At 60.2% G+C, this 266,604-nt stretch overlaps 11 protein-coding genes across 44 annotated transcripts; 3 read left to right on the top strand and 8 right to left on the bottom strand.

Moving 5' to 3' along the window:
• Positions 1-3,466: 3,466 nt before the first annotated feature.
• On the bottom strand, positions 3,467-40,691 carry CCDC187 (coiled-coil domain containing 187). Its single transcript, XM_038548787.1, is given in 25 exon segments — positions 3,467-6,037; positions 6,230-6,479; positions 6,836-6,912; positions 7,538-7,647; positions 7,996-8,129; positions 8,525-8,688; positions 11,091-11,254; positions 12,088-12,234; positions 13,405-13,492; positions 14,417-14,472; positions 14,474-14,545; positions 15,386-15,471; positions 17,842-17,933; positions 18,056-18,177; positions 19,010-19,123; positions 19,444-19,508; positions 24,048-24,160; positions 27,035-27,122; positions 27,500-28,089; positions 30,070-30,164; positions 30,419-31,551; positions 36,177-36,272; positions 38,515-38,613; positions 38,718-39,247; positions 40,552-40,691. Coding segments are annotated over 25 exon segments (5,853 nt in total). The 5' UTR covers positions 40,617-40,691; the 3' UTR covers positions 3,467-4,734.
• Positions 40,692-54,413: 13,722 nt separating this feature from the next.
• GPSM1 (G protein signaling modulator 1) lies at positions 54,414-81,509 on the top strand. 9 transcript variants are annotated; one of them, XM_038548765.1, is made up of 14 exons: positions 54,414-54,630; positions 62,748-62,969; positions 63,591-63,726; positions 64,330-64,472; positions 65,082-65,205; positions 65,311-65,426; positions 66,048-66,203; positions 66,936-67,044; positions 68,186-68,309; positions 73,471-73,541; positions 74,329-74,505; positions 78,270-78,426; positions 78,852-79,060; positions 80,005-80,211. In XM_038548765.1, exons 2-14 carry the CDS (start codon positions 62,749-62,751, stop codon positions 80,209-80,211), a joined length of 1,950 nt encoding a protein of 649 aa, XP_038404693.1. In that variant the 5' UTR covers positions 54,414-54,630; position 62,748. The 9 variants fall into 9 exon arrangements, with proteins under 9 accessions (XP_038404693.1, XP_038404692.1, XP_038404694.1 ...); XM_038548764.1 differs by having other exon boundaries at positions 54,414-54,641; XM_038548766.1 differs by lacking the exon at positions 54,414-54,630 and adding an exon at positions 54,797-54,816.
• Positions 81,510-83,548: 2,039 nt separating this feature from the next.
• On the bottom strand, positions 83,549-85,484 carry DNLZ (DNL-type zinc finger). The gene is made up of 3 exons (XM_038548786.1): positions 85,211-85,484; positions 84,451-84,590; positions 83,549-83,802 (listed from the first exon to the last, which is right to left on the bottom strand). Exons 1-3 carry the CDS (start codon positions 85,415-85,417, stop codon positions 83,634-83,636), a joined length of 516 nt encoding a protein of 171 aa, XP_038404714.1. The 5' UTR covers positions 85,418-85,484; the 3' UTR covers positions 83,549-83,633.
• Positions 85,485-85,620: 136 nt separating this feature from the next.
• CARD9 (caspase recruitment domain family member 9) lies at positions 85,621-95,165 on the bottom strand. 6 transcript variants are annotated; one of them, XM_038548778.1, is made up of 13 exons: positions 93,676-95,151; positions 92,202-92,440; positions 91,843-91,980; positions 91,095-91,399; positions 90,838-91,017; positions 90,496-90,639; positions 90,085-90,210; positions 88,223-88,297; positions 87,675-87,716; positions 87,472-87,517; positions 86,304-86,380; positions 85,900-85,976; positions 85,621-85,816 (listed from the first exon to the last, which is right to left on the bottom strand). In XM_038548778.1, exons 2-13 carry the CDS (start codon positions 92,437-92,439, stop codon positions 85,717-85,719), a joined length of 1,548 nt encoding a protein of 515 aa, XP_038404706.1. In that variant the 5' UTR covers position 92,440; positions 93,676-95,151; the 3' UTR covers positions 85,621-85,716. The 6 variants fall into 6 exon arrangements, 4 of the variants coding, with proteins under 4 accessions (XP_038404706.1, XP_038404703.1, XP_038404705.1 ...); XM_038548775.1 differs by having other exon boundaries at positions 88,106-88,297; positions 93,676-95,135; XM_038548777.1 differs by having other exon boundaries at positions 88,106-88,297; positions 92,202-92,399; positions 93,676-95,135.
• A 366-nt stretch (positions 95,166-95,531) lies between these two features.
• On the bottom strand, positions 95,532-115,423 carry SNAPC4 (small nuclear RNA activating complex polypeptide 4). Its single transcript, XM_038548762.1, is given in 25 exon segments — positions 95,532-95,752; positions 96,663-96,772; positions 97,789-98,190; positions 98,192-99,459; positions 100,037-100,064; positions 100,776-100,886; positions 101,391-101,461; positions 101,834-102,074; positions 103,115-103,248; positions 103,363-103,594; positions 103,908-103,987; positions 104,857-104,951; positions 106,279-106,373; positions 106,519-106,625; positions 106,816-106,963; positions 109,838-110,002; positions 110,302-110,374; positions 110,460-110,564; positions 111,376-111,457; positions 111,800-111,878; positions 112,407-112,532; positions 112,685-112,852; positions 113,799-113,845; positions 114,550-114,687; positions 115,371-115,423. Coding segments are annotated over 23 exon segments (4,089 nt in total). The 5' UTR covers positions 114,680-114,687; positions 115,371-115,423; the 3' UTR covers positions 95,532-95,752; positions 96,663-96,670.
• A 1,288-nt stretch (positions 115,424-116,711) lies between these two features.
• Positions 116,712-122,957, bottom strand: ENTR1 (endosome associated trafficking regulator 1). Of its 4 annotated transcripts, none has more exons than XM_038548784.1 (10): positions 122,757-122,894; positions 122,479-122,628; positions 121,846-121,914; positions 120,857-120,972; positions 120,176-120,589; positions 119,380-119,453; positions 118,985-119,069; positions 118,715-118,777; positions 118,204-118,343; positions 116,712-117,705 (listed from the first exon to the last, which is right to left on the bottom strand). In XM_038548784.1, exons 1-10 carry the CDS (start codon positions 122,824-122,826, stop codon positions 117,606-117,608), a joined length of 1,281 nt encoding a protein of 426 aa, XP_038404712.1. In that variant the 5' UTR covers positions 122,827-122,894; the 3' UTR covers positions 116,712-117,605. The 4 variants fall into 4 exon arrangements, 3 of the variants coding, with proteins under 3 accessions (XP_038404712.1, XP_038404711.1, XP_038404713.1); XM_038548783.1 differs by having other exon boundaries at positions 116,749-117,705; positions 118,958-119,069; XM_038548785.1 differs by lacking the exon at positions 122,479-122,628 and having other exon boundaries at positions 116,749-117,705; positions 118,958-119,069; positions 122,679-122,957.
• Positions 122,958-122,997: 40 nt separating this feature from the next.
• PMPCA (peptidase, mitochondrial processing subunit alpha) lies at positions 122,998-133,211 on the top strand. Of its 7 annotated transcripts, none has more exons than XR_005364808.1 (13): positions 122,998-123,152; positions 124,265-124,467; positions 124,870-124,949; positions 125,197-125,279; positions 126,145-126,239; positions 127,421-127,521; positions 128,081-128,344; positions 128,833-128,925; positions 129,006-129,124; positions 129,236-129,326; positions 129,491-129,553; positions 131,234-131,392; positions 132,826-132,965. XR_005364808.1 is itself a non-coding variant. In XM_038548779.1 (13 exons), the coding sequence occupies exons 1-13, from the start codon at positions 123,079-123,081 to the stop codon at positions 132,993-132,995; spliced, it is 1,581 nt and encodes a 526-aa protein (XP_038404707.1). In that variant the 5' UTR covers positions 122,998-123,078; the 3' UTR covers positions 132,996-133,211. The 7 variants fall into 7 exon arrangements, 4 of the variants coding, with proteins under 4 accessions (XP_038404707.1, XP_038404708.1, XP_038404710.1 ...); XR_005364809.1 differs by lacking the exon at positions 132,826-132,965 and adding an exon at positions 132,682-132,821; XR_005364810.1 differs by lacking the exon at positions 132,826-132,965 and adding an exon at positions 132,677-132,800.
• A 1,648-nt stretch (positions 133,212-134,859) lies between these two features.
• On the bottom strand, positions 134,860-145,319 carry INPP5E (inositol polyphosphate-5-phosphatase E). Of its 4 annotated transcripts, none has more exons than XM_038548773.1 (11): positions 145,187-145,319; positions 143,576-144,581; positions 140,339-140,462; positions 139,087-139,184; positions 138,687-138,811; positions 138,480-138,599; positions 138,152-138,259; positions 137,475-137,636; positions 137,275-137,390; positions 136,518-136,654; positions 134,860-136,275 (listed from the first exon to the last, which is right to left on the bottom strand). In XM_038548773.1, the coding sequence occupies exons 2-11, from the start codon at positions 144,292-144,294 to the stop codon at positions 136,143-136,145; spliced, it is 1,842 nt and encodes a 613-aa protein (XP_038404701.1). In that variant the 5' UTR covers positions 144,295-144,581; positions 145,187-145,319; the 3' UTR covers positions 134,860-136,142. The 4 variants fall into 4 exon arrangements, 3 of the variants coding, with proteins under 3 accessions (XP_038404701.1, XP_038404700.1, XP_038404702.1); XM_038548772.1 differs by having other exon boundaries at positions 145,171-145,288; XM_038548774.1 differs by having other exon boundaries at positions 136,538-136,654; positions 145,171-145,288.
• Positions 145,320-145,474: 155 nt separating this feature from the next.
• Positions 145,475-179,204, bottom strand: SEC16A (SEC16 homolog A, endoplasmic reticulum export factor). Of its 9 annotated transcripts, none has more exons than XM_038548755.1 (31): positions 178,557-178,727; positions 171,010-174,668; positions 169,028-169,167; positions 165,805-165,902; positions 164,201-164,330; positions 163,566-163,737; positions 163,295-163,469; positions 162,305-162,447; positions 161,680-161,741; positions 161,433-161,571; positions 160,855-161,100; positions 159,736-159,833; positions 158,843-158,924; positions 158,555-158,672; positions 158,240-158,351; positions 157,948-158,053; positions 157,242-157,382; positions 155,971-156,084; positions 155,535-155,727; positions 154,715-154,951; positions 154,141-154,223; positions 153,104-153,250; positions 151,233-151,313; positions 151,000-151,056; positions 150,787-150,898; positions 150,228-150,368; positions 149,990-150,063; positions 149,359-149,434; positions 148,841-148,900; positions 147,898-147,975; positions 145,475-147,059 (listed from the first exon to the last, which is right to left on the bottom strand). In XM_038548755.1, the coding sequence occupies exons 2-28, from the start codon at positions 174,598-174,600 to the stop codon at positions 149,399-149,401; spliced, it is 6,828 nt and encodes a 2,275-aa protein (XP_038404683.1). In that variant the 5' UTR covers positions 174,601-174,668; positions 178,557-178,727; the 3' UTR covers positions 145,475-147,059; positions 147,898-147,975; positions 148,841-148,900; positions 149,359-149,398. The 9 variants fall into 9 exon arrangements, with proteins under 9 accessions (XP_038404683.1, XP_038404688.1, XP_038404681.1 ...); XM_038548760.1 differs by lacking the exon at positions 148,841-148,900 and having other exon boundaries at positions 171,010-171,411; positions 172,123-174,668; positions 178,557-178,726; XM_038548753.1 differs by lacking the exons at positions 148,841-148,900; positions 178,557-178,727 and adding an exon at positions 178,971-179,204.
• On the top strand, positions 178,953-181,169 carry LOC106559329 (formin-like protein 7). Its single transcript, XM_038548761.1, has 2 exons — positions 178,953-179,563; positions 180,089-181,169. Exons 1-2 carry the CDS (start codon positions 179,250-179,252, stop codon positions 180,237-180,239), a joined length of 465 nt encoding a protein of 154 aa, XP_038404689.1. The 5' UTR covers positions 178,953-179,249; the 3' UTR covers positions 180,240-181,169.
• Positions 181,170-187,363: 6,194 nt separating this feature from the next.
• NOTCH1 (notch receptor 1) lies at positions 187,364-230,882 on the bottom strand. The gene is made up of 34 exons (XM_038548751.1): positions 230,768-230,882; positions 229,068-229,149; positions 211,952-212,214; positions 211,181-211,519; positions 209,416-209,538; positions 208,750-208,983; positions 208,342-208,497; positions 207,962-208,147; positions 207,653-207,766; positions 206,747-206,860; positions 206,334-206,567; positions 206,134-206,244; positions 205,524-205,716; positions 204,357-204,502; positions 204,066-204,179; positions 202,488-202,607; positions 202,084-202,236; positions 201,308-201,536; positions 200,483-200,684; positions 199,465-199,618; positions 199,176-199,360; positions 198,532-198,664; positions 197,969-198,226; positions 197,781-197,893; positions 196,673-197,244; positions 195,876-196,301; positions 195,285-195,433; positions 194,351-194,567; positions 194,095-194,182; positions 193,839-194,004; positions 193,026-193,321; positions 191,721-191,868; positions 191,536-191,633; positions 187,364-190,623 (listed from the first exon to the last, which is right to left on the bottom strand). The coding sequence occupies exons 1-34, from the start codon at positions 230,826-230,828 to the stop codon at positions 189,076-189,078; spliced, it is 7,725 nt and encodes a 2,574-aa protein (XP_038404679.1). The 5' UTR covers positions 230,829-230,882; the 3' UTR covers positions 187,364-189,075.
• Between the last annotated feature and the right edge of the window lie 35,722 nt (positions 230,883-266,604).

The following is a 266,604-nucleotide window of genomic DNA, read 5'->3' as shown; positions in this document are numbered from 1 at the left end:
GAGGTCAAGGACAAAGAATGAGCCTAGGTCAGTCTGGGGGGCGGCTCACACATGGCTGGACAATGGTGCTCTGAGTGGTGCATGGACAGGGTGTGACTGGAAGTGTTTACAGAAGGTGGAGGAGAGAATAAGAGGTCCCTGAGGACCTGATGGCGGCCCTTCCCAGGGGGTCTGCCTCAAGGGCAGCAGGGATCTGGTGTGGGCTGCAGCCTGGAGGGACAGCCTTGCCCACAGGGAACAGGCTGGGAGAGCCGGGGTTGGCTTAGCGGAGCTCTAGGAGCACCAGGGGAGGTGAAAGCCTGCCGCTGAGGGACCCAGGCTGGGAGGGGACCCCACATGCCCAAATCCGCCCAGCTCAGCCCCTGTCCACCTCTCTCTACTGAGGGGACTGCTCCAGCCTGCTAAGAGAACCCCCCTGCAGCTTGTGCATCCTGGGGTCCCTCCTACTCTGCCCTCCGGGTGGAGCCCAGCCTTCTCTGGGCCTCCCCTGCTCCCTGCCTTTGCCCCTCTACCTGTGACCAGGTAGGCCTCAGCCTGGTCATCCATCTGGCAAGGACGGGGCAGCTGGGCTATCGGACGGGGTCCGAGCTCCTTCCAGGAGGATTTTTAACTCTGAATGCCGTCTCTGCCCACTCAGGCTACCTAACAAAACCCCACAGACCAACAGACATTGATTTCTCACAGTTCGGGAGGCCAGATGGTCCAGATCAAGGTCCATACAGTTGGCTCCCAGTGCGGCCCACCCCCGGGCTGGCATAGCCGGCCACCTTCCTGCCATGTCCTCCCGTGGCCTTTCCTCCATGTGCACTCATGGGCAGAGGGAGGACACTCTCTGAGGCCTCTTCTCACAGGGGCACTGATGCGTGGGGTAGGGCCCACCTGCATGACCTCATCAAGCCCTGATCACCTCCCGGAGGTGCCTCCTGGCACTGGCACACTGGGGGTTAGGGCTTCAACAGAGGAATTCTGGGGAGACACAGTCCAGTCCACAGCAAACCCAAAGCTCCTCCCCTCGGTCCCCTGTGACAGCCCCACTGGCATAACTCCACCCCAGGACTTGTGTGTCCCCCATCTAGGTGCTGAGGGAGCCAGAGCAGGGTTCTCTGGGGGCAGCCAGTGGGTGTGCACACTGGCCCCGCTCTACCTCTACGGCCTTGGGGTTCTCCTGGCCCCTCCTTGGCCAGCAGGTGGCCGGTTACCTGCTCTGCCAGTCCCAGAGACTGCTGGCTACACCCCCTCCTGCTGTAGGTCTTGTCAGTCCCCTCCCCGGAGACCAGCCCCACCCCATGGGGGAAAAGGCAGGCTGGTGCTGCCAACACCCTGAACCCACCTGGGGGGTGCCCATGGCGCCTGGCTGAGCCCAGCACGGAGAGGCTGCACCCTGAAAACAGCACCGTCCTATACCAAACCCAAAGTACCGCCGGCCCCGCGGCACAGGTCGATTTAATAAAGATTCTTTGGAAAAGCACATGTCAGTTGTAAAATGCAGCCAACATTAGGAAACATTGAAACGAGGTGGGGGTGGATTGTATCTCAGAATCGGAGATGTGGGGCAGCCTTGCTCCTGTTGGTTTTCAGGCGCAGCCCAAAGCCCCCCAACCCGACCCCAGCACCCTGCTCAGTCGAGAGGCACCTGCACTCTGTGGACACTCAGCCCTGGCACTGTTCTCCTGAGGAAAAACATGCAGCCAGGGGGAATTCTGAGATGCCTCCAGTAGAAAGACATGCTTTATCTCACAGGAATTCGCATGTGGGGAGGTTTGCAGCTCAGAGCCGATGGAGTGAGGGATTGGTGTTTCTGCTTTACAGCGGTGGGAAACTGAGAATCAGAGGGCTGAGGGCTGTGGTCAAGGGCACGCCGCACAAATTCGACAGAGGGGTCTCCAACCTGGGTGCCCTGACACTCAGCCTTCCCTGCTCCCAGCGCCACTGCCAGGCCAGGCTGTGTGGCTCGATGGCACCAGCCCCCGACGGCAGGGCCACTGAGGCTTGGCTGCACCCCCAGGCTGGGCAGGCTCTGCACGGGGCAGAGACAGGAACTGCAGTGCAGCCGACTCCAGAACAGGCCCTGCCCTCCAGCTGGCATTTGGTGTCCAGCACCGCTGCTCAGGAGCACCACCTGTTCTCTGGAAAACTTCAAAGAGGAGGACTACTGCAGAACACTGCCCATGCCGGAGACAGAACCTGGCGGGGACAATCCTGTGCCCTCCAATGACACCTTGAGGAGGGCAGGGATGGTGGACACAGCGGTATGGGACAGGGGTCCCTGCTGGGCCCCAAGGAAGAGGTGGACAGTGGGGTTTGGGCCCCTGAGCATCACCACGGCCCTGCTGTGTCCTGTTACAGCCTGGGTGGACAGGGATGCAGCACAGGAGCAGCCAGGGGAGCAGGGGTGCAGGTGTGTGTGTGTGTGTGTGTATGCGCGGTCACCCACCATCCCGTTCTTGTGTCCCAAACCTGCAGTTGCATTTTGCAAACACTACAGCCTGTTCCCAGCGGTGCTCTCGGGGATGTGGGAGGGCCTTTGCTGGGGGGCAAAAGTACATTGTTGGGGGGACAGATGTAGCGAAGCAGCTTGGCATTTGGTGCCTGGCATTGGGTGGGCAGGTAGAGACCACGGGCACAGATGTGGGGCTTACAGACATTTTTCTGGGGCCCGGATGCTGCCTGGGCAGCCAGCAGGAACTGGTCTGACCTCCCCAACCAGGTTTGTCCGGGTGCTCACCCGACAGCCGAGAGAACCTGGCCCAGGCCCACTCAGTCCACTCACCTCCCACCCCCCGTGGGGGGCCAGGGGCCCGGGCACAGGAGGGCACCCTCTAGATAGGCGCTGCTGGGTTCCCCCAGAGCTCCCCATACCTGCCCTTGCGGCCCTCAGCTGTATCTTATAGAAGTGGCCATTACAGGCACTCCAGAAAGGGATCAAAAGGCCTCATAAATTGGTCTGGTGATTTGGGATCTGAAGTGCCAAAGGCTCATTCGGGGGCGTTTTATGCAGGAGGCACAGTTGAGCAGGGCAGTTGAAAGAGACAGATCACTGGAAAATTAAATGTGGGCTTTAACTGAGAAATAATCATTTTCTATGAAAGATAATGACTTCTCTGGAGGCTCATATAAAGATTTATCGGCCCCAGACATTAGTAGGGATCAGAGCCAAGGTGAGCAAGGCACCGGCGGCAGCAATCTTGGTGTGGAAGTCTCACGGGCTCCTAGACCCAGATGCCAGATCCCGCGCTCTGCAGTCGTGGTGCCAGCTGAGATTCAGGGCGTTGCACGTGGTGCTGACCTGAACCATGGATGCTCCCTTGGACCTCGGACCCTGCTGACGTAGGTGCAAGGCCTCCGGCGCAGGCATCTCCAGCACCTGCCTGCACCAAGGGAAAGTCACTCGGGAGGCCCTAGGTCAGCTGGGAGCACGGCCACCTCACGGCGACCAGAAAGGAGACAATCGAGTTTGAGGCAAATCTGCAGGGTTTTGATGTTGGAGATTTATTACCATGCCAAACGCGTGTGTGTAAAATACATAATTCCTCTCACATGGCCTTGTAAATCCAAAAGAGTCAGCAATAAACAGAAAAAAAAATTACAGACTAATCTGTTCAGAAAACGAGAAGGAAATCGATAAGAAAGCTGTAGCTCAGAATCTGTTTGGAAATTGTGTACACAGAGCTGGAACACAACCCCTGTTCCCCATCCAAGCCTCTCCTGGGTGGAATCAGCAAGAACTGTCTGAGCTGGTGCCTCCCTGAGCTGCAAAACAACTCGGCGTGTGACAAAGGTTGACCTGGCCAGCAGCCGACCTGCACACGCGGCTGCCCCAGAGCTGGCGCCTGGGGGAGGGCTTCCTGGAGAGGGCCCCTCTCCGGAGCTAGAGGGTGGAGGGCGCAGGCAGACTTCAGGGCTCTCCCAGGCCAGCTTTGGGGACAGCTCCCATCTCAACTCCAAGTCACGAAAGTCTGGATCTTCCTGGGGCTCCACATAAGTGCAGTCAAGGGGAAGGGGATGAGCTACCCTCTAAAAGCTGGGGATGTCTAAGGCTCTGGATGGGCGCAGCCAAGCCCTGGAGGGATCAGCACCCTGCCCCCACCCCTGAAGACGGCCCTCATTCCACAACGGGCCACAATGGATGGCCACCAGGAAACGGGCTCCGGTGTCCTCCAAGAAGGTCCTGAGCACTCAGGGAGTCTGTGGCCCACCTGCTGCCAAAAGACAGGCCAAGCTTGGCTGATGACCTTTGGCCCTTGAGCTGGTGGCTCCTCTAATCCTCGCAGGCCTGGGCCTTGGGCGCCAGGAGAGCTGGGGGCTGAGTCAGTGCAAACGTGCCCCCTGCCCACCTCACCCATGCTTCCCCAGAACCTCTCTCTCCCGGCCTTTGTGGATGGCTCTCAGTCCTGGCTCATGCTCTCCGTGGCCTGCTGCCTGGCTCAGCCCTGGGAGTTGAACCCAAAGTTCAAAAAAATACCGAGCCCACTGCACTTGATGTCTCCCACCACACTGTCCTCGGCCTAGTGTCAGATGACCACCAGCACGGCCAGCTGCAGGTGGCTACTCTGAATGGTGGCTCTGCCCTCAGGTGTCCAGGCTTCCAGAGCCTTCTGCACACGTGGGCACATGTGGGCACACATGAGTATAATGTCACAGGTGCCTGCATGTCACCACGGGGGCTGCACTGTCTTCTCAGGAGTCTCATCCTCCCGAGGCCGCTGGGTCAGCCTAGGGGACAGGCCAGCTCTGTCAGCGGGCCGCCGGCTGGGCCAGCTCTGAGACCAGAGCTAGTGAGTCGCACAGGATCCTTCTAGTGAGCTGGCTGGAGACTAAATCGACCGCCTCGGCTCTCTCTGCACCGGGTGGGTCGATGCAGGGGCCCTTCTGCCCGGTGCCAGACAGCCCTGTGCCACCAGCCACCAGCAATACTGGAAGACCATCCCCGGCCATACAGGCCACTCTGGATGGGGCTGGGGGCTGCAGCATCACCTGCCGTGCAGCATCACCCACCGCCCCCCATGATGGGGAGCCTAGCCAGCCAATCGGTTCAGACCACCCGCTGCCCACGGCCTGGGTTCCCCCATCAGACCTTGATCCACCCAACTTGTCCTCAAAGCTTCCACTGTGCGCACCTGCCCCCAGGAAGAGCCCTGACTCCTGGGGCCCCAGAGACAGGGCCTCAGGCAGGGCCTTCTTAGACAAGGAGGGCACCTCTCCAGTTTTGATGGAGGCGTCCTCCTCTGGGGGGCCCCTAGGGAACATGGCATCTTCAGGTGGGGGAGGGAAGTCTTCTGAGTGGGGGCTGGTGGGGCTGGCCTCACTCTCTGCTGGGAAGGTGGGAGGTGGAGGAGGGAGGCTGGCGTCCCTATGGGTGGAGGACTGGAGGTCGGCACTGCTGTAGGACAGCACGTCGTCGACAGGGGACAGGATCTCAGGCAAGACCCTGCTGGCCAGGGTGGGGCAGGCTTCCTCCAGGGCAGGGGAGTCTCCACCCCCGCTATGCCCAGGAGCCCGGCCCTCAGGTGTCAGGGCTACCAGACTGCCAGGGTCCCCAGGAGGAGCCCTCAGGCTCCCAGGGACCTTGGGTTCAGACCCGGCCTCCTGGGGTTTCTTGTCATTGGATGGACTCAGGTCAGCATTCCCGGGCTCCTGTGGGCGGCCAGCTGAGGCCTGCAGAAGCACAGGCTCTCCTTTGGCTAAATCCACCTTTTCAGATGTCAAGGACCCCGAGGGAGAGGAAAGGGACAGATCTAAGTCACTGGAGGAAGAGGCTTTGGATGGGAGTGGCTTTCGGGCAGCCTCGGGGGACTTCTGTTTGGCTCTCTCTGCATGTAATCCACTGATCATGCTCCCACTGGTTCCAGAAGCTTCCTGCTCCTTCCCAAGGTCCAAGGAAGGAAGTGCAGAGCAGGACACCCCACCACTTTCCAGGTGGGATGAGCCTCCTGCCAGCGAGGAGTGCCCTAAGGCTGGGTCCGCACCAGGGCCTGGCTCCAGCAGGTTCTCCTCGTCCCAGACTTTGCTGGACGCCTCTGACAGCTCTGACCCTGACCTGGAAGAAGGCGTACAATGGAGAGGCAGCAGCTGGCCCTCCTGCAGGAGGCCTGGACCTGGCTCTGGGCCTCCTGCCTCCATGAAGGAGCAGTGCAGAGCACTGGCCCCGGTGCCCCCCAGCCCCTCCCAGGCCACCTGCCCCCCACCTCCATGAAGCCCCTGGGTGTCTTGAGGAGAGAACTCCCCGGACCTGCCAGGTTCCCCGTCTGGGGCATCCCCAGCTGCCCAGTCCAACAGGGACGTGGAGCTCTCGGAAAGCTGCACCAGAGTGGCGGACACTTTCTGAAACTCTTGGAGAGAGGGGCAGGACAGCTCTTTCACAGGGGACACGGTGTGGGACCATGCAGAAGACCCCGAGCAGCTCCAGGGAGTGTACTTGGACTCAGACTCCGGGCCCAGGCCCAGGGGGCTGCCCTCACGCAGGCTGGGTGGTGCAGGAGCTGCAGAGAGAGGGGAGTTTGAGAGTAAGGGCTACCCCTAGGGTGCAGAGATAAGCGGCAGCCCACACCCCATGGCCTCGACCCAGTGGACCCAGACCAGAAAAGCCCAGACAGGCGGGAGAAATGTCCACAGCACCAGCGCAGTGAATCCTCGACTACACCGGTTAGCTCTGCCTGGACAGGGGATCTCCCTACGGTCACTCCCCTGCCACTTGGGGACCTGTGGTGGGAGGGTGGGGGTGTAGGCAGGGCTCCCCCGAAGGGCTTGGGGAGAAGGCTGGCTCTGCCTGAAGAACTGGTCTTGGACGACCCTTAGATAGGGATTCGATGTTCCCTGTGCAAGGCAGGGGCCTCACCTGGAGCAGCAGTGAGCGGAGCAGCTTCCAGCTGAGGGAAGGGGTTGTAGGGGTCCTCCTGCCAACAGGGCTCTATCCTGAAAGCACATATGTGGGGATGTCCCAGGGGCTCCCTGGAGAGGGCCCCATCCTTCCTCCTGGCTCAGGGCCTCTGCAGGTGCCTTGGGCCACCCCAAAAGCTTGACAACCGTGCCTGCCAGGCACCTGCCCCAGTGGGAAGTGACCGTCAGAGCACAGGACTCCCCAGGTGGGGGGCAGGGGGACCCGTTTTTAGGGGTTCTGGCCTCAGTCCCCACTGGATTAGGTCTCTGAGGTGCTTGTATCCAAGAGGCTCAGGGGCATGTGTTCCCTGGAAGGGCCCCACCTACAGCCCCCACCACTGGAACTTGGGCCAATCCACCAAGTGACATGTGTTTCCATAGAGGGGGTCAGACTCAGGAGGGCATGGGGAGCACTGGGGGTGCACAGGGGACCCAGGCCAAGATGAAGGGGTGCCGGGGGGTAGTGAGGTTCTCTCAAGGAGAGGACCAGCATCTCCATGCCCCAGGGTCCTGTGCCCTGCCCCAGAGTCACAACCCCCACCCCAGGGTCACACCTCCTGTCAGAAGGTCATGCCCCCATCTCAGGGTCCCGCCCCCTGCCCAAGGGTCCCACCCGCTGAGCCAGGGTCACTGGCCCAGCCAGTCCCCCCAAACCTCACACCTCTGTTCCCCCAACCACCAGCTTTCCATTTGGTGGGGATCCTCCATGGGGCTGCTGGAAAAATCCAGCCCCAATTTCGACCCTGCTGGGCTTGTGCTGCCTTCAACCACCTGCTGGAGAAAGACCACAGCCAGGGTATGGCCACTGCAGCCAGGACATCAGCCCGCACCCCTTAGCTGTGGATAAAGCTCCTATGTCCTGGTGGCTATGCTAACAAAGATCATCCCCTTAAAGATGGCCGTGGAGCCTCCCACTTACCAGGTACTCCTCCCTGCAGCGGGCTCCAGAGACCCCGCAAGGGTTGAATCCACCTGGGAAGGGCCAAACAGGCCCCATCCCATCAACGCCCTCCCGTGGTGGACAGGGTGACGCCCCACCCAAAGCCACATGGTGGAGCCCCACAAAGCAAGGCCAGCCCCCCACCCCTGCAGAAGGTGCAGGGCCAAGCCTTGACTCACACTGGCTTTTGGGGGGCTGCAGGGAGCCCCTCTGCCCAGGGAACACCGGCCCTGGAGTTCCTGTGCGGGGCTTCCCTTCAGAGGCCTGGTCTCCTCCTTTGACGACAAGGAGCTGGGGTTAAGCTGCGGGTCTCCTGCGAGCAAAGGGACTGTGAGCATTGACGGGCACAGAATGTGGGATATGGACGGCACAGCATCTGGGAACTCTGAAGCCGTGTGAAAAAATCAGCCTCGGGAAACGGGCACAGCACCCAAACTGGCCCCCCATCATCCAGAGGGGGAGACCAAGGCAGGGAGGAGCGCCCCCAGCCAGCCCACCCCATGCTGCCTGGAGGTGGTGCTTGAGGTGCCTGCAGGAGGCCTTCCTGTGGGCAGGCCACTGCACCCAGACACGGAGGGAGGGGTCGGGGACTCCCCAGTTACACAGCTCAGGCGAGGCTCCCCAGCACGCAGGGCCATCTGACCTCAAGCCAATATGGCCCTAAGTGGCCAGGGCCCGCAAACAGAGTGACTGCCCTGCCCCTGTTACCTTGGCCCACGGGGCTGTGGCTCTTTGCCAGCTGGCCCCCAGTGTCAGGCCAGCCGCTGGCCACAAGCGTGTCCACTCCCCACAGAGGCCTTGGAGGCAGCCGGTGACTGTCTGTAGCTGACGTGGCCTGGGGGGGTGTCCTGTCCTCCTGCCCGATGGGAAGTCTGCAAGGCAGTGAGCACAGAGGGGCTGTGACCCTGCTCAGGCTGTGCCCTCCCCTGGTGATGAGCCCTGACCAGGACACTCCACAGGTGGGACAGCATGTGTCAACATCCAGAGCACAGCTGTGGTCGGTGGCCGAGTGGTTAGCACACGGGTAAGGGAAAATGGGTCCTGGGTCTCCCCACTGGGCGGCTTCCCAAACCGGGGCTGTAGCTGGGGGCTGACTGGGGGGTGATGGGAGGGAGGGCCTGTCTGTCCCCCAGCAGAGGGTGCTCTGTCAAGGTTTCTGCATGGGGATGGGCTCACCTGAGCTCTGGGAGGCACAGGGGTTGGATGCTCGGATGCCACACACCCAGACCTGCTGCCAGACTCTGGGCACACAGACGGGCATCAAGAACCCCCTCCCTAGACACACAACATGCACATTGCAGCCTCGAGGCAGCCGCAGGGGTACCAGGGGGCCAGGCCCCCTGTTTGCTGGACCAAGGGTCAGTGCTGGCAGGCACGCCTGCTGGACACCGCCACCACTCTCTGCTCGGCTTGCCTTGCTTTTATTCCTAGTCTTGCCCCAGGCGCTCGGGCTCACTACAACTGGGCACAGCTTGCCACACCCCCTGGGTGGCCCTGAGCGTCTCCCACATCCAGCGTGTGAACAGGACGTGGGGTCACAGGGAGCTCTGGAGCTCTGACCTCTCTGGGGTAAGGCCCAGTGGGTGCCTGTCCATCCAGGGCTACCCGGATGCAGGTCCCCACTGGCCCCAGGAGCCAGGATGGTGAGGACGGAGCACCGGGCTGCGCCTGAGCCCATCGCTGCCCCCCACCCCCGCCTGCCAGAGCTTCCTCAGCAGAACAGGCCAAATAAAACTGGGACAGGAGCCCCCTTCCACAGGCTTATCGGCCCTCCCCGCACCCAGGGTCTCAGCCAGGAGCCCCGGGGGCTAAGTGAGGCCTGCCCACCACCCAGACTGGAATTACAGCCACCTGAGGGTCCCTGGGGGTGGCCCCACAGGGACGCCCCCGGGCCTGCCCTACGAGGCCTGCAGAGCTCCTCCTGTTCCTCCTGAACAGAGGAACAAAGGGACTCGGAGATTCTCCATGGGGCCGTGGAGCTTCAGCCAATAACCAAACATGTCTCTCCTGGCTAGGTGGTGGGGGCGGTTCTAGGAAATCTGAAATATTTCCTTATATGTACACAGCTTCTCTGTTCCTTGACTTTCTAACAGGGACGGTGCCTCACTGGTGTGATGGCAAATGCAAAAGAGGCTTTGCCCCCCAGGAGGACGTTGGCTCCTATGGTGGCCCCAGTCCACCGACTGCCTGCCTGGGCTTATGGCCCTGCCACACAGCCTTCTGACGAAGCTCTTGGGGACCAAGAGGGCACAGAGCCTGGAAGCCTCTTCAGACATCCTTGGGCCTGGCAATCGGTAGCAACATGAACGTGAATCTCAGTCCTTTCTGGGTTTATTTGAGAAGCACTCTTGCAGAGAAGCCAAGTGGGGCTTGTGGCCAGGCAGCCGAGTGGGTGATGACCCCTTCGTGGGGTGGAGGCGTGCAAAGGGCCCCACCACGTGGGAAAAGGGCGGCTGGGGGTGCTGGTGCTTCCAGAGGCAGGCAGGGGTCCCTGTGAAGGCCGCTCCTGGGGTGGGAGTTGGGGGATGAGCCCTTCCCGGAGTGGGGGCTGCCTCCTGCGTCCTCACCCCCAGGTGGCTGTAATTCCAGTCTGGGTGGTGGGCAGGTGGCCCTGGGGCTATTTTAGTTACAACAGGAGGGAAGAAGGCTTTCCCAGTGTAGCTCGCTCTCTCCCACAGAAGGCTCTGGGGTCAGGTAGCACCAGTCACTGGACACCCCCTCCACCCTCATGGTGACCCAGCCTAGGCAGGGCCCCTCTAGTCTGTCACAAGAGGCCCTTGTGCTGCAAAACGAGGCCAGCTGCCACAGCCTGCAGAACAGCCCCACACCAGCCCGGGAAGGGGCTCCTGGTCGCTGGGTGGCCACACAGTGTTGCCTGCCACCCTGGAGCAAGGCCAGTCTACTTGCTCTGTCTCACGCACCCCGTCCCCATTTAACAGATGAGGAACTGGGCTCAGAGAAGGGAGGACACCCCAGGGCTGCACCCTCACCAGCACAGCTAGGAATGAGCCAGGCCCTGTCTGTGCTCCTCCCGCTGGGCCAGGAAGCCCTGATGTTGGCCCTATATCCCCACAGGCCGGCTAGTTGGAGAAGGGCCTCCTCGGGGTCCCCACTGCTGCCCTCCACTCAGCAGGGCTGAGAGGTGAAGGGCCCGAAGCCACAAGGAAACAGTGGCCACTCGGCATAGGAAAGGCTTTTTTTGTTTGTTTGTTTGTGTTTTAGGAAAGGCTTTTAATGGCAGGCACCGCAGCCAGGGCTGCTGGTGGCAACTCACTGTTGGGCTCCTGGTCTCTCAGGGCTTCTCTGGAGGCCGTGGCTGGTGAGGTTGCGGGGCCCACGAGGTGTCGGGGGGCACGAGGAGCCCTGGGCCGGCCTCTTGGGTTGTGGACTTGTTTTGGACCCCTCCATCGGAGCAGGCTTGACTCCGGGGCCAGAGCTCTGTAAGAAGCAGCGCAGGGGAGCCGTGTGAAACACATGTGCTTCGCCTACTCTCAGGAGGAGTGAGGGGCGGGTAGGGTGAGGTCATTGGCAGCACGGGGCGTGGTGCCGAAGCAGCTGGAGGGATTGTCTAACCCCCCAGAAGCCCTGCATCCTGTGTGAACAGCCCCCAAACAGGTGCAGACATGAGAGCCAGGACTGGGGAGGCTTGGCCCAAGGCTGCTCTAGGTCACCTGTCCTGCAGGTCTGCATGAGGCAGGGCACACACCACCCTGCTGCTCATCCCACAGAATCCAGTTCGTTTCATCCTCACTCCACTGGGTGAGGCCCCTGGCATCCCCATCTCAACAGAGGAGATGTCCAGGCTGGGGACGTGTCCACACAGTCCCCTCCATGTGTCAGCTGGTGGGGATGGGGAGCTGGAGCAAGCACACCCTTGCTGTTTGGGGTTCCCCTTGGGGCTGCACCCTCAGAGCCTGGCCACCCTTCCTCCCTGCCTCAGCCCCCACCAGCCCTGGCCCCAGCCCCTGCTCTAGCCTGACACCCCTCCTTCCCACTGAGCTTCTCATCTCCACCTCTGGGCCTGGAGCACCTTCCCCTACCATGGGGGGCGGGCAGATCTGGCTCCCCCTGGAGAGCCTGACAAGGGCCGAGGTGTCCAGGAAACCTTCCTGGCCCCCATAGCAGGTGACCAGCTGCCCTCCTGCCCTCCAGTGGCACCGTTTCCCAGGCCCTCCCCACTCTGAATCACAGGTGTATTGACGAGGGTCCTGTGCCATCCCATAGAGCAGCCAGGTGACTGGTCAAGCCTCCAGCCCAGTGAGTGCACCCACCTGAGGCACTCCGGTCCGGGCCTGGAACTCCTGCTGCAGATGCTTCACAGCCTTCCGCAGGGAGAGGATGTCCTTCTGGTGCTGCAGGAGCAGCATCCTCTCCTTGTGTGAGAACAGGTGAGTGTTTTGCAGGCACCGGATTTCTCTCTGAACCAGCCAGGGGAGACATCAGCGAACCCCCAGCCCCGCACAAAGGAATGCATTGAAGACAGACACATGATGAACGGGGAGAACGGGTGTCTTGGCGGGGGGCAGCCCAGCTCCAGAGGGTCCTTCCCTGAGCCTGCCCACATGCCCCCACCCTTCTCATCCTGCTCAGCATGTTGGAACCCCTCTTGGGTTTGGCCAACAGGAGTCTTAGCAAGAGGCAGGAGGGAAGGTGGGGTGTTGGTCCCTGGGTCCCCCAACCTGGGTGGGGATGGGCAGGCTGCTCCTCTGCCCTCCCCCACTCAGCCTTCCCCCATGCAGCCCTCCCTTTCTGCAGGCTCTGGGCACTGTCCCCACCCTTTATTAAACTGTCCCCATCTGTCATCTGGTCCTCGCCTTGTCTCTGATGGTGCATCCCTCAGCAGGGCCATCTTGCCCAGAGTGGCCCCAGTGGACTGGGGCTCAGCCCCCAGTCCCCACCACAGTGGCTCCACCCGGCTCACTGCCTCCTTGCCGTGTGACAGCTAGAGCCCCTTCAAAGCCCCCTTCATAGCTCACAGACTGGGGCATGCCCTACAGATGGTGTCACTTGCATCTTTCTCTCTGGGTCTCCTCCCGTTGCCCCTCTGCCTGGAATCCCCACATCTGCCGCCGTGCCTCCCTGGCCCATACAGGGCAGGGGTCTTCTCTCAACCCAAGTCCAGCAGCACCCCTCACTTCCCCTCTGAGGGTCCCTGAGCAAGCTAGCTGCCTACACTGAGCCTCAGTGTCTTCATGTGCATAAGCTGGTCCCATCACATAGCGCACTGGGAGACTGACATGAGGTCACGAGTAGAGCAGCCCCTGGACACCAGGCTGGGAGCAGCGTGAGAGCCCCTCTGTGGTCCAGCACCTTCGCCCTGCTTAGTGCTGACTATGCTAAAGTCCCTGCAGCCTCGCAACAGACACTACTGTTACCTTCCCGAGCTTGAGCCTCCAACGTGCTACAGGAGACAGGACTGCAGGACCACACTGCACCCAGGCCACGCTGCCCCCTCTGACCCCTGGGCACTTCCCTTGCACCTCAGGGTCCTGGGCTACATCGGACGGTGGTGATGCCTAGGAATCATCAAGGTGCGGTGCAGAAGGCTCACATTCCTGCCCAGCCGCCGGGGTTGAGCTTGCCCTTACCTGCTCCTGCTCTAACCGGCTGAGGGCCTGCTGCTGTCTCTCTGCCAAGGCTGCCAGCAAGGCGGCGCTCCCCTTGCTGCCCAGACACCTGAGGGACAAGGCAGGACCCACGGCTCACCTCATGTCCAGCAAGGGGATGTGAAACCTGCAGACACAGCCAGCCCTGGCCAGCCAGGTGGACCTGGGATGGCCCCCTCCCACTGCTCGGACAGGCTGGGGACCCCTGGGGACCTGGTGGCACCCAGGCTGTCACTCTTCCCGCCTACTCTTCATGACCACTTTCCAGAGACAGAGGGAGGGCAGCACCTGGCACCCTGGAGCTCCAGCCCACCCAGAGGTCCCTTGCGGGGGAAGGGGGGTAGGGGAGCGGGAGCCATTGTGGAACTGCAGGCCTAGAGCCTCGCACGATGTCCACTGCATAGAGGACCTTCACCAGCCTAGTCCACCACCTGGAGAACCTTCCCTGGCCTAGTCCACTGCCCTGGAGGACCTTCACCAGCCTAGTCCACTGCCTCTAAGACCTCTCGAGGAGCACCCTCTGTGGGAGGCCATGAGGGGCGCCGAGAAGCTATCAGTGCAGCCAATATCAAGGGTCACTGACCAGCAAGCCCCAGGCTGGCGTGTACGTTGAGGGAGGTCTCTCCCCCTGTCCACTTGTAAGGACAAAGGGGCCCCGTGTGGGCGGTGGTGTCAGGCAGGGGCGAGGGCAGATGTTCCCGGGCCAAGGGAGACCCGGGCTGCAGGGCAGCACCTGCTATGCACCTGTCCCCCGACGGGCTGGCGGCGCAGAGGGCACTAGGCCTTGTTCGCGGTGCGTCACCGCCCTATCTAACTTTCGGCAAACATCGGTCACTAAGCACCGGTCACTAAACACCGGTCACTATCTGGCTCCGTCTGTTCCTTGCTTCGCAGGCAGGCCCGGGGCTCGGGGGCGGGGCCAGAGGGTGGGGGCGGGCTTCTGGGTTCGGGGGCGGGGCCCGGCGGCGGGGGGCGGGACCGCGCGTGCGCTCACCGTCGCTGATGCTCCAACCAGGCCAGCTCGGCGCGCATCTTCTCCTCCAGAGCTTTTCTCGCGCAGGCGCAGCAGCGCAGCCTGGTGCTGCGCGCGCAGCTTTTCCTCCCGCTGGCTCAGCTCGAGCATCTGGATCGTGAAGCGGCCGGGGCGTCCGGGGTTGGCGTTCCAGGGCCCCGCCAGCCTCCACTGGGGCGGGGCAGACCAAGCGGGCCGCTCCGGGACTAGCTTCGCTGGGTGGGAGGAGTGCCCAGCCCACGGGAGGCCACCGCCTCCAAGAAGCCCTCCCGGACTGCCCGCCTCACTCATCCCCTTGTGGTGCCTCCCTTCCTGGGGCGGGGTACCCTCCCTCCCGACTGTGAGCTCCCAGAGGCAGGGCAGGATCCTCATCGTCTGGGTCTCCTGCCCAGCCCTGATCCAGCCTGAGCACTTGTTTGTGCCCAAGAGAGTTGGGGAAAGACTGGACCGCCTGACCTGCAATGTGCAGCCTGACAGGTGCAACCAGCCCTGCCTGAGCACTTTGTTGAGATGTCTGCTCTCACTCACCGACCCAGGAAGAGAAAGGGGCTTCGGTGGGTGTCCGTAGGAAGGATGGTGCCTGGCAGAGAGTGTCTCCCCCCGCCCCAGACCTGCAGCGGAGACCCCTTAGGTGCGGGCTCTAGGAGAGGTGGTTCTCAGCGCCTGATGGCTCCAGGCAGCTGAGAGAGGATCTAGGTCTGAAAGCTGCTGCCGGGGAGCACCGGGACAGCTCAGTGGTTGAGCGTCTGCCTTCCACTCAGGTCATGATCCCTCAGCTCCCTGCTCAGCAGGGAGTCTGCTCCTCCCTCTCCCTCTGCTGCTTCCCCTCACCCTCCGCTCATGTTCGCTCGCTCTCTATTTCATATAAATAAATAAAATTTAAAAAGATAAATAAAAGGGGCCAGCAGTGCCTCCCCTGAAGCCCCCTCCCCAGTGTTCCTCGCCCTGTACCTGGTGGGTGGGGTTGACCCGAGCATAGAGCCTGGCCTGCGGCAGCTGCAGAAACACTTGGTCTGGTCCCACTTCCTGCCTGGGCTCTGGGGACAGAAAGCAGTCTGTGGTTGGGCTATGCAGGGGTTCTGGACAGAGTGCTGGGTCGGGTAGGGGTTCCAGGGGGCTTTCAAAGGTAGAATGTCTGGGGTAGCTTAATACCCCGCATATACAGAGCTTCACATGCCACATCTTTACTCCAGGAGGATTTGACCACCTCCTTTGTCCCGATGTGAGGTTGTGTGTGAGCCCACTGATCATACACAGGACCAGACCCAAGGTAGAGAGGCCTGCAGGATGACAAGTCCTGCTGCCTCTCTTCTGTGGAAGGAGAGACGAGTGACCTGTCTGAGGTCAGCACCAAGCAGATGGGGTGACAGCTGAACCCAGATTCTGGGTGTAAGCAGCCCTCTTGCCACTGACTGCTGCTCGCTGTCCTTCAGTGCTGGGTGGGATGGAAAAGAGACTCTAGTTTTAAAAAGTTCGTTTGAGGACTTGTGCTTTCCACCAAGAGAGTAAAAGGAATCAGACTGTGGATTTACTGTCCTACTAAAAGTAACTTTAGAATGCAATAAAACAGAAAAAAATTATATATATACATGTACACATATAAATGTTCACACACATATACAAAAGAACAATTTTCTGGATGCTGAACATCAGGCAAACGGCACAGACCCCTGATAGTCACAGTTACCTGCCTTGAGAATGTTTCTAGGCTGCAGTGCAGGGAGGGGAAACTGAGGCAGAGCCCAGTAGACCCCTCAAGAAGAGGACATGGAGCTGGAAGTCTGGAGAGACCCAGGCAGCTAAAGTTTGTGGAAGAAGGACCGGGAGGAGAGAGAAGCATGGGGAACCCAGAGATTCCGAGTGCTCCCCATGAGCCCTCATTGGGAACTGGTTGGCGAATGCATGAGGAAGCTACCCACGCTGGGGAGAGAGCATCGGGAAGGAGTCCAAGGCCCGGGGTTATGCGCGTCTCTACTGGCCAGGCTGGAAAACCTCAAGATCTATGGGTCTTAGGGCCACAGACTGAGCCCTGCTTCACGGCCACCTAGCAATTGTCAAAGCAGCACCTGGAAGGATCCGACCTTCCGATCCGATCATTCTGCGTTCCATAATGAAACTCCCAATCGTGCATGGGGGCGCGCACACAGAGCACCCAACAAGACAAAACTCAAACCGTCCAGCAGGCATGCAAAGAAGCAAGAAAGCATGACCTATAATGAGATTAACCTATCAAAACCGACCCAAATGGTAGAATGAGCCAGAGAAGGACTTTGGAAGCATCTGTAACTGTATTCTCTACATTTAAGATGTCAAGTAGAATCGGGGATGACAGAAAAAAGTGTCCAGACGGAACTTTTAGAGACCAACACCCAAGTGCCTGAGACAAAAAAAAAAAAAAAAAAGACACTGGCTGGGACTAGTGACAGAGAGGATACCGCAGAGGATAACAGAGACACAGTAGCAGGAGCTCCCCAAGAGGATGCGCAGGAAGAAAACAAACACACGAGAAGAACCAAACCTCCCAAGCACACATGCAGCTGCAGGTGATGAGCCATCCAGGTGAATGGAGGCCTGACGGTGAGGACACAGATGACACGGCGGCTGGACATTCATAAGCACAAGGAGGATGGTGAGCCCACAGGTGCAAGGCTCACAGCACACCCCAAGTACAAGAGACAGAAAGAGAAGCTACACCCGTAGCCATCCTATGGAACACTCCAGAACGCCTACAGGAAAGCCGCCAGAGGAGGAAGCGCCTCCCGTGCATGGGAAGAGGGAGTCAACCCCAGGTTTCTTGTCGCAAATGACACAAACCCAATGGCCAGGCAGAGTTGCCAACAGGAAGGAAATCCGTCCACCTGAGTCTGCGTTCGGGGAAGGATATTTCAAAAGCAATGATGATGGAGCTCTGTGGTGGAGTGTCTCCCTTCGGCTCAGGGTGTGATCCCGGGGTCCTGGGATCGAGTCCCACATCAGGCTTCCCGCAGGGATCCTGCTTCTGTCTCTGCCTGTGTCTCTGCCTCTCTTATAAATAACATCTTTTTTTTTTTTTAAAGGAAGAATGAAATGAGTTTGTCCTCAGACTTTACAAAAGCTAAAAGGATTTGTCACCAGCTCCACCAGAACAGTTACAGCAGGTCCTTCAGGCAGAAGGATGGTGACGCCAGAGGCAAATCGGGTCTACTTGAACGGATGAGAGCCGCCCCAGAAACAGGTGCACAGACACCTTGAAAGGTGACTGAGTGGAGTTCCTGAAATATCGGAGGTGGAAGGATGCAGACAGCAGGGGCAGAGCCCAGGAGAGAGAGGGACGGGAGAGCCTGTCCTACAGGAGGAGGTGGCGTGTCCCCAAATGCCAGGCTCCTCTGCCTGCCCCATGAGAGGGGACAGTGCCTGCCAACTCTCACCTGCAGAAGCTGACTTGTCCTTCTGCGCCCAAAGCCCGTCCTGGGGACCCTGCAGGGCTGCAGCAGCCTCTCTGCCCAGCACTGGGTGTGATCTGTGGGGAAAAGCACAGGTGTCGCAGCCCCAGCAGCCCTAGTTGCTGCCACTGGCTCCAGACAGCCTACCCGCCCTCTTCCACCTTGGGAGGTGGTGTGGCCAGCCCACCTGGGGCCCCACCTGGGTCTGGCTGTCACGGTACTTGGTGAGGTCCCCGGCTGCAGGTCTCCGCACACCTGTGGCTGCTCCCGCTCCGAAGCTGGATCTGGCCTGGCCTGGGTGGAATGTTTCTTCATCAGCTGCTGCAAGGACAGGAAGGTGGGGGATGTCATGGGGGCCCCAACCTCAGAGGTCTCCTTTGTCTGCCCTTCACAGGGAGCTGGCGGACCCTCCAGACATGGCTGGATGTGGGGGTGGGGCAGGGCGACAGGTGGGGCGAGGCCGGGGCTGGAGCATCCCAATGGGTGATCGAATGGCCTGTGGGGGCTGCAACAGCCACAAGTACCCAGCAGTTGTGATGCTGGTGACAAGGAGGGGAAGGAGAGAGATGGAACCCGGGGCGGTGTGTGTGGTGCCCGCATACAGGCATGTACATGTGCATGCGTGTGCATGTACTCCCCCAGGCTGGGGTACCCTCCTGGGAAGGTACTGTGTACTGTGAGCGACTACATCCCAACAGTCCCCAAAGGTTCGCCACATCCAACCAGATCACAGATGTTGGCCTGGTTCTGGGTGCTGTCTGACCCCCGACCAGCAAGCACAGGGCCTGGCAGAGGTGGTTCGGGGATGTGGGACCCCTTCCCCACAAGCAGGCGCTGGCATGCCCAGGACACAGACAGGGAGGAGGCTCGGCACTCATCCAAGCTCTCCGCCCGGTGCCCCAGGTGTCCTGCTTCTGCCTTAAACTAAGCCGGCCTTTGGCAGGTAGCTCTGCTGTCCTCTTCTGGGCACCAGTGTAGCCCATGGTTCAGGTGGTGTGGCATCTGCCCCCCGCCAGCTTGACCTTCTGCAGAGGCAGAGGGCCCCACTCAGCCAGAGCGCCCAATCCCCCTGTGAGGGCCCCGGGCGTGGGCGGGCAGGTGGGCTAGCACTGTCCCTCTGCCGGTGAAGAGCCCCAGGGATGGGCTGGCTGACCTGTGGACAGTGTTTGAAGAGCAGCTGGTCCAGGGCCTTCTGCGTCTCCCAGACCTCCAGCTCTGCCCGCTGCCGCAGAAGGGCCAGCGCCTGCTCTTGCTCCTGCAGGTCCGGCTGCAGGGAGGGCCCAAGCCTCAGGATTCCAGGGCCCGCCCCTCACTGCTGCCCCCACCCTTCCTGGCTCCCCCAAAGCCCTGAGCCCAACCTCTGAGAATGGGACACTTCTGGGAGGGATGCCCTGAAGGCCCCCCTCATCCAGCTGGCTTGCTCCCATCGGGGCTGAGAAGGCCTGTGTCCTAGGGCTGCCTGTTCCTCGCACTACAGGCCTCCCCCATTCTGCAGTTCCCCGCTTTGGAGCCTCTCTGCTCAGCCTCAGGGGCGGGGGGATGGGGTCATAGCTGCCGTCAGCCTGACACAATGGGGGCAGGACACACCTGCAGTGACTTGAGAAAGCCCGGGGATTTCCGGGGGATGTTGGCAAGGTGCTGGAGACATTGACCTGTGGGAGCCACAGAGAAGGGGCAGCTGAGCAGCCTGGGGCACCCCTGCTCAGCCTTAGCACTTGCCTCACAGGAGGGTAGGGTGCCCCGACCTCGGGCACCACAGCCCCTTCCCCACACTTCCGGGGAGGCCGGGCCAGTACAGCCTAGGCCAGGAGGGGCCAGCTGGCTGCTGCAACTCCTCCACCTCCCGGGGGCTCCGTCTGCCTGACCCGCAGCCATACCCACCACCCCCCGAGCCACGCCACATCTGCAGACACAGCGAAAGCCGAGCACGCATTCCCTGGGGGGCCCCGGGGAGCAGAACACTAGCCCCTTGGAGCTTCTGCGGGAAGACGAGGTGCCCATTTCCCTGGCAGAGAGGTGACTGATGGGAGCTGTTGACACTAATCATGCTCACGGGGAGGGGGGGGGCGGGCCCCTGGGGGTCCCTGGGATTTCTGGGGTTGCCCCGAGAATGAGCACAGAAACCTCTGCCTCCCTGCCAGGTCAGGAAGTCCCCAAGGGCAGTGAAGGGGGTCTTCTTTCCCTTTGACAGCCCCCGAGGGTCCAGTGTGGGCTCTGCACACTGTAGGTGTTCCTGGCTCCTCTGGGGCTGCCCGTAGGGGTGGCCGGTGTGCCCCGTCCTTGGCCATCCTCCTATCTTCCCGGCCCGGCCCTGGTGGGAGCGGGCAGGGGGGTGCATGTGGGATGGTCGGCACAGGTGGCAGGGCCCTCCTGATGGCTCTCAGGTGCCTGGCGATGCTAGTGAGCGTGCAGAGAGAATGCCGTCCCCCGGACTGTGCTCCTCTTCCAGAGCTTCTCCTGGTTCAGGCGGCAGGGGCCGAGGATGGCAGCAAAACCAGCTCCGGGGCATTTCCACGGCACCACCAAAACTCAGAGGCGCAACCCGGGGGGTGAAGTGGGGGCTCCGGCCACCTCGCGGGAGCTGAGCATGGGGCAGCCCTTCCCTCCCTGCCGGCCTCCACAGGGGACGGACCCCCGTCAGGGAGAATGGTTCCCAATGTCTCTTCTGAGCTGAAGTTCCCCTGGGAAGGACACATCCTCCTCTGCTTTTGCTTCATGGCCACTGAGAGAAGCTGGAGCCCGAGAAGATGCCCCCGGCCCCGCAAAGCCCCACCAGCCCAGGTGCCCACTGACCATCCTGCGGGCACCCGGGAGGCCGGAAGCCTTAGCACAGGGTGTTCCTGTTACCTCTGGCCACAGCATACCAGCTCCCCAGACGGTCATCTGGGGGACACAGGCTCTGTAGTCCTGCCCTTGGAGCTGTGACCCAGGAGAGAGCAGGCCGTCCCTGAGGTGGGCATGTTGTGACAAGCGTGTTCTCAGTTGGGTGGCTGGGCTCGGGGAACCAGGGCCTGAAGCCAGGAGAAGGCTGGCAGGTCACAGTGCCCAGGTCACAGCTAAACTTGTCCAGGCCACCCTGGCCGCCGGCCACACACTCGCCCCTGATATTTACGCTTAAATGAAAGGGAAAGAAAACCTAACGTGCCAGCCTCAGGTCCCGCTGGCCTGATCAATGGCAGGACAGCCACGTGTGACTGATGGCTACCATCCTGGATAGCCCAGAACTTAGAACATTTCTCTCCTTCCAGAAGGTTCTGCGGGACACCGGGGTCTCTTGGGCAGTGCTAGGCTACATGTTAGTCTGGTGAACAGCACTGCCTGCAGCAGGTTAAAAGCCGCATCCGAACCCCTGTTCTGCCACTGAGGAGCTTGGAGAGATGGTGCCTCTACGAGCATCAGGCTCCTTCTCCACGAGCAGGGGCATGAGGACGGGACTCACCCCAGGTGCGCCAAGACGGGCGAGACCCCCACGTGGTGTCACAGGCTGCCTGGCCTGGGGCACTCGGGACCCTCAGGTACTCATGCTCCCGGCATACATTTCCCCAGCACACATACGCGGCAGGCCTCGGCTATAACTGCAGGGAGAGCCAGACCCTCAAGTCCTCACGGCCTACAGAGCCAGCTACGATCAGGGTGAGTGGCAGGACCTGGCCCAGACCAGGTGTCACATGGGAGGCCTTCTGGAAGAGGTGTCGGACACAGGCCCAGCACGGGCACTCTGGGTGTGCACACTGCTGGATTTCTCTGGCTACTGGATATCCTGCTCTGAGCCACTCCAGGCAGGAGCAGCTCAGGTTTCAAATGATTCTTGGGGAGGCTGCCCATGGCCTCAGGATAAAGAGATCCTGCAGGGAACTTGACACCTAGATAAGCCCTGCCCAGCAGAGAGTGAGGAGGGATGCGGGAAGGATGGAGAAGTTGGGGGAAGCCTGCACCCCATCATCCACCCTGCTCCCTGCCTCTTGCAGAAGCACCTGGAGGCAGAGCCGGCAGGAGGAGCAGGTTTTTCTGGAAGGCCTGGCACCTGGCACCTGGCACCAGGTTCAGCGTGTGGAAGCTGCCAGGGCCCCTGGCCAACTGCTCCTCCCAGACCAGACTTGGAGGCTCCAGGAGGCAGCAGGGCCGTGGGACATTTCTCAAGCTGCCCCATGTCCTCTCTCTGAAAGGCACAATGGGTGTAGGTGGGAGCCCTGGGGACCCCGAGGTCCCATAGCAGGTGGCATGGGTCCCCCTAACTAACTAACCTCTGTGTGAGGGGCACGTGCTGAAGGGGGCAGCTCTGCAGGAAGGCCCGTCTTGCCCTAGTGCCCAGGCTACTCACTGACCATCGCCCTCTGAGTGAGTCAGCGGGAAAGCTCCCCCTCAGAGGCAGGAATCCACTATGTAGGGATTTTGTCCTTCCAACCAGTGACTGATGGTTCTCCCCCGTGGGTGTAGGGAGGATCCCCTTCTCTGCCCTAGCTCTGCTTTCACGGCCCTCCCCATGGGCTCCAGGCACGGCTGCCTGACCCCGCAGATGTCGACTACCCCATGTGGGCACACACAATGCAGGGAACGCGGGTCTGTGTGTGTTTGTGGGGGGGTACACGTGGACTGGGTGTCCACTGTGAATCAGCAGCAGTGGCTGTCCTAAGGGCCAAGTGCTTCTTACCTCAACCCTAGGCTTCATGTCACCCCTTTGACTGTGGAGAGGGGCAGGGGCCACCTGTGCTCTCCCAGCTTTCTGGGACATACAGCTGAGCCCAGATTCTGGGACATACAGCTGAGCCAGGTTCTTGGCAGCGGGTCCAGGGAAGGTCTCCAGGCACCCAAGGCCCCAAGTGTGGAGGTGATGGACAGGGTGGGGGGGACCTGTACCCACTGTCCCCTACAGCCACTGAAGCAAGTGCCTCCCAGGTCTTCCCCCCAATCTCGCCATAGGGACTATCATGCTTACTCCTGCCGGAGCCTCACCATGGCCCCCACAGTGGATGTCCCTCCCAAGAGCAAGGAGCCACTCCTGCTGCACACCCCTGTGGGGATGGTACATAGGGCTGAGGTGAGGGCTGAAGAAAGGGCTATCCCCTTGGGAGGGAAGGCCAGAGCCTGACCTCCATGCAGGATCCTGGCCAGGAGGCAGCCACCCCTGTGTGACTAGGAATCTCCCTTGACCCTCACAGCAGCCAGCCATCCCCCTGCTCAGCCAACCTTCCAGAAGGACAGTCAGGGATGCACAAGTACTGGCACCTGCGTCCAACCCTGAATCCCAGCTCACCCCTGGGTGCCCTTGGGCCCTTCACTGCCCCTCTCCGGGCCACACTTTCTGGGACTGGAAACATGGTGGAAATCTCTTCCAGGAAGCCAGTCACTTGTGGCTCAGAACCTGACGTGCTGTGTGCTCTCTCTCTAGCATCTCCTGAAGCCTGACCCCACTGAAAACCCATGCCTGGGGGCAGGGCCTGATCCTGCGTCAGTACCAGGCACAGCAGGTGCCATGGGCACAAGTTGGAAAAGCAGAGAGGGGTGCAAACAAATGAATTAGTGGGCTGCTAAAGCTGTTGGGGCTCTTCCTTGGGAGATGGGGAGAAGCAGGGTCAGCAGCGCCTCCACAGGCTAGAGAGTCCCCCAGAACAAGAGGAAGGGGAGGAGAGAGAGAGAGCCGGACCATGACATGAGCCCAGCAGGGGCCATTCCACACACATCCCCAGCCTCTCAGTCCTCTGGGCCTCCTGCCGCAGAGCCGGGACCCTCCAGCTGCCCCTCCCTGAGCAGGTGCTGGGCAGAGCATCCTCACAGCCCCCCAGGCTCCTCAGCGCACCGGGCAGGGCACCCCCTCCCACCCCCACTCTGTGGCCTTGAGCAAGTCTCCTCACCTGAAACCCAGGAACCAAACCCTTCAGAAGCAAAAGGAAAGGCAGAAGCCTGGGCCAGCGGGTGCTCAGAGGAAGCGGTGGGGAGCAGGGCTGCCAGTGGCCCCCATGGGACCGAGTCTCGGTCACAGCAGAGGTGTGGCAAGAGCGATAACAAGCAGCTGGGTCCCGAAAGCCTCCAAAAAACTTTAATACTGAAGTATGGAAGCTCTCCACATAGAAAAGGATCTCTCTACACCTGTAGGACCTCACCGGAGCATCAGGCAGTGGAGGGGGTCCCCAGGGGACCCCCCCGGCCACCCGACAAGCCAGCCCAGGGCCTGTCCGCAGGCTCGCCCTTACCACAGCCTCTCATGGTCCAGGGCATGACGGAGCCCACCCTTCTAGCCGCCGGCATCTCCTCCAGCTGCAGGGAGCCACAGGTGGGGTCCAACACGGCTGGCACCCCGAGGGAGCTAGGGACACACAAACACACGTGTGAGTGGAGTTGGCCAGGGAACATCTGCTGGGTATGAGGTGCTGGGGGTTTTGGGGGGTGGGCAGTGACCCGGGCTCCCTCGGCCTGAACGAAGAAGCTGCTCTCAGACCCACAGTGTCCAGGGTGGAAGCCAAGAACCAGAGGCCCAAGGGGGATGGCAGTGAGCCAGGAGGATGGCAGCGAGCACGTGGCACCCAAAGATGCCAACACCCGCAGTGTCCCCAGCGGCATCAGTGAGGTGGCACCATGGGGCTCTGCCCTGGGACCCGGAGGACCAGCAGCCCTCAGGAGCTGGGACCAGGACACCCTTCGCCTGGAAGCCCATGCCTGCTCTGGGTCTGTTCCCACGCCAGGCCCTTGGGGAGAGGATGGGCACTCTGGGAACGTGGGGCATCTCGTCATTCCCTCTACCACCTGCTAAGGGGCACTATTCACTGTCCACCAGGCCCAGCGTGGAACAGGGTGGACGCAGCAGCCCTAAGCCTCGCCACCACCTGCTCGTGGCCCAAAATGCTGCTCTGTCCCACTCGTGGCCTGAGCTGGCCAGGTGCCCAAGGAGGCAGGGGCCACAGCAGGCTGGCTGGGCTTGGGGACCTGCCCTTGCTCAGGCCACACTAACCCCTACCCTGAGGCTGGACGGCACATTTCACTACCAGGATTGGGAGGAAGGCATGGGTCTGGGCCTTTCCAGAGAGAGCAGTCAGCCAGGAGAGCCACAGTGCCCGGGCAATGACAGCAGACACACAGCTCTGCCTCCCCAGAGTGCAGCTGCCACACATACACTCCCCTCCCCCGCCCGCTCCCAGCACACAGCGACTCAGGACCACCGGCATCACCAAGGACACACCAGCCAGCCATGGAGACTCAGACAAGTGCAGGGGGGGGACATAGCCCTCCTCCAGCAGCCCCAGCTGTTTGCTGAGCACTTGCTACCTGACCGCTTGGCCCCCGCCCCTGCCGCCTTGGCCTTGCTGGGGAGACATTGGGGAAAAGGGCAAGCTCTGGGGAGGCGATGGGTGGGCTGAACCCGGAAGACCCCAAGGTGACCACCAGGATACAGGAGGGGACACGAGGGACCAGGCCGCTGTGGGGGGCTCATCTTACTCCCTCCTACCCAACCCTGAACTCGGGATGCCAGCCCCACCTGGCGGCTCTCCTCAAAGGCTTAGTCAAGGGATGCCAGCACAGTGAGTGGTTGATAAGCCCGTGTCTCCCCAGCTGTCTAGGGCAACGGTCACAAACATGCTCCATAAAGGGACAAGCAGCAAGCACCGGGCTTTGCAGGCCACACAGTCTCTGCCTCTGTAGACATGAATCCACACCGGCAGGACGGCAGCCACGCTCGGGTAGAGGATGAGCGAGGCCATGTGCAGAACCACTTTATGCACAGAATTGGGCAGTGGCCCGAGGGGCTTGCTCACCTCGGGCCTAGACATTCTAAGGCAGTGGTTCTCACCCTATCACCCACAGGACTGGCCCTAGGACCCAGCCTCGTGTACCGGGTTCAGGGGGGCCAGGGTGAGCTGGGGACTCTGCATTTCTAATGGGTCCTCAGGGAATAGTTTGAGAATGCTGGACTAAGGAATGGGCTCTGGTGCCCAGCCCTATAGGTCTGAGTGTTGGCTTAACCCTCCCATGAGCTGTGTGATGCCGGCAATGTCACTGTGCCTTTCTGAGCCTCAGTTTTCCTGTCTGTAAAGTGGGAATGAGAACATATCTCACAGGGCGCTGATAGCACTGCCCGAGGTGCAGAGAGGCCACGGGTGTACCCTCCATCACCCTTCCTTCCAGAGATGCTGGGGTGGACAGGCCCTGGGAGGGCAGGAGCTGGCTGGGTCCCCAACCAGCACTGAACCCCACAGCCCCAGCAGGGAGCCCTGGATCTGGGAGGGCACCGGCCTGGAGCAGCAGAGGGCTGGCCACAAGCTGGACCAGAGGGCCTTGACCTTCATCCTTGGACTCAGGCAGAGGTGAGGCCGCCAGAGCAATGAGCGGCAGCTGCTATTCTAGGAGGGACAGGCCAGGCAGTTTCCCTGGACATGCCGAGGGGCCCTGATCCCTGCCGGGCAAGGCTGCTGGGTCGTCCAAGGCACGACTCCGCACAGCCTGGACAGGGCCAGGGGATGGAGAGGATGCAGCGCCCAGAGTGGGGGGTGCTGTGGGCAGCGGGGCGGGGCCCTGCTGGCCGTCCAACAGTGGAGTGTGCAGATGTTGGGTGTCCTCCGGGAGCCCAGGCAATGGGTTGACCTCGGGATCCTCCCCTCCCTGACCTTTCCTCCCAGTGGACATAGGGGTGGTGGAGAACCAGAGGTCCAGCCCGATGCTGCCCCCTGCTGGCAGCTATGGGTCTGCTCCTCCACGTGGCCTGGAGGAAAGGGCCTGTGTGAGGGGGCCCCAAAGCCCTCAGGCTGTGCTGGGGGGAAACTCAGCCCATGGGACTGGGCAGGAGGACTCGTCAATCACACAGGAAAGTGTGGCCGACAGTGTCTGGCTGGGGCGGGGAGCCAACATAGAGGAGTGTGCGGAGGGGGTGCATCCCAGGGGCTGTCCCCCCATCAGCAGGGACCTTGGGTCAGGGGCCCACTGCAGCCCAGCCAGGGCAGAGTCTCAGAGCCACTGTGCAGCCTGGGCTCCCTCGCCCTGCCCTGGCCTGGCCTGGCCAGTGGCATCACCAGAGCCATCACCAGAGCCAGCAGGCCCTGATCCCGGTCTGGGGCCTTCTCATGGCCCGGTCAAAAGCGGTGCCCCCCAGCAGCCTGGCTGCACCCAGACCCCAGAGCCCAGAGCCCTCCTGTGCATGGGCTGTGGGCCACTGGCATGGCTGGGGTGTATAGTAGGCATGCAGGCTCACCTCCCGATGAAGGAGCCGAGGGCCGGGAAGGAAGCCGTGTTTCTTGCCAGCCTGTTATCCAGCTCCAAACACCCGTCCTCAATGAAACCTTTGGAGAGATGGACACCAGGGCTCATTCCCCAGGAGCTGGAAGGAGGGGAGGAGCTGCTGGCGGGTGCAGGGGTTACTGAGGGAGAAGCACCCCCAGTTCTCATGGCAGGAAGGGCCTGGAGAGCCATGTCCACTCTCTTGCCCCTCTTTAGAGGTGGCAGCCATGTAAGCTTCAGGGCCAGGCTTCACCCTCCTCCCACCAGGGCCATGGTCCTGACAAGGTCTGGCTGGGCTTGGCCAGGACTGTCACCTACATCCTCTCTAGTGGCCCAGACACCTACTGTGGTATTTTCATCGTTATTTTCCCTTTAGGGGCAGGGGGAAGTGGGGTCCCCTTGGCCACTGGTGGGGCTGGTGGTCACGCCCAGGCCCTACCTCGGGGCCTGCTGTTGTAATGGCCCCTTGGGCTCACACTCTGCCGCCGCTCCCAGTCGGGACTCCATGGCAACGTCTGGCCACCTGGGAAGCAGGTGGGCGAGACCAGTGGCCTGGCCCGCATGTCCGTCCAGTCCCAGGGGGCCCCTCTGCTCCCGTTGGGCACCAGAGCTCCAAGGCAGACTGGGTCTGCAGGCGTAGGGTCAGCGGGCACCATGCTGGGGCGTGAGGATGACAGGTCTGAGACTGGGTCCCCAACAGTGTCCGGTGCCTCTGACTTGTGCAGCTTGGCCGTCAGGATGTCAATCCGCTGTTTCAAGACATTGGCCATGGTCTCCAGTGCCTGTAGCCGGGCCTGCTTGTACCGGAAGTGCAGGGGCCCCGGCATGCCCAGGCGTTCGCTTTCCTCGGGGTCCAGGTAGATGCATACCCCGGGGCGCGGGTAGCGGGTGGTCAGGTCCTGGAGCTTCAGGGGGCCCAAGGAGGAACGGGCCGACATCAGTACGGGGGTGCCCTCCCAGCTGTCCTGGGGGCCGCCTGTCTCTAGGGTCTCAGTGCGATTCAAGGCTTTGTTCAAACACAGGCAGAAGCTGCAGGGAGACAGGGCGGAGATGGTCAGGTCCAGTGCATGTGTCCTCTGTGGCATGTTTGAAACACACGTGTGCAGGGGTGAGCCCAGTGCAGCCTCTGGGACGGAGTGTGTCCATTCTCAGGGACTGTCTCTGAACAGAGAGATGGCTATAGGGCCTCGTACAACAACAGGCCTGAGAAAGACTGAGTTCTGGGGGTAGAGTACCCAGGAGCTTAGGCGGCAAAGGAAAAGACAGATCGATCAAAGTATTTCAAAATGCACAACTGGTGTGCATCGAAGGCCCAGTCAACCGAGGGAGAAGGCAGCCTCTGGGAGGGGGAGTGTTGTCACAAACCACATATCTCATAGGGGTCGATGTCCAGACGGGTGAGGAGCCCAAAATTCAATGACAAAAACATCACTTTCCATAAAAAAGGAAATCCTGGCACCTACCATGACACGGATGGATGTGGCAGACATGGGGCTGAGGGAGGTGAGGTGGGCGCAGGGGGATAGATTGTGTATGAGCGGAAGCTCCCAGGAGGCCCCGGAAGAGTCGGACCCACAGACACGGCAGGGAGGTGTGCATGTGTCATGGGGTCAGAGTCCAGTCTGGGAAGACGACCACATCCTGGGGATGGATGGAGGGGACGGCCACACGACGGTGTGAGTGCACAGACGGCCCTGAGATGGTAAATTCTATGTTATGTGTATTTCTCTACAGTTCCTTTAAAATGTGGAGGGAAGGGGGAAATATGGAAGCAAGAGGGAGGATCTACAGCCTGCCCTGTCTGGGGAGGAAGCCAGGGGCATCAGTGCAGGGCAGCCAGGAGCACCCTACTGGCCCCTCTGCGGAGGGAGGACGCTGGCTGCCATCTCAGCCCAAGCGTGGGGATTCCGGGACATGTGAGGGCCTCCAGGCCTGCACCCCCAACCCCTGGCTCATCCCCTCCCTGGGGTGTTACCAGGGAGTTTAAAAAGTTAAAGAGCAGGGCAGCCCAGGTGGCTCAGCGGTTTAGCGCCACCTTCAGCCCAGGGCGTGATCCTGGAGACCCGGAATCAAGTCCCACGTAGGGCTCCCTGCATGGAGCCTGCTTCTCCCTCTGCCTGTGTCTCTGTCTCTCTCTCTCTCTCATCGTTATTTCCCCTTTAGGGGCAGGGGGAAGTGGGTCCCCCTCTCTGTGTCTCTCACGAATAAATTTTTTAAAAAATCTTAAAAAAAAAAAAGTTGAACAGCAGGTGGCCTCCCAGGTGCTCTGTGGACCTGGTGTCTCCAGGAGCACCCCAGGCAGAGTGCGGACCGTCCCCTGACCCCACCCATCAAGATGATGCCCTGGCTTGATTAAAATATGTGTCATTGAACACAAACCAGAAACAAAGGAGAGATAAAACCAGGAGTGTTGGAGTGTTGGCAGAACAGAGAAACCGGGATCTTCCTCTGCTGCCGGTGGGGACTCAGCCAGTGAGGAAAACCACCTGCCAGTTCCTCGAAAAGGGAAACCGGACCAAGGTGCCGGTGGTTCCACCCCTGGGCACATAACAGGAGACACGAAACAGGTGTTCCAATGGTTTGTTCACCGCCGCCCAAACGTCCTTCCCCCGACCAGTGCGTGAACTACCCACGGGGTGTCCTACGGTGGGGTATTATGTGGCCACAGAGAAGGAAGGACGTCCTGGCACGCGCGACCTCAGGGACGAACCCAGAAAACATGCTCTAAGAGGGAAACCAAACCCCGCAGACTCCATCCGCACAGATGCCTCTGTAGAGGCTGAAAGCAGCCACGCTGCTGGAGGCTGCAGGGAGGCCCAGGGAGAGCTGCCAACAGGTTCGGGGTCTGCTTTCAGGGTGCGGAAATGTTCCGTGACCAGAGAGGCGGTGGCCACAAACCCCTGTGGAAATGCACCCCCCATGGGACGTGGGAACCGGCACCCGTGATCACCAGCTCGGCGGTGGGGGAGGCTGCCTGGCCAGAGGAGCCCCTGTCCCCTGCCTACCCACCTGCCTGGGGCCTCCTGGTCCCCCAGCACCATGCCCGATGTCACCTTGCTCCACTCCAGGACAGGGGACCCCAGGCTCCCGGGGGCTTCTAGGCCCTAGAGCAGAGGGGACACAGTCAGAACCCTGCCTGGCCACAAGACCCTGGGCCCCCATGTCTCAGCTGCACAACTAGCCCTGACCTCTGGATGGTCTCAGGCTGGACCCCTGGCAGTCCCCTCTGTAGGGCTGGGGCTGAGGCAACGGGGTCCCTCTGCAACCCCACCAGACCCAGGGAAGCAGGCACTGGGGGGTGCTGGGGCTCGGTGGCTGAGCTGCCTGGCTCCTCGGCCTCACCACACCCAGTGCCTACCCTGGACTGTGCACAATGTGGGAAGAAGGTCACAATGCCGGGGGTCGTCTGGGAGACCACAGGGATGGCCTTGCTGAGGACGGCCTCCCTCTGTTTCCTGTAGACGTCCTGCAGCCTCTGGTTCCTCAGCTCAAGGGCCCGCACAGCCGAGGCTTTCTCCTTCATGGCCTGCTGCTGCCGGGCCAGCGACTTTTGGTGCATGAACTCCCGCAGCGCCTCAGAGCTGTAGGGGTGGTCCAGGACCCCCTGGGGCTTCTGGCAGGGTGGCGGCACCCGTACCTCTTTCTCCTTCCTCGGCCAGCCCCGCTTGACTCCCGAGGGAGGCAGGAGGGGTCCTCTGCCCTTGCCTGAGGTGCCAGCGCTCTGCGTGAAGGAGGCACTCCAGGCCCGCTGGGCAAGAGGGCTCAGTGGTCTCCGGGTGGGGGTATCCCAGTCTTCATAAGCAGTCCAAGTCCTCTGGTGCCTGGAGGTCTGCCCAGCGGAGGCACTCCAGGGCCGCTGAGGGAAGGAGGTCAGCCTTTCAGAGGGGCTCCCAGACCTCAGGAAGGAGGGGTTCCATCCTTGGGCCTCCCCGGTCCTCTGGAGCCTGGAGGCCTGCCCAGCGGAGGCACTCCAGGGCCGCCGGGGGAAGGAGGTCAGCCTTTCAGGGGGGCTCCCAGGCCTCTGAAAGGAGAGGTTCCATCCTTGGGCAGTTCCAGTCTTCTGGGGATAGGACTCCCTCCCAGCCAGGGTGTTCCGGTGATGCCCACTGGGGAAGCTGCCAGCCCTCTCTAAGGAGGAGTGCTTCCCCTCCATCCCAGCTTGAGGACTCTTGGAAAAGGGGCCCCGCACATCCGAGATGCTCCAGGGACCCTGCTGCTTCCTCCCTGCCAGGTTCTGCAGCCACAGCTTTGACCTCCCCAGCTCTGGCCCTGCCCTGGGGTGGCGGCTCTGGGCCAGCTCCAGCCCAGTCTGGATTTGCTGGCGGAGGTCTCTAAGGACAGCCAGGGCGTTTTGGATGGTCACAGGCTGATCATAAGAAGCCAGGCTGGGTGCGTTGGCAGACACCTGCAGGTCACCGCGGAGAAAGGCTGGACTAGGCATCCGGGGGCAGACAGGAGAGCTCTTGGCAGCCCCCACTTTCCTGTTGTCCCCTGCAAAGACAGACGGTCACGAGGGTCAGGAGCTGCAGGGCCCCAGAAGGAAAAGAGCCAGCTCCCCGCCTGCCCACAGAGGCACCCTTGGCCCTGTGCTGAGGGAGATCCCCTCTTGGCCCTTACATGCATCATGGATTTGCAGGAGGTCAGGTGCCACATATGGGTGACTCGAGGCTGTGCCTGGGCCCCTGGCACAGAGCCACACACTTTGGACATGGTGAAAACAGCAAGAATGGGGTTGACATGTGTCTGCTAGAGGGGCCCCTGCCGCTCCCATCCTGCACTCCCTGTGTTGGCAAAGCCTAGAGGGCCGTGCCCTGCCTCCCAGGAGCCTAAAACTCCTTGAAAACTCCTAAAACTCCTAATCTCTCAGGAAAGAAATCCTTCTCTTAGGCTTTTAAATATAATGATTTCTGTAAGTCCCATCTGACAGCAGATGTAGAAGGCGTTCAACAGGCCGCTGGGGAGAGGCCGCTCCTGTACCCAACGCCACCTCCTTCTCTCTCGCCACCCACCGCCAGATGCCCCAGGAGAGCAGGGAAAAGCCCAGGCAGAGGCACCAGCTACCTAGTTCTGCGGTGGGGGCCTGGTCTCTTGAGGGCTTGCTCTGGAGCCTGGGGAGGGCAAGAGGAGGCCCAAGCAGAGCCCTCACCAGAGCTGGTCCTTTCCTCCAGGTGTGAACACCAACCAACTCAGAATCTTAAACAAAGAAAACGCACACACACAGCTGAGCGGCTGGGCCTTCCGGGTGAGGAGGCTGTGGGTGCCAGGCAGCCCCCAAGCCTGATGCACATGCTCTAGAGGAGCTGGGGTGAGCCTTCGCTACCTGCCAGCAAGAGACAGGGCTGAGTCCCAGGATGACTCCGTGAGGTGACCTGACCTCTCAGACCCTTGGAAGCTGGGGTAATAAAGCCTGGGCCTTGCCTTGGGGCGAGAGGGAGGCCAACTCCACAGCTAACCGCCGCACCCAGCCGAGCCAGAGGAAAGTATTTGCTCTTGTGCGCTGGTGAGGCTCCATGGCAAAGGGGTTGCGGCACCTACGGGGGTGTGCGGGCCGGCACGACCAGGGGTCCCAGAGAGCACAACGCAAACCTGCTGCCTCCCAACCAGGAGTGAGATTTTGTTCACAGATGTTGTCACGTAGGAAATATCATTATCAAAGCTCTACTTCATAATCCCAGGTTACGCTCGCCCAATGCCGACATCAGCCCTGCCATTATTACAACCTGGGGCGCTGGCAAAGGCCCGAGGCAGTCGCCAGCCTCTTGCTCACACGCACACACACGGATACACAGACATGCACATACACATACACACACACGCACACACATACACACATGCACACTCACATGTACACAGACAGGCACACATGCACATGCATGCACACATGCACGCACACTGACATGCACACACACAGACATGTGCACACAGACACACACGCACACACGCATACAGACACATGCACACACAGACATGCACACAGACACATGCACACATGCATACATGCACACACATACATGCATGTACGCAGAGACATGCACACACATATACACAGACATACACATAGACATGCACACACATACAGACGTGCACACACACGAACACACATGCGTACATACAGACACACAAGTCCACACACATATGCATACGCACATGCATATACACACATACACATAGACACAAATACACAGACACACACGCATACAGTCACATGCATGCACATGCATCTGCACACACACACACACCCATCTGTACACGCACATGGCATCTCTCCTCGGGGCCAGCCCTGGGCAGGAAACCAGATCTCCTGGGCCAAGACCTGTCCTGCGTCTCATAAAGGAGGCGTTCTTGCTAAGCAAGGGTACAGCAGAGACCCTGCAGAGCTGATCCCCGGGGGTCAGGCAGCCAGTAGGGTCAGGGTCCTCTCTAGCACACGGGAGGAGACCCGTCCCCAGCCCCAGACCTGGAGATAATCACAGGCCTGGAGCTGTAGCCCCAGGAAAGGGAAGGGGCCACAAAAAGCCACACACTTCGTAGCCCACTCCTGTAGGAAGGACCTCAGTCAGTCCCCAAGCTGAGGCCTCTGTGGGACACGACCAAAGCTACACCACCCTGCAATCTTGCCCTCAGTACAGCCACACCCCTCCAGGACCTGTCCCCAAGACCACCCCTCCACAAGCTGCACCTCTCTGGGGGGGCCCTTGAGGCCACGTCCTCCCATGCCAGGCCCTGGGACACCTGAGGTCAAGAGCATGGTCCCAGGAGTTGTAGACCCAGTCTGGCTCTGCCTGTTTCGAGAGACAGGCCTCGGGGCCAGTGACTCTATGGAGAGTCCCCATCTGTGAGCACTGCCCCACAGGACCACCAGCATGATAAGTGGTCACTCTTGCTGCAGAAGTTGGGCTGGGAGGGGTCAGGCTGCTGCTGGCTCCAGGCAGAGTCACAGGCCAGGGCTGAGGCTGGCACTGCCCAGGGGCCATATCTGGAACTTGAATGGCATGGGGATGGGGGGCTGGGGGCTGGCTCCTCCACAGCTGAACTGCACAAAACTGGCAGCGCCACTTCCTCCCAGGGGCACCACGCAGGGACCCCCACCCTGGGCAAGGGGGCTCCCCGCAGGCCTGGTCCCTCCCCATTGGCCCCTCCATCACTAGCCACTCATTCCCTGTTAGCTTGCCAGAGGGGTCTCGGTCAATAAATGGGTCCTGATGGGCACATTTTTCCTTCCGCTGAACAGTTTAATGGCAATTAATTTTTTTACGAGAGGATTTTTAATCTGTGGAAATGGATGAAGTCCCCAAGTGCCCTGTCAGAGTTCCAGGGCCAACCTAATCTATAATAAAAAATGCAAAGTGAGGTGGTATAATCTGAAATTAAATATTGGGCTTCATTTTCCTTGGGCCCGGATGGATGAATATTTTATAACTATTGCGATTTAATTTTTTGTTAACTACGGCAGATTCCTAATTCATCCAATTCCCAAGTCTTGTGGCTCTGACCTCTGACCCCAAGCTCATCTCTCCTTAGCCCAGCTGTGACTTGGTCACTGACAGAAACTAATGGTCAAGTCCGTCAGGGTGACACAGTGCTTACGATGATGGATGCAGCCCATGGCACGCCCTCTGACCCAGTGTCAGGCAGAAAGCAGGTCATTTGTCAAGAGGGCCGTTAAAATAAAGCAAACCAAAAAGCCGAAGGGTGGGAGGAGACAATGAGGCAGAAAACTGTTATACCCAGGAGGGCTTTTCCATGGGCTTCTGGAACGTTCTCCATGGCTCCCAGCACCCCTCACTGTCAGGCTCAGGCGGAGGTTTTCCCGCCTCTCCTGTGCCCTCTTACCTTACTGAATAGAGGTGGCGGCCTGGCAGCCCATGGCTGCCCACCTCCCTTGAGGGCCCCTAAAGCCAGCGTGGAGAAGGAAGACGTTCATTCATCCCGCTGGAGCCGGTGCTGCCCCCAGCTGAGGTGGCAGGTCTGATGGTGCAGAGCAGAAAGAGGGGCGCTGGGCATGGGCAGGGCACATATCCCTCGGCCCCCTCGGCCTGGAGCTGGCCTCTGTGGGCCTCAGTGTCCCCATTTACACAATGGGAGTAAGCCCAGCTGCCCCGGGGGACAGCTGCGCGGAACGCTGAGTCCAGGGGGTGTGGGGCACACACAGAGCCAGCACCGAGTGCAGCCACTCTGCACTGACCACCCAGAACAGTCAAGCCCCAGAGGGATACTGCCTCCCTCCCGGCCACACCAAACTGGGGCCCTCCTGGGGGCTGCTGGATCCTGTGCGAGGGCAGGGCTGCAAAGCTATCCAGACTGGATGGCTGAGGATCTGCGGGGGAAGCCGACGCCCCGACGCCCTGCCCAGGCCCCACAGGAGAGACACCCGAAGTAGAAATTCATCTGTGGCCTCAGGCCCACCACCATCTCCATGTATTCGTCTGACTCTCCCAGTACATGGTCGGCCCACAGGCACTGCTGCGTGACGGCTCCAAGTCCCCGGAGGGCTGGGAGACAGTGGACACGTCGCAAGGTCTCTCCTGCCACGGGGGGCTCAGGTGGAAGCAGGTGTCCCACACTCACTGCCTGGAGTCTAATCCCAAAGCAGGCAGGGAAGGAAGCTTCTCCCTCTACCAGATCCCACCCACCCTGCGGAGCGTGGAGCAAACGTGTCCACCAGCCACCTCGCAGCTGCCCATCATCACCCACACCTGTTCAAACATGCGTGCGGACTATAAATGTGTGTGGAAGCATGGCGAGTGGCTCTGTGCGCTCAGAGACTCAGTCTAGGGGTGTGGGGAAGACAGCCCACAACACAGGGCTCTGTGGACGTTCACTTCATCACAGGGGGCGGCCCCTGCACAAGCAGGGACACCCCACAGCACCCCAGGGACAACCAGGGTCTATGGTCACCCGAGATGCGGGCACCAACACCGCCCCTCCTCTGTGCATGGCCGAGTCCCCACTCAGACCCAGCCTCTGCCGACCCCAGAGGCCTGTGCCCACAGCACACAGGCCTCTGCTGGCAGCCAGCTGTCCCCAGCACCGAAAGCCATGTGCCCACCTGGTGAGCCGGGGTCACAGACTCTCACTCCCAAGCCATGTTGTGACCCCAAGTGGGCTGACCTTACCTTTGTCTTTGGCAGCTCTTCTGGGGGTGGGTGCTATGAGGGCCTTCTCCCTTTTACAAGGACTACTTTTCATCCTTTTGGCTTTCTCGAGTGGAACTTCAGGGAGAGGAGAGAAAGAGGGACAGTGAGCAGGGACATATGCAAGGATGGCCGTGCTCATATTCCTGGGCTCCCATGGGGCACCATGCCGGTCCCGCCGGCTCCCTGGGCCTGGGCAAGAGTTGGCTGCTGCGTGCAGGACCAGAGGGGTGCACCTGACTGCCTGCCCCCCCTTGGTGGTCTGCCTGCAGCCACCCTTGGAGAGCCCCCTGCCCCAGCAGGCCTAGGGTGCTGCACCCTGGCCTGCAGCCCTCATGTTTGTTGAGTTAATCAAGGCCTGAAGGGGCTGTCAGGGACAGGTGGCTGGACAGGGGCTCCATGGGGTTGCTGGGTGAGAGCTAGGGCCACGGGGGCTTTGCATGGTAGGGTCTACCCTGGCTGGACAGGTGGGGACATGGAGATAAGCGGTGGAGATTATCCAAGTCCCATGGCAAGCACAGTGGCCGCTAGGAGTGGACCAGCTTCTTCAGGGCCAGTGTGGCCACCTCTCCCTATGCCGTTTGGCTTCAGTGTGTCGTCCACGGCTGGGGTTGGGTTGTGTCCTCCGGGGAGCGCCAAGGAGCCAGTCAGCCAGTGACATGTGCACAGGGCAGGGGTGCTTGGGAAAAAGCTGGCCCCAAAGGACTGTGCAGGTTCTGTCCTCAACACCCAGAACCTGCTGGCAGGAAGCACGTCTGGCACCCAAGCCCACAGAAATGCTAGTTCTGTAAGATCTACTCACACGAGGCCCTAGAGGAGTCAGACCCACAGACCTAGGGGGCGGGGGAGGGGACAGGTCCCTATGTCACAGGGGCTCGGTGTGGAAAGATGACTATGCTCTGGGGATGGACAGGGGGATGGCTGCACAACAAGTTGGATGCCCTTCATGGCTCTGGACTGTGCACTTACAAGAGGTTAAGATGGTAAATCTTATGTGTATCTTGCCATAATTAAAAAAAAAAAAAAAGACCTGGCCCCGCCCCACGCCTGCTTCCAGAGAGACATGACAAGAGCTGGTGACTGATGACAGCAGATGCTGAGTCCCTGAGGGACCAATGGCCAAGTCCTGACCTTGGTGAGGAGCCAGAGGGGCCTCTGTGGGGTGGGGGTGGTCGGGGAGCTGGAGCCATTGGGGTCCCCGCGGATGGAGGGGGAGAAAGGGTGATCGCTGTGAGCCTGAGCCAGCCTGGGTACCAGGCCATGGGGAGCTACTGTAGCTACGGGCAGGCCACAGTGGACTTGTCCCCCTGGCTTTGACCTACAGGCCCCTTGGCCCTGGCCTCACATATCCAGCTGGGATGGGCTAGTGCCCAGGGAGTCCCAAATCATATATTGGCTAACCTCCACCCAACCCTGGCCACCCTGGTGCCCCTGCGCCCATCCCAGGCCTCTGTGCTAAGGAGCCCAGGAGCCTTGGGCATCCCAGGGCCGCTGGACTTCTGCCCCTGAACCCGTCTCCCTGCCCCACTCTAGGGCCTCCAAAACCTTGCTGGAATGAGGCTGCCTGTCTGCAATAGAGGGATGTCCCTCTCCCTGCTCCCCACTCCCCATCCTGCACACAGCACCAGTGACCAAAGCCCAAACCTGCTGGGGGGCCCTGCTCAAAACCCTCCAAGGTGGTTCCTGGTTCCCATGGCCAGCAGTGCAATCCAGACTCGTTAAATTAAATGCTCCTGGCCCTTGGCCTCCCAGAGGGGTCCTGTCTGTCCCTCCATCCTCATCCCTGCTATCAGTCAAATGGGAGTGAACCAAAACCTTCTCTTGGCCCCTGGAGCCTTCGCACTTGCAAGAAGTCTGCATACCTAGTACGGACCCCCCAGCATCTCTCAGGCAAGGTTGGGCCATCTTTGGGACAGGCTGGCAGTGCCTCCTGCCTGCACGATGGACCCTGAAGCCCAGGGAGGGCTTAGCCATCCCCTGTGGCTGATAGGTGACCGTGCAGGCTAGATGTCACCTAGTCTGTGCAGGAGACCCCTGCACTTTGAGCCCTGGCCTGCCTCGCAGCACCTGCCTGCGTTCCTTCCCTGGGTGGACGCAGGGCTTTAGAGACCGTGTTCCAGAGGGTGGCAGGCTGGGTCCCCATCTATGCTTGGCCCCTCTGTGGCGGGGCCCCCTTTAGTGTCCTCATCTGGGCGGGATAAAAATAGAGCCAGTCCCCCAGGGAGGGAGAGAGGCCGCAGGATCCAGGACTGTGCTGCCCTGACCACCTCCTGCGTGTCCAGGCGGGGCTGCCAGGATGGCCAGCTGGGCTGCCCCTCACCTGAGGCCTGGCGCTGGGGAATCCTCGAGGGCTCTCGCCCCCGGCCAGGAATTGCCTTGTCTTCCACTCCACACAGAGCCACACTCGGGGTGCCTAAGCCTGCAGAGGAGGGACAGGGGGGCATCATGAGGACGGGTCTCATGGAGAATATTCAGGACAAAGTCCCCATTCGGCAGCCACTCAACAGTCTTCAAACAGAGCACCTTTGGCGGAGGACCTGAGCCTGAGGGTGTCCCATGGGGCTGCAGAGGGGGTCGTCAGCTTCCTGGCCTTCCTCCGAGGGTCTGCCTTGGGGGCTCCACAGAGGCGTGAGGTGCTGGACCGTGTGGAGGTGCCCAGGGAGGCGCAGCTGGCCTGCCACTGTGCCTGGGCCCGGATCCTGTCCCTCAGCTGCTCCAGCCTCGGGTTGCTCTCTCTGGCTGGCCGCCAGGGCCCCAGCACCTGCGGGGGCTTCTCCTTCCAGGGTCCGGGGGGAGATGTGCAGGACTCATGGCCCCCAGAGGAGCCAGAGAGGCGGCCCGATGACACCGAGCTGTCCCCATCCTTGGCCTCATCGGCTTCGGACCACACTGGGTAGCTGCAGGCCTTCCCTTGGGGGCCTGGCTGCTCGATGTAGTCGGACCAGGCCACATGGGTAGCTCCCCGCAGGTCACCTGGCTGCTGGGAGGGCCTGGGCCACCTCAGGGCAGCCATGACCTCATCCTCAGACACAGGCGGACAGAGTCCAGATTCCCTGCGGAGAGAGAAGTGGACCAGCCAGTCTGGTGCGGAGTCTCGGCTGTGCTGAGCAGAGCATTTCAGGCTGGGCGCTGTGCCCCCTACCCGGCCCAGGAGCCCGCCCTGCTCCCTCACTCTCCTGTGTCAGAATGCCCACAACTGTATGCCCACAACAGAATGCCCACAACTGTATGTCCAGTCAGCTGGACAGTCCCTTGAGTTGCCGCCTGGAGACTTTGAGGCAGGCACCTGATCGGCCCAGTTTACAGATGGGGAGATGGGCTCTGGAGAGGGCAGGCAGCAGGAGCAGTCTGGCCCCCAAGTTCTCCACCCTCATGCTGGCCCGGCCGCCCACCTGGGGAAGGAGGCTGCCCCTCACAGTGCCCTCACCTGGCCTAGTGCGTGGATACAGACACCTAAGTCAGCACGGACACTACCCGGGCTTGGCTGTAGCCCTTCAGATGGCAGATCTGCCCTGGGCCCCGAGGGAGAGTGGACAGCACCTCTGGATATTTTTGGGGTGGGACTGGTTCATTTCTCTGAGGCCGGCGGGCAGCATCCCTGTGACCAAGGTCAACATGGCCACAGGGCCAGGTGGAGGGCAGAGCCCAGTGACCCCACCTGCCCTGGGTCAGCTGGTGCTGTCACAGAGCAGCCTGCTGGCCTACAGCCTGGCATCCATCCCCCATCAGGCTGGGCTTGCCACTGCCTGCTCCAGGGCTGGCCTCCTCCCGTCCCCTGGCCCACAAAGGAAACCCTCAGGATGGTGGGGGAAACTGGGCTGGCATGGTGTGCTGCCAGGCCCCGGGCTGGATGCAGCCTGGGGGCCTTCCTAACTAGCTGTCCTTCAGCAGGGTGGGAGAGAATGCTGGGTGGCCTGTGACAGCATAATAACCCTTGTCACTCAGCGACAGAGCTCCTGCCGGGGCCATGGGCAGGCACACGCCTCCTCCCAGGGCACTGGAGCCAGTAGCTGTGTGTGGGTGGTGAGCGCACTGACCAGGACTAGGGGCCCTGGCGCAGGAGCCAGGAGCCAGGAGCCAGGAGCCAGACCGAGACACTGCCCCAGCAGCCAGACGAGAGGCTCCATGCTCCAGCCTGACACTGCCCAGGAACCACTGCCCAGGCCACTACCCCCGGCTTCTCAGGGTTGGTCAGAGAAGCAGGCCGTGGCTGCTCAGCTCTCCCTGCTGCATGCTCGGGACACCATGTTGCCCACAGACGTAGTAGCTGACAATGCCTGAGCCCCAGGAGCCCCAGGAGCCCCAGGCCTGCTTCCTTGGCCCTGCAGTTCCAGGAGAGCACCCCAGGCTGTCCCACCTGCAGTGGGCCTCCCGTTGCCTTCTTACCGACCCTCGCTGGGCAGTGTGGGGTGGGTAGGACATGCACTGTGAAGTCAGCTGGCTCTGAGCTTGGCATGGTCCCCTGAGGAGGAGAGCTGGTTCAAATCCCCACTCTGCCCCTAGCCGGCTGAGTAACCTTGGGTGACTGGAGACCCCACCCTGCCCCTGCCTCTGGGTATTGTGAGCTTCTGGTGAGTTCACTTCAGCAGGAGGGCACTAAGCAGTGCGGCCCATGTTCATGGGCAGTGGGATGGCCAAACTGGCCATGGACACTTAGTTTTCAGGATGCCCCGGAGAGAGGGGGTCTGCAACCAAAGACCTCCTCATTTCAGGCAGGATGGAGAGCCTCCTTGAAGCGCCAGGGGTACCTGTAGATGGCTGCCACCAGACATGGCACGAGGCAGGGCTCTGAGCCCCACAGGGCCCTGGTCACAGTGGCCATGGCCCTAAGTTCAGTCACCAGCAGGAGAGAGGAGCCACTGCAGGGTCAGGCCCACCTGGAAGGTGAGGTGCTCCCTCTTCTAATCCACCCAGCCTCTCCTGTAGCGGGGACATGGGTGCCTCAGGCCACGGAGCCAGCAGGACCCCAAGTCCAGCCTTGGGCTCCAGGGCCCTTGGCCACACCAGGGAGCCTGGACTGATGACCTGCCTCTGCAGCTCGGTTCCCCTGCTGGTGGCTTCAAGGCCACCACTCAGCTCAGCTTCGTCCGCCTGGCTGGGAGTCCCGCCCTGCCCTGGCCTGCTTGCTCCACGGTGTGCCCAAATTGAAGCAGGTCCCGCCCCTGGCTCTCTTTACAATGTCTGCGTGTTAGGGAGGGGTTGGTGTCACAGAGGGCTGACCCGGGGTGGCACAGGGAGCCCCAGGAATTTGGGAGAGTGGCAAGGCACACGCATGTTCCTGGGACATGTGGGGGATACCCGGGGCCTGCACACAGCCTCTGCTCCACAGGTCCTGGGGGACAGCTCCAGGCAGGGGGTGACTACGGTGTCCCCCACACCACCCTTAGAGGCTGGACAGCCAAGGAGACTCCCAGAGGCAGTTCAGCCTCCTCTCGCTCACATAGAGCCCCTCCACGCTGGAGCAGAAGCCCCCCAGCCTCACCGAAGGACCCCACTGTCACTGTGACCCCAGGACCTTTCTTGAAGGGCCCCCCTCATCAGCTGAGGTCCTGGGGGGTGCTCTCCCCAGCAACCTCCTGACTTTCTGGCCCTGCTCTCTAAAGGGCAGAGGAAGAGGGTCATTCTGAGCAGCATTGGTGGGAACCAAGTGCCCCTCTCTCCTGGAAGACGGCCTGGTGACCCCTGCTTTGCAGGAGCAGGAAAACTGTACAAAGCCGTGGCCGTCTGCAGCCGACGCATAAAAGCAAAATCATGAAACCAGTGCATGTGACATTGTGAAAAACCCCAGCATCACGCCGCCTTCCCTCTCCTCCCGCCCTGCCAGCCACTGCCCTTCTCCTTGGGCCTGCTTCTCCCCACTGGAGGGCCAGAGCGGCTCTGAATCAGGAGACATGCTAGCCTGCCTGGGCCTCTCCCTGCCCAGGACCAACTCTCCATGGATGCCTGGCCTGCAACTGCCCACTTGGCCCCAGTTCCCCAGCACCTGCTGGGGAAGACCACATCTCTGTGAGCTGGGCCACGGCCGGGCCCCAGCAGCTCTGCTAACCCCATTCGGACCCCGGGGCTCCCCTGGCTGCAGCCCGCACTCCCATCCTCATCACTGCCTGCCTCTTCCCTGGCTCACTACCTATCAATGCCACCCCGCTGTGCCCTGGTCCCCATTCCTCTGCCTTGCCCACTGTGGGGGGGGGGGGACTGAGGGCAGGGGAGCACCCTGTAAGAGCCCCTAACACGGCAGCACCCAATGTGATTTTATCTCCCTGCCCACAGCCCTATGGGAGAAGTTGGCTCCATGTTCAGGGTCCCGGGGTCAGAAGCAGCAGAGTTGGGAAGGCCACAGCGGGGGGTGGGAGGTTCTTCTTGGCCTAAGGCTTCGTGTGAAGAGCAGAGCTCCTGCATGTCCCCCCAGCTGGCACTCACACACGTGGTGGGGAATCTAGCCCCTTGGTGTACCAGGTGCCCACCGCTGACCTCAGACAAGTCATTTGCTCATCAGTAAAGTAGGCAAAGCACTAGCAGTCCCCACTTGAGGTGTTTTTTTTGAGGGTCAGGAGGCACAGGAACCATAAATGCTCACTTGGGGCTGGGCACAGGCAAAGAAAGGAAAGCCTGTGCTTCTCTGCCTCACTTGGGCCCCCTTGAGCCTGGACCACCACCCAGGCCCCCACACACTGCCCCCATCCATGAGACGCCTGCACAGTGCAGCCAGGAAGTGACAGCTCAGCGGGCTTCTGGCCCTTGCCCCAAGGGCAGGGGGAGGCCGGGTGTGCCTACCCGCAGCTCCCACAGCCCACTGCTCTGTGCCCACACCGCTACTGTCCTGGCCCAGGCACCTGCCAGGCTGCGCTGGGTGGAGGGTGGGGTGGGCGGAACGGGGTGGGGCTCCTCTGGGAGCCAGCAGCAGCTTCTCACCGGCTGGTCCCCAGGGAAGCGAGCCCTAAGCAGACCTGAGCAGGCTTGAGGGACAGTCAGCAGATCGTGAAGGAGAAAGGCCCACCATGCCCATAGGCCCTGGGCCCCAGGGTTTGAGATCAGAGACGTGGCCAGCCACCATAGCTGGCACAGGACTGGCTGTGGATGTGACACCCTCTAGCCACCTGCTCAGATACACCCAATCAGAGTCTCCAGCTGCACACGCCCTGGCCCCAAGCCCCCAAGCAGCAGGGGCCTGGAGAGGTGGGGTGTAGGGACTTGGAGGTGCAAAAGAAAGCACTTCGGAGGCTGACTCAGGCTGGACCACATCTGGGGAAATGACATGCAATTGACAAGCATCTGGCATACAGGGCCCCGCCGCACAAAAGCACACATCTCCCGTTAGAGACCGCACACAGACACACGCACATGCATGCACACGCATGCACACTGCCCAGGTCTGCAGAGTGGGGCGAGCAGGGCAGGCCAGCCTGGGCTGCTGAGGGCCTTGTGAGGGGGTCTGGCCAGGGCGGTGCCCCCAGCCTCTACCACCCACTTTGCTGCAACACCCACAGTGTCTCCACCAGCTGCTCCCCAGAGCTGATGAGCTCCTTGTAGCTGGTGAGGCCCCCAGGGTGGCAGATGTGAGGGCGGGGATGAGGTGACACAAGGCCAGCGATTTGGGAAGACAGTTGGTTGTTGGGAGGAGGGTGCCACCGGGGAGGGCAGCTGGAAGCACCAGTGGGCGAGGCGGGGCAGAGATAAATGGCCAGGCCTCCAGCGGTGGGCTCTGTGGGTGGAGGTGGCTGCGGGCGCAAATGAAATGAAATGAAGCCGCACCTTCACGGCTTCTCAGCTCCACAAACCACCCCAGATACATGGCCAAGACCCGTGGTGCCACAGCCCATGAAACCTGCCACCCAGGGGACCCCAGGGCCACCATCCACTCTTGCCAAGGACTCATGGCCACACCCACGGAGCCAGCAGGGAGCTCTGCCCTCCCCCAGGCCTGCCACCTCCTCATCCCCACCCCTCCCTGCCCTGAACGACTACCCAACTACCCGCAAACCTGCTCGGCCTCCTCCAAGGCCAGTCAGTCATGGAGCTGGCCACCACTGGGGCACCCTGCCTGGGGCCAGGCCCTGCGCCCAGCCCAGTGCATTCCCCAGGTGACCTGGGGCTCCTCCCCACAGCCTGAGAGGAAGGCATTGTAACCTTGCCCACAGTCACACAACACAGAGCAGAGACTTGCCCTTGGCGCCACCTCCTCCAAACCGGGAGCACCAGGGCAGGCCGCACCAGGGCAGGCCGGCAGACTCAGACATGCCCAGAGGCCAAAAGCATCTTCAAACAGCTCAAAACAGTCAACTGGGGGCCACGGCTTTGTGGGGCGCGGCAGGGGTCTCCTTCCACCTGCTGCCTCCACCTGTAGCTCACACACCTTGATGGGAGCCTTCCAGCAGGACAGGACAGCCTGAGGGGCCTGTTGCCTGAGGAGTTGGCTGGATCCCGGCTGAGCGGCCTCATGGTCAGATCATGGCCTTGCCAGGTGGGACCAGTGCAGAACCGCCCATCAGCCCCATTCAGGAGCTGGAAGAGTATTTACCTCCATTGTCCACATGGGGAAACTGAGGGACAGTTCATAGGTGAGAATCTAGCACTGACACCAGAGCCCAGAGGCAGGGCAGCCCGATGGGTGGGGCTCGCGGGCATCATACTCCCAGGGGCAGCCTGGCTTTGCCCTGAGACTCCCCCAAGCCCTCAGAGGGACCCCCAGACAGGAAGACCCCTCCTCCGGAAAGCAGGACAGAAGAGGGATGGCTACCACGTTCATGGAAGAAGGAGAGGTTAACATGCTTCCCACCCTGCCTGTGCCCCCACGGAGCCCTCTCCCCAGGGCCAGGGGCAGGCCAGGTGGGGCTCAGGTAGGGCCCCCCCAGGGTACTCACCAGCTGAAAGCCACGGGCTTCGCTGTCTGTGGGAGGGCGCCGGGCAGCAGCCGCTGGCCAAACACAGGCACTCGGGCACCTGCACCCCCAGGTGTGCAAGAGGTAGGGCAGGAGGCTGACAGGCCCGCCCTGACGTTGCCAGAGAAACCCAGGCGTCCACCAGTGTAGGCTCCTCCTCCAGGCCAGCTTCCTGGAGTCCATGGGGACCGAGACTCACAGGCACATCCAGCCCACTTGGGCAGGGGACACACACCTGGGGCACACTCATCCCCCCTGGGCCCCGTGACAGGGGGCAGGGCAGGAGGCAGGAAGGGGGCTCCCTAGTGTGGTCCAGGACCACTCCCTCTCAGCCCTCCACCCCTACTTTCTCTCTGCCCCCTGGGACCCTCCAGCAACCACCAGCAGCGCAGCCTGGCAGCTAGAGCCCCCTGGCCCCTCTAGACACAATGTTGGGGGACACCTAAACAATCCACAGTTTGGAGACAGTGGGGAGCAGTCCATAGGGGGAAATGGGAGGAGGCAGGGCAGCAGGGCAGCTGGGAAGTCCAGCGACCAAACTCAAAACCTGAAAGTCTCCTGCCTCCTTGGAGTCAGAGTGGGACCCTTGGCAGCAGAGGTTCAGGAGGGTCTTGGGGGTCCCCGGCAGCACCTGGACACTCACATGGGTCCTTGGGGTCTTGTCTGTGGCTAAGATCTGTGGCCTCATGCACAGTCCTTATCTGAGGTTTTCAACTACGGGTCCTGGTCAATGTGTTGCGGAGGCTGTGCTACGCACACCACCTGCCCAGCTCCAAACTCACACCCGCAGGGGCCGGGGGAGCCTGGGAGTCCTGGGAGCAGGCAGCCCGCCCAGTGCAGGTCAGCGTCCTCCCGGTGCAGCCCAGGTCAGCTATGGAGGTGATGCCAGCAGGTGGTGCCCTCTCTGTTATGGCCAGAGGAGCTGCCCCCACACTCCTTGTGTCCCTACCACCACCTTACCCCAGGAGGTAGGTCTTTCCCTCCCTCCCCCCCAAAAAAAACTCTACTAGAGTCTCTCTTTTTTATTTTTATTTTTTGAAAGATTTTATTTATTTATTCATGAGAGACACAGAGACAGAGGCAGAGACATAGGCTCCCTGCAGGGAGCCCAATGTGGGACTCGATCCCAGGAATCTGGGATCACGCCCTGAGCCAAAGGCAGATGGTCAACCGCTGAGCCACCCAGGTATCCCTACTAGAAGTCTCTTCCAGAAGATTCCTCTTGGAGTTCAGGAAATTTGGGTTTGAGGCCAGAGAACCTCGGAGCTCAGGGTTACACCTGCCCTCCCCAGAAGTGGTATGGGTGCAGCAGCTCCTCAGCCCCGGGGCATTGCTTGGCACAGATCCAGGCATCCGGCAAGGCCACCTTGGCCCAGAGCTGGGACTGCCCAGCAAGACCACACTGGAGGTAGCTGCACCCTGAGGCCAGAGGGTCAAGAGGGTGGAGACCCCGCAGCCAGCAGCCTGGTGTGGAGCTGGGTGCACTGGCAGGGCCCCTCTGCCTAGAGATATCTGGCACCCAGAGGCGGGTGGGTTCAGGGGTGTCAGTTCTGGTACAGATGGGTTGACCCTGTCCACTAATGTCAGAGAAACAGAGGAAGTCCACGTGGCTTGAGGTTTGTCACATGACCCGAGCGAAGACACAACCCTGTTCAAAAGGAAGTCCTAGGGAACAGCTGGGACCCGAGACCGATGCCTGGCCTGGCACTCAGCATAGTGTGGCAAACTGCAAGCATGAGCTGAGTCTGCACCCCCCCAACCCCGCCCGGGCACAAGGCCACGGCTCCACAAGGCCTGCAGAAGACGGAACATCAGAAGCCCACACAGACAGAATCATGCTTGAGCCAGTGGCCGGGGCCCTGTGGGCCCTCCACTGCCCTCACGCTGGGCCACAGAGGGGAGCTGGTACGCCAGGCCAGCTGGGGGAAGGGCGCACTGAGCTGGGCCACCGGGTAGCTGGGTGTCAGACAGCAGCAGGCACAAACACCAGGTCACTCTCCTTCCGGGATGCGACAGGGCTGGAGGCTGTGGAGATAGGACAGCCTCCCAGGGGAAGAGCTTTGCACCTGGTCCCCCTTTGTGTGCAAGAGAGATGGCGGAAGGGCAGTGGCAAGCGCCCCATGCCCCTCGAGGGTTAGGGACCTAAAAAGGGAAGGAGGTCTGGGTATGGGCCCACAGGGTGGGTGCGGGGCGTGACGGTCTCCCCTGCCCTCAATTTCCTGCCTACCAGTGAGCACCCACTCAGAAGCCACATGAAGCCACTCAGGTCATAGCAGCTGGGGTCACGGGCTGCCTCGGCACTGGCCTGATGGGCAGTGACCACACTGGCAGAGATGGAGGCCACCTGTGAGCTCTCAGGGACCAAGGTCAGTTCGGCTCACACAGTGCTGAGCCTCCTGCTTCAGAAGGGCAGAACTTCCTCCTCACAGGAGTGTGTTCAGGGCATGGGCTGGCCCGTACTGCCCGCGGGGTCCCCCTGGGGTGACAGGACCTCTGACCCTGCCATATGGGACCCCCCCCTACAACATTGCATCAGACTAGGGACCCGCTTTCTTCAGAGCAGGTGGGGGGTGGCCCTGTCCACAGGTGCCCTGGCGGCACTCAGTCCAGCTAGGCTGCCACCTCCAGGGAGGGCACAGCCGCAGGTGTGAGCCGGGCCGGACCCCGCGAGAAGAGGGTGCTTCGCTCAGGAGCTCCTCATGGGGCTGCGTCCCCAGTGGGAAGAACTGTTGGGTCTGGGGACCAAGGGCTGGAAGCAGGGTCTCACCACTCACCCAGACCCCCACGGGCCTGGCTACCTGGCAGCACTGCTTCTCCCCTACAACCCAACAAGCACTGGTCCCTGATGCGTCATGCACCCCAAACTCTGCTTTGGCCTCTCCTTCTGGGGAACCAGCCCTGCAACAAGTGGGGCCAAGATCAAACTGGTCACTCTGAGGGACAGGTGGTCTGTGGACTCGAAACCTTTGGGGCTGGCCAGACCCTGAAAATACCCCTCCATTCTTCTGCTTGGGGGTGGAGGTGGAAGGAGCCAGCCCCGTGAGCACCCCACTCCCTGGCTTCCTGCCTCTGTCAGGCAGGGGGCCCTCATGCAGACCTCCTGCTCTGGGGGCACCTCAGAGTCCAGCACCCGCTCTCTGATGCACCTGAGGGTGGCCCCCTCTCCCATCTGCTGCATCTTTATGAGCTCGTGACTCCACAGAGAAGCTTGTTACTGTCCTAACAGTCCTTCCAAGGGAATCAAAAGTAAATGCAGGGCAGCCCCGGTGGTGCAGCGGTTTGGCGCCGCCTGCAGCCTGGGGTGTGATCCTGGAGACCTGGGATCGAGTCCCACATCGGGCTCCCTGCATGGAGCCTGCTTCTCCCTCTGCCTCTCTCTGTGTCTATGAATAAATAAATAAATAATCTTTTTTTTTTTTTTAAAGTAAACGCACATGGTGGGTTTGACTCCAGTGAGTCGTTTCCCTAATTTCCCAATCAGCCTGGCTCTGAGCTCTGACCAGTCCTGCGGGGAGAGGAAGCCTGGGGTCCTGTGTCCAGGGAGGGAGGCTGAGGACCTGTCTCTTCCTCCTTCCTGCTGCCTCCCTTCTTGGCTGTTCTGGGCCAGATGCTCAGACGCTCTTTGGGGAAATGTCTGTGCTCCCACCTGGGGAGGTTTGTGATTTGAAGGACCAGGGTGATAGGATTCCAGATGTTTGGGGACTGGGGATTCCCAAGGGCCTCACGTGGATGCTCCAGGTGGAGGAGGGCATGCAGGATCCTGGTGCCCAGCGTCTCCAGCATCCGCCCCCACCCCCCACCCCACTGGAGGATTTGGAAATGAGGGGAAGGACCTGCTGTCCTCTTCCTGGGGCACCTGGAAAGAATCAAGCTGTGAAAACAGCCCGGCCCTGAGGCTACAGGGGGCTGGAGAGAAGGTGGCTTGGCTGAGCTCTGGCAGAGCCAGTGGGAGGAGGGCCCTTCCCCCCCCCCCCCCCCCCCCCGCCGCAGGATGCAGGGTTTCCATGGCAACCATAGCTGCCTAGGCTGGGAACCGCTGGGCAGAGGCTCAGGGAACAGACCCCGTGTGCAAGGGTGAGGGTGGGTGGGGACCAGGAGGAGGTGTGGTTCCCCTCCCCTGCTCTCCCTGGGCTTCCTCGCCACTGCTGGACACAGATGGACATTGCAGGGGGACCCCTCTCGGTGGCCTTCCCGGTGGCCTGCAGCAAGTCCAGGCATAGGTGTTGCTGGCACAGGCAGGGGTGCTTGGTGCTTCTTGAGACGACCTGCGGCCATGGCCCCAGGTCCAACTGTGCCCTGGAGAGCTGGCCGCCTCCAGGCTCTGCCCCAAGGCCCAGGTCCTCCACAGCTTCCCAGCACTGCGTCCTTGTGCCAGGCGAACTGGGCATAGCATCCTGCCCTCTGCCTCCCCTGAGCACCCCCTTACTGAGTAGTGGCCATGGGTCCTCTGTGTGCCCCTCTGACGCCTCAGCTCCAGGACTCGGCACTGGAGCACACCCCTCTGGCCTGCCGGCTGCCTGAAGCATGGGTACGGGTGACCGCTTGTGAGGGCAGAGAAAGGGCAGAAACCAAGGTCCTTCTTCCTCCACACCTGGCAGTAGGTGAGGCCTTCAAGGGGTTTGGCTCCCACGGAGGCAGGTGCGAGTGTACATGGGGGGCTCCTGCAGGAGCAAGCAGGCCCCATGGGACCCGGCTTCCTCCAGGCCCTGTGACCACACCCCAGCTGTGGCAGGTGGCACGCAGGTGGTGGGCACCCGGTGCTCAAGGCCAGGACTGGGGGAATGAGGAAGAAGAGGGGAGGGGGCCCCAAGGAAGCCCCTCTTCTGGGCCCAGAACCCTGGGGATTCCTCCGGTTCTGGCACCCTCCCAGGTTCCCAGCTAGCAGGCCAGCCTAGTCCTTCAGCCCGGTGGCCTCAGAGGCCCCCAGGCCCCCTCTGGTCCTGCTGCCAAATGGAGCACCTGTGCCAGAGACACAGGCAAACCCCGAGCCCACTGGCCCCACACACAAAGTCTGTGCCCGAGGAGGCAGGAGGGGGTCAGACCAGGGGTCAGGCCAGGGAGGCTGGAGGTCAGAGCAGGAGCAAGCTTCATGGTGACAGCTGTCCCTTGCAGGCTGTGTGATGTGTCCTAGGCCCATGCCAAGAGCTTTGCGGGCAGGACTTTATCCTCCAGTCTCCGTTGGAGAGAAGAGAGACTCCAGGTGGGGCTGGGGCCCCTGTTTGTCAGTAGCTGAGCTAGGCCTGGGCCTACTTCCTGGCTTGTCCCCTGCTCTGGTGGCCATATGGGCTGGGCCTGCAGTGTCCCAAGCCCCACACCATCCCTGCATTCTGAACAGCCAGGGTCCCCACGGAGAGAGGTTTTCTCATGGACCCATGAGTGTCTGTGTGGCGGCCCTGCTGAAGGAGTTGCAGGAAGGGATAGGGGCCCTACTGGCTTCCACGAGACAAAGGGGAAAAGGAGGGAGCAGCGGGGTGTCCACTGCGAGGGCCTGGTTGAGGAGCTAGGTCAGGTCCAGGGATGAATATCACACAGTCCCACCCCAGTCGTGTCTGCGCAAACCTTTCTGAGATGCCTGGGTGGCGCTCACGAGATAATGTTACGTGACCACAAGGCCACAAATCTACGAGCCTTACATGACTTGACTCATGTGACAACCGTTGTAAGTAAACACAGGGGAGTGAGTGTAGCGTGGAAAATGGGTTCCCCAGAAGACACTGCCCGCCCCCCAGAGCTGTAAGCATGACCAGCTTTGGGAAGAAGGGTCTTTGCAGATGTCATTACATAAGGAACCCCAAGGGGAGACCGTTCTGGAGTCGGTGGCACTGCATTGATGGCCAGTCCTTCCAGAGGAGAAGGGGACGGGCCTGCTGAGGTCAGAGCAGAGGTGGAGGGGCGCCCAGGGCCCTAGGCGCTGGTCAAGCAGAGGGGACACTCCCCTGGAGCCTCGGGAGGAAGGGTGGCCCGCGATGTCTCGAGTGTTGCAGCCTGTTCAGAACTAGAGAGAACACGGTGCTCATTTAATCTTCCCCGTGTGTGGTCTCTCATTGGCACAGTAGCCCCAGGAGATAAGCACAGACGACCTTGCCCCATCTCAGGGGGGTTTGGTGAGCACTTGCTGTACCTCACTCACTTCCTCCCACATTCACCACCCCGTGGCCACCTGGGATGAGCGCCAGAGAGTCAGGGAGCCTGCCAAGGTGGCAGGGCAGGAGGGTTGGGGGTGGACATGACACAGGCATGTCGGCGGCAGTCCTGGAATGGGGAGCTAAGGGCAGAGAATCCGAAAAAGGGGTTTGCCATTGGTGGCTTCCTTGGATTTCTTTGGGGCAGGAAGTTGGCTTACCTAATTCTGTACAATTTGGGCTCATGTGAAGACTCCCCCTCCCAGCACACACCACAGTGGGAACCCCAGACTCTCCCCTGCAAGTGTCAGCCTCCCTCTCTCGCTATCTCTCTGTCTCTGTGTGTCTGTGTCTCCCTATCTCTCTGCATCACCCATCTGCCAGGCCCACCGGGCGGGGCGGCGGGTGTGCAGACAGGCAGGGCAGGGTTTCTACCACGGAAGCTGAGGCTAAGCTCCCCCAGACCAACCTGCTATGGTCCAGCCTCATGGGGCCCCAGGGGTGTGAGCAGGCTGCAGCCGCCAGCCAGGGAAACAGGAATGCTGGGTGGCCAGGTGTTGGGGATGATGTGGCTGGTGGCTGGCTTCCCTTGGACCTCCAGCTATTTCCTGGGCCCACAGTCTCCCAGGGAGGCACTCAGCCCCCGAGGGCGGGTGGGCAGACCGTTTCCTGCCAGCTCCCTGAGCCATGTGCTCGCGGATCCATTCACCTGCCCCGCAGACACCACTGTCCAAGGACTTTTGAGGCCCTGAGGAAATGGCTGTGGGGTGACCCATCGGGGCCTCGCAGGCTATGGGGGGCCTCACCCTGCAACCTTACAGGAGAATAAGTTACTTCCCAGAGTAATGAGGTTATCCAGGATGCAGTAAACCTGAGTGATCTTACTTAAGCAGGTGCATGCACTCACGGTTCCTCTCTCTTTCTCTCTCTCCCTCCCGTCCTTGTCCACCTTTTCCCTACTCAGTTGGGGATGCATGGCACAGGTTGGCCAGGAGTCTTCAAGTTCGCTTTGGGCTTGGCTGCTGTGCTGGTGGCTCTGGTAGTGCTCCCAGCCCCCACCGGGCCCTGCAGGAGCAGCCCTGCTGGAGAGGTGGGAGTGCAGGGGGGGAGGGAGGGAGGGAGGGAGGGAGGCCACAGGCCAGGAGCTGCCATGCTGGCCAAGGGGACACCCCAGTCTACCCCTGGCCTCAGTACATGCCTGGGTGGGCCTTAGAAGTTGCATGCCCTGCTGGAGCTCATGGGCCCATCTTTTGTCCCTAGGATGTCTCCAGGCAGCCTGGCTGCCACCTCCTGCTGGACTGGCCTTCACCCCGGGCCCAGGGGACCTTGAGAGTCCACCACATCTCCCCATTTCCAGAGGCTCAAGAGAGCCCTGCAACTGTCCCCTGTCTCTCCTGCCAGGCCTGTCCAGGGGATAGATCAAGAGAGGAGTGAGTCAGGAAACCAGGGTGACGTCAGCTCCCTGGCAGCCCAGTCTGGAGACCTGGGACACCAGGGCTCCATCTGTTCACCTTACAACAGGATGGGCGTGCCGATAAGGCTGGATGCCAGGGAAGGCTGAGTAGGGAAGGGCAGGCATGTGGCAGGTGCCTTCAGGTAGAGGTGACACCGTTGACTTCCTACAGGGCTCTGGGCATGCTGGCACTAAACCCTGGTCCTCCGAAAGCAGCGTGTCGGCCCTCCAGAGGTGGTGCCTCCTGGACCCGGCCCAGCACCATTGTCTGTGTCTACGTGTCGCATTCCTTCCAAGGATGTATCTGCTCTGGAAATTGCTTTTCTTCCCTCTAAGGCTCCTCTGGGAATGAGGCCCATTAGGGATGGATGGAGGGGGCGTGCTTGTGGCCTCCCATGGGAGCCCTCTGTCGGCTGGTGCACCAATGTCCCAAAGTGGGGAGGCAGTTAGTTACATGGCAGAATGTAAAGAGGTGCTTCCACCCTCCTGCCCCCGGGGAGGCTGGGAGGAGGGAGAAGCAGCTGGGGAGGGAGAGCAGAGTAAATGGAGGAAGGCCGGGTGCAGCGCCAGTAGGCCGCAGTGGTGATGGAAGGCTGGTACCCTCCAGGAGCTCCTCCTGGCCCAGACTGTCACCCAGGAGCCCCCTGCTCTCCGAGGACCAGGGATGTGCTCGTTCTCACAGGTGGGGGCTGTGTGGGCAATATACGTTGGGCCTGTCACCTGGTGCCAGTCCTCATCATGCTCCACCTCCCTGCATGGGTTCTCTGGGCAGGAGGGAGTCAAGTCTCCATGACACATCTCCAACAGTGCAGGTGCTGTCCCGATCCAGCCAGGACCCAGGAGCACCAGCAGGGCCCAGTGGGGACCAGGCACAATGCACAGGCAGACTGGCCCCAACGCTGGCCCTCCCCGAGTTCTTACTGCATACCAGGAACGGTGACCAGCACTATCCAGACCCCAAGAGCCTTCAGGGTCCCTGTGGGATGGAGTCACTGAACCCTATCCACAGGTGGCAGAACCAAGGCTCAGAGAGGGAGAGCAGCTTGCAGCAGGTCACCCGGTGCCAGGGGCAGGGGTGGCCCCTGTCCCGCCTCGCCTGCCAGCCTGAGCCATTGGCCCACTCACCGCACTGCACCCCCAGAAGGTTCCAGCTCCTCCTGGGAAGCTGTGATATAAAGCGGAGACTCTTCCAGCCCAGGGACCCTGGCTCCCTAGGCTCTCTGTTTCCAGGAAGGAAAACAAGATGCTTTCCCCGTGGTGACAGCTATAGGGCCACATGAGTTTCTCCTTTATTCCGTCATTCATATCATGTCACCATGAGGGCTTTCTTGGCACCAGTCACCTGGCGGCAGACCCAGGGAACCCGTGGGGGCTAGCAGCTGTTGCCTCCCGGGACACTGAGCTCAGTTCTGGCAGAGGCAGGGCCCCAGGCAGCCCTGCCCTTACAATGAGGCCGGTTCTGGGGGCACCCAAGGTTGGAGGCCTGGGGCTGTGGCAGATAAGGGAGGCAGACCCGCCCACTACTACCCCCCCCCCCCGCCCCCCGGGAGCCAGCAGGCAGGGCATCGCGGCCACAGCAGGGAGCAAGGCCCTGCCCAGCTCCTGTGGTCACAGGGGAGGGCGAGTAGGATGAGCTGCCAGGCCGCCAGCGCTTCGGGCGCAGATGGTTCTCATTCCCGCTGCCTCTCTTCTGTAGGAAAAACAAACTAGCCCAGGGCCAACAGGCCCTTTTTTATCTTCTGTTTATTTTTGTTGCCATTTGCCTTTGCCTGTGGGCTGCATTCTGCTGAGGGTCCGGTGTGGAGGCCCTGGCATTTCCCTGACCTTGGGGCGGCTCCCCCAGGAGGGGCCGCAGAGCTCCCGAGGCAGGGAGCCCACTTCCTGCTCCCGGAGCTGGCACTGTCCCGTCAGGCCTCAGTGACTTTGCCAGGGTTTGGAGTCTTCTGGCGGCACCAGGACTGAGAACTGCAGGAAGGAACTGGGTGAGACCCAGGTGTGCCCTGAGGGCCTGCCATGTGCCCATTCCTAGGTCAGGCACTGCCCTGGAAAAGTGCCCTAAGGCCCGGCGGAGCCACGAGTGGGTGGCCAGGAGGCCGCAGGGTCAGGTCTCAGCCATCAGGGCTCCCAGGCGTTCACAGAGGAGGAGAGATCGCGCGCTGGGGTGCTGGGTATGGGCTGGTGGCTGGGGGGGGTGTGGGGGGGTGTGGGGGGGTGGGCCCAGTGTCCTTCCAGGTCCTCAGAGCCGTCCAGATTGCACACGTAAGACCGAGGTTGGGAGGGTGAGGGGGTGACCCCAGGTTTCAGGGGTGAGAAACAGTTGGGGGGCTGCCCAGTCCGGGCCACGCAGGCCCTGGTAAGTGTCCATCCCCTGGCTCCCTGGGTGCTCCCAAACCAGGGAGTCCACACGGGGCACAGAGCGGGCAGTTTGTCGCCAGGTCCCCAGGTGTCTCTAAAGGAGGCAGGGGGTCATCTCCCATGGCCAGCGCCCCTCCTCCCACCACCAGCCTGGAGAAGGAGTGGGCAGTTGGGGCTGGACAGCAGGATGGCGGGAGGGCAGCGGATGACCGAGGGGGGCTGGCTGCCTGCCAAGTCAAGGCAGGGCGCCTCAAACGGTCCCTGGAGCGGGTGGGCAGGCCGCCCCGCTGCACTGCGCCCCGACGCCCGCGGGTCCCCGCAGCTCTGCCCTCGGCGCGGGCGGGGGGGGGGGGCGGGGCGGGGCGGGGGGCGCGCTGGCTCCGAGGCCCCGCCCCCTCCCCCCCCCCCGCGGGCGGCGGTGACATCACGGCCACGGCGGGAGGGGCGGCGCCCCGCGCGCATCACTTCCTCGGCGCCTCCCGCGGGCGGGTGGACCGACCGACGGACGGACTGACGGTGCCGGCCGACGGGGACCGGCGCAGGGCGGCGCGAGCGGGGCAGTGCGCGCCCCTGGCCCTGGGCGACCCCGGCCCCATGGCCGGCCCGGCCCCGTCCGCCGCCGACGAGCTGCCCGGCCCGGCGCGGCGCCTCTACTCCAGGTAGGCTGGGCGGCCGGGGGGGCCTGCGGGGCCGGGCGGGGCCGGCGGGGTGCGCGGGGACGGGCGAGAGGCGGCAGGCCCCGAACAAAGGCTGCGGCGGGCGCACAACGTGGCGGGGACGCGCCCTCCCTGCGGGCTGGCGGCGGAGGCGCGGGGGAGGAGGGGTGCGGGGCGGGGGAGCCAGGGATGGGGCAGGGCCGCAGGGGGGTGGGCGCGGAGGGTGGGGGCCCTGGGGCTCCCGGGGCTTGTGCCCTTCTGAGTCCAGGGCTGGTGGGGGTCGGGGTGGTTGGCTGGGATGGGCTGCTGCTGGCTGGACCCCCCTCACCCGCACAGCGCCTTGGGACAGGGGGCGGGAGACCTACAGCTGTGCTCCTGACAGCTGGGTGGCCTGGCACAGCAGGTGTGTGGAGGGGGGCTGCCAGGAGCTTCCCCCGAGCTGGGCACCACCACCCCACTGCCCTGGTCTGGGTTCTCAGGAGGCAGCATGGCTGAAGGGATCGGGCTTCATCATGGGTGGGGCCTTGTCCCCCGAGGACCCACCAGGAATCTGGGGTTGGGGGGGTGCCGCAGGTTCGCATCCAGGCTGCAGAGCCAGCCAGCCAGGTGAGGTGTGTGCCTGCCTGAAAACGCACCTGCCTCGGGGCAGATTCATGGATGATGCCAGCGGTCCATGCTTTGTGCTCCGCACTCGTCAGGGATGACAGGGTGGCCCTGCCCACCTGCAGTGCATGCCTGCTTGGTGACTCCGGGCCCGTCCGGGGTGTTCCACACCGTGATGCCATGTGCCGGCCCCGGGCGGACACAAGGTCCTCTGAGGGGAACAGACTGCGCCAGGGACTGCACGGGCCCAGTCCAGCACTCAGCACCAGTGCTGGGCAGGGGCCACTCGCTGGTGGCAACTCCCACAGGCAGGCCTGGCTGCCTCTAGGGAGCCTGACCTGTCCCCAGCTCGCACGGACACCATCATCCTGGGACCTGGCAGCCTCCCCAGCTGCTGAGCCTTCCGAGGGCCTTGCCTTGCCTAAAAGGATCCTCCAGCCCCAGCTGGGCAGAGTGTCAGCAGCAAACCTCTGCTGGGCGCCACCCCCCTCACCCCCACCCCCACCCTGCAGAGTGAGGCCCTAGTGGCGAGTGAAAAGGAGGCCTTGCCACTCCTCCCACCTCGGTCTCTGTGCGACTGGCCAGAGACACAGCCTCCATTGTGTGGTCCCAGGATTGAGTGCCGAGCCCTGGCTGCTGGGCCCCATGGGGGCGGGGGTGTGCGGGTGGGTTTGCTGGCAGCTGACACTGGCAGCCCGCCCTGAGGATCTCCCCCCAGCACCCCTGTGGGAATGGCAGGACTTGATTGGGCAGCTCCCAGCCATGTGTGCGCACATGTGCGTCGGGGCTTTAGTCCTGGGAGACCTTGCACAGCTGAGCATGGGGCCGCATCATGCTCATGTCCACATCCAGCATCTTGGCTTGGGAGTCTGGGGTTGGGGCCCAGCAATAACACGCCAGACAGGACCCTAGCGGAGCTGTCCTGGGCAGGGACAGGCTCTGAGGGGATACCGGAGACGCCCTGGGCCCAGCCTGACATCCTTGCAAGCTGAGACCTGAGTTGAGCTCAAAGGGGCAAGCCTGACATAGATTTGGGGTGCATGGCCCCAAGCCCTCCGTGGCCTGTAAGGGCACCCCTAGGGAGTTTGTGTAGCCACAGCTCCAGGTGGGCAGGGCAGTGCCTGCTCAGAGCTGGCTTTGGGAGGCTGGCAGGCAGGGATGGGAGTCGGGGAGCCATGTGTGAGGGCATCCTGGATGGGTGGGGGCCTTTAGCTAGAGAGGAGGGAACTGCTTCCTCAGTCCAGCATCCTTGGGCCACAGTGGCTCGGGGCTGGAGGAAGGTGTCAGAGGGTCATCGGGCCAGGGAGCCCACCTGTGGCAGGGCAGCTGAGGGGTGCAGGGAGCCCGGCCTGTGGATGCCCCATGACAGGATCTACTTGATTCGACTACTCTGCCAATGGCTGTTTGTGGGGACCTCTGGGCTGGGCCTAGCATCCTGGCTCTCTTCCCATGCCAGATTCCTGCCTGGTGACACAGGGGTCTGGGGGACATGGGCTTGGAATGCACTCTGAGAGGGACTTGAGCCTGAGTGTGCCCATGAGCCCAACAAGTCCCCAGATGGGGCCCTGGGGAGGGTATTGGGTCAGGGAGACAGAGGCAGGTGAGGCCGTTAGTGCCCAGAATTCTGCTCTATGCCCCTGGGCCCACTTGCTGGGAGCAGGGGTTTGGGAGGGAGGGGCCTATGGGCCTGGGGGAAGTGGTACAGGGGGTGGGCAGGTGGCCAAGAGGTCCCTAAAAGTGAGGAGGCCCTGGGTGGTCCTCTCCCTGTTCCCTTCAGGTAAGCACCTGAGTGTTCTGGAACTGGGGAGGGAAGAGTGAATGGGGAGCACCCCCACTGTGGGGTGACATGTTAGAGGAGTGCCCCAGACATAAGGCGGCCAGACAGGAGTGTCCTCAGGAGCAGGTCGGGCACCCTGCCATCCACCTATCCCCACGCACCTCCTTCCACAGGTGCCTGCAGGCACTGGCCCTGGTAGGGCCTCTGGGGAATAATGGCCTGGCCCCAGGGCTCCCTGGAAAGACAACCCTCAGGTGCTTTCCTAAGCGAGGTGACACTCATGTCCCCCCACAGCAATACCTGTCCCACTGTGCTCCCCGCCCTGTGCTGTCCCGAAATTTCCATGTGGGAGTCAGGGTGGCTCTGCTTTGGGGGCAGTGGGATGGGGTGAGCCAGGGACCTGGAGCATCTGCTCAATGGCCCAGTCTGGGGGTGACATCCCTGGAGAGGGAGGACAGTGGATCCATTTAGCAGAGAATGGGGCCAAGGGGGATACAAGTGGTGGGAGCTGGGGGCCTGGCCTGGAGACCCATGATGCGTAGTGCTGGAGGACTGTGTAGGGTCTGTGGGATAGACGAGTGGGGACAGGGGCCCTGAAGGAGAGCAGAGCAGTTTGGTCCAAGTGAGACTGGGCTGATGGCTTCTCCTGGGATGCTGTCTTGCATGCCAAGGCCAGGCTAAAAGGGTGTGGGCTTAATGTGGTGGCCAGAATAGTAAGGCCGGCCCCCTGGGGAGTCGATAACCATTTTATTAACTGGTAAGCCTGCGGGCAAGCAGCAGGAGCTTGGCAGACAGTATCCTGCATCCTGGCCACTGTGGTCTGGCCACTGGAAGAGCTGGCCTGGTGGCCCTTGCAAGGAAGGGCACATTGGGCAGTCACAGCATGAGGGTGGATCGGTGCAGGGGGATTTGGTCCCCCTGGGGCAGGACCTCCACGGACCAGTCCCAGAGGTGTGGGGTCTAATCTCTGCTGGGCAGGTGGAGGACTGCGGGTCACCCGCGAGGCATCCATGTAGCCTGGATGACAGATCCCAGGTGGGAAGGCTGTCCCTCCCAGGGTAAGGGTGGTGAGGCTGCTGGGGCCCTGAGATCTCTGGCCAGCTCAGCCCAGACCTGCAGAGGGTCCCGTGCCCCCAGGATAGGGCTCTTGGTGGCCCTTGGGGTGGACAGGCCGTCTGGAGGCTCCAGGCAGCCCTGCAGCGGGGACGTGGAGGCAGTGGGCAGGAAGGCCAGCTCCACAAACCGGCACTGGAGTGAGTGGTCCAGGGTGGCTGCAGACCAGCATGTCCTTGGGGTACACGGGCAATGCCAGGAGATAGGACCAATACCCACAGGCCTGCAGGGGCGGTGTGGGGAGACAGAGGCCCCAGAATCTTCTTCACTAAGCAGGGTCCTGGGCCTGGCCAGGCTGGGCACGTCTCAGGGGAGACAGGAGAGGGTAGGGAGAGGGTAGCCTGCAGTTCAGGCGGGTCCTGGGAGGCAGAGTAGGGGGCCTAGTGTTGATGTGCGGGTGCAGGGTTGGGGGCCCAGCTTGTTAATAGGAGCTGGATAAAAAGGAGGTGATGCAGGCCCTGCCCTGTACCTGAGCTGTCCTGAGGAGTGGACAGGCGTCCTGAGGGGTAGACAGGCAGCATCGGAGAAGCCTCGGGGCAGGGAGGAGGGTGCTTGGTCGGGACACTCTTGGGAATAGGGCCTGGTGAGGCTGGCAGCCTGGGACCAGGTCCTCCCACCTGTGCTCACCTGCCAGGCCCCCCTTGCCCCCCCCCCCCCAGTGGCCAGGGCCTACAGAGCTGAAGCTGGCGCTGGCCCTGGCACCTGCCTTGACTTTGTATCTCTGGAATGGCCTTTGCCCTGGGCCTCGCACTCGCCCTTTGACTCGGGTTCCTCCATATGCTCTGCTCTGACTAGCTTTGGGGAGCAGGGCCCAACCTGGCTCCCCAGTTCCCTCTGATCTCAGAGCTGTACCCCCTCCTCTTCCCAGGGTCCAGAGCCTTGGAGGCCTCTGCTGCCCCAGTGCCTGTTGCCAAGCCAGGCAAGTGGCCTGGCAGAGTCTCCACCCCGCGCCCCACCCCCCCCTGCAACCCAGACCTGCCCTCTCTGCTGACGATGCTGATCCCCTGCTCTGAGCTGCCCTGATCCCTTGATCCATCTCAGTTGCTGGAGGCCCCAGACACCCTGCCTAAGGACCTGGGGTCTCTTGGAAGCCAGAGCCTTTGGCCCACCACTCTGGGGTGGGTGGAGGCAGGGGACCACGAGGCGGGCACATCCCCAGGGCCAGCAGCCCGGGTGGGGCAGTTGTCGGCAGGCCTGGAGGGAGGCCTGGAGCCCCAAGATGCCGGCTGCCTCCACGGAGACCCAGCCTGTGGCCCTGAGCTTGGCAGAGAAGGCTGTCTGCAAGGTGGTGTATGGCGCCCCCCGTCCCCGCCCCCTGCTACTGCCCGTGGGCCTGGAGCTGTGGCTGCATGTGCAGAAGATGCGCAACCTGCGGAGGAAGAGGTGCGGTGGGCAGTGGGGCAGGGGCCGTGGAGGTCAGGGTCTGGAGGGTCTCGGGCCAAGTGGAGGACACCTGCCTGCCACCTCCTCACATTGCTGGGCCCGTGTGGGACCTGCCCGTATGTGATTCAGGATGCTGTGTTGGGCACCCCCTCACTGTGCCCCTGGGCCCTTGACACAACCTCTCCCACGGTGATGGTAAGGACACATGTCTAGGCAGGAACGCTGGGCTGGGGAGGCCACTCCCCCAGTCGTGTCTGTCAGCCAGCAGGGTGTGCTGGGCTCAGGACCCAGCAATGTCAGACTCCAGGCCCCCGTCCTCCCAAGTCACCTGGGAGGAGAGATCACTCAGCCGCATCAGAGAGCTAGTGCCAGCTGGGTGAGGACGAGCCGCCCTTAGTTAAGGAGCCGTCTGCACGGTGGTGGCCAGGCCAGGGGATGGCTGCTGGGGGCTCCTGCCATATGGCATCCGATGTACCTTCCCAGAGTGTGGTGGGTAGGAGGCCGAGACCCTGGACCCCAGCTCTCCGAGAGGCCACCCAGGCTCTGCTTGAGTCTGGAGGGTGCAGGGCAACGCCAGGTCCTGGAGCCCACTCTCCACTGGGGAGTCCAGGCTGGGCCAGGGGCACTGTGACGGAGACCTCCCACAGAGAGCCCTGAGTCCGTGTGGTGTGGGGCTGTTTGGTACGCCGTCTTGTTGGAAATGTGTAAAGTGCCCATTTTCTTGACGATGTGGGAGTCAGGTGGACAGGGCACTCTGGTTTGTATCAGCAGGCTATGTGGGCAAAACGGCTGAGAAGTATGGCTGTGGGCAGATTTGTTTGTTGAGAGGATATGTGTGATTCTCCTCCAGTAACTGCTGGTCACTGGGGGGACATGGCCAATTTGGTGTGGACACCTTGAATTACCCTGCAGGCTTTCCCTGGACCCCGGTGACTGGGGTTGGCCCTTGGCCATGCAGAACGTGTCTCTCACTTTTCCAGGGCCATGTATGTGGCCACTGGGCCCCTCCTGCCACCTGCCTGGGTGCCCTGCAGCCTGGAGCCCCACTCTTCCCACCCTAGGGCAGGGCAATGTGCCAGGCCTTGAGGCTGGAACCCACAGGACCAGCTGGAATAGGGCAGAGGAGGAGACCGAGGTTCTAGGTGGTGATGTGTCCTACCCGGGACCCCACAGCAGGGAGAGCTGGAACCAGGGCCAGCCTGATCAAGTGACTGCCCACACAAGGCTCTTCTGACAGCCCTGTCCTTGGGGCAGCTCACCCAAGGCCCAGGGGTCGTGGGGCCCGCAGTGAGCAGGGCCCAGGTAACAGCTGGGGGGCTTGGACCCCACCTTGGGGGCTAGCAGGGCCTAAGGGTAAGGGGCTGCTTCTCTGAGGCCCCTGCCCAAAGGTCGGGAGAGGAAGCCTCCAGCAAGGGCACTGGTTGTCCCATGGAACCCCGGGCTCTTGCAGTTGGGCTGGGTTCAGGGCCAGGAACCTGGAGCAGTTTCCCACGGGTCCAGGGGTCGTCCATCCCGGGATGGGCCCTGTCATGTCCTCTTGCAGTAGCGCCATGGGGATGGGGAGACCTGGGAGGTGACCAGCTGAGCACTTAGCCCGTGGGGCTGGCTGACCCTTGGCTCCCATACAGCCATGCCCCCGAAGGATGGGAGGCGAGGACAGATGATGGCTGAGCCCCCAGCTGCCCACAGAGACCTTGGAGGGCGGGGCCCACCCTAGGACATAGGATGCAGTCAGCTCCTGCCCATGTGGCCTTGACCAGTTTTCTCTGAATCTCCCAAGGCCTCGGCTGTCCTGGGTGAGAATCAGGGCCTGCCACGGGCTGCTGTGGCTGCTCTGGAGGAGGGACGTGGCCCCAGGCCTGGGGGGCCCTCGTCCAGGTGCCCGAGACTTCTTGAAGGCTGTGGCCACCGTGGCCTGAGGGTCTTGCTATGGTCACAGACTCATGCCTCTTCCTGGGCTGAGCCCCGGGAGCGTGAGGGGTGTGCAGTGCAGCTGGGGCACAAGTGAGCCCACCTGGGGACAGGCACAGCACTGGAGCTGGCACTCGCTTCCAGGCAGTCCTCCAAAGACATTTCCGACTGTGTGCACAGGGATGGAGGGGGCCACCGCTCCCCGAGGGCCTCGTGGTCCTGGTGACACCTGGGCAGGGAGCACAAAGGCCCCGTGGGACCACGCAAGAGGTAGGCGGTGACTTGTGTCCCCTGCGCGCAGGATGGAGGCCTCGTGCCTGGAGCTTGCCCTGGAGGGGGAGCGTCTCTGCAAGGCTGGGGATTTCAAGGCGGGCGCGGCCTTCTTTGAGGCAGCGGTGCAGGTGGGCACCGAGGATCTGAAGACGCTGAGTGCCATCTACAGCCAGCTAGGCAACGCCTACTTCTACCTGAAGGAGTACGGCCGGGCGCTGGAGTACCACAGGCACGACCTGCTGCTGGCCCGGTGAGGTGCCCTGCGTGTGTCTGGGGAGCTCAGGGTGCCCAGGACCCCGGGGCGGGGGGGGGAGGACCGCACAGTGCCCCCGGCAGCGCATGTTGTCTCTCTGTCGGCCCGTGTTCCCAGCGTGTCCGCCTGCCCAACTCCGGAACCCCGTGCACACCTGTGTGTGGGCTCCATAGGCCTCACTGTTCTCTGGCCTCCAGGCCTGGGCCCGAGCTGCTCTTGCCCTGGAACACGCTCTGCTCCTCCTGTACGTGGGCAGTGGGTGCCCCACAGGCCCTTCCCTGGCCAGCAAGCCCCTGACGGCCCCTGACACCCAACCAGCCTGTCAGAAGTTATTCACACCACCGGGCCCCATGGCTCTCCCGGGTTCCATCCGGGCACCTCCCCAGGCCCTGACAGTGGCAGGCTGGGCCCAGCAGAGAAGTGACCCTCCCCTGCTCAAGCAGGGCTCCCGACCCGAGGGGCCCTCCCCACCCACCCCAGAACCTCAGCCCAGCATGGCCCCCATCGGCCCAGGGCTGGTCCTGCCAGGCCTCCCCTACCCTCACCTGGGCTTCCTGCAGCCCGCAGCATCCTGAGCCTGGCCTTTGGCCTGGCCGCACACTGCCCCCTGCCCTCCAGGACCATCGGTGACCGCATGGGGGAGGCCAAGGCCAGTGGAAACCTGGGGAACACGCTCAAGGTCCTGGGCCGCTTTGACGAGGCCGTCGTCTGCTGCCAGCGGCACCTGGACATCGCCCAGGAGCAGGGGGACAAGGTGGGTCAGCAGCTTCCAGGGCAGCTGCCCCTCCCAACCCCATGACCCGGGGCCTCATGGGAGGAGGATGGAAGAGTGACCCCTGACACACTGCAGGGCTGAGTCCCTAGCTCCCCATCCCCCATGTCAACTCTTCCTCTCACCGACCTCTCCCAGTCTGGCTCCAGAGGGAGGCAGGGTGGCGTGGCAGCTGGGGATAGAGTCGCTCTGGGCCTAGCTCTGTGCCAGACCTTAGGCTGTCCCACTCAGTAACCTCCCTCCATGACCCTGTGACATAAGCACAGACGAGGAAACATGATGGCTTGCCCCACGTCGTATCTCATGGCAACCGGGCCCGGCTGGGAGCGCCCTCCTTCCCCTGGCACCACACAGAGGCCTGGCCACCCTGACGGCAGAGACTGAGGGCTGTGGGTACCGGATGTGGCTGCACCTCCTCTGCTGAGTCGGTCCCAGGGTCGTTTGGTTGCCTCATCCTCTGTCCACAGAATGGCAGTCACGTGCCAGCACCCCCACCCCTCCTTGGGGCCCCAGGCCTACCTCAGCATCCACACTTGCCTTTGGGGCTGTGTCTGTGGGTCCCCCCAATGTCGGTGCTGCCCTCAGGTCGGGGAGGCGAGGGCACTGTACAACATCGGCAACGTCTACCACGCCAAGGGCAAGCAGCTGTCCTGGAATGCTGCCCAGGACCCCGGGCACCTGCCACCCGACGTCCGGGAGCCACTGCGCAGAGCCTCCGAGTTCTATGAGTGAGTGGGGCGGACAGGGGCACCTGCAGAACCAGCGGACCGGGCTTTGTCCACGCTCTCCTGGCGCTTCCCGGGCCACTGCCACTGGCCCAGGCCCAGAGCACCCATGTCCACCCCATCACCTCTCCACCAAGCCCGCGTGGTGCTGGCCAGTTGACTCTCCTTCCCCACCCCCCCCACTGGCCCCGTCCTCAGGGCCTGCGGGGAGTGCACCAAGCCTCCTGCCGCTTCCCTGTGCGTCAGTCCCCCACCCAGTGCAGAGAAGCAGGGAAAGCACCAAGCAGAAGCCATGGGTGGCGTTTAGAAAGCACATGGCTGGAAGGGGGGCAGGGACATCGGCCAAGCCTCGTGGGTGGGAGAACCTTGCCCCTGAAAACCAGAGTGGGGCAGGCGAGCCCCGGATGCAGGCCTTGGAGCTCATGGTACCTGCTGGCAGTGGCACCAGAGCTGGGGGGCCCACCCTGAGCGGCCCTCATTCTGGGGCACACTCCTGGGAGGAACCGAGCAGAGGACACCTGTCCGTCACCCTCTAGGCTAGGCGGGTGGGTCACAGGGCCCCTGCTTCCCGGGCATTGAGAGGGACACAGCTCAGATGGATGCGACCCCCAGGAGGAATCTGTCCCTGGTGAAGGAGTTGGGTGACCGGGCGGCCCAGGGCAGAGCCTACGGCAACCTAGGCAACACCCACTACCTGCTGGGCAGCTTCATGGAGGCCACAGCCTTCCACAAGGAGGTGAGTGCACTGTGGGGCCCCCAGCCACCGTGTCTGTGCGTCTGTCATCCACATCGGGTCCCGCGGCTACTCTGTAACCACCCAGCCTTGGGTCTGTATCCTCAGCGCCTGGCCATTGCTAAGGAATTCGGAGATAAGGCAGCCGAGAGGAGGGCCTACAGCAACCTGGGGAACGCCCACATCTTTCTGGGGCGCTTTGACGTGGCCGCCGAGTACTACAAGTAGGCAGGCCTGCCCCCCAACCCCTGCCCACCTCCCCACCCACCCCCACCCCTGCCCGCCCCCACCTGCCCAGCCCGGGGGCCAGGTGGGGGGTTCTGGCCTGTGTCCTAGGGCTATCAAGGGCAGAAAGCACCACAGCCCCTTCCCTTGGTACGTGCTGGCAGAGGCCACTGTGTGCCGGGGACACAGTTGGCCACAGCTCGGGGCTTTCTGATGCTAGCTGTGGGGGGGAACCCCCAAAATGTCTTTACTCCCCACGATAGCTCTGAGTGCACGTATGATCCTTGTACGGACTCAGAAGGTCAGGACCATGTGGGCTCCTGGGAGTCCCTGACCTGTGCCCGGGGAGCCCTGTGAACCATCTGCAGAGCGGTGGCCACCATGTAGAGACTGGGTCATCGGCCCCAGGTCCCGGGCTGAGCTTTACCATCCTGAATCAGGAGCCCGGGCTGGGCTGTGTTGTCCCCCAGCCCTCTATGGAGACTCTGGTGGGATCCTGGGGCTGAGGTCACAGAGCAGGTGGGCTGCATCTGCATCGCCCACTGCCCACCCCTCAGATGAGGGCCATGCACAGTGCCACGCCCCCTCCATTTGGGACTGACCCTCTGTCCTCTCTGCAGGAAGACACTGCAGCTGTCCCGGCAGCTCAAGGACCAGGCAGTGGAGGCACAGGCATGCTACAGCCTGGGCAACACGTACACGCTGCTGCAGGACTACGAGCGCGCAGCTGAGTACCACCTGCGGCACCTGCTCATCGCCCAGGAACTGGCTGACAGGTTAATGGGGGGTGGGGGTCAGGCCTGGCCCACAGGCCTCCAGACAGTCCTTGAGCTGCAAACTGCTTTCAGCGTGGCCCTGCCCTGCTGCCGAGCACCAGGAGGCCTCTCCGAGCAGGACGGCCTGCCTGGCCTCAGCCTCCCTCTGCCATTGGGCCATGCCGTCCCGAGTGGGACCGCATGAGACCAGGTGGGTGCCGGCTGGCCACCTGTGGTGACCGTCAGGGTAGGCTGGTTGGGGATCAGCCCCCTGAGCACCCCGTGTCTGCGTAGCCTCAGTCTCTCAGGAGACACAGAAGTATCCTACATGCATGGGTGTGGGGTGGGCGGCCAGGGCAGGGGCAAAGGGGCTGCTGGCAGGCTACTCTGTTGGGAGGCTCCAAGTGGCTGGCCCTTGCTCTGGCGGGCGATGGCGCTCTGGAACTAGATGGTGACGGCTGTGGATCAGAAGTACACACAGAGCTGAGCATATGCCCAAGTGGTTAAATTTATGTTTTGTGATTTTTCACCTTAATTGAAAGATTGATGACCTGAGGGACTGCCCCTACCTCCTGCCCCCACACCCAAGGGTGGAGGAGAGCCTCACTGGCTGGTAGGGGACAAGCGAGACCCGCAGGAGCCCCAGGCCTGCCGGCTCTGCTCCTGTCACAATGGGCCCGAAAACCGGGGGCTGGTGGGTGGGCTGGCGGGCCTGGGGGCTACAGATGTGAACTCAGTGTCCCACCCTGGCAGAGTGGGTGAGGGCCGGGCGTGCTGGAGTTTGGGGAATGCCTACGTGTCCATGGGGAGCCCGGCGCAGGCCCTAACTTTCGCCAAGAAGCACTTGGAGATCTCCCAGGAGGTAAGCCAGGCCCGCCCTCCTGCCCTCCCCAGCCAGTGCCTTAGCGGCCCTTGGAGGTCTCCAGGCGCTGCCTGGCCCACTTTGGACCAGGCTAGGTGCCTCCGTGCACTCTGGGCTCCTGCCGGCACTCCTCCTCATCCTCTCCAGGCTGTTGCACGCTGGCCCTGCCCTCAGAGGCCTAGTGGCTGCTTCTCTGCCGTAGCCAGGGGGTGCGACAGGGGAGGGGGCCCTGTTTGCACCCCTAGAGTGTTAGCATTCCCTGTGGGCCGACCCTTGACCACGTCCTCTGTCCCTGATGGAACTGGGCCGGGCCAAGGTGGAAATGACCTGCCACAGGCAGCCCAGGGCACGAAGGCATGGCCGCCCCTGGGGGCCCCTCCTTTGCAACTCCCTAGCTGGACATCTCCTTAGGGATGGGACAGGGTCTCTGAGGGCCTGTCCACGCAGGACCCTCCCACTATGGTCAGCGCAGCCCCTGATCACAGGGCCATTACAGGTGGCCTCCTGTGTCCTGGGTCTTTATCTCAGCCCTACACTCCTTGGGCCCCAGTGGCACCTCCTTCCAGCACACGCCTAGTGCCTGCCCTGACCCACCATAGCCCCAAGCCTGAGTGGGCAAGACCCATAGGAGCCCAAGTGGTAGGGGGAACAGGGAAGCTTGGGTCAGAAGAGTCCCCCTGGGGCCACCAGCAGGGCTGGCCCCCATGTTCCCCCTCACCCGCGCCCCCAGAGCTCCACTGGAGGTCCAGCCACGCCCCACCCCCCGCTAGTTCTTGGGCAGTGCACATCACCCCTCTGTGACAGGGCCCTCCTGTTGAGCCTCTGCTCTGAGCTAGGGGCCTGCGGGGTGCATGGGTGGCTCAAGAGACTGGGAAAGGTGGAGTCTGGGGCAGGCCACCCACCTTTGGGCGGGTGCTCAGGAAGGAGTGCCCCACGTGGCACAAGGCTGGCTGCCTGAGGCCCCAGGTGCTCCCGGGGTGTGAAGGGGGCCCACGTGGCCCCCCTCACCCAGGGACAAACACCCAGCCTCCACCCCTGAGGCGTAGTGAGGCCCAGTTTCCTTGGAGGCTGGAGGCTCAGTGGCTGTCCACAGGAGCCTCCCAGCCCACCTGCCCGCTAACCTGGCCCTGCTTGGCTCTAGATCGGGGACCGCAATGGGGAGCTCACCGCCCGCATGAACGTGGCGCAGCTACAGCTGGTGCTGGGCCGGCTGACCAGCCCAGCGGCCACAGAGAAACCGGACCTGGCTGGCTACGAGGCCCAAGGTGAGCCCCCAGGCTGGGTGGGCAGGGGCATGGCAGGAGGACCACCCAGGGTACGTGGGCCTTGGGGCAGTGCTGGTCTCTGGCAGTCTACTAGGAGGTGGGCTCTGCCCCCCGACAGGAGACTCTCTGACAGAGCTGCCCAGTAAAGGTGGTAAGCCCCCTTCCCTGGGGGTGTCTGCCTCTGCCCCACTTCTCCGCCCTGCCCTGGAGCTCCCCGTGGGGGTGGAGGGTGACTGGGTGTCCAGGGTGCTCAGGGCACAGAGGGAGGGGCTTGTTCCCCCAGGGCAAGTTAGGAATCGGGACTGGAAAGTACAGGGGACAGGGACAGTGTGGGAAACATGTGGCCTGGATGTGAGGCCTCCAGGCCAGGGCTTCATGGTCGCTGGGGCAGTGAGGGCCCATAGTCACCCTGAGCCCCCCAGTTTATCACCCTGTGACACTGTGGCCCGCATGAGGAGGAGGAGAGGGCCACTTGCTGCCCCTGATTTAGAGCTCCACTGGCTCCAGGCTGAGGGCTGGGCCTAGGGGCCGCAGTAGCCAGAGAGGCCTAGAGCCCTGCTCGTGCTCAGGGTGCTAATCAGGTGAGGCCCGGGAGGAGCCAAGGCAGCTATAATGACCTCATTCACAGGCCGCTGGTTGCCCCATACAGTCAACATTGTCAGGCACACAGGGGCACGCAAGGACAGAATGTTCCTTGTAGAGCAAATGGATAAAAAGTACGGGGCCTGGGGAGGGGTGGGGTGGGCACCCTGAGCTGGCTTCCCAAATTGCTGTAGGTGGGTAGGGTGGGGCAGGCTCCGCTTGGGGGCTAGCTACCCCCTCCCTGCCTGCATGGACCCCGACCTCTGGTTTTTGAGTTTGGGGGCAGTCTGGCCCGAATCCCCTTGTGGCTGTGTTCCTCAGGGGTGCCTGCCCTGCCCCCGCCCCAGGAGCCCTCCAGGCCTGCTGAGGATGAGGCCGGGGAGGACGAGGCCAGGGAAGTAGCTCTGGGCTACAGCAGGGCTTCTGTGGGTTTCTAGGAATGGCCTGTCCTGGGAAATGGGGCACATGAGTCACCCCCCGCCCCCAGACTGAGGACAGAAGTGAGGATGCGAGGCTTCTGGGATCTTCAGCCACCTTTGTTTTGGGGTGCTGTGGCTGAAGGGGATGGGATGGAGGAGAGCTCAAGGGGCAGGACTTTCCTGAGCGTGGGCGGCTCTGCTTGGAGCCCCTGGCCTTGCACGCCTCGGCCTTGGCCTTGGAGGAGCCCAGCAGCAAGGGGGGGCAGGGCTGGCCTGGGCTTCTGGATAGGCTCCCGTGGGGCTCTCCTGCCATCCTCCTTCGGAGCTGAGGAAAGGCGGGTACATCACGAGAACAAGGAGGCTCTGTCCACCCCACACCCAGACCCTTCCCAGCCAGGGCTCCCGGAAGCCCCCTCCCTGCCAGGCTGCCCGCAGATGCTGGGCTGCCGGCTGTCCTCCGGAGCCACCCACTCAGGCCCATGGAGGCTGGTGTGGGGGCCCCGGGCCGCCTATGCAACTGCTGGAGGCAGCGAGGTGCCCTGAGTCTGGGTGGCCCTTCAGGAGACCCCGGCCCAGGTGAGCCTCACTTACTGGGTGTACACGGAGTGGGGTGGTAGCCTGGCCCAGTGTCCAGAAACGAGCCTGAAAACTGACCCTCACGGCGCGGGGGAGGGTATGGGGGGGCACTTGTATGTGCACAGCCTGTCAGTCTTGGGGAGAGGTGAAGGGGCCAGGGGAGCCCTGGGAGACGTGTTAGTGGGGCTCACATTCTGGGGCCCTGGGAGGAGGCCCAGGCCTCCAGAGGATGAGCGCAGCTTCAGCGAGGAGGGTGGGGCCGCGGTGGGTGGGGCCTGGCTGGCTAGCCCAAGGCCGGACCCAGAGGGGTTTTCCCCCTGTCCTGATAAAGACAAGGGCCCTTTCTGCGGCTGGAGAACCCAGAACTGGCTATGGCTCAGTTTGTAGGTGGATCTCACCAGCCTTGCAACCCTCATCCCAGCAGAGGCCCCAGAAGGAGTCTGGGTGGGCGGGGGCCCTCCCTGCCACTGCTGCCTGGGCCTGGGTCAGTCCTTCCAGGTCTCCTGCTAACTAGCTGACCTGGTGATCTGCCCCAGCTGTGCCCCATTGTCCCCATCTGGGAACTGGGCCCACTGCTTGTCCTGAGGATAGTGCCTGGCAGAGGATAAGGGCACTCCCTGGGAGTAGACACCTCACCATCCATCCACACTTGGCATTTATCCTGCAGTCCGTTCACAGGCCAGGCACTGGGACACACGGACTGTCCTCGTGTCTGTCCCTTCTCTGGCCGCTCCTGCCTCAACCTCCTGGAGCTTGCCAAGTGGGCCTGACTTCCCACATCCTGACCCTGGCTCTGCCCCTCCATGCCCTGTGACCTTGGCTGGTGATCACTTTTCTTGAGCCCCAGCATCCACAGTCCTGGGAGGGCAGTCAGACATGACAGTTCCTGGAAGCCCTGGACAGGGCCCCATAGATAAGCGCCAGGAAACACTACCTGCTGGTCATCAGGGAGTGGGTCCAGCGAAGGTGGCCAGAGATGACAAGTGTGCGGTGAACCTTAGTGAACAGATAAGAGGCTATGGCTGTTTGGGAGGAAAGAATGGCCATGAGGCTGGGTGCAAGTGTGCGTGGCCATGTGGGGGCCACTCCCCGTGAGCTCAGGCTGCGGATGAAACACCACAGACCAGGTGGCTTAACCATATGGATGTTTACTTCCCACAGTTCTGGAGGCCAGAGGCCCAAGAGCAGAGGGCCAGCACGATGGGGTCCCGGTTTACAGATGGAGTGGGGGGCCTGGGGTTGGTGGGAGCTCTGTGGTGTTTTCTCATAAGGGCACTCACCTCGACACTGGGGCCACCCTCGTGACCTGGGGTCACCCCAATAACCTCTCAAGGCTGCACTTCCTGGTGTCAGTGCGTTGGAGTTTGGGTCTTCAGCCTGGGACATGGGGGACACAATCGTTCGTTCAGTAGTGGTGACTTGTGAGCAAGGACTTGAAGGGGAGGAGGGAGTGAGCCTGAAATTAGATGGAAGACAGCTCTGCAGAGACCCTGGGGCCTGCACAAGCCCAGCTGGGAAGAGCTTTGGGAGGGCTGAGCCCCTCCCCGTGTCAGTCCCCCCTCTACCCCCCCCCCCCCCCCCGCAGGGTGAGCAGAGGAAGAAGATCCCACTCAGGCCCTGTGGGCGTGTCTCTGGGGCAAAGGGAGGAACAGGGAGGCAGGCTCAGATCCCAGCAAGGTGAGAAGGGGTCGCATTCTGGATTCGTTCCGAAGGCAGAGCAGCTGGGATCCTGGACATTGGGATGGATGGACAGTAGGAGGAGCTGGAAGGACACAGCCCAGCAGTTAGGAAGCCGGGTTGCCCGGCCCAGGTGTGCCGGGCTGCACATAGGAGGGGCGGGGGGCGCATCGCGAGCCTGCTGGGAACAGAAGCAATGATAATGACGAGGGAGCCGGTCAGACTCAAGCAGGAGTGGGGTGATGCTCAGGGAAGTTTCCAGACCTCACCCTCACTCTCGGGGTGGGCAGGACGGGAAGCCCGCTAGCATTGCTCTGGCTTGAATGCTGCAGTGAGGGCAGCATACCATCCAGACAGAGGGTGCATTTAGCCAGGCTCAGGGGGCCCTGGGGGGACCCGCCCTGGAGCCGGACACATGCTGTGCGTCACAGGGGCGTTTCAGCCTCCACCACAGCCTGGGCCGGACCGTCCAGCCAGTCGGGGCCCCACGGACCCGGTGGGGAAATTGAATATGCCCCTGGGTGTGAGGGGGCAGCCAGCCTGCCCATGGCGGGAGATGGAGCTGGCCTGTCACCGGCCGCGGTGAGTAAAGGGCCAGCACATAGTCCTGCCGGTCCCGACAGGGCCACCCCACTGTCCCCAAACTACTCCCAGGGCTGGGTGGTGCCCAGGCCCCGGCTGGTGTTGGATGATCCCACAGTTTCCTCAGAGCTGCCAGTCTGCTCCAGGGGGTGCTGGGCTGCGGGGAGCCCTGCTCCAGCTCCTTTGGCCTCACAGCACAGAGTCAGGCTGTGTGCCCAGAGGCTGCCGGCCAGAGGCTGTTTGCAGTGGGCAGAGGCAGGCCTGGCACTGACCACCTCAGCCGAAGGGAAGCGGGAGGGGGGAGTGGGAGGGACGGACAGCCCCAGGTCCCGGACCCGCAGGGCCACTGATGCTTCCTGGAGCTGGCCACCTGGGACAGCAGCCACCAACGCCCCTTCTCCGATCATCACTGTTTTTCCACCCAAGGCCTCTGGAGAGTGGGGAGCAGGGGGTAGCATTCTCAGAACCTGGAGGTCAGGACAGGGACTAGGGCTCGGCTACCCGCACCATCCCCTTGGACACCTGCCCAGCTCTTAGGAAGCCTGGGGCATCTGGTTTGGGCTAGTCTGAACACCTGTGCTCCTGAACCAGCTCCTCTTCCCCTTGGGGACCAGATGTCAGGCAGCAGGTGTGGCCCAGGGTGGGGTTGGGGTGCACACCCCATACTGTCTGCTGCAGGCGTCTGTAGGGCGGCTTAGTGTCACATGTGGAGCTCAGTGTAGTGCAGGGGTGGCCACAGAAGGCAAGCCTTCCTCACGATGCAGCCTGTGGGTGTGCACAATGTGCCAGGCGCTGTAAAATGCTTCCATGGGTTCCTGTTGCATGGCCAGCTGCACACCTGCAGGTCCTGTGTGATGGGTGGGACATGGGTTCAAGGTGCGGTGGTGCCGAGACAGGACCCTGGAGCATCTGCCAGCACCAGAGGCCTCGCACATGCCTTCTTATACCCAGCACGTGTCTGCAGCAGGAGGGGCGCTTAGCTCCGGGGAGGACCTGGCTGCCCCCATGCGTGTAGATGAAGGGGTGAACTGAGTGCAGCTGATCGGGGTGTGAGGCCCCATCTGCATGGAGGTAGGGAAAGCATTCCAGGAGAGGACGTCACTGAGGCCGGTGGGGAAGCCAGGCCTGGGTTAGGAGCTCAGACACGACCTGTGGGGAGCACCAAGGCCAGGCCTGGCTGCCTGTCCAGCCCAGGGGTACAGGGTCATGCGGACATTGCATACGGTGTCTGCCTCCATGGGGGACAGTGAAGTGGGAGGTTCACCTGCCAGCCCACCTCCTGGCCAGGGGTCAGTGCCAGGCTGATAAGGCCCACTGTCTTTCAGGTGCCAGGCCCAAGAGGACACAGAGGCTGAGTGCAGAGACCTGGGGCCTGCTGAGGCTCCCCCTGGAGCGGGTGAGTGGGCTGAGGACGGACGGCTGGGGCCCCAGGGCTAGAGGGCAGCCGTCCGCAGTTAGAGGCTGAGCACGGGCATTGGGTTCATGAGGCCGGTGCAGGGCTTGCAGGGCTGCCCCCACCCACCCTATTCTTGTCTGTGTCCCATCCCCGCCACCAGTGACCAAGGCACCCTCCACAGCCGGAGACGCTGGACCGGCCATCGGCCCCCAGAGAAGCCCCCACAGGCCCTGTCCCCTCCCACTTCATCTCAGGGTCCCACCAGCCACATTCCCAGTCCTGGCCGGCCCCCACTCCTGTCTACTACCTGCCCCCTCAGACTCTGCCTCATGGGGAAGCCGAGCTGTTACAAGTGGACCAGCAAGGCCTTGGCAAACCCCCCACCAAAGCCAGGCAGGGTAGGGCTCCGGGTCCACTCTGTACCTGCCAGAGGTAGGTGCTGTGTAGCCCCAGGGGATGAGCTAACCTCTCTGAGCTTCTGGTTCCTCCGATGTGGATTGGTTTCAGGCATAGGTGCCCATCGGGAAGTCTGTTGAGGGACGAGGCTTGGGGCTGCCGTGGTCACTCATTGCTCCACGTGGGGTCAGCCATCTAGCTCCTCCAGGCCCCAGCCCTACCTCTCCTTCCCCCCAGGCCCTGTCTTCATCTGGCACCCAAGTGCCCAGGTGTGTGTCTGTGGGTCAGGGCCGCTGCATCTGCCAGCCTCCCTGGGGTCCTGGGACGGGGAGCGTCGGTTCGGGATTACTGGCCACCCCCGCCCATGCCTGGCCTTCCTCCCCCTCCCCAGGAGCAGAATGGAGACAGCCACCAGGTGGGGGAGTGGCGGGGGCCGGGCAGGGACATGCTCCCTCTCCCCATGAGGAGCAGGAAGTACCAGGAGGGGCTGGAGGCTACCGAGAGGCCCCGAGAGGGCGGCCACTCCCCGCTGGACAGCGCGGACGTCCGGGTGCAGGTGCCTCGCACGGTAGGCGACCTCTCCTGGGATGCCATCCCGTGCAGCAGACCTGGGCCAGGCCAGGCCACCCCCAGGGGCAGAGGCCACACGGTCCTGTGTCATCCCCAGGCCCACTGAGCGCAGGGCACAGGGCACTTGGTGCAGAAACAGCGTTCCATCAGTTATATCCGGCCTTGGTGAGGCCCAGGCCACAGAGAAACTGGACCGGAGGCCTTGTGGGTGAAGGTCTGCAGGGCAGCCTTGGGGGAGCCTTGGGGGAGCACAGGCCCCGGGCCCCGCCAGTTGCCCTGGTACAGGCTGATGGGGGACAGAGGGATGGGCCTCCTGCTGCCTGGCCAGTGTCCCTCTGTGTCCAGGAGGCAGGGTTGGCCTGTCTGGGCTGCTGGAAGCCATTGGGGTTTAGAAGGCAGCGGAGCCCAGGTTCAGAGGTCAGCCCAGAACACCCCACCCCATGCACTGGGCTCCAAATCTCTGGGAATTACTCTAAAAATAGTTTCCTCCAATGGCTTAATCAGCACCTTCCAGCATGGGCACGTGCTGGGTATGCCTAGCCCCACACGGCTGCTGTGTGCCCGTCTCCCCCGCCAGGCTTGGAGGGCCTCTGCCAGCCCTCACACTGCCCCTCAGCCTGCCAGCCAGAGTCGTGTCCGTGGAGTGAGGGGTGAGCACGGTGGGGCCACTGTCCCCATCACATGGGGGTTTGGGGTCTAAGATGGTGTGGTTGGGTGTCGTCAAGGGCCCCGGGCCCTCCACCCGGGCAGGACTTGGGGGGTGGGGCTGGGTCAGCCCCAAAGGTCAGCATCCACCTAGAAAGGATCTGGCAGGGGGCCCCTCAAACACTAGGGAGCTGTAGCAGGCTTTGGGACAGGAAGGCCCTTTCCAGCTGGTGACTTGGCCCCCAACTGGTGACCTGGCCCTGGCCAGGTCCCTGTTGTCGCCACGGTGGGGCGGGGGTGGGGGGCTTCTAGCAAATATGCTCGGGCTTGCCACAAGTACTGCGTTCAGAGGAGCCCTAGGAGGGGAAAGTGAGGCATGGGGCAGCACAGAAGCTAGCCTGAGGGCATCCAGCTAGGAATGGTGCAGCCGGGGGTCCCAGCGCAGCCCCTTGGAGAGCGCCACCAGGCTCCAGGCCATGTGTGCCTCTGGAGGGAATTTTGGTGGCAGAGCCCAAGCCTGGGCGCACTGGGGGGCTGGAGCCCAGTGCCAGGCTGGTCCCCTGCCCCGCAGACACTGGCCCGGCTCCCCGCGGCCAGACCTCCCACCACCCAGGGCTCTGCGCAACAGGAAGGCCCTGGGGATGTCTCCATGCCGTCCGTCCTCCCCTCCTGGCTGGTCCCCTGGATGCCCTGGGTGGGGAAAGCACCCCACAGCGAGCGGCACGGGGTGGGGTGGGCCACGAGGGCCCTGGGGCTGCCAGCAGTTCTGGCTGCGTGGGGAGTGGCCGCGAGGCCCATGCCCGTGGGAGAGGCCGGCTCTTTCTGGCTTTTCGCCCGGCCCAGGAGGCCCCAGCCTCGGGAGTCGGGGTTGAAAGGAGAGGTGGCTTTCCCGGGCGGACCGGCTCTGGAAGGAAGGCGGCCCGTCAGCCAACTACAGCTTTCCACATAGGTTCCGTCCCCCTGGCCCTCCGACAGGGCCCCTCCAGGCCGGGCGGGAGTCCTTGTCCTGGAAATAATCTGAGTGTTTACAGAGCGTGCGCGCGCGCGCGTGTGTGTGTGTGTGTGTGTGTGTGTGCGTGCTGCGCGCACTTGTCTACATGTGCGCGCTAGAACCCGGGCGAGCAAGTGAGCGCCGTGGGGGGGTCAGGGGCCAGGGCGGGGCTGGCGCTCCCCCAGGGCCTATTTAAGCGCTGAGCTAACGGGGGCAGCACAGGCGCCACGCGGTCGTGAACAGCACACAGGGAGCGGCAGATCCGGCGTGAGTGTGGGGTCCCCTCTGCGGAGGCTCAGGGAACGCGGGGCCTGCATGACGCTGGCAGGGGGCAGAGCCCAGCTGCCCATCTTGTCCGCTGCAGGACCACCCACCCTGGCCAGCAGGCAGGAGGGCTGCGCAGGGGCAGCCCGGGGCCAGGGGGTGCAGGGAGTTTGCGAGCCCCTGGCTGGAAGTCCAGCAGGAAGGGCTCGGAGAATCTGGGATAGAAGGAGCCAGAGCCAGGCAAAGGGGAGGTGGAAGCCTGACCTGCGAGGGCCCAGGTGGCCTTGCTGTCCAGAGCTCCCCCTGTGGGAGGCTCCTGTGGCCTCAGCCCCAAATCCCCCAGACCAGGGAGGCCGTGGCCCTTCTCAGGTGGTGGCAGATGGCTGTGCCCCTGGAACCCAAACTCAGCCCAGGGCAGGTGGGAGGAGTGCCGGGAGCCCAGGGTGACCGCCCTTCCAGGAGCAGCCTGGCTCTGTTCAGCTGGCCACAGGCCACCCGGGGTCCCCTGTAGTGGGCTGGGGCCTACCCCACACCCTCCTGGGGACGCAGGGCCCCTCTGCCCTCGACACCAGTTTTCCTTTCGCTCTGGGCTCCATGGGGTCTTGGGCCAGGACGTGGGACAGCACAGCCGCGAGTTGAGGCTTCCTGAACTATCTCCAGCCTTGGCTCCAGGCCTGCCCTGGTGGGACAGGGGTGTGGTCTGTCCTGTGAGCTCCGGCCAGCTGGTGTGGCTCATGCATGAGCTGTGCTGTTACCACCTGCTCTTGGCCTTTGGGGAGCCCAAGGCAGGCGTGTTTGGGGGAGTGTCCCCCACCCGCCCCTTGGAGGCATGCAGCCTCCCCTGCCTCAGGACCCTCCTCCACAGTGGCCTCTGAGGTTGTCAGCCAGCACCCAGTAGTGACATCTTGCTGTCGTGGTCTCTCCATGAGCCCAGCTCTGAGCGACCCCAGGAGCACCCCCCCCCCGCAGCTGACTGGTGGACAGGCCAGGGCTGGGTGGGGGACACTAGCATCAGAGGGGAGGTGCCTGGAAGCCATCCCCTTCATCAGTCAGCCCTCAGGGCCCTGGACCGGATGCGGATGGGGTGAGGCTGCTGGGGGGACCCACCCTGACCCTGCCCTTCTGGGGGCTCCAAGAGACCACCACCTCCAGCCTCCCCTGTGTAGATGTGTAAACTGAGGCCCAGAGTGGGAGTGGGTTTGCCCAAGGTCACATGGCCCCTTGGGACTCAGGCAGGCCCAGTGGCCTGCTCACCTGCTTCTCATTCCCCCGTCCCCTACCCGGCCCCATCAGGGGGGCTTGCCTAGACCTAGCAGGTTGCCCAGGTCAGCCCTCCCCAGCCCCCCAGAGCAGACCTTGGGCACCTCACTAGCACGTGCAGGGGGAGGCTGGGGGATGTGAACACCTTCTCTTTAGCCTGAACACCCCACACCAGGATCACAGCCTCTACAGGCTCTGTTTTCTGGGCCTGCCCACAGGTCTGGTACCAATCTCCAGAAGGGGTGGGACTGGGGTGGAACAGAGGAGCCCTCACCTCCCCCAGCTGTGGTTCCTTGCTTTTGATGATGTGACCTGATGGTGCTGGCAGCCCCAGGGCCACTATCACCACTGCCAGGGTCCCAGCACAGGCCAGTGTCCTGTGTAAAGTAGCCAGTGAGGCTTCCTGCCTGGTCACTCACACATTCAGCAGACACTGGTGAGTGCTGTGCTGGGTGCCAGGCCCCAGAGGTGTAGGCACAGGAGGGGCTCACTGCAGGGCGCTGACACTGTGGGACAGTCCCCCCCGGGGGGGGGCGGGGGGCTGGTGACCCGCATGGGGCCCCTGTGGCCGAATGCAAGCCAATGTGGACACTCTCCCCCAGAGTATCCCTCGGGCACCGTCCTCCGATGAGGAGTGCTTCTTTGACCTGCTGAGCAAGTTCCAGAGCAGCCGAATGGATGACCAGCGCTGTCCCCTGGAGGAGGGCCAACCTGGGGCTGCAGAGGCCACAGCCGCCCCCACCCCGGAGGAGAGGGTCGGTGAGTGCCCCCGGGGACGCGCTGCATGTGCTGCACTCCATCCCCACTCCCAGCCCCCAGGCTGGTGGCCCCGGGAGCCCTCACTCCTGAGGGGCGGGGAGACCAGCTGCAGAGGTGCCCCCTGTCACCACAAGCTCCCTGTCCCCCGCCTCGCCCAGAGCCGCATCCTGAGAAGCGTGTAATCATCCCCGTCCTCCGGAACAAGCAGTGTCAGGGTGCGTCATGGGTGCAGAGCGGGCGTGGGAAGCCAGGCCTCCCTCCTGTCACTTCAGCACCCCCTGGGGGAGGGGGGGACGTGGGGCCTGTGGCAGGGACAGCCGAGGCCGGCTCCCAACACCGCTGGGAGCCCCACGCCCCCGAGAGTGTGGAGGGAAGGCCTGGCTCGGGCCTGATCAAGCCCGTGGGCCCCCGGCCTTGCCCTGCAGCCCAGCCCTCGCTGACGGCCTCCCCGCAGACCGAGGAGCTGCTGGACCTCATTGCCAGCTCCCAGAGCCGCCGGCTGGACGACCAGCGTGCCAGTGTGGGCAGCCTGCCTGGGCTGCGTGTCACCCACAGCAACCTGGGTCGTCTGCGCGGGGATGGGGACCCCCAGGAGCCGGGGGATGAGTTCTTCAACATGCTCATCAAGTGCCAGGTGGGCCTGCGGCTGGGGAAGCTGGGTGCTCACCCCCGCCCACCCCGGCCCCAGGGGGCTCCGGCTTGTCTCTGTCAGGCTGATTCAGCCGGTGTGGCCAGGTGCCTGCGGGTGCTCAGACCTGAGGCCCTGCTGCCAGGGCCCCAAAGGCCACCCGGACATACTCAGGCTGGCTGCTCCTTACCGGCAGGGGGGCCAGTTAGGGGGCGCCAGGCCCCCTAGGGTGTGGCCTTGGCCCAGATGGCACCCCCAAGCCGGGAGGGCAGGAGGGCTCTCCTCGTCGTGGGGTCCGGCTGCCTGCCCCCCTAGGCAGGACAAGATGATGGACGGGATGTCAGGGATCCTGTGAAAGGCTGCAAGAAGGGCAGCTCCATGGCTGGCCTGGGACAGTGTGGTTTCCAGATGTGACGTTCATTCCCACAGAGCAGAGGGAAGCGCAGCCCTGGGCGAGTCCAAAAATCCTCAAAACCGGCCCTTGTGGCAAACCCCTGCACCTCTGACCCCCCTGCTTGCATGGTCCAGCAACTGCACCAGCTCCCGGCCCTTCTGCTCCAGAGCCTGCACAGAAGCCCAAATGCCCCCACAGCTCCCACCCAGTCCCAGCACCCTGGCCTGATGGGGTGCCCTGCAGAGCTCTGTGCCCCAGCTCCCAAGCTCCTGAACACTTAACTGTCGGGTGATCTTAGGCGCAGTGGTGGTCTTGGGTAGGCCCCGCAGCCCCATGCCCGGCAGTCACTCAGCCCTCACCCCGGGGGGCCCAGCCAGAGGCCTCGGAGTCAAGGCATTACCTGCGGAGCTAGTCTTACCGGTAGATGCCGAGGTGGCCTGACCAGCCCTCCTGAGCTGGCGCCGCCCAGATCAGCAGCCCCTGCCCAGGTGGTGTCCCCGAGACCGCTGACCACCGGGCCCTCCGACACCACCAACCCACGTGTCTGTCTACCCAGTCCTCCAGGATCGATGACCAGCGCTGCCCGCCTCCTGACGTGCTGCCCCGAGGCCCCACCATGCCCGACGAGGATTTCTTCAGCCTCATTCAGAGGGTGCAGGCCAAGCGGATGGATGAGCAGCGGGTGGACCTTGCTGGGAGCCCAGAGCAAGAGGCGGATGGGAGCCCTGAGCCCCGGCAGCAGTGCCAGCCTGGTGCCAGCTAAGACTCCATAGCCTCAGCCAGGCTGGCCCCACCCCAACTCCTGGACTTGGGGCCAGGGGGCTTACACCTGTGATGCCCACGGCCCCTCGAGAAGCCCGTTCCTCTGGAGGCCATGGCTGGGTGCAGGCTCTGCACCCTCTGGCCCTTCCCGCTGTGCAGATGCTAGGCACGGCCCTCACGCTGTTCCCTCCCAGGGTGGCAGGCTCAGGCAGGGCTGCCCTGGGCGTGCGGGCTCACCCCAGTCCTGGACCTGCCCCTCCCCGCCCTGGGTCCGGCCTGCTGCTTGTTGGTCCCCAAACCCTCAAAGGCCTCTCCCCGCCCTGCCCAGCTCCATCCCTCCGTAGCGCCCAGCAGATGTGAAGACAGCTGCCTCCCCTGTGCCCCCGAGGGCTATTCTAAAGCCTTTGCTGTGGTGTCTGCCAGTGACACGGACGTTTTTGTCCTCCCAAAGGGGGTCCCAGGGGTGACGGAGCAGACATGCTGGCCCTGCCCCCTCACCCCTCCTCGGGCCACAGCATCAGAAAGCCTGGAGCCTGACGAGGCCATGCTGCCAGGCCAGGGCCAGGTCGCCATGCCCTGGGCACTCAGCCCCCAGCCCCAGCTGGCATCCAGCCCCGAGCAGGGAGAAGGCAAGGGTGGGGCTGAGCCGGGACACCCCTCGGCTCCAGCCCCAAAGCCCAGAGACACAGCGGCCTGGTTCTGGACACCAGCCAGCAGCAAAGTCAGCACCCTGACCACACCAGGAGTGGACAGCAGGAATGGGCCCCCAGGTGAGCACCCAGCCCTCCACTGGGCAGATGACATTACTGCCTTCTTGTGGGGAGGGTCCGGTGCCCACACGCCCACGTTGGCCCGTGGGCCAGGGTAGGAGGCCAGTGCTCCAGGGGCTGTGGCCACAGCTCTCGTGCAGGCCCCTGCCTTGGCCAGCCACCAGCCCCTCCAGCGAGTTCCTGGCCCCACAGCACAGCCCCTAGGGCATGAGGGGCGCCTCCTCCCCAGGGGGCGCCCCAGCTGGGCTCCTCGGTCTTTCTCAGTGGCTCTCCAAGTATGGGGAGGCTGCTGGACCCCCATCCACCTGCAGTGCAGCCTGGGGCCCAGGGGCCATGCCCCGAAGGGTATGGGTGGGGGCCCAGGTGCGGGGTCAGATGCACAACACAGGCTTCTTCTTGGCCGCCCCACATACTTGAATGTACATGCATATTTATTGCTCACATGTGTTTGCCATGCTGTCAGTGGGTCCTTTCCAACCCAAGGTACATTTTTTTGTTTTTCCCAAAAAAATAAAGTCTGCCAAGTGAATGCTGTGTCAGAACTAGTGCTAATGATGAGGGGAGGTTGGTCTTTTGGGGGGGCCCCAGGTGACGGATCTTATGTGGGTAAGCGAGCCTACACTGTGCAAAGGGCCTGGGCCACCACCCTGCTCCAAGCACACAAGCAAGGTGACCTAGCCAGTGATGCGAGCACCTGCAATGGCGCCAGCCAGCCACTTGGTGGCAGGTTGGGACCCTTGTTCACCTGGCTGTGGCGTCTATCCTGACTGGGCAAAGTCACAGGTGGTCCAGGTGCCCACTCGCCTTTCCAGTCCCGAGTCCTCCCCAGTTAGAGCTGTGGCCCACCCACCCAGGACGTGCTTGGGGCCACAGAGCAAAGGAGGTGCAGAGTGCCCATGACCTCACACCCTGAGCCCTGCTGGCTGAGGAGAGCAATGGAGCCATCTTCAAAGAGGGGAAGTTGGTGTGGGGAGGACACCCCCAAGCAGAGACCCCCAACCCCAGAGCTGTGTCCCCAGAGGCATGGTGCAGCATCCGGGAACTGGGCGAGGCAGGAGGCGTCACTTCACTCCTTGTGACCGGCTGCATGGTAGGGTGGTAGTGGGGGAGACCCCTGAGGTGAGGGTGGCACGAGGAGGACAAGACAGGTGGGAAGGGAGTCTGCAGGGAGGAGCTGCAGTCAGGGCACACCTGCCCAGCGAGACCCTCCAGGGCTCCCCACCCAACCGTTCTTGGCGCTCTGAGAAGCCTCCACAGCAAGTACCACGGGGTGCCACGCTCCTTCTTGGTGGTTGCCCTGGGAAGCCACAGTGTGAGCCATCCTTGCCGCTCTGAGGGCAGGGGCTGCCCCTCACTGGCTGGCACCTGGCCATGGGGTACACTCAAGGGCAAAGCTATGACTGTCTCTAGGGCCTGGCCCTGCGCAGGGCCGTCCCTCCAGGGTCAGCAGGGCCTGGACGTCCAGCATCAGGATCAGGAACTATAAGACGTGGTCTTCCACCCCAGGCCTGGTTCCCTACCTGCACCATTGCGTCAGCAGGACCCCAACCCCAGGGGGACAGGGAGTCAGCGGCGAGGGCCCAGCCCTGCCTCCTGGGGCCATGGGGAGGGGCAGGCTCAGCCTCCAGGCCGACAGCCTCTGCCAGCAGCTCCGGAGGCTCCGGGGGAGATAATAGATGGTTGTTTGCCAGGGGACAGACAGGGGGTAATCGAGTCACCGCACACGCTGCCAACACCCCCGAGAACGTGTTGCAGCTTAGGGCACCGATGCAGGGCAGCTGTCAGCTGGCATCCTGCTGGATCCTCGAGGCCATGGCTGGTGATGAATGGTGAAGGTCACACTCCGGAAATACACGCGCTCCCATAAACACAGGAACATCCTGAGGAGGCCGTCAAACAAGGCTGGGAGACAAACCACACGCCCCGTGGGGGCGGGGGGGAGGGCACCACATGGGGCACTTAGCACCCGTGAGTCCCACCCCTGCCCCATCATGGCCACCTGCCCCGCGGCGGCCACAGCGAGCAGCCCAATGCCCCGACTCTGAGGCCGGCCACCAAGGGTCAGGGCTGAGGTGGGCACTGGGGCCAGTCTGTCTGGGTGTCGGGGTGGCAGGTGGCACAGGAGGAAGGAGAATCTGTAGGACCTCCCTGTGTCTGGCCAGAGGACCAGGACCCATGGTGGGTGCTGCGCCCACCCCCAAAAGGACAGTGGCTGAGTGGCCATCCCTTCTGGCAGAGCACATCCAAGCCACCCCCACCCGTTCCAAGCCTTGTCTTCCCGCCCTTACACCTGACAGGCCGCCACCATTAGTGTCTTCATGTGATGGGAAGGCAGCTTCAGAGGAGCTGAGGGACCTGCCCAGGGCCCCTGGTCACAGCCAGGAGGGGCTCAGGCCCCCAGCAGCCTCTTCCCACAGACACAGCCGGCAAGTCTGGGCTCGGTCCTTTGTGCGGAGGGGCAGCGGAGGGGCAGCGGAGGACCAAGGTCCTGCAGCACCCGCAGGTGGTTCCTGGGACTCATTCTGATTCCAGAACCAGGGACAACAAGAAGGCCCCAGACCCACCATCTCCAGGTGATGTGTTTATTGATAGAAAACAGGCCAGCCTGGGAGGGTCCCAGTCCGAAGCATCTTCTGGAAGGCAGGAGATGGGGTCAGCTGGGCTCGGTCTTGCCAGGATGAGTGGGATCCTGGTCCTCACCCCCTTCTGGAGCAGGAGGGGATTTGGGGTTCCCTGCAGCTGCTAAAACCAGCTCTAAGGCCCCGTCGCCAGCCACTCGGCACACCTTCTCCCCTCTGGCTGCCAGGATTTCTTCAATATTCCTGAGAGAGAAGGAGGTGTTGTGACACTCCCAGCCCTTGGTCCTTCAAGGGCACCCCAGGGCGCCCAGGCCAGGCTGGAGCCAGGAAAGCAGGTCCCCACACTGGCGGCCCCCACATGCTGACCCTTCAGAGCCCCCAGAGGCAGCTGCTATCTGTCCCCAACCCGTTCTCAAGTAGAACAGCCACTCAGGAGCCCGGGTGAACTCCGGACCACGGCCCCAATTGCTGTCCACAGGAGGGGTGCACACTGCCCCCCACACCTTCAATCTGGCCTGAGAAGGCGAATGATGCACCAGAACCCTGCCTGGACTCTGGCACCCCACACATCTGCATGGAGACAGAGCCGCCAGAGTGGACGAGGGTCACTGGTGCAGGAGTCAGGCCAGCGTGGGGGACCCTGGGGCCCAACATGGCTGCTGGCTGTGATGGCAGAAGGCGGCTGCCAAGCAGGACCACAGGGGCCTGGTCCCAGCCCTGCCCGGCATCTGTGGTTTCCCCAAAACTCAAACGTAACAACCCCTGCTGTACCGGGAAGGCCGTGGGGAAGGCAGGCTCCTCGAGCCTCCCGACAGCAAGGGGGCCCCCGCGGAAGAGGGGTGGGGCCCGACCCCGCAGGCCTGTCCCCTCACCCTCCCCAGGGGGCCTCACCTCTTGCCATCCAGGTCCGAGAACCAGCCCAGGTTGTCGGCGATGACGTGGTGCTTCTGGCAGCCGGGGCAGGTCACGATGACCACGCCCCGGTGATAGGCCAGTTTGGAGATGCGCTTGGAGGACCGGCTCCCACACACCTGAGGGACACCCGCAGCCCAGGTGACGCCTGGACCCGCCCCCGGGAAGACCCCGCCCCCTCTGGGGAGTGATTCCACCCCGGGGCAGGGCCTGCTCTTCCTGAGACAACCCACCTGTGTTCCAGCCCCGCCCCTTGGTAGCCCCTCCTCCCGCCCTGGGGGCAGCCCCACCCCTCCCCGGAGAAGGCCCCGCCCCCAGCCATAGCCCCACCCCTCTCCAGGAAAGGCCCCGCCCCCAGCCATAGCCCCACCCCTCTCCAGGAAAGGCCCCGCCCCCAGACATAGCCCCACCCCCTCTCGGAAAAGGCCCCGCCCCCCAGCCATAGCACCACCCCTCTCCAGGAAAGGCCCCGCCCCCAGCCATAGCCCCACCCCTCTCCAGGAAAGGCCCCGCCCCCAGACATAGCCCCACCCCCTCTCGGAAAAGGCCCCGCCCCCCAGCCATAGCCCCACCCTCTCCCGGAAAGGCCCCGCCCCCAGCCATAGCCCCACTCCTCTCCCGGAAAAGCCCCGCCCCCGGGCAGCCCCACCCCTCCATACTGTCAGCGCACGCGGCACCGCTGCCCGCCGCGCCGGCCAACCCGAATGCGGAACCAGCTTCGCACCCGTTGCGCGCTCACCTTACAAGTGTAGACAAGCTGGTAATGTGCGGCCCCGGGCGCCGGCTCCGAGCTGAAGCACCGCCAGCCCCAGAGCCCCGCCCCGGCCCGCCTTCTCCCCGCGGCCTCCGGGCCGCCCCTGCGTCCCCACAGCCACCTCAGGGCGGGTTCCCGGGGGCGCACGCGGCTCAGTAGCGGCGGCACGCGGCTCAGCGCAGCCCGCAGCATCCCGCCCTCCGACCTCGGCCGCGCCGCCCCGCCCCGCGCCGCCGAAGCCGCCCCGCCGCCATCTTGGAAGCGGGCACGGAACGTAATCGGCCCTTTCCGGCTGCGGTCCGCCGACTGGCCGGCTGTGTTCTGCTGCCCCCTGGAGGCGGGAGGTGCGCGCGCGGCCGGGGGTGCACATGGGAGCGAAGTCAGCGGAGGCGGCGGTGGCGGGACCGCGGTGGTTTATTATGCATTTCTGACACTGCTGCCCGCGTCCGCCCCGCGCACACCGAGCACGCCCGCCGGCGCGCCAGGGCCGGCTAGGAGCCCTCGGTGTCCGTGTTGTCGCTGCCCGTGGTGTTCTCCCAGTCCACCTCGCCCTGCCTCGAGCAGTGCTGCATCTTCCGGAGGGCGCGCTTCCTGCAGGGGCGAGCGCGTGTCCGCGGGGCCGCCCACCCCGGACAGCCCGCCCCCTGCCCCGCCCGCCCGGCCCGGGGCCGCACCTGCGGTAGTTCTCGAAGCTCTCCTTGAGGCGTCTCCGCTCCTTCTCTGGGGGCTCCCCGCCGCTCAGGCCTGCGCCCTGGGGGAGGAGCGAGGCTCAGGCTCCGGGGGGCGGAGGGCGGACCCGGACCCACAGCCGGCTCCTAGGGTGCCCTGAGCGCAGCGCCCCCGCACGGAGGACTGGCCTTCCGCCGCTGCCCCGCCCTGGCCCCACTCTGCAGGCAGCTCCGTGCAACAAGGGGCACTAGGCTCCTTGTTCCAAACAATGCCCCCCAGGAGCCAATGGCAGAGACCCTTGCCTTCATCCCCAGGCATCCAGGCTGCACAGACCCCCTTCCTGGGCTCAGTCACCCCGAGGCCTGTGTCAGGGGTGCCTAGGGCAGTGGGGACCCCAGGGAAGCCTTACGTTGGTGGTCAGTGGAAGCTGCTCCTCCTGCAGGGCCACAAACGATTGCTGTGGGCTGTCCTTGTTGGCCAGGCCTCCTAGAATGGAGAGTTGGGCCTGTGAGTCCTCCCCAGCTGCAGGGACCACACTTAGCATGGCCAACCCTGGCCACCGCCCCTCCCCTGAAGCTGGGGCCAGTCCTGCAACATCCCCTGGGTCCTTACTTGAACCCTAAAAGGGGACTGGGGTCAGGGACTCCCCCTAGGCAGCCAGAGGCTGCCAGAAGCCCACCAGGCACTGCCCCACCATCCAACTCAGCTCCTGGGTGGGGGCTGGGGCCCTGCAGCAGTTGGCAGCAGAACGTTCCAAGCTGCCAGCTCCCTAGAATTTGCCAGAGCCTGGACAGGCCCAGGGCTCAGGGCCCTCAGACAGAAGGTGCTCTGATGGGTTGGCTCCCCTAAGCTGGCCAAGAGAGGGGCTGGACATCCAGTCTCCACTGACATCATAGGGGGCTAGCACCTTCCCTTCCTCAGCCTCCGACCCTGAAGCCTGCCCCAATTCCTTCAAGGGGCCATGCCACCCCTGGGTTGGGGCTCCCAGGGCCTTCCCCTACCACTCATTGCCTGAGGGGTCCTGCCTGCTTGTCCCCACGTTGGGGCTCTGTAGCCTGAAGCTCAGCCCCCTGCCTCTGCACTGGCTGTTCCTCTTTTGCTTCCTTTGGAGGCTGGCAGCAGGCCTGACACAGAGGAGGACTGTCTGGCTTTCCATGCCACCTTCAGAATGAGCCCTTCGATCCCTTGTCACCCCTCAGCACCCCCCAGGCCATGTTCCTGCCACCTCTGTGCCTGGCCCTGAGACAGCCCTGCTTTCCCCTCGTTGTACCTCCGACACTGTTGGACTTCCCCTGCCCCCTGCCCAAGAGGAAGCTCAGGGAGAGCAGGATGCCTCAGCCCTGTATTCCTGAGCCCAGGGTGGGCTCTCAGCATCAGAGCTGGGGCACAGGCCCCACACACCTAGCTTGTTTGTTCATTGGGGAGCCTGAGGGCTCCTTGTCTCTCTCCAAGCCTCAATGTCCCCATCTGTAAAGTGGGGTTGTGAGAGATCCATGGGACAGGGCTATGCCCAGTCCAAGTACAGGAACAAGGAGGCCTCGGCTATCTCGTCCCTGAAAAGCTGCTCTGCTCCTCACCTTTGTCCGAGAGCTGGACGGCTTCCAGGTCCAGGGGGAGCGAGAGCTTCCGGGAGAGAAACGGGCATCAACGACCTGGCAGGAAGTCCTTGCTCCAAGGACCAGGAGGCGGGCCAGCTGGGGCCCAGCTCCCAAAGGGGACTGGGGGGACAGTGGTCTGGCAGAGACTGTGGCCTGGAGCCCACCCTGGGGGGCGTACTCACCTCCTGAGAGTTCCTGGGTGAGCTGTCATCCAGGTCAGAGCTCTGTGGTCACAGAGAGGAGTCAGTCAGCAAACAGGAAACCCAGCCACCCCCAGGGTCGGCATAAGGTGGGGCACAGCGAGGGGTCCCAGGCCAGAACACCCCTCCCTCCTCCTCATGACACCCAAAGTGGCCTGCCAGGCCCTGAGATGTGCCACACCCCCAGGCTCCCCAGAAGGAGAGGGGGGCCTGGGAAAGGCTTGGGACCTGCCCAGGCCCCCCCGTGGAGCAATCTCCAAGCCAGGCCTGGCCCTGGGCTGACCAGCGTCCCTGCCTCTGGGCTCTGGTGTCTCGGGGACACGCTGGCATCTGAGGGCCTATCCTGTGTTCTACTGTGGCTGCATCTCTGACCAGCGGGCGCTACAAAGGCCCACAGCCCTTGGGAGGCCCACCAGCACGAGCATGTCCAGCTGCTGCCGCTTGAGCCTGCCCTCCAGAGCTAGCAGCTGGCCCTCGCGCTGGAACAGTTGCAGCTGCAGCTCGTCTGCCTTCTCTGCCAGCTCCCGGACCTGCTTCCGCAACGTGTCCTTCTCCTGCAGGCTCCGCGAGTGCTGTGCATGCAGCTCCTCCCGTGTGGCAATGGCCTGTGTGGACAGGATGGCTCAGGGTGGGCTGGGTGGTTGCTGGAGACCCCCAGGACCACCCCCGCCTCTCAGCACAACAGTTGAGAGCTTCCTGCAGGGAGTCTGCTTCTCCCTCTGCCTGTGTAGTGCTTGAGGGTTTGTGTAGTAATAACAGCTTCCAATGGGAGGTGGAGATGAAACCTCCAGCTCTGATCTCCGAGCCCTCCACCCCACCGCACATCCAGCCCGTGCTTCTACCCTCCACGGCACTTAGCGGTGGGATCAGGAATATGGCTGTTGGCAGCTGTGTTACATCCTTCATCACGGCTGTCCCTCTGGGGGACACGGCACACTGACCAGAGCACACCTGACGCAGCTCTGACCCATAGCCGGAGTCAGCCAGCTGCCTACGTGCCCAGGCCTGGAGCAGGGTGGCAGCTGCAAGCAGCCGGCCCCTGCCTGGAGGCCAACCCAGCCCTAGAGCCCTCGGCCCTCAATGGCCAGAACTTGAGGAATCACTGAGAATTGCCTTCCTTTCCTGTTGCCCACCAGGGACACCCGAAGAGAAGCCTACCCGTTCACCTGGGCTGCTGGGCCCCAGCATCCCTGGCTGGCAGCCTGCCTTTGGTGGCACAGCACCCTCCCTTCTTCTGCCTCCCCCAGGGAAGGTGGGAGCACTGCTTCCCTGCTCTTCCCTGCCTGTGGCCTCCAGGCAGCTCCCTGGCAACAGGGACCAGGCACCACACCCTGGCACCACGACCCTAGCACCGTGCTTTCTCTGCACACCGTCATCCCCACCAGAGGCATTCAGATGGGTAACTGCAAGGCTAGAGGCTCTGAGCAGGCTTCCAGTCCCTCCAGAGTGTTGCCAAAGCACCGACTGACACTGATCAGAAAAACCCTGGTGCTGACGAGAAAGAGGCCGCTTCTGCCTCCAGTTCCCAGGAGCACAGCCAGCCAAAGTGACAAGGGTTTGGGGTTTTTTGTTGTTTTGTTTTGTTTTTTAAATATTTTATTTATTTATTCATGAAAGACACAGAAAGAGGGGCAGAGACAAGCAGAGGGAGAAGCAGACTCCCTGCAGGGAGCCCTCAACTGTTGAGCCACCTAGGTGTCCCACCCAAGAGTTTTTTAAGTCAAAAAAGCTATTTTAAGGGTGCTTGGGTGGCTCTGTCAGTGGAGTGTCTGCCTTCAGCTCGGGTCATGATCCTGGGGTCCTGGAATGGAGCCCCGTGTTGAGCTCCTTGCTCGGCAGGGAGCCTGCTCCTCCCTCTCCTCCCCTCTCTTGCTCTGTTTCTCTATCAGATAAATAAATAAAATCTTTTTAAAAATTTCTGCTCAGGTTGTGATCTCAGGGTTGTGAGATTGAGCCCCACTCAGCGGGGAGTCTGCTTGAGGTTCCCTTTCCCTTTGACCCTCCCCACCATGTGCATGTGCTCCCCCCCCGCCACCTCTCCATCTCAAATAAATAAATACATCTTAAAAAAAAAACAAAACCAGAAACCCAAAATGCTGTTTGCCAAACAAGACGGCTCCCATTTTTGTAAGACAAAAATGAAACTGTATGTGCACTAGAAAGAATCTGAAGGCACGACCTGCCAGCAGGGCAGTTTTTCTGGCAGTGGGCTGGGGTGGCAGGGGACGGGAAGGAGTTACCCTCACGATTGTTCACGTTTTTTCAAGAGCTGATGACAGCCCTCCTGCAAAAGGGCAAGGCACCACAGTTGTGGGAATCCCCCCACCCCACCTGTGCCCTCACCCTGGGCTGCTCCTCGCCAGCATGAGGCAGGAAGCGGCGAGGTGCCTACCTGGTCCCTCTCGATGGCAACCTCCTCCATCTGCTGCAGGATGGCCTCGATGCGGTCCTTGTACATCTTGGAGTCCTTCCGTAGGGCTAGGCACTGCAGCTCGAACATCTCCTTCTCCTCCATGCACTACGGGAGCCAGCAGCTAGCCCCCACCGCCCATTCTGGCCCCTGCTCAGGCCCCGCTGACAGGGAGGCTGCTTGAGTCTCTGGGTCCCTGCCAACCCAAAGCCCGGGCCTGCCCATCCTGTAGGAGTGCAGGCCAGGAGTGGGGTGGGAGGCCAAGGCCCCGCACCTCCAGGAAGGGGTGAGGCAGGGCTGTGGATCCCAGGGGCTGCGTGAACACAGGGTGGTCCCTCAGCCCACCCAGCCTGGCTTGGCCCAGGCTCATGTCCACCGGCCCCAGCTGCGTACCCGGGCACGCAGGGCCTCCCCCTGCCGCAGGTCCTTGCGCAGAGAGAGGATGGTACTGGCTTGCTCCTGCTGGCCGCGCAGTGCCTGCCGCCAGTCCTCCTCCAGCACCTGGATGTAGGGGCTGCTCCTGTCTGGTTTCCCCTCCTGTGGGTGGTGAAGGGGAGAGTGGCAGGAAGGCAGCTAGACTCGAGGGGGCCCTGCTCTTGGCACCAGCATCCTGCCAGATCTCTCCAGCTCCCAAAAGTGCTTATCCCATTCGCACAGGAACCCACCTCTGGCCCCTGCCCTGGGCCCGCCCCACCCACGCGAGGCCCCCCCGCTCCTGCCCTGGGCTCCCCTCACCTGCACTGTGGCCTCCAGCTCCTGTACGCGGGCCTGCAACAACGTCTTCTCCTGCTGCAGCTCCCACAGCAGCTCCTGGCTGGGCCGCTGCTCCATGGCATGCCTGAGCTTCAGCGTGTGCCTGCGCTCCACCCTGCAGTCGTCTTCTGCCTTCATGAGGCTGTGCTTGAGCCGCTCAATCTGTGAGGAGACACCATCAGCCGCCAGCCTCGCCCCGCACCTCTCCACCCCCAACCCGGCCTCAGGTGCCAGGACACCTCCAGCTGCAGGTCGCGGCTGCGCATGAGCGCAGCCCCCTTCTCCTCAATCTGGCGGGCCAAGCGCATGGCCAGGTCATAGTTCTCGTCCTTGCAGCGCTTGAGCTCGTGGCTGCCAGCTTCGCACTCCTCCTTGAGCCGCTGCACGCGCTCCTGGTGCTTGCGAAGCAGGCTGTCCTTCACCCGCAGCTCCTTGATGAGGTCGTCCTTGGAGCTGAGCAGCTGGCTCAGATCCTGTACCTTCCTCTGCAGCTTCAGCACCTCGCTCATCAGCAGCTGCGTCAGGCCTGACTCCCCGGATGCGTCTGCAGATGGCCAGGCCGCATCAGAGGATCCCCTTCCGTACTGCACCCCTTCCTGGGCCTCAGCCTTGAGGACCCACTCCGAGGCACACAGGGCCCGGCGCTGATGCTCCCCATGGAGGAAGCGGGCTGACCTCCTGACTTAACATCCCCACTGTCTTCCCGCCCTCCAGGACAGCAGCAATGAGGCCAGGTACCTACCCTCCCTTCTCCTGTTATAAGGGCTGGTGGGCACCCAGTCCTTCCGGGAGCCAGGGCTTTGGTGGGGTCAGATGGAGGGGTTCTGTGCCCTCCTTGCATGGGTCCTCCTTTTCTCCACCAGAGAGAAGGCGCAGCATGGGGCCCCGCTGTTGGCACTCCCATGCAACCCTCACACTTCCTTTTGCCCCCAGTTTATCCATCAGGAGCTCAGCCATCCAGCCTGCCCATGGGGCCCCCTGCCTCACCGATGATCATGGAGAAGACGCGGGTGGGCTCCTTGCCCGTGACCTTCTTGTAGAGCTGGGGGTAGTACAGCTCCAGGCTCTCAAGGAAGGCCACATAGCCCTTGTGACCGGTCCGCTGCAGGATGTCCAGGAGCACTCCTGAAACCCACAGGGCCAGGCTGGGGCTGGCTGGGCTTGTGCACTGAGCTCCTATAGGCCCAGCCCAGGTCAAGATCTACCTGCTGCCCACGCACCCTTGCCCTCCCAGGGGTGTCTGCTGTGCATGGAAGCACCACGGCTCCCAGCAGACAGGACAGGGTGTGGGGTGCTGGGGAGCGCCCATTCCTGTGCTCAAAGCTCCCGGCTGAGGCAGCACTGACCCACTTTCCGCTTGCGGATGACCAGGTTGGGGTCACTGAGCACCTGCTCCTCATCATCGGGGTTCAGCACCTTGCATTGCCTCAGGTAGGGCGTGATGCGCGAGGGGTCGATGACGGAGATGAGCTTCACTCGGAAGCTCTCCAGGGTACTCCAGCACTGGTCTTCGTTCTCATAGTCTGACATGGTGGCGGCCACCGCTGCGATTGGTGGGAGAGCAGCTGGCAGGGACAGTTGCATGCTGGGCCCAGGGGAGTCCAGGACAGGTAGGTGTGAAGCCTCACCCGCCCTGGCCCTCCCTCCTCTGCGCTGGTGCTCTGACCGGGGCACCAGCTCAGCCAGGGCAGCCCTCCCGGCCTTCTCTAGACCCTGCAGCCACTCCCTCAGCAGGTGACCTAGGCTTTCTCTGTCCAAGTCACCCTGATAAGTGTGAGGGAAGATGTGGAGGCGCTTCAGGGACTGGCGGCATCTGAGAATACCCCCCCCCCCACTGTGGCCTTGTTCTGGCCTCTGCACCCCCATCCCTAAAGCGTGAGTCTGGCAGACCACCACCTCGTACCCACTGGCAGGGCCTCCCTGGCAGGTACAGGGAGGTAGGCGCCCAGGCTGGGGAGGCACGCCTGGGGCATTGACCTGCCCACGTACACGCCAGCCTGTGCTGCTGTAGGACTTCCTCCTTCTTGGACATGGCTCCTGCTCAGGGCCTAGCCCCACCGCCTCCTCTCTTTCCGGCGGCTGGCTGGTGGTGCAACAGTGGCCCAGGCACCGGCTGGCTCAGGAAGGGCAGCTGTGGACCGCTGCACCAGGAGGGGCCCAGCTGCATTGGCATGGCCAGCACCCACGCCGCTCCTGTGCCCTCTGCAGACTCCTAGGGACCAGGCACCAGCCACCTCTGGGCTCCTCTCCCTGTTCCTGGGCACGCAGGGTGCCAGCTCCCTGACCAGGGCCATCCGTGTTGGGACTACCCACTGCTGCTCCCTTCCACTGGCGGGCACAGACCACGCTCGAGGCCTGGGCCAAACCAGGAGCCTCCTCCCAGTGGTGGGGACAGAGACCCTGACTTGCCACCTCAGACTGCCCTCAGCCAGCGTAGGAACTGTGGGCGGAGGTTTGCCACCCAGAGGAGCTAGGCCATACTCCCAGAGACAGACGGCAGCAGGCAGGGCCTCTGGAGGAGCTTCCTGAACTTCCTGCAGCCCTTGGCCACACCATCCAGCCAGAGAGACACCAGCAACTCAGTGGATGGCCCTTGGAACGTTCAGCCCGCTTCCTGCCTTTCCCACCTACATCCACAGGTCCCACACCTGACCCCTGCCTCTAATTCCACCGAGCTGAACAAGCAGGTCTCAGGTGGCTGTGAAGGACAGGGCAGGAGTGGAGGCCCTGGGTGCTCTTCTGGGGTATGTGCCCCAGGAGCCCTGAGCAGAGAGATGGGTGTCTTCCTGGCCACCCTGAGAGGGCAGCCAACCAGCCTACCTCAGGGTCCTCGAGAGGCACCTGTGCAGTGGACACTGGTCAGCCCAGGCTGGCCTGATCCGATGAACAGGAGGTGCTGCTGGCAGCCCAGTGGAGCTCAGGAGGAAAAGCTGTGCACTTCCTGATGGTGCTGCTCAGCTCCACAGAGCCGGGAAGGTCCTCCCAGAGGGAGTGGGTCCTTGGGCCTGCCTTCTGATTCGCCCGCCTGGCAGGGCCCAAGAGGCGGGGCAGAGGGAAGTGGAAGTCCTGCTCAGAGGCCTGGAGGCCCACCCCTGGCATCCACTAAGTGGAAGTGTGAGCAAGGACCCTCCCCGGAGCTGGATGAGGCCAATGCACTGTCTAGTCCGCTCTGGCCTGAACGCAGGCTTCTGGAGGCTTCTCCACCAGGGGCTGGCTGGGAACCTGCAGCGTGGGCCCTCTGCAAAGTGCAGGAGATCCCAGGGCTTCAGGCCTAACTCTGGGATTTCAGCCAGATGCCCACACACACAGTAGGCCAGCCGGGCCTTGATCACATGAGGGCTGGTGTAGCGTCCAGAAGGCATGTGGCTGGAGACCCCACTGTGGCCTGTCCGTGCTTGCCCCACATGGCCACCGGCCCCTGCTACACTGCACACCCTATCCCTTCCTGGGAGTGTCTCCACTTAGCAACCTCTTTACTAGGACACTCGGGACTGTGACAGCAGGCTCCCAGGCCACTCATCATGGCCCCGCAAACCAGTTTCAGAAGGGCTGTTTCTGCCATCAGAGCTGCACCCAATAGCCAGGATAGCAGGCCTCCAGACCAGGGTCTGCCAGGAAACCCCCAGGCCAAGGCCTCACTGGCGCAGCTGGGCCGGTTGGTCCAAGTTGTTGGCTGCCAGGCTGAGGCAATTGCTAGGGAAAGGCCAGGATGGTCCTGAGCAGGGCTCCCAGCCCCACCTTCCCATGGCAGCTGCCTCTTGCCTGACAGGCTCCCCGCCTGTAGGCTCTCGGACCTCTGACCCTGGGTGGATGGAGGCTGCCATCGCGCTTCCAGAACAGCCAGTCCTGGGCCCTCCAGGAGCTATGACCAGCAGTGTTTCCCTGCTCTGCAAAAGCAAATTAATAAAGGGTGTCTCCCCCACGGGGGTGTTGGTAAGAATTCAATGACAGAAATGTTCTGTTCTCTGTATCAAAAGCCAGAAATCAATAACAAAAGGCTAACTGGAGAATCCCTAAACGTTTGAAAATAAAATAAGAGACCTCTAACTAGCCATAGGTCTAAAGGAGCCCCCAAGGAAAGCAGAAACGAGCTGAAAAAGCCCCAGGTGCAAACTGAAAAGCTAAGAGCTTGTGCATGAGGCTGCACGGTGGTGGGTCAGCCCCCTGGTGGGTGGGTACAGCACCCCAGGGCATGCTCACACCTGGAGAGCACAGGCATGAAGCCTCTAGAACCAAGCACCTCAAAAGGCTGCACACCAAAGCCAAGGCTGTGCACCGCGTCCCTCAGAGCACCAAGGGTGCTGGGGCTTGGCCTCCCACCAAGAAGCAGCTGCTCAGGAGGAAGGCAATGCCGGCCTGGGGCCGCTGCGTGACTTGTGGGCAGGCGGGCAGCCGCTGGTTCCAGATGCCTGCCTGGGTCGGCGGTGTGGTCAGGAAGGCAGTGAGGCAGGTCCACCCCATTCCCTGTGGCCCCACCAAGGCAGCAGCTGCCTGGTAGCTCTTGGCAGGCCCTGGGGCTTGAGCCACAAGCGTGTTCTGTGCAAAGGGCACTCCCCACGTCCTACACGGTGGCCCGGAGCTCAGGGGGTTCCTCAGACCTCAGGGCCCAGCCATCCGGGTCCTGGCACGGTCAGGGGAGCCCCAACCCTCTGCCCAGTCTCTTAAGGCAACAAGAATCTGGGGCTTGCCTTTTAATAAAAAAATAAGCCATTCACTTTATTCCTTCAAACATTCCTTCCGATTTGTGCTGGAGGACTAGCCAAGCCCCAGTGGCTTCACGGTCACACGGCGAAGCCTCCCCCAGCCTCCAACTGCTTTAGGCTGCTTCCTCCGGGAGGGTTGGAGCTGGGCTCCACAGGCAGGTGGGCTCACTGGGGTCCAGCATGGCTCCCGCCTCCTGGAACACAGAGATGCCCAGATGGTGGGGACACCCTGACCCCAGCCAGACCCCAGAGATGGTGCTGTAGGATAGGAACCAAAGGTGGCATTAGGCCTCCTCCGAGGGCGCAGAACCGGGTCTGGCTGCCCACCTGCAGTCCATGCAGGGGGCCATGCTGAGGGCAGGCCCTAGAGCCTGGGTGGGCTTCTGATGCCCCCACCCCCACCCCCAGCATCCCCTCTGTGGACCCTCTCAGGGCGCAGCCCCACTACACTCGCAGGAGCTGGCTCCCACCTCTGTAGACCAGACATCTTCCCCCACATGGGATCTCTGCACCATGAACTCAACTAATCCGTACTGAGGGCCTACTTGATGCCTGCTCTCTGGGCACTGAGGACCCGGCAGCAAAAACCAAATCATATCACCGCCCTTAAGGGCTCACGTTTATGGCAGACACGCATGTAAACCATGTCGGGTGTAGAAGAGACAGTGCTAGCAAGACAGACATTGACAGTGGTACTGCCCCAAGAGAACAGGCAGAGAGAGCATCTCTGAACAGCCAAACACTGAGCAGACATGATTGGGATAAGGGAACAAGCCTTACAGACATGGACGAAGGCCAGGCAGAGGGGACAGCAGTGCAAAGGCCCCGAGGCACACGTGGGTCAGCAAGAAGGAAGCACCAGAGCCTGGAGTGTGCAACCCAGTGGGCGAGGGTGTAGCTAGGGGAGAGGGATTACATGGCCCTCCCCACAAACGGCTCCCATAGGCCTGTATAACCCTCCCCATCACACTTGATGTGAGCTCCTAAGGGCGATGATAGTCTGCCCCACATCTGGAAAGCTGTGGGCTCCTGTGTGCCCAGAACAGAGGCACGGGGAAGGCCCATGGTATAGGGGTACCTGCACCCACCCCTGCCCCTGCTTACCCTGCTGCTCACACCAGCCGTTGCCGCTTCCGGGCATGCCAGGCATGCCGGGTTCTGCGCACATCAAGGCTGTCACAACCGTCCAGGCTCTGCCCAGGGTCTGGGGCTCCCTGAAACAAAAGCCAGGAAGAGGGCACAGGAGTGAGTCCCCACTAGGACAGATAGGGAGAGCAGTGGCAGCGAGCAGTCACGCCAGGGGGTAAGCTACATGCTGACAGCACAGTGCAGGGTCAGGCTGCTCCCCAGACCTTATCCTTGCAGACAGTGTGGCTCGCAGAGGACCAGAGGCCCCAGCACATGCAGGGGCCACACGTGGGCTCTTGCTTCCCCCTACCCCAACGTAGGGGCTCCATTGCCCTTGAGGACACTCCAGAGCAGCCTCCTACACCCCGGTCTTCCCGGTCAGGCCAGCAGGGCAGTGGCCAAGAACACAGGCAGGTGGCAGCGGAGAGCTTGCACATAGGGGACAGGAAGCTCTTTCCCCCACAGCCCCCCAGCCACAAACCCTGCCTCCTGCTGTCCCAATGGTGCAAAGGGGAGCCCCACCTGGGAAGCCTGTAGGAGACCCCACAACCTCCCAGACCTGGCACATGACAAAGTGGCCAAGCTCTCCCATGGCCCCAGGAACAGGTCAGAGGATGCCTTGCCAGAGGCCCCGTAACCCCGTGGTACACATGGCCACAAGGACACAGGGACACCTGCCTGCACATGTCAGGCTTCTTGCCAGGGAGTAAGGATAGTTTTGCCCCCACAGGTTGGAAAGCTCTTCTGGGGCAGCTACTGCCAGAGCCAACAGCTAAAGATCTCGGGGTCCCCAGATACGCAGGGACAAATGCAGTGCCACCTTTGTGGAGCTTGTGCACCACCACAGGAGCCCGTGTGTGCATGGGATGCATGGGACCCAAGATCACCCACTCCTTCCCTCAAGCAAGGCCACGAATGGAGAGGTTCCTCTTTGTTTCCCACAGTGGCCTCAAAGGAGGCCACATCCGTACAGACTGAGCAGGCCCAGAGCCAGCTTCCTCCTCAGCAAACCGTGGCCAGCCCTGGGGGCTGGAGCTCCCACCACATGTGTGTGGACATGGCTGATGGCCACAGGGAAGCAGGGCAGGGGGCCCGTGCCTACCTGAACAGGGATGGTAGCTGCTGGTCCTGCCTGAGGACCACAGGTGAGCTCCAGCTCCCCCAGGTCATCCTCACTCTCAGGGTCAGCCCTCGTGGCCAATGACAGGGTAGTGGGGACGCCGTGGGGAGACAGGGTGGCCAGGAGTGCAGGGAGGGTGAAGGCAGCCAGGAACCGTGCCTTCAGCAGCAGGTAGGCCGGGCTGTCCTGGAGCTGCCTCCGCACCTGTCCCAGTGAGGCCTGCAGGGCTCCAGCTGCCCCACTGGGCATGAGGGATGTAGCTCTCTGCTCTAAGGTCTTCTTGTGGAGCAAGAGTCCAGACAGGGCCCGAAGGCTGCACAGGGCAGGTGGCTGGTAGGGTAGCCTGCTCCCCAGCGGAGGCACGCACACCCCCTGCTTTCCCCTGAAGCCACTCCTGCACAGCTGCCTCGCTCTCCTGGGACAGGAGGTCCAGGTCTAGGGCACCCCTCTCAGGCCTAGGCCGCGGTGGGGGTGGCCTCTCCAGGCCCAGAGGCCCCGGGAGTCCCCCTGGCCTTGGGGACCCTGGTGTCTCTCCTGGACCACTCTCAGCTTGCATAGGTGGCTGGCTGGATCTGCAGGGCTTTGCTTCAGGATGGTCAGCCAGGAGTGTGGCTTGGGAGGGTATCCTGGGCATAGCTATCTCCTGGACCACTTGTGCCTCTCCAGGGAAGGCAGGTCCCCCAGAGGCATGGGCCACGTCACCACCCATTTCCACAGAATTTTGGGACTGGCAGAGCATTGGAATGGTCAAGAGGTCTGTCCTGGAGGGAGGATCTGAGTCTGTGTCCACGTTGGCCGGGGGCTGCCAAGGGTGGCTCAGCCCAGAGGGCCTGGGGTCCCGGCCTACCTGCATCCCAGGCAGGGTGGGTGACAGAGTCACTGACAGTCCCTTGGGGTCAGAGGTCCCCCCCGCTGGGCCTCGAAGGCCCACCACAGCTGGCACTGAGAGCAGCCCCTGAGCCGTGAGCACCCAGGTGACAGGCAGAGGAGTGGTAGCCACCACGTGCGGCCCCTCCTTGTGCATGCCCAGAGCTGGCGTCAGGCTGAGGGGCTGGACAGGCAGCTGAGTGGGGCTGGGGGCTGCAGGGAGAAAGAGTGGTGCCTCAGGCAGACCCTGCTTCCGAGACGTGGCAGGGGCCTGGGACTGTCCCAGACCATCTTGATGGCCATTCACGGAGACCTGGCTGGGGCCCAGCACCGGAGCTCTGGAGGCAGCAGGAACAGCCTCTGTGGAGGCCAGGGTGCAGGCCACGACTGGCAGGGTGGAGGGCCGCTCGTCCTTGGCTGACGTCCTCAGCCCAGTCACTGCAGGGGCTCCAGGCCCAGAGAGCACCATGTCTGTGACAGCCAGGCCCGAGGTGGAGGGGTGGTGGGGGGTCTGTGGTAGACTAGGCTGGAGGATTAGTGGTGAGGACAGCAGCAGCGGTGTGAGAGCCACAGTGCCCTCGGTGGCCTTCTGGGCCCGGGCCTCCCGAAGCCGCTTCTCCCGAAGCAGCTCGGAAACGGTCTTGGGCTTGGGCCGGGGGCCACTCGGAGCTGGCAGGGGCGCCTGTGGACTGGACTTGGCACGGCAGGGCTGCCAGCCCCTGCTCCCCTTGTGGCTGGTGCTCTGCTTTGCAGGCTCTCGTGATGGCAGGCTGCAGAAGCTGCGGCCTGCAGGAGAGACAGAGCTTACGTGAAGAGCTCCGTATATGTGGACCGGACATGGGCTTCCCCCACATCCCATCAGGAGGCCCCTGTGGAAGGCGGGTGGCTGCTGGGAGCATGGAGTGGGAGCCCTGGTGTCTGAGCTGCATGTTCCCAGACCTCCCTGAGCTCTGGCTGTGGCCAGGGCACTGGGTGCCAGGCAGCAGGGCCTGTCGCATACCACACATCAGCACCGCACCTTCAATGTCCCCAAGACAAGGACGGCTGGGCAACACCGCCCACCTCACGTTGTCTCCCAGGCCCCAGTCCCTCGCATGATGCTGCTGGTGTGGGGAGGCTGGTGGCAGCCAGCAGACGCCCCTCCCTGATGCCTGGGACTGGCTCATGTGCCACGTAGGTAGGAGCCTAAGGAGCTGCCTCTGCCCCCTCCTGTCAGCCACGCTACTGTCCTTGCTTTGGGATGCAGAGACCTGGCACCAGGGCCACAGTGCTGCTCAGAGCCCGAAATTCAACGCCCATGGAAGGTTTGCTCCCTTCCCACTACAGGAGATGATCAACACAGGAGCAGAGAGGCAGACAATACCTGTGGCGTTCTGTGTACTTGAAGACATCTGAAAAATAAGTGTAAGCGCTTCAGGGAAGTACCCAGGGTCCAGACCCACTTCTCTACCCCCAGGGAAGCCTTCCTTCTGCCCTCACCTGCAGCAGAAACAGGGTCCCAAGCACCAGAGCCTCCTTCCCTCCCACCCACATCCACCTACAAGTACCACTGGGTGAGCTCATCACAGTGTGGTCAGGGCTGCGTGGGGTGGAAAGACAGGAGCTTGGCTCTCCAGGCAGGAGGCCTCAGGGGCTCCGGGGCCTGGATGGGGCACCACAGGGCTGACCTGGTTGGTCCGCCTTTAGCTGTGACTGGACTTGAGGACATGGGTTTTCACAGACAGAGCCCACACCTGGCATCCCACCCCAGCAGGGCCAGTGCCTAGAGCAGCAGATGCCCAAGGGCTCAGAGGCCTCCATGCAGCACAGGCTGTGGGACCAGGCAGGCCTGAGTGCCAGTTCTGGCTCTGCCTCCCCTGGACTTGTCACAGAGCCCCTCGGGGCTCCAGGCAGATGGGCAGACACCAGGACATCTCAGAGCCAGCAGGGCTGTTCTCAGGAGCTGACCCAGCCCCTAGGACACCTGAGAATGCCTCCTGTCTCTGGAAAGGGTTGGCATTGCCTTACTCCCCACCTGGGCAGCTGCCGTCCGCCCCAGCACTGGCCCTGCCATGTCAGGAATGGGAGGAAGCCTGTGCCCAGCGCTCACCCCTACTTCTCACCTGTAGGAGCCCAGGCCCTGGGTCCTGAGCACTAGTCTGGAGAAGGGCAGATGACTGGGCCTTCCTCTCTCGAACAACCTCCATGCAGCCAGTGGTGTCGATCTGGAACAGCTTGAGGGACACATGTGACACATGCATGACATACTTGTGACAAGAGCCCATCCCCCTTCCCTGCCAAGGACTGAGATGATGAGGGTGTCTGCAACCAAACTGCACCAGCTCTGAGCACGGCCCCCAGGGCAGGTCCAGAGTCCAGTACAGCCCCTCAATGCCACGACCCCTTCACTTAACCCAGCTGGCCTCAGGACCTGGGGGCATCGGAGCAGTGCTCCCACTGCACCTGGGTCTCTTTCCTGAAGTTTTGTTTATGCACTGGGGCTCCAGGCACCCCGTCCCTTTTCAAGATGGGGTTTAATGGTTGCTGGAACGCTATTCCAGTACTGTCCCTTCCATAGTGACTTCTCTGTTAAACGTCACAGGCCACTGAAAAACCCATTCCCAGGGCCCAAAGCTTCAGAATGTTAGACTTTAACAAGTGAATCCACCACAAACTTCAAAATTCACCGGGTGAAACAAAGTACAAGACGAGAAACTTCTATGTCACGGGCTTCTCACCTGGATAAAGAGAGTGAACACGGGGGTGCTGGTCAGCTGGGCATCCTGCAGCTGCTTCCTGAGGCCATCGGCTGAAGGAACAAAGGCACACGTGCAAGGTGGTTCTGGCTGCTGGCCCTGACTGGCCTCAGCCCTGCCCCCCCGGAAAACACGACCAGCTCTCCAGAAACCCAAATGCAGATATCGTGCACCTGAGCCCTGAGAAGACCCTTGCTAAGGCCTGAATGGCTGTTTGCTTGCCAGGCCGTCCCCTGGGTGCTAAGCATATTGGGAGACAAAACCCAACCAGCCCTCCAAATGGATGCTCTTTAAAAAGATGAGACAGGCACACGGGTCCCTTCCCTCCCTGTGTTCCCTCCCCAGCAGGGTCACCCCTCATCTGCTCTGTGTCTTCCCCCACCCCAGTCCCCACAGGAGCTCTCAAAGGAGAGCTAGGGCAGTACCTTGAGTGTGCACTGTGGCAGGCCTCCGGGAAGTGCAGGGCAGGACATCACCCACCCACGAGCTCATGGCCATCAGGAGCTGGTACTCAAGGAGCCTCCTCTGCAGGGCCTGTCCCCGCCACCGCCGCCTGTTCCTGGTTGTCCTGTGCCACAGCTGCTGTACACGGGGCCTGGCCACACTGCTATCACCAGGGCTGGCCCCCAGGGATGAGCTGAGCAGGCATGACTGCCTCAGTTTCTCCTATATAAGGAAGAAAGGCACTTGGGCTTCCCAGCCAGGCTTGGCTCTGGGGCTGCCCGTGCCCCACCCTTACTACCCCATACTCCTTCCCTGTACTGGCAAAAGGGGGACCAGGCCGAGAGGGCAGTGGTTATGGGGGCTGTGGCGGGCAGCAGCTGGGGGCTGGCTCCTACCACCATCTGACACCAGTAGGCTCTGTTGGTTCTGAGCACCTGCAGCAGATGACTCCCACTATTGCAAATGTGAGGCTGGACACATGGGGAACCCTGGCACAGGGCCTGCAGGGGCAGCACGCACAGCCTTATGCCCAGGTTCCAAAGCAGGGTGGTGGGAAGTGCCCTGAAGTGCCCTCGGGCAGGTCCCTAAGGCCTGGCACCAACAAATCTGGCTGGCTTGGCTGCAGCCAGCACTAACAAGGTCCCCGACCACCAGCAGGCCCCTGAGCTGATGGTACCACGTGCTCATAAATCCCATGGGCAGCAGCCTCTGGACCGGTGCCCAAGGGCCTGACAAGTCACAGATATGGCAGAGGAGCCATGCAGCGCAAGAGCCGGCACATGTAGTCTGCCCCGACAGCCCACTGTCTCCTCAGGTGCCACAGAGTGGAGTCTCCAACTGCTCCCAGGACTCAGTAGCCTGTGTGCTGCAACCCCACACGCAGCCGAAGCCAGGCATGCCCCAGGGCCCTGACACCTCAGACACCAACCAGGACAGGCACACACAGGGCTGCAGGACAGGAGACCCTCCTGCTTGCTACCCCTGCCTCACCACCGCTCAGGGACAGACTGGTCAGAAACGGCTCTGAGTCCGGGAGCCTGCCCAGTAGAGGCCTCCACAGCTCTCCTGCATGGCTGGTAAAGCAGACCAGTGGGGAAACGAGGCTGCTGCCCTACACACCATTCACGAGGTGTGAACACTGTACAGAGCCAGGACAAGGTGTCTGAGGCCCCTCCATGCCCAGGAAAGCCTGCTGTGCCTCAGCACCAGTCTTGCTGACCCTCGAGTAGCAATGTGGGATGCAATGGGGCCTGTGGCCCTACCTTGTTGGTTGGCTCCTCTGAGCTCAAGGGATGAGTGTCCACCAAGTCTGGGTGCCCGACGCCTCCTGCACTGTGGGTGCTGTGGGTCCCGGAGGGGGCGTGTACCCTGCCCACCTCCTCTGTGGGAGCCGAGGCTGTGGGGTGAATGGCCCCGCTGCCATCCTGAGCCTTGCTGGAGCCTTGGGGAGGGCTGGAAGGTGAAGCATGGTGTCCTGGCCAGCCCCGGGCCCCCTCTCCACACGGCTCACCGGCACTCTGCCTGGCAGGCACCCACAGGTCCATGTCCGGCACAGTGTACTGTGTGGACGGTGGTGCCTGGCCACCTGTCCCAGCCTCCGGGGCTTCCTCTGGCTCTGAGTCCTCGCTGTTCCCGCTGCCGCCCTCGCCACTGATGTCCTCACTGCTGGTGTCCCCGCTGCTGGAGCTCCATCGCACACTGCGAAGGGGACGCCGCCTCCTCCTCCCCCGACTCTGCTTCTTCTGTGGGGAAGGGCTATATGGAGGCCTTGGCTGCCCAGGGCTTGTGGACCAGGGATAAGGTGCAGGAAGGCTGGCCCTCTGAGGAGAGACCCTGAGCAGTCTGGGACATGGCGTGCTGAGAGAACAGCCCCCCCCGGCCATTCTGAGGTGATAGCAGCTCCCTGATAGAGCTCAGGGGCTCTCTGCCCTTGGCCTCTGGGAAGAAAAGATGCCAGGACCAGAAACCAGACGTCCCTCCTCCTCTCCCTGCCCGGTGGTGATGCTGGCCCCATAGGTGATAGGGCCTTTGGACTGACTTTTAGTAAAGCCTCACCCTGACCATGATCTTCCACTTGCTCAGACACTGGGAGCCCGTCCGATGAGGTAGTTCAGAAGCTATTTTTGCCCAGTGACCTACAAAACAAAACAATGTGGAGGCTGCTTCCCAGAATCTGTGACGACGTATTTGCCAGCTTGGACAACGTACTCTTCTCGAAGACACGCTCTCTAGTAAAAGACAGACGCCATGTGCCATCGGAGTGCGTGCTCACCAGCACACCACTCCCTGCATCTAAGAAGCCCAGGGATAGCAGGGTGATCGGCCCTTTAGCAAAAGTCTAGAGAACACACAACTGAGGCGAGGAAACACACTCTGCGCTTATGTAAATGTAAACCATTTCCTCTGTCCTTCTGACAGTACAGGCAGGAGGACACTGGGGCCTTCTTTATAGGACTGTGTGACCGGTGCAGCAGTCAGAACTCTGTGTGCACCTGAACTTGGCTAAGCCACGTCTAAGGATCTGCTGTGGATAAGAGCAGATGCAGAGACCGAGCTCTTGGCTCATTCCAGCTTGGGGACAGAAATGAGAAATGGAAACATCTGTCAACAGATGTGTGGCTGAGTAAGCTCTGTCCTCTTCCTCAGGGAGACGGGACACAGCTGGTAATACTGGGAGGTCACAAGACACATAAAGACAGAACATTCATAATGGATAGCAGAACGCTGCATCATAAAGTGGAAAAGAGCAGACTCAGTGAACTCACACCAAGAGACTCAATTTTAAAAAGCTTCCCTAGAAAGGCACCCAGAGAGCGGACCAGGCAGGTGCGAGTGGCTGGTGGCAGCCTTCTCAAGGAGAGGAGAGGAGTCACGGCCCTCCTTACTTTCCATCCCCACTGTGCGTCAGTGTGCAAGGGGGAAAAGTGGGGACAGGGAGACAGCTGGGGTCACCGCAAGCTGTGCCTCCCAGGGGCTCAGGGCCGACAAGAAGCCCAGGACTTACCAACACCGTACTTCTCAATCAGCTCAACCAGCTTCTCCTCCTCGCTTGCATTCCATCTCCCCTTTTTCAAGCTGAAGTGTAGCCGTCTGAGATACCTGCAAACAGCAAGGACACGGGGGCATTTCAGGCGCTAGAACGCCCTCCCTCAGCCATCCTGGCTCCAGCAAGGGCTTTGAGACCAGCACCAAAGTTCAGGTGATGAACAAGGAATAGATTAACTGGACTTCATCAAAATGAAAACCTTTTCAACACGTCTCACAGGATGCCATCGAGAAAGGGAACACGCAGCCCCCAGACTGGCAGACGTGGCCACTGATAAGGAACTCGTAGCCAGAACACGTATCAACTCACAAACCTGTGACACAAGAGCGTGCAGGTGCCTGTGTGGCCCAGCTTTCCGCTGTGGGGGTGCAGTGATGCTGGACGACACGGCCGTCCCACAGCTAACTCCCAAGGAAGCGCCACACTGCTTCCACGGCACCCGCAGCATGTGCCCTCTGCACCCTCGTCAACAGCTGCCTGCCCTTTCGTGCAGTTTTATTTTATTTTATTTTTTAATCTATCTATCTATCTATCTATCTATCTTTATTTATTTATTTATTTATTTATTTATTTATTTATTTATTTATTTATGATAGTCACAGAAAGAGAGAGAGAGAGAGAGGCAGAGACATAGGCAGAGGAAGAAGCAGGCTCCATGCACCGGGAGCCCGATGTGGGACTCGATCCCGGGTCTCCAGGATTGTGCCCTGGGCCAAAGGCAGGCGCCAAACCGCTGCGCCACCCAGGGATCCCTCTCGTGCAGTTTTAAAGCAAACGTCCTGATGCAAGTGAAATGGGGTCTCACTGTCACTCTGATCTGTGTTTTTGCAATGACTAATGACACTGAGCACCGTTTTTGTGTGCTCTCTGGAGAAACGACTATTCAAGCCTTTGTCCCTTTCCGGAACTGTGTGCTGTGGTTGGCAAAGGGTGTTTCTCTGGGTGGTGGTCACAATGTCCTGAAGTTGGGGGGATGGGCTGCACGCTCCCTGAGGACAATAATCCCCCCAGAACACCACTCTTCACGTGAATGTGCCATATGGCACATGGATTAAGTTGTTAGAAACCGTTAAAAAAAAAAAAAAAAACCAAGAAAAGGAGATCACCAAAGCAGCCTTCCAAGGATCTTGCTGTCAGATCAACAGGGTCAAGGAAATAAGCCTTGAGCCCAGTGGGTCAGGGGCCACCTCAGGTTAAGCTCGGACAAAAGCCTGGTTCTAAAAACCACGGACGTCCTGCTTCCTGTGAAGTCACCGCTGGCACGTAGGGCTCCCACGGCCACCCTAGCTTCCACCAGCAGACTACCCGGGGCCATGGGCTGCTCGCCTACCGAGAAGTGACCCCAGCAAGGCCTCCCTCACCCAGCGAGGTCCAACTCACCGATCTCGGCACTGGGCATCGCTCCTACCTGGCACCTCTTCCCGGATTTTAAACCAATCCTGCTCCCCATATTTGGCAACTGCTTGAAGCAACTTCTGCAGGAGAGAAAGCAAACAAGCAAGGCCTCTGCAGGCAGCCATAACCTCCGCAGCCCGCAACAGCCCATTTCAGAAGGGACGGTGGGCACCTAGGCTCACATCCCGGGATGGCTCTCCTCGGCTTCCACGGCCATACACTCACCGCATCTTCCTCTGGGGCCCAGAACCCCTTCTTCAGGCTGGGGTCCAAGCTCTTGGTCCACCGATAGATGAGCTGCATGGAATCTCTCCCTTCCATGTAGTAGACAACTGGAGACAGAGGAACCTGGTGAGCACTGTGCTTCCTGGGTCATCCGGCAAGGGGCTGCATGACCTGACTTCCCCTCCAGCCCCTTGTGCCTGTAAGGACCGAGTTGCATCCGCCTATGAGGGGCCTCAAGCTGGGCGACATGCAAGCTGCGGCAGGAGCACAGGTGGCAGGACCTACACGGGCACTCACTTCTCCGGTAGGGGATGTGGCTGCCGACACGCATCTCCTGGACGAGCTGGGTGAGCAGGCGGTCCTCTTCCCGAGTCCATTCCTTGCGCTTCAGAGCCTTGTTGTGCTGCTGGTACTTCTGCAGGCACTGGAAGGCACTGCGGTTGGTCTTCCCAAGACCCAAACCAAAACAAAGTGGGTGTTACTGGGCGGGCACCGCCTGCAGAGGGACGGCCAGGGTGCAGGTCATTTGTGCCTTGCAGGCCATGCATTTTTGTGAACCAATGACCTAGTTACTCCTACCAGACCCTGCAGGCACAGCGGAAAGCACGATGGCAGATGACCGTGAAGCACCAGTTTGCAGCTTCACCAGACGTGTATCCAGAAAATTCTGTTATGCTTCATTTACGTGACCTCAAGGTGACACTGGACTACTGGATGGCAAACGCCAGCTCAGCAGCCTGTGAGAGGAGCCTCCCTGCAGAGCTCATGCCTCTGAACGACATGGGGGATGCAGTGCTGCCCTAATTTTGGGGCTCTGACCGGTCTCTCTGAAGCCTCCATGGAGGGCAGCTGAGAGGAGCCTGCATGTTGGGCAGCAGGGGGCCAGTTCTTGTGGCGCCCACATCTCTGGGGAGGCCATCCTAGGAGAGCTCTGGAGCAACCGTATTCCAGCTTCCACAGGTGCTCCAGTTCAGCATGTAAACCGCCAGTCTACACAGCAGAAGCTTTTGCCTGAGCATGTCCCCCATCACCCCCTTACTCCCCTTCAGAAAGAGTTTCCCAAAAGCTAATTAACTTTTAAACACTCTTTTTTTTCCTAAAGAAGACTCTCGAGTTAGAGAGAATATGACATGTATGGTTGGATGTAAGCAGTCTGCTGGCCTACAAGGTCTGGGTTTGGTGATGCCCTTTCAGACTCAACACCAAAAGCATGGTCCTTGAAAGAAGGGATCAGCTGGGCTGTGCTAAAAATGAAACCTACTGCTCAGTGGAGACAGCAGGAGAACGAGACGACAAGCTGCACACACAAGATGCGTCTGATAAAGGCCTGTCATTCCAAATACACAGGAGGTTCCTTAAGACTCAGCAACAAGACAATCTGATTTAAAAAATAAACCAGAAACCTCAGCAGACTCTTAACCAAAAACGACCTGCAGATAAGAAATAAACTACCACATGTTTGTCATCAGAGATGCAAAAGTAAACGAGACGCCACCACACGTCTGGGAGAATGGCCCGAATCTGGAGCCCAGATGCCGTTGCATGCTGGCAAGGACCCTCATTTGTGGCTGGGGGCTCACAGCCCAGGGCGGCCACTCCGGAGGACAGGAGTAAACATCCTCTTAGCATACAACCACTCCTTGATTTTTCCCCGAAGGAGCTGAAAAGTCACATCCACACAAACACCCTTGCACAGATGTTGACAGGAGCTGCAGTAAGGACTGCCAAATCCCAAAATGATCAAGAGGCCCTGCAGCAAGTGGGTGGACTAAGCGAGGTCCATCCAGATAATGCGCTGTTATAGTGCTCAAGAGAAATGAGCGATCAGGCCGAGAAAAGGCACAAAGGGGAGTAAGTCGTCCAAACAGGCTGCAGGCAGCAGGGCCCCAGCCCCATGACATCGTGGAAGAGGCACCGCTGTGGAGGCTGTGAACTGTCTGCGTGAGACTGCCCCGGTGGACACGTCCCCCACACTGCCCAAACCCAGAGTGCACCGTGACACAGCCCCGACGTCCATGCTGGGCTCTGGGTGCCCACACGCCAACACACATCCAGCCTGTTACACAAAGCACCGTTCTAGTAAGGGATGATGATGGGGGTGGAGCAAGGGATAGAAGGGGAGCCTCTGCATCTTCCTCTGTTTTACTAGGAACCCAAACTGCCCTCAACCAAAAACCTTAAAACCCAAGAAACTAAGGAAATAAAGACTAAAAACAACTTTAAAAGCACAACTCAGGGGACGCCTGGGTGGCTCAGCAGTTGAGCATCTGCCTTCGGCCCAGGTCGTGACCCCAGGGTCCTGGGATCGAGTCTCACATTGGGCTCCTCGAGGGGAGCCTGCTTCTCGCTTTGTGGGTGTCTCTCTGTCTCTTGTGAATAAATAAAATCTTAAAAAAAATTTTTTTTAGAAAAAGCACAACTCAGGAAGTGTGTAAAGCATACGTGTACGGCACCAGGTTACCTGGCTGCTCAGGATAAGCAGCACATCTCGTGCTTCTTCGCAAGGGTGGGGACGTGCCTTTCTGACATCGGCGGGGCGCTCCAGCCCAGCGCACTACAGATGAGCTCGGCAGGACAGACCACAGACCGTTAGCCAGGTATGCGCTGAACCCTGTGCCCTCGGGGTCTGTGCGGCCTCCGCACAGCTTTAATCAGGTTTGGTTCAGTGGCTACGATCACGTGTCTGTCTACAGAAGCGGTCAATCCAAACACCTGGACTTCATGGACGACCTTCTTAGGTCGTAAGCCAGTAAAGCTCAAAGCCAGCACAACATGGAGGATTCTGGAGACACCTAACTGCCTAACACCCTCCCTACACAGGGCCGAAGCGGCGGCCAGAGTCCGAGCTCATGGCGAATTGTTCTTGAGAGGCAGGCCTTCAACACCTTCTCAGTGGAGACAGAGGCTGAGCGGAACCCTTGGTCCTTACCTCAGAAATGAGGAAAACAGAAGAGCCCAGAGAAAACTGGGAAGAGTGTTCCCCTCAAACCCCATCAGAACCAACCCCTGGGCTTCACGGGAATAAGGAAGGATCCAGAAGGAAGCCAAAAACAGGCCCTGGGAAGGAGGGGGAAGGTGGGTGAGCACTCAGAGACAGATGGGGGCTGAGGAGCCAGAAGCTTCCGGAGATTCAGCCCAGGGGGCTGGAGAGGCTACTCTTCTCCTTGTAGGCCACACCCTCAAAAGCAGCACGATGATGAAGCTTGGCAGCTCCCAGGGCTGTGGCATGACAGGCAGCCCGTGGCGACCCCAAGCCCGCCCAGTCTCCCAGCCGTGGACCCGCCCCTGCCTGGTCTCGGGGGCCCCCTCCGGTCCTTACCCCTAGCTCCTTGGCAATCGTCTGCCACTGCAGGTGGCCATGCTTGGCGGCGATAGCCTTTAGCTGGTCCACCTCCTGCCCACTCCACTCCTGCTTGTTGATGCTTGGGTGCTCAAAGTTCTGCCAGAATTTCCGGATCTCCTCTGCGCTGCGGCTGCCCTCAAACTGCACCCACAGAGAAACAACCCAACCTGAGAGGACTGTCGTGCTCTGGTGGCTGGCGGCCTGGAGCCCCAGGAGAAGCAGGGTTTGGCTGCAAGCACATGCCTGAACCCTCACACCCTTCTGTCTCAGGAAAGGCACCTCAGGCCAGCAGGATGGGCCCCGTAAAGCCTCTCCACACCGCTGGATAGGCGCCTGCCCAGGGCTTCACGGCAGATCTGGTGGCCACTGGGGACGTGACCTGACTGCCTGATGCTGATTTGCTCATTCTAAGCCGCCAGCCCAGCACTGCCCCAACTTACATTAACGTTGGAAATCTTCTCCCAGTCGTGGTTGTCAAGCCTGTTCCCCAGCAAGGCCTCCTCTGGGAGCTGCCTGGAGGAAGGGACAGGCTGCCAGCGTCATGCCTGGCCTTCCACGCCTCTCCCAGGCCACACCATCCCCGTAAGACCCAGCTCACCGGATGTCTTGGGCCTCTGTCTCCGCCTCCCTGCTCTGCTTCTCCAGGACCTGCCTCTCTGCCTCGTTTGTCACCCTACTCTGTTTCTGGTGCAAGTACTCAAGCCTATGGGCAAGCAGAGGCACCAGGGTTATCTGTGTCACCCCTGGGGGGCAGGGGGTGGGGTCTTGGGGCCAGTTCGGCTTCCCCATGCACGCAGGCATGCGCGTCACTCCACGCAACGAAGCTCCACATCAGGGGGCACACGCCAGAGCCTGGCTCCAACTCCACGCCTGCCTCTTACAAGCAGGAGGCTGCCCAGCTTCCCACCCACAGGAAGCAATGACGCTCTCCCTCTGGGTGCTGCTGGCGACATGTCAGCAACTAGTGTGGCTATGTGTACAAGGACACACGGTAACAAACCCCAGCTCGGCGTCCCAGCTGCCAGCCTTGGCCTGGCATGCAGTGAGATGTACTGTGGGTAGCCTGGCAACAGGCCAGAGCCTGCAGTCGCCCCTCCTGAAGGCCAGGGAGAAGGACACCATCACAGAAGCAAACCCTGACCCGCCCATCAGCTGTGAGACCTGGGCAGACCCAGGGAGCCCTGGCCCAGCCAACAGGCGCTGTGAGTTGATCACATGGTGTCACTGCATCACAACACAAAAAGGTCTCGAGAACGGCCCACTTCAGACCAGCGAAACTGCCCGAGCTGCGTGAGTGAAGACAACCATTCAGCCTGCCTGGTTCTTGCACGCAGGATCTCGAGCTCAGCTGCCTTGCTGGGGACAAGTTCCGGGATCGGCGCCTCTCCCACTGCGACCAGGGGGTTGCGGCCACACCGGAGCATCTGCCCATCACAAAGCGTCTGGCCTGGACACCCCCCCACCCCCGCCAGCTCCCCGGGGAGGCTGACATCTGAGGCCATGCTTAGACTTACTTCAACAGCTTCGGCTGAAGCAGGCGCTGCAGGCGGTCGCTCACCACTGACCTTCGGAGCAGAGCCTTCTCCCAGTTTTTCCCTAACGACAGACAATGACCTCAGCAGCGCCTTCCCTGACTTCCATTCGAGGAAGTGGTGGGCACACGACCAGTCCAGGGCCGCAGCACCGGCGGGGGGACCAGGCTACAGGCACAAGGGCCGCTGTCCAGCAAGGATGCCCTGGCCCACACTCACAGCTGGGCCCCTGGGGCTGGGAGTGCAAGGATGGAAAGGCAGACCGGATAGTGAACTGTGTGGATCACAGCCCTAACATGGCGTGGGATAGGCGGGGGTTTTGAGTGGCCAGTCCCAGTGGTCAAGGCCTGGAGGGGGAGGCACCTGGGGAGAGGCAGGACTGTGATGCTGAGGCCCAGGTGCTTACACTTAGTCACCAGGAGCTCCTCAAAAGCCTTGATGCCCTGGGCGGCCTTCTCTCGTGTCTCCTCGTTGGCAGGAGGCCCCTGCCAGATAAAGTGGTGTCACGATGTGGACAGAACCCAGGTATGCTCACCTCACAGGCCGAGCATGTTGCTCTGAGGCCCCACTAGGACTCTGGAGCCCTTCCCCTTGGCCTCCTCGAGCAGCTCAGCCTCAAGGGAGTCCGGGCACTGGACACCTGGGCCCAGGGCTACTGCCTGGTGACTGGCTGAGGGCCACGACCCAACCGGCATGGGGTGGGCTCAGCAGTTCCCTGGGACCTTGCAACCAGGCCGCCACGATTCTGCCAAGCTGCCCCGACCTTGGCACCACCTCTTACAGAAATGCCCCCAGGCTTACTTGTGGAGCTGAGATCACCTTGCCACGTTCCAGGGCCCAAGACCCTGACTTTCACCACTGGCAACAGTGGAGAGTTTGAAAGAGGCTAGAGAACATTACCCTGAACAATCCAAGGGAAGCCGCAACACCCCCAGCAGGTGAGGAGACGAGAGCCCCTTCCCACACAGCCTGACCTTCTCCCCAGTGAGTAGAGCGGAGCGCCAGTTACTCACCACTCCAGTCACTCTATCCTTGAAGTAGGGCTTCATGAAGTGCCCTATGTACAGGTTCGGGGGCAGGCTCTTGCCGTCCTTCACCTTGGGGCCTTTGGACCCTGCCAGGTCACTCATGATCTCTTCCTGTGGCAGATACAGAGGGTCCACTGGGGCCAGGCAGCAGTGACTGCCCTTGTGGAGAAGGGGAACCAGGCAGCCAGGGAGCAGACTTAGCTCAAAGCCCTGGTACTGGGGTGTCTGGCCATGAGGGTTCTGAGGGCCAGGCCCTGTCCTACCTGCTGCTCCCTGTTCTGGGCCAGCAGGAGGCTGACCTCCGCCAGCCTCTCCTGGATGACCTCCTGGTAGACCATGTTCAACTGCAGGCAGGTCTCTGGGTCTTCAGGGAGGTTCTTCTCCTTGGGGTCGTCCTCACCATTGCTGGCCTCACCCCACCTCTCCTCTTCCTGGTTACAGGTGAGAAATGGCAGGTGAGAAAGAAGGCATGCAAACACCATCCCTCTTGTTACTCAGGGCAGCACAACGAGCGTGAGTTCACGCTCCGGTCCCTGGAACAGCAGGAGACCACCCCGACATAGAGCATGTGCACATTCCACATCTTAAAACAGAAAACAAGCTTCTGAAGGCACCTCTGGGATTAGAAAGGATAAGGAGGTAAGTGCTGTTCACTTTCCACAATAAATGCTTCTGTGGAACTCAAGGCTCTGAATGGGCTTGTGTGCCCTCATCCCTGGCAGGGGCAGTGAGCACTAACACGGGTGCAGAGGGCCACTGTGGTGCCAGCAAAATTGAAGACTGGAAATAATCCACAGGTCAATTAGGTGTGGAACTATGTAAATCTAAGCCAGGGGGACTACCTGGCAATCAAGAAGAGGCACTTCTGTACCTATTGCCTCATTGAAAGAACAAAAATCCAATCATAAAGATTCTCTAAATTAACATGAAATTCTAAAATAAGCAAATAGCAGCAATAAAAACTGGCGTGACTTGAATACTACCTGCCAGGCACCGTCTTAGGTGATCACACACATGGGCTGAACTACCTGTGCTGTGACTACCCCACTGCACCCTGCAAACTGAGCACAGACAGGCAAGCTGCAAAGGGCCAGACTCCAGCAGTACGCTCAAAGCCTTCCACCTGTGATGTCATACCCAGATCTGTGCGCATTAGGAGGAGCTCAGGAAAGCCAGGAGACATACACCCCAAGCTATAGACAATGGTTATTTCTAGGGAGAATGTTAATTTTGGTGACAGACGCTCTGTGATATATCACCTCCACTAACAAGCACATGGAAAACCCAAATGAGCTCAAAGAACCCCTCTTGGTCTTGGGCCCACTGGCAGGGTGGGGTCTGCCTTGGCAGGCACAGACAGTTCAGGCCAGTAGTTACCGAGACAGGGGAATCAGCAGCATCCGAGTCCTCCTCTGGCAGTGAATCTGTGAGAATGCAAGCACATCGTGTGGATGACCAGTGACGGGATGCCACACCCGCCAAAGGGATGACCAGCAGGTGCAGCACAGGGTCGTTTCCTGATGGTCAGAGGTGGGTGGGGGCTGGAACTGGACCTTCCCTTCCCATCAGCCAGTGTCTGAGCACTCACTGACCGGACAGGACAGGCCCTGAACCAAGGGCAGGGTCAGCCAGAGAGGGAAGGTGGACCATGCTGGAGGCCAATACAAAGCTCGGATTACAGGTGAAAGGCAAGCCCTGGTGTAGCCCAAAACACTGAGAAACAGCCTCAGGACTGCTCCCCAGGGCCGAGAAGAGGCAGGTAGGCAGGAGGCCCAGTTTCTCATAGTTTCTGACCACACAGGCAGGCCTCCAATCAGATCTGTGGCGAGGGCCCTGAGGGCCCAGGGAGCACCAAGGACAGCCCCGGGGCGGGGGGGCGGGGGGGGCGGACGGACACGGGACTCTCAGCTGTCTAGTGTGGTGGTGACTGACAAGCAGAGCTCTGGAACCTTCCGACTCCTCCGACTCCTGAGGACAGCATACTCACACCCAACCAGCAGGTTGGCCAGCTAAGGAGGAGCGCTAACAGGCCATCCCCAGGAGTAAAGGCAGAGGTCGGTGTGGGCGAGCACTGGGCTGGTACGGAGGCCAGATGGATGGGTTCCAGCCGTGGCCTGTGGAAGCTTACCTGCATCAGAATCCAAAGCAAGACCAGACTCAGAAACACCCACACCAATGCTCGAGGAACTGGGATCCAAAATCCTCTCAAGCTCTGCAATCTCCTTTGCTATCTTCTCTCTTTCAGCATCTACGTCCATGACTCCTACTGGTCAACGGGACAGATGACAGGATTTCAGGGACCCATCGTCCACACACGCATACCCGTGGTGGGGGTGCGACAGAAGCCTGACCAAAGCAGGCGGTCCTGCTCGGGAGCCCTGGGGCCCTGACCTGACACCTCCCACACGGCTCCCAACACCCGCTATCTGCTCCACCAGGTGCTGAAGCCACGTGAACGTGCCTGCCCGCTCCCAGGCAGGCTGTGAGCAGGATGGAGGCAGAGTGATGGGCACGGAACGGACGCGCCCCAATGCCGGCCAGTCACCGGTGCAGACAGGCTGTGTGCTAGCCCAGTCACCAGAACAAGGACAGCCCCAGGCCGAGAAAAACCTGAACCCAGGGCTACCAGCGGCTGCAGGCCGGTCCCGGGGATGGTGGGCCGGGCCCCGCACCTACAAGGGCTCCCGGGAGCGGCTGGCACCCAGCCCGACCTGGTATCTTAGCAGCGCCAGTCGGGGAGGCGCAGAACAGAGGAGGCTCGCGAGGCCTCGGCCCGGACCGGGAGCCGGACGCCCGGCCGGAGAAGCTCCCCCACCCCCGCCGCAGCCCCGGCGCTGGTGCACGCTGCGAGCGAGCCGAACCCGCCGAGAGCCGGTTGCCCCCGCCGCCCGTCCTCCCGCCCGGCCCCCTTCCGGACAACCTCCCGGACACCGACTCCGCGGCTCTCACCAGCCGCCGGCGCCGCCGCCAGCGCCTCCGCCCCCTGCACTTCCGGCGGCCGCAAGACCGGAAGTCGCGCCCCGCAGCCGCAGCGCGAAGCACGCCGGGACGGGACCGGCGTCGGGCGCTTGCTGCCCCCGCGCGCGGGCCGCGGGGTTGGGGGTGTGTGGGGTCGGCCGCGCGAGACCTCGTCCTTGCGGAATCCCGCTTGCTCCTCTCTACCTGTGCTAACTACCTCGGGCTGCTGCTGCGGCCAGGCCCCAGGGCAGGCGGCGCGCAGGACCGGAGGCCCCCCCCAGCCCCCCCCAGCCCCGCGAGCACCTCGGGGCCCATCCGGGGCCGTCCCGGGCCGGGCGGAGCCTGCCTGCGGTTGCACGTCCTCGGGGCGTGTGCGGAGCTGGGGCAGGGCAGGGGGCGCTAGTCCCCTCTCCGAGTGCCGGGCGTCTCCGGGGTGGGGGGTATGCAGTCTGGAAACCCGGAGTGCGCCTCCCCTAGCGAACAGACAGGCGGAGCTGGCAGGCCGAGGCGTGGGGAGAACCAATTGCAGGACCGGACTGGCCGCGAGGCGCTGGAAATCCAGAGCCCGAGCTGCACGTCCCCCCAGTTTGAATCTTTTATCATGGAACACACCAAGCACACGCGGGAGACGGAGCAGTAAGAGCCCGAGCGTGCATCCAGCTCCTTACTTCATCTAGACCCTTCTGGCGCCCGCAGCCTCTCCGCAAGCCCCTGTGGAGGTGGTAGGGGTCTGGCGGGCTCAAGAGCAGGTGGAACGCATCAGGGGCGCTAAGAGCCACCCCCTTAAGATGCTGGGGCTGCAGCTGTGCCCAGAGGCATCCTCCCCGGGAGCCCCGCCCCTGCTTTCTAGCTCATTGGCTGGCCCTGTCTGCTGGCCCAGAAGAGAACCGCATCCTAGCACTTGCTGCAGAGCCCAGAACCTGCTTCTTACCAGCAGGCTGGAGCAAGAGGTGAGGGTACCCTGAAGGACATGTCTGGCAGGGATTTCTGGAAAGCTCGTACCTGTAGCTAGGATCAGAGAGTTTAGCAGTCTAAATGTCTTAAAATTCAACCACGCGAAAGAATGCTGCAATACTAGACTCCAATCTGTCCAACTCCAAAACACGCAGCTCTGACCCCTAGTGCACTGGCCACTGTGATCAGGCCCACGCAGCAGTGGTCAGTCTCCCCTTGACCCCCCAGGGCATGGGACTAAGGCTTAACCTGTCAGCACAAATGACCTCTTGTGACAAGATGGAGGCCCTGAAGTCAGAGGCCAGTACTGAGTCTCAAGCATGAAGAACTGGTTAAGTCAGAAAGAAAGGGGCAGTTCATAGACTCATAATTTACTTATTATGTAGAATTTATAATTTATTAAGTAGAAAAGCTGTCAATTGGAACAGGAAGGTAAAAGGGAAATTTATTAAAAAAAAAAAAAATCTACAGAAAAATAGCCAAGAAGGCACATAGTGTAGGTTATGACTTCCCTATGTGGGAAAGCATTTGGAAAGGCACCCTGGCAGACCTTGTGCCAGCACAGGAAGGCCTGCACACTCTATAAATTCGATTCTAAACTTCATTGTATAAACCACCCCTGGCAACATATATCAGAACTCTCCAGCCCAAGCAGTTTTTAAAACCTGAAGGCCCACAGGTGTGTTTAGATGACTGCACAGAGCAGACAGCCTGTGGGACCTGGGGCTTATGTGGGGCAGTGGCGCTCAGGTCTCCCAAGGCAGGCACCACCCATGGGGCCACAGGATGGACTCCGAGCCAGCTGGGGACTAAATGAGGTCACAGAGGCACCAGGACCTTCTGAGGCTTCCTATGACTACAGCTCACCTACTTTCTCTCTTTCAAAATTAAGGACAAACAATTGACTTATAATTAGCATTCTAAAATGACAACGGAAAACATTATAAAACTGTGGTTTTCAGGTTTAGTAACTTCAAAAAATCACTGGCTTTTATAGAAACGTCTTCCGATAGAGCATCAGAGTCTGTCTGTGAAGTAGTGGGAGCTCACCCAGAAGGGCTGCAGAGGAGCCAGGCGTGGCTCTCACACGTGGCCTGCTTGTCCTTGCAGTTAGCTGCTAGTGCTGTCAGGTTATGAAATTAGTATGTCATGATAAATATCTTTACTACGGGTGAGGACAACACGTTTAAAGATGCAATGGCACTTCCAAATCCAGAGCACAGGGACGTCTGAGTGTGAGTGGTGCTGCAACCTGGAAGCACCTCAGTGCTATCAAGACTCCTCCTCTTCATCTTTAATTTCAGAAATTCTGTCTATAGATTTAAGGATTTCAGCTACAAGATTCAATGTTTCAGCTCCAGAAATCAGCTGCCTGAAACGGAAACATAGACATTATGGACCCGAGGCTATGACTGTCCAATGGCCCCAACAGGAGAGGGGCCCAGCCCGTGGCAGGCAGATGGGATGCTCGGGGAGGTCAGCACCAGCCATCTTGGGGGAGGGGGGTCCTCCTACGAACTCATTTGCTTCTTACGACAGGATGTAAACTGTTATTCCTCTCTGTTCAGAACTGAGGTGTTTGGCAGGTGTGGGAGTAGGGACCGTGATCCATCTGAGATGAGGGCTAGGTAAAAATGTGATTACTATGTGGATGGTTCAAGGGCCTGCTGGTCCCGCACACAATGTGTGGTCTCGAGATTAACGGGACCATTGAGTGCACTCCTGCCCCTAGAGCCCTGTCTGCTGTGAGCTGTGTCCCGGTTTCAAACACCAAGCTGAGGACTGCCCCTACTTCTGCGCCCCGAGCCCACTGGCCATCTCTGCCTCACCCCATCCCATGCCCCAGCACCCTCAGCTCCCCCACACTCACTTTATTGAGGCGTGGGCATTATTCATGACGACACGGAGGTTCTGCAAGGCCACGTCGGTGTTCTGCTTTACCACCGTCAGGCTGGCGCCCTGGCCGGACCGCAGGGCTTCATTCTCACGCTTGAAGTTCGAGACCTGTGCCTGGGGGTGGGCGAGAGCAGTAAAGCACTTTGGTAGCTGAATGGGAGAGCGTCTGGAAGGCAAGGCGGCTAAAGCCAACCCCAGCAGCCTCAGCAGAGCAGCAAGTAGATGGGGCTGGCCCCTCCTGAGAGGGCTCTTGGGGCCCATGGGACTCCCTGGCCCTTCAGTCCACCCTCTGCACAATGTGCAGAAATGGGAAAGCCGGGCCAGGGTCCACGCTGTTCTGGACAATCTGGTACATGCCCACCGCCCTTACGTGGAGCAGAGGAAATGGGGCCAGGAGGACCAGGCTGCTTCCTTCATCTGAGTCAGGGTAGGAGCCGCAGCTGCTAGGGAGGCCCCTGGAACCTGTGCACGTGCTGTCCAATCACCTGTAGCAAGTTGATCTCCTGCTTCAGCTTCATGACATGATTTTCTGCCTTCACAGCCCGTTTCTGTCACCAAAAAAAAAAAGGCATCAGCACAGTATACCATGGTGAGCCCCCAATGCAGGATGAAGCCAGCCCTTGGCCCCCACCCCAGGCCCATTATGAGGGATCCATCCTCACACCAGCCCGCAACACCCGGTGCATCACAATGCCCCCCCCCCCCAGACACCCCCCCCCTCCCCGCACCGTCATCAGCTCCAGGTTCTGCTCCACCTGCTGGACTACTGACTCCAGATCATGGTAGTCGCTTTCCTCCTTGATCATCTTGGCCTCCAGCTTCCGCTCTAGTGTCCTCACCCTTGGGACAGAAAACACCCAATTTTTAATACTCATGCACCTTACTCTCAAAATACACCCAAGAGGCAGTTAAGTGGGGCAGGGTAGCTAACACCACAAGGGCACTGGGCCTCGAGACTGACTGCTCTCTGGTTCTCAGCCAGCATGGTGGGTTTGGGCCTAGTGTTTGAAATAAACTTTCGCTCAGAACACAAGACACATACAATGAAAGCCAAGCTCGGTTCCACCCTGATCACTTCATTACTGACGGAAGACTAACTTGAGTGTTAGCAGGTGTTTTGAAGTGCAGCGCTGACTCAAAGCCTACGTACATTTCTGTTTGAGTCTCAGAGAAGCTCTGCACCTCAGTGAGCTTTCTTCTCAGCTTAGAATTTTCATCTTTCAGCTGTAAAGAAAAAAAATCCTATTAGAAACTATATCTCAGGCAGCCCCGGTGGTGCAGTGGTTTAGTGCAGCCTGCAGCCCAGGGCCTGATCCTGGAGACCCTAGGATCGAGTCCCACGTCAGGCTCTCTGCATGGTGCCTGCTTCTCCCTCTGCCTGTGTCTCTACCTCTCTCTCTCTCTCTGTGTCTCTATGCATAAATAAATAAAATCTTAAAAAAAAAAAAAAAAGAAAAGAAAAGAAACTGTATCTCACTGAAAAGGAGTCTGTACCTCTGCAAATTGGCTCTGGAACTGATGAAAGAATATTCTGGAAAGTCAACATACTGTTCACTTACAGAAGATAACCATGAATAGAATACTCTCCCTTTAAAAGCCTATGATCACGGAGGCCAGTTTTACTCCTCTTTTAGGTGATAATCATTTCTAAAAAAAAAAAACTTCTACTCCGAACACAGCGAGATGTCCCTGAGCGGGCCCTTTCCTGAAGGGTGGCCTTCGAGGGGCCTGAGAGGGGCTGCACCTCGCTGCCCCGCACACGGCTCTTCTGGTGGCACACCATGTACGGAATCCACCAACTCAGAGGACTGCCACATGGGAACTCTAGCAGACCATCTTGTCCCTGGAGCCAAGACCCCAGGCCCCCAAGGCCATTTAGAGGCTCCAGGTTGTCTGCTCAGACATGAGGTGCTGGCCAGGCACAGATGCAGAGCCCTCTCACTTACTGCTTCATAGCTTATCTGCAGTGTCCGGAGATGCCTGTCCCCCAGAGACTCTCCGTGAGCTACAAAGTCTGCACTGGGGCTCCCCGCTGGAGAGGTGTGAGAGTCAGAGTTGCTCAGTGTCCACGGAGGCAGGGTCTCGGGCCCCACCAGCTCCGATGGAGTGGAGAAAAAGGAGACATATGTGCTGCAAGGTGACGTGCTGGTGGCGACCCCTGAGGAGCGGGTCTGTTCCACAGTGGATGGCAAGTAGGCCCCATTCCACCCATTGTCCTCATCCTCGTCTTCATCCTCATCCAGAAGGTCACCAGCCCCCGTAGGGTCTTCAAAAAATGGCTGCTGATATTCCAGGCCATACCCCACAGTCTGGGAAGTTGAGGAGTTGCGGCTGAGTCCCAGTGAGTGTCTTGTGGGTTCCTAAAGAAAACAGTCAGAGGCACAGCTCAGACTCAGTAACCGCTAGCGACCTATCTTCCAAGGTGCTCAACAGTGGAACAAAAGGCCCTGTCCTGTCTAGCAGGGAAGAGGAGGGCTCCCAGCAGCTTCTCTACCCAACTTTCCCACCAGCGTGAGGGGCGGGCTCCCTTTCTCCCCCAGCTCCTGCCATGTCTCCCACGATGGAAGAGAGAGGTCCTCTGGATGTTTTTCTGTGAATAGTCATTGCAGATGATGCCTTGGATCTACCTTTGAATAAATCCTGTTGTTGGCTGTATCCTCTCCTGACAGGGTGAGGTTCTTGGTTTTCAGAAACTCTTTAAAGGAGAACGGATTGGCCTCTGTAAGATCTTCAAGTTTATCACCTGAAACAGGATCATACAACACAATTGCAAAACGTCTCCTGAAAATCATTAAAAAGGAAGCTCCACTTTAATTTTTCTAGAACACAAGAAAACAAAAACAAAAAAAATTTTTTTTCTAGAACACGACCACATCTAAAATCAGGACTTCACCCTTATTGCTCGCACTGATTCTAGGAAACGAAAAACCTAGCCAATAAAAGAGATGTACTTCCACACTCTGAATTCTCCTTCCTGGGGCACCTGGCTGGCTCAGTCAGTAGAGCGGCTTGGGCTTGTGAGTTCCAGCCCGGTAACAGGAGTATAGTTCCCTTATGAATTCTCCTTCCTGTTCCCAACCCCTTGGTTCCCCCACCTTGCTGCCCACGGAGACCACCCTCGGGATCTTTGGGAGGACAATGGGCCTCTACTCCCACACAGACTGTGTTAGTTGGCTTGGGGCACAATATGTGTTAGGGGCCGTCAGAGTTCTAATGGTACAGCTACATCGGGAATCAGTGCTCCACCTCTGTCCTTTCCCTGCTCACCCATCCATCCTTCCAGCTCTCCTGGTTCCTAACCAGTAACACCGTGGCCCTTTCAGTCCACAGCCATCTAAGCCCAGGTGCCAGCCTTGTGTAAAGCGGACTCCTGTTGTCTGAGCCCGTGAAGGCTCCTCAGACCCCTCTACTGTTACTTTCCATGTTGTGTCCTGCACGTCTCAGGTTCTCCCATCCCCGTACCCTCTTTCTACCCTAGGGTCAAGAGTCCATCCTTCGGACTCCACCCCACTTGGCAGACGAATTATATGCTGTCAAACTGACACCCCAGCACAGGGCACGTGCTTGGTACTAGGTGTTGGGGAGAGGGAAAGAGAGGACTGCTCAACCACCATACCTCCGAAATGTGTCTCTTGGGCTCCAGGAGGACCTTGCTTAGTACATTTCCCCTTTCCGTAGCCAAAATCTGCAAAGAGACGTCACTGCTTGACCATGATCATGGAGGCCCCTGTGACAACTTTTTTCCAACACGGGGTCTCTATTGCCATGATTCTCACAGGCCGGGGAACTTTTCAAACCCGAGGCCCCGGGGCTCCTGCCCATGGAGACGGTATGGCTTCCGTGGGCCCTGGCGTCTGTGATTCAGAAAAAGCTCCCTGTCGGATTTGATGAGCAGTGTTCGGTAGCGCAGGCCCTCCTGTGTCTTGAGATACCTCCTGAATACCCTCACAGGTGGCCACTCTCCTGAGACCCTGACACAACCACCTAGCTCTCCCTATGCCCTGGCTGCAGGGCAGCCTGAATGCTCCAGGGAGAGCGGGATGAACTAGCCCAGCCGCTGCCAGGGTCTCCTGGAAGGAGGTGGTCTGTGGGGCTTCTGCTGGGCACTTACCAGCCTACAGTGAGTGTCTGTACTTGGAGGGGAGCGCCCCAAGGCCACACTAAGTCGCTGGGTCAGGGGGGACTTAAGGCCACAGCAAGCAGCCTACAGGCCCAGCCAGCTCGGGGCTCCCTGAGGCTTGTCTCTCACCTGTGTCTCCCACGGAAGCTAGCACCGGGCTGGGCACATAGCACATAAACGTCGGCCGAATGCCGAAGAAGTGGGAGTCCAGGTCCCTGCCATGGGGGCGCTCACAGTCTAGCTGGGGGAGACAAGACCGGCGCTCATAGAACGCTGGAGCTGCAATAACAACGAGAGCGATTGGCCGCGCTCTTCGCGGCCCGCCTCACCTGCAGCCCGGCCCGGCGAGGCGGGGGCGGCCCCGGGGTCCGGCGGGCTCGGCCCCGCCGCCCCGCCCGGCCGCTCACCGTCCGGAATGACGAGGCTCCGGGCTCGCGACAGCGGAGGGACGCCCGGGCGGCGCGCGTAGCCCGCCATCGCCGCGGGCCCGGCGGCGCCGGCCCTCCCTAGCCCGGCAGCAGCGGCTCCATAGCCCCGGCTCCACCCCGGCCGCGGCCCGACTTGCCCGCCCCCGTCGCCCGCAGCCCGGCCGCCGCTCCCAGCCTCTCGCCGCGGCTTCCGCTCCCGGCACCGGAAGCGCGCGACCGAACGCCGTGGGCTGACGCCGCAGGGGCGGGGCTTCGAGGGCGGGGTCGGAAGTGACGACAGAAGCAGGGGCGGAGGCCCAAGATGGCGGCTATGGTAGTGGCGGCGGCGCGGGTGCTGCTTCGCGGCTCGGGCTCGTGGCGCTGCTCGCGGCTGAGGTGAGCAGGGGGCGCGCCGGGGGCCGGGGCGGCGCGCGTCCGCCCGAACGCTCAGTCTCTGGCTTCCCCACGCGCAGTCGCAGCGCCGCGGGTTCGGGCTGGGGCTTCGGGACCCCGGCCTCGTCTCCGAGGCGCTGGGGGCGCTTCCCTGCCGGGACCCCCGGGCCCGGGCTCCGAGCCTCATCCGCCTGTCCTCTCCCGGGCCGCTGGACCCTCTCCCGCCCAGTCCTCCCGGCCCGACGGGGCGGTCGGAGGCCACGTGTCCTCTCCGCCCCGGCCCGGTCCTGCCGCGGGGCCCCGTCGTGAGGCCGAGCCCGCGGGGCCTCGGTGCCGCCTCGACTGCAGCAGGCGCCGCGCGCTCCCCGCCCCCGCCGCCCTCCCGCCCTCTTGGCGGCGAGCAAGCCCTCCCAGGCCATAGTTGGTGGGGCCTCTCCCTGGTCCCCGGCGGCGGGCGCGCGGACCAAGCGGGAGCGGTCGCGTGAAGGCTTCCAGCTTCAGGAAGGACGGTCTGGCGGCAGGTAGCGGGACAGGGGCTTCAGGCAGCGTGCGGAGGGTGGCCTGTCCGAGCAGGTGGCATTGGTAAGTCAAGAGACGAGGAACGGAGGAGGGGCAGCCGCGGGGAAGGCGCAGGTAGGAGCAGGCCAGGCCAGACCGGGAAGAACAGCTGCTTTGCGGTGAGGACCGAGTGTGTTTAAGGGTGCCGCCAGCAGGCCACCACGAGGGGCCCTGGGGGTGGGGTGGGGAGAGCTCTAAGACAGCTGGGGGACAGGGCGTTGAGAGCTTTGGCTTGTGTGTGGACCCTAGAGGGGCTGTGTATGAGAGGTTAACCCGCATCACAGTGAGGTGCTGTCACTACTGTCTTTTACGAGAGACGAAGAACTGATTTCGGCCCAAAGAACTGATCAACTTGCTGCAGGCCCCTGGGCCGAGCCTGGATTTGTACCTAGCAGTGGGGCTCTGATCACTCCTGTGTGTCGTCTCAGGGTGTGTAGAAATCCACAGAACGGGATGCACTGAGTTTTAACTTAGACAAAACGTGACTGTGGGCACCCGGGTGCTCACCACAGGCTCCGAGGTGTCAGGTGTGCTGTAACTGGGCAACCTCTGTTTAGGTCCGGTGCCCCTTCGCGCAGACAGTTCAGTGGTGGTGGTGCCTATCCCCACGTCCCACTCTCTTCCCCCTTACCCGGAGTGCCTGAGCCTGTTTTTGCTACAGTCGACGGACAAGAAAAGTTTGAAACCAAAGTCACCACGCTGGACAATGGGCTTCGCGTGGCCTCCCAGAACAAATTTGGACAATTTTGTACGGTAGGAAGTAAGTACTGTTGGTGGTGTTGTGGGTCATCCTGCTTGTTTTCATGCCCACATACTTTCATTGATCGTTGTGCTTAAACACATTGTCTGTAAGTTGTGTTCTGTGTGGAAAAGTGTGATACAGGCCCTAAAAACCAACTACGTGAAGCACTGAGGCGCCATGGTGGTGATGGGTTTTTCCCCTTTCTACCTTCCTAGAGTTCTAACACTTTTCTACCACAAATACAAAGCATACAACTCCATGGGTGTCAGTACACAGTGCAGCTATGGATATGTAGCCCAGGTAGCGGACACACTGTCACCCTCATGTAATTAGGTCGGCCTGTCTGATCATGTTCAGTGTTAAAAGTTTCTTTTCATTATAACGTTTGGCTTAACCTCTCAATTTTCTCTTTATTGCTAGTTCTTATTAATTCAGGATCAAGATATGAAGCAAAATATCTTAGCGGAATTGCTCACTTTTTGGAAAAATTGGCATTTTCGGTCAGTGTCTAATTTGTAATTTTTGTGACTGTATTTGAGAAGAGCCTACCAAGTTTTATTGTTTCTAAAACAGTTGTTTTAGTAAGTGACAAAATTGCTAAGATAATCCTGCTAAAAAGATATTTAAATTAAAAGATAATCTGATTTCAGATGTTTTAAAAATAAAAGTAAACTTTTTTCCTTAAAAATTGCATATTAGAGGTGGTTTTGGATTGCATACTTAGGTGTACTTATTTATTTTCTCTAGTCAACTGATCGATTTGAGAGCAAAGATGAAATTCTACTTACATTGGAAAAGCACGGGGGTATTTGTGACTGCCAGACATCAAGGTACGCCAGCTTGCTTTGCATCCATGGGGAGCTGTGGTTCTTATCCTTGGTCCGAGTCCGACTGAAACCCATGCCCTGAAGAGGCTGTGGAGGTTAGCAGTGAAGAATGGGCCTGGCCTGGGCTGGGTCGGGTGGAGAATTTGGTGGGCAAAGCATGCAGACAGCAACACTAAGAGCAGAGAACATACTGGAGGGCCAGGCAGCCCCCAGAGACTCCAGCCAGGTACTAGGGACACAGCAGAGGGCTGCACAACAGGTCATGGTTGCGAGAGCCAGACACTGAAGACTGGTGGGAGCGCTGGGATGAACGAACAACTAACCTGATCTGGAGTCAGGAGAGGAACGACTATAGCAAACTTGACCTTGGACTGGTCTTGAGTTTGCCAGACCAGCTGAGGGGAGGAGGTGGCTCAGACTCTGGGAACAGCATAAGGAGAGACTCAGCCAGGAAGAGGCAGTGGTCTTCTTGTGGACAGGGAGAGGTCCAGAATGTACCAGCGTACATATGTAGGGGCCTGTGGATAGTGCAGGTGGTGTTGGTCTGCCAGATGTGGCTGTGTCCCTAGCCACATGCGGCCATGTATATTGCATGTGCACCAGACAGTTGGGGCCACAGATAGGAAGCACATGATGACACCCCCCCCCCCCCCCCCCGCCATGGCAGGAATCCTGTGCTTGGGACGTCTCAGAACTGGCTCTTGTCCATCCTGCCTGGGCGTCTGCTTTCACTCCAGCGCGTGCTGGAAGTTACGCTGTGAGATGGGACATACCAAGTGTGTGCTGGTCTTCAGTGTAGAATGGGGAATGGCCCCTGCTGGTGTCCCCTGCTGTGACCTTTGTGCCTGCTGTCATTGCTGCTTTCCAGGGACACGACCATGTATGCTGTGTCTGCTGATTCTAAAGGCCTGGACACAGTGGTTGGTTTGCTGGCTGACGTGGTCCTACACCCCAGGCTCACAGGTGTGCCCTGGGCTGCTGCATGAGAGGGCTGGGAGCTGGGCTGTTGGGAGGCACGTGGAAACCCTGCCCCTGAAGATGAGCACTGTGTGCAGCCCTTGGGGCGATTACCAGTGAGTTGGCCCGGTTACCTTGGAAATAACTGATGGTTGGAAAGGCCTTTATGCTTAATACATTGACAAAGGTCTGTGTCTTCTGATGTTTTTAGTTAAATTGGGTCTTTCATTTTTTTTTTCTAAGTTTTTATTCATTTAAGTACTCTGTACCACACCCAACATGGGGCTCAAACAACCCCAAGATCAAAAGTTGCATGCTCCTCTGAGTGAGCCAGCCAGGTGGCCCTGGGTCTTTGACTTCTGAAGGACATTTCAGACTGTATTTACTTATTTATTTACTTTTTTTTTTTTAAGATTTTATTTATCTATTCATTAGAAAGAAGAGAGATTGAGACAGAGGCAGAGGGAGAAGCAGGCTCCCTGCAAGGGAGCCTGATGCGGGACTCGATCCCAGGACCCCGGGATCATGCCCCTACCTGAAGGTAGACGCTCAACCGCTGAGCCACCCAGGCGTCCCTTCAGACTGTGTTTAAACAGTTGGGCTGGTGTGCTGCCAGAAGCTTCTATGTCCCTGTCTCCATCCCTTTCCTTGGCCTGGTAGTGGCAGGACTTTGAATTCTATGCTTAAAGTGGGCCAGAGTGGACTATGCTGACTATTGCCACCACTGTGGCTGTACTCTGGTCACGTTAGCCTGGCCATGTGGTTCAGGGCCTTAGTGCTGAGTTAAGATCTTTCCGGTACATACTCCAGGTAGCTGTTGAGGTGGCAGTTGTGATGCTGGACTGTGCCTCTTGTAAGCACCTTCCCGCATCCCAAGTGACTTTATCCTCACAGTGGCCCTTTGGGGCATACAGGTCAGGGGCCTGAGTGCCTCTCATTGGAGGGAAACTGGGGCTCAGAGTAGGTCCAGGTGGCTGCCTCAGGGCCAAGCTGGACAAGAGGCCCACCTGCCCACATGGTGGTACCCCCTTCGCTGACACAGGTGCCCCTAGGTCTACCCCAGATGAAGGCCAAGGAGACTGCCAGTGTTCTCCAGACAGGGACACTTGGCCCAGCCTGGGCGCCTAGGCCCTGCACCATCTCTCTGCTGGCTGGTGTGGTCTGAGCCTTGTCTGGGTTCTTTGTAGACAAAGAAATTGAGATGACACGAATGGCTGTCCAATTTGAGCTGGAGGACCTTAACATGCGACCTGACCCAGAACCACTTCTCACGGAGATGATTCATGAGGTACTGGAAAAACTCTTAAGCATTCTCCCCTACCTCTGTGTCAGTGGCCCTGAAGCTGCTCACAGGTTATAGGTGTGGACAGAAGCTTCATTTCCATGTCTGCTTCTCATGCAAGTTTCTCACGTTCTCATTTTTTTTTTTTTTTTTAATGTTCATGAGAGACACACAGAGAGGCAGAGACACATGCAGAGTAAGAAGCAGGCTCCCTACAGGGAGCCTGATGTGGGACTCGATCCCAGGACCTCGGGACCACGACCTAAGCCGAACGAAGGCAGACACTCAACCCCTGAGCGATCCAGGCGCCCCTGACATTTTCATATCTATAGTAACAAGATCTTAATCTGTTTCCACAATGAACTTTTTACTTGATGTGGGGTTTTTTTTAATCTTCTTTTTGGAGAGGTAGACTTTATTGCTTTTATAAACACACAGAACTACTGCCAAACTAGTGAAGCTAAGCAGCTGTGGGTTTTTGCTGCCACAGCTAAGGTCATAGTATCTCAAGGGAGGAGACTTGGCCATGGCCTCTCTGTCATCTATTTCTCCCTCTTTTTATTAGGCTGCTTATCGGGAAAACACAGTTGGCCTCCACCGTTTCTGCCCCACAGAAAACATAGCAAAGATTGATCGAGAAGTGCTTCATTCCTACCTGAGAAACTATTACACCCCTGACCGCATGGTGCTGGCTGGGGTTGGGGTGGAGCACGAGCACCTGGTGGAATGTGCCAGAAAGTACCTCCTGGGAACCCAGCCGGCCTGGGGATGTGAGAAGGCTGTGGATGTCGACAGATCAGTAGCGCAGTATACTGGGGGTGTTGTCAAGGTAAAGCAGTTTCTGGACTGTTTTTGGTTTTTGGGGTTTTCTTAAGTATCTGTTTTTGTGTGTTCTCAGTTTTATCCTGCAGGTGTTAGAATTAGCTATGCTTTTGTGGCTTTACCATAACACGTCGTGCCAGAGTAGGACATGTTTCTTGCTTAAACCCAAGTGCGTGTTAGGAGTGAATTTAGCTTCACTGGAAGGCTAAAGGATCATTCTTGTCTCTAGAGGGAGTTTATGGATGTTGATCTAGGATTTCTATAGAACCATGGTGGGGTTTTTTTTGCCTATTTTTTTATTTTAAAGTAGGCTTCACACCCAGTGTGGAGCCCAACGTGGGGCTTGAAATCAAAACCCCGAGATCAAGAGTTGGACACTCCACCTCTGAGCCACCAGATGCCCCTGGAGCTGTTTTTAAATTCATGTGACCTGAGAGGTTTTTGAGGCCTGCTTGTTTTTCATGTGGAAACACTCTTCACTCTCTTTGGTTACAGCTGGAAAGAGACATGTCCAACGTCAGCCTTGGCCCTGCCCCATTCCCCGAGCTCACACACATCATGATAGGACTGGAGAGCTGTTCCTTCTTGGTAAGTCCTAGCCGGGTCCCACCACATCTTGGAACTGGGGGTTACCTCCCGGACAAGTTCTGCCCTCCCATGTCCCGCAGGAGGAAGATTTCATCCCTTTTGCTGTACTGAACATGATGATGGGAGGCGGTGGCTCCTTCTCAGCTGGCGGGCCTGGCAAAGGCATGTTTACCAGGCTCTATCTCAATGTGCTCAACAGGTAGGTTGGATTCCTCTCACTTGGCTGTCCCAGGGTCGCCAGGCCTGGCTGAGGGTGCTTTTGGGCTGTGACACCACCTTCCAGGTGTCCCTTTGTCCGTGCTCCCTACAGGCACCACTGGATGTACAATGCAACCTCCTACCACCATAGCTATGAGGACACGGGCCTTCTGTGCGTCCATGCCAGCGCTGACCCCAGACAGGTGAGGGCCAGCCCCGGAGCTAGCAGCTTCTACTTCCTGTGCAGGTCATGTCTCAGTATACAGAGCTGGTCTCTGAGAGCAGGGAGGTTGTTGCCACGGTTGGAAAAGATAGGCTGTCGGGCCCAGATCACACTCTTCATTCATCTGTACCTTCTTTCTTAAAGGTTCGAGAAATGGTAGAAATCCTCACAAAGGAATTTATTTTAATGGCTGGAACTGTGGATGTGGTAAGTATGGCATAGAGCTGTCTGCAAATGTCCCCACAGTGCTGGCAGGTTAGAGAACATAACGTGGGGGTGGCTGGCAGCAGGTCCGTCCTCTGTGCCCCCAGCACCAATATCCCAGCCAGAGCAGTGCAGCCCCCTGGGTGGCCGGGGCCTACAGCTGAGCTCCTCCCCTCCTCCCTTGTCAGCATGGAGAACAGTTGTTGCCCTGCCAGCACCGGGTGTGTTTGCACCTTCCTGGCCCCGCATCCTCCTCCAGCTTCCTGGAAGGAATAGTGCAGAGCAGTTTTGTGTGTCCTTTTCAGCCACCCTGCAGAACCATGTGAATTAGAGGCATGCCACATGGATCAGTAGGCCACTCAGGGTAGTTCTTGAGCTCTCCTCTAATTCCCATTTTGTGTTTTGTTCTGCTTTTTTGTTTTTATTTTGTTTTGTCTTTAAAGGTTTTATTTCAAAGTAATCTCTCTCCCCAGCATGGGGCTGGAACTCACGCTCCCAAGACCGAGAGCCATCTGCTCTCTGGACTGAGCCCGCTGGGTGTCCCGAACTCCATTTTACGTTTTAATCTAAGTCTTTGTTTCCTTGTGTTTTTTTTGGCATAGTTTTGATCACCTTACGCATTTAGAGATCTTGTTTCTTCCTGGACTGGTGCTGGCATGAATAAGCAGGTTTTGTATGCACGCACATAGAAGGCCCCAGAAAAAGAGCCCCAGTGTGTGGGCTGAGTGCCTCTTGGGGTTAACGCACAGCCTTCACCTGTAGATCTTCTTTCCTATTCAGTCCATGTTTTTTGCAATAGTCCCATATTCCCTTTTTAGTCGGAGAAAGAAGGGTAGTTTATTTCTGTATTTTACTTTAATTTTCAAGATTTTATTTATTTGAGAAAGAATGAGCTGGAGGAGAAAGGGAAGGAGGAGAGGGATAGGGAGAAGCGGATTCCCCATGAGCAGGGAGCCCCATGCAGGACTCCATCCCAGGACCCTGAGATCATGACCTGAGCTGAAGGCAGGCACTTAGCCATCTGAGCCACCTAGGCGCCCAAGAAGCATTGTTTAAAAAAAGATATATTTCAAAAAAAAAAAAAAAAAAAAAGATATATTTCAAAAAGAATTTTTTTTAAGTGGGGGTGGGAGGGCTCCATTAGCGGCCCACTGGGAAGAAGTACTTCCCACTAACATGAAGCTAATTTGAGGTATGTTTTAAGTATTTGCCTGGAGTTAGAAAAATAGAAAGGACTTATCTGAAATCAGGAGTCCTTATGCGTAGACAATGACATGGAACCTCAGCAGCTGCCTCATCTCTAGCGTGTGTGCTCTGCTCACGCCTGGCAGCTCCTGAAGGCAGGGCACCATCATCTCTTACTCAGATGCGTTTCTGTGCCTTCTGGTTTCCGGCTGACCTTTGTGAATGGAACTCACCAGAGTCACGGATTTCAGTTTCAGACTTGGTCAGAGAGGCTCAAGGCCCAGACTTAGTAGATCAAGTTGGTCCCCTCAGAGTTTCCCTAGAGGACACAGGGAACATAGTTAACCTGGGCGCCATGCCTGGGGTCTGTGTGGTCTTTGCCCCCTCACCCCGGTCTTCCCCCACCCCCACTCCCACTGTTCAGTTTGTCTTCCTTGTGCCTTGCCCATGATTGGGCGATGGTATGTGAACTGCTGCGAACTGAACTGTGTGACTCAGTGGTTGAATCCCAGGTGGAGCTGGAGCGGGCCAAGACACAGCTGATGTCCATGCTCATGATGAACCTGGAGTCCAGGCCTGTGATCTTTGAGGACGTAGGGAGGCAGGTCCTGGCGACCCGTTCCAGAAAGCTGCCCCACGAGTTGTGTGCGCTCATCCGTGAGTACTGTGCTGCTGTGCCCAGACCGGGCTCCCCTTTTCCCTCCCAGGACACAGCCATGGCCCTGGTTAGGTGTGGCTCCCACACTCTTGAGCCCTCGTCCTGGACCAGCTCTGCCTTGTTCACTGAGTGCAGACCCTGTGACCCTAGCTTTTTTCCTCTCGTGAAGTGGCCTTTATCACTGCTCCAGGTTTCTTTCTTTTTTTATTTTTTTCAGATTTTATTTATTCATGAGAGAGAGAGAGAGAGAGAAACAGGCAGAGGGAGAAGCAGGCTCCACGCAGGGAGCCCAACATGGGACTTGATCGTGGGTCTCCAGGATCAGGTCTTGGGCTGAAGGCAGCGCTAAACCACTGAGCCAGACAGGGTGCCCCTGCTCCAGGTTTCTAAGCAGATTCAATGAGATAATGGACATAAACGCCCCACATGGGCCTCATGTGGTGGTGCCGTCTGTGACGCTGTGGCAGGTGTCCATGGCCTCCTGTGAGTGACCTACAGGAAGTCCCTGAGTTCTCTGTCAAAATTTTACTTACTTGTGACTCTGGGGGACAGGTTTCTCTCTGCTGCATCAGCTCTTCAAAGGGTCTGTGACCCCACAAGGGTTAGGATAGTTCTGTGGTGACATTTGTTAACTCGTGGCCACTCCAGCACTCGTTCTGTCCACGGATGAATCCTTACCCAGCCCCTTGGGGAGCCCCTCAGACCATGGAGCATTGCAGCACCTGATCTCCCTAAGGCCTCGTTTTCTTTTTTCTTTTTCTTTTTTTTTAATTTTTTTTATTTATTTATGATAGTCACACAGAGAGAGAGAGACAGAGGCAGAGACATAGGCAGAGGGAGAGGGAGAAGCAGGCTCCATGCACCGGGAGCCCGATGTGGGATTCGATCCCGGGTCTCCAGGATCACGCCCTGGGCCAAAGGCAGGCGCTAAACTGCTGAGCCACCCAGGGATCCCAAGGCCTCGTTTTCTGTAGCAAAATCAAGCTACCTGTCAGTGTGTTCCCAGGGTGTGCTTTTCGTGCCCAGGCAGCTGTGCTTCCCGGGTCCCTCCTCAGAAGGCCAGGCTGCGTGTGTGGCCGCTCCTCTGTGAAGCATGGGGAGGGGAGTGTTTCCTTCCTTGCAGACTCTCCATGGGGGTAGTTCTGCAGACAAGGAGCTTTTCTGTTTTAGATGCATCAACTTCTCTGGGTGGGCACATGTTTCTGCATTTGAAAATGATTCTAAACCATTGGTACTTCCCTGTTTACCAAGAAAATCTCCTGTTACTTCACCCTGACTCATAGTACAGTCTTCACATGGCTGAATCTGGATCCCCTGACGTCCGCAGCCCTGCCTCGGACCCCTGGGTCTGTAGTGACCACAGCCACACCAGGAGACAGAGTGTGTGCAGGAGTCGGGCGTTCCTTTGAAGTCTTTTTGTTCCCTGTGCCAGGCAGCGTGAAGCCAGAAGACATCCGGAGAGTTGCCTCTCAGATGCTTTGCAGGAAGCCTGCAGTGGCCGCCCTGGGCGATCTGAGCCACCTGCCAGCCTACGAGCACATCCAGGCGGCGCTGTCCAGCAGAGATGGGCGCCTGCCCAGGACCTACCGGCTCTTCCGCTAGAGGCTGGCCAAGATCTGGCCTGGCTGTGGGCTGTGGACTCAGCGTGTGTTCACACATGTCTCTTTGGGTGTGAGTTTCAGCAAAGATTTATAAATGGTGCAAACCATGGGACTTTTCTCTTAAACTCAAGCGAATTTAATGTTGCTGAGTATAGCTCAGTTTCTGATGCTTGGCTATCAAATAGGCCACTTGATGGAATAAAGGTTTGCTTTCACAGCAGCTAGAAACCGATGGAGCCCAAGAAGGTTCAAGGCTAACTGCTGTAGGCGAGCAGGTTAATGTTCTTAACCTGTGCTCTGTGCTCCTGGAGACCAGCAGTCACGAGGTGGTCAGTGCCAGCCTGTCTCCCCACAGAGGCTGCTGGCCTATGCACCCTTCCCAGCCTCCCTGGGCCTGGTTTGCTTTGTGGAGTGTTTTCTCAGCACAGTGTTTGCCTTCATGCTCAACCAGCAGCGTCCCTGAAACAGGGCCAAGAGCAAGCGAGATCTTTCCCTGGGGGTCATCCAGGTGGACCCAATATTGTGAGGCCCTTCATCCTTTAATTGTAAGATGTGTTCCGATTGCAGATGTGTCTGCACAGGATGGGAGATGGGATTTCTTAGATCCGTTGGGAGAGCAGAACTGGGAGCATGCTAGGAGGTGGAGCGTTTGGTGGCCGTGGGAGGAGTGCTATGGGACATTGGGTGGCTTTGTGGTTCTTAAACATGAATGCACACAGAGCCCACGTGGGCCACCTATGGTGGCTGCAGGGCCGCTGGTGGCCCCGGCACTGGGCAGTGGGGCTGTGCAGCATGTGGCTGCAGTGCCTGTGGGAGAAAGTCTCCTGCAGCCTCGGCCGCCCAGGCAGGAGGGCAGGGCTGTTTTGAGGAAATCAACACATAACCATTACTTCAGTTATTTAATCCACTTACTCTGTCGGAGTCCATCATCCTAGTTTGATGCCTTTCCAGCATCAATGCCAGCGCTGGCAACTGTGTTTTGGGGACACCAGGCTCTCCGTGCCTGCTGGGATGGGGCCTGAGGGAGACAAGCCTGGCTCAGATGGCAGGTGGGCAGCAGTGTGGACCGTTTGTTTCTGTGGTTACCCCGGCGGGGATGGGATGGGTACAGCATCTCGGGGATAGAGGTCAGGAGTTTAGCCATGCGGCAGGCAAGCTATAAACTGGGGCCAGAGCTCAGGAATACACGAGCCCCGGGTTGGGGGTTGAGGGCGTAGCCAAAGCACCAGCACCACTGTACTTGAGCCCCTGACCAGTCTGGTGACACCCAGACCCAGGGGTCTGTTTGGAAGTTGGCACCAACCCACATGGCCTGCTTCCCCACTGGTTCCTTCCCTGACCCCATTAGGGCACCTCTGCTCCCCTTAGCACCCAGCCAAGCCCCCCTCCCCATTCTCAGCCCCAGGGCTATCCAGCTGCAGGCCCAACAGGTGCCCAAGGGAGGCCTGGCACAAGCAGAGCCTCACGTAGGCAATGAGAGCCGGGTTGTAAAAACCACCCTTGTCTCCTATTTCTCAATTCTTCCTGAAGCTGGTTTTCAGAGACTGGCCTACTTTGTCTTCAGTCATCCAAATTTTAATCTGAATTTCCAAGTGAAACCTGTTCATCTAAATTCTCCTGGCTGCTCCTAAGTGAGTGTCCTGACTTGAGACCTGTGGCCTCTTGGGTGTGTCATGATTCTTGAAGACATGAAGCCCCAGCTCAAGCCAGACTCTTGCACACCAGCACCACCCCATTACTTTCCATCCAGTAGGGCAGAGACAGCGCCTGGGAAAATGCGTAACTGCTGCCTCATCTCCAGGCCTTTCCCCACAAAAATCTGTAACAGACCTTTTCAGTTTGTGACTCAAAACTCAAACGGCACATTTCTTTGAACAAAATTTTATACAATCTGAAGTTTCTTAAAGTCTGAGGATTCTCATGAATGGATTCTCCCCTCTGTCCAGAGACTGGGCATCTGGCTCCTAGTTTTGGAAGCGAGCACTAATAAAGTGGGTATAGTCTCCTTAGGAAGTGACTTCATTTCCTTGTGGTTCACTCAGGTCTGGGGTATCCCCTTCTCTCTGAAAAGCTCTTTCCAGCCAGCCCCTGGACTGGGGAGGTGGCCAGGCGTGCAGCAGATCACAGTGGGGAGCCACAGTGTACACATTTCCTGCCTTTGAACTTGACACCCATGTTTTCTGAGAACGTGAGAACAGGCTGAGTGTACAGATAATTTCTAGGACTCAATCTTTCGCCAGAAAGAATTTAAGATTTAACGTGGATTTATTTAAAAATATAAAATATGGAAAAATAAATAATTTAAAAGACTAGATTGCCCCTTGGTTTTCCCACATTCACAGCCTGTCTCTAAGAGCCACTGTGGGCAATGATAAGCTCAGCCCTTGAAGAAAGAAGAGATCTGGAATGTGGCAAGGACATTCTAGCTTCCCCTGCTTCCTCAGGCCAGGAAATGCACTACTTAACGTTAATGCTATTTGAGGCTGGTGATATGTAAAATGGTCTGAAATCACCAAAACCAGGAGAAGAGAGGGAGGTGGTTTCATGGCTGGAGGAGCCAGGCCATCCCCCCAAGACAGGTGGCCCTAAAACAGGCCAGGCCTCATCCAGCGGACAGTGGACCACATTCCCTCCTTGGAAGTCAGTAGGCTTTGGCCTGACTTCCCGGGCCTGGGTTTGGTCCTGGTGTACTAGGTGGGAGGAGGCCCCTGCTGCTCCCTCGCTTAGGGACCCAGCCCCCTGTGCTCAGATGGGGAAGGGCATGTCCCAGGGTGCACCACAGGTCAACTCGAGTGCTGCAGACACGGGCTGGGGGGTGGGGAGGTGTGGGCAGAGGGTGCTCCAGGCCACGTCCCACCCAGATGTCTGCTCCGAGGGACCAAGGGTGCGGCGTGGCCCATGTGTCCCATGTGTGTACTGCCCGCGGGGTAAAGGACATGCCGTTAGTGGGGCTGGTTCGTCTCGGGCACTGCCACACTGCTCTTCAGCCGCCTCTCAGGTTCTTGGAAGGAAAGCATGTGAACCTCGAGCGGTCGGTCGTTGGCTGCCTGGAAAGGGGGAAAGTCCCCGACAGCCGCCTCTTCCATCTTTTTAGGGGCTTTTGGTCAGATAACCTTGCGTGGAGGCAATAGTGGTCCTCGAGCAGACCTCAAGACACGGTACAAATCGTACTCGAGTGCTGATTTTTCAGTGCTTGCTGTCTCTGGATTTCTTTGGAAATCCGTCTTTTGATTCCTATCAAGTACAGCTCTCGGTCAAACTTGCCAGCAGCTAGCGGGATGCTGTGGAAGAAGGGGCGTCAGCCAGGCAGGCCCGGCTGGTGGCTCAGCCGCCCATTCCCCGCGGGCCTTGGGGACCGGCCGCGAGCAGCAGGACTCCCCCCAACCATGGGGCTGCCACCTGTGTGACAGCTGCTTAAGAGCAACCCTGGACCCACCTGGGGTTCTGCCCGTTCCCCACCCCCAGGCCCCGAGGCCCCGAAGCCAGGACATAGGAGGACATGTGTCAAGGGTACTGTACTGACTTGTCTCTCCCCGGCCTCACTTTGACCCGGAACAGGCCGTACACGGGGCGGTGGTCAGACGTCTTGATGCCAGGGCAGGAAGAATACCTGACTGGACAGATGTCACCCTTGTGGCGGCTTCTGTACATGACCCGGTCCTGCAGGAAAAACCCCATACACAGGAGCCCCAATGCCACACAGCTTGGCCTGCGTGTCTGTCACCTCGGCCTTGCTCGAACAGTCCCCAGGCAAATCCCGCTGGAGTCCATGCCCGGAGCCCCTCACCAGAGCCCGTTGCACCCACAGGTGTCCAGGCAGCAGGTGGGGCCTGGCTGTGCTGCAGGTGGCATCTGCTAACGCCCAGGCCCGTGAGGAGGTGGAGGCCGAGGCCGAGGCCGAGGCTCCAGTCCTGTGCCCCAGAGCCAGGTGCAGGTGCCCAGCCTGGAGCTGCGGGTCCCGTGGGGTCCCCTCCCTTCACCCGTGCAGCCAGCAGCTCCAACCAGTGATGGCATGGGGCATGTGCCCCGCCCGGGCCCAGCAGACCACCCTCAAAAGGGCCCGTTGGGAGGGCACTGAACCCAACCCCAGCAGTCTCAGAGAGGTGTGGTCACTAGCCCACGGCAGGCACCACATTCAGGGGTCCGGTCTGGCTCAGGGGCCCATGTCTGGCTGCACCCCAGCAGGCCCTGTGGCTTGTGGGCGCTGCCCTCACACTCAGGCCTTGGCCACAGAGCAGGGCCACATGGGGAGGACAGGCCGGCACCAGGCGCGTGCTCACCGTGTAGGATGGGGTCCTTTGCTTGGAGGTGGTGTCGTAGGAGTCCTTACCAATGTCGAACTTGTAGGATGGAAGAAAATGGATGTCTGGCTCCTGGAAGCCCTTGAAGATGGACCCTGGCACAGTCACAGCCTCTCATCAGCCCCCTCGCTGCCCCTCCTTGGGGGTGGGAAGGCCGCACCTCACCCCCGAGACCTCACCTTTCTTCATTTCCTGGGTGAGCTGGTCATGCTGGAGCAGAGTAGACACCTTCTCTACCAGGTCCTGCTTCAGGATGGCCTCCACGGCCACGCGCCCACCACTCAGACGGAAGTTGAAGTCTCCAAACCAGAACACCCCATCGAACCGGGTGGTGACATCCGCTGCAAAAGGAGAATGCCCATGAACCCAGCCCTCCCCGTGCTCACCATGCCTTAGCGACAGGGACTGGTCTGGTCTGTGTCCCACTCCAGCTCCCTGAGCCACAAGCAGGGACTCCCCAGGGCAAGGGGGGAGTGTGCACCACGGCCTCCTTGGCCCACAGTCGCATTCACCATCTCTTGTTTCAAACAGCAGCAAACACCGGGGACGGCACGGCCCTCACACTCACAGGAGCCCACCCTTCCCTTGCACACTGCCTTCACCAGGGCACCGTCCCCAAGGGGCAGCCAGGAGGCAGGAGGGCCTGTCGGAGGGGCTAGTGGGAAGGACACAGACCCAGCTCGGGAGGCTGGGCTCCTCATGGAAGGGTCACAGCTTGTGAGGAACCCACTGCCAGGCCGTGTTCAGAGCTAGTGACTTTCTAGACTTTTCTGACCTTGATTCTCAAAAGCTCTCCAAGTTTACTCTCACTCAACTACTTGGAGAATAAGGCAGAAGCACATGGACAGGGCCTCACCAGCATCGGAGCGGTAGGGGCTGGTGTCAGGCACACTCTTGGGCAGGGCCAGGCCCTGGATGGTTCTGCTATAGTCCAGCAGCCTCTCGCTCACCTTCCCGTCTCCAGCTGTGAGAACAGAGCATTAGGGGGGGCTCTCCGGTGGGGCTTCTGGACATGAGGGAGCCCCTGCCCACCAGATGTGCTCGGCAGGGGCCCAATACCCTCCTCCTCCCTGTAGCAGGGCCATGTGCCATGGGACAACATGGTCCCAGGTGGCGGGCCCCCTGGCTTCCAGGCCTCTCCCGGCGGAGACAGGGGAGCAGAGTCCCTGATGCCTGGGACTTACAGGTGAAATGGGATGTGATGAAGAGAAAAGAGGTGCCGAAGAAAGTGAAGCTGACGCCCAGGGCCCCCTTGGTCTTGATGTGAGATACGATGCGCGTGGTCACCGTGGAGCTCTCCACCTCTGTGGGACAAAGGGGTGGGCTGACTGTGGCCCGGAGGCTGGGTGGGGTACCCAGGGTGCTGGCGCAGGGCAGGGCAGCCCGCATACCTGAGCAGAACCAGATGAGGTCCCTGCGGATGAGCACAGACATGTAGAGTGCCCCATGGGCTACCGAGTACAGCGTGACGTAGCGGGGACCCAGCGTCTCCTGCAGGCGCGTCTCCCACTCCCGCCTGTGGAGGGAAGTGGGGACAGCTGGGGAAGGGGCTGGAGCCTCCCAGCCCCGCAGCCAAGAGAGCCCGGCCACCTGGCCTTGTCCTGCAGGGCCAGTGGCATCCAGACAAGCATATGAGGGCTCCTGGGCCACCTTGTCCATCTTCAGTGCAGGCCCTGCAGCCTGAGTGTCACCCCCCCACAGGGCTCTCGGGCCACAGCAGCTTCAGCCCCAAAGGCCGCCTCAGAGCCGTTCACAGGGCCTCGGGGGCTGACTGGGGCAGGGGTGCCCTACCTGTCGGAGCAGCCCTCCTGGACCCCGATGACATACAGGTCCTGGGCGTAGTCAGCCTCAGCAGGCAGCAGGAGCTCATCCAGGTTTGGGGGCAGCTCCTGCAGAGGACCGTGCCTAGTGGGGCTCCCACTGGGCCTGTGGTCCCAACCTCCCCCGCAGGACACATCCAGGGGTGCTCAGGCCTGGGCTGGCATCTGTGCCCCTCCCTCGCCATGCAGCCCGTGCCCCCAGATATGCCCGGACGGGGCACGGTGCTCCCAGATGTGAGCGCTCCTCCACCCTGCGGCCGGGTGCACGTGCACTGGGCTGGCCTCCAAGCCCTCGGGGCCCTGGACGAAGAGCGCCATCCCACGCATGGGAATGGCATCCGAGGGACAGCAGTGCCGCCAGCCTGTGCACCTGCCTCCTTCAGCCAGAGGAACAGTCACTTCTCTCTCCTTCTGGGGGCTGTGTTGTCAGGACTCCTGGTTACTCAGCCAAACCTCGTCCCCTCCCCAGGGTCTGTCCCCAGGGCCAGCCTGGGGCACTACTGTGCAGAGTGAAGGGCCTTCTGTGCTGTCGTTCCCAAGCATGGTGGCCCGTGTGGGCAGCAGAAGGCACTCGAGATGCCACCACGGCAACCATTGCCCCACTGGGCGCTAGGATCGCCCACCAGGCAGGAAGTCCACACCCAGCCCCAGAAATCAGAGCACCCCATGTGCAGGGCATGGCACCCACCAACCCAAGGACGGTCCTTGCAGTGATGAGGGAGTACTAGGGAGACACAGCTGAGCTGCAGAGAAAGCCAACGACCCAGCATCCAGGGGCCCCTAAATCAAGAGCTAGAGATAATGTGCAGACCTCTGGGCCAATGGCTGTCAGGACACAAGGCGCCTGTCACACCAGAGCGGCTGGAGGCCACCACTGTCCCCTCCTCACAGAAGCTGCCCAGTGACCCCGAGGCGACAACTACCAGACCAGGCCGTGCAGGCTCACTGATGGTCACAGTTGGCCCCGCAGTGGGGAGGTCATGTGGGAGTAGGGGCTCTTGGGAGTCTCTGTCCCCTTCTCTCCATCTGCCGTGAGCCTACAGCTGACCCCAAACAAACGTACGCGTAAGTCATTGGTCTCTTCCCCATCAGGCCGTGGGTGAGGCAGGTACCTTCCAGCCAAGGGGCTTCTCTGGGGGTGACCCAGGCGTTAGGGAGGCCGGGCAGATGGTGCGCAGCCTGGAGGCCCCAAGAGAGGATCTGAGTGGGAGTGGGGCACATACCTTCTGACCTTGCATGTTCCAGGTGGCCACGAAGAGGGCCAGGTTGCGGTCTGGGAAGTACCGGGCCAGTTCCTCCGCCCCCATCAGGGCCCCACTTGCCAGGAGACTCCCCTCGAGGTAGCTCCTGCAGAGAGAGGGCAGGTTCAGAGGGGACCAGGTGCAGGGACACACCGGGGCACGCCTGCCAGCCTCAGGCCCCTCACAACGTGGAACCCTGGTTTGGGGAGCTTTCCCAGAGCTGGGGTTTCCTGAGGCCCTGTGGGTGGCATGCGGCATGCGGCATAGCCACAGTTCACTGTCCTCCTGGAAACCCACTGCATTCACAGCCCTACAAACACCAGCACGAGTTCAACTTTTTTGTCACCTCCTGTGACGAAGGGCATGAAGGTGATGTCTGGGCTCTTCCAATGGGGCCTGTAGGCCTGGCCCTAGCCCGAAGCACCCTCTGCCAGGGGCTTGCCTCTCTCTCCACGTGGCATCGGGGCCCAGAAAGCTTCAGGGGCATGTCCACCCTCATGACAGTGGACACTCAGGACACACTTCAAGGGTTGAGCAGCACAGTGCATGCAGGGTCACAGCCTTGGTCGTGGAGCACCTGCCACTCTGCCCGCCCCCGCCAACGCAGCCTACAGGGCTCCGGGACGGGCCACCTGTCCGTCAGAGCCCTCGAGAAACCAGCCCAATGTCCATTAGCAGACCCGGAGTACTTTCCATGCCTGCTGACTCTTCATGCCAATTCACTAAGAAAACCTACACTTTACTCTTGCAAATAGGAACCATGTCCTTGGGATCCCTGGGTGGCGCAGCGGTTTAGCGCCTGCCTTTGGCCCAGGGCGTGATCCTGGAGACCCGGGATCGAATCCCACGTCGGGCTCCCAGTGCATGGAGCCTGCTTCTCCCTCTGCCTATGTCTCTGCCTCTCTCTCTCACTGTGTGCCTATCATAAATAAATAAAATAAAATAATTTAAAAAAAAAAAAAAAGGAACCATGTCCTTTGAAGGAGATCCTATCAAGGGCATGGCCGCATGGTCTGGCTGAAGCAGAATGCTGTTCTAGGAGGTCCCACACCCTCCGTCCTAGGCCCTGCTGGCTCAGCCTCATGCCAGGGACTCGAGGGCACCTTGTCCTCTCGGGACCAGTCCGTCTGCAGGGTAAGCAGGACACAGCCGAGAGCGCAGTGCTGCAGACTCCGTCCCAGGCCCTGCAGCCTGTGTGCCCCATACCCCCCCACAGCAGGCGGCCCTCCTGGCATAGGGGCCACTGCTCCACCCTCAGCCAGGTCCCACCCTGGTTGTGGACAGTCCCTGAGCCGATAGCCCTTTCACGCTTTCTGCTGGCCGGGGCAAGAAAGCCAGGACCTTGTGACCTGGGAGGAGTACGTACGACGCCACCTCAGTGTCCCTGAGGAAGGGTTAGCGCCACTTGGCCATGGATGCTGCTGTACAGGGGCCCGTGCCCTCCCCTCCCACCTTACATAGCGGGAGACAGCCACTCTCCAGTGCTTTACAGGACCGTGTGCTCATGCTCATTCCAGAGCCACCAAGGGCTGGAAAGGCAGGTCGGCGGTATCCCCATCAACCTGCTGTTTGCTGCTTGTCTCAACACAGTGACTCGAGGACCCAATTCTGAACGTGATTCTCATTCCAAGGAACGAGTGGGCTATGGGCACAAGTCCCATGCAGCGCACCCAGGGCAGGATCACTGCCTGTGCACCGGGAGGCCTCGCCATCTACAAGCAGCTGTGACTCCCTCCGCCTCCTGACCCTCAGAACCTGTGCAGGGGAAGGGGACCCCCCAGCAATGGCCTTGCAGAAGTGACCAGTTAAGAAGCGACATGAGAGCCTCCCTAAGGTTTAGGGCAGGCGCTGGGTCCAACGACCAGTGCCCCTGAGAGGAGACGCAGGCATGGTGGGCAGCCGTGTGAGGGCAGAGGCTGAGGGATGTGGCCACAAGCCAAAGGACACGGGGGCCCAGAAGCTGGAGGAGCCAGGAAGGACCCTCCCCTGGAGCCTCTGAGGGAGCATGACCCTGCGACATCGTGGTATCTGACGTGAAGGCTCCAGATCTGGGAGACAATACAGTCCTGTTGTCCTGAGGCTTGTGGCCATTTGGTTCCAGATGCCCGGACACCAGCGCACTGACCATCCTCCCAGCTTCCCCGGTGCCCTGTCCAGCTGGGCTGGTGCTGGTCTGGATGGCGGAGGGCAGCAGGTGAGGGAAGTGGGGCCAGGGCTATACCTGGTACCTTGGGGGCCATGTTGGGGAGCAGGTGGCACAGAGACCCCCAATTTAGGGCCACGGCCCCAGCTGGGAGCAGAGGCCAGGGCCGACCAGTAGGAGGGGCCAGAGCTGTGAGCGGGCTGGTCCGGCTCAGAAGGACCAGGCAGGGAGGCCTTTTCAAGCTGTAGCTGGGCACCTCGTGCACCCCACGACCGTGGTCCCCAGAAACCAGACACAAGGGCTTGGGCGAGCTGGGCACAGAGGGATGTGGGACACCTGGTGTGTGAGTGAGGCCAGAGGCACATGGGAGAATCCTGAGTGAAGGGAGGACCGCAGGGGAGGGTTCTTCTGAAGCTAAATAAAGTCAATGTGCTAGTTGACAAGGTGGCTACTGAAGTCCCACAAAGGCTGGACACCAAGTGTCCTCTGTGTGCATGGGGCCAGTGGGGTGTTCAGCAAACAGTCCCAGAGCCTCAGAGGGATCGGGACGGGACTGGAAGCAAAGCGCAGCCAATCCGGCCCTGCCTGCCCTCCTGCCGCCAGCAAGTGGGCCCCAGGGCCCCCCTATCCCACCGTGAAGTCAGTGCGGTCACAGCCCGGGCTGCTTGCCAGCCAGGGGCTCCAAGGGCTCCTCCTCCGCAGCCACATGGGGAAGTGGGAGCACCACTCACAGTGACAGCCCCACAGCCGCACAAATGGTGGCACAGATTCACGCGCTGAGCCCTGGCCCCACTTCATGACCTGACAGCGCGAGAACAAATGACACACGGCACTGTGCACAGGTCACGTCCACATCTGAACCATGGTTCACAGGCACATGCGCCCCAAGTGCTGCTGAAGCATGGGGAAAGTTCTGGAAGGGGTGTCCCTCTGGAAAGGAGCTGGGAGGTGGGCACTTGGCCTGCCCATCTCTGTGCCGCCCCATTCTAGGAGAATACCCTCTCATGCTGCTTGTGGAGGTCCACACACGCTAAAGCAAAGGCCACGGTGATGCCCCCAACCCCCGGAGCCCCTACCTGCTCCGGACGTCCTTGGCGCGGATGGGGGCCAGGAGGCTGAAGGAGGATCTGGCCTCACAGACGAGGGGGCTTGGGGGCCGGCCAGGGCCCAGGCTGCTGTGGGCGCGGAACAGTCTGCTCTGTAGGTGGGGCTTGCCATCAACCGGACCTGAGTCCACTCTGTGTGTGGGCCGCAGGGACTCGGGGGCCACCTTGGGGTCCACAGGAGGCAGCCTGACGCTGGTCCCAGCCACGGCCCCATCCCGGTGCAGGAGGTCCAGGGAAGTGCTGATCATTCCGGAGATACAGTGGCCCCACGAGGAGGGGCTGCCACCTGCGCTGTCCTGGGCCCGGCGGGATGTGGGGATCTCCTGCAGGGAGGTACTCAAGCAGGGTGGGGACCCAGGGGGGCCGGGAGGCCTGGGGACCTCGTCCTGCAAGGAGCCCCTGGAGCCACCGGCCCCACTGCCCGCTGCCAGGTCCTCCGGGCTGGTCCGAAAACGCCGCCGCCTCCACGCTTTCTCGTCCAGTGACAGAGCCCGCTCCAGCCTGGGCTGCGGCGGGGGCTTTGGGGTGAAGGGCTTTGCCTTAGCTTCTGGGTCCTCGTTGCTGATTTGTGCCGGAAAGGTCAGAGGGAGCACCGGGGTCCTCTCGGGATCCTGACCGTGGTTGGTAGGCGGGGGCCCCAGGTGGGGGGCGACGTCTTTGCCTGTGCTTGGGAGCTGTCCCTTGAGCATCCTGTCCTCAGGCTGCGGGGCAGAAGCCTCTGAAGGGCCCAGGCACGCCAGCTTGCCAGTTTGGATGGCATAGCCTGGAGCCAGAGCTCACAGGTAGGAGCTGACCGGCCCAGCAGGGACCCGGCTCCTGCTGGGGCTGCCGGTGAAGCCCAGGCTCAGAAGTCGCTGGGCAGGCTCCGAGGAGAGAAGGCGCAGGGGCTCCTGTTGGGGCCTGGGGCGCACCGGTAGGGGCAGGGCCAGCTGCTGCATGGCCGGGAACCCTGAAATCCTGCAGTCCACACAAGAACCTAAAGTAGAACCGTGCTATTAGCCTCCTACAGCCTTGGCCGCAACGCCCCGTGACTGCTCCTGCCCAAGCCCCACTGCAGGGTGACAGGGACAGGCCAGCAGCAGGCTAGCAAGTACGCAATCAGACGCTCGGCCTGTGTCTTCCTCCTGGGAGGTGGGTGCAAGCTGGCACCTCTCAGGATGGGCCTGCTCCTCTGTGGGGCGTCAGGGGCGGAGGGGGCGACCGCAACCCCCCAAGGTCAAGGCCAGTTCGTGCAGCCTCGAGGGGTTTGGTCCCTGCGCCCTCACTCACTTGCGGGCCCCTCACCATCACTTGATCCCACAGGCCCCGCCCAAGAGGGGCCCCTTTGGCCGGTCGGCGGCCACGCTGCCGCCAAAGGCCCCCCTCAGCACCCGCGAGCCCGGGCGGCCGCCGCAGGGTCCCCTTGGGGTCCCCAGGGAAACTACCGTGGCGCAGGCGGACCCGCCCCCAGCCCGTGCTCCGGCCCAGGGGTCACCCCGCGCTCCGGACGGTGCCCCCGCCCCGCCCAGGCGTCACCCCGCGCTCCAGACCGAGCCCCCGCCCAGGAGCCGCCCCGCGCCCCGCACCTCTGCCCAGAGCTACCCCGCGCTCCTGCCGAGACGCCCGCGTCCGCCTCTCAGCGCCGCCCGCTCCCGACCTTGCGGGCCCGGCCGCTGCTCCCGGGCAACGGGCGTCCGGGCTCGGCCCCTGCAGCGGCCCCTGGCGGCCGGAGGACCCGGCGCGCCCGCGAGCGCAGAGACCCCGCCCCCACCCGCAGCGTCCCAGGCTCGAGGGGGCGAGGCCGCAGGGGACCTACCAGCACCCAGCACCGAGAGGCGGCTCCTGCGCCCCCCACCCCCAGAGGACCCACAGACAAATGTAAACAAGAGGTGATAGCGCCTGCGAGCGCAAAATACTTTATTTACCAATTTGCAGTGTAACAATTTGCACTTAGGAAAATAACAGCTCCCGCCGGCCCGGAAGGGAGCTTCTTGAACCAAAAGTCGGTGGAAGTCGGCGCAGACAACGGTGGGCAGGCCAGATGGGGGGGCTGCCGAGGGCGCCGGGAAGGTCTGGGGGCCCAGGACCCCCACTGCGCACCAAGGGACGCAAGGATGCTGCCCCTTCAACCCGGACTCTCTCAAAGTGACAGGAACAGATGTATTGAGCCTGCCTGTAGGCGACACACGGGAAACCTTCAGTGGCCTTTCCTGGAGGACCCAGGGTCCCGGGGAAATGGGGAGGCCTGCGCGAATTCCACGTTTTTACCGTTTCTGTACTCAGATTTAAAACACCAAGCAAACTACGTTCCCCAGCAGAACCTACAGAAATTATTTCCTAATGATTCTTATAAATATTTAAATCTTTTCTGCAGTCTCTTCAGACTTAACAAGAATGTGAATAATTTCAGGAACAGTCGATGAAGCCGTAAAGCTTGGAGTCCAGGGGGAGGGCTCTCCCTTCTGGTTTCCTGTGACTGCAGTCAGCACGCTGCCTGCAGAAGATGCTGGGGTGGGTAGAACAGAGGCAGAACCTTAGATGCAGAGCACGAGTCAAGAAGTATTTTCCACCCCTCTCTTCAAGATGTCACCACCCCCTGAGAAAGCAAGGCAAGTGGATGGCACCGTGAGGACCAGTCGTGACTCTGGCACAGGCAGCGTGGCCATCCCTAGCGGTTCCCCGAGGAACCTAATCCCACTACTCACATATGGAAAACACCCAAATCAGATTTGTTGTGGTGACAGTTTTAGTACCGGTGGGTTAACGTGGACTGGTCCCGGGTGGGAAAGACAGGGCCACCCCTCGTGCACGGGCAAAGCCAGTCCCCCTGGGTTGCATGGGACACAGACAGAAGAAGCTGGAAACGTCTTTGCTACCGGATGGAGATGCACTTCAGCGATTCGGGCCTCCCTCAAAAGCTAACCGAATTCTTGCTAAACCAAGTCCACATTTCCTTGAGGGCTTTGATGCAGAAAGGACCTCCCAGGGCCACAGGCGGGCAGCAGAGCCTCCCCTGGACCCAAGGCTCGCTGTTCACTGTGCATGGTTAGGTTCTCAGAGACACCCGGGTTCCTCAAGAGCGAAGTCCTTCCTGTAACAAAAATGCCTCCAGCCCCACCCAGCATGACACTCTTCCACAACTGAGCCTGTCTGACCCTTAAGTCACTGTTAGGTGAAAGATGACAGAGCCGGAGAGCTCCCGTCCCAGCCAGCGTCCTTCTGGAGCTGCACCTGACTTGGGCCATCCTTCAGGGACAGAAGCGGTGGAGGAAGAGCGACTATGTCACGTGGAGACACAGCTGCCCATCCAGGAACACAGGGATGCTGCAGGTGGTCTGTTGGAGTTCTTGGTGGAGCATTATAAGGATTTCAGGCTTCAGGATACGGCTCCAGGATGGGGACTCTCCTAGCTCAACACTGGGTACTTCCTCTGGCCAGTCCTCCCCATCCTTGAGCCTCCCGAGGTGGCAGAGGCCTGGAAAGACAAGTCAGAGTGCTGACTCCCACTCACCCAGCCCCCAAGGCCCGTGGCACCTTCGAACACCCGCCACTCGGGTGTGCGGGACCATTTACACCAACATGCAGCCCCGGTAACGGACCAAGGCAGGACCAGATCAGGGGGTCTCTTTAAAGGGGTCTGCAGTTCTGTCAGGTGGTAAGAGGGGAGCTGACCCCAGGGGCCGACCCCCAGGGAGGAGAGGCCATGGGCCTCTCCTGTGCTCCCTCAAATATCTTAGCTGGAACAAACATCAAAGAATTTCTGTAAAGCACAAACCACAAGGCAGAGATAACAGAAGAAAACTGCATCGTGGAGCAGAAAAGCAGATGTGTGGCAGCTGGGTGGTACCCTGGGATGGGATACAGTAGCCCCAGATCGGGGTGGCGGGGGCCAAGAGCCCGGTGCAGAGGGAGCAGGCCGGCCACCCCGGGCAGTGAGGGCAGGGGCTGCACCAGGACACGTGGGGTCAGCTGAGAGTTTACACCCTGAATGCCAGGACGACCCCTGCCACAACCTCCCCTCTCCCTGGCTCTCCCCAGGCTGGCTGCCGGTCTGTACACTACGGACAAGAACAGGGAGGGGAGGGGAATGAAAGGAAACATTGAAGAACATTGCTCAGTGAAGGATGGGCTGCCAGGTGAAGGGTGGCCAAGGGCCTCATGGGAAGAGGGAGGGCAGTGCGCAGTATACCGGCAGAAAAGTGCGGGGCCCCAGCACGGCTTATGCCAGAGCAGGGTCTGCAGGTCAGCGGGTGCAGTGGGGGCAGGCCTGCTGCCGGTGTGGGGATGGGGGCAGGGATGCAAGGGGCACCAACCTGTGCAAAGGGAGCAGGGCTGTAGAAAGGCATGGCTGGCCCGGGAACGCCCCCTGCAGGGGCGTGGTCGCTGGGAGCCTAGAAGCACAGAGAACCTACATGAGCGCAACGACCTCACTGGGTGCTGTGCTCCTCGGTGCACACAGACACTACTCCTGGGGAACCACTGACAGTACTTCTAGGTAAGCCACAGAAGCAGGTCTAAGACGCTTCTCACAACACTGGATTTAATTACTTCATGTTTCAAAGAAAAACAGTAAACATAAAGCAGCATGCAGAGTAAAATGCCTCAGAAACCAGAACATGCAAAAAAGTAAGGAGTGCACAACACCAAGACATCATGTTAGTGTCTATTTTAAGTGGTTAGTAAACATTTTCGATTACTTCAGACCTAAAAAATCCAGCTATAAAATCCAGTGTTTTCGTGTGCAAATAAAAAGGTCAGAGGAAGCCTTCTATCAAGCCAATGGAAAAGCTTCAATGCATGATACACATAAAAGATGAAGTATTCCTTTATCTCCCGCCCAGGCTGGCCAGAGGACAGCCTCCCTGCCGCCCTCTGCCAGGCCACTGAGACCAGGAATCCCTCCTGCCCCCGTGGGCATCTGAAACCCACTCATACACGGTGAGGCTATGCCTGAGGCCAGTCATTTGGAAAGAAATCAATCCAGAAAGAACACAATTACAAACTGCATTCGTTTACTAGGAAAATCTTGGGGTCCACACAATCGCCAGTATATCTGGATGGCTCATGACCTCCTCTGAGGGAGGACATAGGGAGAAAGGAACACTGCATCCTCTGGCGTGCAGTGGATGGGGGGCAGGGGCAGTAGGTCGCGTTAGTGACAAGGGCACGACGGCCAGCCAGCACAGCGCTCTCAAAGGGAACACAAAGGCGACCCAGTTCAACTCGTGTTCAGTGAGAATTGCCAGCCACAGGTACCTGATAAAAATGCTGGCTTACTTCACGTGATAATGAACTCATTGAACTACAGCGTGAAAGCTACAAAACAGCAAGAACACACACAAAACAGACAAATAAAAAATCAACATGCATGTTGCTGCTCCAAGCTGTCAGTTTAACCCCAAAGAGCTTCAGGATGCCATTAGAATCAGGGCAGTCCAAACGGGAGAAAAGCCAGAGTTAGCGTAAAACACCTATTTGAATGGACAGTTTTTATGAAGAAATAACCACTAGCTGGGGGGACTACAGTGGCCCTGCTGTGCTGAGTGGAGCCTGGGGCGTATGTGCTCCAGCCCTGCTCGACCTGGGGCTCCCAAGAGGTTCTGCGCAGACAAGTGGGACTGTGTCATGTTCCCACGACACCCTGCAGGTTCTTAAAAGCTGCTAACCTGCCTTCTACTCAACACTTGCTTTCAAAAGAAGCCATTGGACAGTACACGTGAGCCATGTGCCAGCCGGGCTTTGGGTCAGGGAGCCTCCTTGTGGGGGTGCCTTACCTCTCCTCCTTGGGAGCTGTCCTCGTGGGCAGGTGGGAGCTCAGGACCGGGGAGTGTCCGCCGCCGAGCTAAACACCTGCCAGAGGAAGGAGACATGCAGCCCTCCATATGGGACGCTCCGCCCCACCTAAGGCGCCCCTTTGAGCACCGGCAGGACCCACGGGCTCCAGGGCTGATGGCCAATCTCCAGGGCACGCGGACCCTGGGCCCTGCCCGCAATGGCCTTGTCATCCCATCTCAGAGCAGGAGACAGGCTTTGAGGAGTTCTGTGACCCCGTCAATGTCAGGCAGCTAATTAACAGGAAGCCAGGCTTGAAATCCACTCTGTCCACCTCATACACCATACTCTGAATGATCCTATTTTACATGCAAATTCTAAAAAATTAAAAAAACTTTACAACCATGATTTCAGGAAGACCGAGTTAGCTACCCTGCACACGTGGTTACTCTCCGCATCTCTAGTAGCCGTTCATTCAAGGAGAGAGACTTCCAACAGACACAGGCTGTGTGTGGGCCCCGGGTATACGGTGGGCCTGACCACCAAGTTGGCGAAGGTCAGGGCCAGCCTGCCCCCGTGGGGGAATGAGGCAAACCCTCACCGCCACCCTCCACGTCCTGCAGCCCCGCTCACCTGGGGCTCTGAGGCAGGTTCTGGGTTGGCCGAACCCCCTGCGGCCCCCTCTGCGGGTGGGGCTTCCTCTGCGTCTGTGAAGGGGACAGTGTGGGAGACTGTCAGTCCCACAGGAAGGCTTTCCCATGGTGCACTCACTCACGGGGACAGAGAAACGAGTACACCCTTCTTACAGGGAGATTAAAGCCAAAGGCTCACAGAAAAGGGGTCAGAGGTCAGAAGGCCCCACACCACCTACCTGCATTTGGTCCAAACAAGTGAGGAGGAATCGGGAGCGGGGCAAGAGGAGCAAAAAACTCTGCAGGAGCAGGAGCTGCCTCGCTCCGCTGAGGGCCCCCTGGGTTTAAAACGTCCACGTAGCGTGCTCTGGCTCCAGCTGCTTCAGGAGAAGTGGCAGGTTCAGGTTGGTGCACCCCACACCCCCACGGGTGTGCACCACGACCATGGTCCCCAGAGACCAGACACAAGGGCCTCCCCCAGGGCCCCACCTTCCCTCAGTGGAAGAGCGAGCGGGGATGCAGCTATCCACACAGCACTGCCCACCCCACGCCCCAAAGCTACCGGTGCTGCGCTGCCCACCATCTGCGCCGCCCACCATCGGCATGGAGTCTGCTGAGCTGGGGCCTCGCACTCCGGAAGAGGAGAGCTCTCCCTGGGACCGGCCCAAGGGAAACCAGGATCCCTCTGCAGACAGATGGCCTGCCATCTAACGCCGACTTACAAACCCTAAGCCCTGGCATCACCGGAGGACCAGCAGGTTCTCAAACAAACTCTAACCTCTGGCTTGACTGTGTTACCTGCTTTCCTAGAAAACATGTTCACAGAGGCCCTCGGGGGCCCTCCAGGACCAGGGGGCCCAGCAAGCGGAACCTTGGGGAGCGAGGCTGGTGGTGGGGGCGGAGCCTTCTTCTGTGGAGGGAGAGCATCTCAGGGAGTCATGTGAGGACCCGAAGCCCGGAACAGCTGGGGCAGTCCCCCCAGCCAAGCAAACCCTGGGAATTCCGACTCACCTCCTCCTCCGGCTCATTTACATCCACCCACCGGTTCTTCTTTTCATCCCAGACGATCTGCCACGGTTGTGAGAAGTAGAGACAGACGTCAGGTGACACAGCTCAGGGGACACAGAGCCTGCTCCCTCCACACAGCCCACCCTCCCGGAGATGCCACCCAGGCCTGCTTGGCTGTGGAGACACTACACACCAGCACTGGCAACTTTCCTCAGGCTGCACTCCATCATACTCACCGATTTGTTCTTGTCGTCTGGCAAATAAGCTTCTGTCCTTTTTTTCCCCGGGAGCCAACGGAAGAACCAGGATTCACTACTCTAAATGTAAAAACCATAAGAACCACCTTGAGGACACGGTGCTCAGTGACAGAAGCCCATCACTGAAGGACGGATTCTACTCTCAGGACGCCCCAGAGTTGGGCCCATGGACACAGAGCAAGAGGGGACGATGTGCAACAGGAACTGAGGTTCAGTCTGGAAAGGGGAGTCCTGGACACAGGCACAGACGGCGGCTGCACAGCAGCTGGGGTCTAACACCATAGAACCATGACCTTAAAAATGCTAAGTTTTATGTTACGTGTATTTTGCCACAATTAAAACATCTGAACACTGAGCCTTTTAGAGCTTATCCTGTCTAAATGCCAACGAGTGGCAGATTCTGGCATTGTTCTGGACTAAGCAGTGGCGAGCAGGCTGGGAATGTCCTGTGGGACCTCCTCAACACAGTCTGTCGCCCTGCGTCCTATGCTGGGTGGATTTAGGTGTCAGGGACGCTTACCTTATTCTTCATACGCTATACTTCAGTTTATCTAAAATATGGAGAAACAAGGAAGCAGCAGGTGTGTGTGTTCTCAAACCCGCCACTCTGAGCTCCACGGTGGAGGCGACACAGTCTGCACGCTCACAACGGGTCAGAGCGTCATATTTTAGCCCAGGCCCATGCACACTCTGAATTAAACTTGTGTTTCCTTAACGATGCTGGCCATTAAGGGACACCTGGGCAGCCTAGTGGGTTGAGCATCTGACTCTTGGTTTCGGCTTAAGCCAAGATCTGAGCTGTGGGATTGAGCCCCAAGTCAGGGCCCTTTAGAGAGTCTGCTTGGGTCTCCCTCTGCTCCTCCCCCGAGTGCCTGCTCTCACTGTTTCTAAAATGGATACATCTTGAAAAAACAACAACAAAAAAACCACCAGAAACCACTAACCATTAAAAAAAATTCGATATGCTGAACTGCATGAAAATTAAGAATGTGTCCTACGTAAGCTAACATTGAGAGTAAAAAGGTGGTCTGCAGACTGAGGGAAGATCCTGGTGACGCACACATCTCACAGAGGACTCGTGGCCAGGACATGAAAGCGGGTGAGACACAAGCCAACACTACAAAGGAAAACACACAGGTGGTAACGGCACATGACAAAGGTGCTGGGCAAGGAAGCAAAGCGAGAGCATTAGGAAGCACCATGAGCCCCCGCTGAGAGGCTGCTGTGGAAAGGCCCGACAACCCAGTGCGCATGGGGAACAAGGATCGCCCTGCTGGTGACAAGGAATGACTGGGCCCCTCCGGCTCTGCTGGGGGGAAGGTCACCCAGTACAACCGTCCAGGAAAATGGCCTGGAGGCACCTCCCTGAGAGAAACGAGCGCTTTCGCCAACAGAAGACAGAGAACGCTCACATGGGTTTCACGTAATGACCCCAAACTGAAAAACCGCAAATGTCCATTACTGGAAAAAAGGACGAACAAAATTATAGCACCTACATAAAACAGATACTATTATACAATGACTTAAAAATTAAGCACTGTTATAGGAAGTTCTGGTATAAGAGAAACTAATGGTGACAAAAGTCAGAGAAGGCCATCTGTTAGGGGTGGGCCTTGACAGGCCCTGGATACAGAGCCTTCTGGGAGGCTGGCCCTGCTCCAGCTATGCTCTGGGTGGTGGTTATACGGGGACAGACACACAAACACACATTAAGCTGTGCACACCTCCCTGTCCGCATAGCACGCTTCCAATGCCTTTGTCCCACTGCCAGTGTAGGAGGAAAGTTGTCTGTGGGAGCTGAGCCCCCTCCCCAGGCGCCCCCACCCTGCTGGAGGTGGGCTCTGTGTCACCTTCTTAGGCTCCTTGGCCTCTTTCCTGGCTGCTTGTGTAGGTCTCTTCACTTCGGGAGCGGACGTCAGTGGTGGCTGCAGAGCACCTGAGCTGGCACACTCCCACCCTGGAGGGACCTCAGAGTCCTGGGACATCCTGGAGGGGCCCTGTCCCAAGGCAAGAGGGGACAGGTTCACCTGGGGCACCTCCCCAGGACCCTTTAAAGCATTACCAAGGGGCCATATCACTAGCGACAAGAGCAGAGTGAGGAGGGCAGGAGGCAGCTGCCCCTGCCTCCGGACCTGCTCTTACAAGCAACCTGGTCAAGGCACGTGGCAGGACTCATAACGTGCCAAGGCACGTGGCAGGGGGACCATGGAGTCCAGGAGGCACCCATGGGCTGGAAGAAGGGGTGTGCATGTGAGCACCAATGGGCTGCTGGGCAGAGAGGGGCAGGGAACATTTTAAAACACAAGATTCTTTTTTTTTTCTTTAAAATACACATGGCTGAGTGAAGACTGTCTCTTTTATAAACTCTTTTTACGTGAAAATAAAGCATTTTCATGGCAGAACACATAAGGAAAGTTTAAAGTACAGTAAGTGCCTGTGACAGCGTGGCCACAAAGGCCTGGGTTTGTGGGAAGAAGGCTGCGGGACCCACGGCGCAGAAAACCAGGTGTCCCTCTCCGCTGGGGCCAGAGCAGCAGACCCGGTATGTCTACCCAACACGTCTAAGAAACTCGGTGATTTCAGGACAACCAGTGCGTTTCCGGGATTCTACTGCAGAGAAAGGGGTGCAGAACCTGGGAGGCCTCTACGTTTTAGAGAAGGGACTGTCTGTACACCAAGTGATCATCCTCCTCAGCAGTTTCCACCGACCGTTCACACTGTGAGGGTTCGAGCTACCTTACAAGTGCTCTCCTGCTGAGGAGCAACTTCAAAGATAATCTTGTTTACACCGTTCTCCCCCTACTCACAACTGGAGAACAAGTTTGGGCTCCTGATCAACGCAACTTATGGAAAACAAAGAGCTTAGGGGAAAAAAGTGGGAGGGTACCAGATTAGCAAATTTTCCACCAAAACCCTCTTCTCTCAGCTCCAGAAGTGAGTTTCTACCAAGCGCCTCTGGTGGCAACACCCCTGTCAAGAGAAGAGAGAACTGCCGTGGTCTCTATGCTGACACAGCACAGAGACCACAGCACATGGCAGACGGACGCGCTCACAATACAGCAGTGCTCGGAGCCCAAAACCAGAGATGTTCCCAAAATAGCTTCCTTTTGAAAGCCAGGCCAGTGTTTTGCTTTGTTTGTGGGTGCACAGGCAGGCAGGCGCCCACCGGCACAAGAACCATATCAATTGTGGAGGAGGCTTTGGCCTGGGCACAGCTCAAGGCCAGCTTGCCACAGCTGGATGCCCACTTACCCTCCTTACTCTAACACGCAGCCACATCACAAAACAAATGAGCACTGACATCCATGAGCCACCCAGCCTACCGCTTCCAGGATCCTCAGCATGCCCTGGCTAGGGAACTTGTCTCAAGTCCAAATGACTTATGGCTTTTCCACCAATCCTCTCCTTGAATGCCAAACCCACTACAGTTCTGCTCTCGGGGTGGCATCAAGCAGGCCTACCTGGGTCCTGGGTCCTGGCCTCCTGCTCACTTCCCTGCAGAGGTGGCACACCAGGTGGCAGGCCAGGCCCCAGGTACGGAGCCACAGGGTCAGGCCCAGAGGGCTCTGGAAAGCCAAGGGCAGCCCCTTGGGGTCCACAGCTAGGCCCCAGCTCAACAGGGCCCTCAGGTGGCAGCACCGGGAACAGTGGCACCCTGGCAGGGACGACTGGCTGGCTGGCAGGGAGCGTTGACGGAGCTGCAGCAAGAGAGCAGAGAACAGAAGCCTGCCGTCACTGGTGCTAACTCCAATCACTTGAAGAAGCTAACTGGTGGTGGCCAAAAGTTTATCACATCCTTTTGTGCGGCCACGTTTCTTTTGTTACGGGCCCAGGGAGCAAATCGTCAAGACAGAAAGTGCTGACGATGCCAGGGCATCAGTGATTTGGGGAAAAGCAGAACACAAACTTTTAAGGTCAAGAGGAGGATGTCATTAAATGTTACATGGGGCCCAGGCTTTAAGACTCAGCGAGACCCCAATGCAGCCTGGGGAACAGCTGCCTGCAACAGAACTCAGTGTTCGTGGATCCCTCCCCACCACCTTCCTTCTCCTCCGCCAGGGCTCAGTAGGTCACCCACCCAGTGAGACAGATGTCTAAGGCCGTAGGACCTGACAGGCTCACGAAGGGCGCCAACCCCAGGGAGAGAGGAGGCTGACGTGCTGGGAAGACCCATCCCATCCACTCTCCTGGAAGCAAAACGATAACGTTCCACATTGGGAAGCCCCTGCTGCGTGGGGGAGGTGGGCAGGTGTGCTGCTTCCCCGGTGTTAGAGGGCTCACCTGAAGGCAGCAGCCGCACACCCTGGCCAAAGTGCTCAGCGCTGGGCACGGGCGGCGCCAGTAGCGGATTGCTGGTGCCCGGGCCCCCTGGCTGGGCGAGCGCTGGGCCATCGTAGTGCCCTGCCTCGGAGCTCGGTGTGCTGGGGCAGCGCTGGGGGAAGGTCCCATCCTGACTCCACACTGTGGCACCCTCCTAAGGGAGAGACATGGCAGGGCATTTCCAACAGCCCGACACCATGGCACCCGACCCCACTGACCCGCTGCCCACTGTGCCTTCCCTCTCCTGGGGGTTTAAGTATCCTGATGACTGTGCACATTCCTAAAATCATACTGTTCGCAGCTAATGCATTGGTGTGAAAACAGTAGGGGCCCGAGTCACACTTGTCAGGATGTCTCTGACCTCCTGGTCCCCCGAGACTGAACATGTGCTTCACACCTTGACCTGCTTGTCCACGCGGTGCAGCTGGGCCAGCCAGGCAGGCTCAACAAAGGACTCCTCCTCCGGCTTCTCTCTCAGCTGTGGGTCAAAGAGCCGCAGCTGGGATGCAATCTGGACACACACAGGGAGGAAAGGGCCCCGTCACTTACCAGGAGTGACAACGAAGGCTGTTTCCAAAACCTACCATTACCTGGAACAAAAGCATCTGTGGGGCTCAGCAAGATTGTCCTCACCACCTAGGAAGGGCTTCTGAAGCATGCGGGGACCTGCCCTGAAACCTCCACACACTGCTGAGTCATTAGACAGGGAGCCCGGCAGCCTGTGTGCCACCAGCACCCGGACCCTCCAGAGAGGAGTTTGCTGCCACTGCCGTCGACTACACAGACTTAAGCTTTACCGACCAACTGATCAAAATGCTGAACAGACCCAGACCTGCACACACTCTGATGGGCTATGGGGGGGTGGGGGGAGAGGGGACAGCGAGGGATATGGGTACAATGAAACCAGGTGGCCTTGAGTAAACAGCTGCTGATGCCTTAAGGACTCGCTAATTATTCTATTTTCATAGACATCTAAAGCTTCCTATTCTCCAGTGTCATGAGTGTATCTCCCAGGATGAAGCTCCTGGAGGGAGGGAAACATAGGTGTCCCCATGCACACGGGGCACCACCCACCCCATCCTGTTTGCACTTCACCCACACCTTGCACAGTGTCCATTTTATAGAGCAAGAAACTGAGGCTGGCCCTGGAGCAGCCAGGACCCCAACCCAGGCTGCTGGACTCTAGAAGCTCACACTCTTAACTGTTAGATTAAACTGCCCCACGGAAGGGATCCCTGGGTGGCTCAGCGGTTTAGTGCCTGCCTTCAGCCCAGGGCGTGATCCTGGAGTCCCGGGATCGAGTCTCGTGTCGGGTTCCCTGCATGGAGCCTGCTTCTCCCTCTGCCTGTGTCTCTGCCACCCCCCCCCATGAATAAATAGATAAAAATCTTTAAAAAACAAAAAACTGCCCCATGGCGAGCTTCCCAGAGACGGGGTCCTTCTTCCTTCGAAGCTTACAGCCCAGCGTCTATACCAGGTGAGGCCTCTGAAGACTTCCTACAGGAACACACAGAACACCCCATACCTGCCCAAGAACACCTGAACCTCTCAAGCTGCTCGAGAAAGAAGTCCTGAGCATCTGCATGGTCACAGTTCAGTCCCCAACACCAGTCCTCCTGACGTGCACGTGGGAAGATGCCACTGGAAGGATGCTGGAGAAGACATTACCTGAGCCAGCTGGCTGATGAGCACGGGCGAGTACTTGTGGGGCTGCAGCAGGATGCTCTTGGCAATCACCTCGCAGTAATGGAAGGCCTGTGTGGCCAGCCCCATCTCAGCCAGGCGGCACGAGTAGATGAACTTGAACACCTGGGATCAGGGAGTGCAGTACAGTCATCCCACTGCGCCTCCCCAGCCCCCTAAGCTGGAGCTACTCCAATGCCTCGTGCCCCCTGTGCTCCCCACGGCTGCCCAACAGCACTGAACCCCAGTCCTGGAAGGATTTTAGATGTAAGTCAACAACTAAACTTCTTAGAAACTCACTTCTTTTCTTCAGCACACTTACCAGGCTAGTCACACAGGATTCCTCACCCTGCGCACCCAGGCCAGCCAGAGTGGCAGGATGGCTGTCCCCAATGACACCCCACTACACAGCATCTACACCCACACGACCCCAGGTCAAAAATACTCTCCTTGTGACAGTAAAAACGGCAGACAGGAAAGTACCGAAAACCAAATACTCTAGGAACTTTTTAAATGCAAAGAAAAATCCTCAATTCCACAGGGTTTGCTTCTCAAGCATTACAGATCAAATGTCTCGACATTTCCAAATACACTTTATCACCTTCTGTGTAAGAGCTCAAAAGCCCTCAACGACCAAAGACTTGTTAGCACTGACCACCCCCTCGTTAAAACCAGAGTAGCTCCAGCTTACCTGGAAATTGGGGAAGGAGCAGGTCTGTGCCCCAAGAGACTGGGCATATTCATAGGCTTCTGTCCTCTGAATAGCTTCATTGGTTGCAAACTTTGAAAACGGCAAACTGTTAAGCAAATAAATAATTTTAATCTATGAGCCAGTTACCCAGAAGCACATCCTGCCACGTGATTGACACGGTGTGATCAAGATGGGAAACCATGGCTGCCGGGTCTGCGAGAGCCGTTTCTGGGTTAGCTGATGGAGGAATGCTTCCTTTCTAAAGGAAAACAGATACTAGGACGTTCCTCACCTGTGGTTCGATCCAATTAAGACGAGTTTTGTGGTTTTCTTTGTATAAACTCCCAATCCGACCTGGGCCATGAGGTAGCAAAAGTGTGCAGCATCTAAGAGACCTTTTGAAGCTGAGGAGACATAAAGCAGGCCAAGACTCAGTGGCTGTGAGTTCTCCCAGAAATCTCCACACGTGGACAGGAACACCAGAGGAGCTAGCCGAGGAACACCAGAGGAGCTAGCCGAATGGGAAAGCCACGTGTGGCCCTGCACACCCCGCCAGCAGCTGGGGTGTGCACCCCCACCTCTGTGCCTACATGCACACTCAACCTACCCAGAGTGTCACCCATGGTGGCCATCGCCCTGGACTCCACATCCACATTGCTGCTCAGGTTGGACAAAACCATAGCAAGATGTGGCCTCCAATCTCCCCACTTCTCATCTCCGCAACACTGAGGTCAGAAAAAAGCATAACAAAGTCAACCCTTATCCTTGGAAGAGCGTGTCACTATCCTCTTGTAATGGGGGAACTTGAGGAGCCTAACAGGAGAAAGCACTGGGTTTGCAGCCTACAAAGTGCCTCTCATAGGAGCGCACTTCACAGGGAGCCCTGCACACTGACCGTGGATGCGGCAGGCATCCGCCCTGACATCAGCTGGTACACTGTCTGCAGAGGGTCGTTGATGGGAAGACTGTTGGCAAACCTAGGTGGATACAGAGAGAGAGCTAAGTCAGCCCTGTTTAAAATACCAAGAAAAACCAGTCTGGCTTCATCCTGGCCCTCTGGGAACCATCTTGTGCCTCACCCAAGCAAAGCACACAAATCCCAGTATTTCAACAAAAGAACTAAGAAAGACTAAAGAGGGGATCCCTGGGTGGCTCAGTGGTGTAGAGCCTGCCTTCACACCCAGGGCGTGATCCTGGGGTCCCGGGATCAAGTCCCACATCGGGCTCCCTGCATGGAGCCTGCTTCTACCTCTGCCTGTGTCTCTGCCTCTCTCTCTGTCTCTCGTGAATAAATAAATAAAATCTTTAAAAAATAATTTAAAAAGACTGAAAAATACAGAAAACTGCAGTTAACAAAATTTTTTATTTTTATTTATTATTTTTTTAAAGATTATTTTTTTAAAGATTATTTATTTATTCATTCATCAGAGACAGAAAGAGAGTGAGAGAGGCAGAGACCCAGGCAGAGGGAGAAGCAGGCTCCCTGCAGGGAGCCTGATATGGGACTTGATCCCGTATCTCCAGGATCACACTCTGGGCTAAAGGCAGTGCTAAACCACTGAGCCACTTAGGCTGCCCTAATAAAATTTTTTAAACCACCCTTCTCCGTACAGCTGGAGGGAAGAGGGCCCAGCAGGCCTGCACCAGTGAAACAGCAGCACAGTACAGAGGACACTCCCCAGATTGTGACAAGGGCTGCAGATTACTGTGCTTCCAAGAGCTGACCAGGCAGCGCCACTGGACCAGCCTGATGTGTCCAGAAACAACCTATACCTTAATGTCCTCTACCTGGTCATGACGCGGGCGTGTGTCCGGCTATCCATCTTACTTGCAAGTAACAGAGCATGACCCCATAAGGCATTCTTCATTGCAGACTCTAAAGCATCCTGCAAAATATTTTAGTGGTTACCTGAGTTATCAGAACAATTTCTGGGACATAAACGAGCAGAAACAACAGCACATGCTGTTACGTGCTGTCGGGAAGGCGGGGGAGAGGGGCCACGGGGCCCATGAAGAACGCGTGAGTCAAAGGCCCACCAACAAAACACAAAGACATCCGCCTCTCACAACCTGCCCTCATTGTGAAGTCTCTGCAATAGGTCTGGTCTGTGCATGCACACACTAGTTTGTGATCTGTTAGCAGCCAGCAGACGGAACATTCACACTAACAAGAAACAAGGACGACGGAGCAGCAGTACTGCCGCCTCCCAACTGTCCTTTCTGTTGTGACAGATGCCACAGGCATGCATCCCCCGTTCCAGGACACACGAGGCCTCCACAAACCACATCTCACACAGACAGCTTTTACTAACGTGGCTTCCCTACACCCAGAATCCTCTGGGGTAGCCCTGCGAGGACTGCTTCTTCAAGGACAGGGATGTGTTGCAGTAGAGGAAAATGTTAAGCAAACCTGGCAGATTCTCCGATTTCGATCCGTCGTAAAACGTCGTGAAGATTATTTATCAGATACGAGCTTTTGGAGTTTATCATGACATCCAAGTACCAAGAACTCTAGCCGCCAGAGCGGGGCGGGGGGGAGGGAGGGGGCCCTTCCCACTGGGCCCTTGAGCGGCTCCCACCCGACCCCTGCCTTGCTGAGAGATGGTGAGCACACGCCTAACTGTGTGAGAACAGTCTGACTCCTGTCCCGAGCCCAGGTCTGTCCCTGAGACACACACACAGCAGGGGTGCGGCTCAAGTCCCTGAACACTGCACCTGCAAGTCTCTGACCCTGGCGCCCCTGGAAAGACAGCCTCTGCGGTCAAGGGTGGACACCTTGGACCCAGACACGCTTCATAGAATGAGCCCACCAGCGCCGGGTCGCAGTCAAGGTGCTGATGCTCCCGAGAACAGGACCGTGCACACCAGGGCCCGCCCATGGACCCTGCGGGTTTGAGGCCTGCTCACCTTCTTGCGGCCATATAGCAGCAGCTCCCGGAACCTCTCGGTCTCCTTCTCAAGAGCACTGCTGCTGGCTGCCTGGCTGTCAGTGAGAAACGAGAGCTGGGCCTCCCCGGACTCCTCCTCCTCCACTTGCTCCACAGCCTCGTTAGTAAAATCAATCAGGTTGGCCTCGTTGGGTGACTTCCCAGGAAGCCACACGGTTTTGTGGTCTTGTAACAAAAGCTCCGCAAGGTCTGTTCCCACCACAGTCTGTAGGGGCCGCAAACAAAAGTGCTTCACTACACACAGAATTCAGGTCAGGTGAGGCCCCCAACGGGACTCCTCTGATGAGCATGTTAAACTGCCACGGACACAAGCCACCACTTGTGATGTGGCCAGGAGCAGGATGGACAGATCAGACGACCTGAGAGGCAGACAAAGTGGACCCAAACCTCCCTTCACCCCAAACCACATGCTCTCAAATTCCACTTCCCCCCAATCACAGGTGGGATACTCTTCCTGAGTAAGCCCCTGGACAGTGACCCTCCTTGCCGCACAGTCTGCCGCAGAAACTGCCTAAGACAGGCCAACAAGAAACTTACCCCATTCTGTCTGCACAAGAGAACGATAAAATTCCAAAGAAGACTTGCAGACTCCTTGTCAATTAAATTTTCATTCTGCAAACATTTTGTAGCTTTATTCTGTGCAAAATTAATAACATCCACTTTATGGGTATCATCTCTGAAAAAAGAACAGACACTCAATGAACAGCAACGACTGCATCTGTGAGGCCAAGCACAGCAGCCACCCCCGCACCGACGTCGTGGGATGCTTCAACGGGGAACATACTTGCCAAGTGGTCCTGGGAACGAGCGCAGCTCCTCCTGCTCCGGCGTGTGCTGCAGCAAGGTCTGAGGTGGAACGGGTGGGGGCAGAGAGAGAGAGAGCAGCTCACGGAGGTCAGGTGCGTCTCAACACCAGCCCGTGTCTGCCGGCTACACCTCCCTCACTGGGTGCAGGCACAACTGCTTTACAACCGTCATTTTCAAACTCAGCAATAAGAACCATCTCTCCTCTCCAACTCTGAGGCAGGGCCCTAATACATGCGCAGAAGAGGGCTGCCAGGGCCGCAGGACAGGGTGCCCCACACCAGCCTCCAGCGCCCCAGCAGCAGACAGCCACCCCACTTGCCACCAGATCATGAAGCTCTTCTAGCTGTGACCAAGAGCCACCACCAAGATGGACACGAGCAGGGTCCTCCCCACTCAACCAGAAATGCAAATAAAGACACAATAAAGATACAATAAAATGAAGTCAAACGTGACACCGGACGCAGGTACCCAATGCTGAGAGGAGAGGGAGATGACCCAGCACAACAAAACCCATAAACCCAAGATTCACGGGAAAAAACATTTCCCAAGGTCACCACTTCAGGGGCAGTCCTGCGATGCAGAATCTCTACTCGTGCAATTACCTCCATGCTGTGAATCTCAACCAGCGCAGGCTGTCCTTCGGAAGGCAGATTTGGGATCACTTTAATGAGCTGGCCCCCAGGACCGAACCTGGCACAGACATGAGGCACGGAGAACTTCTCCGGGGAAGTTGGTCTTGATGGAGCTACATTTAAACAAAGTGAGAAAGAAACCGTCAGTTTGTCACTTTTTAATGCTTCTGAACTGGATCAATGGTACAGATTCTCCAGGTGTGGACACAGCTGGAATCATAGGTTGGACCATTCATGACAATCTAGATTTCAACTGCAAACTTAAATATCCCATTAAAAAGGAGAACTTAGGCATGTGTCAGAAGAATGTTTCAGTTGTAAAAAACGAGAACCGTTCTCTCCTAAAAAATAATACTTTAATACAGCCCTGTGCACCAAGCATGTGCTCCTCAGAAGCAGCGTCTGGCCACCTGGCCGGAACCTCCACACCCCAGCTCTCCTTCACAGGCCGGCTCCTGGCAGTTAGTAGCACGGGGCACTGAGAACGATGATGATGGCAGGATGCCTGAAGTCAAAGGAGATCTTCCCTAGAACACTGCCCTGCAGGAACTGACATATGCTTCTGCACTTCCCCAAGGAAAAGCATTTGATAGAACATCTTAGAGATAAGCTGAAAATGTGGCACAAGAGACAAGTCCACACACAGGAGTTTCTCACCAACTGCTGACCCAAGTGGCACCCGAGAACTCGGCAGGTAACCTTGTCATCAGAGCCACGCTAACGTGGGCACCATGGACAGGCCAAGCAGTGCTTGGGTCTTGAGCCTGAGGGAGGTGGACAGCCCCTGTGACAAGCTCTGGGACCCCCAGCAGTCCTGACTGTGCACAGAAGACCAGGCTGGCGCCGATTCCCACCCAAGCTGAAATCCACATCAACACCCCAAGCTTATGAGGCTGCCTCAGCAGTGACCCAACATCCCCGTGTACCTATAGGAGCACAGGGTCCCCACCACACATATACCTTGCTCCGTGGCAGGCCAGCCACCTTCAGCAGGGTAGCCGTACTCTGGGAAGCCCTGGGCACTGCCAAAATTGCTGCCATAGGCGCCGTAGGCATAATCGCCAGGCAAGGAGCCGGGGGGAGGCGGGGCCTCGTAGGAAGCAGCAGTCACACCATGATTTCTGTAAACCTGACTCTGAGAAAACATGCAACAAACCAGAAAAATCAACTCCTGGGAGTGCAGGGCACTCAGGAGTGCTGTCACGACAGGGGAGGGCGAGAGGGCCCCCACCTGACGGGAGTGGGAGCTGAAGCTGCTGCGCAGGCTCTGGGCCGAGCGCTCGCTGTGCACGCTGCGCCTGTCCACGTCTTCCCCATAAGGGTCCCTGTGGGGCTCAGGGTCATCGTCAAAACTGCCAGTGAAGCGAGGGTCATATCTCCAGGGGTCATCATACCTCTCGGTCCTGGAGGAGGCAGCGACAGAGGTGAGGAAAGGGAAGGCTGGGTCGGTGACTCCAGGACAACAGCCCTTTGCTGCACAACAGTAAGGCCCACCATGTCGTCACCCCCTCACCAGCCTCATGACCTTAGAAGCCCAGTTAGAGCCCACCCTCAGGAGAGTGGCCACATCCCAAGCCCAAGTTCAGATCTCTGCCTTCAGATTTAGAGAAACACCCTTCACAGGCACGCTGCGTGCGGCCATGCCTCTCCCAGGCCCAAGAAGAGGAGGAGCTGACTCCCAGGGCCTGTCCAACAGCCCACTCGGGAACTGCCAGGAGGGCCTGGCTCACCCTTCTCTCTCAGACAGTGACCCCAGCGTCAGTTGCTCACCAGGATCCCAAACACAACTGTAGCCCTCAGGTGAACGACAGACACGAGGGCAGAGACGCAGGAGCAACCCTCCGTATCGAAGTGTGCTGTACCAACCTGTCGCCATAAGCATAACTTTCTTTCCTGTACGGATCGTATTCAGCAGCATCATACCAATACCTCCGGTCACAGGTGCGGGGATCCCGGAATCTGGAACCATAGTGGTACCGCTCCCAGCGACCTGGGTCTGTAAGCAGGGGGTTTATGGTTTATTACAACAGGCAAAGGGAGACACTCCTCTGGCCTTCGCTAGAGAAACCACACCACCCCAGGACTGAGGAACGTCTGTCTCCAGGCTCTTAGAGGAACCAAATTTTCCTCCCAAAAATCAGCATAACCTTGGAAAGTATTAACTGTGAGACAGAGGACCCCAGGAAGTGTCCTGCCTGTACGTGTAACACCTAATAGCCATTGGCTGTTCTCTCGACACTCAATTAAAAATAAAAAAAACCTGCTAGAAGACATCTTTGTTTAATTTTGTTCGTAGTCACTACCTTTTAACACTTAATCCCATGACTACAAATTTTCCCTGTAGGTCTCCTCTCAGCCCAGAGAGTTATAAGAAATACTCCAAAACTAAACAATTAAGAAAAAAGACATTAACATCATAAATCAGATGCACCACTTTTGGCAGGTATGAGCAGAATTTATACCTAAAGTGATACAAATGTATAAGGGAGAGGCCTGAGGGAAGTGGCAGATGGGGTGGCTGTGCTGAGACAACCAGAGGCTGTGGGCCCAGGACCCGCCCCTGCATTAGGTGGCAGGGACCAGCAGGGCCGCTCAGGGGATGTGCTGACATGTACATGTTGCCCAATAGGACAGCGTCAAGACCAACAGGCTGCAACAGGTGCAGTGAGGCCATCTGATGTCTGCACCACACAACTTGGGGGCTCCCGACCACAGGAAGCCATAGGAGGCCACTGGAACACCTGATGTGGCCAGCGTGATCTAGAAGCTGGTTTCCCATTATACTTATTTTAATCAACTTTAGTAGTCACATAGGGACAAGGCCGCTCTGGGACTACTCACAATTACGCTGTTCTAGAAAATCAAAAGAAACTACTAACGTGATAAAGAGACATTAACATTAGAATTAAAACATACTTTCCTAATGAAAAATAGCAATACAATTATTTCCAGGCACAGCTCATTTTCAACTACTTTGGCTCTCAGGTGAAAAACATAGAGACTAAAAAACAGTAAGGCCTCCTGAGAAACCACCACAGAGTGCAGCTGAGCACCTGGCTGTGCCAGTGGTTGGCCATCTAAAGCCCTGAACGACGGGACGCCTGGGTGGCTCATGGTTGAGCATCTGCCTTTGTCTTAGGGTGTGATCCTGGGTCCGGGATCCCTCCAGGGAGCCTGCTTCTCCCTCTGCCTATGTCTCTGCATCTCTCTCTGTCTCCCTCATGAATAAATAAAATCTTTAAAAATAGTAATAATAGGGCAGCCCGGGTGGCTCAGCAGTTTGGCGCCACCTTCAGCCCAGGGTGTGATCCTGGAGACCCGGGATCGAGTCCCATGTCGGGCTCCCTGCATGGAGCCTGCTTCTCCCTCTGCCTGCTTCTCCCTCTGCCTGTGTCTCTGCTATTCTCTGTGTCTCCCGTGAATAAATAAAAAAATAAATAAGTAAAAAAATAATAAAGCCCTGAACATACCTCCATAATCATACTGGCCGGAGTAACAATCTGCATAGCGGTCACTTTGACTGCTCCATCCACTTTTGGAACTGTAGTAACCTTCGGGGTACCCCTGCCTGAAAGCAGACACAACACTGTTAAAAACAACTCAGCTCCTCACTTCTTAGATTAGGATGGGACATTAGTCAGTATAATGGACTGCCAGAGCATCAGGCACTCAGCAAAACACTCAGCAAAACACTCTGATTGTGAAAAAACTCAAAAGAAGATTGGAAACAGTAACAAGGATATGATGGGACCTTCTCCCACAGAGCTCAAAAAAAACCTCATCTCAGAAGTACCTATTTAAGTGCCGTGCAGTGTGAAAGAGCGGGCCGCCCTCTGCGTGCTCAGCGCCGTGTCCTGCATTGCCAGGCTCAAACAGGTTCTCAACTTTCTGATACCATGCTTAACAGGAGCAAAACGCATTGAGCTGTCAAACTCATCCTAATGCCAACTTCGATACCCTCTACATAGACCACATGGTGTGTCCTCTGGATGCATAAGGGTGGGCGCGCTGGAATAGGGCAGCAGCTGGCTCAGCCCTTGGCGTTGGCCTCTTAAACGTGACTGGTGTGAGACCTGAACCACAACTCATGGAGGCCAGCCTCACAGACCAAGCTACAAGGCGGACCCTCAGCACAGAGAAAGGAGAACTTAGGAAGGTTAAGTGTCAGACCTTCTAAGGTAATAAAACTTTTTTTCTCCAACAGTGGGGGGTAGGGGGAGAGAGGGAGAGAGAAAATGTCAAGCAGAATCCACACCCAGCATGGGGAGCTCAATCTCACAACCCTGAGATCAAGACCTGAGTTGAAATCAAGTGTTGAATGCTTAACTAACTAAGGCGCCTCTGGGGCAGTAAGGTTTTTAGAAGAGCTTAGCTAGCATTTTTGTTTCTTTTTTTTTCTTTTTTTTTTTTTTTTTTTTTGCATCTTTGTTTCTTAATAACAAGTTTTATACAATATTTGATTTTTTAAAATATGACTTTTCTCATGCCCTTTCAGAAATGTCTCACTCAGCTAAGCTTGGGGGCTCAGTTGAAAGCAGAGCCCTTTGAAAGGGCTTGTGAGGAGATGGCCTGTGAGCAGCACCCACTGCCCTGGGCTCAGCTATAGGAACAAGGCATCTTCCAAGTGTTTTGGAAGAGAACCCTGAGACCCCGCCCATCTGCAGAGTTGGGGCCCCTGAACACACCAGTGGTGGGCTCAGAACAATGATGTGACACAGTGCACAACCAAGAGCATGCCACCTCCTTGCTGCCCTCACCAACTAAGCCCATTCATCCATCAGCAAAGACACAGTCACAAAAACAAAATACATGTTCCTACCTCAGCAGTTCCTGCAGGGACGTGATCGCACCAGACGTGAGTACACACACAAGCATGCACACATGTGCATATAAGAGCACACATCCCCCAACCAAAGCAGGGCAGGAAGAAGGACAGGCTGCTCTCCAGAGCTGTTGCAAATGAGCAGTGAAGACAGCAGGAGGATAGAAACACTGTAAGCCCAGGGACAGAACTACCTCCATATACCCCAGCCTAGCTTCTTGTTGAGTGACTTTTCAACAGCATGGGGCCACCTTTGGCCTCTTGGAATTGACTGCTACATTAATTTGCAGGTGGGCAAGCAGAAAGAAAACTGGAACAGCAAGATGCACCCCAGCTTTGCCCCTCCCCCACCTTGTCCCTTCTAAGTTCCAGAAAACACCTGCCTGTTGTTTTCCCTGAATCAGAATACTTATTTTAACTTCAAACCTCACGTTCTAGGTGGTACACAGGGACTAAACCCTCAGGAACTTTCTTACACAAAGGTCTTAGAAAATTGGGCCACATGTAGATCAGCGATACACAGAGAGGCCAGCTGACCAGGCAGGCAAAGGCTCACAGAGAAAGTGCCTTGTCTCCAGCAAAGCTATCAGAGACTCGAGGACCAGCAGTAGGACCCCACAATTCTGAAAGGCAATTCACATACAAAGTCTTCATTGATGATCAAACTTTCTCTGTTATGAATCTGAGAAACCACATACTCTTATAACAACAACTACACCTCTGACTTGTCATTCTTCCAACCTGATGAGCAAGTACAGGTGAAGGCCCTGGAAGGCAGGCAACGATGCACATAGGAACAGGTTGCACACCCTGCTGTTCCGCTGGAGCACCACCTACGTCTCTGAGTGGGAGGACCGTGACCTGCTTCATTTCCTACTTGACTGAAGGTACCATGCCAGGGCTCTTTCAAAATCCCCCATCCAGGGCCACCTGGGTGGCAGTCAGTTGCATCTGACTCTTGGTTTTGGCTCAGGTCATGATCTCAGGGTCCTGGGATCAGCCCCGTGTTGGGCTCCCTCTGTTCAGTGGAGAGTCTGCTTGCTCCTCTCCCTTTGCCCTTCCTCACACTCGTGTGTGAGGGTGCGCACTCTCTCCCCCAAGTAAATAAATTTTAAAAGATTTCATTTATTGATAGAGTATGAACGAAAGAGAGGAGCACGAGCCCAGGTAAGGGCAGAGGGAGAGAAAGCAGCAGACTCCCCGCTAAGCACAGACCACCCCCGTCCATAAGGCCAGATCTCAGAACCCCGGGATCATGACCTGAGCCAAAGGCAGACACTAAACCGACTGAGCCACCCAGGTGCCCCTCAATAAAGAAAATCTTTAAAAAATAAAAATAAAAGTGAAAAATAAAAAAACCTCCCTCCTCTATAATCACAAAACCAGGACAAGCTTGGTCAGCAAAAGAGAGCAGTAGCTCAGAAGTGTGCAGGGGCCTTCTGGCACAGGAGGCCATGCTAGGAAAGGGATGTGGGCAGGTGTCCTGGCCCATGACTGCCTGGCCTAAGAATCAGGCATCTCTGTGATTAGCAGTAAGGAAGAGTCTGTGTAAGGGCAAAACCACCACGGTCTAAGGGCCCTAAACACCCAGTCAGCAAAATGCCAGAGTTGTGTGTGGGCCTCAGCACTGGATGGCCAGTTGGCCCAGAGAAGACCCCACCAAGGGTCTAGGCTGACGCAGTGCGGGCTGATAACGCAGCATGGCTGTAGGGGAAGGCTCTGACCAATTTCAAAGTGCTCCTGTGCTCTGCCCGCGCTGATCAAACATAAACATGGAAGAGATAGGTTGGTGTAATTCTTTACAATACAAAATATCATCTTTTCCAGATCAGGAAGTTACTACCACAGCCAGCAACGCAAACACCAATCACCTGGCAGATGGCCGGTCTGAGCAGTGACTTGCTCGGGAGCTGGGTCGCTCAGGCTCGGGGTAGCGGTAGCTGTCAGCATAAGCAGGCGCCGCGCTATCGTAGGACCTGTACCTGGGCTCATACAGGCCGTAGATGTCCTGCTGGAAGAAGGGTGTGTGCAACATTAGAAACCAACAGACACAACTCATCCAGCAGCTGGTGCTAGCTCTGCATGGCACCGATGGCCTTCTAGGAGGAGCACAGGATGTGGGGCTTCCTTCAGGCAAAACAGGAAACCTACAATTTGAAATCCACAGCCGTAGGCAGGCAGCAGGATCTTTCTCAAAGGGACTGCCCTGCTGCTCAGAAGATGGCCAATATGTCAGCAGGTGGCCCCTATGGAGCCGTGGAGACTCTACAGGGCTCTGCCAAGCTTTTATTCCCTCATGTCTCGAATGTGGAGATGCTAGGACTCCACAAGCTTGTGTTGTTTCGGACACCATTTCACATAAGCAAAATAACCAGGGTTTCTTCTCAATGGGTCCTGGAGCTACAGGTAGCCTCGTAGAGAGGACTGTATTTTATCCTCACAAGGCTTTTGGCCCTGTTATGGACCCATGAATGACTACAGCTCTGTCTCTAAAAACTGGCCATGTGAAGAACCAAAGCAGAGATGAGGTGGTCTAGGCAGGAGACAGAATCAGTCCTTTGGTCTGAGCCTGACTCTCTGCCATCACCTGGCAAAAGAGGAGAAATCACATAAAACGGACTTATTCTTGACCCCTCCTGGAGACCATGGCAACAAGGCCAAAGGGCAGAAGGAAACGGGCTTCCACAGAAGTGTGCTAGGCTCTGGCTGGAGTTCCCAGGATGCGCAAGTAGTTGCTGCATGAAGGATCGAAAGCAGGTACACTGCTCCCTTCATGCTCTATTGGCCCTTCCTGGGCTCTGGGCAGATCAGAAATCAATTTCCATGTATGGAAATAGGAGTCCTTGGGGCCCCTTCCAGGATCTAGAATTCACAAGTCTCAGTGATCAGTTGTACACTATTTGTACATTCCCAAAGATGCTCAAAGCCTGTGAAGGAGACCCAAGCCTCCTATCGCTGGGGGCTGCCACCCAGCCTGGGCCCCAGCAACCCTGCACACCCAGTCACCTCTAACCTCGAGGCCTCCAGAATGACCATGGCTCCTGCCTGCGCCCCCTTGTAGGACAGTGCTTTTCAAACTTCTGGTCCACACTCCTTTGAACTCAGCTATCCCTGGGTGATGCTGGGCAGGGACTAGAGCTGATAAGAAGCAAATAGTGATCCAATGTGTATACTTGAACCACACGGTTTCAAACTAGGGGACTGAACAGAACTGGATTTCAACATTCGTGCACTTGTGCCCTGAAGGGCAAGGCTTCTGCAGCCCCAAGGCTGGTGTCTGGTGCCCCCAGACACGCCCTGTTGGGACTGCTCTGGCGGAGTTTATGGAATTTCATCCCCCTTGGCTGTTGCGCTAGGATTACACTCCAAACCTAAGTTTTTTTCTCTAAATGTTTTTATTCTCAAGGAAGAACTTCAAAGACTATAGTTTCCTGTTACTGGTCAGGTAGACTTTTCACATCAAAACCACACCGAAGCTTCAAGGGGCTATCCCACCTTCCCGAAGTGTACAACCCACAGCTCTAGTTCTGCAGAGAAGCCCCTGGTGGGACAGGAAACAGGGCTTCTCAGTCAGAGAAGCTGGGGCATGCTGTGTTAAAAAATTAATCGAGTATTCTATGAGATTCAATACACAAGCGTGCAGAGTCAATTCCAAGAGATGGGCTGCACTTGGCAGAGCAAGCTCTGTGACCAGGGCCACTTTCCTCATGCAGTAGCATGTGGAACTGGCACTCTGCACAGTGGTGGCACTAGAGATTACTTCTGAATTGAGCAACAAAAGCCTGCCATGGAGCACAACTTGAGAGAAAGAAACCGCTGGTCACAGGATTCAAGTCTGAGAGCTTGACCGTACCTGATAATAGAGGGAGACCGTGCCAGGATCCGGCGGGTAGGGTGATGGGTAATGGGATTGGTAGCCATCGTACAGGGCTCTGTAATAATAATAAGATGCCAAGTCTGGAGGCGGCGGCTGCAGCCAGTGCTGGTCCGACCGCACAGCTGCCTGGCTCGAGCTGGTGGACACAACAGATGCGCTGGAGGACCGAGGTGGCCGCGGCGGCGGCAACTGCTGACCCGTGTCAGCCGGAGCTGGACTTGCAGGTGGTGGGACCGAGTTTTGGGGCTGACCCTGTATGGGTGGACTTCCTGGGTTTGAAGGTTCTGAACATGCTGCTTTGGGCCCTTGTGGGGGAGGTGGTGCGGGCTCCTGCTGGGCTCTCTCTAGGCCACACTGGTCCTGAGCATCTTTTGTCACCTGTTGGTAGAAATAGTCTGGGTTATGTGGCCCAGGCCCCGGTTGTCTAGGATGACTGCTGACAGTGTGTGGACAAGCGGAGCTGTCAGAATGGGACGGGCTATACATTCTTAGAGGATTTTCCAAAGTCCTATTAGGCGCAAAGTCTAGGGCTCCGGCAGTTTCTTCCCGATTACTGGAGTGATCTGCCTTATTACCAGCAGGTACTGAGGTAGCATTTGCAGGTGGCACTAACATCATGCCTATGCTTCCAGCAGGGCTACTGACCAACTCGGGAAGAACGTTCTCCACATTATGAATCTTTTGGTTTTCTGGAAGCAAGTTCTTTGGAACTGGATGAGGTGGTGGCTGAACCAGCAAATTAGCAGGTTGATTAGAAACTATTTCCAAAGTGCCAGGAACTTGTGGAAAACTACTTTGCATGAGACTGCTGGGCAGAGGCGAGCGGGTGAGAGAGCCAGCCACGATCCCAGACACAGGAGCGCTGTCTCCAGAGTCACCCCCCACAGCCCGGCTGCTTGTGGAGGGTTTATCCCCAATCAAAGCATCTCTCCAGGGCTGATTCTTCTCATTAGGACTTGATAAGGACACAGAAAAGTTAATGGGCTGAGCCAAATTATAGCTTTGATCAGGCTGGGCGATCAAGACTGGTTGATTCTGCAAAGATTCAGTGGGTGGTGAGGATAACAGACTGGCATAGCCAGAACTTGCCTGTGATGGGAGGGCCTCCTCTTCTCCCATCTTGGGAGGATTCTCGAGGTTCTCAGAAGCACCGATGCTGTCCCCACTCTGCAGAGGGAGGCCAGAGCCTGGCTGCCGGGCCTGTGGAGCAGACACGCCCTCATCTGGAGGCTGAATCACTTCAGATGGCTGTGGTTTCACAGGCACATGCAACGCAGGAGCAGCTGGGGCTAGAAGGACGTTGCCTCCAAAATCTGGCAGCTCGTTCTGCGCCCACAACGTCGTCACTGGGCTCTCACACTTCACAGCTCCCTGGGCTCTGGCCAAAGGCCTTTTCTCAGCTGCCAGAAGCACAGTTTCCAAGGGTGGTCCAGTGGTGTGTACGAGCCCAGGCCCGGCCTCCACGGGTACAGTAAAAGGCGGAGAACAGGCCTGGAGTGTGAACAGGGTCTCTATGTTGTCTGGCGGCTGCTCCAGGTTGCCGGGGGAGGTGTCAGGTGGGGCAGCAGTGGGTCTGCGCTGCTTCTGGTAGGCAGCGGTTCCTCTCACCTCACCCACCACATTGGCCCGATCGGCCTCAACTGGTTTTACTCCAACTAAGTGGGATTTCACTGGTTCAAATGAACTATTTGCACTTGTCTGAAATATCCCAGTGGGTTTCGGAGGGCTGGGGGTTGAGGGCTGAGACAGGCTGCTGTGGTGATTCTGGCTCATGGTGGTCCCGTTTGTCTCACCTCCCACAGGAGAAGAATCTATTTGCTTAAAAAAACTTCCCGAAGACTCATCTTCAGGTTTTCCAACTTCTTGCTGAATGAAAGTACCTACCAATTCTTGGGGCCTGGCTGCACTCGAAGGATTCCTGTGGCTCTTGCTGCTGTAACTGGATGACACGCTATCAGATCGTACAGGGTGCGGTGCTGAATCCGGTGCCTCGAGATTTGGGCCCCCGCCTCCAGCAAGGCCCACAACACCGAGCCTGGGGATGGCTGGCCTGGGAAGGGGCCCATATCTGACCTGATCACTCGGGGTGGAAGGGTCCAAGCTCAGGGGCTCACTTGGCAGGACTTCCTGATTCTGAATGAATTCAAGGTCTTCCACGTTCTCAGATTGTGAGCTACTGGCAGCGTGCGTACCTGCATTGGCTGTGCTGCCCCACAGGGTGATGGCAGCATTTGCTGTGGTGGGTCTATCAGGCTGGGCACCTGCAGACTGAGAAAAATAAGGTTGTGGATGCCCTCCTGGCTGCGTGGCCTCACTGCTGGAACCTTTGGGAAAGGCCTGGTAAATGCTACCTGCTCCCATATGGGCAGGAGCATGACCGAGTGCAGGACTGGGGGAGAAGCCATCGAAGTCACACTGACCAGCAGAGCCTGTTTTTTCAGATGAGAGGTTCTCCTCATTTTCTGTCTCCCCACCTTGGAAAAACATAGAGAGAGCTCCCGAGTCCACTTCTGGCAGGGCCCGGCTGGTCCCAGCCCCGAGGGGATAGTGCAAATGGCTTTCTGGGCTATTTCCCTGAGTGAGGGGATTAATGAGAGCAAGGTCTGGCAACTGCTCTTTATTCACTCCTGGACTTGGCCTGAGCTCCTGGCTCACCCGAGTATTCCCAGCTTGAGAATTTTGCCTGAATGCATTTTCAGGATCAAAGTTACTTGTTGAGTGGTTTCCACTTTGCAGGTAGGCTGCCTCGGTGCTTCCGTCACTGGCTAAGGGCCCTGGCAAAGGCATCAGTGGGTTGAGCTGCTCGTGGCCAGGACCATGGTGCGGGTTGGATGGAGCAGGGAAGTGAGGAACACTGGAGGCATGGGGCACCGCATTCTGAACAGATCCTTCTGGGCGAGGCCAGTAGTGCTGACCTGAGGGTTGTGGGCTGCTCTGCCCTGGCCCCCACTGGCCTGGCGTCGGCTGATGAGGCTGAGGGATGAAAGGGGGCGGTGCTAATGCCGGAGCACCATCGTGCAGGTTCTGCGTACTCAGGGGCCTATCAGGCCCAGGCAGGTTTATGGGTGGATGCCCCCCGTGGGAACCGTCAGGACCCACTCCTGGAATGTACTGAGGACACGACAGAGTCTGAACTTCGGGTTCTGAGCTGGGAGCACCGTCGGCACTCCGGTTCAACTCTGACTCCAATGGTGCTGAAGGGGTCAACACACTGGAAAACAGACCACCATCTGCTCTGGGCTGTGACACAGGTCCTTGGGGGGTATCCCCAGCATTTGTGTGAGGCACAGGCAGACCAGGGCGCTGAGGGAACGCTGCTGGGGCTGGGCCTTGCAAAATGGGCAGGCTGCTTTTGGATGAACTGCCCAACGATGTACTTTGTAGCGCCTGTCTACTAAAAGCAAATGGATCCGTCACCGGCTGCAGTGGGCAAGTTATTGGAGTCACGGGTGTGTTATTATTTGCCTGTCTCCTATACGGTCTGTTGGACCAGAACATGCTCTGAGGAGTCCCAGCTGGAGGTGGCCCAATCACGCCTGATGGGGCTGCCTGGGGTGGTGGCTGCATGATTGATCTTTTGCACAATTAGATCCACTTACAGAAAGAAGCAGGATATAGGGTTTCCTTAATTTGAACTGAAAAAGAAAAAGAAGAAATCAGCATAAAATCCATATATTCGAACTCCCAACTAGAATTAGGGAAACTAAAAAAACAGAGAAAGCCTGGAAACTTAAGAGTTTGCGTGTCCAGTCCTGAGGCCCGCTGCTCCCATCCCCTCGTGCCCAGAGGAGGAGCTGCTGAGCGCACAGGCAAGCACACGGACACCAGCCCAGGACACAATCACAGACTGTGTGGGAGCTCACTGACCAACTTCAGACTTCACACAAGTCACTACCTTCTCTGGGGTTGTTTCAGAGCCCTGCTGAATACCCACCTGGAATGCCTGATGCCTCTGTGATGCCCCCACCACATGGACACAGATGAAGCACAACCTAACTGCTGGTCTGATTTACTACCAGCTACACTGATCTCTCCTGTTAATTATCACCAGATCCAGAAACAGCCAACTCCTCGCTTAAGATTACATATCATACTTCTCATACAAGTTAATGTTCAATCCTGAAATGAAAACGAAAGTTTAAAATTTCCGTTTCCAGTGTAACGAAATAGCATTATAAAGTACAGAGTAAAGAAGTTGCAAAATCGGAAATACATAGAAATACCTCTTATGACCCCTTGTAAAAGATCTTATTTTCTGCACTGTGACTGGTTGAACGCCACTAGCAGGTGCCCCTGACTGCTAGAGCTACAACTATACTCGGAATGAAAACCCCAAGTAAACTTAAAGCAACTTTAAAGCTGACCAAATGGGGACCTCTGGGTGGCTCAGTGGTTGAACATCTGCCTTTGGCTCAGGTCATGATCCCGGGGTCCTGGGATTGAGTCCCCCATCGGGCTCCCCACAGGGAGCCTGCCTCTCCCTCTGCCTATGTTTCTGCCTCTCTCTGTGTGTTTCTCATGAATAAATAAAATCTTAAAAAAAAAAAAAAAGAGTCCTGACCAAATGACTTGATTCAAAGATTTTCAATAATAGAATGCCAACAAACTTTAGAGACAACCAAAGGGGCAAAAATCATCTTTACAGTGTCTTTTGTTGCTGGTCCTAGGGGTGGGTTTATCTAAATAAGATACATTAAGTATAATTTTAAATAGTTAACCTGTACTTCTAAGACAAGAACCCAGGTACTGTCTCTTTACAAAGTTCTTTTCTATGTAGAACTTCTTCCTCCAGTACCATCCTCACAAACAACCAGGGTTAAGTCTAGCCAATCACCGGGAAAAGTAAACACCAGAGGGAGAAATCATAGAAGGACTCCAGAGTTTAACCCACACATTTCTGCAGATGTACGATGTTTTTGCTCTTGGAAATCTGATAATCAGATACAAGAACACATTTATGAATGTGTTTTTAAGTAAAGCTACTTACAAAAGAAAGCTTCTATGCCTCTCTGGAAACTCAGGTGCTTGGAATCTATTAATTCACTACCATTACTGCCCACACATGCTCTGTCCTAAGCCAACAGGGAACCCCTTCTGATGGATGAGCATTTCAAAACTCACTCAAACTTAATGGACCATATTAGGAATTGCATCGGATATCTCACCAGGTTACAAACTGCCATTTCAAAACAAAGAATGTTTACAGCTCAGCTGGACTGACAGTAGAACAAGCAGAGCCTCCTCTTATCTGTGAAACTGAGGCACCCAGGACGCCCTCCAAGACACAACTTCCTCCTGTAAGGCTTCAGCAGAGGACCCTCAACCATCTTAAACACATTGAAAAAAGAAAAACCCCACATAGCAGAGGTCCAGGGGGTGTGACAGAGCAGAGGTGTGACAGGAGAGCAGGGCTGGGTGTCCAGCTGAATGGCCCCAGGGAACACCACTTGTCTTTCTGGGACCCAGCCTCTTCATCTGTGAAGTGAAAGAAGCAATATGACCATTTCTAAGGTTCCTTCTGGGTTTCATCTTACAAAATTCTATTCACAGTAGGTTCTGGGATGCCTTAATGCCTGCTGCTTTTTAACAGGGAAATGTTATCAAAGAGTAAATTTCACAGGTTTATACTTAAATGTTTTCCTTGAAGAAACTTTCTTTAAAAACTATTTTCTCAGGGATCCCTGGGTGGTTCGGCAGCTTAGCACCGCCTTCAGCTAGGGCGTGATCTTGGAGTCCCAGGATCGAGTCCCACATCGGGTTCCCTGCATGGAGCCTGCTTCTTCCTCTGCCTGTGTCTCTGCCTGTGTCTCATGAATAAAAAAGAAAGAAAAACCTTTAAACAAAACAAAACAAAACACAACTATTTTCTCAACTCCTAGACTAAGAACCAGTTTTTAGGCAAATGCTATTACTTCCCTATAAAGTAAAATCCCCTTCTCTCCCTCTCCCATAATTGAGAGCTTTTTGGCAATATGTCAATTTCATTCAGAACAATCTTGAACAGGAACATTATTCTTTTGTTCCTTTCCTCAATTCATAAACAGAAAAACTGCCTAATATTTCTCTCCTGACCCTAGGAGCTTAATTCCAGCCCGGAAGTCATCCTGTATCCCCAAGTCATTTAACAAAAAACAAAAGCAAACAAAAGCATTATCTTAGAGAAACCAGTTGTGTTTCTTAAAGATGCATTACTCATAAACGTAGCCCTTCAAGTAGACTGCCTTGTATCTCCGTGAAATACTTAAGCACAACCTATTTCCAATACACAGTCCTGACTGTAGAACTGAAACATTCGAGCTATGAGCGTATAAAACCAACAGGAGCACCAGAAAGCACCCAAGAGTCTATCTACCCTTTGCCTACAATCTCCCTCACAGTGACCGTGAGTGTGACATCCCTGTCAGACTATGGGACACTTCACCCAAAGACACCATAAACTCCAGCTTTTCTAAATACACAAACAAACACATTTACATGTTAAACAACAAGAAAGGGGAGTCTAAACACTGCTAAAAGTGACAAAAGATCCTAAGGGATGCACTGACATTCAGGGAAGAGCTTTACAGAAGCAAGGCTTCATTAAAATCGACACTCTACCCTTAAGAAAGTTCTGCATAGGATTTTGGGACTTACTGCTATTTAGGGTGAAGGAATCACAGGAACAAGAAAGCCGCACTATTGTGCCTCTTGCCTTATCTTTGCAAGATGACACCACCCAGAACCCTAAGAAGAGGCATGGAAGAAAACAAACACAAAACTGCAGGGAGCCTGGCTGTGCTGAAACTTGCAAAAGTATCTCTGGAGGAGCAACTGTCTGTAACCTGGTTTGCTCCTTGCCCTACCTGGAGTGGGAATAGTGGCTCTGGCGAAGAACACCTGCACACATGTATCTAACACAGAATCTTAAGCAGATCATGCCCAATCCCTAAGCCATGTAAAAGTGTTTACAGGTGAAGCAGCAAAAACCGATTTTAAATAGCTGTGGTGTGCCCTGACGCTGGACTGTGATACTTCTGCCACGAGAAACCTACTGAGTTCATTACTCTCGCTCTAGCCCTTAATATGTAAAGCAAGTGGCCGACCTCCGACCTCCGCTGCAGCATCTCGGTCACTCCGCCACGAAATTACCAACAGGCAACAACAATGCGACTCTCTCAGCAGCTCGGCTCAGAACAAATCTCCCAACCAACGGGGACTAAACTACTTCCGAAGCTTCCGAGCAAAGGACACGCACAACTGTGAGGCAAATTTCGTACACGTTTGTGCTCTCTGAAAAGTTGCAGATCTGGTCTATCCTCCACCCCTTCCAACACAACCCTCCAACCAGGCCGCCGGGGCTGAGCCCGACGGGCACCTGCCACATAGTCGGCCATGCCTGCGGGGTCCACGTCAGTCAGTCTGGTCCCCACCCGCAGGTCCCCACCGGCCCCCGGGCCGACCCCTGGCGGCCCCCGGAGACGCGCCGTCCACCCGGGGCTGGGCCCGGCCCGGCCGCTCCCCGCCCGCCCGGCCCTAACCCTCACCGGCGCGCCACAGGGCGCCCGAGGCTCCCTCCTGGCCCCTCCGCGACCCCTGGGCCAACCCCTCAGGAGCCGCGGGTGGAAGCCGGCCCGGCTGTGGCGACGAGCATAGACCCGGCAGCCGCAGCAGCCATCTTGGCACATCCGGCTCCGGCCGCCGCGCCGCCGACGTGTCCGACCACGACGTCAGCGCGCGCCACGCCCGCCCACCACGCCCATCGGCCCCGCCCATCGCAGCTGCCCCGTGACGCTACGCCCGGCACGCTAGCTCCGCCCCCTCCCCCGCCGACCATCCATTCGTCCGCCCCGTTGACCCGGCCCCCCGCTTGCGGCCAATCTCTCGGCGTTCATCCCTTCGTCCCGCCCCCTTGGCCTCGCCCCTCAGCCCCGCCCCCCCGTGACCCGCCCTTCGCCCACCTTTCGGGCGGGGCGCGCGGCGGGCTACCCGGAGACGCACCCGTCACGCCAGCTCTTCCTCTCAGTCTTTCCTTGTCTTAGGACGGGAGAAGAGTCGGGCTCTTCGGTCAGACCCAAGTGAGGGTCTAGTCTTGATCGGCCGAAGCCAGCGGGCGCACCCACCGAGATCGGCTACTCGGCGACGCCGAGAACCCGAGCGGCGCCCTGGCGCAGGCGCGACCCTCCCATTCTGCCGTTGGACTTCCTCCAAGGCTGGAGACGGGCGGAAGGCGACTGCGCATGCGCCGGCCGCCGCGGCGGACTGCGCCTGTGCACCGCGCGGCGGCTTTCCAGTTGCCTGGTTACGGCCAGCTGCGGCTCAGGGTTCCGGTTCTGCCCGGGAAGTTTGTTTCGGTCCGCGCCCGGCCCTCGGGAAACAGACCCCTGGGAGCCGTCCAGGGGGCAGGCCCCGGCCCGGGCTACGCCGCCCCGCCCCCTCCCCTGCGCGGCCGCTACCGCGGCGCACGCCCCGCCGCGTCCGTCGATGCCCCGGGTCCCCAAGCCGCGGGGACGAAAGCCAGGGCTGCGTGCGGCCTTCCGCAGCCGTTGAGCGGGTACGGGACAGGCGGGGACAGGCGCGCGGGGTACCGCCGCGCTCAGCCTCCTGCTCCTTCCCGGGGAGGGTCTTCGGGACCGGGGTGCTGCCGTGTATACCCTCATTTCCCCCTGAGAAAGGGAGGTTCAGAAGGTGGGGAAGCTTCCAGCCAGCAGGGCCGGCCCACTCACCTGCACCCCTGCCTGGCAAGGCGCGACCTGCCCCCACGTGCCCCAGCTCCTTCCGGGGTTGGGGGGGCGTCCGATTGCATAGCCCCGCGAGGCCGAGCTCCCAGCAGCGAGGCAGAGCTCCCAGCAGCGACCAGTGCGGGCAGCGGGCGCCGGGCAGCGGGCGCCGAGGCCTGCTGGGGTGGGCGGGCTCCCTGCTCACCTGTGGGACGCGAGCCTGGGGAGAAGGAAGGAGTGTGGCTCAGCTACCTGTTTGCTCTGACTCTGGCAGGGAGCAGCCACGCTGTCAGGGGGTGCGGGAGGAGGTTCAGCCCATCTGACGTGGCCACTCTGCTAAACTAACATTTGCCTTGCAGAAATCAAGGTCCCAACCTATTTCGACACAGTGAGAGATCGTGTGCTGGAACTCGGCCCCGGACCCTGCCGCCCTTGATTCACTTCCTCCTGCGGTCACTTTGTCCCAACAATCCGCTCCACAGAGACAGAAGTCACTGTGAACCCCCCTGAAAGGAGGAAACAGAGGCAAAGGTGCAGGGGCCCATCCCCACCTCCCCACTGCTAGGCCTCTGGAATGGAGGCCCTTGGGTCCTTGGCTGTTCGGAGCCTGGTGTGCAGAAGGGTCTAGGCCCCCAGCGGAGCCAGAGGTGGTGGAGGCTGGGCTCTGAGTCGCAGGTCCTCCACTTTAAGCTTCCTTGCCCTCCCTTACCATCGTGGCCTCATCAGCCTAGAGTCCAGGCGGGGTGGAGCACCTAAACAACATGCTGTTGATGCATGCACCAGAACAGCAGGCATGAGCTTGACTGTCCTGGGCCAGTCAGGGGCAAATGGGCATAGGGTGACTCTGGCTGAAGAGCACATGAGGCCTGTGCAGGGGGGCGAAGGGTGCACTGCCACGACAGCTGCTGCTGTGCCTGAGGAGTCGTCCATCCCTTTACCTGCAGCATGTCCCTCTCCTTTCTTTTTGTCCTCCCTGGCTGGTGGAGGCTGCATACAAATGCCGCCACCTCCCTGAAACCCGCCTACAGGGGCTAGAGTCAGCCTCTTTCCTGAGGGCAAAGTTATTAGTTGCTCATGCAAAGTTCCGTAACCAGAGCTGTAGTCCTGTGACCCAGAGCACCCGGACACAGGGCTACGTACTTCCAGGACAATGGACAGAGGCTGTGCCAGGGAGCAGGGCTGTCCTTTCCAGCATCACGGCAGTCTGTCACGCTGCATTTTCAACAGCACAATCGTCAGCCCCTCCCAGTAGCCTGCACTGTCCAAAGATGGCTGCCACTGGGCACCTGCAAGGGAGGCCGGGCTGAGCAGAGGTGGGATCTTAGCAGCATTAGAGGCCAGAGTGCCAAGAATGTCAACTAGCCCACTGATAGCTTTCTTTAAAAAAAAAAAAAAAAAAAAAAGATTCATTTATTTATGAGAGACACAGAAAAAGAGAAAGAGAGAAGCAGGGACACAGGCAGAGGGGAAAAAAAGGCTCCATGCAAGGAGTCCAACATGGGACTCGATCCCAGGACTCCAGGATCATGCCCTGGGCCCAAGGCAGGCACCAAGCTGCTGAGCCACCCAGGGATCCCCTTCACTGGTAGCTTTCTATTGCATGTTGAAGTGGTGATATTTGGGGTATATTGAGTTAAATGTACTATTAAAATTTATTTCATCTGTTTCCCTTTTTTTTTTTTTTTTTTTTTTTTTTTTTTTTTAAATTTTTATTTATTTGTGACAGTCACAGAGAGAGAGAGAGAATGAGGCAGAGACACAGGCAGAGGGAGAAGCAGGCTCCATGCACCGGGAGCCTGACGTGGGATTCGATCCCGGGTCTCCAGGATCGCGCCCTGGGCCAAAGGCAGGCGCCAAACCACTGCGCCACCCAGGGATCCCTGTTTCCCTTTTTTAATGGAGCTCATCAGAAGTTTAAAATTCCATACATGCTGGGCATATTGCCATTGGACAGCGCTGGCCTAGACAGCACATGGAGGGAGGGGGTCGGGGACCCCAGGCAGCGGCCCCAGCCTGGGGCTATAACTCCCTAGATTATGGATCTGACAACTGACCGTTTCGGTGACTGGAGAAGGAGCCCTCGGAGGGGTGGCCGCAGTCTCAGTGTCTGAGCCTCTGCCCCTTGCTTCCCCAGGGCATAAAGTAGCTGCAGTTGAGGGGTCTGCAAGTGGATGTTTATAGGACAGTCCTGCTCCACACTGGGCACTCCCCTGAGTCAAGCCTTCAGCCCTGGGTGCTGAGACTGGGGGCGTCGGAGGGGGCTTGCTTGATTCAGCCTGGAGAGAGCAAGGTGTGCCTCCATGCAACAGGACTGGCTGAGTTGTCCAGGGAAAAAGTGCATTGGGGCCTCAGAGATGGAAAAAGCTGGCAGGGAGGGCTTCTGGAAGAGGAAGGAGGCCATATAGCTGAGGAGGTCCAAATGGAGAGGAGGGGCCGTCAGCTCCTTCAGGAGAGGGCAGGTCAGGGGGGCAGAGAGAGTGAGGTGTTCAAGCCTGTCCCGTGGCCCCTGTGCATCGGGCTCCCATGGTGTGGAGAGTTGTCGGTGGTGTGTGACCAGGCTGAATGTAAGGAGAGAGAGGTGCCTCCATGGAGCCGGCTGGGGTACAATCCAGCCCCCTGGGGCGCCTTTCGAGAGAAAATCCACACCCGGGCTGAGCTTGAAGAATGTCCCCACCATCAGCGTCCTCATTAGCTCTCATCTCCAGCACCTGCAAACATGCATGGCACCTGCAAGCCTCAGATAATTCTTTTTTTCCTTAAGCAATGAACCAAGTACTAAACATGTAAGGTGACACATAAGTGAGAGGAGTGTCCTAGAAGCACAGGAGGGATGCCATTTCCACGTGAGTCAGGCCACAGAGAATCAGAGCCACATGAGAAAGTGATTTGTATTTCATTAGCTGCCGCCAGGCCCTGGAAAAAAACCGAGACCTCTTTCACAAAACTGTACAGTCATTTGCTGAGCCCCTACTGCACGCCAGGCACCGCTAGGAGCTGGAACTGTGGCTGTGGGACTGCTAGGCCGGCCCCTGCCCCAGGGACCGTGTACTCTGAGCAGCTGCCAATGCACCCAGTGGGGGTGGGGGGGGCATGGGAGCACCTGTAAGATCTGGATCCCACCTGCGGGTGACAGAGTAGAGCCCGGGACAGAGGAAAAGGAGCATTTGTGGCTGAAGCAAGCAGAAGCTTGTGTAGGAGCAGCAAGGGGCGGAAATCCTTAGGTGGGTGGTGGCATCAGGCGGTTATGCGTTGCCCAGGGCTCTGCAGGCTCTGCACTAGATTTCTGAGGGCAAGGAAGCTCTTGGGAGCTCCCACCAGGAAAGACATGGTCAGTTTGGCCTCCCTCTGGCTCTGGCAGGGCGCTAACAAGACCCGGGAGCCCAGGAGGGGGCCTTGGGGCCCCAGGGGAGCAGTCAGGCTGCTAGACCGGACTGGCAGGGAGAGCTGAGCCTCGGTGACTCAGATGCCAGCGGCATCTGCAGCCACCCCACCACCACCACATCAGCCGAAGTAACAGGAGGGCGTGAGCCCTGAGCATGGACTCATCCGCAAGCATGGGGGCTTGCGGATTGGGAAGGCAGAAAGGCCACGGTGGAGCACCAAGTGCCAGGCTGGCTGCAGCACTGACTCCTGGGCGTCCGAGTTCCCGTCTGGAAAGTGTGTGACCGAGCCACAGAGGCCCCTTGAGTGGTTGTGAGAACGTGGACCAGGGAACCATACCACCCTGGCTCAAATGGGTGCACCTGGGGAAGCGGGCCTGTCTCTTTGAGCCTCAGCCTCCCCATCTGTAAAACGGGACAATAACGCCAATAACACGGTGACTGGGCGACCTTGAGACAGTTGTGAACTGCAGGTGTGAATGATGGAAATCCCCGCGGGAGCACCTGCTGGCCGAGGGGGCACTGGCAGGAACCTGCCAGCAGGGGGGGCAGAGAGCCGCCTCCCATTGGAGACCCGGTCTGGGGACTTCGGGCTTCAGAGGCTCCTGCAGGATCTGGGCCTTGGCTGCAGGATCAAAGATTCGGGCTTCCCCCCCAACACCCCCAGACTGGGGCCCTTTACAGGGGGAGTATTTCCGGACTCCTTACACCCCTGGACAGCAGGCGTTGTTCTGTTCACACAACAGGTGCTCCATAAATCCTCCAAGTTGAGCTCGATGCTGCCACAGAGGCAGGGAACGTGTGTTTTTCAAGCTGTGTGCTCAGTGGTTTCATCCTCACAGCCCAGGGGCTGGGAATTGTTTCTTTTCCATAAAGAATACCTATAATGCGCATTGCCCTGCATCACCTTCACCAGGTGTGGCCAGCAGCCTTCCCTTTTCTCCACCGGAAGACAAGGAAACAGGGCAAAGAGCAAGTCACTTATGTAAGGTTATACCTTTCGATGGCTCAGGTTTTATTTTATTTTATTATTTAAAGATTTTATTTATTTATTCATGAGAGACACAGGCAGAGACACAGGCAGAGGGAGAAGCAGGCTTCATGCAGGGAACCCCGATACAGAACTCGATCCCAGGACCCCAGGATCAGGCCCTGGGCTGAAGGCAGATGCTCAGCCGCTGAGCCACCCAGGCGGCCTGTCAATTACAGGTTGAGATGCTAATGTTCCAGATATATTGGATTATCTAAAACATATAAGCTTTTTCTTGTTTCTTTTCACTTTTTTAAAATGTGGCTACTGAGATGTTTAGCACTGCGTTTGTGGCTTGTGTCACACTTGTTACACTTTCGCTGGAAGGTGCAGCTCTGAATCACCCCTCGAGGTGCTGAACAAAGTTATCCCCCTCCCCCGCCCTGTCCCTCCACCCAGTTCAAACAAGTTGTCCCGAAGGAAGGAAGCCCAGGGGTGGGGGGAACTGGGCCTGCAGCTCTGCTGTAGGTGTCATGTGCTTTGTGTTGCTGGGCCCAAGTCTCCAGAGGAGGGACAGGGGGCTCTGGGTATGTGCCTGGCCAGCCGGCTGGGGCTGCTGGGGCTGCTAGGGCCCCTGGGGAATGGCTCTGGCACCTGGAGGTGAGACCCAGCACCCTTGGCTGGTCGGCTAGGGCTGCCTTAACCAAGCCCCACAGACTGGGTGGCTCAACAGAAACTAATTCCCTCACATCCGGGAGGCTGGACATTTGAGCAGGGCAGGCCTGGTTCCTCCCAAGGCCTCCCTCCCGCGTTTGCAGATGGCCATGTCCTCCCGCAACCCACCTGGTGGCCCCCGTGTGTGTGTCTGTGTTCTTTTTTTATAAGGACAGGCCGTCAGGCTGGATTGGGATGTACTCCCAGCCTCCCGTTACCCTGATTAGCACTATAGACACCACGTCTCCCAATAAGCCACATACCAAGGTCCTGGAACCTCAGGTCTCAAAACAGAAATTCTGGGGGGAGGGGACACAATTCAGCTGGAACAGGCCCCCTAAGTCAGGGGGAGGCCTGTGGTGTCTAGTGGGGCCTCCTAGGGGTGGGGACTGGCTGAGCCCGCCAGCCCAGGGCATACATTGAGGAACCACAGGGCAGAGGGACCACAGGGCAGAGGGAGAGCCTGACGGTGGTGGGGACTCTGCAGCCAGGGCAGGGGAGCAGCTCTGGGCCCCAGGGGACACTGGCTGGGAGTCTCAGAGCCAGGTGGGTGGGGACAAGTCCCTGAGGGGCGGACTGCAGGGCAGGACAGAGCACATGGCCAGAGGCTGGCGGCCCCCAGGACCTTGTCCGCTGGGACACAGGCAGGGCTCCCCACTCTGCGCTCCGTGTGAGCTGGAGCAGGGTGATGCTCTGAGGGCTCCGTTCTCTTCTGTGGGCTTCCATCCAGCTGTCAAGGGCTCTGGTGACTCTGGGGACTCCCGAGGCCCACCCTGCTGCGTTGGGGGATCCCACCACCTAGATGAGCCTCTTGGAACTGCAAACACTGCTGGGACTTGGTTGTTTCTTCTAAAACAGTAACTGAGCTAAAACTGAAGTCGTCATTATTGGAGCGAGCATGCCCGTCTCAATATGCTCAGCCTGCTATGCAGCCAGCACCCCTGGGGGACCCTGCCTTCCGAGGCACCATAGGCACCCCCACCCTGCTTCCTACCTCTCTGGGCTCCCCCATTCTGCACGTTCATACCAATGGAGCCATATGTGACGAGGCCTCCATGTCAGGCTCCTGGCACCCAGCATCACATGTTTGGGGTTTGCTGTACCCTTGTGCTAGGCCTCCGTTCCTTTTTGGGGCTACATCATACCCCATCGTGTGCACTTGGTCTGGGTTCTCCAGACAAACAGAACTGAAAGACTGCACATGTGTATAAAGAGGCCTATGATCAGGACTGGGCTTGTAAGATTACAGAGGCTGGTAAGTCCCAGGGTGTGTGGTCAACAGGCCAGAGCCTGGGACAAGTGATGTCAAAGGCTCCTGCCTGAGTCTGAAGGCACACAAGCCAGGAAAGCTAACGGTTCGGTTTCCATCTGAGAGTCCTCAGGCTTGAGACCCAGGAAAGAGCTGATACTTCCATCCGTGCTCAAGAGCAGCTCTGTTCCGGGGCCAAGGGTGAGGCAGGAGGGCTTCCCTCTGTCTCTTTGTTCTAGTATGGTCATCAACTGATCGGATGAGGCCCACCCACGCTGCAGAGGGCTTCAAGTAACTCCATCCACTGATCCGAATGTTAGTCTAATCCACAAACAAAAGGCCAAAAGGCTCAGCCAAGGGGACACATGAAATGAACCATCACATGTGATCCACACATCAGCTGTTGGGCATTGGGGCTATTCCCACCTCCTGGCTGTTATGGATAGTGCCGCAGTGAACAAGTGCATGTGGGAACTTGTTTGCGCCATTTTCACTTCTTTTGGCCACCTAGATGTGGCATCTCGGGTGCTGGGAGTTCTTGGGGCAGATTTCAGACTGGCTCTGCTCCCTCCATACACAAAAGTCGGGCCATGTACCCTATTCCACATCCTGGTACCTCTCATCTGGTCTACACAGCCCAGGGCCTGACACGGGGCCAGGGCAGGGGTAAGTGGGGAGGGGAAGGAAGCCTCCAAACTCAGCAAGGAACTTAGGGATCACACCTGTGCTTGGGTCTCCTGGGCCCACAGGGCAGGGGTCGTAGTAGGGGCCATCCGACGTTCCCTCCCTCAGTTAATCTGGCTGGAATCTGCCAGCTGGGATGTGGCCAGGTAGAGATAAAGGCACAGGTAGGAGGGAGAAGGGGGCCCTGCAGGTGCCTGGCAGCCTGTGTCTGACAGCCGTCAGCAGCTCCTCGGCCTTACATGACCTTCCCCACCACGGTCACCCCTGTAGCTCCCTCCCCCCCGCCCCCGCAGGGCTCCCCAGGTTGGGCAGGTGGTGCCCTGCCCCTCTGACGGACAGGAGCCCCCTGCCTTGGGGCTGTGTGTGCCTTGCGGCTGCGTGTGCCTTGGGACTGCTTTAGCTGCCACGTCCCTGGCCCTCTGCACAGGATGGGGCCAGGCCCACACAGATTGCAGAGACGCCTGCAGAACTCCTGGAGATGGCTTGTCCCCAGCATCCCCAGGGGCCAGGGCCAGGTGGTCTCCATCACTGCGCATCAGAAGGGGCAGAAGAATTGCTGTTTCCCTCCGAATAGAGCGGCCTGCCCACCCGCCCACCCGCCTGGCCTCCAAGGAAGGGAGCAGATGCCACAACCAGATTTAGCAAAATTGGGATGACCATCAGCATTACTTTTATTGCAAATCAGTTAACAAAAAAAAAAAAAAAAGATGAAAAAAAAATACAGCATTTTCATCACCTACAGTTTTGCACTTAGATAACTTTTTAAAAAAGTTTCCTTTTTCCTGTAAACTACACTCTATTTTTACAAAACACAGTAAGAATCAACATCTCAGGGCATGTCTGAGGTCATGCCCACTAGGGATGGCACACGACACTGCCCCTTGGCAAGGCCGGAGAGGCTGCCTGGCGGAGGCAGCAGGGAGGCCTTCCCTGGGTTTGCTCTCAGGAGCTACGGTCCCGGCGGCTGCAGGTCAGGCCGCCAGACCTGGTGGTGAGCAGAGCCATGTTCTGACATCCCTCATCAGCATGACCCCGGACACACCTGTTCATTCAGATTTTTTAAACAAAATCCACCTTTAAAAATGTATTTACAGACGTTTACTTTGCCACAGGCTTATACTTGATATTGCAAGAATCTGCTCCTTCCCCGGGCACACGCACCCCTCTCCAGACCAGGAGGAGTGGCCCCGGAGCTGGCTCCCGTGACCCTGGAGCTGTGTCAGGCCTTGGGATGAGCTGTCTCTGCAAACCGAGGCTGGACACAGCCACAGCGCTGGGAAGTCTCCCATGAGGACGAGGCCGAGAGCTGTTCGCTCTGCGAGCTGAACCCAGGCCAGGGGGTAGCAGCTGATCTTTCGTGGGGTCTAGTGAGGTGCCGGCGTCTCCAACAGGGTGGTCCAGGCAGTGTCTTTCCCCAGAAAAGGATTCTCCCACATGGCATCCCCGGGGGTCAGGGGGCAAGGTGGGTGCCTCACGGAGACCTGACTCCTCACTCTTACACAATGCTTACATATCAAGGCCAGGGTGGGGGGCAGAGGAGCTTGTAAAAGAAACAGGAACTCACAAGACCAATCCACAACTATGTAATACTGAACCTGAAACAAAGATTCATGATCGGTACCATGAAATGTGCTCGCGGGACACCCCAAGAACACATCTTTAAAAGCACGTTTTCAGAAAAATCGTTAAAGAAACCACATCATTTTATATTTCACACTCCTGGTTTAAACGCGAATTAATCCACATGCTAAAGGTGAGGTGAAGGTTCTGTCTTATTTGCATCTAGATGCGTCTCCTCCCACAAAGTAGGTGACAGGTGATGCAGGCAGGAGGCTCAGGACCAGGCGTGGGGTCGGGGGAGGGGTTGCGGGGGGGCACGCGGGGACAGGGCCTCAGCCCCCAGTCACCCTGGCACCTTTCTGGACAATGCGGGTTCAAACCTCCCTTCCCCGACATCATTCTTTTGGATTTTGAAGGAAAAACAAAATCAATAAATAAGTGGCATTTATAAATCATGAATCTTTGTTCATATTTTACAAACACGTAACAATATCATAAGTAGTAAAATCTCGGCTGAGCACTAGTTTATTTTCTCAGAACAGATAAAAATTGTTACCTGGAGCCATAGAAAACATTAAGTATAAATAAAAAAGGCAGTGTTTCCTCGGAAAATAAAAGTACATAAATAAATACTAAAAAAAAATTAAAATCCTTGTCCTTTTATTTTGTATAAAAACATGTTTCTTAAGAAAAAGCCCCTTCGGTCCATCCCGGTGTCTGCGGTGCGCACGCAAACGCCCCAGCAGGGCTTGGGAAAGGAAGCCAGGGTCCCACCGGGGTGCTGGCTGTTTACTTGAGCGTCTCCGGAATGTGGGCGATGTGGGACTGAGTGCTGGTGGGCGGGCTAGAGATGCCCTCCGACCAGTCAGAGACGTGGGAATGTGGCGACGAGCTGGACCACTGGTCCGGGGACTCAGGGGACGGGGTGAGGAAGGGGTGCTCGGGAACCTGCAGCTGGTGGCTGGGGGTGTTGTCCGCAGGGGAGGAGGAGTAGCTGTGCTGTGAGGGCGGGGTCAGGAACTGGGCGGTGGTCATGGCCGGGGCCAGTGCAGCAGGCAGTGCCGTGGGCAGGGCCTGGCTGTCCTGTGGCAGGATAGTGTGCACCGCCAGGCCACTGGCACCCAACGGCTGCACATCTGCCTGGCTCGGCTCTCCGCCCAGGAAGCTTCGGCCCACGTGGCCGCTGGCGGCCGAGCTCACCCCGAGGTGCGGCTGGGGTGGCTGGGGTGGTGGCGGCAGGCTCTGTGGCTGCTGGATAGTGGGTGGCTGCAGGCTCGGCGGCGGCTGCAGGCCGGGCTGCGGCATCTGTAAGTTCTGCTGCTGCTGCGGCACCTGCTGCAGTGGCTGGGTCTGTACCAGGTGAGGCTGGCTGGCCAGGCGAGTGTTGGGCAGGGCCTGGTAGCTCATCATGTGGGATAGGGCAGCGGTGGTGGGGAGGCCAGCGTGCAGTGGGCCCATCAGGCTGTGCTGGAGGCCAGGGGCCTGCGAGCTCAGGGGGCCCGGTGCCACGTTCCCTCGCAGTGGGTTGTACTGGTTTGGCACCAGGCCATTCTGGAGCCGGGACAGCCACTCACACTGGCCGTTCAAGGCCGTGGCCCCACCCATGGTGAAATTTACGGCCCCTCCGCCACTGCCACTAGTGCTGCCACTGCCGGTGCCCAGGACAGTGCCGGTGCTGGAGGCCACGGGCAGGTGGGAGAGCCGTGGCGGTCCCGCCTCGAAGGCCAGCCGGCCACCCCCAGCCAATGTGGCCATCTCAGGCTTGGCGGCCACGCTCAGGTGGCTGACACCTAGGTGGGCATCAGGCATGCCAGGCAGGTGGCCAAGAGGCACAGATGGGGATGGCTGGAATGGAGACGACAGCAGAGGTGGTGAGGCCACGTCTGACAGGTAGCCGTGGGGTGACTCCAGTGAGTCCACGGGTGACAGCACACTTGAGCTGTCCAGTAGGCAGGCCTTGCCGTCCTGGGATTTCTTTCTGCGTGCCTTGAGGTCCTTGGTCTCCTTGCCACCACAGGCCAGGCCCTTGGTGCTGGGCTTGCGGGCCTTCTTGCCCGGCACAGATGGCTTCAGGTTGCCCAGGTAGCCATTGGGGGAGCAGAGCGGGGGGGACAGTGTCGGCGTGCCGCCCAGGGCGGGGCCGTGCAGCTGGGGGCTGCGTACAAGGCTGTACTCATCCAGCAGCCGAACGATGTCATGGTGCATGCGCTCCTGCGCAATGTCGCGAGGTAGGCGGTCCATGTGGTCTGTGATATCCCGGTTGGCGAAGTGGTCCAGCAGCACCTTGGCGGTCTCATAGCTGCCCTCCCGAGCGGCCAGGAACAGGGGTGTCTCCTCCTGGGAACAGGCGAGGGGCAGGTGAGGGGGTCACCCACACCAATGCCCTGTCAGCAGAGGGACCGCACCGGAGAAGCAAGCTCATGTAGGCCCTTCCCCAACTTCACCATGACCTGACCAATTAAGTCTTACAAACGCCCTTAAGAGGAATCCCAGGAGACCTGCGCTGAGGCCGTCTGTGGGGTCTGTGTTCTAAGTGACTAGGTTTGACCTGTATGGGGGCACAGACCCCCCAGAATCTACAACCGTGGCCTCTCTCCCTCTCTCTCTCACCTCCATAACAGCTACAAACGGTGCAGCCGTTTCAGGGACTGGAGGATCCCTGAGGGGGCACCCTTGGGCACCAGGCTGAGAGGGTCCTGTCCCCAGATGGTCCCCAAGTGACCCTGATGCCTTAGCACCTCTCCTGAGTTACGATTTCCCTGTCTGCACAGAGGATACACCACGCATCCCTGTGAGGCTGCTGTGTGGGTGGCAGTGGGGAGCAGGTGGCCTGGTGGTGCCTTCCCAGCTCACACGAGGCACCGGCCATGGCCCAATGCCTTCCTGGCAATCCCCGCATCTCTGAGGCTCAGTCTCCCTAGCAGGATGGGGGGTCACATTGTGGGCACTCCACACCAAGGAGACCCAAGTGGGGTCAACACACACAGGGGTCAGCCACCAAGGAGCACCCTGTGCTAAGCACCCAGGGCCCAGGTTGGGAGTTGGGAAGGAAAGTTTCCTTGGCTTTGGGGATACACTGAGCAAGATGGTGACAGCTCCACACACAGGAACATGGCCTGGGCATCCCCCGAGTGCCAAGCCCCCACACCCACCAGGCTTGGGCTCCATCTGCGTCAACCCTTCCTGCCTGTTCTCAAACAGAAGGTGCTGTGAAAGGACTTGTAGCCTTGCCCCGGCCCGTAAGCCCACCTTGTTGTTCTGCATGTCTTTGTTGGCCCCATTCTTCAGCAGCACAACGGCAGCTTCCACGTTGTTCACAGCAGCGGCCCAGTGCAGGGCAGACTTGCCTGCAAGGGGAAGCCAAGGGTCAGTCAGGGTGGGCTGGCAGGGACAGCGGGCCCATCCTCCACACCCGGGGCCGCAGCCTGGCTTACCCAGATCATCCACAGCGTTGACATCAGCATGTGAGTTGATCAGGTCCTCCAGCATGCCCTCCACAGCCAGGCGGGCCGCCAGGATCAGTGGCGTCGTGCCGTCATGCATGCGGGCATCCAGGTCTGTGGCTCGATTCCGGATGAGGATCTAGACAATAGGAGACGGTCTCAGGCTTGGCAGATGTGTCCGAGGCTGCCGGCCCGGACACAGTGCCTGCGAACCCACCCGCAGCACAACAGAGCCTCTGTGAGTGGAGTCCTGGGAAGTGTGGATGACGCAAGGAGCGCAGGGAGGGCGGCACTCCACTGGCGATAGCTGGAGGGGCTGGGGTGCAAGCTGCACTGCCCACACACACCAGGCATTCGATCATCAGGCATGGCCTCATCCCATCCTTGCTGTGGGCCTGGCTGCCACCACCACCACCCAGGACAGAGGAGTTAAGTGTCTGCCCAACCACAGTGGGCAGAGCCATGCCTAGACCATGGACTCAGAACTCCTGAGCTGTGCTGTGTTCACCCAGGTTCAGAGAGAGCATGCAGTCCTTCAGATGCTGCTGCGCCCCAGGTCACCGATGGGAAGGACGGTCACCACCCACGGGTGGGTGACAAGGGCTGGCCTCACTCCCACTGAGAGCCCCCGGGATTCCCACATGTCTGTGTGCCAGAAGGGCTGTCAGAGCCAATACAGCCAGAGCCGTCCTCCGGGGGCTCGTTTACAGGTCCTCCCCCAGCCAGCCTCGCTTCCTTAGCTCCGCAGGCGAGTAACGCGTTAAAAATCATTACATTAGCAGCTTTGTGAGGGCTTTCCCCCAAATGGCGCCATGCCTTGCCTGTCTGTTCAGGGCAGGGCTGCCCAGAGCCTGGGAACTAGCTGGTGGTTTGCAAAGGGGGGGGGGGTCTGTGCAGAGACAGAAACCCAAAACCCACACATCCAATTCCCTGAACCCACGCTACCCCCAGGCTCCCAGTGAGGCCAAAGCCTCAGGTCCACAGGGCCCCAAAACCCTCGCTGCCACAGGCTACGCCTCCAGCCATGGCTGAGCAAGGGGGCCGTGAGGAGCTACCACAGTGGGGCCAGGAGGCCTCTCACCCCCACGCCCTGCAGGCCTCCTGCACACCTGCCTCCAGCCTTCCTTGGAGCTGTGTGACTCAGAGCCACAGGTTCATGTGAAGCTACCAACCATCCCCGCTCAGGCTACACTTGATGTCAGGGCTCTGGCGCCCGTGAGCCCAGTCGCCAGCCAGACCAGGGGCAAAGTGGGTGGGCCAGGGGCTGGTGGAAGGGCACGTGCAGCAGCTGCCCACCTGGAAGACACCCTGTGCGTCAGCGGACACGGCCGCGTGTAGCGGGGTGCGGCCCATGTTGTCCTGGATGTTGGCATCTGCGCTGGCTTCCAACAGGCGCTTGGCCGCATCAGAGCGCGAGTAGCGGGCGGCCAGGTGCAGGGCGGTCTCGCCGGTGCGGTCTGTTTGGTTGTGCAGGCTGGCGCCCTGGTAGATGAAGTCGGAGATGACTGCTGGAGCGTCCTCTTCCTCCTCGCTGTTGCCCGTCTCTAGGCCTCCTCCACTGCAGGAGGCGATCATGAGGGGCGTGAAGCCATCTGTGTGAACGCAGGGGAGGGCTCGGTCAGGAGGGTGGGCCCCAGGCAGCGGCAGCAGCGGGGGTGTCCATGGTCTTGACTTGGTGGGCGGCCATGTGGATGCACAGCCCAGCCTGTGGCACCCTCTACCCACGGTGGGGCCACCAAAATCAACCTGAGCTTCCCAAGGGACAGAGCCAGTCCCGCTGCCAATTGGCTAGTGGGTGACGGTAGCCCTGCAGCCCCATGGCCTGACCTGCCTGAGACCTTCATCAGTAACCCATCCGGGAAAAGGTGATGTAAGCACCTCAGACGTTTCAGAAGGAATGAATCTGATGGGCAGAATGCCTTCCCCAGATGGAGCCAGCTAAGGTAAGGGAGGAGCATCTCCCGGGACATCCTGTCCTGAGAGTGCACCTTGCCTACCCAGTGCCCGGCCTCCAGCATACTGACCCCGGCAAGCTGCCGGATGAGGGTAACCCTGTCCCAAGAGCCTCTGGGGTGGGGGGCAGTGGCGGGTGGCTGGCTGTGCGCCTACCTGGCCCTCGGACATTGACGTCCATGCAGTCGGCATCGGCTTCACCCTGGGGTGGCGTGGGAGCCATGGCCGACACGCGCAGATCGGCAGCATCCAGGTGCTGCTGCGTCCACTGCCGGTGGTCTGTCTGGTCATCCAGGTCGGGAAGAACCACCGGTTCCTCGAACTAAGGAAGGGGTGAGCAGAGGGCCCATCACAGGGGGCCCAGGGCAGGGGTGGAGCCGCCCAGGGACGTCCAAGATCCCACCAGACTCACCCGGAACTTCTTAGCCTCCAGGTCCTCGTCACCCCACTCGTTCTGGTTGTCGTCCATGAGCGCGCCATCTGAGACATTCTTCAGGGGCCTGGGAGCAGGAGGGCGGGGGAGTGAGACCGAGCAGGGCTGCCCCCAGGGCCGGGGCTCAGGCAGCCGCCCAGTGCCCTTGGACCGAGCAAGGTGAGGCCTGTGGGTCTGCAGGGGACGGGACCCGTCTCCCCCAAGCCCCCCAGAGGCTGCGGTGGCGTCCACTAACTTGAGACCCACGGAGTCCTCGCCAAGGGGCTCCCGCCGCTTCTTCTTGCTGGCCTCTGACACCTTGAAGCCTTCAGGGAACCAGAGCTGTCCATGCTGCCGCCGGCGCTTGCGGGACAGCAGCACCCCGCAGCCCACGAAGAAGAGCAACACGAAGGCGGCCACGGCCACGTACATGAAGTGCAGCTGCGGGGGCGGGGGCAGCTCCACGGTCTCACCTGTGGGTGCCCAGATATCAGGCGGCAGCTCCACGGCAGGCCGGCAGCCGGGGGGCAGCGGACTGGCTCCGCGGCTGGGTGCCTCCTCACCCGCTCTCCTCCACCCCGCCCCCCAAAATAAGGTCATTTTCTACGCGATTAATCAGAATTGCAAACTATCGCTAAATTCTCTCTTGCACCAGCCGACTATCTGGAGACGGCTTTTACTTTTTTCTCCTTTAAGGGAGAAGGATTAGCCAACTTCAAATCACTGCACTTGCATTGAGCTGTTAAGACAAAGGATTTACAGGGATTTTCGAGATACAAACTTCAACACTTCACATGACACCGATCAATTCTTCTCTCTCTCTCTCTTTTTTAAAAAGCTGTAATGATTTTGAAATAATACCCAACAAAGAAAAATCAGGGGAACAGGGAGGGGGAGAAAAAGGCTCCCACTTTCTGGCAGATGTGTCCATCCCCTGGGCCAGCCACCCCGACAGCTGTCACTACGGGTAGGGAGGGCGCGCCAGACAGAAAATCCCACAGAAGTGCTTCCTGCGCTCTGGACGGCATGACACGCACCGCGTGGGCGGCAAATGGCACAAAAAACAAGAACATTTGCCAGGGGGCGGGGGGGGGGGGGAAGGCTGGGAGATGCAGCCCCTCCCAGGTAGACTTTCCTTAGAAGCCTTGCAAACTGTCCCCCAGGGAGTGGGGCTAGGGCGGGCCACTCACTCTGCACGGCCTCAATCTTGTAAGGGATGTTGAGGCTCCCCAGCGAGGCAAGAGCACCCAAGAAGGCGGCCACATCCGTGGCGCTCTGGAAACACTGCGAGGATGACTGGACACACTGCCGGTTGTCGATCTCCAAGTAGACGATAGATCTAGGGGAGTACCCAGGTCAGGGAGCTCAGACCTCAGGTGCACCCCCACAGCTGCTCCATTTACCCCTTGGGCCCATGGCATCATCCCCATGGGGGAGGGGGCACTCCCAGGATGGGCATAACTGTACAGAACCACCCAGGAGGTGGACAGCGCTCCCTCCAGCCCAGCAAGCCCCACATGGGCACACACAGCAGGTGCTTCTGAGACACTCCTCAAAGTGCTCCCTCGACCACTCTGCCACCCTGTACATCCCACTGGGAGATGCAAGCACTGTTCTCCCATCTCAGGAGTCTGGTCCTCCTCTGGGAACTGACCCCAGGTGCTGGGCAGGTGGGCCCAGGAAGTCTGGGTCTTGTGGGACCCTCTGTCTATTCCGCCATCAGGTTGGGAGGCAGCACCTGGCCCACCAGGGGAGTGGGGAGCTGGCTGGAGCACGCTCACCCGCGGATGTCCATGGGGTCCAGCTCCCTGCGCCGGCGTCCAGCCCCACCAGGGAGCAATGCAGCCTCCACCCGATTTAGCAGGGCCCCAGGCACGGCCCAGCTGTCCACCGCACGTTTGATGGGGTGTTTGCGCAGCTCCTCCTCTCGTCCGTAGTATGGGAAGATCATGGGCTGGCCATGAGCATCACGCTTGAACACCACGTTGGTGTGCAGCAGGCGGCTGAGCTCCCGCAGGAAGTGCAGCGAGTTGTTGCGCAGCTGTGCAGGCGGTGTGAGCACCACCAGCACCAGGGCACCAGCTGCCAGCCGCTCGGGGACATGCTCTGCACAGTCCAGCCCATCCCACTCACACTCCGCGCTATTGCAGCCCTGGTCACAGTGCCCATCACCGAAGTGGTCCTTGCAGTACTGGTCGTACAGGGGGCTGTGGACAGATGGATGCAGGCACGCTCAGGGCCCTGTCCAGCCCTGCGCCCCCGCCGGCCCCTCCCAGAGCCCTGCCTGCACCCGGGTCCTCACCTGTGCCCCTTCTGGGACCCCTCCCTGCACCTGCTTCTCCACCTGTGCCCTGCCCTGGTGCCCCCTCCCAGAGCCCTGCCCCCAGAGCCCCACCCGTTGCTCACTTGTGCCCCGCCCCCACCTCACATGTACCCCACCCCAGCCCACCTCCTGCCCACCTGTACCCTACCCCCTGCCTAAGCCCCGCCCCCTTCCCCACCTTGCTCTGCCCTGCCCACCTATACTCCACCCACTCTGCCCAAGCCCCACCCAAGGCCCCGCCCCCCAACGCCTCACTTGCACTGGCCCTCTGCACGCTGGCAGTCGAAGCCATCGAACAGGCAGCCAGCAGAGTTGCACTGGCTGTCGCAGTGGCCGTTGCTGAAATACTTCCAGCACTGCAATGACTGTGAGCAGTTCTGCCACGGGTCGTTGAAGTTGAGCGAGCAGTCGCCGCCGTCCCAGCCGCACGCATGGTTGTTGCATGCCAGGCTGCACACCTTGTTGCCCGCCTCTTCGTGGCACTCAGGCAGCTCGCAGGCCTCCTCTATCTGTGGTGGGGGGATGTCGAGGCCCAGGCCACCCCCAAAGCTGTAGTCCAGGATGTGGCACAGGAGCCCATTGAAGTTGGCGGGGCACAGGCAGCGGTAGAAGGGGCTCTCGGTGGTGGGCTCGCAGCTACCCTGGTTATAGCAGGGGTTGCCACCCACACAGGGGCTGCCGGCGGGGAACTGGCACTCGGGGCCGGTGAAGGGGCCCAGGCACAGGCAGGTGGGGCTGCGCGGGCCCGAAATGCACGTGCCACCATTGAGGCAGCGCCGGCTTCCGCAGGCCCGGGCATCATTCTCACACGTGGCACCCTCAAAGCCCTGGGGGATGGGAGATAGCGGGGTGTCAGGAGGACAGGTAGGGCCACCTGTCCCTGTGCCTGGGACAGCCCGCAGCCGGTGCCTTGGATGGCACATTCTCCCCACACGGAAGCCCAGGGGTTGCTGGGGGCCGGGAGGGGGGTTGAGGATGACACCAGGCACTGAGATGCTCACAGGCCGTGGCCCTGGAGGGCATGTGGTGCTGCCTTTATCAGAGCCCAGAGCACACACCCTGCAGGAGCAACCCCGACCAACACAGCTGGCCCCAGTGTGCTCACCCACTGTTACCCCCATGTGTGACCCCGAGGTACAAAAGCCACATGGGGATGGTGCAGACAGGGGCATAGCAGGTGCCTGCACCATTTCTCTATAAACCTGAGTCAGCTCTGCAAATATACTTCGGCCAGAAAACCTGGATCTCAGAGCCAGGAGGACGCAGGCCAGCCCCAGCCAGCCCTCCCTGCCCTCCATGTGCAGTGGCAGGGAGGGGGCACTCTCCTGCCCCCCGCAGACCAAAGAGCCCCTGGGACACCTACCGCAGGGCACTTGCAGATGAAGCCACGAGCTGTGTTAGATGCCACGGCGCAGGTGCCCCCATTCTGGCAGGGCCTGCCCTTGCAGCCATTGATGATGGACTCACAGCGGCGTCCTGGGGATGAGAGTGGGCATGAGGGGCCCGTCCTTCCCCGGCCCTTGCCCTGCCCCACCCTGCCCCAGCACCCACCAGTGTGGCCTGCGCGGCACTCGCAGTAGAAGTCATTGACACGCTGTACGCAGTTCTGGGTGCCTCGGATGTCACAGGGATTGGACAGGCACTCATTGACGTCGCCCTCACAGCGCTCGCCAACGAAGCCGGGTGGGCAGGTGCAGCTGTAGCCGCCCACCTGGTCCACACAGGTGCCGTTGTTAAAGCACTTGGGGCCCCGGGAGACGGGGTCGATGGGGGGACTGCAGTCGTCCACATTGACCTCACAGTGCACACCTGCAGAAGCCGGGCACTGTCAGGGACCAGCCACGTGCTGGCCTAGCTCCCTCTGTCAAACGGTCAGGAGGATGGGACCCCACAAATGTTCAGGAGAGGGGATGCGGCAACAGGGCTGCACCCCACACTTGTTGCCCTGTGCCAGTGGCCTGGCTGGACTCCCTCCCTTGGCTCCATCCCTGGTCAGTCCCACACCTGTCTCCTGCCCCATAGGGCAGAGCGGAAGCTCTAGGATGCTTGTGACCAGTGCCTGACTTGCCCACTCGCCCCCTGGACCCCAGCCCCAGGGTGTGGGGGATCCTTACCCTGTGTGCCCCGGGGACAGGAGCACTTGTAGGTGTTGATGAGGTCGATGCAGGTGCCCCCATTCTGGCATGGGTGGGATAGACACTCATTCATTTCCTCGGAGCAGTTCACCCCGTGGTACCCGGCCACACACTGTGCGGGGAAATAGACAAGAGGTGCAGCTGTGGATCAGTGGGAGGCTGATCTGTGGCCCTCTGCACCTGTGTGGGTGGGCGGGGCCACATGAGCCACCCTCCAGACCAGCTAAGCCTTGAGGTTCTCACACCCGGTCTACCCAGAGGGAGACCCAACCCAGCTGACACTAAGGAGGGCCCTGGTAAGCTGAGTCACTGCTTGGAGCAGGGACTAGAGCTTGTCTTGCCAAACAGAAGTGGGGGCCTTGGGGCAGGTATCTGCTGAGCCCAGAGGGACAGCTCTGGGGAAGGAGACCCAGAGGAAAACCATATCCTATATTTCCGTGTAGTCTCCCTCTTCTAGGCTTCCCCACGGGACACCCTCAACAGGCAGTCTTCCCTGATTATCACAGCCCTCCCTTCCTGGAACCACACCTGTTGGGTTTAGTCTCCACTGCTGTCTCCCTTGCAGCCTAGGGCTTGGCACGCACTGCACACACCCCCTCCCCACCATGAGGATGGGTGCCCACCTCACAGGAATAGCCACCAGGATAGTCGGTGCAGGTGGCCCCGTTCTGGCAGGGGCTGGGTGAGCACTCATCCACCTGGTCCTCGCAGTAGCTGCCTGTGTAGCCTGCCTGGCAGCGGCAGTGGTGCGTGTTGCCTGCATCCATGCAGAGCCCCCCGTTCCGGCAGAGGTGGGTGACATTGACGTCTGCATGGGATGTGGGGGGAGGGTGTAGGTGTGAGGCCTTGGGCTGCAGGTGGGGGGTCAGCCAGGGCGGAGGCAGGGGGGCACTAGGGGACACAGCCAGTTACCTTGCCGCTGGGCGGCCACTTCACAGGACACATTGGGTACATCGCAGTAGAGGCCAGTCCAGCCACTGTGGCACTCGCACCGGTACAGGGTGTTGCTCTGCCAGCATTTGCCGCCGTTCTTACAGGGTGAAGAGTCACACCAGCGCACGAGGTTCTGGGGACGGCAGGGGCATCCGTACTCACACCGCCCACCGAGGCCCATCCCACCCGGCAGGTGCACCATGCACATCTGCCAGAGACCTGTGTACCCGGGGCAGGCTGTGAGCCCATCCTACAGAAGTGGAAGCTGAGGCTCAGGGGCTCCCCTGCAGCTGGGGCGGAGGGGCTCGCACTCTCTCTGGGCCCTCGGCTAATCTAGACCCGTGTTTCCTTGAAGGAAGACTCTTCTTTGGAACTATATTTTGTTGGGACTATCTATAAACAGATATCTTATGTGAAAATCTTTAATAAAGATACATCTTTGATACTTTTACATACTTTCTTTTTTTTTTTAAGATTTTATTTATTTATCCATCGTGGGGGGGCGGGCAGAGACACAGGCAGAGGGAGAAACAGGCTCCATGCCAGGAGCCCAACATGGGACTCGATCTGGGGTCTCCAGGATCACACCCTGGGCTGAAGGCGGTGCTAAACTGCTGAGCCACCAGAGCCGTCACTTTTAGATATTTTTTCAAAAAAAAATGGTTCTTGAGAAAAAACTAGCTGCCTTCCTCCTCTGCTTCTTGGTCTCGCTCCATAAACCTCTGCTCCTGACCCAAAAAAGCCCCACTCCCCACTAGATTCCTTAGGAATCAACATGGCCTTGGGCCAGGCACTGGGCTGGCAGTCAAGATCCCCAGAACCACGGGACCATGGCCACTCCTGTCCCCGCTAGCCTGGCTCTTGCCTCACCCACTTGCCAGCGGCCTGGGGAAGCCAACAAAAGAGGGGCCTGGCAGGGAGGCTGTGAGGATGCACTGTGGGTCGACACCCCACCCTGGCCACCTTCTGCCAGGCACTGTGCAGCCCACCCGCTCACCTGGCAGTTGAGGCCCGTGTAGCCCTGCGGGCAGGTGCACCTGTAGGTCCCGTAGCTGTCCTGGCAGGTGCCACCGTGTAGGCAGGGCCGGGAGTCACACTCATTGATGTCGTGTTGGCAGTAGCTGCCCGTGAAGCCCGGTGGACACAGGCAGGTAAAGGAGTTGATGCCATCCACGCAGGTGCCACCATTGAAGCAGGAGCTGGACAGGAGCAAGCAGCAGGGGAGATGGGTGAGCGGAGCATGAGACCTGCCTATGCAGCCTCCCTCAACTCAGACGATAAAAGGGGCCCAACAGCTAGAGCGGGCAGGGAGTAGCCTGGCTGAACTCAGGGAGGCCCCTAACACAGCACCAGGGACCTCCGGCTCTCCCACCACCTGACACCACATTCTCTGCCTTCTTTACAGGTTGTGCCAAGAGCAACTTTATGACACCCACATGGGTGGTGGTAAGAGTAAGAACCAGGAAGAAACCAGAACACACTCAGATACTGAGGGAGATGACCATGTCGGAAACAAAGGATGGAGAGCACTGAGCAAGGAGCCTCCTGGCACCCCGGGCACAAAAGGAAACAAGATGGGTCATAGAGTTGATCATAGAAGGGGGCACACCAGTTCTTCAGGAAAGACCACCTGGGCTCTGGTTCTCACGCTGGTCAGTGGACAAGGGCCTTTCTAGGACACAGTGATTGCCATCTGACTGGTTATACAGCGAGGGCTGACCAGCTGGATGCCTGCTGGGTGCCCCAGGCGGTGCACCTACCCCCCACCCCAGGCTTCTGCCCTGCTGCCTCAGCCTGCACCTGGACAGCCCTGCGCACTCGCCTCTCTGTGCAGTCGGGTGTGTTGTTTTCACAGTGGATCCCGCTGAAGCCCGTGGGACAGGTGCAGGTGTAGCTATCGACACAGTCTGTGCAGTTGGCGCCATGGCGGCAGGGGTTGCTGGCACACTCATTGATGTCCTCCTCACAGAAGGGCCCCTGGAAGCCAGGCAGGCAGTCGCAGAAGGCTGTGTTGACGCCATCTGTGCAGGAGCCGCCATTGTGGCACGGGTCTGAGAGGGGACAAAAGGGCAGGCCTGAGGGGGGCTGAGGGGGGGCACCACTGGTGCCTGCACTCCCCCTCCAGGTGCTCTCCGCAAGCGCTCCCAGCCCCCAGGCTGCAGGCTTGAGGACTGACGGAGTTGGTGTCACCATCTCCCCTGCTTGCTGGGTTTCTCTGGGTCTCAGTGGCTTGTGACACCATGACCCGGCGTCAGGGGCTGATAGCCCTCCTCCCCGGCAGGTCAGTGAGGACCGAGAAGACCACACTGGGTGGGGCCAGGCACCGCGCTGTCGGAGGAGCTCCCAGAACCCACGGTCTGGCTCCAGAGGCTCAGGCTCCTAGGCCACCCAGAACCACTCTCCTCGGGCCACGTGAAGCCACCCGCCCCAGGCACGGCCCCCTCAGGCCTCCCAGTTGACAGCAGCCAGCTCCCTGCCCCACAGCCGCCTGGAAACCTGCAGGTCTGAGAACACTCAGAGGGGCCAGAGTCAGTGGCGGAGGGGGTACAGGGCAGGAGGAGCCAGGCAATGGGGGTGCAGAGCCGGGAAGTCACTCACTGGGCCGGCAGTCATCCACGTCCGTCTCACAGTTGCGCCCCGTGTAGCCGGCGCGGCAGTGGCAGCGGTAGCCGCCGTTGGTGTTCTGGCAGGACGCACCATTGCGGCACGGGGTCTTCACACACTCATTGATGTCGACCTCGCAGGTCTGTCCTGGGGGCGCGAGGGGGTGTGTAGGGTCAGCCCCCACCCTCCCAGCCACGGGGCCTCCTCTGCCCGGGGACAGTCCACTGGGGACACCCCACAGGAAGGAAGGGCTCTCTGACTCGCGACCCCCACCCCCCAACCTTGCAGATTACAGAAATCCAGGGTGGGAAGGACCCCGTCAGGCCCATTCCTGCTTCCAGAGCCCCCTGCCCCAGGGGAAGGAACCCAGGCAGGGCCGCAGGGCCAGGAGGCCTCACCTTGCCAACCCGTGGGGCAGATGCACGAGAAGCTCTCGTAGTCCTCAGATTCCTTGCACGCACCCCCGTTTCTGCAGGGGCTGGGGGCGCACGGGGCCAGCACCACCTCACATGTAGCCCCTAAATGGAAGGGGGACAAGTGCTGAGACCCAGAGCAGAGGGTCTGCGCTCCACGTCATCTCCTGAAGGAGACCCTTGGGCTGGGGGTGAACCCTAGGCAAGCTCCTGGCTGTGTCACGACCCAAACTGGGGAGCTGAAGACAAACCAGAGGGACAGTCAGCTCCAAAGCAGTCCCCACAGGATACAGCCTGGGCCTCGACCCCTCGGAAGCACCAGACCCCAGACTGGAGGCTGCCTACCACATCACAGGGCCCCCCTGCTCCCAGCTTCACACCCTCTCCTCCCAAGGCCCTTGTACAGCCAGCGCCTGGTCAGAGGCCACGGGAGCCACCAAGCAGAGGACAAGCTCCGGCGGCACAGGACCTCGGCACGGGGAAGGGGGTCTCGCTAGAAGCATGTCACACTGGGGTGACTTTCCTCCCTGAGAGCCCAGTAGACAGCCTTCCTGTTTACGGCTGTGGGGGCCGACTCCCGGAGAAGAAAGGAAGTGCTATCTTCCCCGAGGCCCATTATCTCCCAGGCCTGCTGGGGTGATTTTCCAGAGCCTTTCTTTCTGTCTGTTTCCACGGTGACCTAGGCAGGCAGGAAATTCGCCAGAGTTTCCGACAATTGTGCAGAGGGAAGCAGGAAGTGGGCAGACGGGAAGTGGGTCAGCACAGGCCGGCTCCTCCCCACCAGGCCCTCCAATCTCTGATACTGTGTCCGAAAGGGACCTGTGTGCCCCCAGCGAGAGGGCCCCTGGGCGGCTACCAGCCTAGAGCTTCCTCGCTGACACAGGACAAAATCTAGGTCCCCAACTCCCATCAAAGAAAATACGACGCTGGCCACAGCCTGCCCCATGTTGCGGGGCCAGCAGCACAGGCACAGGCCCCCCGCTCCCAGCCCCCTCCGCCTGGCCAGAGAGGGCGGCCTCTGGACCTCCAGCTGGTCAGTGGTGTGGTCTGAAGCCGTCCCCAGAGGTAGCACCCTCTGCCCACTCCCAGTGGGACCCAGGGGCAGCAGTGGTCATGGACGTCTGTCTTTCAGCTCTCTCTACAGAGAGGACCATTTCCTGCAATTCTGTCAGCCAGGCCAACGGTGGGTGCCGGGACGCCCAGGGAAATGCCTCCCGCCTCTGCTCAGCACTCACAGAAGACTCCTTGTTCCCCGACACAGAGAACGTCCCGCCATCAAAGGGATCCCTCAGGCCTGGCCAGCAAGGGCGGGGGCAGCCTGGCCCCAGGGACCCATGTGGTGTGGACACCAGGTCGTGGAGGCCAACAGTCCAGGCCCAGCTCCTGGCCCTAGTGTGGAAGACCCCACCTGCTGGGTGGGCTGACCAAATCAATTATTTGGGATGGGCTCCTATTAGAGTGTCTCCCCGGCATCCCGTATGTTCCTGGTGAATCTGGCAGTGACACCAGTGGGGTGAGGCCTGAAAGTGGCCAGGCCCTAGGACCTACAGGCCCTGCCCTCACCTGTGTAGGGCAGCGGGCAGTTGCACTTGTATCCAGCCACGTCATCAATGCATGAGCCCTGGTTCAGGCACGGGTTGGACGCACACTCGTTGATGTTGGTTTGACAGTTGGGACCTGGAGGGAGGACCAGCAGTTAGCGTGCCCATCACCACGGGGCCGTGGACAGGTCCTGCAGTGGGGCCCTCCTCATGCCCTGGGGTGGAGGAGGAGCCCTACACCCACCCCAGCGGCAGCAGGTGACACCATGGGTCACTCCGTCCCCCCACCAGAGCTCCCGTCAGCCCCACTCACCACTGAAGCCTTCCCGGCATGTGCACACATAGCCGCTGGTCATGTCTCTGCAAGCGCCCCCATTGGCACAGGGGTTGGACTCACATTCGTTGTTATTCACGTCACAGTTTGCCCCACTCCACCCAGGGTCACAGTCACATTTGTACCTGCAGAGGTGACCGCAGAACCATCCACAGGTGCCCACACTCCCGGCTCTGCTCCTGTCCTGCATCCCCGCAGCACAGAGCAGCAGGTCCACGTTGACCCTCAAAGTGGGAGTAAGAGCACCCACCGTGCTCAAGACAGCAGCAGGGTTTGGTTATACTACCCCCGGGGCAGCGCCTAGTCCAGGGCAGCGGTCAGCAAGCCATCTGCCGCTCACCCACCACATGGCCTTGAACCGAGAGCGAGGGCCCTGCTCAAGTGGACATCTCTGTCCCCAGGGCAGTGTTGGGCACCCAGCAGGTGTCAGGGACGAAGCCAGCCTTGGCTGCCCTGGGTCCTCACCGCTCCCTGACACCCCATGTGTGAGGTCCTCCCATGCTGGCTGTCAGCACAGGCACCATGGGAGACAGGCTCGGGCCCACGGTGGTGCCCATGTCAGATGCCCACCATATGGGCCAGGCTGTCACCTATAGCTCTGACCAAACCCCCATAAGCTGGGGGCCCCTGCACCTCATCCTCGGGGCTGAGGACTTGCCAGAGTGAGTCACGGAGCTCAGAGGAAGAAATTGTGGGGCAAGCGGTTTATCACCCAAGAGGAGCCTCAGGAGAAGCCGTGTGGGAGATGCACACTCTGAGCACCATCCCTCCACCCCGAAGCTGTCCCAACGCCTGTGCCTGGCCGGGAGGTCACACTGCTGGACCTCCAGGCCCCTGCCTTAGGCAACCTCAGCCACCTCATTAATCTGGCTGCGGGCACTGCAACACATGCCCCTTTCATCTTTGCAGTTGGGAGCTGGCTTAGCAGTCGGGCCGAGGAACAGGCCGATGAGTGCATCACAGAGGTGCCTCGGCTCACCTAGGACCTGCGGCCTGAGCCCATGATGGCATGCAGCCCGGAGCTGCACTGTGCACATGCCAGGCCCTGATGAGGGCCCACATGGTCATCGGCCCACGAGCGGGCACCCACTGCAGCGTCTCCTGGGCCTGCCCCCCCGGCTACCCCCCCACAGCCCCAGCGCCTACCCGTTGAGGCTGTCCCGGCAAGCCCCATGGATGCAGGGGTTGCTGCTGCACTCGTTGACCTCGGACAGGCATGTGGGGCCATGGTAGCCCTCGGGGCAGCGGCACATGAAGCTATTGATGCCATCCTCGCACGTGCCCCCATGGTGGCAGGGGTTGCCTGCGCATTCGTCGATGTTCACATTGCACATGCTCCCTGTGGCCAGGGGCGGGGGGGGGTAGGGCAGAGCTCAGACACCCACGTCCTGGGGATGCCCCCAGAACTGGAGCTGCAGTGAGCAAGTCCTGGCCCCTGTGAGCCTCGGTGTCCCCACTGTGGAACTTGGGATGGCCACCCACCCCTCCCTGGGTCCTCCTGGGGCATAAACCCGGTCAGCAGGGACTTCAGCCGTGAACACAGCGCCACCCTGCCTAGTCCGGCAGCTCCAGGAACAGGGCCCATGTCATCCGGCTGCCCAGCTGGGCCTCTGGGGTGGACAGCGGTGGTTGGCAGACAGGGAACGTGTGCCTAGGGGCTTGAGGACGCCCATCCTGGTGCCGGTCAGAGTCCCAGGGCTCCCGTGCCCTCTGCTGCAAGAGGCTGCCCCTGGTCTGCGGGGCCCTGGCCGCTCACCTGTGTAGCCCGGCTCGCACGCACACTCGTAACCGTCGATCCTATCCAGGCACGTGCCTGACTCACAGGGGCTGCTGGCACAGTCGTCCAGGTTTGTCTCACAGTTGGGTCCTGGCAGGGGCAGCACTGTGATCAGTTCTGGTGCCCCGACCCCATGCCCCGACATCCCCCTACCCCCAGCCCAGGCCCCCCCTGGGCACCTGTGGTCCCCTTGAGGCAGGAGCAGAGGTAGGCATTGTCACGGTCCTGGCAGGTGCCACCGTGGCGGCAGGGCTGGCTGTGGCACTCATTAATGTTGCTCTCACAGTGGTGGCCCGTGTAGCCCGGCTGGCACAGGCAGGTGAAGGTGGCCACCCCATCCTTGCACACCCCGTAGTGGCAGGGGTCGGGGTCACATTCATCAATGTCCACCTCGCAGTGGAGGCCCGTGTAGCCTACAGGGTAGGGGCCCAGGGCGTCAGTGCAATTCCCGGAATGCCACCTGCCAGACCTGGCGCTCTCGTCCTCCCCCAAAGGGGAGGACCGGCAGGTGCCTTTCCTCAGGGATGCTGCCCCCCACACTCCGTGCTCAGGCTCTGCAAGCCCGCCCACCCTCCTCCCACAGGCCACTTACCTTCTGTGCACATGCAGCTGTAGGTGTTGGGCCCATCCAGGCACTTGGCACCGTTCTTACAGGGCGTGCTCGCACACTCATCCACGTCATACTGACATAGATGCCCGGTGAAGCCTGTGGCCAGGAAAGGGGTGGTAGTCAGATGCAGTGGGTGCCAGGAGGCCCCCTGGACAAGCCCCAGCTGGACCAGAGCAAGGGGTTCCTGGGAGGGGTTCCCCAGAGCCTGCCCTGGCCAGGGCTCAGAAGACATTCTGATCTCTCCTCTTGCCCCCTTCCTGCCTCCTCTGAGGGGACCCCGGCTGCTGTGGGCACAACCATGTCAGGCTGCAATGAACTCCCCCTCAGTGTCCTGGGATGGCCGACTGACACCTTGCAGACTCAGCCTCTGACCTGCAAACCCTCTTGGGGCTCAGTGCCCCCGGACCTACACCCCTCCTGCCCTGAGCTCCTCAAGCCCCCCTGACCATCAGGTTCACTGAGGGCCAGTGAAGGTGGGGAGTGCAGGCCAGCTGACTCCTTCCCGGCACTGCCTCCGAGAGCCAGGCTGGCACCTCCCCTCAAAGCCCCTCAGGGAGGACAGGGCTGCTCCCAGAGTGTACTCACCCTTAGGGGAACCCACAGCAAGGAGGATTTCTGGGGTCCCCTGGCCCCCAGAGAGATGGAGGCTGGTACACCCTGCCTAGCCTGGCCCAGCCCTTTCATTCCCAAAGTGAAGTCCTTGCAGCCCGGCCCCAGGGCAGTGGCCTGGCACCCCCGCCCCAGGACAGTAGGGAGGGGCTCCTACAGGACAAGGCCCGGCCTGAGTGGAGCCCCCCCCCCCCGCAAGCAGGGCGTCAGAGCTCCTGGTCCACCTCCCCTGAGGGATGGTGGGGACTTGGTGGCAGCCATGCAGGGGATGGGCCTCACCCGTGGGGCACTCGCACAGAAATTCATTGATTTTGTCCAGGCAGCGGCCATTCTGGAGACAAGGGCTGCTGGCACACTCATCCGTGTTGACTTCACAGTGTACGCCCTCGTAGCCTGGTGGGGGGGGGGGGGTGAAGGGGCACAGTGGTCCATGAATGGCCTCAGGGAGCTGCGGAGCCAGCATCCCCACACGTGTTCTTCTGCTGTGTACCCGGCAGCATGGGGCTTGGTGGCCAGGCAGGCCCCGGGCTGCTCTCCGGGCCTCTGTGGAGGCCAGGCACTGCAGGGCCTCAGGCAGGCTCCACTCACCAGGCATGCAGATACACTGGAACTCCCCGATCTGGTCCAAGCAGGTGGCATCATTCTGACATGGGTTTGAGATGCACTCATTGACATCAATTTCACAGCGGGGGCCAGTGTAGCCCTGCAGACACTGGCATTCAAAGGAGCCCAGCGTGTTGATGCACTTGCCTGCATGCTCACAGGGGTTGGCACCTGGCGGGGGACAGGAGTACACAGCTCCAGTGAGAGGCTGCTTCAGATGCCCTGAGCTCCGGACTATTCTGGGGCATGCAGCCTACCCTGCCCTGAATCGGGCTGGGAACACCCTTCCAGCAGCCTCCACCCCCTTGGGCCAGGAACACCTGTCCAGCAGCTGTCCCCCCGCCGCACATCCCAGCCCGACGCACCCAGAGAGCACTCATCCACGTCCTGGCTGCAGGCTGGCCCCGTGTAGCCTGACGGGCAGGTGCAGATGGCTTTGCCATTGACAGGGTTAGTGTCACAGTTAGAGCCCTCATTGCAAGGGTTGCTGATGCAGGCGTCGTTCAAGTGGCAGAGCAGACCTGGGCGGGGTGGCAGCAGTCAGCAAGGTCCCCTCCCCGGCCCGGGCAGGACAGGCCTCCCACAGTCACACTGCTGAGCAGCCCCAATCAGGCCCACAACACCCAGGTCATTCCAAGAGGGTATAACCAGCGGGCCTGCCCTAGGCATACCCCTGGCCTTCATCCTTCCAGAAGGGCCCCTCTCGGGCCATCTCAGGGGGCCCTACTCCCTGACGCCTGGAACAGCCCTGCCCCCTCCAGCTTGGCACTCACCCGTGCGGCCGTGGGGACACTCGCAGTAGAAGGAGGCCACACGGTCGTGACATGTGGCACCATGGAAGCAGGCGGCGCTGGCACAATCGTCGATGTTCTCACTGCAGTCCTCACCAGTCCAGCCATTGACGCACACGCAGTTGTAGCCGCCATGCGTATTGTGGCAGGTCCCACCGTTCTGGCAGGCGTTGGGCATCAGCTGACACTCGTCCACGTCCTCAGTACAGTACTGACCTATGGGCACCGAGACCATCAGGCTGGGCGAATGCCGCCAGGCCCTTGACCACAATGTGCAGGGCCCACCTCCACCAGGAAGCCTTCCCCGGTGGACTCTTCCACCTGCCACCAGCCTGAGTCACTGCTCTGCTGTGGGCACGCTTGTCTGCTATCCCTGGACGTGAGCCTCCAGCTTGGCCCTAACCCAGGAGACCCAACCACAGGGCCAGCCAGGGCCACCCGGGGCCAGGCTACAGATGGCCCACGATGAAGAGCTGGTGCCATGTCGGTGTGGCCACTGGGGTGGGGGCCTCAGACCCTGGCTCTGGCCAGGGACTACCCCAGGTCACGCCATCCTTCCTGGCCTAGACCGGGCTCATGGGCCCCTGTCCACATGCGGGTGGTGGGACTAGTGGGGGGTGCCCCCGGCCGGTGCCCCAGCACGTGCACCTGTCCACTCTGGAGGGCAGCGGCAGTTGTAAGTATTCACGCCGTCCACACAGGCACCTCCATTCTTGCAGTTGTTTCCAGGACAGTCGTCAATGTTCTCCTCACAGTTCTGGCCGGTAAAGCCTGCGGCGGGAGGAGCCCAGGGCCTGGTCAACAGGTGGGTCCACTTTGCCATCGCCCTGGCTGGACCACAGCACCCTGCTCTGGGCAGGGTGCTGCCCCTCCATGGCCTGCCCCGGGAGGCGCACTGGCTGGGGGGCCAGGTCCTGTTCCCCTTCTTGGCGACTGCCCTGGGGTTGGTGGGGGGGGGGCTCCAGGCAGAGGATGGCAGGTGGCAGTAGACATGTGGCCCCCAGATTCCTGGGGACAGAGGTGTGGCGTCCCACTTTCCTCCCAGCTGGGGCCGACCTCTTCATATCGCCTCCACGCCAGTCAGCTATTAACCTGCTCAACTCCCACTGGTTCAATCATCAACCAAGGAAGGTGCGTCAGAAACAGCCCAAACCCTTAGCTGCCTACTAATTAACACCCCTCCTGCGGTGCCTTTGAACCCCTTTCTTGCCCTGGGAGAACCAATCCCCTCCCTCGGGCTCCCCACCCCACCAGTACCCCAGGGCCAAAACAGGAGGCCCGGAAGCGCCAAAGTGCAAAGTGGACAGGGTTTTGCAGGGAGCACCCCAAACAGAAGCCCAGGACCCGAAGTCTGAGTTCTGACTCCCACGCACACTGTGGTGGGCCTGGAGTGCTGCTTCTCCGCACTCCCCATGCCTCGAGAGGCTCTCCTGTGGGGCGGGGGGGGGGAGCGGCACACGAGCTCCACGCATGGGGTATCCTTTGGAGGGTGCCCCACACCCCATGTCCTGAGCCCTCTTGAGCAACATGGCTGGATGGAAGGTTCCAGGCCTGAGGTCACCGGGCTGGCAAAAAAGGCACGTGAACCCAGAACCCAGGGCTGGGCCTGGCAAGCAGGCTCATTAGCTCTCAGCCAGCAGCACCGGGGTAGTCGGGTGGCAAGGAGAACACCCAGTGCCCCCCAGGAAATGCACGCACATGGCATCTGCATACAAAGGCAGCTGATGTGGTGACAAGGCCCCAGGCTCTGTGGCCAGCAGGCACATAGGACACTTCCCCTTTGCTGGGGCCGGGACATAGGCAGCTGGGGCAGTCCCTCCAGGGTCAGCTGGGCCCTGTACACCCAGTGTCCAAACCCCAGCACCCCCAGATCCTGCTCCTCCCCTGCCCCCAGGCCCCCCTGACCACCAGGGCATGCAGCTGACAGACTATGAGGTTTTTAAGCCTCCCATCTCACATCCCTGAGAGCCAAGCCATGGGGGTGGGGGTACAGGGATGTGCCAGCTCCGGCCCCAGCAAGACCAAAGGCCCAAGGCAACACAGCAAGCATCCAGGCAGCTGTAGTGAGTCTCACAACCAGCACATGGTTTCCGGGGAATTCAAGATGAGGGAGCTCTTCCCCGCTTCCCCAGGAGGCTCAAAGAGGGCAGGGGTGCCTGGGGGTGGAGGGAGCCCCAGGGAGGGTTGCAGGGTCCCCAGGTCCTGGGCATAAGGGAGATCCTGCCTCCTGGCAGATGTGGGATGACCAGCGACGGGGGTGACACCTAGACCCTATGCAAGCTTCCTCCTAACCCCACCAGACCTGCCCCTGCTCCACACCCGGGGCTGCCTGCTGGAATGCACCCCCCTCCCTGTGCCCTGGGGTCTCCCTTGGGGCCTGCCACCGGCAGCGGGAGGCACAGTGGGACCATACCTGGCAGGCAGGCGCACTCATGGGTGGTGTCCCCCGTGGGGCGGCAGGTGCCCCCGTTCTGGCAGGGGGAGGGGCTGCAGGGCACATAGGGCAGCTCACAGTGCGGGCCGGTGTGGGTGGCACGGCAGGTGCAGCGGTAGGAGCCCACCTCGTTGTGACAGGTGCCCCCATTCTGGCAGAGCCCGGGGCTCTGGCTGCACTCGTTCACATCCTGCCGGCAGGTGGGACCATGGAAGCCGGGTGGGCAGCCGCAGATGTATGAGGCCTCAAAGGGCAGGCACTGGCCGCCGTTGGCACAGGGGTTGGAGGCGCACGGGTCAGCCTGTTGGCATGTCTTCCCTGGTGGGCGAGGGGCAGTGAGGAGGTCACACAGGCCATCTGGATCCCCGTGGCCAGCCCTCCCCCAGCACCCAGGGGCAGCTTCCAGGCACCATGGAGGTGCCAGCCTGGCTCGGACCTAACAGCACCGTCCCTTTAGTCCCCAGGACCCCACGGCAGGACGTGGCCATCTCTCTGTGGACCAGGACCAAGGCTCCCAGGATACATGGCTGGTGGGGGGGAGGCGGCCTCGAGACTTGACCCCTCCAGAGCCCAGCCCCCCATGTCAGAGCTCCTGATGGAGGGACAGGGAGGAGTGGGGGCCCTGGAGCAGGACAACTTCTGGGGCTGGAGAGGGGCATGGGGACCCTAGGGTAGCGATCACCCACCCCCACAGCCTTGCCCAGATGCATAGACAGACCAGGGTCTGTGAGTGCCCGCTGCCACCCTCACCTGACCAGCCCGGGGGGCAGCGGCACTTGTACTCAGTGAGTGTGAGCAGGTCACAGGTGCCACCGTTGCGGCAGGGGGTGGAGAGGCAGGCGTTGTCCCGGGGCGTCAGGCAGAGCGGCCCAGAGAAGCCCAGGCGGCAGGTGCAGGCATAGTCTACCAGGCCACCGCGGTCCACCGTGTGGCACGTCCCAGCGTTCTTGCAGGGGGCGCTGAGGCAGGGATTGGGTGCCTGGCATCGCTGGCCCACGAAGGCCCCGCTGCAGCTGTTGACAGAAGCCAGGGTGGTTACTCACACCAGTTCCCCCACCAACGACCCCCCTCACCCAGCACAGGCATGGGCCGGGGTCATAGCTCCCTGGGGAGTGCTTGCAGCCATCGGGCCCCACCCCACCCTGGGCACAGCTGGCCTGGGCTGGGGGGTCCTCGGGGAGCTGTGATGGGAGCCAGACGGATGTGGTGGTTGCACAACACCATGACAGTGCCAAATGCCACCGCGCTATAATGCTTTAAAGTGGTTAATTTTACCTTCAATGAATTTCACCTCAATAATAAAAAAAAAAAATGTTAATTGGGGCAATGGGCTGGCCTTCAAAGCCCTGGTGAGCGTGTGTGAGCACCTCGGCGAGCCACCAAGAAGGGGCCACACAGGCCGTTCCCGCCATTCCCAGGGAAGAAGAGCTCGAGGCTCTTTTGTTTGGGGGGCTTGTCTGCTTTCCCTCCCTGCTCTCGCTTCTATAACCAACATGCCTTATTTGGGTAATAAAAGAGCTTCCAGCTTTTCTGCTTTCAGCATGGATGCTACCGCAAACACACAGAGGGCTGCAGACAGAGCTGACCAGTGCCGCTTCCTTTCTGATGTGGAATTCTTTCTGCTGGGTGTGTGTGTGTGTGTGTGTGTGTGTGTGTGTGTGTGTGTGTGTGATCCCACGGGAATACCGCCCCGGACACAGTTGGCGCCCCCTCCCCCCACACTCTGCGCCCAGACACGGTCAGCCACCCTCGGGATCAAGTCTTCACAAGGCCCAGGCGACGTGAGCCCAGAGCAGACATCCATTTCACAGCAAGATAATCAAGATGTGGGGAAGAGCATCCTTCCGGAATTCTTGGTGAGCTGCCCCGGGCGGGGGAGGGGGGGATGGCAAGGGAAGATGAAGGCCACCAGGTCTGTGCCCTGCCCCAAACACACTGCCCAGGCTCCAACAGGAGCAGATGAACCAGGAGGGGCGGGCATCTCATGGCTTCCTTGCAGTAACGGGACTCAGGCATGCCACCCCCCACCCTGCCCTCCCCCAGCCACCTGTTGGCCCCACTTCTGGAGCCCAGGCCAAAACGTGCCCACCAAGGTCATCCGGTGGCATTGCCTGGAAGGCGAAGCTCATTGAAGGCTCTGGGACCAGCCAGGCATTGTTCTTCCCAGGGGCGAAGCCTCTGAGGCATAACGTGCCCCCAGCCCGCCCCCAGCCCGCCCCCGCCTCCGTGGCCTGGGAAGGCAGCCCTGACGCTACACCCACAGCTCTGGGCACCAGGGAGGCGGGGGCTGAGAGGGAGCCTCAGGGCCCCAGATGAGGAGGGAAGGGCTCTCCTGAGCATGGAAACATCCCACCTTCCAGAGCCCAGGCAAGAAGGGGCTGCCCAGGGGTGCTGGGGACCCCCACCCTCAGCAGAAGGCAGCCTGCCGGTCCTCATGTCCTCACAGCCTCCCCTCCCGCCTGCCCCAGGGGCTAGAACCACACCTGCAGGGGTGGGGTCTCGGGGTCTCAGCAACTGGGCAGTGCACCCGCCCCCCCCCCCCACCTGCCCCCAAGGCCTGGGATGCATCTGTCTCCTGCAGGTTTTCAGAGGTGGCGGCAACACTTGGGGAAGGCAGACGAGGATGACGCAAAGTGACCACCCTGATCCACCGCCTGCTGCCAGGAGCCCACAGCCCCAGACCAAGTGGCTGAAGGAAAACCCGATGCCTGGGGCAGATGGGGCCCCAGGGAGGCAGCTGTCCTGGGGAAGCGGGCCGCGGGGCATGGGCTCTGGCAGGGGTGAGGGTCTCCCGCACTGCATGACTCAGGGAGGGTGGCCCTGGGCTCCAGTTACAGACAGCCTGGTCCCGGCCTAAGCAGCACAGGGAGCCAGGGAGAAGCGGCAGGGGGATGGGGGGGGCACCAGGCAGCACCTCCCCCAACCCATCAATGCCACCCATTGTCAGGCGGGAGCTGGCCACCGCTCCCACTTGGAGAAAAGGCTCTTTTTTCTTTCCCAGCCACTAACCGAGTGGCCTGGAGGTGGGTGCTGGATAGGGGGCGCTTGGTCATCAAACAGGGCGGCAGCCTGCCTTGTCTACTCCGCACCCCGACTCTCAGCCCTGCTGGCTTTGGGGGAGGGAAGCCTCCGTGGTCCCTGGGGGGTGTCCCTGGGTCCCCTCGACCCTAGACTGATCCTTGTCAGGGTGTTGGGCATCCCCCGATGGGCCGGAAAGCTCAGCCTGGATGCATACCCCAAGGCCTCCAGCCATGGGGCGGTGTCCCGGTGAATGGGCCCCTGCTCTCTGGTCACCCCTGCTCCCAGGCAGGGCTCCCGCAGGAAGACTTCGGGACAACCCACCTGGACGGGTCACATCCTAGCCAATGGGGCTGGGTTAGGCCGGCCAGCGAGGGAAAACATGCCAATAAATCAGGCGTCGTTGGTAGTGTGGACAAAGGCTGCCCAGGGAGCAGGTGCGCCTGTGGCCGGGGACGCGGGCGGCAGCTGCTCCCAGCCGGGCGCGGCGGGCCGCCAACCAGGGCGGGTGGGGCAGGAGCCAGGAGGCTCCTCCGTGGGGGGAAGCGGCCTCTGAGAAGGCCCATTGTCTTCCCCACTCCTGCCCAGGCCGGGCAGACACCAGCGTGAAGGCATGCTGCCCAGCCCGGGCTGGCTCCATCCACCACTGGCACCCCAGCTCCAGGCCAGGCAGGGCCACGAGGGGAGGAGCAGCCCCTGGAGGCGGGACAGTGGAGGCAGATGCTGTGTGGAGAGAGCGTAGGGTGCGAGGTACAACACCAGACCAGGACTCGGCCGGGAGCCTGAGCCAAGAGGAAGCACTGAGCCAGGCACGGGGTCTGGGACTGGAGGCCAGTGGAGCACCTCTGGGCCAGTTCTGGAAGCCGTCCTTCCCCCACAGTGGGGTCCCCCCAGGTCCTGGAGGCCGTCCCTCCCCAACCAAGGGACTCCCCCCAGATCCTGGAGGCTGTCCTCTTACCCACCCCCCAGCTCCTGGAGGCCATACTTCCCCCACTGTGGGTACCCCCCCAGCTGCTGGAGACCATCCTTATCCTTCCCCCACATGGACCCCCCCTCCCCAGCTCCGGGAAGCTTCCAGCCCAACCACCTCTCTCCTCTGCAGCCATGCACACCTTGCACACCTCCATCCCCACCCGTAGCATTAGCACTTTCCGGAACGATGGACTCCTGCAGCCCCCTCTGCCCACGCAGCAGACTTCCCTGGGAGGACTGATAGGTCAGGGAGGCCCCTTCTTGGACCTGGCCAGTCAGGCCTCCAGGCCTGCCTCAGGGGGCAGTGTAGCACTGGTGGGGATGGGCACCAGGCCTGGCAGAGGACACTGAACCCAATGCCTGCCGTGGAGGTCAGAGACTTCCCAGAGGGGCCCCCACTGACCCGAACAATACTTCCCGCTGACCTGCACCCCCCTCCTGGCCGGGGTGTGGAGAGCCCCCTACAGCACTCAGGGTTCCTCCCAGAAGCCAGCCAGCACCTGCGCCTCAAGACCTGCCCTCTCTCCCTCCCATCCATCCGTTGGGTTGGCCCATGCTGGCCTCAACAGGTGAGTGACAGGTCGGGTGGGGGCTCCGGGAGGGGGGCAGCTTCTGGCAGACACCCCACCCTGCCCAGCTGACAAGCGCCAAATGGTTGATGGGGCCTGTTGTCACCGGCCTGAGCGGGCACACTTTGTTCCTCAGTATTTCCACAGTGGGGCTCAGGGCTCCGCCCCCCAGCGTCCTCTCCCCGCCCAGCGCCCTCCCCTCCCCCCCAGCGCCACTCCATAGAAATGCAACTCCAGAAAGCATCCGGAGGCAGATGTTGCTGTGACCTTTCACCCGGGACTAATTCTAAATTGTGCTGTTTTCCTAAGCCAAGCGGCCATCTGCCAGCCCTGGGGGACGGACTGGGCCTGGGACAGGACACAACAGCTTCCCAGCCCCAAACTAGGAGAGAGAAGGGGTGGGAGCAGCCAGGGGTGCTGAGTGGGCTCTGCCCTCAAGGAGTCTGTGGCCCCAGGGTGAACACGGGGTGAGCACAGGGCCTGTGCCTTTGGCCAGCTGGGGGGGGGGGGGCGGGGCGGAATTACGTGGAACCCTGTCTGCGAGAGGAGCCCGAGAGCCCCCAGCAGAGGCCTTTCTGGGGCATAGCTGAAATGCAGTCCCATCAGAGGAGGGATTCCCCATCCCACTCTGCCCGCCTGGGCCTCAGTTTCCCCTGAGTGTAGCAGGCTGGCCCCTCAGAGGGCCCTAGTGCATGTCACCCGGCGACCCAACCATTAGGGCAGAGGGGATTCACTGTTGCCAGCGCTGGATTTGTTTCATGCGTGATTTACCGCATCCCTGGGAATGTGTTTATTGAAGCTGCTCAGTTACATGTTTAAGGAAAACTGTGGAGACCCAGGACAACCCTGCACAGGAGGACCCACCCTGCCAGGACAGGAACATGGCAGCAGTGCTCGTGTGCAGGGCCAGGCAGGGGGTGGGAGGCCTCCAAAGGTGCCTCCTGATGCAGTGAGGGACAGCCTTCCCCACCCCACCGGGCAGCCTGAACCCCGGCTCCTTGCTGTAAGGACCCATCTGTATGTAATCAGACCTCCCCTCCTTCACCAAGTCGACCTGTCCCCAGCAGAACGACCCCTGGTATAGCAGGGAAGGCCTGCTCCCCACCCATCTTCCTGCCACCATGGCCACCACAGCTGCATCCTGGCAGCAGAATGGTTACCCCAGAGCAGCACAAGGGGGTTAATTCCTCACCAGACCCTTGCCCCCAAGCTGCCTGCCCTCAGGGAGGCCTGGGCAGGGCCTGGGGGGTCCTGCCTGCCACCCTAGACACTCCCTAGTCCCCACAGGGCCCTGGCTCTGCCGGCAGCAGTGTGCCTGCCTAGAAGCCCCCTCCCCACATCCCCCTGCTGCCACCTGAGCCTTCTGCCCAGGAAGGGGTCTGGGGCCCTGCTGTGTGGGGGCCAACCAACTCAACGATCTGATCCTGGAGTCTACTGGTGACAATGGGTGGGGAGCACGCTGGCTCCTGCCCCTCCCAGAGCCCCATCCTGTGATGCTCAGCAAAGGCCCACCAAGGCCCATCGCTTTCCACCCAAACCATGGACACGGGTCACAAAGCTAGGGCCCACCCATCCCGGGCAGCTTGGCCAGGAGTTTGCGAGCGCCTCCTGGCCTGGGGAGAAAATAACCTCCCATGTCCCCACCCACCTAAATGGGGTCACCTGTGGACTGGCGGGAGTGGGGGGGTGGCTCTTGGCCACATGGGCAGACTGGGGACAGAGAGGCATCAGACCCCAGGTCCCCAGACATACGGCCATGAATGATGGGGTCAGTGAGCCCAAGTCTTTCTCTAGTCAAGGCTGGGGGGGGGACGGTTCCTGGGACCTCAGCCCCTCCCTTGGGCAGAGGCCAGTCCAAGGCCCCGCCACCTCCACCTCAGGGGGGCCATCCGTCTTCAGGAGGCATTGGCTAGGTGATCATGTGCTCATTGCAGGTGGGGAGCTGGGTGACCTCTGTGGGCTTCTCCCAACTGTGCCTGGTCTGGGGACCTGGGGTCCTTTCCAAGTGGGAACAAGTGGGACAGCTCAGCTCTGGGGAGAGATGTGAGAACCAGGACAAGGGAGCCCTGGTCCCCTGCCCTCACCCCAAAGTCCCCAGACCAAGAGCCAGAGCATGAAAAGTCCTCAGCTCCTCCTGTAGGGCCCGGCCAGCGCCTCTGCCTGCTCCAGGCCCCAAAGATAGCCCTCTGCAATCCCCTCCCCACCCCCACCTCGACAGCACAGGTGGGGGTGGGTAGAGCCGGGCCCCTGGCTTCCAGGGCCTCAGGAGAGGCCAGGGGGCAACACCCTCCTCCCAGGCCAGCAGGGCGGCAGCAAGCAGTGCAGGGCAGCTGAGGGTGTGCAGCCTGCCCACCGCGACCCAGGGTCCAGGCTTTCCGGCCCCAACAGCGGCTGACGGTCCTGCCGGCACTTTGTCTGGAATCTTTTCCCTGAGCTGCATCTTTGGAAGGTCTAAAATATGCTGGGAAGAGGAAGTGCAGGAAAAGCACCGGCTTCCTTCCCTGGCCCTGGGGGAAGCCCTTTGTGTGGGGGATGAATCTGCCCTCCTGGGAAGCCACCTTTCCCACCACAGAGAAAACAATGCCCCCGATGGCTCATTGTCCCCATGTCACTCAGAGCCACCCCACCCTGGACGTGGGAAGCAAGCAGCTAGCTGTCTGAAGGGAGGGAGGGGCCAGCGTGGAGGTCAGCAGCTGCCTGCGATGGCCCAGCAGCAGGGCACGGGGTAACCCTGGTTGGCACAGCCAGGAAGAACAGGGTCCTCCAGGGTCATAAGAAAGCTCTGTGGTAGTGAGGCATGTGAGAAAAGTCTGCTGTCCACCCCCCACTCAGAGATCGCACCCATGGTCCCCTCAAAATTCAGCCCCAAACTAGAGGCAGGGCTGAAACATGTGTCCTCTCCTGGGCTCTCCCCAAGGCCTGCCGCTCCCCCCGCCCCCGCCAGCCCCTCTGCTGTCAAGCAGGGCAGAGCTCAGACCCACACCCCCAATCGCTCAGATGCAACGAAGGAATCGACAGACTCACGGGGCTACTGGGAGGGCTTAATCCAAAACTCGATTAATTAAGTCAGTGATTGCAGACTGAGCTCCCCACCAAAGCCAGAACCAATTCTGGCAACTTCCCACCTCTGCTCCCGGGAGCAGATGCCATTTCAGGGGATGTGGAGAGAGAAGGCCACATGGTGATGGCCTGACCCCCTGGCTGGTCAGGGCAGACACTCAGGGGTATCTTAGCTCCTGCCCATCGTCTGGGGAGGTCACCAGGGACCCCTCACATAGGTTCCAGGATGATGGCCCCAGCAGCCTCACCCTGCTGGATTCCCAGGATGGCCCTGCAGGTACACACAGGGTCCGATTCACAGACAAGAAAACCAGGGTTCAGGCACATTTTCCCACGGATGACCTGGATTAGAATGTGGCTCTTAACCTCTCCTGCTGCCAATGGTGGCCAGGAGCTGGTCACCCAGAGGCTGCCAGAGCAGGGCCACCCCCCTAGGGGCAGCCAAGGGTCCAGCAGGAGCTCCATGGGTAGAGGAGGAAGGAGTGTGTCCTTTGCACCCCAGATGCCCTGCCCAGGAGCCTGGGCTTCTCACCTGACCATCTGATCTAGGGCCCAGAGGACTGGAGCAGACAATGCATTCTTATATCCCACAAGCTCAGCTGGAAACACAAAACCCCGGGTGGGGGCTGGGGTTCTGGGTGAGAGGTCTGGGAATCAGGAAGCCTCCCAGCCAGCCAGCAGGTGGGACGCTGCTGGGCCCCGGCTCCTCTGCAAGCCCTGTCAGCAGAAGGGTTGGTCATGCGGGCGCTGGACCCCCGGGGCTCCCGCCCCCACGTGTTCATGTCCCACCTGTATGCATGCACCGAAGCAAGCTCACGCCCAGCCTGCCCCCCACTGCACGCCGACGAGGCTCCCGGGACACCACAGGGATCCTGGCAGAGCCAGCGGTGGCTGCCTCTGGCTAAGCCGGACCACAGGCACATGCTCAGTGTGGCTCCAGGGGTCACCCCCACCCTGCACTGTTCACCAGCCCCTTTCACACTGGCCTCCTCTCCCCACTCAGGCCCCCACAGACCAGGCCCCACACCCCTCAGGTTTGCGCACTGGCTGTGGTGCCCTAGGACACAGCAAATGCCAGAAGACAGGACCCGGGCTGGCCTTGAGGAGGTGAGGGTGGGACCTTCACAATCACCATCTGGGGACACCCAGGTGTCCTGGGACAGCTGGCACAGGTCGAGGGCCCTCTGGAGGCAAAGTGGGAGGGGCAGGGCCTGACCTGCCCTAGCATGACCTCGCCCAAATGCTGGGGCAGAGTTAGTCTCTGAGACAAGGCCTTGGAGTGTGAGGAACCGATGGGTTCCATCGGGGGAACGGGGTGGGGGGCACGTGAGACCAATCCACATTAGAGCCACGTGTGAACCCACACAGATGCTGACTTAGGAGAACCCCAGACAGGTGGTGAGGGCCACACCTTCACCTGCCAGGGCTCTGTGGGGCACTTCAGGGGGCTCAAGGCGCCAGGTCCCCACCCTCCCTGATGGAGAGGAGCTCGGGGAGGTGAGGGGGTCACCCACTCCACAGCACGCACCAGCCTCCAGCCTCCACCGCCTCCACGTCCGGCTCTGTGCCCACCCCCACTGCCAGCCCAAGCTCAGGTGTGCACCTCTCAGTCCTTGCCGAACACCGGTGTGGAGCCAGAGCGGAGCCCGGGCCCTGGGCCTCCAGGGGGACACTGCCTCGCTGAGCCCCGGGCCACAGGCAGATGTCTTGACGTGTGGCCCGGCCTGGCCTCCCCACCTGGCTCCCAGCAGACGGGCTGAGGCCGCCCTGCCCTCCCTGCCCTCATTCTGACCACCAGACAAAGGGAGGGGAAGTTAAGGGGGGGAAGCCCCGCCCTGTGAGAGCCAAGGCCCTGTCAGACAGGTGGAGGCGCCCTCCAGCTGACCCGGAAGGCGCAGAGGTAGTCAGCTCACCCAGAGGGAGGGAAGACGAGGCCCCAGGGGAGGGGTGATGGGCGGCAGGACCATCCCCACCACAGGGCCTGAGCTCTGCTCTCTTACTGAAAAGCCGTCAGGGAAAAACACATACTCAAAACCCTGGCTTCTTCCCCAAACCTCTCATTTCCAGTAACTGCAGTTTCCGCTCACCAGCAAACGACGCAGAGGAAATGGTGGGAGGCAGGTCCCCAGCCCCAGGACGGGCCTGCTGTGCAAGCCTGGACAGACCTTTCCAGAGGCCACCAGCTGCTGCTCCCCCTGCCCCTGAACTTCGGGGACTCCTCCTAACACCCTCGCCCCCACCCCCTTGCCCCTGCCCCGCTGCTCCTCTGCAGCCTGGCCCGACTGGTGGGGGGCCTGTGCGGCTCCCTCCCAGCAACTTTCTGTCCTGGGCCCCCAGCTTGGCACAAGTGGGGGCAAACAGGACCCTGCCCCACCCCACCCCCAGCAGTCTCTGGAAGCCAGATGGTTCACAGCTCACAGCGGGTCTAGCCAGGCACTGGGTTCTGGCTCCTGGGCAGACGCCTGTGGCTCAGCTGTGACACAGACCGGGCCACGACCAACCGAGGGGTGAAGGCAGCAGGAAGCCAGCAGCTGAGTTACTGCCCAGGCCAGGACAGGTCTCCAGGGGATGGAGCAGCCGAGGGCCGGAGGGCCCCCGCCGTCACTTCCTGCCATCCTGCCGCATGACCCCCATGTGGCTCCCAGAATTCTCAGGGTGAGTGGGTGGGTGGGTGGGTGGGGGTGTCTCACAGGTTCTGTGGCCACTCAAACCCCAGCCGTCCCAGGCCCGCTGCTGTCACAGGGGGATGAACATGACCTCTGCTTGGCTCTGCCCGTTGGGGAGTAGTTTGCTCAGGAAATCAGCAGTGTCAACAGAGCAACAAGAGGACCGTTTAGCGGCTTAAAACCCCAACTAAGTGCAGCACTGGGGACGACCCACCACTGATGGCCACACACCCCCTCCCCAGGTAAGCAGGGACCACTGGGCACAAGGTCTCTCACCCACTCGTGAGAATGTGGCCAGGACGTGTTCAGCCCCAGGCCCACATGGCACACGGCCACTTCTCTGGTGAGCATCTCTGTGACCTCCAGCCGATCATAGTGGCACCCACCCGGCGCCCAGCCATCTCTGAGCCACCTGTGTATGCGTTGCCAGGCGAGCTGGCAGGTATCCCGTGGGTGGTCGAGGGACCCCATCTTGGCAGGGTGAGCTCTCCGGGTGAATGGTCCAAAGCAGCATTTGGGCCAGTGCTGTATGGGGCCTCCCACATGGAGGCCGGGCTGGGGGCTGGCAGCTGTGTCTGAGGGACGCTGGGGTTTGGGAACTGCAAGTGTGCAAGCTGGGCTGCCCCCCAGCAAGGCCCACTGGAAACCAGGACCCCAGGTGCTTCTTCCTGGAAGCTGTGAGCCCCACAGAGAGCTGCCTCCGTTGCTGGGGGAAGGAGGGCCTGGGTCTGACCTCCATAGAAAGCCCCCAGCCGGCAGCCCAGGAGAGCTCAGGACCCATAGCACAACAAATGGCTGTGGGGGCTGGAGGGGGCAGGCTGCCTGCTGAGGGAGGCTCCACCTTCCCCTCTGCATCAGGGAGGAAGCAGGGAGAGGACTTCGATTATCCTAATTCACTCTAAAGTGCTAATCACTTGCCATCCTGATCCCTGCTGAGCCCTGCCTGGGCTTGGGGGGAAAGTCTGGGGGCCACCTTTGCCAGAATGCTGCCCTCCTAGGAGCAGTGGGTGCAGGGTCAAAAGAACCACTCAGTGGGGAAACAGCAGGGGGAAGTTTCTGCCCCAGAATTCCACGGGTCTCGGAAATGCACAGAAAGAACCCCCCCCCCCCCCAGGGGATGAGTCAGGATGCTAACACTTCCAAGTAGGCCCAACCAGGAGCCTCTCAGCCAAGGGCCCCCAGCCCACTCTGCTGCCCTACAGAAGACATGGGGCCTCCCTCAGCCCAGAAAGCAACTGGAGGGACTCCACCTGTGTCGCCAAGCAAGGGACCAGGCACCTAGCCCCTCTCACCCTGTGTGGGGCTCAGTGCCCTCAGTAGGGCCACACCTGGTACCTCTGAGCTGACCCTGAGAATCCAGGAAGAGACTGGGAAGCAGTCAGGGGGTGCGGCTGGGGACCAAGGGCCCCAACTGTGCTCCTGCCCTCACCCTCTGCTTGGGGCTGTGCTGCCTGCTGACCTATCCCGCCCCTGTGCTCGACACCCACCCCCTACCCACCCCACCCCCCATGGATGCAGCCCAGGGCTGCAGCAGGCCTGGCACATGCAGGCGGGGAGCCCTCCCCACAGCACCGAGTCTTTCAGGCAGTGGGTGATGAACGCACACACTCTTCTCAGGCCTGCTGTCTGCCCGGGAGTCTGGCTTTGAAACACTGTGTCTCTGCTCCCACATGGTAGGGCCTGCAGCGGCCTTGACACTCCCAGCACCTACTAAATGCTCTGTCAAAGCCCTCCTCCACCACGTCCCTGCAATGCCAGCTCCGCAGCCCCATGTGCCTGGTGGCCCGTGGGAGCAGAGGCTGCAAGTAAACGTGGACCCTGAGCGGGCTGGGACCACGGGCGTGTCCAGCTTTCCTGGGCGACTCCCCGGGGACACGCCAGGGGCACTAGCACTGCTGGCTGGTCACACAGGTCCAGAAAAGAATGCCAGTTTTTCAGGAAGCCATCCAACACCCATTGCCCCCACCTCCTGTGAATGTCAACCCCAGACCGTAAAGGACCTGGGTGCTGGTGCCCTGTGCCAAGCCACCCGTGACAGTCCCGGGCAGGCTGTGCCCTTGCTAGGAGGGCAGAAGCCCTGACGTGGTGTCCAGGCCAGGTGGGCTCACACAGACACACAGCAGCCGCCAGGGCGGGACAGGAAACATCCAGGACGGGTACCTCCAGAGATAGGGAGCAGAGCAGGCCCTGCTAGGGCTGAGCCGCAAGGACTGGATGCACTTTGCGGGGCCAGCCCAGGGGAGGAGCACGCAAGGCTGCAGAGCTGGCACTGCAGGGGTGTGGCGGGAGGAGGGCCATTATGGAGCACTTAGTAGGTGCTGGGGGCAGGCAAGGCCAATGCAGACTTGATGTTTCAGAGCCAGAGAGCAGCCCTGAGGGGAGAGCAGGGGCCGGGGTGGGGGGTGTAGGGCAGGGGGCAAAGCTCTGGAAGCAGACCACGCTGGTGGTGGCACAGCCTTGTAAACGTATTAAATGCCCCTGAATTGCACACTTGCAGTGGCTGAAACAGCAACATTTATGATGCATGTGACTGATCCTGGCACCCCCAAATCTACCTGTCAACCCCCGTGTCCTCGGAGCAGGGCAGGGGGTCAAGGTCCTGAGGAGACCCAGAAGCCTGTTCAGGGAGGGCCTTCCTGGGCCTGCCTGCACTCCTCCAGGACACCTGGGGATCTCTAGCTCCTCCCCAAAAGGCACTCCTTTCCCTGCAGGGAACCCAGAGCTTGGCCCCAGACTGGTAGAACCTGCCCTGGAACCTGCCCTGCCGCATGGCCAGGCCTGACTCCCCAAGGGGTGCCCTCGGCATCCAGGGCTTTACAGGCCCATCCCCAGGTCCTGCTGGGACACTGCTGGGGGGCGATCTCCAGGGGCCACCAAACCCAGCTCCCTCACACACAGAGGGAGAAACTGAGGCCCACGGAGGAGATATGTGTCTGAGGGGGCACAGCCAAGCAGAGCCAGGCTGGGCCCACGTCTCCCATCAGCCCTGTCAAGCCTCGGCTGTCTCAGGGCACTTCAGGACCAGCAGACACATCCAGACCTACAGTCATGATACCCTAAAGCTGGCCGCCCCCTGAAGCCTCTGGGAAGTTATGGATGTGCCTGAACACAAAGGTGAGGGCTGATGTAAGCTGGCTTCAGATCCCCACCCCCACCCCGGCCTCTCCCCTTGTCAGCCTCAGTTTTTCCCACCTGTAAACTGGCTTTAAAGGAAGAGACAAGCAGAGCTGGCCACCCCCTGGAGGGGGTGTGGGCCAGTTGAGTAATGTCTGCCAGGGGTTTTATGAGGCCGGATAAAAGCAGCTGTCTGTGCGTGGAGTTATTACTGTTACGTTGTTGAGGAAAGCAATCTAGATGCTCAATCAGCTCTGCAAAGCCACATCCTTTCACTATTTATAGACAAGACATGAAACAGGAAAGGTGCCCTCCCCACCCCAGAAGGGTGCAAGCCCTGGGCCCAGCACTGCCTGGGGGGCCCCACCGGCCAGCCAGGCTCCCCTACCCGCCAATGGCACAGTTAAGAGGGGCCAGTGCTGGCTCCCAGGGGGTCCTGGCTCTATGCCCTGGTGCTGGGGATGTGGAGCAGGGTCATCCCGCGGGCCCCTCTCCTGCCGCCAGCTGCTGGGGGTCCCCACACCCAGACCGTGCCTCCCGCGTCCCGCTGAAGGGCTGCTCCTCCGTCAAGTGCTGGCCCGGCTCCACCCTCTTCCTGCTAAGGGCATAGTTTCCTTTCTCTTTTACAAAACAGATATTTATTTTCAGTGGGAAAACTGTTAGCTGCTGTTCAGGGGCTGGGCCTGGCCCCAGGAGGCGTCCTCCTTCCAAGGAGGTATGTCCTTGACATCTCCCGCACAAAGCAGGTGGGTAGAGGAGCGGGTCTGGCTCACACTGGGTTAGATGTCTAGCACATGTGTTTCTACCCGGGGCCCGGAGGCCCCAGCAAGGCAGACGCAGAGGAAACCCCACAGCAACTGTGAGCGTTGGCCTGTTCCTCCCCCAAGACTCCCAGGTGACTCAGTGGAAACTGCCGACCCAGGACCCAGGTGACAGGAGCCCAGGGCCGATGGCCAAGTCACTTCCCCCACCCCGCCCCCCAGCCTCTGAACCTCCTCTTGGAAAGGGAAGTCGTCCATTGGCTTCCTTGAACAGTGGCCAGGGACAGCTTGGGGCCGCGGTTAGGATCGCAGGTGTCGGGGACAGGGAGAGGCAGCGCCAGGTACCACTCTGCACTCCACAACCTTGGTAGGACACCCATGTGGTGCCACAGGCTTGCTAGGGGCCATGTCAGGCCTGGGTCGGGCTGCCCCGCCCACGGCGCTTACCTCTGCCTGACTAGTCACACCCACGTGCTGTCGTCTGCTGCCCCACAAAGTCACCTCCACGAGGGCCGGGGCTGTCTGACCTGAGCCCCAGAGCCGACGCCCAGGGCACAGCCCAGCACGTGGCGGCACTCAACAGCCTCTTTGGAAAAAAGCAAAGAGAAGCACGGGGCAGAGCCAAGGCCATGGTGATGAACGCCTCAGAGTCAAGGAGCCCTCCCCAGGCAGCACCTCCTGGGTTCTCTGAATTAACTCATCCACCAACTAAACATTCGAGAATGAGGATCCTGAAACCAGCCGTGTCAGCTCAAAAGGAGAAGGCAGGGAGGCCAGAGGGGCGTGGACCCTGGTGGCGGGGGCCTGAAGCTCGCCGCTCTTATGCAATCCCCGCACCATGGCAGAGATCAAACATGGGTCAGCCGCATATTACAGATGGGGAGTCAGAGTTCAGGTGACCTGATGACCCGGGGTCACAGACCTGGTGGGTGGTGGGGCCAGACCTCAAGGATGGGATGATCCCAAGCTAACGGTCACCACCGGCCACCCAGCTGGCCATCCCTCCCAGGTGCTCACCCTGCTTCTGCGATTGCCTGGAAGACGCCCCAGGGGAGGAGACTTCCCTGCAGGTAGGGGGACTCTCTTAGCCACTCTGGGGCCCCAACGCAGGTCCGGGCAGCTCCTCTGAGCCTTTCACACCGAGAATGCATGCTCACCCGGACAACAGTCCCTTCAGGCCTCTCCCTCCCTCAAACAAAAGAGGGGCCCCACTTGAGCATCCCCCCCTGTGCACTGACAGGCCTGGCGAGGGCTGCGATGACCACCTTGGGCCCACCTGCAGGGCCACCGCATATGGCAGCTGTCCAGAAACAGCATTCTGCCCATAGGGACAGGCAGCCCTTGGTCTGCCATGCCTCAGCCACCTGGTGACATCCTGGGAAGGCGTTCACACCAATCCTGAGCCCTGCAGCCACCTAACAGGTGGCTTCTGGGGGAAGGTTCCTTCTTTTTGGGGTGGAAACATGATTCACCAGGTACTAACACGCTTGGCCCTGTGACACCACCGTTTCCCACATCTGATCCATAGGGAGCCAGCAAACCAACCCAAAACATCAAAAAGCTTCCTGAGAGTCCAGGATGAGCACTACAGAATTAGAACTCATACTCTCAGGTTGGCACCCTAACACCTTTGAGAAAAGAAGGTGCTTTGCTGCTCAGCCAGGAGAGTGGGGCCTCCCACACTGGCAGATGTTCTGGGGTCTCAAGGGAACAGAAGGTCCCAGCAGAGGGCACAGGCCATGGGGCAGAGGGAACCACGGCCCCTCACAGCAGTGGCCACAAGTGGCCTCTCCATGGCGGGGCCTGGCTGGAACCCTGTCCCCGCTCTGGTCCCTGGCCTCCAACACAGTGCCACCCAGAGGTAGGGCCTCTGAGGATGGTGCTTCCGTTCCGCCTTTTAAGTGGATCTGTGGGGTGTGCACAATGGGGTCTCTGTGGGCCGAGTTTGGCTGAGTGCCAGGCGGGACTGAGGCAGGCTTCCCGCCAAGGAGAGGGGGGAGCACCAGGCCCCAGGGAAGAGACAAGGCCAGCACCCAAGCCCTGAGCAGTGGCCAGGCTTGGGCAGGCAGGCTCTAGGATTGAGGGGCAGGAGAACATGCTGCACTATTGCCCTGTCCCCTTGAAGTGTCTCACTCCAATGCCAAGGAGGGGGCTGCAATAGCCTGCACCCCAAGGCATCCCCTTGTAGCCCAGGCTCAGCCCCCAGACACCCCAGTGTCCCCTGGGGCTGGGCTGTCCCTGCTCCTCCTCGGTGGCAGAGATAGGAGACCACTCCCACCCTCCCCAGCACAGCACCCCTCCTGCCTTCCCAAAGCGCTCGGCAGAAGTACAGAGACCCCCCCCACGCCCCATGGGTGAGCGGGCAGCCAGAGCAGGCACAGGGCCGGCGGGAAGGGAGTCGTGCATTCTGGGAAGCCACGCATAATTAATCACACGGCATTAATCCGCCTCCCAACAATAGCCGCTGCGCTTCCCCTGAATCCCAGCTGTCGGTCTCTGAATGAAAGGAAACAAGATTTAGGGCATCAAGCGTCGGTGAGGCTTCTGGAGGAAAAGAAAAAGGCCCCAAAAAAGCAAAAAAAAAAAAAAAAAAAAAAAAAAGTAGTGTGCATTCATTAGCGTCTGACAAAGACACAATCCTCTTTGTCTATTAAACTGCTCACAGACCTGTTTAATTGGCTTCAGTTTGGGGAGGGTGGGGGCAGCGAAGGAGGGGCTGCCTGCCCACGGGCCAAGGGTTGTCAAGGGAAGGGGCCCTCGGCAGTGGGAATGCAGCACGCTGAGGAGGACCCAGGACCGGCTGGGGAGCCCTTGCTTCCTTTGTGCCCCCCACCCCCACCCCCGCCCTGCGCCCCGGCGGGAGGAGGGGACCTTTTTCCAGCCACCAAGCACCACCTCATAGTCCCATCAAGGAAGAAGTCAAGCTGAAGGGCACCAGCCACAACAGAAAAACTTTGGTGAGGCCGCTGCGCAGGGGCAGGCAGGGCACACAGGCGAGGGTGCATGGGCAGGCAGGGTGCGGACTCTAACAGGACTCCCCGCCCGAGGCGGGGGCGCCCCCGCAGGACACACACATTCCCACTCCAGCTGCGGACCAGCCCAGCAGGTGATGGGCCGGATGGCAGCAGGGCTGAAGCTACAGATGCCAAGACAAAGACCAAGCTCTGGCAGGTACACTCCCACCCACCCCTAACCTATGAGATGGGCTCCCGAAGAGTTCCCCAACCTCACCTGAGGTTGGAGAGGGGGTGCTAGAGGCCGCAGAGGGCCCAGAGGGGTGGGGCTGAAACAGCCCATTTCTGTGAGGGTCAGCACTGGCTGATCTTCGGGAGGCACCCCTATGGGCAGGGCTTCTCTAAAGGTCCACAGCCTCCCCTGGCAGGGCAGTCGTTTCTCAGAGACTTTAGGAAGAAACGGGGTACTGGGAATCCCCACCTAGCACCCCAGGAGTCCAAGGTGGTGCACAAGGCGTGCTCGAACCTCCAGCGGCCAGACCAGCTCCACACGCAGCATAATTGCTGGTGATTAAGTAATTGCCAGACTTTGTCCAATAAAAGTAGCACGTGACCGCGCCCAGCCTTCTGGGCCATCTCCAGAAGACAATGGCCTAGTGTTCTGTCCCTGCTGGCCCCTGCTGCAGAAGGCAGGGGCTCTGCTCCCGACAAAAGCAACAGGTCCCCACAGGGGCGCAGGGGTGCGTACTCACACACAGGCTTCTGTGCCGTTGAGGAACACTTCACACTTCCCGCCATTCAAGCAGCTCTCACTGGGCTGGGAACATCGCAGACCTGGGAGGGGCGAGGCAAGAGATCAGCCTGGGTGGCACAAGGGCCCTCAGCCCAGGGAAAGGCCCACCCCAAGGGGTACAGCAGCCCCTCACCTAGACAGCTCTGCCTCATCACGGGGTTGCTGGGGGCAGGGGACCTCAGGAACCCTCCCAAATGGGGACCCCAAAGGGCTTCCACATTCTGCCCAGAGTTCTGTAGTCAGAAACGGGGCGGGGGGGGGGAGGGCAACAGGTTGGCAGGGTGGCAGGTGGACAGGTCATGCTCCATATGGGCCAAGGAGGCCTGAAATGCCATCTGGACAACAATGAAGGGAATCTGAGATGTCCCTGGGCCACTCTTCCAAACTCTGCACCCCCAACCCATCTTCAACGGGGAGCCCAACTGGGCTGGGGCCCCTATCCAGCCACCAAGATTGTCTTGCAGTTCAAACATGTTCTGGGAGGGGGCGGTGCTGAGGGGTGGGGTGGCCACACTGCCCCCCACCCCAGCTCGTGGGAAAAGGCGACAGCTGCAAAGCTCAACGCCCCGCCCGCCGAAAAAGCGCCAGCCTCGGAATCAGAGCAGCCCATTGTCAACAGGGCCGCCTCCTGGGGCAGTGGGGCTGCACCTCGGGGACCCGGAGCCGCCTCCAGGACACCCAATACCTGCTCTGCGTCGGTCACCCCCAGATACACCCAGGGGAGGAGGATGGAGATGCCCTATTTGGAAAGAATTCGACCCCATTCCCAAGAAGGGATTAATCCAGTCGTTCCCTCCCCGTGGTACCAGCGACCTGTGAATTAAGCCCCTTGGGGGGGGGGGTGCAGGTACGGGATGTGACTTGGAACCCCACCTTCTGGAAGCAGGGAGCTAATTCTCCCCACGAACTTTCAGGGGAAGAGAGGACTCAGTCACCACCGGATCCCTGATGTGAAGTGGAGAGAGAAGCGTTCCTTCTCCACGGCCTCTCAGCCCTCGCTACATTTCTAAACTTGAACTCCGCAAAGTGAAAGTCAGGCCGGTAGGGGCTGGGTGTTCCGCACCCCGCACCCCCCCCCCCACCGGCAAGCTGCATGGGAGCGGGGACGGGGGTGGCGATCGGACGTGGGAAGGGGGTGCTGCGTCCTTCCCTCGCCAGCCCTCCCGAGCGCTGAGGCCGCCCGGCCCCACCCGCCCCGCATTGCTCCGTAAGGGCAGCGCCGCGCCTGGACCCCACGCTCCGCGCCCGGCATCCGCGCCCGGCATCCGCCCCCGGCGCGGGCCAGAGGCGACGAAAAAGATAAATGGTCCCCAAAGCAACAGGAAACCAAAACCGACTCGATTCAAATCGAAAAGGAGTAGGCAGCCAGCCCGCCTGCCCCGGCGGCAAGCCCCACGCGTGGCTGACGGAGGGCGAGCCCAGGGCTGGGCCCGCCGGGGTCCCAGGCGCTCCGAGCGCCCCGCGCCCGGCTTCCTTCACACCGGCTCCGCGCGCGGGCGGCGCGAGCCCTTCCCGTCGGTCCTTCTCCTGCGCCCGGGGTCGCCCCGCGCCCCTCTCCCGCCCCTGCCGCCGGCTCCGGGCCGGCCGGGGCGCGCGCGTAGGCGCCGCCAAAGTTTCCGGAGGGCGCAGAAAGTTGCGGGCTCGCGGGCGGGCGCCTACCTCGTGCGGCGAGCGCGGGCAGCAGCGCCAGGCAGAGCAGGGGAGGCAGGAGCGGCGGCATGCCTGCCCGCCCGCTGCCCGCTGCCCGCGGCGGCCTCCCGAGCCGGGACAGCGGGGCTGCCGCGCACGGGGCGCGCCGGACGGTCCCACGAGCGGCGGTGGCGGCGGCGGCGGCGGCGGCGGCGGCGGCGGCGGCGGCGGCGGCTCCCGGCTTCCCGGCGGGCGGGCGGGCGGGCGGGCGACGCGGGGCCCTCGCGGCCTCGGGCCCGGCTCGCGCCCCGGCTCGTTCCTCCGCTGCGCTCGCGCCCGTGCCCGCGCCCCGCGCCCCTGCGCTCCCTCCCGCGGCCGAGGCACTAGTGAGGCGCAGGCCGCGGTGCGCTCCGCCCCCCCTCCGGCCCCGCCCCTCGGGCCCGCCCTGCCGATCCCTCCGCACCCCTCGCCCTCGCCCTCGCCGGCTGCGCCCCTGCGTGCCCCGCGACCTCCCCGCGTCTCCCCGCAGCTGGGCGCGCCTCGGACGCCCGGGCCCCCGGGGGCCGGGGGCCGCGGCGGGGCGAAGGGGCGTCGGAGGTCGGACCTAGGGACTACTTCTTGTTCGAAAGTTTTCAGCGGCAAAAAGTTTGGTTCAGGACTGCGGAAGGATCCGCCTCTGACTTACGCCGCGCTCGGCGACAATTGACAAAGATTTGCATCTCAATAGCCGAGGAGGTGCGAGCTGAGTGGGGCGAGTGGGGCCTAAGGGTACGTGCGCGGCTGAGGAGCTGGAGGAGCGGCCAAGGCCTGTGGGGGACCCGGGGCCGTGACTGGAGCTCGGGGAGGACTCGTGCCCCCCCGGCCGTAGGGAAGCCCCCGACCCAGGGGCTCAGGTCCCCGTGGCGAGCCTCCAGGAGACAGGCCGGGCACTTGACCCCCAGGGATGGCGGCGCCGGGGCCTCTGTTTCTGGAGAGCGCTGGGTGCCCCAGTGAAACCACCTGGGGCCAACGGCTGCCCAACGGACTGCGCTGCTACTACTCCCCCAGGAGGGACCCGCCTCCAGACGCTCTTGCTCGCTGACCAGCCCCTTCTTCAGGCGCCTCCCTTTCAGATGCCCGGCAAGCACACGAGTCCAGCAGACCCTCTGCGAGCCCCAGGGCAGCCCTGGGCCCCTCCCACGTGCTCCTTCCGGATGATTTATTTCTCCGCCACGATGCCAGATTTGGGCATCCTGTGCCAAGTGGGGTTAAGCTCTGGGCATTCCAGATGCCTGCCACGGCCCCTGCTGAAACCAAAGTTCATGGCCTGGCCCTGGGGACAGACACCCCCATCCCAACAAAGGTTGGTCAGCACCGTGGGAGGAGGTACAACCACCCAGCCGCGCATGCCCACGGCCCTCTGGAGTGGGTGATGCCAGGCTGAGAGGGACCTGGCTGTGTGAAGGGCGGCAGGCCAGAGCACCTGCAGGACTGCGGAGCCTAGAGGCTGGTAGCGCAGTCGCCTTGCAGGGAGACTTGCGATGTAGGTAGAGTGGGATGCCCGGTGGTGGGCAGATTTCACACCTGACTCCTGCCCACTCTTCTTGGCACACCTGTCCTGGAGCGCTGGTGGTGGCTGGGATGCTGTGAGTGCCAGAGGGCCAGCCAGGCCAGGCCAAGACAGCTGTCTGCCTCCTTCCAGAAGCTGGCTGCACAGTGCAGAGCCTGGGGTGACTTCTCTCTCGGCCAGTGCCCGTGACCTGAGGCGCCTGGAGGCTGCAGAGATGTTTATATAACAGCAGCCTGGCAGCCTGGAGGAGCACATTATCCCTACAAGGAAGAGGATGGCTGCAGTCCATCCCTATCCTCCCGTCCCAGCTCATAGACTCAGGGCTCTACCCACTACATCCCTGTCTACTCTTGGGGAAGGACTGAAGGCCTCAGGCTGGGGGGTGCTCCTCCAGGCTGCTCAAGTGCCCTCCACTGGGGGCCTGCATTCTGCCAACAGGCTCCAGGCCAAAGGTTCAGCCCTGGCTTGGGAGCAGGTTTTCACCTTCCTGCCTTGGAACAGCTCTGGAGAGAGGGGAGGAGGGAGCCCTGGAGGGAGGAGGGGAGGGGAAGTCCTGGGGGAGGGGAGCCTTACCTGGGTCTGCCAAGCTGTGCCAGCTCTGCTCTGGGCCTCACCCGGGAGCTGGGTGCTCTCATTAGCCCATGGTGGACAGGACAGCCGGGCTTGCCAGGCTTCCCAGGCTTCTGACCCCTGGGCCATCTGCTGCCTTGGGCACCCCAGGGGCAACAGGGGCCAGGGAAACCCCAGGCAAACCAGAGTGGCTGGGGCAGGGAAGGGCTCGTGCATGGCCTAGGCAGGGGGCTGGCCTGAGATGGATGGGAAGGGGGTGGGCAGGGCCCTGGCATGTGGATGCGAAACTTTTTCATTCACACGTTAGGCTTCAGCTTTTTCTGGCCTTGCCTTCTTGTCTGTCCTGATTCAAGCTTCCCAGGCCAGGGGATTCGAGGGAGGGGAGGGGAAGGGAGGGGAGGGGTTTCCGACCTAGGACCTGTGGATGTTTGGTGCCTGCCACTGGGAGAAACAAGGAAATAGAGGTAGATGAAAGGTGCAGGCCACCCCAGAACCAGATGGAGGGCAGGGGCGGTGTGGAGCTGGATGGGGCGCCTACCTGGCTCAGGATGGGGGCTGAGACAGGGCCGCAGTGGGGATGGGGAATCTGGGAGCCAATAGGGGTGAGGCTGCAGGGCTGGCTTCCAGAGGGGTTACTAGCAGTGTCCAGGGGACCTCAGTTCTTGGTGTCTCCCGGGTCAGCTTGCCAGGCCCTGTTGGAGCTAAGGCCCCCACGCTCTCACCTTAGGCAGACTGACTGACGTGTTCTGCCTGCTGCCTCCATGAATACTGGGGTGCCTTGGTGGGGGTGGGCTGAGGAGGCCATGCTGACATTTGGCCCATTCCTGCCCCCAGCCCCACTTTGAGGGGGTAGTGCGCAGTGGCTGGGTCTGCTTGGGGGATGTGTTTCAAGCTCCCAAGGACTGTAAGCTATAGCAAGGGCTGAGTGTCCTGGTCATGGAGGGCTGTGCTTGTTCCTTCTGGCAGCGATTGGTGTGGTGCTTCTGGTGTCCTTGGACCCCTCGCAGCCCAAGGGGGTTGGGGGAAGGTAAGCACATGCTCCTGATATTTCAGAAAAGCTGGGCCAGGACTGGCTCCCTCCTGGTCCGCCCAAGTCTGGGCGCCTGAGGGCTGCGGAGGGCAGTGTGTGCACACTCCCTGCTGTCCTGTATGGTTTGCGGGTAGGGGGCAGCCCACCAGGGAGGGTATGGGTTGCAAGCATCCTAAAGCAGAGGGGAGGGTGCTGAGGGGAGGAGCAAGAGCTCACAAGTTGAGCCATTGGCCTGACCTGGCACGAGGGTGCTCTCCAGAGTGACTGTGGGAAGATTCCAGAACACAGGAGAAGGTCCTCACTCACCACCTTTGAAGTTCATTGTAAAACATACCTGACCTGCTTGTGATGAGAGCCCAGGGGCCTGAGGAGCGTCCAGCCTGTTCCCCACCCGTTACAAGCCCTGGGCCCTGACAGATGCTCCCCCCGTGCCCCCCTGGGCCTCAGTCCCTCCTTTGCCAAGTCTTTTCTAAAGTCCTATCTAGGGCAGCCCTGGTGGTGCAGCGGTTTAGTGCCGCCTGCAGCCTGGGGTGTGATCCTGGGGACCCTGGATCGAGGCCTACGTCAGGCTCCCTGCATGGAGCCTGCTTCTTCCTCTGCCTGTGCTTCTGTCTCTCTCTCTCTGTCTCTATGAATAAACAAATAAAATCTTTAAAAAAATGAATAATAAAAAGATAAAGTTTTCTATCTACTCAGCCCAGGGTGTGATCCTGGAGACCCAGAATCGAGTCCCACGTCAGGCTCCCTGCATGGATGGAGCCTGCTTCTCCTTCTGCCTGTGTCTGTGCCTTTCTCTGTGTGTCTCTCATGAATAAATAAATGAAATCTTTAATAAATAAATAATAAAGTCCTATCTACTTTTTTCTACTGAAGACCAACCAGGAGCATTTCCCAGAAGTTTGAGTGTTTTCCCAAGGTGTGGATGTAGTGGCTCCATGATGTGGCTTCAGGTGGACAGGCCAGGGCTAGCTACCCGGTCCTGAGCAGGACGCTGGGCTCCGGCAGCACATCGCCACGTGGGGGGTATGCGTGGGGGGCTCTACTGGCTTCTTGCAGTGCTTTCCTTCGGGCAGACCTTGGAGGGCCCCCCTGTTCTGAGGAGGTAGGGCATAGGTGAGGGCCTAGAGCTTGCCCCTGGCACTTCATGCAGGGGTCCCCAGGCCCAGGTGTGCACCTAGCCATCTGCAGGAGGAACGGACCAGCCAGGCTTACCTGCAGGTGCTGGGCATCTGCCCAGGGCCAGTCTGCATGGGTCAGTTCCCCACCCTGCTGTCTGCACATCTTGTCCTCTGCAGATATGACTCCTCCCTCCTTAGCCTCCTCCAGGAAGCCATCCAGGGGCACTTGGGATGATCCCTGCACTAGATCATCTAGGGAGTGTGCAGTCATAGACCTGTCCCTGTAGCTCCCGGTCCACCACAGATGCAGCTATGACTCCCAGGACTGTGGGGCTCTGCTGGGGGCCCTGCCTGTTGGTGGGGGGCTTGTATGCCTAGCTCCCCTGGGGCCATGGCTTGGGAGCCCCACTGCCTCTTGTCAGCACAGGCCGGGGGTCAGCTCCCTCCTGCCTGTGAGGTCCAGGGAGGAGAGCTGGCATCTTGGAGGCAGGCCCCAGAGCCTGGGGAGCATGTTATGCCCGGGCAAGTCCCCTAACAGGTAGCTTGCCTCCCTGAGCAGGTGTGCTCGTGAGAACAGGCTGGTGTGGCCTCTGAGGGCCACAGGACTTGTCGTTTGAGAAATAGGCTGTAGGGCAGCCAAAGCAGTACTGACCCAACAGAGACCACCTGCCACTCTCAGCAGTCCCCGGACTGCTCTGAGAGGAAACCCCAACTTCAGGTGGCCCTGGGCATGGTATCCCAAGCCCTGAGAAGGAGGAGCCCCAGCCCCAGAAGGATCAGGCCCCCAGATCCCCTCAGCGGTTCACAGACCTGGGACTGAGCCCAGCCGGGCCTCGGGTTGGGGTCACTCAGGGTTTGGTGGCTCACATCTGGTGCTCCTCAGAGGCCAAGACTCCAAGGAGGAGGCCCTGTAGGGACTCCGGGGGCCTTGTTTGGGGGCTGAGAGAATCAGAGGAGCTTGGCAGAGGAGGGACATGGTGGGGGCAGGTTCCGAGAAGGCTCCAGCGCTCAGAGGTGAGCCCTGCAGGCAGGGGCTGACGGAGGGGCATAGGCCCCCCAATGGGGAAACTGTCACCATGCCCATCTGATGAACAGGGCACCAATGTTCTGAGTGAGCTTGCAGAGTCCAGCCTGGCCCCGGGGTCTGCCCACACCAGGCCTCATCCCGTGGGACCCAGGGCCCCACAGAACCTGCAGGGGATAAGTGGGGGCTCCAAGGAGGACAGCTCTGAGGACCTTCCCCCTGCCCAGCCCTGTTGGCCACAGCCCAGAACTTTCTCCAAAAAGAAAGGGCCCCAGGGGACGAAACTGCTTGGCCCCACCCCTCAGGCTCTGGGTAGAAACGGAGCTTGCACGGGCCTGAGTCACTCAAGGAAAAGCCAGCCACTGGAGTCCCTCCTCCCTCTCCCCCACCTCCCTCCTCCCTCCCTCCGTCCTTGCCTCCTCCTCCCTCCCTTTCTTCCTTTCTGGGGTTAAAAATAGCTGCAAATTTCCCTTTAAAAGTAAGTGCACTTTAATTTTTCAAGAGAAGAAATGCTCGAGAGGGGCCAAGAGCCCCTGCAGACCAGACCGCTGACAACGAACTGGCCCTGCGCCCCCACACCCCCAGCTCCGCCCCATGCCTCCCCCCCCAGTGCCCCCGCCTCCTGGCCCAGGTGGGGCTCCGCCATCCTTGGCTTGGCCTGTTTCTCAGGGCTGCCTGGCTCCCTCCCGTTTGCTCCGGACACATTTAAACATGTTGAGAACTTCCGTCCTCCCCCACCCCACCCCATCCCCCACCCCCACCCCCGTTAGAGGCGAGTGGGGCTGGAAATGGTGATTTGGGTTACAGGGCGCCCAGGGACTTGCGTTTCTGAAGTAACACGGAGCACAAACATTAGCAGGTACGGCACATCTGTGAGTTATTTCCATGTCTCCAAGGGGAAAGGGAAAAAAACCCCTGACCGTCCTTAAGTGAGACCAGAATTCTTCTATATTTTTGCCTTGACAGCTAAGGAAAAAATTTGCCAAAAACCAGAGGCGCTGCTGAGTGTTGGCGTGGGAATGTTAGTTTAGTCAGACTTGCTCTGGGCCATTTAAATAAAAACAGGCACTTTGGTGGCAAATTCCAGGGGGACGTGCCTGGGACTGGAGCTCTGCGCCCAGAAAGGGGGTTTTGTGACCTCCCTCCCTCCTACCCTGGGCTCTTTCTCTTGCTTCCTCCAGCCTCTTTATCATCACAATCAGCGTTTCACTGGCAAACATTTGGTGCAATAATTTTCAAAAATCAGCAAGGAAAGTCAAGTCTTTCATGTGGTCTGGAGTGCGTTGGCCCAGCTGGAGGAGAGGGCTCCGAGCCCTCCCCCTCCCCAGCCCCGAGCTGTCTCTCTGGTTGCTTCAGCCACCTGGGGGTCTTTGCACAGCTTAAATCAGTGCGGCCATCACCAGGGGCAGAGGGAGGATGTGCCAGCCAGCAGGCTGAAATGGGGTTAGATGTGTGTCCCCTAGGGGCCCACTGTCCTGCCTGGTCCAGGACTCTGGGGACCTGCTTTCAGGCCAGCACCCTGCTGGGGTGGGGGTGGTGTGTGGGCAGAGCACTCACCCTGCGGGCACACTGCACTGTGGCTGCCCTGTGAGGCTGGGCAGGGAGGGACGAGCTGGTTTTGTCACTTACTGGTTCCCTTACAGAAAAGGAGAGCTGGTGCCCCGAGGGCAGGGCTGGGGAGGGGTGACCTAGGCTCTGCTGGTGTAGGGTGAGAGGGTGCATGGGGCGGTGGCTGCCCTTGTGCTGCCCACCTGGCAGCAAGCTGGGAAGTCCCTCTGCACCAGGGGACATTTGGGCGCCAGGAGAAGCAGACTGCTGCCATGCGGGTGACCCCCCACGCCCCCCCCCCCCGCCCCCCGTTCCTGGAGGCCCTTGCTCATGAGGCTATATGGCCTCCTTCCCCAGAGCAGGGTCCCTAGCATGGCCGTCCTAATGTCAGCTTCCCACTTAGAACGGTGAGCCTTGGAGTCAATGTGAGAGAACAGGCAGGCTGTCCCTGCCCCTCCACCCCTCCACCCTCCAGCCCACAGCCTGGGCTGGTAGGGGCTCCATGAGCTCCCGTCCATCCGTCCCACACCCTTGCGGAGGGCCTGCTGGTCCCAGGGAACCTGATGCAATGTCTGTGGAGCTGGGAGCCTCACCCAGGCCGGCAGCCCCACAGCTGGTCAGTCCCGTGCTGAATGGCCACCTGAGCTGACCCCAGCCTGGGCAGAGGTACACACTCGGCATGTGGGGCTGGGGGAAGCTATCAGACAGATTGGAACCAGGAGCATTGGTGCTGAGGTCGGGCCATTTGTGCAGCAGGACATGCTCCAGGGGGCAGGGAGAGAGGACAGCAGGGAGGCAGAGTGCTGGGGGAGCCATTCGGGTAGGGGGGTCAGTACCAGAGGTGACCCAGAAGGTGACCCAGGAGCAGAGACCCAGGGAAGCAAGGGGCAGGTGATGCAGATTCCTGGGGGGAAACATTCTGGCAGAGCAGCTCCCTGCCCTCCCTCCTTTACTGTCCTCACCCACCTCCCTGCTTCCTTGGGGCCCACCGCGGATGCCACAAGGAATTGGTGACCACCCATGCTCCCTGGAGAGCCACAGGCCCGAGGTGGGTCCTTGGATAATCCTGGGGGAATCCACCACTGTCTGCGGCCACGATTCCCTCCCTGGGCTTGGTTCTTTTTTTTTTTTTTTTTTTTAAGATTTTTTATTTATTTATTCATGATAGTCACAGAGAGAGGAGAGGCAGAGACACAGACAGAGGGAGAAGCAGGCTCCACACCGGGAACCCGAAGCAGGACTCGATCCAGGGACTCCGGGATCGCGCCCTGGGCCAAAGGCAGGCGCTAAACCACTGAGCCACCCAGGTATCCCCTCTGGGCTTGGTTCTGCCCCTGAGGTCCCTGTAGATGTCATGTAGTTGAGATAAGGTAGGACTGGAGCAGGGAAAGTCCTGAGGAGACAGACACTTGGACCCAAGGCCAGAGAAGGACAGCATGACCAGAGAAGCAGAGAACCTCGGAGGACTGCCAGCTGTGGCTGGAGGCACCCCAGGGCCTCAGGAGGGAATACACTCTGTGACGCCTCCATTTCAGACTTTCAACCCCAGAACTGGGAGAGAATAAAATTCTGCTGTCTGAAGACTCTAAGTTCATGGTCACTTGTTACTGTGGCCCCAGGAGACAAACATGAGAGCCGATGGCAACACAACTGGGGGGAGACAGTGTTTGCATGCTGTCCTCGGTCCTTGGTCCAGGGCTGTGGGGGTGCGGGTGTCCCAGGAGGATGGAGAAGGCGAGGTTCTTGGTGTGCTGCCTGCCTGCCCACTGTGGGCACCTGGACACAGCCAGGCCCTCTTTAGGTGAAACAGGTGCCCAGATGCCTGGTGTTGGAGAAATGATGGTATAGGGCTTTGCTCAGGGCCACCGAGAGCAAGGAGAGTGAGTGCAGTCTGGTCCCGACCCCTCTGTTCTGTGCCCACGGCCCGGCTCACGGTGCCCCATCACCCAGCTTCAGGCCACAGGGAGGGCCGACAGATGATGGTCTGGCGCCCCACCCACCCACCCACCGCCGCCAGGGTGAACCTTCTGCTGGACTTGAACCAGCTCTGTCCTGACCTCAGACTCTGGCAGGGCTAACCCCACACCAGGAGGCGGCATGCCAGGCTTCCCAGGCTTTCCACCTGCTCCGTCCAAGCCAGGCAACCCTCCCCAGGAAAGGACTCATCTTCTCAAGGAGGCAGCCGGCGAAGGAGCCATGCTTTCCGCTTCCCCAGGAAGAGGAAAGCGTTGGTTCTCCCAAATGTGTGTGAACTGGCTTCTGGGAACCCGCGCCTGGGCCATGCCCGGTGTCCATGCCCAGTGTCTCTGAGGGCCGGTGTCCACACTGGCTCCTGACTCTGATTTAAGGAGCCGTGGGGAGCCAGGGAGCAGGGTTCACCTGGCTCTGCTGCCACCCAGTCCCCCAGTCTAAAACCTGGGCCTGACCACCTCTTCCTGGGCTCATCTCCTCCTCCTCCTTCTCTCCTCCTCCTCCTCCTGCAAAGGCATGGAGGGCGGATCCCAAGGGGACAGTGGATGGCAGGGGGAATGGGCTCCTAGTGGAGAGGCCCGGCCCCAGGGTGACGTCTAAATCCTGCTCACAGCCACTAGCCTGGCTCCAGTGGTCACCGTTTTCTCCAGAGGATCTGAACTGGCCTGCACTCGGGGCAGCAGCAGTGGGGCCAAGTCTGGGGTGGCTCTGGAACAGAGCAGGTGGGACTTGGGGCGTGGGCTGTGCTGTGGGTGCTCCCCCCAACTCCCTTCCCTGCCTTGCACAGCCAAGAGGCCACCAGCTCCCATGGACATGTAGCAGGGACCCAGGAGCCTGATAGATCCAGCTTCCCTCTGGATCCAAGGGTTGGAGCCGGCGCTCACCTCCCAGAGGCACTTGTCCTCCCCTCCGCTGACTGCTTCCCCCCCACCCCACCCCCGCCCACGTGGCCAGCCTGAGCCCTGTGGGGACAGGGCCCTGGCCTACATCCCAAGAGGCCCTGAGGAGGGGAGGTGCCATGACGTGTGGGGCATCCAGTCTGGGCCAGCGTTGCCTCCAGGGGGGCAGCCTGGCTGCCCCCTGCAGCAGGAGGCCCCATCTCCTTGGAGCCCAGAACCTAGCACATGGTTCTAGTGCTGTGGACTAGAACATGGGACTGTGGACCCCTGCCCCATGGGACATACTATGCTTGGGCCTGTGCAGGAGGGCCATGTGACCCTTGAGCCATGCAGGCCAAGGCCAGGGACCTGATGGGCAGAGGGGGACATCCTCCTCCTGGTCACAGCTAGCTGGGAGGGGGGCGGGGCAGCCTCAACTTCCCAATGGAAGAAACTGCTGTGGCCTGGCAGCGGCCATGATGCATCACTGCGGCCAGGGCAAGGGAGGGCATGTGGTGGGGGGCATTGCTAGCTTCTGAGCCATCGGGGCAGGCGCGGGGCCTCCTGGGCAGGGCTAGAGTGGGCGAAGGGGGCCCAGGGCCTGCGCTCCTGGTGCCCTTCCCTTGGCCTCAGGTCCTCCACTCCGTGGTCTCCCAGCCTGGCACCCCAGCATGGACAGAGACGCCTACCAGGAGCCTTGGCCGTGGGGCCCTGGGGGCCCTGCCAGGGAGCGCCTAGAAGCTATATCCAACCACACATCTGCTTAATTGCTCCTACCATGTTGAGTGTGCATGTTCATATTTTAAACAGAGTTGACATTTGCCCCCAGGTAAGACCCACCCCCAGAACAAACAGGCTCTATTCTGTCCCACGGGTTTCATTCCCTCTTATGACCCCACAAGCACTCCAGGTCAAGAAGCTTCACCTCAAATGTTGACCCCAAACAGGAGGGGCCGCGGGCTGGCAGGCCCTTGGAACAGCATGAGGGCATCCTGTCTGGCAGTTTCCAGAATCACTCCTAATGCCCTTTGAAGATGCGGGTTGTCTGTCAGGCTCTGGGATCAGAGCCCCTGATCCTTGTCTCCTGTCTGGCAAGGGGGCGGGGAGGGGGGCAGGTGACTTTCCTGCTCTGAACCTCAGGCTCTTCTCTGTAGAACAGACTCACTGCAGGGACCCAGGAGGGGAGAGCACCGGCCCCACGGATGCTCAGTGCGTCTGGGTCTAGCTCGTGGTCAGCACTTTCGGGGGATAGTTGCAGTTTGCAGACCACTGCCCCACTCGTGGGCCCATGTGTTTGTACTTCCAGGTCCAGGGAGTGGCAGGTAGCCCAGGCTGGCCAGGACACAGTCCTGAGGGCTTTCTGAGCTGACCTGGCTAACCTGTCAAACCGATGCTAGCGACTCCTCCAGGAGGCCTGGCACCGCCTCCACTGGTTTCTGTGCACAGCCAGGCCAGCCCAAAGGAGCCCCTGCAGTTTGCAGCCTCAGGACAGACCCCTGGCCAGAGACTGTCATGCAGGCACCAATGCCATCCCGTGTTCCCAGGTAGCCAGTGTCGGCACCACGGGTCCTCCCCGCACAGGCCCAGCATTGGACGCCCTTGCCCCGCCCGCCCTGGGCTCACTTCCTCAAGCAGGGACTTGGAGGGGGGTGGCGGTGGCATCTGGCCAGGCAGCCAGGCAAGGGGAGGGTGTGGGCTTCACTTGGGAAGCGGCCTGTCCCCAGCGCTCCCACACGCTGAGCCATGCCGCCACTGCAGTCTGGGGCTGAGCAGGTGTTTCCTCGTGCAGGGGCTTGGAGACCTCAGAGCCCACAGCAGGAATCAGAGGCCCCCCGAGGCCCTTCGCCAGGTTCTGTTTATGCCTAGAAGAAAGTTCCCACCTTGGCAGCCAGGCTGCGGCGCGTCCTCCTGGGGCCCCCTGGACGCTGCCCAGCCCTGCACCCAGCCCCAGAGCTGGCTGGGAGCCAGACACACTGGCCTGGGCCTCAAGACTGCAGAGCTGCTCCCTGATTCCACGCACCCTCACTGTTCCTCTGTCGGGCAGGCAACACCCCCAAGAGAGTGGGGGCAGGCAATGGCAGGTGGTGGCCCAAATCCTGCCCTCAGGTGGGACCCCTGGCAGGTTTAGACATTGTCCCTAAAGGGAGCAGACCAGTTGCCGCAGAGGCCCTGCTGCCCACACTAGGCGGTGGGGCTGGGCTGTAGTCAGGGGGCCTTGCCTGGAAGGGGTTCCCCACTCATAGGTGACAGCCTCACCTGGCTTGGGGCTCATCAGCCAGCCAGCCGCAGGGGGCTCCTCCAGCCCCCTGTCCCCCACTTCCTGCTAGACCTCCCAGGACAGGAAATGACCCTCTGGGACTGTCCTCTCCAGCCCTGACAGGAGAAGGCCCAGGTTCCAGGCTTCTTTCTGTCACTCACCAGCTTTGTGACGACGGAGAAGTCACCTCACCTTTCAGAGCCTTTCTTTTCTCCTCTGGAAAATGGGAATGTTTCTTCCACCCCACTCACCCTACAGGTTTGGTTGAAGATTGAAAAAGGTACCTGGGTGGCTCAGCAGTTGAGCATCTGTCTTTGGCTCAGAGTGTGATCCCAGGGTCCCGGGATGGAGTCCCACATCGGGCTCCCCACAGGGAGTCTGCTTCTCCCTCTGTCTATGTCTCTGCCTCTCTGTCTCTCATGAATAAATAAATAAAATCTTTAAAAAAGAAAGAAAAAGGGATCCCTGGGTGGCGCAGCAGTTTAGCGCCTACCTTTGGCCCAGGGCGCGATCCTGGAGACCTGGGATCGAGTCCCACATCGGGCTCCCGGTGCATGGAGCCTGCTTCTCCCTCTGCCTGTGTCTCTGCCTCTCTCTCTCTCTCTGTGACTATCATAAATAAATTTTTTAAAAAATTAAAAAGAAAGAAGAAAGAAGAAAGAAAGAAAGAAAGAAAGAAAGAAAGAAAGAAAGAAAGAAAGAAAGAAAGAAAGAAAGAAAGAAAGAAAGAAAGAAAGAAAGAAGGAAGGAAAGAAAGAAAGAAAGGAAAGAAAGAAAGAAAGAGGCAGCCTGTGCTGAAAATGCTGGATGTTATGAAGACTTTAGACTTTTGTGGCCCAAGTGTCCACACTGCCTGACTGCAGGCCAGCCTGGGAAGCTTCGCCCTGAGGCCGCATTGGACGTATGGCAATTCACAGAATAAGGCAGACACTTTACAGTTTCTGTGTATGATGGCACAGAGCCCTTCCCCCCAAGCACCAATCCTTGAGACACAGAGTGGCCCCTTCAACACTGACCTCCAGAAGGGGCTCTTCTGGGAGTTTGGAAGGTGGGGGTCACCACCACCTCGCTCCCCAACCAAACTGACCCTTGAACATGTGTTTATTGGGATGGGGGTGGGGCAGACTTGGAGAACATTCACTGAACACACCCCTGGACCAACCTGGCCCTTGATCTGGGAGCTGGGTTTTAGCTTTCAGGAGCCAGGGTCTCGAAGGCTGTGGGCAGGTAGTAGCCTGTCGTAGCTCAGCTGTCGGGGGAAGAGTAAGGGGAGGAGGGATGGGTGTTGAGCCCCCAGTCCAGCGGGGCTCCTCCTCTGCTGGGGTCCACGGAACAGCTTCTTGCAGGAGGCTTGACTGTGGGGCTTAGAGAAGCCAGGAAGGGCCCCCAAGAAGGGGACAGTGTGGCCTGGAGTCACAGCTGACTGTGGGGTGTGGACCCTGCCCCAGCTGGCTCAGCCGCTTGCTCACTCGGGGACCTGAAAATGGCATCCGACAGCCCTTTTGGAAACCAGCCCCAGCAGAGCCAGGTCAAGGCCAGTGTCTGGGGTGCAGTAAACAGGAAAATCGACGGGGGACTGGACGCCCAGGGAGAGGAAAGGGCTGGGTCAAAGGGTCTCACAAAATGTTTAAAATGAGCAGGAAACAAGGACTTATTCATGTCTCTGTCCCCAACCCACTCCCCCCACCCCCCGGCCCCTGCACTGCTGAGCCAGCTCTCCAGCTGAGGGGCCCACAGCACAGGCTGGATGTGCCTCCTTGACACCCCATAAAGCTGAAGCTCCCACCAGCCACTGGGGCCTCTATGTGGCCTGGCCCAGGGCGGTGGACCCGTCTGCTGCCTGCCTGCCACAGCCTGGCCCCTCCTCAAGCATCGTGACTTGGCCAGGCCCACTCCCGCTCACCACCTGGAGCCATGAGTGGGATACGGGCCCAGCGGGGAAGGGGCTGGCCTGGAGTCACCTCGGGGGACAGGGGCAGGTCTCTGCTTCCAGGTCTGGTGGCCCGACTGGACCCCACGCCTCCACCAAGAGTGTCTCCATCTGTGGAGGCCCCACGAAGCAGCCCCAGCGCCTTCTCAGCAGCACACGCCAGGCCCTGGCGGGTTCTGGGGACCTGAGTCTCCGCTGCGCAGATGAAACGTGACCCGGGCATCCGTGGCATGAAATGTCAGTTGACATTGGGTGAGCCACATGGTGTCAGCCCTGTAATGTGGCCAAGGAAGCCTCTCCTGCATCTGGGGGCCGTGAGTAGAAGGTAGTGGCTGGGCAGAGGGCCTGCCGTCCCCGATGGCAGCTGGGCTCATCCTGACACCTCCCCACGACCACCAGGGGCAGCGACAAGTATAAAAACGTCTGTAGTCTGGAGCCAGTGATTCTACGTCTGGGGTTTGTCCCGCAGAGCCTTGGTGCAGCCCCGGGGACCTGCCCCTCAGCCTCCGGGGCCACAGCATTTATAACTGGGAGACACTGGAAGCCGCCCAGCCAGGGAGCCAGTGAGGAGACTGTCAGTCGTCCACCTGGCTGAGGAAGTGCAGCTGTTAAGTCAGGTCTGTGGAAGGTTCCAACAGCATCAGAGCTGCTCGTCCTGCATTGAGCGGTGGGTGGAGAGGGCAGAGCAAGGTGAGGCTTGGGCCCGGTGCTCCCTCAGGACAGCGTGGCGAGCCTCGCACGCACGATGCACACGTGGGAAGGAAGGGATCCCAGGTGCAGTGGGTCCCACCACATTCTGCTCCATCCATGGTGCATAGTGGGGACACCTTACAGAACCATATGGTTTATGGGCTAGACCTTCACCCTACAAGCAGAGGCCCTGTGCCCAGGCCCTGGGGTCTGTCCCTGAGTAGTCGGCTGCCCCAGGGGCTCAGGAGGAGAGCCAGGCTGGAAGAGCCCTTCCTGGGGCTTGGCCCCCCCACCTCTTCCTGTGGGATGCTGGCCCACCGTGGGGTCTCCACTGTGGCCCCCCTGCCACCAGCTACCCCCTCCCTCGCCCCTGGAGCCTGTCGGGCCCTAATGGGGATGTAGGTTTAGTGTCTCTGCCCCCAAGAAAGGCCTGGAGCTGAAGCACAATATCCAGGGAGGAGGACTGTCTTCTATGCCTGGGGAGCCAGAGAGCCCCCCACCAGGACGGCTGCACTGAGCGGAGGGGATGGGCAGGGGTGCAGCTGGACTCCTGGGAGAAGCTCAGATTCCAGGCCAGGGGGTTGGAGCCCTCTGGTATTGCCATTGAGCTCTGGCAGGCAGGGAGCTTCAGCCTTCCACACCCCGTGTGGGGGAGGCAGGGGGTTGTCAGTCCTACAGGGGCAGTTGAACACCCCTCAACACTTCATGCCCATTGTGCACTCGGCCGCCGGCCTCATCCTGGGTGGGTCTACAAACACCAGGGAGCACAGGGCCTTGGGGTGGGGTGGGGGGCGCCCAGCCCATGTGAGCAGCGCCTCTGTGGCCTCTGCGACCCTGGCTTCACATGGTGAGCCCACTGCCATCCTCCTGACCCGTTCCCACAGTGGCCACGGATGGGCCTTCCCTCTGAGGTGGGATGGGCTCAGGTGGGGGCGCTCCAGCCCTGAGGTGTGGGCCCAGGGCAGGCAGGAGGCGATGGCGAGTCCCCACCCTGCACTCATCCCCATCGACACCACCCTGATTTGTCGTTTAAAAAAATTTTTTTTTTCAAGTACAGCCTATGCCCAAAGTGGGGCTCAAACTCACAACCCTGCTATCAGGAGTCACGCGCTCCACCAACTGAGCCCGCCCAGCACCCCCATTCCAGTGTCTTTTAATGTGTTGTCATAACCAGCCTGTGAGGTAGATCTGTTTAAAGAAGGGGAAACCGAGGCCTGTGGTAAGGGACAATCAGCAGTAGGACTCCTTGGATATGACGTGTGCCTGGGAGGGAATCCGCAGAGATGGTGGGGAGGAGGCAGGTGGCGGCCAGGGCCTAAGGGTGGGCCACCCTGCATGCAGGGCACGGGCTCTGCTGCCAAGGACCAGAGCCAGATGCCAGGCAGCACGTGGACACAATGCGCCAGGCGCCTCCGACTCATTCACTTCTGAGTAGGCCACCAGTGGAGCGCCTGGCTGGCTCCGCAGGTGGAGCGTGTGACTCTGAATCTCAGGTCGTGAGTTCGAGCCCCATGTCGGGGGAGGAAATTACATTTATTTATTTATTTATTTATTTATTTATTTATTTATTTATTTATAGGAAATTACTTTTAAAAATAAATAAACACACACACACACACACACCTCAAGTGGCTGCTTTTATGTTACATGAGTTTCGCCTCTATGTTGGAAACAAAAAGAAGGGGTCGGGGCGCCCTCCCCAGGTAGCTGTCCCCCCTGGTGCTGCCCTGGCAACCCTGGAGGTGAGCCTGGCGCTGCCCCCTCCCCAGGCTAGCAAGCTCGACCCCAGGAAGGAGGTGACCTGGTTTGAACGTGCAGAGACCCCTGACTCAGCTCCCTTTTCCGAGATGGAAAAGGCCCGGGGGGGTGGGGGGTGGTGAGGTCCAGTTGGAAAGGCCACTGACCTTTGTTCCCCCAGGGCATCCGGGGGTCAGGCAAAGGTTAGGCCAGGCTTTGGGGGACACAGAGGGTGCAGACCCTGGGGCGAGGCCGTGCCCACATCTGGGGTGGCTGACCCCACCCCTCCGGCCCTCCGGCCCCTCTGGCCCCTCCGGCCCCTCTGGCCCCTGACCCCAGGCCAGGCCTCCCTTTACCCTGTTGGCCCAGGGTCAGCTGGAGCCCATGAACTGAGCCAGGCCCCACACCAGCAGCCGGAGCTGGGCTGAGACTTGCTTCCCGTTGGCCCACCTGGCCCCGGGACCTGGCCTGGGACCATGGCCTCATCCCCCGGAGGGTGCGATGTCCATGCCTCCATGGGTCCTGACCACTGGCTGAAGGCTGGGGAGATCCGGGGCCTGTGCCTGACCCTGCACCACTGGAGACCTTGCCAGGTACCCGTGGTCTTGGATCCAGTCCCCACAGCCCTGCGATCTGGCCATGTCTGTGATGTTGGCCTCAGTGTCCTCTTTGGGGGACCTCCCCCTGGACGGTCAGGGCTCACTCCTCTGACCCCTCGGCTCTGTGACCTCACTTCACAGATAGGAGGCAGGGGGGCCTGGAACGAGGGGCAGGCCTGGTGCCCGCCAGGTGCCCACCCGCAGGGGCTGCTGGGGCAGCTCTGGCTTTGGTGAGAGAAGAGCAAGGCTTCCTCCCCAGGTGATGTGTGGCTTCCTGGGCGTCGGTAGGCACAGGCCCTGTTGGACATGCAGCTGTGGGCCGAGCTGGCCCTCGGCCAGGGTCACGCTGAGTCAGTGGTCAGGGCGAGGCTCTTGCTAAAAACACTATGTGGGCAGGGTCCCCTAGCCCCGGCTGCTGCCCAGGCTGTGTGCCTGAGACCCCCAGTCCCCCAGACCCCCCAGGCCCCCAGCCTGCCCAGACTATTGCCTTAATGGCTCCCGGGTCAGCCCCTGCGTGCCCTTCCTGGCCCCACCATCCCCTGTTGCCCTCTGCCCACTGCATCCCCCTTGCTCTGTGTCCTCAGCAGCCCCACTGCGCCCCTTGCCCCGGTTCCCCTGACCCACTTCCCTTTGGCCATGTTCCCACCAGGGAGCCTGATGGTGACGTGACACCACAGGGAGTCCAGCCCCAGCCCTGCCAGGATGGTGCCCCCCCCGCCGTGTCATAGGTGGGCATTGAGGCAGGGGCCACTGACCCTGAAACAGGGCGAGCGTGTTCCCTTGGAGCTGGGGCCGGCAGGATGTCCGTCCTTCTGCACTGGCCCTTAGGAGAGCCACCCGGGCCCAGCCACTGGCTCCACAGGAAGGAAGGGGGCCCACGTTCCCACGCTCAGGCCTTTCTGGGGTCCCTGCCTGATCCGAACCTCGGGCAGCCCCCCCGCCTTGGTCATTGTGCCCCACCCCTCTGCGTGCCCCCTGACCCTTTGCCCTGAGCTTCCCTCTGCCAGGTGCACCCTCCCTGGCCCCTCCTGGCTCTGAATAGCACAGCCCAGGAGCAAGGCCAGTCAGACTGGCTGCAGCTTCTGGGGGGCTCCCTCCCAAATTTCCCAGCTCCCAACCTGGGGCATGGGTACCACCTTCACCTCCCCATCTGGGAGGCAGCAGGCACCCCTTGGTCTGGGTCCCTACATCCTGCAGGCCAGTCCCTCTCACAGCCTTACCAGCTTTCCTTCCTCCCCCTTCTCCCTCTGCCTCATCTCCCCTCCCATTTCCTCCAAGACCCTTCTGCTTTGGGCTCAGAGATACCCTTCCAGGGCAGGGATCTCTTGTCCCGTTTTACTCCGGAGACCATGGAAGTCAACTAGGGAGGCTGCAGGGTCACTGGTAGCTGTGGCTGCCCAGGTGAGTGGCCCACCCTGGTGTTGTGCAGTGCACAATCCATACCACCAGGCTTTGCAGCTCTTGGTCACTCCCATTGGGCACCTAAACCTAGCAACCTCTCCACCTCCTGCCCTCTCCACCTCCTGCCCTGACAGGTGTGAGCAGCAGGAAGACACAGAAGCTTGGCGGGATGTGCTGGGCTGGCTGGAGAGCACTCCCAGCGTGGCCCTGTGCGGGCGCCCACAGCATTCCTGGGATGCTTGTGCCCCGTTCAGCAGCCAAGGCACTGGCAATGCAAACACTGGGGGCCTCACACACAATGGTTCCCGCCAGCCCGCCAGACCCTTCGCCACTCCTCCCTGCTGCCATTGTCCTCCCCTCTAGGGAGATGCAGTGGCAGGGACAGGGACCCTTAGGAGGACCAGGCCACCGTCTGGGGGTGGCTGGAAGAGGTGGGAGAGGATGAATGGCCATCCAAACAAGACCCCAAGAACCGGCCAGGACTCCCCTGAAGGGGTCCGGGGAGGGGTGACTGCCTCCTCATATCCCTACATGGGGGCCCAAAGGGGTCAAGGTCGGAGGGGGTGGGGCCCACGTACTCAGGGCCCGGCTCTGACCCCCTGCCCCATGGAGCTGGACCCAGACCTGCAGTAGGTGGCCTGGCCTTGGGATACCCCACCCCCCCACTCATGCCCCCATGCCTATCCCGCCATCACCTGGCCCCTCTGCCCCAGTGGACATGCCCCCGATGCTGCACCGAGGGCAGCTCCCCCAAGGCCTATATAGAGCTCACAGCGCCTGTGTCCTGTGTGCCCGCCCAGTGCACACCCCTCTCTGCTCTGACCACTGGCCAGGCAGTAGCAACCGCCCCATCCTGAAACCTGAAGGCTCCTTCCTTGCGCCTCCCTTTCCCTGTGGAATGTTCCACATGTGGTCTGTCCAATCCCCTGGTGGGCATTTTGGGGTTTTTTTTTTGGCCAACAGGGGCACTGGGCTGCCCTGACTTGGGACTGCGGGGCGGGGGGGCGCAGGTGGCTCTTGGGGAGCAGGACCAACAGCTATAACTCTGAGGGCCTAGGCCTAATTGCCACTACCAGGACATACCCACTCACACAGCGTGCCAGCCTGGGTCCTCACAGCACCAGTGGCCACAGATAACAAAGGTGTTGCCACTGGGGGCTAGGGGGGACGCCGCAAACCCGGGATCCTGGCGATCTTGAGGCCCTCTGCTTGTCCATCCATGCAGACTCTCTGCTCACATGTTCTGCTCTTTCACTTTTCCCCTCCTGGATTGTTAAACTTTTTCTTTTTTTCAGAGCTTTTTATATATGAGAGAAATGAGCCCTTTTTCTCTGAGATAGTTTGCGAACCACTTCCCCGCATTGCTAAGCAGCAGACCCCGATAGTTTCGGGTGGTTGTTCTTGTGCAGAAATTTTATTTTATGTATTTGAACTCAGAAAAGAATTTCTGTGTGTGTGTCTGTGCTTTCTGTATTTTGTGTCATGTGAACAAAGGTCTTACCTGAAGTTTATAAAGAAACTTCTTCCCCCTTTTTTTTTTCTCTAGCCTTTGTGGTTCTGTTTTTTACCTTGAAACCTGATCCGTTTGGAATTTATTTTGGTGTGAAGTGTGAGGAGTCTGGGATAATCCACAGAGCACCCCCTGCCTGGCCCTGGCTGTGGCCTGGCTCAGGGCTTCCTTCACAAGACAAAGACAGAGGCACTCACCTGGTGGGCTCTGTGTTGTGCAACTACACCTGATACTTCTTTTTTCTCTGCAGTTTCCTCAGTTGTGTTGGCTTTTGTGTGGTTTTTCCACACGAGCCTTAGAATCAGTCTGTTTAACTTAAAAATAAGTCGTATTAGTTTTTTTCTATTTTTTTTTTTTTAAGATTTTACTTATTTATTCACGAGAGACACGGAGAGAGAGAGGCAGAGACACAGGCAGAGGGAGAAGCAGGCTCCATGCAGGGGGCCCGATGTGGGACTTGATCCCACGACTCTGGGATCATGCCCTGAGCCAAAGGCAGACACTCAACCGCTGAGTCACCCAGGTGCCCCTTGTTAGCTTTTAAAAGCAAAATGTCAATAAATAAATAAAATCTTAAAAAAAAAAAAAGCAAAATGTCATCAAGATCAAGGATCGATTAAGGAGAACTGATGTGTGTTATTAAGTGTTATTAAGATGTTGGGCCTTCGGGGATCCTTGGGTGGCTCAGTGGTTTAGCGCCTGCCTTCAGCCCAGGGCATGATCCTGGAGACCCAGGATCGAGTCCCACATCAGGGTCCCTGCATGGAGCCTGCTTCTCCCTCTGCCTGTGTCTCTGCCTCTCTCTCTCTCTGTCTCTCATGAAAAAATAAAATCTTAAAAATTAAAAAAACAAACAAACAAACAAAAAAGATGTTGGGCCTTCCCATGTGCTGGGATCTTCCTGTACAACCCTCGGGTGAATTTGAAAGCTCTCTTAATATGAATCTGGGGTGGGATGTCCAGGGAGGCGAAGTTGGGTTGAACGGCTGAGTATTAGTTTCAGCTCAGGGCGTGACCCTGGGATCCAGGATGGAGTCCCAAGTCCCGCATGGGGCTCCCCACAGGATCGAGTCCCACATCAGGGTCCCTGCATGGAGCCTGCTTCTCCCACTGCCTGTGTCTCTGCCTCTCTCTGTGGCTCTCATGAATAAATAAATAAAATCTTAAAATAAAAAATTTCTTTGCATTTTGTCGAATGCCCTCTGGGCATCGGATGGAGAGGTATATTTGAGTCATTCAAAGCTGAGGTGTCCTACAAAGAGTGCAACGGGTAAACAGATGGGGTGCTCAAATGAGGTAATTTGAGGAGATGTAGTGAAAGCACTCTTTACAGGGGTGTGGGCAGGGATTAGGGACATAGCAGGGACAGGGCAGCCCCAGGGCCCCAGGCCTGAGGGCAGTACAAGTGAGCATGGGAACCTGCAGAAAGGCCGCCCCCCAGCCAGGCTCCCCCAGGGGCAGAGGGGGCTCTGGGTCACGGGAGGGGCTGCCCACAGGAGGGACGGCGGCAGAGCCAAGGCCCTGGCTCCTCTGGGTTTTGAGGACGTGGTGGTTGACATGGGTCTCTCAGCTCAGGAATGGTCTCCGCCTGCTGAGCCCTGGGGATCACTCCCCGGATGGGGCGGAGGGAGGTCACGGGTGGCCTGGGCCCTCAGAGAAGAGGCTGTGGATTCTAGGGGAGTAAGCGAGGCCCCAAGCAGCTAAGCACAGAGCAATGTGGGGTGACATGGGGGTCCCAGGGCTGGAGCTGCGGGCTGCAGGAGGTCAAGGGTGACGCAGCCCCAGAGCACACAAGGTCTGCCCTCGAGTGCAGCATGTGAGCCACAAGGGGGACCCCCCTGGCAGCCCTCCTCATCCCCGGCATCCTTCTGCCACTGTCCCTGTAAGGCAGGGTCACCCACCAGGTGTCTGCAGCACCCCCCCAGCCTGACTAGCCAGCTTCATGGTGGGAGGGCTGCACAAGCTGATGCCCCTCTGCCTGCCAGGGCCACTGGGGCCATTCCCAGGAGGGGCCCCGCCAGAGACAGATTCCCACTGGCCCAGAGCGCTAGCTGGTGGCCCAGGGAACAGTCCCTGCTCCCTCTCCTCCTGGGCTTCTTTTTTTGGGTTATTCTGTGAGTGCAGTGGATGGGTTGGTGGGTGCACAGAGTCTGAGGACAGGGTCTATTCCCCACAGGACGGGGCCTCTTCGGGCCTCGGGCCTCTGCCCTAGCAGCTCTCCAACCTCGGGCCTGCACACCTGGACCCAAGGCCCCACTCAGTGCTCCGGATGGGGGACATCGGCTCTAGGCAGTGTGAGGCAAGCCTGGGGCCAAGGAGCCTCAAGGCAAGACCACGTTGGCCTGACACTGTGGGACCGGGCAGCTGGAGCCTGCACTCAGGTCCTCAAGTCAGGCCGAGGTCCTTGTCTGCTCCTTGGTGGTCTGTAGTCCACTCTGGGGGACATGGCGATCCCACCTTCCCACCTTCCTGCCCTCTTGTGACAAAGCTCTGGGGGGGCTCACTCCCCTCCCAAGGAACTGGGAAGACACAACCGCCCCCGGCCTCACAAGTGTGACCTTATGTGGAAAAGGAGTTTTGTGATGTGATCAAGGTGAGGCTCCTCCTGGGTTAGGGGGCCCTAAATCCAATGACTGCTGTCTTCACAGCAAGGACAGAGACACAGACACAGGGAGACTGGGGGCTGTGGCCACAACCTGGAGCCTCAGGACAGAGGGAGGCCCTGCCCCACCTCAGCTTCTCACTTCTGGTCTTGGGGGGACTGCACCTCTGTTGTCTGAGGCTCAGGCAGCCATCTGTCCTGGGCCCCTGTCCTCCCCGGTGCCAAGCCTCGCCACTCCTCTCCGCCTCCGCAGCAGGGCCTTCTCTTCTCCGGGCCTCTGCCTGGGGCTACCCCTTGTCTCCAGGGGCCTCAGGCTCTGAGCCCATATCAGGGCTCGACTCTGCAAGCACATCTCAGTCGGGATGTCTCCCCACGTAATTCCCTGACCCGGTGCTGAGTGCAGAGTAGGCGTTCCTGCGGCTCCGTGAGCCTCTGAGCCCCAGCCCCCAGACCCTGCACGTATGTGGGTTTCCCCTGGGCCACCAGGACCCTGGCCTCCGCCCTATAAACTGTGGCATTGTTGACACCCTCCTCCAACCCCCAGAAGTGCTGGCTGACCCCCCAATGCTGACTTCAGGACATACCCCTTTCAGCCCCTCCCACTGAGCCCCCTCCCTGCCCTCCCTGACTCCATGGCCTGCTGGACCCCACGGTCCCCTCCCTCACTCACTCCAAACCTACCTCTGCACTTTGCACTTTGCCCTGGCTGTTCCCTCTGACTAGGACACTCTTCCCTATACTCCTTCCTGGTTGGTTGGGCCCCTCAGCGCCTCTCCCTGCAGCTCAGCCCCTGATCCCCTCATGCCCTGGCTGCACTGAGGGCACTCGCCCCACTGGAAGGGCTGATCTGCCTGTGTGATCTCCCCAGTGTCCAGGATGGTGCCTGACAACCCATAGGCTCTTTCCTTTTAGGTATTTGCTCAGTGGGGGACCCACAAAGGGCTGAGACTAAAACAGGGCAACCCCTGGGCTGGAGGCCAACAATCAAGCCGGTGAGGCTGGAGGACAGGGGATCATCCGCAAAGGGCTCGAGGGGCTTCCAGGCCCTTGATGCCCCCCAGTCTTCCAGAACACTGCTGCACTGTTCACCATGCCCTTAAGAAAGGATCCTGAACACCGCCAAGGGGACCCCCGCGTGCAAGCAGAGTCCGTGTGAGGGGTTTTGGGAAGGCTGGCAGAAGCTGGCTGGGGGGCAAGATGTCTTCACCTCCGTGAACAGTCATACCAGCACCATGGCAGCCTCCCATGCACCCACATGTCACCCTCCCGTGGCAGGAGCTGCTCACATGGGCCGCGGGACTCTCGGCCCTCCTGCCCCAGGGCCAGCTGATTCTGTCCTCAGGTGCAGCAAGGACGGTCCCTGAAAGGCCACAAAACAGCACGATGACCCCGGAGCCACCCCCTCGGAGGCTGAACCACCTTGGCCCCATGCGACAGTTGATTCCCAGGAATTAGGCGCTGATTTCTGTGCAGAGACGGTTTTCATGATAAATAAAATGAAGATCCTAAATGACCTGGTGAATGTTCTAAATGACGGAGTAACGTCCTCTGGTGGAAGACAACCGTCGCCAAGGCTTACAATGCCACTGGCTGCACCCGGGGTCGCCCCACGTTCACACCCCCAGACATGGGCTGCCTACAAATAAAGACAGGCTGGGTATTTTGGGTAGAGAGACAGTCTCCAGGGACCACTGCCAGGAGCCCCTGTGCTGGGCCCGCGTGGTTGGGGGCGCCCAGGGCACGAGGAGCCCGATGTCATTCCCAAAGTAGGTATTTTTATGCCTGAAAATGCTTGTGGGAAAGTCAGGGGGAGGCAGGGAGGAGGAGGGAAGGAAAACAGAAGGGCCAGGGTCACAGGCGCAAGGGGCCATTTGCTCAGAGGCCGGACCCCTCCTCAATCCTCCATCCTCAATCCTCATCCTCCATCTGCTCTACATGGAGGGTGTAGACAATGGACAGGCTGGTGGCCAGAGCTCTACTGAGGCTGCTCCCTGTGGCACAAAGTCTGGTCCTTCTCAGGACGGTGCTGCAACGGGAGCCCATCACAGCGTGGAGCTCAGCATGCGGGGCCCTGCTTCCCCCAGGCACCCTCACCCCCTACCCTCCCTGCTCCTCCGGGCACTCCTCTCACCTTCCAGAGGGCTGGCAGTCTCTGGGCCCCAGGAGAGGGCTTCCAGCGGGGAGCACCCTGTGCCTTGGCTGGCGGCCCCCCTGCAGCTCACTCGTTCCCCTGAATCACTCTGTGTAAGGGGGACAGGGAGGCAGGGAAGGGGGCCCCACGTCCTGCAGACCCAAAGGCACACACCTACCCGAGATGCTCCCTGTGTCGGGGCGACTGTGCTTCTTCTCACTGACCTCCATCCTTCCCTGCCCAGGGGTCTTTCATGGTGCCCCATCCACCTAGGCCTGAGGTGGGTCCTGAGATGCAGGGTAGGGTGTCTGCACTCCTGGGGCCCTTGGTTCACTGGAGAGGGGCCATGGCAGCTCCCAAGCAAGCCACAGATACAGGATGGAGTGAGGGATCCTGACCTGGGTCAGCCTCTGAGCTCCCTGGGACACTGGGAGGCTGGCTTCAGGGTGGGCAGCATGGACTCCTGGAGGCCACCTTTCCTGGCCCTGTCCTCAGGGTGTCCAGCACCAGGGGCTCTGACTGCAGAGGCATCTAGGCCTGGATCGAGGACAAGCAGCCCCTGACCCAGTGGGGCCCTGACACCCGCATCCTGGGAAAGTACCCTACTCATATCCTGGCCCACCTGTGCCCACCTGTGCTAACCTGTGTCTACCTGGGCCTTATGGGATGGACCTGCCTCACCCCTCCTGAGCCCATGTAGACCCCTCACAGTGAGAGACCGCACCAGCTCGGCCTCCTCCTCCTCACCCCCTTCAGGCTGCCTTTCCCTGCCACCCCTGGCTTAGGGGGTACCCCTCCAAGCTGGCTGGCAGGCTCCTGCCCGGATCTGCGGTGTCCCATCTCACTGCAGCCTAAGATAAGGGCCTGACTCAAAGCTGCTTTGTTCGGCCAACAAAAAGACATTTCTGCAGTGCACTGGCAGCCAGGCCATTGGTTTGCCTGCACTGGGGAGGCCCCAGCCCGGCCCCGGCACCAGCTCGGGAAACCTTAGCCCGGCTCCGACGGGGCTGCAGGGGCTGGGGACGCACCTGCCACGGGCTTCCCAGGCCCTTGGGCCCACAAGAGGTTTCTCCTTTCTGTGCCCTGGGCCTGCCCATGGCCACTGTGTCCATCACCCAGGGGTGGCGGGCCCAGAGCCTCCCACCTTCGGGGAGAGGGCCAGATGCACTGCCAGGAGCCTAGTACAGCCAGACAGTCACCAGAGGGGTGAAGAGAGGGTGGGAGGGGGTGGAAGGTGGTGGGAGGGGGTGAGGAGGACTGGGAAGCAGTGTGGGGGGGAGGGCCCACCTGCTGGGCCTGGGCCTGGGCCTGGGTCTCCCTGCCTCCTGGCCTCTGTCCCACGTTACCTCCACATGGTGTGCAGCCCCTCACCATCCCCTGCCCACCCTGCCTTCAGGGCACTGGAGACTGAACGCAGTGCCCAGGGAGGGGCCACACTGTGCTCATGCCCTGTGCTGGCCTGAGAGTCCGAGGTATTTGCAGTGTGCTTAATTGCACCCCCCCTCCCGCCCCCAGACAGCCACCTGAGACCTCAGAATGTGGCCTGATTTGGAATAATGAGGGTCTTTGCAGGTGTAACTAAGGTGAAAGTCTCGGGAGAGATCCTCCTGGATTGGGCTGTGCCCCAAGTCCAAGGACACGTGTCCTGAGAGGTGGAGATGCACGGTTGGGAGGGAGACCACAAGCCCAGGAGACCTAGGACTGCCTGCCACCTGCAGGAGCTGGGAGGGTGGCACCGATGGGACTCCTGCCCACTGTCTTCAGCCTGGCATCTGGGATTGAGAATACACTTGTGTCACTTCAAGCCTAGTTGGTGGTGCTTGGTTACGGAGGCCCCAGGAAACAGTAGTGTTTCCCCAAATGCTCCCTCCCCAGGAAACGTGGTCTGGGGCTTCCCGGGTGCTCTCCCAGGTTTGTTGGGGTACCCAGCTTCCAGGTCCCTGCAGCAGGACGCCGTGTCCCCTTTTCCATCCGTCTGCAGTGGCTGCCATCTGGGGCGGGCGCATGGCAGGGTTTCGGGGGCTTGGGGTCTCGGAGACTTGGGGGTCTCAGGGACTCAGGGCTCAGGGCTTGGGGACTCGGGGACTGCCACTGTGTATGGTCTGGTGGGCTCCCCCCCCTGCCATCCCCCACCTGACGCCTCCCACCTCCCCCGCCACTTGGGAGCCTCCGCCCCACCTGCTGTAGCCCCTTCCTCTCTCTGCTTGGGGTCTGCAGCTCCCCCCCCCTTCCTCCCTCCCTTCCCAAGGCCCAGACCACAATGTCCCGCGTGCCCCCTTCCCCCAGGCTGGTTGGAGCCTGCCTACCTTCCACCTCACCCACTGCTTCCCATGGGCAGGCAAGCTGCTTCTGTCCATCTGCCTCCATGCCCCAGGTCACAGGGTCATGGGCAGCACCCAGTTCCCCTCCTCACAGGCCCATAGTGGACCAGTAGCCTGCTTGAGGTCACACAGTTGGTGAGTGTCGTGTGGGCCTGGGCACAGGGCACCTGACCCACTTCCCTGTTGCACATTCTCTGCCCCCCGACTGTGGTCCCCCAGGGAGGAGGGACTGACCAGGCACTGGACTGGACGGGCAGCATTCCCTGCCCCCACTTGAGGGCCCATGTGCTGCAGGCAAATGCGTCACTCCTGGGGCTTTGCGTCTGCAGGATGGAAATGGTCAGGGGCCAGCAGTGGCCAGGCTCCTGGAGGCGGGTGCTGGGCAGGGATGCAGGGCAAGGCCCTTCTGGAAGGTCAGAGGAGGGGCTGTGAGCGTTCCTCCTGGGCCCCAATCTCCTTCCTGCTTCACTGAGCTCTTCTCAGCATCCTAGGCTGGCTGTCTGCTCCTTCCCCAGAGCGGTCATTCTTTTCCCCAGGGAGTCAGGCCACGGGGCCTCTAGGAGCGCACTCACAGCGCACACAATGCAGGGAGTCAGGAAAGGGGTACGGAGGGTGCCTGAGGTGCGGCTGAGGCCCCAGGATGAGCAGGGGTCTCGCAAGCCAACAGAGAGGGCGGGTGTTGTAGGTCTTGGGGGGCAGAGCCCAGGGGGGTCTGAACCCAGGCACCAGGAAGACCCAGGCCCCACAGCCGAGGGGGCAGCTGTGCAGGAGGCCCCGGGGAGGGGGGGCACCCTCCTCACCCCACAAACCAGGGAGGGGACAACCCACTCACAGCACACTCTCCCACAGTTTCCCAGGCACAGGGGCCTGCAGGCTCCCATGCTTCAGCTGGGCTCAGGCAGGAAATAGCCAATGATTGTTCATCCTGTGACATAAAGGCTGAGTGCAAGGGACTGAGAGTCCTGCTCTCAAGATTCTTGGGGGAGGAGCTTCTAGGTGTCCCCAGGGGCCTGTCCTCGGCCCTCTGTGCGGGAGCACGGGCAGTGCCTTGTCTTCTTGGAAAGTGTCCCGTCACCTCCTCAGTGGGCATCACATGGTTTCACAGTCACCTCTTGGGTCCCTCCCCGCACCGGCCCCCTGACTAGGACTGGGTGCCGATCCAAGTCTTGCAAACGGCTTGTGGGGCGATGGGCATGCAGAGACGGGGAGCGAGTGTCACGAAGGCAGCCATGGTGCTACCAGGGAGGGGAGAGCTTTCAGGTGCACACGCATAGGTGTAGGAGTGTTACTGCATGCTCCAAACATAGCCTCGTGAGCACAAGGGGCATGTGTGTGCACATATGTGCAGGTGATCACGTGCGGTAGGTGTGTGGGACCCACATACACACGTGCTGGTGTGAGGAATGTGTGGGAGTCCCGAAATATGTGTTTGCTGCACTCGTGCGGGTGTCTGTGGATGAGCATGTGCATGCGTGTAGTTGTACACGTGTGCTAAGATGCGCCTATGTGCACACACGCTCCTTATCCACGTACGGGGCAGGAACGGGGTTGTCCTCGGGCTCCGTGGCCAAGGTGTGGATGACATAGCACTTGTGGGCAGAGCCTCTGAAGGTGCCAGGAGGGTGGACAGCAGGGTGGACAGCAGGGTGGGCACCAGGCAGTGTGGCCCTGCACAGAAGCAGGTATTCACCAGCCTGCCCTGTAGCTCACACGCTCTACTCAGGGAGACTGAGGCACTGTGAGGCTGACACAGCCGGGGGGCATCTGCCCTGGGGCCTCCTGGTCCTCAGGACCTCCGGGGGCACCATGGGGAGGCCCAGCATGAGCCCTGCCAGGCCTGCCTGGGCCGGAGGCCCACATCCCCCCAGCTACTTCCTCCTGTGCCCTGAAGGCCCCAGTCCTAACATCTGGTTGGTGTTTCGAGAGCTGGGGGTGGGGGTCTGGGCAGCCCATCTGCAGGAACAGCACAGGCTGTGAGAGCAAGTCCAGGGGGCGGAGTCCAGCCTCTACAAGGGAGGATGGGGGACCCTAGAGGGAGGTGGGTGACCAGGCTACAGCCACCGCAGGGAGAAGCGGGGAGGCTCTGTGGGGTCCCCCCCCAGCTGCAAGCTTCCCAGAATGCACTTGGTGAGGGGTGATCACTAGGGTCCAGGCCTGCGGGCTGCCCAGCGCCTGTGGGGCTCTGTGGGGCTCCTGGCTGTCATTCTATCTCTTCCAGGCTCTTTCCTTGCTCCTAAATGAGGACGACCTGCTGGTGTCCTCACACAGTGACCCTGGGGGGGTGCTGGGTCCCCTGTGTGCCAGCCCCCCCCCCCCCCCCCCCCCCCCCCCCCCCCCCCCCCCCCCCCCCCGCCGCTGGCCTGTCTGCAGATGCCTGGCCTTCACCTATTTCTGCAGCAGGGGAACAGCGCACAGTCGGTAAGAGGGGGGTGCAGGACCCCTGTGAGGGAGGGTGTGTAGTACCAGGCTCCAGGCAGCCACGCTGAAGACTCCAGGACACTGACAGCCCCACATCCCCCCTAGCCTGAAGGCGGCTGGGGCTCAACTCCCTGCTCAGCCCTTCCTGGTGAGGTCATGGGAAAGACTTTGCAGCAGACACACTCCCCCAGCCCAGAATCCCCCAAGCTGCCCCGGGAGTGGGGGTGGGGGGGTGGGGGGGATGAGCTTGGCTCCTCCCGCTGTGGGGAGGGGTCCCTACCTCAGGCCAGCCCCTCCTGGCTGTCATCCTGAATCCCCCCTCATCTCCCAGGAGCCCAGGCTCATTTCTGGGTTCAGACTCCAGCCTGGGCTTATCTGGGCTGCGCTGAGATTTGTGTGCTGTGATGTGCCCCCCCTCACCAGCCAGGCTCAGGAAAACAGCTCCCCAGGTGCCCGCTGCCCCCGCCCTCCCCAACCCCCCCAACAAGGCCGGAAGGGGGACAATTGAATCCGGAGGGGAAGGGGTTAACAGCACCAGCCCCCACCCTGGCCTTTCCACAAAGCACCAGGAAATAAACAAGAAGAGCTTGTTTTCATTTGTCCTTGAAAAATACAAGGATTTCCTTTCCTGGGCTAGGAGCTGCCCCCAAAGGCCCCTTGGAACCCTAGGGTCAGGGCAAGAGGTAGGCTCCAGCGGGCTCCCGGGGCGGGTAGGGGGCTTCCCTGGGCAGGCCCTCTTGGTGCTCCCAGCCACATGCCCCCTGAGAACCTGCAGAAGGGCCCCTGGGAGGAATGAAGGCTCCTGGCACCCGGCAGAGGCGCTCATGATGCACTTGTTCATAGAGGACCTACTGTGTGCAGGTGTGGCTCTGCTCTCAGAGGTTCACTGCACACACTTGAGAGCAGCACTTGTGACCTCCCCCCTTGAGGCCTAAGTCAAGGAACAGCGTATCAGAGGCAACAGCTTGTGCAAAGGTCCTGTGGTAGGAGGGTGCTTGGTACCTCCAGGACAGAGAAAGAGAGGGAATGGATTGTTGGGGGTGGAGGGGATCCGGGGCTGGTGCAGGAAGGTTGTCGTGGTGGCCAGCAGGGCTCATCGTGCAGGACCTCCCTGACCTCCCTGACCTTCCTGACCCCCCAGGCCACGAGGTACACTGGGATCATGGTCCTACAACAGTGGGAAGTCCAGGGGGCTGGAGGATGCTGTGACTTGTGATGACTTTTTAGAGGGTCACCCTAGTTGATGGTCAGACATAGCTGTGAGGGCGGGACAGGGGTGTGACAGAAGCCCGGGTTATGGGGCACGACCTGCTGACAGGGGCAGGCGCCTGATGGGGGCGGGGGACTGTGGCTGCAGCAGGACAGGTGGTACAGGGACCATCAGAGCAGGGCCCCTGGGGCCTCCCAGAGCTCATAGCTGGAGGAGGGGACGATCTGGGAACGGGGAGGCTGTGGGCAGGCCTTTGGGATCCCCCTGGCCGCCCTGGGCCCCGGCTCCTCATCTGGACAGTGGGGTTGTGAGAGCACCTGTGAGGCGGCAGCTTGCTCCCTGTGAGGGGCCTCCCCAGTGAGGCCTGGGTGGCAGCCCCTGGGAAGCCCTTCTCGATTGCCTGGCCTTGTTCATGGACTCAGGCCGGTGCTGCACTAGCCGTTCCCTGCTCCCACCTCTGCTTGCCTCCCCTCCAGCTCTGTGGCTCCATCTGTGTCCCCTTACATCTAGTGGCTGCTGTCTGCATCCTTCCCCGCCTGGGCCTCAGCAGGGATAGCGTCTTGGGGCTGGAGACGGAATCACGTGGAAGTCCTGCCTGCTGTCCCTCCCATCCCTGTGGCCCTTCGGCTCCTGCCCTCACTGCTGTCCCCAAACCAGAGCTCCTGGGTGTGTTCTGGCCTCGGACCTGCTTCTAGGAGGTGGACGGGGGGGACCCGAGGACACGGGAACCAGGGTGGCCTCGGGAGTGGGGTGCTCAGGACACGGCCTGCTGTCCTCCGCGGGCCGGACAGTCCCCTTGCCTCTGTCGAGAGGACGGTCACAGGCCTGCCCTTGGCGGGGGTGGGGGGGTTGGTCCCAGCCCCAGGGCCATGGGGGGTCGCAGCACAGCTAGGTCAGGTTTGCTGCTCGGCTGGCCTCTGCACCCACAGCAATGAGGGGCGTACAGGCCGCTGGCTTCCTGTTGCAGCCAGAGCTGACTCTGGGGTCTGGGACGGGAGTGGGAGTCAGTGGACAGGGAAGCAGAGCAAGTCCCAGGGGGGACGGTCAGTGCTGTGACCCAGAAGGGGGGCCCTGTGACCCACAGTGGGGCCACAGAGTGGGGGAGCCAAGGAGAGGGGTTCCCAGAAGCAGCCCCTTCCCTGGGCCTGGGTCCTGTGTGGAGGCCACTTCGGGGCAGGTGCCCCACCCCCAGGACCTGCCTCCCCTGTTTCAGAGCTGGTCCTAGATCAGACCCCCGCAGGAGGGGAGGGACTGGTCAGAGTGAAGCCATGGGACCCACAGGTGTGTCCCACATCCTGAGGGAGGCCGGGTGAGAGTGGGGCAGGGTTCCACCAGATGGGGAGAGTCTATTTATACAGGGTGTGTGTGGTGGTTTAGGATGGAACCCCAGCTGGTTCTGGGGCCTTGCTCACCTTGGCCAGTCAGGCCTTGGAAGAGGCCAGAGCACCCTGTCTACCTCCACCACTCCAGAGGGCGGACAACATGTGCCCATGTGCCTGGGAAGGTGTGGCACACAGTGGTGGCTGTTCCCTCCAAGCTGAGGTGGGCACAAGGGGACACCACCTGGAAACCGGCTCCCTAGATCCCAAGTCCCTCCGACGGGGAGTATCCGAAGACACAGGGGGCCTTGTGGCCACAGAGCTGGGATGGCAGCTGGGTGTCCTGCACCAGGGGAACCCAGGCCCCCAATGTGGGGCTGGGGCTCTCAGGCCCCCGGGGCCACGGGGCAGGCAGCCAGCAGGGGCTGATCCCACCAACACAGCCGAGGAGAGCAAGGGCAACCCACTGACCCCAGTCCCTGATGCAGAAGAGTTTCTTCCTGGGCCCCCGGGGCCTGGGTGGCCCGTCAGACCCAAAGCCCAGCTCCCAAAGCGGGGAACAGGGGCCCTGGAGGAAGAACCCGATCCGCAGGACACAGCAGCTCCCTGGGGCTGCGTGGAGGGACCTGGGCCTAGGCCCCAGTACCTGGGGAATCGGGGCTGCAAGATGACCATCCCGCCCAGCTCCGTCTCTGGGAGCTCGGGGCCCATAAACGGTCCTGAGTGCATGACTATATGCCCCTGGCGGCTGCTGGCCAAGCCCTGGCATTGGTTCCAGTCCTGTGGAGCAAGAGCCCGAGTGTCAGGAAAGACCAGGTTGAAGCCGTGTCCCCTCCAGTGGAGTCATCTGAGAGCAGATGTCCAGGGAGATGCTGCAGGTTCCCCCCGCAGGGGTCCCAGGGCGCAGAGGTGCAGACCTAGCCTGGGCCCCCTGAGGTCACCATCCAGGCTCCCTCCGAGGTCCAAGGGGTCATGGCAGTGGCAGCCCGGGTTGTGGCCACTCTGCCACCGTGTGGCATCTCTCCTGAGATGCCAGCACCGGGTCTGCATTCTGGCCTCCATCCCTGAACCTTGAGGCATCTGCACAGCTGGCCCCATCTCCAGGAAGCCCCTCATCCAGTCCCCAAATCTGTCCTCACTGTCCCTGACCTGTCCATCCTGCTGGGCCGCAGGACCCGGGGCTGTCATGTTGGCCGGCCTTGTGCTGTGCTCCTGGTGGCTGTTCATTGTGGGGCAGGGCCCACCCACCCTCAGAGCCCCTGAGGGTGGAGGCGCTGGGAGCACAGACTATGAGGGGACACACGGACTCCATCAAAATGCAAACTTCTGTGCCCCGAAGGACAGCAGCCCATGCTGGGGTAGGGAGGGATGCAGCAGAGGAAACAAGGACTCTGTGCTCAGAACTCCTGACGAGCCCCTGTGGCCCGGCAACGAAGCATGAGCGGCCACTCAGCCGGTGGAGAGAAGTTCGATGTCACTACCTATGGGGGGGAAGCCGGCCAGAACCCCGGGGACATGCTGCCTCGCACCCATCCTGCAGTTGTATGAGTGGAGGGCTGGAGACCAGTAGGGCGGGCGAGGGACAGGGATGGGAACACCATCGGTGCAGGCGTGGCAGACAGGGGGCTGCTCCCCAAGCAGGTAAACTGGGAACCACCGCCTGGCCTGGTAATTCTTCAGGGCATTAACCCCAAGCCACAGGAGGCAGGGCCAGGTCTGCTCCCCTGTGCTTGCAGAGGCTCCAGTGTACAAGCCACCTGAGAGTCCATGCATTCATGGAGGGTGAGGTGTGGCCTGTCACACCACAGAGAGGATACCTGCCACCACGTGGGCACCCCTGGCAGTCAGTGTGCACACGTAAAGGACAAACCCTGTAGGACCAGCTGCCTCGAGGGCCCATAGTGACCACACTCACACAAACAGTGCAGGACAGGGCAGAACCACGTACTAGGGTTTCCCCTGGGGGCCAGGGGGCCACCCCACCCACAGGCCGCTGCACAGGCCTTTCCCTTCTGTTCCCCGGCCCGTGGCTGTGCCGGCCTCCCAGCTGGGGGGGATCCTGAGGACTCGAGCCAGTGCTGGAGACACTGCCTGGCAGATGCCCTGTGGCCCTTGAGGAGGCCCCTGAGGGCCAGGGGGGTGGGCATGCCACACGAGGGACAGAGGTCCCCCCTCCGTGTGCTCTCTGCAGCTCTGCAGTGGGTGCAGCAGGGCCGCTCTGACCCTCCGTCTCTTCATCTGCAGCATGGGGTTGAGATAGTGCCTGGGCCTCCGGCTGTGGGAACCGTGGCTTTAACGTTAGGGTGTGCAGAGAGCAGGTCCCGGGGCAGCCAGGAGGTCAACACGCCCAGAGCACAGGCAGAAGCCCCCGTGGTGGTCCGTTTGATGCTCCCATGTGCTGTTAGATGCAGGCGCGTGATGTCTGCAGAGGGGAGGCCCCAGGCTCACAGTGACAGCCTGAGGGGTGGATGCCTGCGGCTCTGAAACAAGGTGGGAGAGAAGTGCTCAGGGGGTCAGTCCTTGGCCCAGACACACCTCTGGCGACTTTTAAAAATTTTGTGTGTGCGCAGGATTTCCCCTTTCTTCTGCGTTCCCAGAGGCCGCGGCAGGTGCAAGGGTGGCGGTGGGTATGGCCGCGTTGTGCCCTCTGGCCTGTCTGCCAGGCGGTGGGGCGGCAAGCCGTCCAACCCCAGACAGGGATGGTGGTGCTCGAGCCCTTGCAGCAGGCGCTCAGGGACCCCTCGGTGCGCTCCCACCCCTCCTTCTAGGGCACCGGGTGTCTTGCAGGGGCTCAGAAGGGCAGCACGAGGCCCTCCCTTCCCGGCTGTCTCCCTGCCCTGTGTGCGCTGGGCCTCAGAACAAAAGTGATTCTATACTTGAGAAAAGGCGGGGTTATGAGAAAGACTTCCCGTTGCAGGGTTTTACATTTGGAGGGCGATGCTGAGCCCCACGGTCCCTCCAGAGCGGCAGCACAAAAGCCCCTTTGTACCCCCGCCCCCACCCGAGCGCCTAGACAATGGCGCAGAAAGAAATTATCTTTTCAGCAAAAGATTAAGCAGGCGTCCAAGCCCAGGCTGGCAGGTTTCCATGCGGCTGTGGGGCCAGGGGGCCAGGGGGCCGGGGGGCTGGACCCCCTCCTAGCCCAGGTCCCTGCGGGCGACATGGAGAGCACAGGAGGCTGCACAGCTGGGGGTGGGGGGGGGAGATGGTCAGCAGCCCTGCCAATGAAACCTCTGGTGGCCCCAAGTCACAGATGGGGACACTGAGGCTGCCCAGTGGCTGCCTGGCCCCAGGCTGACCATCTGGAGCGCCCGGGGGAGGGGCTCTCCCACCCTGGGAAAGTGTGGGTACCAGCAAGAGAGGGGCCGGGCCACCCAGGCCGCAGCGGGCGCAGGGCCCTCCAGGGGATCAGGAAGCCAGTCTGTTGTGCACACCTTGCCGCTGGGCTCCTCCTAGCGCCACCCCCCACCCGCCCTGCTCCTGAAACTTGGAGTTTCAGCTTTTACTGTGTCCAAGATGGGGGCTGGGGGCTTCTCGCACTGCCAGCCCCCCCCATCACGCCGAGAAGGCCCCTCCCAACCCCTGTTCCCAGGGAAGGGGTGCCAGGGGCTGGGCTGGGCTGTGTGGGGCAGGTCTGTACAGGCCAGGATGGGACCACCCACTGCCTCCAGGGACTGGGCCCAGTGGAGGCAGGGGCTTCTGCAGGGGTGCAGTAGCTCCCGGGGGAACGAGGACCAGGCCTGGGCAGGGAGAGCCCCCTGACCACTCGCTCTCTCCCCAGGCTCTCCCTGCCCAGGCCTGGGGCTGTACAAGGGTCTTTGTGGGCGGGGGTGGCACTGAGCTGGGTGGAGGGGCTCAGGGGGCTCACTCCCACCCTGCTCTCAGGCCCTCAGAGGGAAGCTGTGGGGACCCAGGTTGTAGGGGACAGGGGTCGTAGATGCTCCGGGCTTATGGGACAGCGTGAGCCTGCCCCTGGGCTGCATCTGCCCGGCTGGCCTTTCCTGGGTCATCTGTGGCCTCCTGCCCTCCCCCACCCTGCAGGGCTCACCTCCAG

The sequence above is a fragment of the Canis lupus genome, chromosome 9, assembly GCF_011100685.1.
Source record: "Canis lupus familiaris isolate Mischka breed German Shepherd chromosome 9, alternate assembly UU_Cfam_GSD_1.0, whole genome shotgun sequence".
Lineage (NCBI taxonomy): Eukaryota > Metazoa > Chordata > Mammalia > Carnivora > Canidae > Canis > Canis lupus.
Note: the sequence above shows the minus strand (reverse complement) of the source record. Positions and strands in the feature narration are given on the sequence as shown.

What these genes read in the sequence shown, in the direction of transcription:
- DNLZ (XM_038548786.1), bottom strand. Translation starts at nt 85,417, where the DNA reads ATGCTGCGGGCTGCGCTGAGCCGCGTGCCGCCGCTACTGAGCCGCGTG. An exon ending in AGCTTGTCTACACTTGTAAG is followed by an intron (nt 84,591 to 85,210) that starts GTGAGCGCGCAA and finishes GGTGTCCCTCAG; the next exon opens with GTGTGTGGGAGCCGGTCCTC. An exon ending in TCGGACCTGGATGGCAAGAG is followed by an intron (nt 83,803 to 84,450) that starts GTGAGGCCCCCT and finishes CTTCTCTCTCAG; the next exon opens with GAATATTGAAGAAATCCTGG.
- LOC106559329 (XM_038548761.1), top strand. Translation starts at nt 179,250, where the DNA reads ATGCGCCGGCCGCCGCGGCGGACTGCGCCTGTGCACCGCGCGGCGGCT. An exon ending in CTTCCGCAGCCGTTGAGCGG is followed by an intron (nt 179,564 to 180,088) that starts GTACGGGACAGG and finishes TTTGCCTTGCAG; the next exon opens with AAATCAAGGTCCCAACCTAT.
- GPSM1 (XM_038548763.1), top strand. Translation starts at nt 55,598, where the DNA reads ATGGCCGGCCCGGCCCCGTCCGCCGCCGACGAGCTGCCCGGCCCGGCG. An exon ending in AGAGCCTCCGAGTTCTATGA is followed by an intron (nt 64,473 to 65,081) that starts GTGAGTGGGGCG and finishes TGCGACCCCCAG; the next exon opens with GAGGAATCTGTCCCTGGTGA. An exon ending in CCACAGCCTTCCACAAGGAG is followed by an intron (nt 65,206 to 65,310) that starts GTGAGTGCACTG and finishes CTGTATCCTCAG; the next exon opens with CGCCTGGCCATTGCTAAGGA.
- PMPCA (XM_038548779.1), top strand. Translation starts at nt 123,079, where the DNA reads ATGGCGGCTATGGTAGTGGCGGCGGCGCGGGTGCTGCTTCGCGGCTCG. An exon ending in TCACGGAGATGATTCATGAG is followed by an intron (nt 127,522 to 128,080) that starts GTACTGGAAAAA and finishes TCTTTTTATTAG; the next exon opens with GCTGCTTATCGGGAAAACAC. An exon ending in ATACTGGGGGTGTTGTCAAG is followed by an intron (nt 128,345 to 128,832) that starts GTAAAGCAGTTT and finishes CTTTGGTTACAG; the next exon opens with CTGGAAAGAGACATGTCCAA.
- ENTR1 (XM_038548783.1), bottom strand. Translation starts at nt 122,826, where the DNA reads ATGGCGGGCTACGCGCGCCGCCCGGGCGTCCCTCCGCTGTCGCGAGCC. An exon ending in TCTGAGACTCAAACAGAAAT is followed by an intron (nt 119,070 to 119,379) that starts GTACGTAGGCTT and finishes TTCTGTCCCAAG; the next exon opens with GGTGAGGACACTAGAGCGGA. An exon ending in AGGAGATCAACTTGCTACAG is followed by an intron (nt 118,344 to 118,714) that starts GTGATTGGACAG and finishes GCCCACCCCCAG; the next exon opens with GCACAGGTCTCGAACTTCAA.
- INPP5E (XM_038548773.1), bottom strand. Translation starts at nt 144,294, where the DNA reads ATGCTCAAGGGACAGCTCCCAAGCACAGGCAAAGACGTCGCCCCCCAC. An exon ending in GCCAAGGACGTCCGGAGCAG is followed by an intron (nt 140,463 to 143,575) that starts GTAGGGGCTCCG and finishes CTCTCTCTGCAG; the next exon opens with GAGCTACCTCGAGGGGAGTC. An exon ending in AAAGGACCCCATCCTACACG is followed by an intron (nt 136,655 to 137,274) that starts GTGAGCACGCGC and finishes TTTTTCCTGCAG; the next exon opens with GACCGGGTCATGTACAGAAG.
- CARD9 (XM_038548775.1), bottom strand. Translation starts at nt 92,439, where the DNA reads ATGCAACTGTCCCTGCCAGCTGCTCTCCCACCAATCGCAGCGGTGGCC. An exon ending in CATCCGCAAGCGGAAAGTGG is followed by an intron (nt 91,981 to 92,201) that starts GTCAGTGCTGCC and finishes TGTGGGTTTCAG; the next exon opens with GAGTGCTCCTGGACATCCTG. An exon ending in AGCTGGAGGCCACAGTGCAG is followed by an intron (nt 90,640 to 90,837) that starts GTGAGGGGAGCC and finishes CACCACCCACAG; the next exon opens with GAGGGGAAACCAGACAGGAG.
- NOTCH1 (XM_038548751.1), bottom strand. Translation starts at nt 230,828, where the DNA reads ATGCCGCCGCTCCTGCCTCCCCTGCTCTGCCTGGCGCTGCTGCCCGCG. An exon ending in ATGCCGGGAAGGCTTCAGTG is followed by an intron (nt 204,180 to 204,356) that starts GTGAGTGGGGCT and finishes TCCTCCCTCCAG; the next exon opens with GTCCCAACTGTCAAACCAAC. An exon ending in CAACGCTGTGGATGATCTGG is followed by an intron (nt 191,634 to 191,720) that starts GTAAGCCAGGCT and finishes TTCCCCTTGCAG; the next exon opens with GCAAGTCTGCCCTGCACTGG.
- SEC16A (XM_038548753.1), bottom strand. Translation starts at nt 174,600, where the DNA reads ATGCAGCCACCACCCCAGGCAGCCCCATCAGGCGTGATTGGGCCACCT. An exon ending in GGCCAGGACCCAGGACCCAG is followed by an intron (nt 154,224 to 154,714) that starts GTAGGCCTGCTT and finishes TTCTCTTGACAG; the next exon opens with GGGTGTTGCCACCAGAGGCG. An exon ending in CATGTTTTCTAGGAAAGCAG is followed by an intron (nt 150,369 to 150,786) that starts GTAACACAGTCA and finishes CTTCTCCTGAAG; the next exon opens with CAGCTGGAGCCAGAGCACGC.